Source organism: Centroberyx affinis, unplaced genomic scaffold, assembly GCF_046629955.1.
Source record: "Centroberyx affinis isolate AG114_WGS23_722 - 3 ecotype Tasmania unplaced genomic scaffold, CSIRO-AGI_Caff_v1 ptg002313l_1, whole genome shotgun sequence".
NCBI lineage: Eukaryota > Metazoa > Chordata > Actinopteri > Beryciformes > Berycidae > Centroberyx > Centroberyx affinis.
Genome location: NW_027280584.1, coordinates 1 through 247500, shown reverse-complemented (window position 1 = coordinate 247500; position 247500 = coordinate 1). Strand labels below are relative to the sequence as shown.

At 42.6% G+C, this 247500-nt stretch overlaps 9 protein-coding genes and 1 pseudogene across 13 annotated transcripts; 4 read left to right on the top strand and 6 right to left on the bottom strand.

Annotated features, from left to right (window-relative positions):
• The first annotated feature begins 44120 nt into the window (after positions 1-44120).
• On the top strand, positions 44121-46602 carry svbp (small vasohibin binding protein). Of its 2 annotated transcripts, none has more exons than XM_071533051.1 (3): positions 44121-44224; positions 45079-45217; positions 45382-46590. In XM_071533051.1, the coding sequence occupies exons 2-3, from the start codon at positions 45104-45106 to the stop codon at positions 45466-45468; spliced, it is 201 nt and encodes a 66-aa protein (XP_071389152.1). In that variant the 5' UTR covers positions 44121-44224; positions 45079-45103; the 3' UTR covers positions 45469-46590. The 2 variants fall into 2 exon arrangements, with proteins under 2 accessions (XP_071389152.1, XP_071389153.1); XM_071533052.1 differs by having other exon boundaries at positions 44122-44224; positions 45064-45217; positions 45382-46602.
• A 944-nt stretch (positions 46603-47546) lies between these two features.
• LOC139655607 (F-box only protein 2-like) lies at positions 47547-54874 on the bottom strand. Of its 4 annotated transcripts, none has more exons than XM_071533049.1 (7): positions 54797-54874; positions 54631-54688; positions 52918-52983; positions 51378-51504; positions 49779-49871; positions 49555-49693; positions 47547-48192 (listed from the first exon to the last, which is right to left on the bottom strand). In XM_071533049.1, exons 3-7 carry the CDS (start codon positions 52952-52954, stop codon positions 48058-48060), a joined length of 531 nt encoding a protein of 176 aa, XP_071389150.1. In that variant the 5' UTR covers positions 52955-52983; positions 54631-54688; positions 54797-54874; the 3' UTR covers positions 47547-48057. The 4 variants fall into 4 exon arrangements, with proteins under 4 accessions (XP_071389150.1, XP_071389151.1, XP_071389148.1 ...); XM_071533047.1 differs by having other exon boundaries at positions 47548-48192; positions 54608-54688; positions 54797-54864; XM_071533050.1 differs by lacking the exons at positions 54631-54688; positions 54797-54874 and adding an exon at positions 54571-54626.
• A 2094-nt stretch (positions 54875-56968) lies between these two features.
• On the bottom strand, positions 56969-61837 carry LOC139655606 (F-box only protein 6-like; annotated as a pseudogene).
• Positions 61838-62641: 804 nt separating this feature from the next.
• Positions 62642-104623, bottom strand: LOC139655603 (integrin alpha-5-like). The gene is made up of 30 exons (XM_071533043.1): positions 104264-104623; positions 92872-92996; positions 90752-90852; positions 89485-89608; positions 88803-88864; positions 88639-88684; positions 88302-88427; positions 87258-87302; positions 86948-86991; positions 86683-86739; positions 83898-83950; positions 82059-82267; positions 81401-81592; positions 81265-81310; positions 81061-81174; positions 79932-79987; positions 79223-79380; positions 77731-77868; positions 74203-74270; positions 70861-71011; positions 70112-70204; positions 69629-69708; positions 69115-69195; positions 68912-69017; positions 67283-67441; positions 66818-66925; positions 65325-65438; positions 64680-64781; positions 64303-64425; positions 62642-63464 (listed from the first exon to the last, which is right to left on the bottom strand). Exons 1-30 carry the CDS (start codon positions 104461-104463, stop codon positions 63381-63383), a joined length of 3165 nt encoding a protein of 1054 aa, XP_071389144.1. The 5' UTR covers positions 104464-104623; the 3' UTR covers positions 62642-63380.
• Positions 104624-111068: 6445 nt separating this feature from the next.
• On the bottom strand, positions 111069-122755 carry bin2b (bridging integrator 2b). The gene is made up of 12 exons (XM_071533053.1): positions 122333-122755; positions 120915-120995; positions 119847-119901; positions 118074-118168; positions 117251-117346; positions 117048-117155; positions 116823-116908; positions 114795-114870; positions 114587-114669; positions 113331-114036; positions 112478-112570; positions 111069-112133 (listed from the first exon to the last, which is right to left on the bottom strand). Exons 1-12 carry the CDS (start codon positions 122423-122425, stop codon positions 112020-112022), a joined length of 1686 nt encoding a protein of 561 aa, XP_071389154.1. The 5' UTR covers positions 122426-122755; the 3' UTR covers positions 111069-112019.
• Positions 122756-126887: 4132 nt separating this feature from the next.
• LOC139655604 (zinc finger protein ZXDC) lies at positions 126888-137358 on the top strand. The gene is made up of 10 exons (XM_071533045.1): positions 126888-128878; positions 129962-130114; positions 131105-131183; positions 131948-132078; positions 132504-132674; positions 133282-134066; positions 135008-135092; positions 135224-135396; positions 135689-135790; positions 136554-137358. Exons 1-10 carry the CDS (start codon positions 126895-126897, stop codon positions 136638-136640), a joined length of 3750 nt encoding a protein of 1249 aa, XP_071389146.1. The 5' UTR covers positions 126888-126894; the 3' UTR covers positions 136641-137358.
• Positions 137359-137817: 459 nt separating this feature from the next.
• LOC139655605 (cilia- and flagella-associated protein 100-like) lies at positions 137818-150751 on the bottom strand. Its single transcript, XM_071533046.1, has 18 exons — positions 150727-150751; positions 149771-149964; positions 148545-148654; positions 148346-148459; positions 148185-148261; positions 147982-148047; positions 142370-142467; positions 142071-142260; positions 141842-141906; positions 141091-141254; positions 140928-141008; positions 140563-140730; positions 140110-140152; positions 139869-140023; positions 139031-139166; positions 138494-138696; positions 138265-138358; positions 137818-137955 (listed from the first exon to the last, which is right to left on the bottom strand). The coding sequence occupies exons 1-18, from the start codon at positions 150749-150751 to the stop codon at positions 137848-137850; spliced, it is 2091 nt and encodes a 696-aa protein (XP_071389147.1). The 3' UTR covers positions 137818-137847.
• Positions 150752-153126: 2375 nt separating this feature from the next.
• On the top strand, positions 153127-158810 carry LOC139655611 (Krueppel-like factor 15). The gene is made up of 2 exons (XM_071533054.1): positions 153127-154370; positions 158642-158810. The coding sequence occupies exons 1-2, from the start codon at positions 153127-153129 to the stop codon at positions 158808-158810; spliced, it is 1413 nt and encodes a 470-aa protein (XP_071389155.1).
• Positions 158811-216310: 57500 nt separating this feature from the next.
• aldh1l1 (aldehyde dehydrogenase 1 family, member L1) lies at positions 216311-239952 on the top strand. Its single transcript, XM_071533042.1, has 23 exons — positions 216311-216341; positions 217608-217753; positions 218798-219032; positions 219194-219359; positions 219728-219829; positions 220214-220303; positions 220894-221031; positions 233414-233539; positions 233649-233740; positions 233950-234097; positions 234272-234391; positions 234487-234614; positions 235169-235319; positions 235563-235633; positions 236008-236113; positions 236229-236316; positions 236581-236674; positions 236943-237042; positions 237146-237244; positions 237471-237636; positions 238296-238401; positions 238566-238765; positions 239412-239952. The coding sequence occupies exons 2-23, from the start codon at positions 217627-217629 to the stop codon at positions 239465-239467; spliced, it is 2709 nt and encodes a 902-aa protein (XP_071389143.1). The 5' UTR covers positions 216311-216341; positions 217608-217626; the 3' UTR covers positions 239468-239952.
• LOC139655601 (gastrula zinc finger protein XlCGF67.1-like) lies at positions 224721-226143 on the bottom strand. The gene is made up of 2 exons (XM_071533041.1): positions 226128-226143; positions 224721-225499 (listed from the first exon to the last, which is right to left on the bottom strand). Exons 1-2 carry the CDS (start codon positions 226141-226143, stop codon positions 224721-224723), a joined length of 795 nt encoding a protein of 264 aa, XP_071389142.1.
• Positions 239953-247500: the final 7548 nt, after the last annotated feature.

The window sequence follows — 247500 nt, the reverse complement described above, 5'->3', positions numbered from 1 at the left end:
GGGATCAAATGACATTCTTCATTCATGCCCAGCAGGATAAAGGGTTTTTAGCCGATGTCTCCAAAAACACTCCCGTTTGTAAGAGTCATTTTTCATGATTGAGCCACACTTTTTCAATTCCAACACATTTTAGATCCCTCAACTTTGTGCCCATGCTCACAGAAATGGCGTGCCACGGGTGATGTCATGTCTGCCATGTCTGACGCTACTTCTGTGCTCATTGACCCCCAATTTACAACTTTCGCTGCCATCGGACGCGTCAACGCAACGCCGGCTTTCATCGATTCAGAGGAAGCTTTTCCCCGTCGCGGAGCCCGGGGCGTAAACCGTCTTATCATCTTGTCATCTCGTCTCATGCCTTGGTGGACTGACACCAGGACACGCACTCTCATCATCATGTCCGACTCCAGCAGCCCCAGCCAGCCAGCCAGCCAGCCAGCCAGCCAGCCAGCCAGCCAGCCAGCCAGCCAGCCGGGCCATCTGAGGAGGCTGAGGAGGCTGAAGAGCTGCTGGCCTGTCCGCGTTTCCCATGGTTCAGTGTTTTTACGAGCGACTGGAAGCCATTATGGAGATGAGGGTGCTGAGCAGCGCAGACCAGTCCGCTCCCAGTGATGACAGGCCTCTCCGCCAGCATCGCCAGTCTGGGTCCCCTTCCCCTTCCCTCCCACGGCAAATTAAACACAAATGTCCTCCATACGGTCACTCACACACACACACACACACGGCATGCACGGTACAAATTAACATACAGACGCCTAGAGACACACAAAGACATAAAGACACACACGTATGCACTCACTCACACTCTCTCTGTCTCAAACACACACACACACACACACACACTCAGGCGCACACGCACATTCATACTCACAAAGACACACACACTCTCTCTCTCGAACACACACACATGCACATGCACTGTACAAATTAACATGCACACATGTACTCTGCCATACAGTACACATACTGTACTGTAAGCTATATAAGAATACTGTACACACACACACACACACACACAGATGCAGGACTAAAAGAACATTTGTATAGCATGAATGAATGACCTGAATGTTATAGTGGCAACCTTATTTATATCCTGAATGTTCTTCAACTAGTAGGCTGGAAACAGAACATATAGGATGCAAAATACTCTTTCCTTTCTTTCTTTTTCATTCTTTCTTTCTTTTGTCTCTCCTCTCGGTCTGGCCTTAATCATAGAAGCATCCAGAGTTATGATTCCCCATGGAAGACGAAGAGTTTCCAACCATCGGTGTGAAGATAAGAATGTGTGTGTGTGTGCGTGTGTGTGTGTGTGTGTGTTGGAATGTGTGTGGCTTAGCATATCTCTCTGATCTGATCACAGGGATAGGTGAGTATTTTTGGAGGGGGGTCTTTTTCCATCCAGCGTTCATCCGTCTCCACGAAAAAAGGCCTTCCCTCTTAGCAACCACACACACACACACACACTCTCACACACACACACACACACACAGCAGATGTGGCCTGTGCAGATCTTTTATGAGAGGCGATCGCAGTCGCTGGTATTGCTGAGATAATGAGATGCCACTTTAATGTGCGTCTGCACAGCTGCAGCCTTTATCATTTCATGATTCTGGGTTGTTTTAAAGACGGGCGGAAGTCTTGAATTAAATTGACTCTTGTTACTGTAACTGAGTTAAGTCGTAATTTTACTTTTACTTAAGAATCTTTTGACTTAAGTATTATACTTTGTAACACTTTAAATCACATTAATTGTTGCAAAAATTCGGCTCTCCATGAGTAAATTGCATTTCCATCAAACCTACACGAGCATGTGGAGGAAACGCTACATTAAAGGAACAATACACTCTAAAACACATGAACACTACACAGCTATGGGTGATGTACCTTGCATTCCTGAGTCCATTCTGTTGCTTGGTGTATTTGTCTTATTCCCATGGACAACTGGCCAAACAAAGACGACATGACATCACACTGAGACACTTCCAGCTCATCTACAATGGAGTTTACAGTAATAGAAGAAAAACTTTCAGTGATCTAAAACATTACCGGTAAACGCCGAGTTCACTGGGTGTTGTCAAAAGGCATTCTGGGAAATCTGGTAAATCACTACCTGATGTAGAAGAAGACGAGGCACGTTGAGGGAAAGCGGTTTACGGTACTTCATCATAACTCCTGCAGTGCATTGAACATCACAGACGGATGCTATCAAAGTGTGAGAGTCTCAGAGGGGGGGGGATTTTCCTTTAACTTACTGTAACATTAAATCGAACTCAAAAACAAGCAGACAAGGCTCGGTCCAAAATGAGAGTGAATCTGTTGGCTTTCACCCGAGTATTGAAGGAGAGGATGGGGATGAAGAGAGAGTGGAGTTGGCCTGTTTTCTGTTGGACAGGTGCCGGTTACCTTAGCTGTTCTACTACCAAGCTATGCTAATAGCGGTAGCTAGCTGCCAGCTCACAACAAAACACCACTCGCTCTGACCAGAACTCCAGTTACTCTGTGTTAGAGTTCGGACTGCTATACCAGCGTGGCTTTTAGATATAGAACGATTCAGCAGTGGGTTTTGGTCGCAGCCGGACACACCCACTGCCAAAAGGTCCACGTCCAGAAACGTCCCGAACATTCAGAAATTAGAAAATCCAGGCAGAGGAAGAGTCTCTGCAGACACCACACTGTCACACACTACCAATGGACCATAAGTAATGGTTGAGCAGGATCATTCTTGGATGAGTTATTATGAGCTATTTCAAGTTGGGAAATCCTGCTCAGTATGCCTTTAACAATTGGGATGGGTTAGGGTTAGGGTTTCTATCCGTTTCTGTCAGCATTTTTTTTTACATCACAGATCAAGTTGTAATCCCTTCAGACTATTAAACAATAAATTGTTGTGTTGATTCATGCTTTACTTCATTGCACTTCATATTTACCTCAAACACTCTGTCCTCTACAAAGCTTAGGGAACTACACATTTACATTTACATTTTACATATGAAGTATGTAACCTATGACATAGTATAGGATGTATATGATGTGTATATGTAGTATGTATATATATATATATATGATGTAGTATGTATATGACATGTACTGTATATGATGCTATGGGATGCTATGATAATCCCTACTAGGGGTTTGACTGATATGGGTTTTTGAATGCCAATACCGACACTGATATTTCTGGATTTAAGCTGTTGTATTTTGTGCTGATATTCTATATCTTCAAATTTGACAATTTTTCATGCCAAAAAATGATAACTATTCAGTGTTTCCCCCAGAATCTTATTCTTGTCAAGGTAGAAAAGCCTCTGCTCATTTAGACTATGCAACACTAAAACTCTCCATTGAAACTAATGATAATGATAATAATGAACATATTCATGCATACTTGTGTGGAATCTGACTATAATGTCTCATAATCAGTTCATGGCCAGGGCTTCCAATAGACAACCAGTGTAGTACTGATTCATTTTATAATAAATATGTAATCAAACAATCATATTCATCATATCAGAGGTGGACCACACTGACTGGACCAGATCTGATTGTTAATACAAGGCCAATATCGGCAAACCGAATCGGTCCAACCCCAATCCCTACTGTTGATATCTTGAGAAATGAAATGTCTCTCCGTGTTTTAAACCTATCGGAGACGGACTGCCAGAAAAGAGGTAAGTGTTGGCTGGCTGTGAAGCTCGGAGAGAGAGAGAGGCCTCGCCGAAGATCACTGGCTGTGATAAAGCGATGGGAGAAGAGGTGAGACTGAGAGAGTTGGCTGACGACTGGGGAATGTGTTTCCATCCATCACACTGATGAACAGGTCGAAACAAAACAAGATGGAAGCCGATAGCATTCCAGAGAGGAGAGGAGAGGAGAGGAGAGGAGAGGAGATAGAGGGAAAGGAAAGGAAACAAGACAAGAAAGAAGAGCAGAGGAGACAAGTGGAGATAGAGGGAAAGGAAAGGAAACAAGACAAGAAAGAAGACAGAAGGGTAGAGGAGAGGAGAGGAGACAAGTGGAGATAGAGGGAAAGGAAACAAGACAAGAAAGAAGACAGGAGAGGAGAGGAGAGGAGATAGAGGGAAAGGAAAGGAAACAAGACAAGAAAGAAGAGCAGAGGAGACAAGTGGAGATAGAGGGAAAGGAAAGGAAACAAGACAAGAAAGAAGACAGAAGGGTAGAGGAGAGGAGAGGAGACAAGTGGAGATAGAGGGAAAGGAAACAAGACAAGAAAGAAGACAGGAGAGGAGAGGAGACAAGTGGAGATAGAGGGAAAGGAAAGGAAACAAGACAAGAAAGAAGAGCAGAGGAGACAAGTGGAGATAGAGGGAAAGGAAAGGAAACAAGACAAGAAAGAAGACAGAAGGGTAGAGGAGAGGAGAGGAGACAAGTGGAGATAGAGGGAAAGGAAACAAGACAAGAAAGAAGACAGGAGAGGAGAGGAGACAAGTGGAGATAGAGGGAAAGGAAAGGAAACAAGACAAGAAAGAAGACAAGAGGAGAGGAGAGGAGATAGAGGGAAAGGAAAGGAAACAAGACAAGAAAGAAGACAGAAGAGGAGAGGAGACAAGTGGAGATAGAGGGAAAGGAAACAAGACAAGAAAGAAGACAGAAGAGGAGAGGAGACAAGTGGAGATAGAGGGAAAGGAAACAAGACAAGAAAGAAGACAGAAGAGGAGAGGAGACAAGTGGAGATAGAGGGAAAGGAAAGGAAACGAGTCAAGACGCGAGCAGAAAGAAGAGGAGAGGAGATAGAAGGAGAGGAAAGGAAAGGAAATGAGACGAGAGTAGATAGGAGACAGAAGGAGATGTGAGGAGATGCAAGTTGCATATAGGGACGGAAAGGAAATGAGAGAAGAGGGAAAGGAAAGGAAAATAAAGAAAGAAAAGGAAAGGAAAGGAGACAATGGGAGGAGGTGGAGAGAAGAGGAAGGAAAAGAAAGGAGAGAACGTAGAGTGAGTGAAAATTAAAGGAGGCAAGAAGAAGGAAAGGGAACAAGAGGAGATAGAAGGAGATATGAGGAGATACAAGTAAAGGAGAGGAAAGGAAAGGAGACGAGAGGAGATAGGAAAGGAGATGAGACAAGAGCAGACGGGAGAAGGTGGGGAGGAGAGAAGAGATGATAGAAGGAAAGGAAAGGTGACAAGAAGAGAGGAGAAAGGAAAGGAAATGAGAGGAGAGGACATAGGAGGAGACAAAAGGAGAGGAGAGGGGATAGAAGGAAAGGAAAGGAAAGGAAAGGAAAGACAAGACAAGACAAGACAAGACAAGACAAGAGCAGATGACTGGAGGAGAGAAGAGGAGCGGAAAGAAAAGGAGACGAGTGAAGAGGAGACAAGAGGAGGAGAGGAGAGGAGAGGAAAGGAAAGAACAGGAGAGGAGAGGAGAGGAAAGGAAAGGAGACAAGGAGGTGAATAAGAGAGGAGAGATCAGTCTTTTTCAAAAAGCCTTACAAACATTAAGTAAATCTGTACATGCACACAACTCTTCTTCTTCTCCCCTTATCTGCCTTTCATTTGTCGTTAACCTCACACACACGCACACACACACACACACACACACACACACACACACACACTGCTGCCTCCAGTTGTCCCGCTGTGTTAATAAATTTTGAGGTGTTCCAGGCCTCTCTAATATCCTGCCCTAAAGAGGCAATGGGCGCTACGCCACACACACCACTCTTATTACTCCTCACACATTCACACACACACACACACACACACACACACACCGAGTTTTATTAGCGCTGCGTAAAGGAGATAAGGCATTCCAGGCTGGAGAGTGGGAGTGAGGAGACGAGGGGGAGGAGGAGGAGAGTCCCGCAGATTAGACCGTATGCTAATAAAGACGCTGTTTGGGAGCGGCGGGGCCCTCGCGTCTCGTGATGGATCGGGATCAGGAATGTTCGGCTGTTCTGGTAGAAAAGCAAATACACGCCGTGATGGACGACCGGTGTGAGGACATCGCATCGATTTCCCCTCCAAGTCTCCACGGCGAACCCTCCGGACCCCGGTGCGCGTTGGAGTCTGTCTCACTGTCTGTCTGTCTCATTCCTGTGGTGTGCGAGCGTCAGCCTCTTGTTGTTTACATATCGCTGACTCAGCGCACACCGCAATACACACAACTCGGCGCAGAGATGATGAAAAGCCTTTTGAACGTAATTAGCGCGGAGAATGAAGTGCTTTCCTCCATCACAAATCTGAATGTTTAGATTTGTGCATTTGTGGGATCCCTTTCTTTCGCTTGTGTACGCGGCATCTGTGGGACTGGAGTGTGTGTGTGTGTGTGTGTGTGTGTGTGTGTGTGTGTGTGTGTGTGTGTGTGTGTGTTCTTGTACTTGTAACTGAAAGTCCTCACAAGGATAGAAAGATGTGGAGAATCCAGTTGAGGGTGTTTTTTATTCTACAAGGGGTGAGTTTAGGGTTAAGTCTTGGGTTTAGGGTTAAAGAAAGCTAACACTTTAGCATACACTATGTTGAGTGATAGAAGGCTCTATGCTAACGCTGTCGAGTGACTAGTAGGCTATTAGCATTATCCAAAGTAAGAATACTGACCTTTTAGTAATATAAAGTTGTTACTGTTTTTTTTATATGGCCTGTAGATAGGGATGGACGATTCCACATTTTTTTGGAATCGATTCCGACTCAGACTCCTAAATCTAAACTTCTAAATCGATTCTGATTCCAAATGAAAATCAACACAAAAATTGAAGTTTTACGCTGGTTGGCATTCAACAGTGAGCCCTGAATTTCTCCGTCCCCCCCTCCCCACTTGCTGTGAAATGGATCAGACCAAGGCAGTCGAACACAGATTAGTATAGATAGGCCTAAATCTGAATGACTTAATTACAAATTCATTTAAATTAAACAGTTTCTACGGTTCCAGAGTTTGGAGTCGACTCCGATTCCATTTATTAGTAGAATCCATTCTCACAATCGACTTGATGGAATCGAGAATCGACTCTTTTGGAGTCGACTCTCCATCCCTAAAATTTTACCAAACTCGAAGCTGCCAGACTTAGCGACATACAATTTAAGATAACTTTTTTTACGGTTATTTTTGGGGCATTTTTGCCTTTATGAGATTATTGAAGAGAGACAGGAAAGGTTGGGAGAGAGAGAGAGGGATTTGAACCCAGCATGTCCCGTTCACATGGTACACACCTTAGACCACTGAACCACCAAGATGCCCCCAGCTCAACATTACTTACCATGTAGCTTTAGAGCTGCTACACCTTCACTTTTTCTCATTTTTCAGATAATGCTAGTTGTCCCCTATCACTGAACACAGTGTATGCTAAAGTGTTAGCAGGCAGCAAATTCACCAACAGCCCAATCTCCCAAAAACTTGGTGTAGTTAGTTCCTTTAAAGTTAGAATATGGATTAGGTTTAGGTTGGAGTTAAGGGTTTGGGAATGAACAAAGTCAGTTGAAGGTCCTCGCAAGTATAGCAATACAAATGTACAGTATATGTGTGTGTGTGTGTGTGTGTGTGTGTGAGAGAGAGTCCATTGTTGCCTCCATTGCAAATAAACAGTGTTAGCGGCAGGGTGTTTGTGTTTACTGCATTGATGTAGCGCTCTCTTTTGAAGTTTATTTAATTTATCTGCATGGCCGTTCTGATGTGTGTGTGTGTGTGTGTGTGTTTCCATGTAGTGTTTTCATGCTGTGTATAATTTGTCAGATGGGCTAAAAGTGTGTTTATACCTTCATTCATGACACTGTCCAACTCACACACACATACAAATATACAAAATAACCTTCACTGGAACATCATAAAACTATTTCAGCTGCTAAACTACAGTCATTATAGATTTAGATGACATTAAAAGTAGATTAGATTCGATTTAATGAAACTTTAATGAACTCCGTGGGGAAACTGTGTCATCACAGCAGCAAATACAATAAACAGTAATTACAGTTCTAGAATGTATCATAGAACTATACAACCCAAAAGTATGAATATGTGGTATGAATTACAGCATGTATGCAGGGTGTGCAAAATAACAGCAGTGGAATATAATAGTCAAAGAGAATGAATAAAAAATATGTCCGATATGAAAATGTTAAGATATATGTGGTATGAAAATAACTGAATTAATTCACCAATTAGATGATATGCATATAATCAAAGTAGAATGGGGGAGACAGGTAGAGGGACAAAAGTAAAGGAAAGGAAAAGGAGAGAAAGAGAAACCATATCGTTGTGTCAGCGTGTTTCCCAGATGGGACAGGAAAGCAGATGGGCTGAGAGAGAGAGAGAGAGAGAGAGAGAGACGGAGCGATGGAGTAAGAGATAAAAATGTGAGTGATGAAAGGAGGGATGTGGGACAGTGTCATGAGAGACGGGCGGTGTGCGTGTCGCCGTCCCCCGACCGTGGTGAATCCGACCCAGCAGGGAGACCGAACGCTGGTTCTGGTTGGACTGGGGAACACCGGAGCCAGATGTCGCCGGGAAACATCAAGTTAGAGACAGAAAAACACAAACACGCCACTGTGCAGAGCTGCAGGATTCACAAAGCCAGATTTAGGACTTTTTAAGACCTTTTGACCTGGATTTGAGCCAAAACAGTTTGCCATTTTTTTTGCCGTTGAGCATAAAGCATACATAAACTATAAGCATAAGAAAAACAACAGCAGGAAATTAATTGTCAAATTCTACACTTAGACACTTAAAGCTGTTTTGTGTACTTTTGTGTACTTTTTTGAGTGTTTTGTTGTCAGTAATTTTACGTTGGTATGTTTTGACCTCAGCTATGTACTTAAATCACATCCATTACATTGTATAAATTTGCAGGCTTGCCATAACAGCCATTTCAAATAAACAGAACCTGATGTACAATCCTGTCAGGTTTGTTCTCATATTCAGGATTTGTCCCTGTCTTGTGTTGTGGGCTTGTGTGTCAGTATGTGTGTGTGTGCGCATGTGTGTGTGTTAGAAATGGTTTCTAAGTGACTCAAGATATTTGTCACCTATGATTTCTGTCAACAAACACTAGAGAGAAGAGCTCATTTTTGAGACAGACCTTTGTAAGGACCGAGCTTTGACAGATACAATGACCATGACCTGCAGTAGGTTATGTTGGTAAGATATTTGACAGCTTTGGACACATTCACAAACTGGCTGTTAGGGCCTTACTGACTGCAAGTCCATCTACAAACAGCCAAACACCTGTTGGGTTCAGTCTCTGCAGTAGTAGTTGTCTGGATTGTGTGGCGGAGACGATGGCGATGCATTCTGTATCCTTAAATGTTCTTTTGTTAAACTGGAAACCTCTCATGTGAATAATAATGGAATGTACTGGATTCAAACAAAGCATTTAAAATAGTGTTTGTCAGGTGACAACCTCGTATCTCTAAAATATCAACTTTTCAGGAACTAAGAAAAACAGCCTCGTTTTTAGCTTGACCACCATGCATTTTTCAGATTTCTAATGGGTTTTGAAAGGGTTTCATAAGAACCAAGGGTCATAGAATTTATTCAACCTATAGCATGTAATCCTTGAGTTAAAACAGGAAAATCATCAAAGTTTGAGTTAAAAGGTTTTAACTCAAACTTTACTGAAACATGCTGAAAACCTTCTAATCCCATGTAGTACAGCCTGTGCTACATGGGATTAGAAGGTTTTCAGCATGCAATTTCTCTATAATAGTTTCTTTATTTTACATTAATTCACAGTGACTGAAAAAAGGACTGACAGACTGACTGCAATGCAACACTGAATTTAGGGGGGCTCTCTGTCAATGAGAGGTGCTCAAAATGAGTGGAAATACACATTTTCGATTTTTCTTTACTGTATCCTATTAAAATTGGCTGCTGCAAAGCCCCAATTTCCCCACAGGAATCATTCAGGTTTCATCATATCTCATAAATGTGACTCACTGGAAACAAAGGAGTGTCTGCCTCTGGTGAGTTGAGCACCATTCAGGCTTCAAACTCAATGTCTCTCATTTCCACGCTGATGTTCACCTCCCACAGCTGAAACAAGAAATGGGATGCACCATTCAGATCTGACATATACAGGGTCAATCTACTGCTGTTAAGTGACTCCAAAATGAGTCTTTTCATGATCATGGTCTTACCAGCTTGAGGAGAGGCTGGACACTTTCATCAAAACCCTCGAGATCAAACCTCCACAATCTTCAAATAGAAAGAAAGCAGAAGGTTCATCTTAACTGTTGCTCTATTTTCTTCTCATTAGAAACCCACTAGCTTCATGATAGATCCAGTCTGTGTTCAGTCTGAGTTTTGCTGCTGAAACCTCAAAAACTGCACCATCAATAGAAAACATAAGATGTTCTCATGTATAGGCAGAAGAGACACTACCAGAATGAATAGACCTGTACACACAGAGAACATGAATAAGATAACACGATCACGCCATTTAAGCCAGGGCAACAATGACTACAATACAAACAACTTCAAAACAAAAACAAAACTAGTCTCGCACACAAAATATGGAAACCAAAAGTCAAACAATCAAATGTTTGAAAGCCAAGAACATTAACACTGTGGGACTTGAAACAGTTATTCAAGCTGACATTGGGGTCTTCCAACACTGCATTGAACTAGTCTACTAGTGTGTGTGTGTGTGTGTGTGTGTGTGTGTGTGTGTGTGTGTGTGTGTGTGTGTGTGTGTGTGTGTGTGTGCAGTGAAGTAGTGGCAGTAGCCAACGACCACCCTCTAAGTGAATAATGATAATGATATTAGGTTGGTACACCAGACAGAATATATAAATATCATAAAATATATACTCTGACAAAATATAATATGCATATAAACCTACTCTCCACTGCACTATTGTGTGTGTGTGTGTGTGTGTGTGTGTGTGTGTGTGAAATCAAATCATTTCAAAGAGGATTTTACACCGACATAAGGAGCAACAAAGAAAGGGGAAGAAGATGTTAAATCAATAGAAATTATGAAAACAATAAAACAACAAAAAGAGAAGAGACAACCGAACAAAACGAGCAACAGCAAAACACACAAGTTGCATGTGTCAGAAGTGTGTGCGTGTGCATTTGTACAGTGTGTGTGTGTGTGTGTATTTTAAAGTAGTGTGGGTGAAAAACAGCATACCAATCCCTTAAGAGACAGAGCCACACACAGTCAGAGTCATACACATACATATTAATATCCGCAGGCAAAACTGATTTAAAACTGTTTGTGTATGTGTCTGTCAGTGTGTTTGTCTGCGTGTGTGTGTGTGTGTGTGTGTGTGTGTGTGTGTGTGTGTGTGTGTGTGTGTGCGAGAGAGAGCGAGGGACATTCGGAGACCATTAAGCCTGTCATCGCGTCCCGCTCCATCCATCTGCGTCCGTGTGACTCTTCCCCTCCGCAGCGTGACTCGCCGCCGCCGCGGACGGGGCTACGTGATTGGACCGCGACCAGGAAGTCCTCGGCGAGGTCAATTAGCATAACGATGTTCATGGGAACGCTCGAACATGAGCGCGGTGTCGTGAGACGGGACGAAAACCTCATTGGACCCGATTTCCCCCCCGGCCCGCACGAGTGTTCCCAGTTAGTCTCCTTGATTTGTTATTCATCCCGGGGCTCTGCTGCCTTCAGTGATGGCAAAGGAAAGCCACAATAGGACTAAATACTCCCAGACGACTGCAACCACACACACACACACACACACACACACACACACACACACATAATGTCATACAGCGCAAACATGCACACTCACACACTATTTACATCTATACCCACACCACTCAGCATGAAGCATCAGTTCATTTGTGTGGAAACCCATACACCCATATAATATAAATCTCAATATGAAAATGGATATTGAAATATATCAGTTTAGTCTGTGTGACACTTTCTTGCGACACTGGTGCCAGGGGATAAGGATAATATGGTGTATCTAATGGGAGAAAAAAAAATGTATATAGTATTTTAAGTTTTTATGAATTCAGGTTGTTATTGCTGCTCTAAAATGAATATATTCCTGTAGCATTATGCTGTCTGAAGCTAGTATTTAGTTAGTACTCGGTACACAAATTATGTAAATTTCACAAGAGGAGTCATTACCAACTACTGACCTATTTTGTAGTTGAAGTAAATGAAGTATGATACTGCATCTTATGCCAGTGTTCCAGAATCACGTTTGTGTGTGTGCGTGAGACCTGTGTGTGTGTGTGTATGTGTGCATGTGTGTGTGTGTGTGTGTTGAGCAGCTGCTACCTCAAAATAAACACAACCAAATGATCTCAACAAAATCGATTACACATCAAAGCTGCACGCTGCTGTGCAGATTTTCACTTGTTTACCAAATCAACACAACTCAAGCACTTCAAATGACTGACTCCCTGCAATAGATATTTTGATTAATTTAATTAATTTAGTTAATCTGCTACAATCAACCATCTGCAATAAGGGATTAAAGAGTGCTTACCCAAGTCTTGAATTCCACTGTTTCATAAAAACAGTCATTTAGCAATACTATATTGGTAAAATACAACTGATATTGATATGGCTATTTCTCTCAACTCTTGTGGTAATTGCTGTATAAATCATCACTGCAGTGAGTAATTCCAAAGTGGGAAGATTGAGGCCACATGAGCTTGACTGGAGCTGGGTTACAAGGAGTACTATTCCATTAATAATCAGAGTAATACCTCATAAAAATGCCTCATGAAACCACCTCAAATGGAATCATTTAGCCATTCAAGAGGAGAATATTAGCAGCTAAAAGCCATGTGAACACTTAAACCCATTACTATTCTTTCTGTGCATGTTTCCCTAGAGGAAGTGATGTAAACTCTTAAAAGTCAAAAACATTATTCTCAACATTTATTCTGATTAAATGCACTCCTTATCAGATCATTTTATTTAGTCTTCATGTAAACAGCTCATTTGGAACCATCAGTTCATTCGGCACGATTCATATTCTGCATGTAATCTTAGCCACCATCCTCTGTTCTCTTCTCTTCCCTTCTTCTGTGTATTTTTTTTTTTGCTCTATCCCGAGGCATCCTGCAGTATATGATCCCCCACTGCTGCAGTGCCAGCAGCAGGTCTGATGGGAGAGGAGATAAGTGTTGAGGGATGGAAGAGAGGAACGGGCCGCGGTCCAAACTGAACTGAACTACTCTTCCACTCTTCACACGAAGCCCTCTCCCTCTCCCCTCTCCCTTCTACAACTACAAATGTAGGTAAACACATTTTGGACTGTACTACACCCCCTCCCGATAAATGATGGCTTCAAATATGTATTAAACAATGTGTAACAGAGCAATCTGATTGGTCAAAGCCTCCTTATTCAAAACCCAACATGTCTTGTGGCTGCATTGCATTCTGGTCTATTGAGGCTGTTGAGAAATTGGTCTCTCTTTCTTTTCTATGATGAATTTCTCCCTATATGATTGCTGAATGTTTATCGTTGATGTTTTAGAACGTTAAAAAACAATTTCTGTCATTAAACTCAATCGTAGCTGCGTGGGAAATATCTCTATGTAACATTATGTTGCCTTTGTTTGGCATTGTTATCCACAGGAATAAGAAAATTACAAACAACAAAATGGACCCAGAAATGCAAGGTAAATCACCGCTTTAAGCACATTATTATGGCAATAATTCACGTCCTCTGCTTGGATTGTGGGTAAAGAACACCCTCTCTGTTATTCGTGAAATAACAATGTGCCCTTGATGACATTTTGACAGCGAGTAAAGTCAAGGTTATTTATAAAGCCCTTCATCATAAAATCATGTCTCAAAGGACTTTACAATGAACTTTTAAAAAAAAGTCAGCTTGTGCTGCCTTCAAGTGCGATCAGAAATATCGAAACTACTAGTTGGGCACACATGAATGACCCAACAAAGTTGTAAATATGACTGGGAAAGTCTGAATTTTCCAAATGATACCTGAGTTGCCAAGATTGTGACATTTAGGGGCCAGGTGGAAGTTATTGTTTTTTGTCATTTCTGACCAAAAGCACAAGTTGTATCTACAATTTCTTAAAGTTGGAAATAAGAGCTTACGAGGGGCATTTGAAGGCAGCAATCAACTGGTATAGTCAGCGGTTATTTGGTACCAACCAAAGCTGGCTTGTTGCACACACACACACACACACATACATAAGAAGGGGACATGCACTGAAATATGTATAATGAGGAGATATGGACAACCTGCTGTAAATGAACTCATCCAGGGAGCAGGGCAGCTAGGGGGACGATCCATCACACTACCCCTACTGCTGATGACTGGAGGCTGCCATGGGCTCTCCCTGATCCTGGCCCAGCTGTGTGTGTGTGAGATGTTTTATAAACTAATAATCCTCTTATCTGGGTCATCTACTGTGCTGCTCTGCTCTCTTCACACTACACTACACCTGAGATACACACACACACACACACACACACACACAGAGCAGGCCTCACACTCATGCTCCAGCACCTCTCTTATCTGATGGTGCTGCTCTCTCTCTCTGCTAGAATCAGGGCTGTCACTGGAGACACACAGGTGGGAGAGAGAGACAGAGAAATTCTGGTATTGATGTCAATTGTGTATGGCAAAGTATGGGCACTTGCCATACCTTAGCCTAAGTGTTTTTGTAGGTTGTATCATTATAATGGAGAGCAAAGACCAAGTAGAAGTTGAAGAAGAATTTATCGTTATATATGCACAAATTCTAATTTTCCCGCAAAAGTTGGAATCTATGGAAAACAAACTTGACATGAAAATGTGCGTATACGGAAACTTTGACTCGTGTGTACGCACATTTTGGCAAAGCAGTGAAATTCTAATAATAATATCCCAGAGGAACATCCAGGTCTTAATCATTTATCTGTTGCTTCAGTCTAACAGCCAATCTTATCGCTCTTGTCATCAAGAAGCAAAGTCAGTCAGGGTAAGAAAACTTTATTCCACTATACCTGGATGTTATCAAACTTCATTTGATAGAGTTTTTTAAAATCATTTTCTACAAATTGTGTCTGAGCAGTATCTAATTGATACAAAGAAGTAAAAGTGATAATATTGTGAAACATCTAAGTATGGATCTTCACACCTTAGCTGTGAATTTTCACACAACTTCCACAATTATCTTCTCCTATTCACAGAGAACTATACATCCTCACCACCAACGTACCATGAGATTGTGAATTGTACATAATCTGTTATTGTTTATGTATACTACAAACTTTTCAGTAAGTACACATCTGTTGGTAAGTGTAAAAGCAACAATACCACATACCATATATTCTTTACTAATATTAGAAGTACTTTGGTGATGCCGACAGTACATGGCTGCAACTTGTAGCTACTGCATCACCACAGTCACAGTAAAGACCGCCCTCACGGGTATTACTGCTATAGCAAACACTTTACCACAGCTCTAATGCTCCTGAACGCTCCTTGCCAGACACAACAGCAGCTAAGCAGCTGGGCCAGACTGAGGCTGTGCGCTCTCTCATCAATTATCTAATAGTGTAAATATTATAGCATGGGGAAACTGGGCAATCACAGCGGGATTAGAGGGGCAGGCCTCAAACGACTCAAAAGACTTTCCTATCACGAGCAGATGTGATTGTCGGCTGCACTGGCTGTGTGGCCTCCTGACACAGGCAAACCAGGGCTCCCACTCGTCCTGGAAACTCTGGAATATTATGGAATAGAGACAGGGAAAATCAGGGAATTGGATAAAGCAGAAACCAGACAGTTCACCCCTTTAGTAAAACAAACCAGGAACATGTTTAGGTCTCTGGCACACAGAGCACTAACTTACTTATGGAAAGTCATGGAAAAGTCATGGAATTTCCCATCAGGATCAAACACCAGCAGAGGAAGCCTGGAACTATATATGCGTCAAGGCTTTTTTTTGTCTTCCTTCTTGACATATATTGGGGCTCTCCTCCTTCATTCTCCTCTTAAAAGAATGGATGCGGACCGCTGTGGAAGTGCCGGTGGCCTCCTCCCTGGCTCCCAGCCTCGCCCCTGAGTGTGTGATTCCCTCCCCGCCTGGTCCCGGAGGGAAACGACCCGGCGAAAAGGAGACGACCTCCGTGCGTTATCGCGCCCGTCGGACCCTTTACAACCTGTAGAGGAGCGGGGCATGAGGGACGTAGCCCTTGTGTAGAATATCACCTTACTGTAAGCTACATGATTAATGCACAGGAGAGTAGAGGGGAGGGGGGGGGGGCACTACAGTTTATTCAGAACAGGTGGCCATGCGTGCTAAGGCTGAAATGACAAGCAGCTGTGGAAGGCTGCTCGCGCCAACACACACACACACACACACACACACACACACACAGTGTTTCTCTTGCGATTCTTTAGCCCCAAATTTGACATGATCCTCTGTTCGCCTGTCTGTCTATCTGTTAACATGCATCTCCGCTTGTGTACATGTCATTCTCTCTGTCTGTTTTGTCCAGAGAGTCGAATCTCCTATAAGGCTTTGGTAGTCTTGAGCAAAATGGACATCTTCCCAAAGGCTGCTTCACGTAAGACAAATGTGTGTTTTGCAGATCTGGCCGAGCCATTTCATAGCAGCTGATGTATGCATTTTATGTGTGTGTGTGTGTGTGTGTGGCGGCTAAGTGTTGCCGTATGTGAGTCCACCTGTTCCTAGAGCGGAGCACCAAACCCAACTGGACAGAAGGTAGAATCCATAAGGTACAGAAACATACTTGCTGTATCCCTTAATAAATTTCAGATTCCCCCCCATTGTTAAGATACAGGTAAGTGACAATGTAATGGAACCAGGTGTTGAAAGCAGGTGTCTGGTGGCTCTGTGATGGTGCAAGTTGCCTGACATAGTTTAAGCTCACTCAGCTCTTTGACAAGGCAAGGTAAAAGCAAATCGATAAACTTTTCTGGGCGATCACCATCCTCTGATGAAGCATTTCTATCATGATGGGAATGTTGCTGCATGAGAATCCCGCCGATAGATAGTGCAAGAGTGGCCACTGAATAGTTTGATGCGTATGAAATCATAAACCATATGTCAAGACCATGTCACCAGCCTTCAACCAAAGAGAACACTTCTAGGAGATCCTGGAGTAGCTAGTGAGACAGTGTTGTTCTCCAGCAACACAACACCAAATGATGGAATTTCTCATGGATGATCCCTCCAACACAGTTCCAAACTCTTGCAGAATCTATGCAAAGGTGCACCTTTTTGGGATTTACCTCGGTTACCACTTTTGGAGAACCTTGCTTAACGACCTGCTGGTCCCTCACCATCATTACAAACACATGTTTTGCAGCCAAGCTTTGTCCAAACCCACAGAACTTTATTTTAAATTCTAGTCAAGATCACAAGGTTTCCAAAGACACCAAATATGTCATGCTGAATTACATGTAGAAAATGGTGCACAAACATCTAGATTTTTTTCCATTTGTTGTAATGGTGCAGCCATAAAAAAAGGCATCTTGGGTTTCAATATTTCACTCAATATAAGCAGCTGTAACGTCAATGAAGCATTGGAACAAGCAGATGCGGAACATTGTTGTACAGTATGGAAAAAAAACAAAAAACAAACTTTGAAGCTACTTAAGAAGAAATTTAAGGGAAAACTTTTTTTTTAATTGAGCACTGATGGCTAAGACGGCTATGGCTTATGGTTTAAAATGCTCAGTGAACTATTCTTATGCCTTGCAGCACTGCCATCCAGCAAGAGACCACAAAAATCATGATAGAAACGTTTCATCATAGGATAAAGGTGCTCACTCAGAATAGTTTACAATTTATTTGCCTTTATCATGCCATCTTATTGTTTGAATGGGTATAAGTCATGCCTGAAAAATTGCAACTCAGGTGTTGTCAGTTACCTGTACAAATGCAATTTTGACTGGAAAATGTTTCAGCATTTATTCCAATGCCATTTAAACATCAAACACACGTCACAAGTGAAAAATATATTTTTTTTATGGATCGTGTTACATATTTGTGGATTGTGTATGTTCATTGTTTATTTGTGTATCTTAAGTCCCAAAGTTCTCTACATAAATTCCTGCCCTAGTTTCTTGGGCCAGTTGTGATGTACATGCTCAATCAGTGTCCTTCCAGTACTCTGACACCTTTACACAGGCCTGATGTCAAAGAGAGCCAATAAAATGCATTTGCTGTTTTCAAGTGGGTAGTCCTCCTGGGTTTGATTCCAGAACCTAACCCTAACCCTAACCTAACCTCTACCTGCTCCAGCGGCACCACAACGGGCTGACCCTGCACTCAGCCAGAATAAGTATGTCTAATAAAGTATGTCAAAACTCAAAAAAGTGGGCCTGTGTCCAAACAACCACATATAAATCCTTAAAGATGTTCTCTCTCTTTCTCACATGCTCACATGCACGTGATTTTGTCTCACAGTGTTTGTATTTGCCTTGCCACTCTCTCTCCTTTCAGCATGAGAGATTATCATATTCTGCTTTCCCCAAAAGAGGAGTCCGCTTTTAAAACACACTTCCCCCAAACCGATTTCCTTAAATCTAGTACTTTCGATTGGCTAGCCAAGAGAGTCCAAAGTTAGCAAAGCAGTCGAGGGAAAACACATAAGTTCACACATCCACACATGCTGTCAAACAGAGTGACACCTATGTGAGTAGGCTGTTTGAAGGCATGACTCCCTCTGAGTGCTGTGTCAGCTGTACGCAGTTAAGATCTGGATCATCCCGTCATTTTCTGATGCACACCACGCCAGACAGCCGGGTAAGCACAGAGAATATCCTGCCACTAAAGAATTAGAAGAGACGGTATGGGATCAGTGTCTGTGGTGTCTTTGTGGGGCAGTTGGAGATACAGCTTTGCGGACGAGTATGCGTTTTTGTGCAGTGACAGTGGTTTAGTGGGGTTGTATGTGCTTGTGTATGCTGCTGATCAGGTGACTGACATCCCCCTAGTGTGAGCCAAGCAGCCATGGGCCCATGTTGCAGCCACCTACGGTTTGTGGAGATGAGAAGAGATCTGAGAGCGCTTATCTCTTGCAGCTAGAGCATGGCACTAGGGGCTAAGGGCACTGATTCATGCCAAGTCTCTGTCTCTCTTTCCCGATTTCTCTCTCTGAACCTCTGTGTATGTGTGTGTGTGTGTGTGTGTGTTTATGAATTTCAGATTGAGTGAGCGAATGAGTGGCGTGCCTGTCTCGCACGAAGGGCCCGCGAGTGCCAGTTTGACGCTAAAGCCCACTCCGACGTCAATTCACTTTGTCAGTCAATTTGCTTAATGGACCTCCTCACCTTTCATGTTGAGCTGTTCTCTGGCTCTCTCCCAACCAACTCTGTTCTTCCATAGCCCAGAGAAATGCACAGTCAGCACAAACACACACATAAACAGCATAGACAAGCTCTAGGAAACATGGCAAGTGATGAGCTTACTGTACACCTTTACCACTTATTCATTATCACTGATTCATAATTGTGTTACCCGCCAAGTACTGCAGTAACAAACTGGTCTTATCAATATGCCATTATTTAAATCACAAGCAGATCACAGCACAACATACATACAGTACATAACCATATTGTGCCTATTCCTTCATAGTTGGAATGAGTAAATGAGCACATAGAAGACAAGCAGGGACAAATAAAACGTAGGTTGAGCCATGCTCTGTGAATGCATGTCCAAAGCCTTGATATCCGGCCAGAGTCCTGACCGTCCAATCAGGTCTCTAGTCCGGGCTGAAGCCCAGCCAAGAGTAACTCGCTGTGGCTGGTTCTGAGGGAGCCGGGCCGTGACTAACATGAACCACCGTCACCAGGAAATAAATACAGCTGGAGAGGGCCACGGATGGACGTTCCACGTTCCAGCTATGTTTTGAGCAGGTATACCTCCACAGACAGAGGAACACAGGGACTGACAGACAAACTCCGGACGGGTTTTTGGTGGAGGTGACGAGACCTCGACTGACCACAATAGGTCAGCAGTCTGGTTATCCGGACATTAGAATGTGCCTGTGTCTGCTCTACATAGTAAAGCAAATATTCCCAGTATTAAGTAGTCAGTGGTAGATACCTCTCGCACTGCCCGCAATCTGCCAGAATGGTGCGACCCATGAACCAAGTTGCTCATAGTGTGAACAAGCAGTAAGGCACACACCATGGAACTATGATGTCCTGGGTTCGATTCCAGCCAAGGATCTTTGTTGCATGTCATCCCCCTCTCTCTCTCTCCCTCCTTTACTGTCTCTCTTCACTGTCTAATAAAGCAGAAATGTCATAATAATAGAAAAACAAAACTCAAAAGAGTATTGTTGCAACGCATCCCTGACGAATAGTATTCTGGCATTACTGCATGTGATTCCCCATTGTGGGAAAAAAAGTTGAGAAGACCCAGTTGATTTTCCCATTAACACCAATGCATATTTGACATTGTGCAAGACATATCACCAAAGTGGTTTGTTAGGGAAAGTGTCAGCAATATCAATAAGAAACAATAATAAAAACAACAAAAATGTACAAAAATCTAAGATTGAGGCAAATTCTCTGTAGGACATTGATGATATACAATCCGTGGCAATATCTGTAGCCAAGTGGGGAATATGCTCTTCTGATCCACGGCCCATTTCAGCTGCCTGGCGGATCTGTGCTGCCCAGGCCTGTGTAACTGGAGTATTGGTGTGACCCGTGTCCCATTCTCTGTGGGCAGAGGAGAGGCATTCCAGCAGCTGTCACGCTCCCAGCCCTAAGTAAACCCTGCTGGCGTAATCGGCCAGGGAAGCAGCCAGAGAGGTTGCTAAAAGACTGGAATCAAGCATTTACTTAACCGCGCCCGCATTGAACGCAGCTCAGTGAGCGAGGCGGCCCAGAGCAGATCTGCAACACCTGCAACACCTGCCCTATTTAATGCTGCGTTCATGTCATTTGGGAAAGATGGTAGATGTGAGATTCGTACTCGAAAATACCGTTCACCTCAGCTTTCAGGTTGTAAATACTACTTGGGAAGTCAGGGTTTGGTGATGGACTCTGATTTCTCCAACTTGCTGAATTTTGACATCACCAACTAAACCAATATCTGCAGTTTAGAGTAGGGAATGATATATTCAATTCAACTAAAACCAGCAAAATGAACAGTTTTCATCACATAAATCAATTTGCATTTACAACTGCCAGATGCCATGGCAGGACACAATTGCTAGACTTTTCATTTGTGGTTGACATTGCAGTATAGTTGCAGTATAGCTGTACAACAGGAACTCACTCACCGGTAAGTATACACTACATCTAGGCTTTTCATTAACTCAGGGTACCTATAAGACATGACCTGTGTTTACAAAAGTAAGTATTCCAACCAACACATTCAGTTCACTATTTAGTGCTCTGTATGGAATATAAAATTGGATACAGAAACTGTAAGGCTTCAGCCTGATATTCAGACTGAATGGCCATTTCATTACCCCTCCTCCACCATTATTTAGCCTTTATTATTCAGAGTTTGCCTCCTAGTTAGCCATTTTCTGTGTGTCCAGATATGTCAGTCATATCCGGCTGCTCTGACGTTATTTTCAGTGACACTGATGCTGGGCATATTTAGTCGTTTTTGACAGAAATACTGTCTTTGCAAAGACAACATGTTGGTTAAGGGGGTGATTCCAACAAATATTATTCTGCTGAAATGCCAATGAAAAAACATTGCACGAGCAGTTCAAACTTTAGTGCCGGGCAGGACGTGATTCAGGAGTCTGGAACCATGCTAGTAAGTCTTGTGTAGATAAAACATTATGCTTTAAAACACCTTAAAACTACTAAATTTCTAATGTAATGGTGTTTCATGCAACAATTGTAACATTCAACACTGTTTTACAATAACCATTGTTGCACTTTCCCTTTAAGGATGTAATGCTAATCATCATGCTAAAAGAATACGATAAGAAGAGTGACCCTGTAACAACATGACGAATGAATCGTCAAGTCTATAAACATTCTACCAAAGGTAGTAAAATGTTATTGACCTATGATACCTTATTTGAACTTTTGGACATTGTTTTCCATGAAATCTCCCCATATTTAGCTTGAAGTGAAGTTAAGCTAACAACAATGCAAAGTGTAGGACCTGTTGGTATTCTTCAATGCATTTCACTCACCAAGACACAGGAAAACAGCACAACCTTGTCAGCTTCATGGTGGCTGGAAAGTTGCAAAAATCTTCCGACAATAAATTTACAAAAATTAGTCAGTATTTACCAAATATTTATTGAGTTATGAACTTATTTTTACATTTTTTTTCTACTGACACCGGCAATGGGTTCCTTAATTGGTGCTCTGCACGTTCAGAACGAATGATGCACTGGCTTGTCCAGTCAGGTTGATTCATCTCCCTCATTGGCTGACAATTTCTTTGTCACAGTACAGAGAAATTTTAACCCATTATGTGCCACTATGGCTTACATGTGTGTGACAATCAGCTGATCAGGAGAAAGAAAACCAAAGTCTACAGAAAACTTGGTGTGTTGATGAGTTGTCAAGACACCCAATAACACACACACACACACACACACACACACACACACACACGTGCATGACAGCCAGGTCAGATACACAGCATTTGGCTGCTAGTGATCAGTAAATCGACAAAAGCCACTTAGGCCTATGCTGTGTTATTTACCATAGCAAGGCTGCTGTTTTCTCCTTGCTCCATACCCTCTTGTCTAACTCTCGCTTTCTCCCTCTCTCTCTCTCTCTCTCTCCAACACACACACACAGAGGAGGGCCTGTAAGCGTCCTCCTCAATTAGGTGTGTTTAGTTTTAACAGTGCTCCGGCGTCGGCTAAGCCACGGCTCCCTTGAGACCCAGCCGCCAATCTCACTGAGTCAACACATACATACATACCCTGACTACCCCACAAAAAGAGGCAGACACATACACACACAATCTTACACACACTTTTGCATGCTGCCAACCCCATTTAGTCCACCCAGTGGTTGGGTACGGCAACACAGACAGCGCCCCCACTGGAGGCCTCTATACATACATACATACATACACACATAATGCTGACACACACTCCATGCCATCCAGCCTCACCTGTCATTTGCTGTGGTTTTACGCTGAATTAGTGTGAGTGTGTGTGTGTGTGTGTGTGTGCAGGTGGGATACACTGCACTCATTCATACAAAGACACCTGGTTGTCTTGAAGCATGTGTGTCTTTGTGTGTGTGTACGTGTGTGTTTGCGCGTGTGTGTTTGCGTGTGTGTGTGTGTGTGTGTGTGTGTGTGTGTGTACGTGCACGTGTTTGGACAGCTGGGTCTGGCTGGGTAGCACAGCGTCCTCAGCCATCCCACAGAAACCCTAACCCTCTGACCTGACACCTCAATGGCCACTACACACCACCAGCTACACACTGCAGCTCCATTCAACCACAGCTACACTTAACACGAGGGTCAAGTTCAGGCAACACCGTCGCTCACACAGGTTTAGCAAACAAACAATAACTGGATTCAATTAGTGCTGTCTGTCGGTTTATGGCTGTATCGGAAAAGATATGGTTAAGAATATTGAGATCTGCTCTGATCGGCTCAAAATATACACCTGAATCACCAAGACAAGTAAAGTTAAAGGCATACACCGAGATTTTGGGAGATTGGCCCGTTGGTCAACTTATCCTTTAAAGTCACAATTAAATGAAAAATGACTTTCACCTTCTCAGCAGATTTCCGATGCCATAATATACACCTGTTTAACAATAAATGGCAAAACATTTTATTTTCTTGTATTTTTATATCAAAATCCCATTACTTTTACTTTGTGGAAAACAGTGTATCTTCAATGGTGACCACATCACGTACCAGTAGCTGTGAATAAAAATTCCAATCAATAAAACCATTACGGATTATTTTTTAACTATCCCGCCACTCTGCCCCTTCCATCTAAGAAAACTGCGTTTCTCTCCCCAGCAGATCCCCCATTGGTCTACAACTATACTATGATATGTCCCGCCCCAACATCCTGTTTCAGCAGGAAATACATCACCATCATTATCATCATCATTAAGGAAGCAAGATGCTCTCAAAATGCCATTTCATTGTGACTTTTAACTTGCTCCATGCTAACTATCACTCAACATAGTGTATGCTAAAATACATTATGTTGAGTGATAGTAGGCCACTTGTAAGAGTAAGAGGACTGACTTTATAAGTAATAAAGAGATGTTACTGGTTTTACTTGTAGATTGATTAAAAATCAAAGATCATTACCTCAGTATAACTGATGTAGCCAGGTTTATTTTTGTCATTTCTCACCATGTATTCATTGCTGCGCAGTGATTCTTAACTGTACCAAGCGGCCAAAACCATGGATGAATTTTGAAGCCAATAAGGAAGTGGCGGCAGGCGGTAGTTCCTCTAACGTCCGATTATGGGCCGGTAGCAGGCGGCACTGTGGCTCTGCGGACAACTCAGGCTCGCTTTGGCTGCGCTGGCTCCAAAAACATGTCAACATGGCGGCGATCGTAAAGCCAATCTCCAGGCTTCAAAACGGCCCTTCAGAAACCTATGGGTGACGTCACACTCACTACGTCCATCTGTTTTTTTGCAGTCTCCTGTCACCCAGCATGTTCACTCTCTATGAAAACTGGAAAAGTACTAATTCTAAACAGTACGTTATATTTGTATCATATCTCGTGTATATTTTTACCAATCTCCTATACACAACTTCCAGACTTGGCTGCATACCATTTAGCTTTAGAGCTGCTACATTACATTACATTACATTACATTACATTACATTACATTACGTCATTTAGCAGACGCTTTTGTCCAAAGCGACTAACTGCTCAAGTTGTCATTTTCGTACTCTTGAGATAATGATAGCGGCCTACTATCACTCAACATAGTGTATGCTAAAGTGTTAGCATGGAGCCTACTATCGCTCAACATAGTGTATGCTAAAGTGTTAGCATGGAGCCTACTATCACTCAGCACAGTGTATGCTAAAGTGTTAGCATGGAGCTACTATCACTCAACATAATGTATGCTAAAGTGTTAGCATGGAGGACTGAAGCCAACAATCTTCCAGGGACACATGGACAATTTTAATGTTCTCATCACTTAATGGCTAAGTTGACCAATGGGCCAATCTCTGAAAAATAATTATGAGTTACTGACGCTCCCTCTCATGTCACGGCATCCAATTTAGGCTGAAGGGTCGCTGAATAAACGCATAACAAGCACCAGTCCAGTTTTTGAGGATGTTTCTGTTTTTCAGTTCTATGATTCATATCAATGTGCCTATATTACCTCCTTGCACTCTGATAATTCTCTCCTACAGTGAATTTTCTTTTCTTTTTTTTTTTTTTGGCTGTAACCTTGCATAAGGGTTTCACATTTTTCCAAAGAAAAGCAGCGATTGTTGGTCATGATCCAACCTCATTCTGTAACATTTTGACCACAAGGCTGCAGTGTGCCTGGACCCTCTATTGGGAAACACTGCTCTGGAGAATTCTCACTGAATTGAGTGTGTGTTCACAGTCCCGCTGTGCGTGTCTATGTGTATGTGTGTGTATGTGCATGTATGCATGTGTGTGTGACTGTGGGGTGCTGAGTTATGTACAATAGCTTTTATAACTACTGGAGAGGCAGCCAGATCTGTGTGTGTGTGTGTGTGTGTGTGTGTGTGTATATGTGTATGTGTGCGTGTGTGTGTGCGTGTGCATGTGTGGATGTAGATGTGTCTTACTGCGTGCAAGTCTGCATGTGTGCATGTATGTGTGTGTCTGTATGTGTGTGTGTGCATGTGCCAGATCCCAAGAATGCGTGTATTGTTTATCACATTCCTGGTGTGTGTAGGGAAACAGGCAGGGAAACCTAAGCCTAACAGGGCTGTAAGCTAGCTGCTCTCCACAGCCCGTCCACAGACTGTCCCAGACAGAAAATTGGGAGGGTTGGGGTCCAAATTACACTCGGTGAGAGAAGAGAACGCTGCGTTTGTTTCCTGTGCTGTGTGTTCGGCGTGTGTACAGTGCCGGGAGTGTGTGTTGAGGAGTGTAATGGCTGTGTGGCGTATGTTTTTCTCTTGGCTTGGCCCGCTGTGGGCAAGAGTAGCCTAGCTGTGACAGGCTCTTTAAGGGGTATTATCGATTCTATCTAAACTAAACGGGTGTCAGTGTTCAGCATAACATAAACACAAGGAACACTGGCACTGTGTGTGTGTGTGTGTGTATATTACACTGTGTCTGTTTATAATCCCAGGATTCTCTCCATCTTCCTCCTGGGAGAGAAGTGGGGTGTACGGGAAATTTAATGCAGCACAAATCTATGCAGGTTAAATATGCAAAATCATCAGTGCATTATGACAGTGACGTTTGCATGTACAGTTTAGGCATTTAGCTGACGCTCTTATAGTGTCTTGCAAGGACTCTTTGACAGGACACATGATGCATGGACATATATGAAATAAATGTAGAAACACACCTACTCTGGTTTCTCTCATGCCAAACTAGTCTGAACCAGTGGAAAGCTTGATCTAAGTCGGACCTACTTTTTGTCTTACTCACAAAGAAATGCATACAAATCCAACAAACCCTCAAAAACAGCACAAGCAAATAGTCCCCTTCATTACCAATTGCAAGAGCAAATTGCTGCTTCAGCTTTAAGACTAATCCACCCAGGCTGCACCCTCGCCCCTTTATAATTGGAGGGTTGTCTGATCTGATCTGAGGTTCTAGGGTGAAAACCGTCTCCCTCCTCCCTGACTTGCCGGTGCAATGATAACCCTTTAATGAATCATCAGTTTCCTTGTTAGCGTCCTTTAATCTTTTGTCCGCTAAGCTGCTTTTATCTCTGCCCAAATGGCAGAATGGCACCCATATGTCATGTTATAAACCTTGCCATCACACTTTTCTATCCTTGTGTTCACTCACCCCTTGATGGTCTCAATGGCGATGAACATCAGACATCACTGCACAGATCTACAAATGATGTGCAGTAGGTGAATAACACGGTTTAAAGAGAGCGAATGTCCAGCTCCTCGCAATAAAAGCAGGAATGAAGTCGTCGAGGAGTGTTTCGATATGAGGTTCATGAGAGCATGGCAAACAATAAATATATTTTTCATGGAAAGTGTGGTTATTAGTTGACATCAAAATAGTGTGCAAACTGCAAATAAAAAAAAAACGACCTTATCATCTTGATATTTAAGTTTGAGTTCAAAATTGAATCTTTTTTTTAATGAGGAATCATGGGAATACCGGGAGAGAAAGCTTCTACTCCTAGAACTGAAAACGGGTCAAATATTAATCCCTGGTATACATGTTCAGTACGTATTCAGCTTGGTTAGACGTGTGTATAATTGTGCGTCTATCCACGCTTGGCAAAAGTAAACATGGTGGTGTGTTAGGCTGATCGCTGGCGTTTAGAGGCTCTACTAAGTGGCACCTGGCCACTGCCAAAGCAAACAAAAGCGCGTGTGTGTGTGTGTGTGTGTGTGTGTGTGTGTGCGCGCGTGGGTCCGACACACGTGTGTATGCGCGTGCACACACACACACACACACACACGGGTGAGCGCGTTGCTACTAAGTGCCACTGTGTATTGGCCAAAACAAACAGCCTTAATGAGAAGCAGCTCCTGGGACAGAGAGAGCGAGAAAGTGAGAGAGGGAGAGAGAGAGAGAGATGGAGGGCCGATGCGTAGGACCCGGCCAGACCAAACACACTGACCCCGCTGTCTCCCGCACATGGGCTTAAAAGGATACACTGTTCCCCTCCGTCCTCCTATAGCAGCACCATCACCTTCATCACCTTCATCGCCCTTCACCCCCCCACCCACCACCCCCCTCCAATCTCTTCAACTCTCGCCCCCCCTCTATTCACCGCACAAGCTGAAGTACGAGTGTGAAGGTGAAAGGAGGGGAGGGGAGGGGAGGAGAGGGGAGGAGAGGGCGGTACGAGGTGAGTGCTGACAATTAGATGTATATTCCTGACTAACTCTGTGTGTGTACGTGTGTGTGTGTGTGTGTGTGTGTGTGTGTGTGTGCAGGCCCAGGCGGTAGCTGAGAAACGGAGAGACGGAGGAAACACGGGGCATTCATGCTGAACAAGTTGATGTTGTATGGATGTGTCAGCTCAGCAGCTGGAGACATAGGCTTCATCTGAAATGACTGCTGTCTCTTACACACACACACACACACACACACACACACACACACACACACACACCCTATCTCACTCTCTCCCTAACACATTAAAGGGGCAATCAGGAAGATTTTTACTGCCCCATAGCAGAAAATTACCATAATGTGTCTGCAGGGGGTTGTTGATCGATACCAATGACTCAACCATTACTTGACCAGCTGCTGAGATTTCTGGCTTTCAAAAACTCACTTTCTGGCCCGCACTCTGTTTTGGAACAAAAACTCCCCCCACTGGAGGTTCAAGACTCTGACATCTGAAAGTCCATGTGCAAAATATGAGAAAATAATATTCCCCATCTTGAATACTCAACCTTTTTAAAGGACGCACGTACAATGCTCTCTTCAAGCATTTGAAGATGGAGAAACTATTGAAACCGACGTTCCGCTTCAGTAGACATTTTCGTCACACTTTATTTGGATAGTGCAATGTTAATACTCAACTTCCTATCAAGTGACTATTATGTGAAAAGTAGTCTCTAGATATTCAGTGTCTGGGCTAGGTTTAATGTTTGGGTTGGGGTTAAAGTTAGAAATAGGGTCAGGCTAGGGTTAGGATTAGGGTTAGGCTACAGCCAGGGTTAGGGACACTTTACTGAACGTCTCCTTTTATAGATGCTTTGGAGATCTTCAACATTCGTCAATCAACATCGGCCTATGCAAAGAAAGTGTTACCGACACTTTATAACTCACTCACAGACTAGTGGCTTTGCCTCCTCCTTGTGGTGAAGTGGTATATAACGTCAGGACAGGAGAAAGGAAGCCAGACGTTGTGCGTGTGCTATGTAAGTAGGAAGTTTGCTTACATTGCGAACTTGCATTACGTATGCATGCCTTGCATTAACTGTACCAGGCCTAAGCAAATACCTGCCAAAGCCAAAGCACTTGCCAGACTCCCCACCATCGCTCTGTGGACCAGACTGCAATGACTGGAGGGGCAGAGAGAAATGCTGGTTGGGTAACTGATTTTTTTTCTTAGCCATATACCCTAATATGCCCCAACATGTTATTCCCTGCACGATGAAAGTAAAGTCTTGGTAGTTACCATGAGTGATTACCCAGACATATCCAAACAGATGAATTGCTCAAAGGAAGGTAAGCGCGCTAAAAAGGAAAGCGACCGTGTTAAAGACAAAAGTAGAGTGAAGAAAAGCATGCAATTACGCAATTACAACCATTATTTCCTAAGCCGCACACACTCGCACAGAAATGACAGCTTCCCTTCAACTCACAACTAAACCACAGGAAAGCAACAAATTAACAAGTCTGTCAAAGAGGCAGAGCCACTTTTAGCAGATCAGAAATGTGTTAAATATGATAAAGCTGATATACTGTAAAACCTGGGATGCATGCAATGAAAATACCTAGTGTATCATTCACTCTTCAGAATATTGAATAACACATTTATAGAAGAGGATATCTAGAGTTTCAGACAAGAATTGAGAAGGGTCGGTGAGTAGCAATGCAGATGTGACACATTTTCTTTTGGACTGGTAGCGGTTTGTTATCTTGTCTTTGAGCCAGCGACTGCATTGAGTACAAAACACCAAAGCAATGACCACTTATGACCAAAGGTGTCGCCACAATCAAGAAAAACAAGAACCTCACGGATTGTCGGGTGGAAACATGAGCATGAAAAGTATGAGCTAGTGAGTGTGCAAAGTGTTGAACAGGTCTACAGAAGGCCGTACATCTGTACAACAAGCGTCTAGACAGACAACCAAGAGTGTGTGTGTGTTTGTGTTATGATGTGTGAGAGGCAGAGATGAGGAGGAGGCAAGAGATTAAGGTCTAAAGTCCCCCAGTCTCCAGGAGGAGAGGCTGAGGGGGGGTGGGTGGAGGTGGAGGTGGAGGTGGAGGTGGAGGTGGGGTGTTCGACGGAGATGTTGAGGGGATTTGGTTCAAGTCACGGCTTCTTCTGAGTGTTTGCAAGGAGCCGCCATTACCTCGGAGATACCAGCCTCTGATACCTCATATTTCTGATATCGGCTCAAAACAGTTTCCAAAGCTGTTTCAATATGAATTTTTTCACCGTCCCATCATACTGTGAAGATGTTGTTCTCGTTGCAGTTGACGTTGAGCTTGGCCACTGGAACTTGGCCCGTCACCGTCTGTCAAATACACGGGGGGATGTTTCCTCTCAGGAATAGCGACCACATGAACAACAACCTCTCTCAGTCTCGCTCTCTCGTCCCAATTTCCCCATTAAAGTTTCATCTTTTTTCATCTTTTCATCATCACCTTCCCCCCCATCCCACCACCCCCAAATAGAAACTGACGGAGGTAAGAGAGTGTGTGTGTGTGTGTGTGTGCTATATCATTCACACTGACCCTTGCTTGTGAGGTCATATCCTGTCCATTCCTAGGCAGCTTTCTGCTGGTTGCCGCTCGCTGTTTGCTTTGGCGATTGGTGGTCTATGGGGGGTCAGGTGTAAAGAGAGCAACTGAGTGAGTTTGCGTGCGTGTGTGTGTGTGTGCGTGACTACCTTTGTCCATGCATGTACAGTAAGCGTATGTTTGTGCGTGTGTGTGACCAGTTATTTTAGGCACAGTCACCATGGTCATTTATTTTTAGTCCTGAAAGACTTTGTGTGCATTTGTGTATGCATGTGTACATGTCTACGGGGATTTGTACACACTGTGCTTACGTGTGTGTGTGTGTGTGTGTGTGTGTGTGTGTGTGTGTAGGTGTGTGTGTGTGTGTGTTTCTTGGCAGTGGACTGGCGAGCGGGGTTAGGAGGTTGTGGTGAGTTTGTGTGTTCAGGGCCGCTGGTGTGAAAGAGCAGTCAGAGCGACGCTTCCCCCTGGAGAGAGAGGGTTTAATATAGAAGAACAAGGCTCCTAACACACACTTCTGCCGCTACCTTCTCCTCAGCCCATCTACCCCCCCCCACCCACCACCACCACCACCCCCACCCCCCCTCCCTCCAACCCTCTCTGCCACTCTATAAAACTCTGGCCATCTCTCCATCTTCTCTTCCCCACTTCTTAACCTCTTCTTCGTCTATATTTTTCTTTTTCCCGCCACTCCCTCCCTCTGCTCAAGCCGGACCATGGTAATCCAGCGTCAACAGGTAGACTCATGGATCTTCACAACAAAAAACACTATAGATTGCAATATTGCCAATATTTTCATGCCGTACTCTGTGGGTTTTATGACCGTTAGGCTTATGAAAACCTTTTCAAAACCCTGTTGGATAATTTAAAAAATGTGTGCATGCTCAATCTAACACTATGGCCTCTATGTTAGTGACGGCACATGGTGGATGGCATTTTGTGAAGTGGGTGCAACAGTGTTTTTTTTCTCACCTGCACCCATTTGGTATTTCGATGACTCATCGTGTGTCAGTAACGATCAAGCAGCACAGTGCACATTTTGGTGTGAAGGATTACAAGGATTTGGGCTGATTGATTTCTTTATTTGTGATGGAAGAGGGAAGAATAATGTAGCACCACTTTTTTTCAATATTTGAGAAGATATGTTTCTCATGCTCCTATTAAATTCCATTGTAGCTCCGCTGAAAATATGTGGAGGTGAGGAATATGGTCACGGTGCCTACGTTTGGCCAATTACGAAAGATACACCACCAAACAACAAAAATGGACCCAGGAATAGACAGCAGTTTCCTCTTGGGAGAAGCTTTTGTGGTGGAGCCGTTCCAGACTGTTCTCTCCATCACATCTCTCCAGCACTGAGTTTAAAGGGAAGAAGAAGAGGTGATTTCATTGGTCATGATTGAAGCCAGGCCCACAACACCTACTGATAAAGTATCAATCTTAATCCAAGTCCTTTTCCAACTGCGCCGCAGATGTGCCAAAATCCAAATATCAGTTGCCATGCCATATGTCTCTTTGTCTTAAAGTGGCAATCCACAAGATCCTGTTTTTTTTTTATGATTTTGTTGCGATGTTTGGTTCGGTCATAGCTGCAGTGTTTCTGCGCTGCACTTCCCAGAGATCACCTGTCAATCACACAGTGTGGGCGGAGCTTGGATTTTCTGTCGATGCAGTTTGAGTTTCTGTAGGTGGCGCTCTTTTCTTTGTCCGCTCAGCCATGGTGGATTTAAAACCTAAGCTGTAAAAAAAAAAGCTGTAAAAGCTTCCATGAACTGGCTATAGGTTGAATCACTATTTTGTTATATCAATCGCCAATAGGGAGTAGCAACACAGATATGTATTTACATGAAAGCGTCACAAAATGATTGCTTCAATTCCTGAAAACTTGACACTTTTGGAGTTGCAACGTTTTCGACAGCATCAGTGTGGGAAATGGAGGGACATCTTGGATCCTGGACAGCAGAGGACTACATTCGCCGGCCGTTGTCGATCGCCGACCTTTACGTAAGTGCGAGTGTTTTCCTTTCCTGCTGCTGTGTGTGTGTGTGTGTGTGTGTGTGTGTGTGTGTGCAGCAGGACAGGTCCTGGCTGTTTGTCCGTAGCGTTCAGCAGAAGTTGTTCCTGGCAGGATATTATTCTAGGGGGAGCGCTCTCCTGTAGTTGGAGGATAAATCCAGGTAAACCATTGGAATGCCAATGGTATGCCGTGCGATAAATCTCTGTGGCACAGCGCTGCCAGAGGGCACACACACACACACACACACACACACACACACAAACTCAAGTTCACAGCAACACCGGCCGCAACCGGTGTTGTCTAGTCGTTGGGTCTGAGCCGTTCTGTTTTACCTCACTCGCAAGTGACCGCTGAGCGACTGTCAAGGAGAGATGGGCCGAGGGGAAGATTTCCTCACTGATTATGGGAGACTGTTTAGTTATTCTGTCCTTTCATTATGGCTGTTTTTGTTTCTGTGGTGATAAATCTGTTCTGGACCACCCTTCAGCTGGTGTCAGGTTCACTCCTCACCCAACTCAGATTTATGCACTGAAGAGGTGCCCTGAGGGGAGTGTGTGTGTGTGTGTGTGTGTGTGTGTGTGTGTGTGTGTGTGTGTGCAGCAGGCAGGTGGGTCTGGGTGGTCCCGAGTTGTCAGGGCATCCAGCGCAGTGAGAACAGACGGATGCTCTGTCAAAGCGCTGCGATAACGGAGGCTTCAGATGGGAGCCACTCTCCAATCAAACGTCTCACCTTTCCAAAACTCGCCGACTCCCAGTCCCAGTCACATAAACACATCAGATCAACTCTGAAATGATGTCAGTTGCCGAATATATCCCAGTGATAGTGCAAACACACACACACACACACTCCCATACACGCCCAGATAAGACCAGAGCTGGTCTGTTATACAAAGGCGACCTCTTGTGGTCAAAATGGACTGAAGAACAGGTGTGTGTGGTGGTGTTGGATATTATTTGGTACATTATATTTTTTCTAAGTAGGGTGCTGTAGGAGTGGGGGGTGAGATCTTTACAAATCCTCCATGACCCTGCCAGAATACAAATATATTTCTCTCCATTTTCCCCTATTTGTTCTATTTGATTCGTTTTGTCTAGTTTTTTTAAGCGTGCGTCATCCAGCATTAGCTGTTGCTACATTACAAACAGAACACATAAAACATTTATTTATATAGAATGTCAATCAATAACATTATATATCACTTTTAAACAGAGGAATTTCATGTGATGTGGCAGCCATATTGGGCTGAGCGCTTATAGCTTGGCTGTCTTAAAATTATGGAATAAACATGGTTAATATCTGTGCTTTTTCTTGACTGAGAACTGATGATCTTTTCACTGATAGAGATCTATTGTGTAATTTAACTAGTGTAGGTACTCTGTAGGGGTGGGACTCTCTAGGCACTGTGTACGTACAGTTCATCATGTATTCACGTGCATCACCAAAGATGGATGTGCTTGATGTCAGTTTTGTGATTCTGAAGAAGGAATACTGATAACCATTTCAACCAGGGGTGTTGTTAGGATTTAAGAACATCCGGGGCTCAGCCCAGAGGAAGTCACGCAACAAGAGTAGGGGGGTCCGGGGGCATCCTCCCACGGGAGAATTTTTTTTTTTATTTCAACAGCAAAATGCATCATTCTGGTGCAATTTGCCCCTTATTTCTCTCCTCCCCTCATCTATCTTTGTCTAGTTCTATTTCTATATATTTCATTACCTCATATTACTACAACCTAATAGTGAACTACATTGTTTGGTATGGAAACTTAACTTCAAGCATAAAAGTAAACGATTTCACCTGTGATTTCCTTCTGTTAGGAAGCTGATATTTTCAATGCCACATCCTAGCTGTAGTAACAAAGATCATCATAAAAAGCCTCATCCATTCTGAATGGCTGGAGGAGTATAGTAAAATATACAGAGGCACAAATTAAAAATTTAACTTTTAAACAGATGTTCTCACGTTTAAGGGGAAACAATGTCTGAAGTTGAAAATAATATAGACATCTCATGTGAAGGAAATTTGTTTTTGCATTTAATGTTCAGCAGCCCACATAATAGAGCTGAATGGGAGGATTCAGTATCTAACTGACTAACCAGGTGCCAGACTGGAGAGAAATAGTGAAATTTTGTTCATAGTGATCCGATATTATAATGACTATTGCAAGGCTCAACATCTTTAAAAAAAAAAAAAATCTTAAAAGCCATTTTGTGTTTGGACACATGAGGTTTTTAGCTGTAGCTTGTAGGCATCTATAACCATGAAGCTACCAGTCCAAGGCAAGCTAACACTCCAGTGTCCATCTGGCCGCTATGCTAGTCAGCTCCCCATCACACAGCTGCCTTTTCCAGATATGGATAATCAATCACTTGTTAAACCTAACCTATAACATATCCTACCCCTCTTGTCTTTTCCTGACATTGGACTAGGACCAACCGATTAAAATCAGCAATAACGTATTCCTTTAGTTCAACTCAAACTACACAATGACAGTAACTGGAAGAGCCCCCTAACACACACATACAGCAAGCATAGACAGGTGAGTTCGATTTGTGTCCCCGCATGTACCTCGATGCACCCAAAACTGGACTTTAAAGCTGGCTCACTGTGAGGGATCTGCATGCAGCCCCTCACTAAACAGGTGTACAGTTCCTATGCACATACATACATTTCCATACACTGTACATGCATACACTCAGACACTAAATTTTCATTCTTTTGTCTAGGGTTTTTGGTGATGTGTTGATTTGCTAAAGATGGATCCTATCTAGTTGATTAATGCATTAGCTGGATTATTTTCAAGAGATGTTTCTGTTTGTGTGTTTCGGGTTTGTTTCTGATCATCCACTCTCTCTCTCTGAGGTTGACTTCCTGCTTCAGCATTGTCATGGAGGCGCGCCCATGAGAGTGTTGCTGACAAGGCCCTGGTGATTTCAATCAGCCTTATTGGGGGGAGACCAAGTGGACTGAGGAAAGGGGGGGAGTTAAGTTGTGTGTTTGATTGTTTAGGGGTTGAATGTATAGTCTGGGTAAAATGTAAATATTTGTATGGTGTTTTGGAAAAGATTGTGTAAAGATAAAATGTTAAGTACTTAACATATGTATATATTTTTGCAGCTTTTCTTGTAAATGTCACCCCTATTGTATTTGCAGTGGTTAGACTCAGGGCATTTATATACTGGGGGGTATTCAGTTGTCAGGTTGGCTGGTTGTGGGTAGAGGGAAACCCTTGTCCCTCTGTATTGCTGTTTTGTTTTGTGAATATGACCATGTAAAAAAAGTGCAGTAAATGACAGAGTTTTGATGAACTTGACCACTGAGTGGATGCTGTGCTTCTTCCTCCTCATTGTACATCTCAGTAGCCTATGCTATCCTGCAGTATGTAAGGGGGACTCCACAGTAGTCGATTTGAACAAAAATTTCAGGGGGGATGGTGGGGTCTTATGGGGACAAACAATTTGATAGTGGCGAAGACAGCATGGAGGGTGGGGGACCAGCTGTTTACCATTCTGTTTATATTGTAACAGCACAAAGATAATTCTACATTCAAAAGACACGCATGTCACAGATGTTAGGTATCAGATACTCCTGCCATTGCCCTTAACCAAGGCACTGGCCTCAGAATTGGAGTTGGTCCCTGGGCACTGCATTGTGGCTGCCCACTGCTCCTAAGTAGTTAGGATGGGTCAAAGACAGAGGACAACTTAACGTAACTTAATGTTATTGCTCTGTGCTATTACAGGATGCTTCACATCGATGAATCCTGTAATGTACTGTGCATATCACTATACAGTTGTTAACCCATGAATGTTTAATTGATCAAATTAAAGATTTTATAACGTAGCCTACCTCTGTATGTTTGAATGGAATTATTTTATATAGCTATTATAATTTGATGGAAGGTTTCCATCACACTGAGCACTAACAGCTGCAAACATTAAAAAAAAAAAAAAAAAAAAGGCAGTAGTGAAGCCATGGGTGGTGCAGTGTCTGGTCTGGATTTGGGGTTTGGTTGGTGTGGCTGCTCTTTGCTGTCTCCCTGACCCTGACTCCCTCAATCTCTTGTTGCTATGATACTGATAGAATGGACATTAACTTTAAAAGGTGATCGTACAAAATATCATCCATAATATTTATTATACAATGGCCTGGCTGAATACTTTATTCTGATTGGCTGGAGGGGTGTTGGTCATTTCAGATAACCACATGGCTCTGACATAGCTCCTTATCACAAGGATGCCAGTTAGGAGATGGGCATCACTTTTATGGCATCAACAACATCTTTAGCAAAACCAGGAATACACTTATTTTAGCTTTATTAATTTGTACACATTGAGTCACCTGAACTCTGCTGCTCTGTCTCCTCTAATCTGTGACTCCTGCCTCCGTTTGGCTCTGTTAAACAGATCAGTGCAGGTATTCAGAAGTTACAGGACTGATGGCTGTCTACAGGAGACTTTTTAAATGACTGTATTCAGTTTAACTCAAAGATAATATATGATAGGCTGCAGCACTGCAAATTATTTAGCTAAAGCTAATAGGTAGGTAGGTAGGTACTTTATTAATCCCCGGGGGGAAATTTCTTTGCCACAGCAGCAACAGCAATACACAGAATGGAATCACACAACAGTAAAAACATAATTAAAATAATTATTATATAAAATATGCACATATATACAGTATATATACACAATATGCAAATGCTACTCAAGAGCCAGGTGTGCAATGGAGCAAAAAGAGCAAAAAGCCGAGGTGTGCAGTTTTTGTCTGTGGGGAGGGGTTATAAAGTCTCATGTTATAGTTAGTTATAAAGTCTCATGGCGGTGGGCAAGAAGGACCTCCTGTGCCGCTCCGTGGTACACCGAGGCAGAACGAGTCTGTTGCTGAACTTGCTCCTCTGCCTGGTCAGTGTGTCATGAAGTGGATGAGAGGCATTGGCCATGATGGCCAGCAGTTTGTCCAACATTCTCCTCTCAGCCACCGCACTCACTGGGTCCAGGCCCCCCCTTCCTGAGCAGTCTGTCTATCCTGTTGGTGTCTGCAGCTTTTATGCTGCTGCCCATGCACACAACCACAAAGAAAAGGGCACTTGCCACCACCGACTGATAGAACACGTTTAGCATGGTTCTACATACATCAAAGGACCTGAGCCTCCTCAGGAAGTGGAGTCGGCTCTGGCCCTTCTTGTATATGGCCTCGGTGTTCCCACTCCAGTCCAGCTTGCTGTCCAGGTGCACTCCTAGGTACCTGTAGGACTGCACCAAGTCTACATCCTCCCCCCCGATGGAAACAGGGGTGACTGGTGTCTTAGTCCTCCTGAAATCCACCACCATCTCCTTGGTTTTTTTCACGTTCAACAGCATGTGGTTCTGGTTGCACCACCCCACAAAGTCACTAACCAGTCCTCTGTACTCCCCCTCCTGCCCCCCCCCCCAACACATCCGACAATTGCAGAGTTGTCCGTGAACTTGTGTAGGTGGCATGACTCTGAGTTGTATCTAAAGTCAGATGTGTAGAGAGTGAACAGGAAGGGAGCCAGGACGGTCCCCTGGGGGGCCCCCGTACTACAGACCACCGTATCTGACACACAGCCCTGAAACCTTAAGGGCCTCCTCATCCTCTGGTGTCCATCTCCTCACCGTCCTGGTGGTCACCAGTTGCTGTTGTACTAGTAATATTTAGTTACAGTTAATCAAACAACAATAGATAGCTACATATTCCTTCACTCTCCTTGCCCTGCTAGGTAGCAATAGTTACACTAGGCTATAGTAATTTCAGTTACAACAATGGCTCATGTGAAAATGACAATATTTCCTTCTGTTTACTAGTTAAATTCACCTGCACATGTTGCTTTATCACTCACATTGGGCTGAAAATAAGACAGAATGTCTAGATGATTCTTTCTCAACAGTTTCACAACACAACCTGTCAGCTCCGCGGCTCAAATTGAACTGTCTGTACCTGTCATTTGATTGTGTGTTTGTTTAATGTGGCCCAGCTTCCCGGTTGGGTGGAGTTTTCCGTTTTTAAGCACTGCGATTGGCCCGAAGGTCCAAACACTGCCCAGCCAGCAAACTATGGTGTTAAAACGAAATTAACCAGTTGTTTAAACGCTGTTTATATTTTCAGAACTGGAACGTGCGTTCCTTCGTCAAATTCACTCTTGGAACGCTGTTCTGATGCTTTTTTCCTCTGTGAAAAGATACAGGGCTAGTCAAAAAATTTTCACGACAGTTAGAGCGGCCAAATGTCCCCAGTCCATCCCTGAATGCAGGTGCGTGTGCCCCCTGCCCTCAGATTTGATGAAAACTCCAGATGCGCTATATTCTCTAAAATGAATTCTCTAAATGAATCTAAATGATGGTTTTTGACAATTGTTATTTCAAGGGGGATGGCATCCCCTCGCATCCCCCCTCAAATCGACTACTGCTTGTACTCAAGGAAGGTATCGAGGGATGGCATTTTTGGGGCTGCTACCGCAGCTACACAAACAGAGAAAAGTAATGTTATGACAGTCTAGCTGTAACTAGGCCTGGCCTGATTTAAGTTTTAAGACGTTTTATGTGACCAGAAGTAGCCTTTCGGCTGAAACCTGAATCATGAGACAGACCGCAGTTAAAAGTTCTACAGAGCAGTGTTAACCACAGTTTAATGTTTGATCTTTTACCTGAAATTGGGCCACTGGTGTCTTCTTCATGCCCCCTTTCTTTTAATAAGGTCAATGCCTTCCCACAAGAATCGCAAAGTTTGGAAGGGACCGAAATTTCTTCCCACAATACGGACAATACATCATTTTCTAACCACTTGCATGTCTGCAGCTGGTCTCGTACAAATGAAGATGAGGCCACGAGATGTGGAGGGCCTTTCCTGCACAAACTCGGAAGTCGGAAATCATGCAACGACACCGAACAACACACTGCAGAGAAGAAGCGGGAGCAGGAAATTGCCTTGTCAAGGCATAGCTTTTTCAATAAAGCCAAAGTCCTAAACGATTGGCCAGTTATCCATCTAAGGGACTTCCGTGTAGCTGAACACATGCCCAGAGCGTCATCAGTTGCCTGACAGCGAAACAACCAATCACAGCAGCGTAGAGTTTAGAGCGTCCCTCTGATCCAATCTAGCACCAACCCACCTTAACACATCCATTGAATAAACTCTGAATTGACTTGGGTTCTGTCCAATCACAAACAAGAAGTGTTGTCCCACCCTTTTTGTAATCTGAAATGTCGTGTTTTGTGCAATGTCGTGTGTTTTCTGAAATGTCGTTGTGTTTTCTGAAATGTTGTGTTTTCTGAAATGTCGTTGTTTTCTGAAATGTTGTGTTTTCTGAAGTGTTGTGTTTTGTGAAATGTTGTTGTTTTGTGAAATGTCGTGTTTTGTGAAATGTCGTTGTGTTTTATCAAATGTCGTGTTTTGTGAAATGTTGTGTTTTGTGAAATGTTGTGTTTTGTGAAATGCTGTTGTGTTTTATGAAATGTTGTGTTTTGTGAAATGTCGTGTTTTGTGAAATGTTGTTGTGTTTTGTGAAATGTTGTTGTGTTTTGTGAAATGCCGTTGTGTTTTCTGAAATGTTGTGTTTTCTGAAATGTTGTTTTGTGAAATGTCGTGGTGTTTAGTGAAATGTTGTGTTTTCTGAAATGTGTTTTGTGAAATGTCATGTTTTGTGAAATGTCGTGTTTTGTGAAATGTTGTTGTGTTTTGTGAAATGTTGTTGTGTTTTGTGAAATGTTGTGTTTTGTGAAATGTTGTGTTTTGTGAAATGTTGTTGTGTTTTGTGAAATGTTGTGTTTTGTGAAATGTTGTTGTGTTTTCTGAAGTGTTGTTGTGTTTTCTGAAGTGTTGTTGTGTTTTCTGAAATGTCGTTGTGTTTTGACCTTCAGGGCCACTGTAGTTTATGCCCAGAACCACACGTCCGACAATATTTCAGAAGCTCTCCGCCACGCATTTGATTAGTGGTCCCTGGATAAAAAGAAGCTGGCCTGTATCACTACAGACAACAGGGCAAACATCAACAACAACAACTGGCTGTGGCTGAACTGCTTTGGTCACAATTTACATTTGGCAGTGACAAACGCAATGGCAAGTGCTAAGGACCGCACAGCCCGAGCAATGGGCCTGTGCCACACCCTGGCCAGTACGTTCTCTCAGAGCTGGTTGAAGAGATGGGGCACCAAACAGGAAATGGTGGACAGAGTCTTGGAGCAAATCTTGGCGAGCAAGTTTTGGATGACCGGCAACATCAGCATCTAATTCCGAGCTGGCAGGACATCGCTGTCCTTGAGTCTGTGAACGCGGCCTTGAAACCTGTGGCTGAGTTTACGGATCTGCTGTCTGGTGAGAGCTATGTTACCATGTCATCAGTCAAACCCATCCTGAAACCATCAGACGAGGACACCACCTTGACATCGAACATCAAGCAAAAGATGTGCGGTGTTCTCGAGGAGAAGTACAAACCAGCTGCCTTACAAGAACGTTTGGCAAAGGCCTGCTTGCTGGACCCTAGATATAGGGGGAATCATATCGATGACATGGAGGAGACAAAATACGCACTCATGGAAGAGATGCTGGGAGTGCAGGACGGAGGGAGCGGTGCCAATGCATCAGCGGTTGGAGACGAAGAGTCCTCTGCGCAAGCGGTGGTGCCACCTGCAGCAAAAACAATTTGATTTTTTTATTTTCGTTTGACAATTTATATCTAGCAAATCCTTTTTTTTTCAGAAAGGAGAAAAGGCGTGTAGCCCATAGAGATATAACACTAGGGGGGACATGACGTCATTAAGCGTGGGATAATCGTCCGCCATCTTACCTGGGTCCAGTTTACCTGTAACTACAACAGCTGTCTATGGGAAGCAACCACTGTTGTCCAGATCTGGACCAAACTGCTGCACTAAAAGGACGAGAGAGACCAGAGAGGCTGCAGCACCTTCCACACGTCAACAGAGTAGAAGATAGAGGCTGTTTTATATGCTAAATTTAACGGACACAACTTAAAACACAACATTTCCGGCTAGTAGTAGCCAACAGACTGGAGTTCTATTTGAAACAGTTTGTAACGGTATTTGTTAGCTAGTTAGCTGTTAGATGCAATCCTTACATTTCAGCTGTATGTTAGTTGGCTAGCTCTCTGCTGCCATACAAACACGTTGTTTCTGAAATCTGAGAATTATACAGTCTTCTTGAAAAAAGGATTCATAGTTTCTGTAAATGTACCATTAAAATACTTCCAGAAGTTTTTTTTTGTTTAGCTATTTTTATCTACAAACTACAAAAATTGCTCATGTTTGGTACCATTTTAGACAGTCACAGTTTTCTTGCATACAGTGAGCTAAATAAAAAGTATTAGTGATGTCTCAATAAAAAAATATTAGCATTATAATGGCAGCATTAAGGCACTATCACCATTGATTCCAATTACAGTCAGCTGAGAAGTGTACCCAGGTAAGATGGCTGCCGTATGGTCCCATTCCAGAATAGGAATTCTCTGACATGTCCCCTCTAGTGTTATATCTGGTGTAGCCTACCTTGCGTTAATTTCCCTTCTGTGTTCTGCATTTAACAATAAACAAGTGTGTAATTTGTTTTAAAACTGTGTCATCTTTGTCATTTAAAAAGCAACAATATACCTAATAATAGCCTAACAATAAAGCAAATGAGAGGCAGGACACTGAAGAAACGTCTCAAGAGATTTATTCTCTTGGCAAAACAAAAAAACACAACAAGGCTATATAACCAAGTCACTAGGCGACCGTCAAACTATGGCGCAGAAAATAACAAACAGAACTAAGATAACTCTTCTGTGATAGCTACTCACACATGAAAGCGGATTTCAAGATTCAGCAACCAGCACATACTAACAGAGGGTGTATATATATGCTAGGAAACAGGTGAAAACAATGATTAGACTATGAGGTATTGGCTGCCTGGTGGGAGCCTTCCCACTACTGTGGACGGGGGAGAAAGAGAGCACTCTGGATAGCTCCCTAGCTGCTCCCTGAATAAAGGTTTTTAATCTGGACCAGGTCCAAATTAAAAACCACTATACTTAGACCTGTCAAATCTGGACTAGATTACCAAGGACACTCCAGAGACTCATTAAAACACACTTTAAGATTTTTGAAACCTTTGTTCTATTTGTGAAAACTGAAAAAAGGGCGATTTCACTGATATTTCTCTATCCAGATCACATTAGACCAGGTCCAGATTAAAAACCACTATACTTAGACCTGTCAAATCTGGACTGGATTACCAAGGACACTCCAGAGACTCATTAAAACACAGTTTCAGAGGAAACTTGCTGCCATTCGTCCGGTCAGTCTTGCCAGAATGGCAAGCTTACGACAGCTACGTCATAAAGACAGTCCCGTTACGGCAAGCGCTCTGCTGCCCTCTGCTGCCCTCTGCTGTCTGTAGTTGTATACATATGTTTTTAACACAAAAGCCTTGGAGGACTTAGTTAAATCACTATTACCTGAATATAAATTATTCATACAAAATAAAATATTACATTAAATTAAACTGAAAATGTGACCACATATTTTGTGTTGGTCACATACCTATCAAGTACAGATCAGTACAGTTTTAGTTTAACCTGGAAAAGTTTTCTAGATAAGTAGCTATATTCTCTCTCTGACCTCCAACTTGAAGGAAGTTAAGAAAAAATAACTACTATTAACTGAGTGAAATCCTTGTGGATTGAAATTAATGAAATGTCATTTACAACTAATAGAGTAATTAAAAATGTTTTCAATAGGAAAAAAAATACAACATACCCCTCCTGTGTGAGTGTATGCATGGATGAGTATGTGGTCTCCAGCAATGAAGGGCTTGACTTTCAAAATCTGATTATAGAATCCAACGTTAACGCTCCCCTCATGTACATTCTAACACACCAATGTATGTGTCCCTCAAAGCGTGTGTTTGTGACTGCTCTTTGGCTGCACTGTATTACCAGTGGCTGGTGGTCTGTTGACGTCGATGGTGAAATGATGTTCATCAGCCTTGGAGAGGGAAATGAGCACAGAGAGTGTAAATAAGATAATAAAAAAGGCAGCTGAAAAAACATAAAATAGCAAGTTGTAGGTTATACTTGAACTAAGCCATGGATGGATTCATCTCCATCAGCACAATTTACTGATACAGTTTAGCTGGGGACAATAGTTTTGCTGACTCTGCAGGTTGTAGTCAACCGCACACAATACGTAAACAGCAACTTTGTCAAAGAAGTACCTCCTCATTAACGAAAATGAAAATGCCAGTGAAATCAATATGGAAAAACAACACTAGTGCCTCCCTCTACATAAACAGAAATTAGGATTGACAAGGCTAATGCATGGTGGTTCTAGAAGGAAAAATTACCAATTGACTTGAAAATGACCATCTATCTCTCAAAGGCTACCACTGTGAGAGACCACAGACTTAACCACACCTGAAACAAGATGGAAGACAATTTATTTATTTATTTCAGATGATTACAACTCCTAACACACGTGTAATGTTGTAAGATACAACATAGATTAACTCATTTTGAGTTCACAATCAGACGGGTAACAATAATGTTATCAAAGCGTAACATAACAAGGAATCTATAAACTTATGAAATACTGACTTTGTCACAGTCGCTAGTAGGAACTAATCTCACGGAAAGAACCTTATACGGTTGTCTCACTTTTCTAGTCGGATTTGTTTACGGCGGACACCTTTGGAACAGTTGTTGCAAACAGCTGCTGCTACTACTAGCTAGTTACAGCCAACTTGCTCGCTAAAAAAAGATACTTGCTCTTCAATCTATTATATTTTACGGGTGAGTATACTACAAGTATGTCAACTGAAATTGTCACAGATTTAACTTCAAGCCTGACGCAGGTTGGAATAACATTCCATGAAACGTCAACGCTTGCTAGCTAACGTTAACTTGCCAGTTAGCTTATCAGTGTCTTTTAGCTAGCTTGTAGCTATCTTAACCTAGATGTATAGGTAAGATAGCCAGTGGTCAGTGTCATTCATACTGCAGACTGTAATCGTTTAACTTGCCTTACAAATGTTGGAGAAGGGTTGTCATTAGCCTCAGTATCATCTACTCTTTGATATAGAGAGAACCCATGTCAAAATCCATTTAATAATTTTGGCAATACTTATCGACATAGGTAGAACACAACCTAGGAGCTATTGTGAACCATCAGGATGTACTCTCATATTCGGCATGCTACTGATACACTGAACATCATTTACATAAATGAATGTACTTTTAGAATTGATTGGCATGTTATTTCCACAATCTTCTACCAAAATACACCGTGGTGGGCGGTAGCGAGCAGTATGAAAGAGGTTGAGGTTTTATGAAATAAAGTGCTGCTTAGTGGATGACTTGTATGCCGAATTTACCACAACATTGGGATTCGATTCGTGAAATGTCTAGGGTTGTTCTCAGACATGTGCACTTCTGCGGATAAGCAAGGCAGCATTAAATTGACAGGTTTTTGAATAGAATTCAGCTGGTCGCTTTACCCGTACGAGAGAGAGCAGAACGTAGCTCCTGCGCCACTTGGTTTGATCTTGTCTAAGGCCCTTTTTGTAGTCTTTTAGTATGTTAAAATGTAAGGCAGTATCAGTATAAAAATGTCAATGTCATGTTCATGTTAGTTTTTCTTTTATAAGGTGGATTGAGTGGAAAACTGCTACAATGGAGCCTGCCTGTCGTAAAGACAAGCCAAAGCTGAACTCCACTCCTACCAGAGGTGACAGAGCCAAGCAGAAATCTGCTCAGCAGGAGCTGAAACAGCGACAGAGGGCCGAGGTGACTGAGCTCATCACTGGTCCATTTTCACTTTTCAAGTTTGCACACATGCACTAACCTAGTTTCCATGTGAATTTATTCCAGTCAAAATGTATTATGCCACATCAGTTTTAACTCATGTATCCTCAACTATTTATATACTGTCTACACTTCTTTATTTCAAGATCTATGCCTTGAACAAAGTGATGACAGAGTTGGAGCAGCAGCAGTTTGAGACCTTTTGTAAACAGATGCAATCACAAGGAGAATGAGTGTCCTGCCTGCCCTTCCTTCCCGTCTTGCCCGGACCAGGACCTGGTACCCCTCTGAAAACATCACTACACACACACACACACACACACAGATCACTCCTCCAACTGGTAAACAACCCTACCCAACCGTTGAGAACAAAACCACAATCTTTGTTTCTTACACAGTGGGTACCTATGTGGTGCCTTCACCCTCCCTTAGTAGACTGAAATATACTGTAAATAATTGTTTTCATATGCTCCTCTGTGAAGCAGACAAGCACAACCAAAAATATCACTTTGCTCCTGATGTGTTACTGACTGAACATCCTGAATCTGTACTCTGATTGAATGTACCAGAGAGTATTATTATAAGCCATATGACTGTTAACACAAAGTATTGTGGGGAAAGTGTGTGAATATGACTGACAAAAGGAAGAAAAGTTGCATACGTCCTGCTAACACATCACGTCACTGACATTTCTTCAACCTGATTTTTTTACCTTTATTTAACAGTTTCACTTTTTCAGCACTGTTCCACTTCACATTCATAGTTACAAATGGTAATTGTTTCTCAGCTGGTCAGCAACCTACCAGTCACAAGCCTATTTATTCAATCGTTAGGCTACAGCTTCCCATTGTAGGTGTCATTTTGAATTCTCCCCACTTTAAAATAAAAAATGCCCTTAATATGTCAATGTTTATGGTGCTCACATTGAAAACTACCTTGCGAAAGACATTGTATACAATGCCACATGGCCTTGTACATGACTTAATATTGCATTTTATTGTTAGTTATATCTAAAACTAAATATATTTATGTCTATTGTCTGATATGTCATTCCATTTTGCTTGAATTGATTTTAGTAAAGATTGCAGTGATTTGTAAATATTTGTATTGTTTTATTTCTGATAATGTCCACTGTTTCAAATGTGATCCATATACTGTAGTAAAACAGTAGCTGAGGAGGTCACACTAGCCAACCTCATTCATGACCAGCATACACCACACCCAATTCAAATCTATTTTAATACATTTGTCTTGTGGGATCTGGCAGGGTTTGACAAAAATGGCCAATACCGTTACTGGTAGAAAAAGTCAGTTTGCCAGTATTGCCAGTATTTTGTGCCTGTGTTCAGTATCTTTAAATTTGACAATTTTCATGCAATAAAACAAGTACTCAGTGTTTCTCCCAGAATGTTATTGTTGTCAGGGTGGAAAAACCTCTGAAACAGCATTTAGACCATCATGGGACACTAAAACTCTCCACTGAAACCCAGACTGATGAAGTTCACACACACACACACACACTCAGTGGTAGGGGAAATACTGGGATACATTAGGCCCTTAAATTAAGAATTAATTTACAAAAAACATAAGGTGTGTTGACACACTGTCACAATTTATGACAGCAAGAGGGAGAAATCAGAACCCATAAAAATTCACTTCTCCTATTTGTAATTACCACTAGGAGGCAGATGTGAACGTTTTTCCCAGTCAGCAGCTCATATTTACTGTAAATCCGACATGATGTGAACACAGCATCAGTGTTAGAATTTGAAACTGTGCAGAGGAGAGAATTTATTGAGGTTAAAAAAACTGTGATCCAAATACATTTTTAATTTGGCCACATTGACATGGTCCTCCTGCAGTCACTACAGAATATTTCCTGTAGGGTTGAGGTTAGAAGAACTCTGTGTTTGCTAAACTCCTTCAAGAAAGACCACATGGCAGTAATTTGATACTATGTGACCATATGACTACTTGGTAATTACATATTCTGCGTTCAATGCTAGCATCATGTTATTTCAATCTAAATTTATCCGGGATTGAAATCACATCCATTGTCTCACCTCTCCAACCATCTGATATGTTTGCAGTGATAATGAAACCCAATCCATCGCTGAGGTCGGTTCACATAAATGAAGACAGAGGTCAGAAACACAATTAAACACCAACTTCTGTGTAAACTGAGCATGGTAGCAACTCAAGAATCTTGAGATTTAGGGTTATCACATGTATCAAATGATTAGATTACTAACTGAAAACTTTTGATGATTGATTGATGATGAATCATTTGAAGAGTTAATCATTTATTTGCGCATTGTAATTCTCATTTGCATGATAAACAGCTTGATTGCTTATAATAGGATGAGCCCCGCCCACCAAAGAAAACAGTTTATGTAACAGCAGGGTAAATCACTGTGCAGAGGTAGTAGTTAGTAGATTAAATCATTGTATTGCAAGCAGTAATTTCAAGATAGTGTGTATAACATGTTAGCAAAGCCAAGGTGCCACCGTGGCGGTGTTTTGCGGTGTTTTACACAGGCAAACCATGTCATTACAGATTCGTAATTACTACATAGTATTCATAGCAGCTTGATTTCCACAGCATGCACTGCATAATACGCAGTGGTGTAAGCTAGGTGCGTAAGGCAAGGCTGGTCCTTTTAAACCCTCCCCAGACTCAAAAACACTGCAACTAAACTCTGCTTTGTCGCTCTGGAGCCTTTGTACTCTTCTACACCTCTATCATTCCCTCTTCCTCCCTCTCCTTTCAGTATTCCCTCTCCTTTCTTCCTTCGTTCTCCTCTCCTTCCCCCTCCTCTTGCTCAGACCTCTACAGCAACAGAGCTCCCAGTTACTCGGACTCCAAACCACCCATCCCAGAACTTGGTGTCTTGTCCTCCATGTTCAAAGGAGATGAATCGCAGCCCGGGACCGTAGCCTGAGAACGTATGGCTCACCTGGAGTTCAAACATAGAGAACACCATGTGACAGTGGAATGTGGGCGCTTGTGTATCTGTGTGTTTAGGTGTGCTGTTTTCTTGATCTTCTGTCCTTATGAGGAACAAATGTCTTCACAAGGTTAGAAAGATGAGGACAATCCTCCAAAGAGGACGTTTTAGGGTTAGGACATGGGGTTTCCAAACTTTTTCATGTGAAAATATGATCACTGTACTGTAAGTGGGGAGATAGTGGAGAGAGTAAAACCTCTGATCAAAATAGTTGTTCTTCAACATTATCTACTGCTGAATGAAATAAACTGAAACTGAATTTGTCATTATTTTGCTGGGGACCTCCTGGAACCCTCTTAAGGAGCCCACTGCCCAGTGTCTTAGGGTTAAAGTTAGAATTAGGATTAGTTGTAGCTAAGGGTTAAAGTTAAGGGCAGTTAAAGCGGCACTAGGCAGTATTTTAATGCAAAAAAACACCTGTCTTATCAGGCTAAATCATAAAGTGGGGCTGCAACAGAGAGGGGCGTCCCATCCCCAGTAATTGAGACACTGTAGATTTCCCTATATTAAATTCTGGTGTCGGTATGGACACTTCGCTTCCACTTCCAGAGAATGCTCTGTGCACTTTTCAGACGTCACATTACAGGATTTCTGGGTATTGAATTTCTCTCGCTGCCATTAGGAGCCGCCCACATTTGAAACTGCCTGGTGCAGCTTTAAAGGAATAGTTTGGTGTTTTGAACCCTGGGCCCAAATAACATGTTTTCCGTCATGATCCCTATTAGTAGAAACCAGAACTTCGCTAGCCGCCTGCTCCGCCTGTCCGGTAACACCGGGAAGCCCCCTCCTACTATACTGCAATAGAAACCTATGGGCTTTTAAAACTATGATAAACGTTGTTTTGCAAAACACGACTCTCACAGTATAATCATACTGGTGTCAGTATAGGATAGGAACTATTTTTTCTCAAAGACACACTACCTTCTAAGCCGGTGTAAGCTCCAGGAGAGCCAGAAGAATCCAAAAATAACTGCTTGGTTTTTAAAAATTTTTTCAAGATAACATACTGACACCGGTATGATTATACTGTGAGCGTTGTGTTTTGCAAAACAACGTTTATCATAGTTTTCAAAGACTGTGGCGTATGCCCTATAGGTTTCTATTGCAGTAGAGTAGGAGGGGGCTTCCCGGTGTTACTGGACGGGCGGAGCAGGCGGCTAGCGAAGTTCTGGTTTCTGCTAATAGGGATCATGACTGAAAACATGTTATTTGGGCCCAGGGTTCAAAATACCAAACTATTCCTTTAAGGGTTAGAGAATGAATGTAGTCAATGGAAGGGACAGGGTCTCATAAGTTTCTTTCTCTGTGTACCTGTTTCCATGAGCAGTCGTCACTGTCAGGGTCAAGAGTCACCGGGTCTGGTTTAAACTCCTGCAGTACTTCCTGATTCTCATCCAGCAGACTCACAGTCAGTTGGTAGGTGCAGCCACAGTCTGTCCTCCCACAGTACCTTCAGGATGAGTTAGAAGTGAATTGGTGACAACAGTAAAGTAGATGCATGCATGCCAGCCTCTCTATCTCTGTCTCTGTCTCACCAGTCCTCCACAGTGATGCTAGGCTGAGCGTCCAGCTGGTCGGGAGAGTAGCCCTCCGCTAACAAGTCGATCATCTGTCTCTTCAGACACAGCCTAGGACAGACAGAGAAGGGTTCAGATAAGACGAAAAACACCAGCACGTCTGGTATGCTATGTGTGCGGAAATCAAAAGCTATCTGATGTTTGGATAAAAATTGACTTGGAAAGAAGCCGTCCCCGCACAAGACTTGACGCACAAGACTTGGACTACTCCTAAATTAAGATCACCCATTTGTTTTTCACCTCTGTTTTCTTCTCACATTCTTGGTGTGATACGTGGGAGAGCTGCTGTATCAGCTGAAACGTTGCGGTTCAGTTTGAAAGGTTTTGATCCCTGATCTTTGGCTGTCCCTGTTTGGTTCCTGCGGCCCCACCCGACTCCTCTCCCTCATTGGCGTGGCTGCTATCCATACAGACAGCGTCTGAGGAGTATTCCTATCTCCTGCATTAACAGCGTGGACGATGAGGCTCATCATATGCTTTCTGACTGTGCTTATCTCCATGGGCTCTTCCTCGGGGCAATGGGTGAATTTTGGGTACAGTGACTGGATTGTCTACCCATATTAAGAGACTGCTTTACCATCACTGAGAACTCGTTCTTTTTATTTGTCAAAAACACACATAGCAAGACAAGTACTCCTTGCTATGGTAATAAACAAAGTACTGATCATCCTTTTGCTGTTAATGTCGGGTAATGTTCAGCCTAATCCAGGTCCCGCTTCATCCACTTAAACGTGCATAGCCTATATCCTAAAATGGATATGATACGTATTTGGGCTCAATCGACGATGCAGATGTCATAATCTTATCCGAAACCTGGCTTGGTAAATCCATCATGGATAAAGACATCTGTGTAAATGGCTACAATATATATCGAGTCAACCGACCTACTAAAGGGGGCGGTGTTGCACTTTTTATAAACAAAAATCTCCATGCAAATGTTGCTCTTTCTAAATCAATTAGTAAGCAATTTGAATTACTTGCTTTACTCATTGAAGTGTCTAAAGGTCTTCACATCCTTGTGGTTGGTTGCTATAGACCCCCTCAGCTAAAAATAATACACTGTCATTTTTGTTTGATACCTTGTCTCAGTTTGAGTATAATGAAATTATTATTATGGGTGACCTAAACTGGGACTGGCTATCGTCAGTGTCTGATGATTTTGTAAATGAGATACGCTGAACTTAACGCAAATTGTGGATTATCCCACATGTCCAAACTTAAGAAACCCAGATCTTTGATTGACCTAATTTTGACTAATGCTCCTCTTAAGTATACGGCTGTAGGCGTCTTTCCTAATGATATAAGTGACCATTGTGCTGTAGCTACTGTCAGGAATGTTAACGTTCCCAAAGCCCAGCCTTGTATAATTCAAAAACGTAACATGAAGCAATTTGTTGAGCAAGGTTTTTTGCATGATCTGTTTACTTATAACCGGGACAGGATCATGTTAATTGATGATGTTGAATCCGCCTATGATCTTTTTCTATCTTTCTCATATAATTGATAAACATGCCCCTCATGTAACCATACATACGCTAACACACATTGCACACTCACTCAAAGGAAGTGGTGAAGTATTTCGTCACTTCATCGCTGCTGAAGTCGTGACCACAGTCTCCTGGCAATTCCTCCACCTGCCATTGGCTCCCGCCGTTCTCCGTCAGCTCCCAGTATTCAAACTGCTCTGGGAGGAAAATGCACCGTTTCATGCCTCTAATACCAGTTTTGTATTTTATACCATATACACTAACAGGGCTGTAGTCAAGACCATCTGAATCAAGTCCAAGTCAATTCCAAGAACAGGTCCAAAGAGGGTCGAGACCGAGACCAGAGCAAATCAAGTCCTATTCAAGACCAAAACAGTGTACATGTCTTTCCAAATGTAAAAATAATGCTTAAGGAGTTTCTTAGAGATGAAAAGAGATTACAATTTACATTTTCCCATTTTGGCTTTTATCCAAAGCGACGTACACATGAGATTTTAGTACAACACAAGCAAGGTTCTAGTCAGGAGAGAACAACGAAAGTAAGTGCCATAAAGCTAAGTTCTGGTCCAACAGGACCTAGGTGCTACGAGGCAGTGCTATGAGGAAATGCATAGAGTGCACAGAGGCAGATAAATTTTTTTTTTTGTTTGGTTACACGGTCCATTAGGTGAGAAGGTGTTCACTAAAGAGCCGGGTCTTTAGCCTTTTCTTAAAGATTGAGAGGGACTCTGTGGATCAAATGGAGTTTGGTAACTCGTTCCACCACCGAGGAACCACAGAAGAGAAGTCTGGCTAGTGACTTAGGGCCTTGTTGTGGTGGCAGCACCAGGCGCCGCTCCTTGGCAGAGCGTAGTGAGGGGGAGGGAGCATAGACCTGAATGAGGGAGTTCAGGTAGGTTTGAGCCGTTTTGGTTGCTGCTTTGTAGGCGAGCATCAAGGACTTGAACTTGATGCGGGCAGCAACTGGGAGCCAGTGGAGGGATATGAATAGCGGAGTGACATGTGCTTTTTTGGGCCGGTTGAAGACCAGACACGCCGCCGCGTTCTGGATCATCTGCAGAGGTTTGAGCGTACATGCCGGGAGCCCTGCCAGTAAGGAGTTGCAGTAGTCAAGGCGTGATATTACAAGAGCCTGTACCAGGAGTTGTGCTGCATGCTCAGACAGGTAGGGTCTGATCTTCCTGATATTGTACAGAGCAAATCGGCATGACCGAGCAACAGAGGCCACATGCTCCTTGAAGGAGCAAGTTTCTGGCAGACTTTGTGGGCATGAGCTGGGCTGAGATGTAGATCTATCTGCAGGAGCTCTGTACTAAACCCTTCAACATCCAGCTAATCATTACACAGGATTTTGACTAATCAATGCATAGAAGTTTAAGGACCTATATTATATAGATCTGGGGAGAAAAGGTCAGAAAAGTGCTTTCAAGACCAGACTCAAGTACTTGAGTCAGCCCTGTGCACTATACTATACCTACTACCCCAAAGTATTATTCTCTTCAAAAACTTTCAATAGTGAATTTGGAAAACCCTTGTGTTGTGTGGAAATGTTTTGAGTCAGCCAAAGTATTGACACTGTAGGACATCTAATTAAAAAAAAGACGTCTTACCTTCCCCGTTGGGATTCTTCAATAGATTTCTGGTCATGGCTATAGCTGATACAGAGAAGGCAGAGCCTGCATAGAAGATGAACATAGACTAGGATCAATACTTCCCTCTTCCGCAGTTTCTATCAGGCTATCCCACGGTCGTGCACAGAGGGGGGAATCCTAACCACCCCCTCGATTCAGGCATTGGTTCATTCCACATTGCATCCTCTAGTCCAGGGGCATGCTGCCGTATTCCTGATATTTCAGTCAGTGAATGTCAGCCGCTGCTTTGGACCAGTTGCCCAGTTACCTAGTTGAAAGACCTCCTGGGTCCTTTTCAGCAGGAGTCTCTGTCTTTGGCTCTGAATGGTTTCACAGGCCACCAGAATAGTAATGTTTATACTGACACCACTGAAATAGTGACCAACTTTGAGTATTTTTCATTCTAATGTCACTGGAGAGGAAGAGCTCTGTTGTAAAGTAGGATTACACTGATATATCGGTTTGCCAATATATCGGGACAATATTTGCCTTTCAGTAAATATTGGATATCAGATCATGTGGTCATGTGGTCCACTGCTGGTATGATGGAAGTTCCTCCCACCATTGAATAGGTGTGGTGGGTCACCTTGCCGTATAGAGCTGCTAACCCTAAAAGAATTTAATTCGTCTTTCAATTATTATTATTATTTTTAGTGTCCAATGATGGTCTAAATGCTGTTTCAGAGGCCTTTCTATCCTGACAAGAATACAATTCTGGTTTCCCCCAGAATTAAATACCTTCAATTTGAAAAGGTAAAATTTAGGGTTAGGGTTAGCCTTCAAAAACCCAAATCTGTTGAACCCTAGTAGTAAGTGCACAACCTAGAACATGGCCAGCAGAACAACTCACCATTGTACTCTTAATTCAGTGAATGAGCCAACCTACAGAGCAGGGCAATTCCTTGCAATACTTCCATTTCACCTAACATATAATCTTTGACTAAAGATAAGCTGCGTAAAGAGACTCGGGCCAAAGGAAGAACTATCACCACCAAAACATGCAGAGGGAGCAGGCAAGGTGCATTTGGGTGGTACTCCCCCGCCTAAAACAGACAGCCCAGAAGAGTCAGGGAGGACCCAGAGTCCTAAACCGGGCCGGGTCACCTCCACAGATCCCAAACACAAACACTAATGCCCTGTCTGCTGACTCATAGCATAACAGATAGCGCAAAAGCCACCCTCTTCAAATCCTGAATAGCAGGCATCACAGAGGATCAACCAGTAATCAGACAGACAGAAGACATCAGTCAGCAGAAAATCAACCTGGGGGCTTGTGTGTTGCCATATAAGCCAGTGGTTCTCAAAGTGGGGTTCGGGGACCACCAGGGGTCCTGTAGGGGGTCTCCAGTTAGATGAGGAATAGTTTAATTTAACTGTAATTGAATTTACTATTGAAATTATCCCTCTTAGAAAATGTATAAGAGTGAGTATTACACTAATAGGTCTCACTCTCACCCCTGTTATCTCTCCATATACAATGTAGACAGTTCTACAATGCAATACTACATCAACAACAACTAAAATATCTCCATATGGGACAAAATGTTTGACTTTTTTTTTATTATTTCTACTCTTTCTAATAGATTTATCCATGAAGGCCTACTTTATCTGATGCATAGAGAATAGCCAAACCTTGATAAGAGGTTTGTGCGCATGAATCTGTCCTTACTGCGTATTCTTTCTGCAACTCACTCCTCACTGAGACTCAAAACAGAAACAGCCGAGTCATCTGTCCTTGTACACTCGAAGCCTGCACATAAAAGATACAGTACGTGCGCATTAATAATGTGCTATACTGTTAAAAAAAAGCACACTCTGTTTCTGCCTAAATACGCAAGACAGCGAATGTGTTACTCACAGCCAGGAAATGCAAGTGCAGTCTTCTATTTCGTCTGCCTCTTTCGGCTGCCTCACCAGCACTGACACTTGAGCTCCTCTGCAGGGTAGCACCCTCGTGACAATGTGGGTTATATAGCTTGGCAACACACACACACACACAAAGAGAGAGAGAGAGAGAGAGGGAAGAGAGAGAGATTTACACAAAGCACCCAATCTGCAAAAGGAGAGAGCGCATCCATCCAGCAGAACTCAGCAGAACCGCACATGCACACACTCAGCACAAATGTGGGTCAGAGCGTTTTAAACACACCAACACCAATGGTGGAAGTAACAAATTACCATTACTCTCCTCACTGCAATTGACTAGCTTTCTTGTGTATTTGTATTTGGGATTTTCTTGCATATAATAGCCAATGATCATTTCCCCATGCATTTATTAGACAGCACAAAGTCGAGAGAGGCAGAAATCCAAGATATTTTTATGCTTATATCGAATAGAGAAGTTGGGATGTAAGGTGGGCTTTTTTATTTAAAGATTATTTTGGGGTATTTTGCATTCATTAGATAGTTTTACAGTGAAGAGAGCCAGGAAAGATTGGGGAGAGAGAGGGATGACATGCAACAACAGTCCTGGCCCGGATTGGAACCCACAGTGTTTCAGTTACATGGCATGTACCTCAGCCAACTGAGACATCAGGACACCCCAGTAACCTTTAATGTCTTTAAACATCATTGGTTCTACTGTAGAACATTTTTTCTTTAACTGTGTGCAGTATCAATGCAGGATGGATGTAAGATATGTGCATGGAAGAGGACTTCTGTAATGGCTGTAACTATAAACGGTCATTCTCCTTGGTTAGGAGAGTGTAGTTCATGTGAACTCTCTCTCTTTCTCTTTCTCTACTCTGCTCCCTAATCGTCACATCTTGGCAACTTGGCAGTCCTGGGAAACGCAGACTTTCCCTGTTATTTTGACCACTTTTTGGGTCGCTCGCTCATGTGCGGCTCATAATTCCAACATTACTGACAGCACTTTAAAGCAGCAGGAAACTGAGGCCCTTTATGAGCTGGAAGGATACTGGCAGTAACATGTCTCACCTGAAGAGGGTGGTAGAGACTCGTGTGTCAGGATATTGTGGCCTACTGCAGTGGTTCTCAACGTGGGGTCCGGGGACCACCAGGGGTCCTTGAGGGGGTTCCAGGGGGTCCCCAGCAAACTGATGAATTGTTAAACTACCAGTTTGACCTACCAGTCACAAGCCCACTTATTCAATTGTTAGGCTACAGCTTCCCATTGTAGGTGTCATTTTGAATTTTCCCCACTTTAAAATAAACAACGCCCTTAATATGTCAATGTTTATGGCGCTCACATTGAAAACTACCTTGTGAAATACATTGTATACAAAGCCACATGATCTTGTACATGACTTAATATTCCATTTTATTGTTACAATTATAACTTTTCCAATATAATCTACATATTTATGTCTGACGGCTTCTAGCTGTTATTGTCTGATATGTTATTCCTTTACCGTGAATCCAACATGATGTGAACACGGCATCAGTGTTAGAATTTGAAAAAAAAAAAAAAAACAGTATTAATTTGGCCACATTGGCTGACATGGTCCTCCTGCAGTGACTACAGAATATTTCTCTAGGGTTGAGGTTAGAGGACAGAAAATCTGTGTTTGATAAGACGTTAACTCCACATGGCAGTAATTTGATACTATGTGACCATATGATTAGTTGGTAATTACATAGTCTGCGTTCAGTGATGTGTCTGATATGTTTGCATTGATAATGAAACCCAATCCATTGCTGAGGTCGGTTCACATAAATGAAGGTCAAAAACACAATTAAACACAATCTTGAGATTTAGAGTTATCACAATTATCAAATGATTAGATTACTAACTTAAAACCTGATAACAAACAGGCTTAATCGATTATTTGACGAGTTAATCATTCATTTTTTGGTCATTGTAGTTCTCATTTGCATGATAAACCGCTTGATTGCTTATAATAGGATGAGCCCCGCCCACCAAAGAAAACAGTTTATGTAACATGTAGGCAAAGCCAAGGTGCCACCACCTCCCCAGACTCAAAAACACTGCAACTAAACTCTACTTCATTGCTTTCAGTATTCCCTCTCCTTCCTTCCTTCGTTCTCCTCTCCTTCCCCCTCCTCTTGCTCAGACCTCTACAGTAACAGAGCTCTCAGTTACTCGGACTCCGTACCATCCAGCCCAGAAATTGGTGTCTTGTCCTCCATGTTCAAAGGAGATGAATCACAGCCCGGGACCGTAGTCTGAGAACGTATGGCTCACCTGGAGTTCAAACATAGAGAACACCATGTGACAATGGAATGTGGATGCTTGTGTATCTGTGTGTGTTTAGGTGTGCTGTTTTCTGTCCTTAAGAGGAACAAATGTCCTCACAAGGATAGGAAGATGAGGAAAATTCTCCAAAGAGGATGTTTTGTTGGTCCTGACTTCCTTAAGGGGTTAGTTTAGGGTTAGGACATGGGGTTTCCAAACTTTTTAATGTCAAGGACCCCATAGATCACAGATCTCCATCTGATAAGGAATTTGCAACAGGGATCCCCATGTGCAGTATTTTTTTTTTTTTCTTCTTCTTCTTCTTTTTTGTTGTTCATTTTTTTCTATGTGGTTATTACCGTTTGTTTGTCTTAAGCTGATGTTGTTTTTCAGGTAATATATTTACTTATACATTTCCTGTTAAAAAAGAAAAATCAATAAACATATTGATAAAAAAAAGAAAGAATCAGGATTGCATAAGGTTAGATAAGGGTTAAAGTTAAGGGCAGTTAAAGCTGCACTAGGCAGTATTTTAATGCAAAAATCCACCTGTCTTATCAGGCTAAATCAAAAAGCAGGGCTGCAACAGATAGGAGCGTCCCATCCCCACTAATTGAAATATTGTAGATTTACCCTATTTATCCAAATTAAATTCTGGTGTCAAGTATGGACACTTCTCTGCCCACAGGAAGTGATGAATCAAAACTTAAGCTACCACCCGCCCCCTTGATCCTATCCCTTCTACTCTTCTCCAAACCATCTCCACCGACATCACTCCCTTCCTCACTGCCATTATCAAGTCCTCAGGCCTTGTCAAGCCTCTTCTTAAGAAACCCTCCCTTGACCCTGCTGCTATCCACAACTACAGACCTGTATCTTCAATCCGGTTTCAAGGCTTCTCACTCTACTGAGACTGCACTCCTTGCTGTCGCAGAGGCCCTGCACACTGCCAGGGCTTCATCCCTCTCCTCTGTCCTTGTCCTCCTTGACTTGTCTGCTGCTTTTGATACAGTTGACCACCAAATCCTTCTCTCCATCCTTTCTGAACTGAGAATCACTAGATCTGCACACTCCTGGTTCGCATCCTACCTATCTTACCGCTCATACCAGGTCTCATGGAGGGGATCTCTGTCCAGACCCTGCACACTTAGCATCAGTGTCCCTCAGGGCTCCGTCCTGGGGCCCATGCTATTCTCTCTGTATACTAAATCCCTCAGCCATGTGATCTCCTCTCATGGCTTCTCCTATCACTGTTATGCTGACGACACTCAACCCTCTCCTTCCCCCCCTCAGATACACAAATTGATGGGCGCATCTCCGCATGTCTCAACGACATCAGTGCTTGGATGTCTGTGCACCACCTCAAGCTTAATCTTGACAAGACGGAGCTACTCTTTCTCCCTGGGAAAGACTGCCCTCTCACAGACATCTCCATTGACAACACCACTGTGTTGCTCTCTCAGACTGCCAAGAACCTCGGGGTGATCCTGGACAACCAGCTGTCCTGTTCTGCCTACATTGCAGCGGCAACCCGCTCCTGTAGGTTCTCCCTCTATAACAGCCACAAAATTTGCCCGTTCCTTACGAGGGAAGCGGCACAACTCCTGGTCCAGGCACTTGTCATCTCCCGCCTGGACTACTGCAACGTTCTTCTGGCCGGGCGACCCTCTGTTCAACCAACCAAAATTCTCTCACATCACTCCTCTCTTCCAGTCACTTCACTGGCTTCCCATCTCTGCACGCATTAAATTCAAGAGACTGGTACTCGCCTACAGGGCAGTACATCAGACTGCCCCTCCCTATCTGTAATCTCTGGTCAGGTTCCAAACCCCGCCTCGTTCCCTCCGCTCCTCCACCCGCGCAGGTCGCCTCGCCCCTCCATCGCTACGTGGGCTCAGAAGTCGCTCATCCCGGTCACGACTCTTCGCATCCCTGCCGCCACAGTGGTGGAACGAGCTCAGCCCTTCTGTCAGAACGGCCGAATCACTGCCCATTTTTCGGCAGAGACTAAAGACACATCTCTTCAGGTTACACCTGGACCCCACATGAACCTATAACCTATCTTCCTACCCTTATTAAAAAATATGAACTCAAATATTGCTTATTCCTATTAAAAGTCTTAGCTGATGAAGACTGTGATGCACAGTCGGTTTCACTACTGTTGACAAAATGCACCTATTGTAAGTGGTGCTAAATGACAATGTAATGTAATGTAATGAGTGAAATCCAAACTGTCTCCTAAACCGCAGTGTCCAGAGAATGCTCTGCAGTTTATAGACGTCACTTTACAGGATTTCTGGGTACTGAAGTTCAGATTTTACAGTAGTTACCTCTCATGCCAATATGTGAAGTTGCTTATTGCAGCTTTAAGAGTTAGGGATTAGGGAATGAATGTAGTCAATGGAAGGGACAGGGTCTCATAAGTTTCTGTCTCTGTGTACCTGTCTCCATGAGCTGTCGTCAGGGTCAAGAGTCACCAGGTCTGGTTTAAACTCCTGCAGTACTTTCTGATTCTCATCCAGCAGACTCACAGTCAGTTGGTAGGTGCAGCCACAGTCTGTCCTCCCACAGTACCTGCAGGATGAGTTAGAAGTGAATTGTTGACAACAGTAGACGCATGCATGCCAGCCTCTCTATCTCTGTCTCTGTCTCACCAGTCCTCCACAGTGATGCTAGGCTGAGCGTCCAGCTGGTCGGGAGAGTAGCCCTCCGCTAACAAGTCGATCACCTGTCTCTTCAGACACAGCCTAGGACAGACAGAGAAGGGTTCAGATAAGACAAAAAACACCAGCACGTCTGGTATGCTATGTGTGTGGAAATCAAAAGCTGCAGACGCATTTCAATCATCCAGGTCTTCAGTTCATCAGGGCAAAAAGAAATAAATTAATTAAAAAGAGCTATTTTGACTTTGACACACTTGTCCTGACTTAACCTAACCTAATTTAAAGCTGAGCCTCACTACACGCTTTTTCCACTAGTGGTTTTATTTTCCATATTTTTCAAGATAAGACTTAATTTTACTATTTTCCATAGGGAAATTGCAGCAGAAAAGTAATAATAGGATACAGCAAATAATATCAATAAGAATAGAGCAAGTGGGGGGTATTACACATAAAGCAACCAACAAGAACATGTGTCAAGAACATATTAAGTACAAATGTAGGAATGAAAATATGAAAAAATATGAGTTGCAGCATTATGAAGGTGTGCAAAATAACAGCAGTAACAGAATTAAACAAAGGGAATGAATGAAAATGTGTACAATGTGAAAATATACAAAAAATAAGTGAGAACTTACACAAATATTGAGATATGTGCAGCATATACAAATGAGAGCGAATATAGGAATATATAGAAAACTATGTTTTTTTTACAGCTTATAAACTGTACATAATATGCCAAAATGTTCCTTTAACAGGTCTACAGAGGGCCAATACATATGTTCAGAAAGTGTCACATCTTGGTGACTTGGGGATTGTGGGAAACGTAGACTTTCCCTGTTATTTTGACCACTTTGTTGGGTCGCTCGCTCGTGTCAGGCTCATAATTCCAATTTCTGACAACACTTGAAGGCAGCAGGAGACTGAGGCCCTTTATGAGCTGGAAGGATACTGGCAGTAACATGTCTCACCAGATGAGGGTGGTAGAGACTCGTGTGTCAGGATATTGTGGCTTACAGAGTAAATGGTAGATTCAATTTGAATTTGACAAACTAAGATAATTAAATATAAAAATATAAAGTCTGTCATTACAAAAAATTAGTTAGGACTATATGGTGTTTAATATTCCATTCCATTCCATTCCAATACTGATATTTTAATTCTGGACATTTAATTTTTCCCACTTTATCAGACTCAGGTGAAGGAATTATTCTCAAAGCCCTAAAATGGACTTGATACTAACTATTGAGTGTTATTCATATAAAACTGGAGAAGATATCAACACCAACCAATCCAACAAATCATGATTGCTTGTGAAAAGGTGAGAAAAGCTGATAAGTGTTGGATTATTCTGCACTTTCACTCAATACCCATTATGCTATACTGCAGTCAACCAGCAAAGGGGCAATAAGTAATCTCTGATGTTTATCGACTTCAATTGGCAACCAACATTGATAAAACTAATCACCTTCTACAGAAATCCAGTGAAGAGGTAAAATATCACCATGCGCTGTAGGCTACTGTAACAATAATACTGCTTTGTCTTTTGCTTTGTGGGTGGAGAGTTGTTGTTCCAAAACACAGTACGGGCCAGAAAGTGATTTTTGAAAACCAGAAATCTCAGCACCTGGTCAAGTAGCCTAATCATTGAGTCATTGGTACTGATCAAGAACCCTGTCAACCCCTAAATATATATTATGGTCATTATGTGCTATGGGGCAGGAAAAATCTTACACTTTGCCAGCTTCTGGCGGTCCTGCCGAACCTCCTGCTGGAGCTGGGACAACTGATGCTGGACCTTCTTCCAGCGCTCCTCCTGACGTTTCTGCTGCTGTTCCCACTTGGCCTCCTTGTCAGACTGTTGCCGCATCAGGCAAAGCAAAAGGCTGGAGAGCCCTGCAACGCTCTGCTCCTCCTTGCGTTTTTGCTCCTGTTCCCACCTGGCCTCCCTGTCAGACTGTTGCTGCACCAGGCAACGCAAAAGGCTGGAGAGCCCTGCAATGCTCTGCGGTTCTTGGCCTTGACCACCTGTCGCTCCCTGCAGGCCAGGATCATCCAGGCATTCATCTTGTGGACAGTGCATCGTACCTGTCAATAGTGAAGTAGAGGGCAGACTCGGAAGGCAAGTAGAGACCCCTCTAAACAGAACCCAGGAGATAGCCAAACCTCTGGTAGAATGTGCACGTAAACCAGCCGGGGCCTGGAGACCCATGCTTGAATAGGCCAGTGTAATAGTCCCCACAATTCAGTGAGAAAGCCTCTGCTTTGTGACAGGCTTACCCTTTCAGGGTGTAGTCCAAGACACAAACAACTGGTCCCCTTTCCAGTTCTATTCAATTATGCGCGTAAAGCGGGCACCGGGCACAACAGGTGCAGCCATCACTGCTAGAAAGCAACGAGCTCCACAGGCGAGCATGAGTTGATAACCTTAGGGACAAAAGTTGGGTTATTATTCCTGATGATGGTGTGTGTGTGTGTGCATGTGTGTGTGTGTGTGTGTGTGTGTTTGTGTTTCTATACTAATATTCACTCCAACCCAATTGGAGGGCTATATCAGCATGCACTTCTGCCTCCCCAAGGTGGGTTAGGGTTGGTGCAAGTGGAGGTGACCCTTTTTAATTTTTTGCCCCTGCCCCTTAGAGAGGGCACGCCACTGCGCATATAGATTTTCATTTCCATCATGATATTGAATTTTATGCAAAAAGATTTGCTATGCTGATTTGTTGTGCTGAATTACAAAAAAAAAAAAATCCATAAGAAAATCTGTATAATTCTGATAAACTGTTGAAAAACTGGACCCTGAAGATCATGAATGTGAATCCACCTGCTCCATTGCCCACATATCTCATTGATGACTCATTAATGACATTTTAGTTGAGTATACAAAATTAGGATTTATTTTGGGCCACAACACCAATGGGTCATAACACAATGAATACATTACATACATATTGTACAACACACGCAAAACACCTCCCAATATGGGAGAGAGATCATTCAAGTTAAACATTGTATTTTCATCAGGATTTTCCTGCTCCAACAGTACAGTACAACATTCAACAATCAATAGGAAAACATTGTGCCATAAATATTGAGTGGTGTATAGATTATACAAAAGCAGGAAATTCAAGAAATATCTAACACTGGGATTGCAAATGTGGTTCAAAACACTCCTGCATGAATGGAAAAATAGCATTAGTGCTATTCATTTTATTAACTATGTGCAGGTGAATTTGTTTTGCTTTATCTTTAGAGGGTTTGAAGTTGTCATAATTTTCCTGTTCAACATGGAGTTAGAAGTCAGTTGAACAAATGAACAATTTAACAGGAAAACATTTCTCCACCAGGGCTGAGCTGGTAGGAAGCAAGACATTGAGTTGCTGTTTCTGTAGAAGCTTCAACAGTGCTGCAATTTCACTCGGAATTGCATGGCCCCTGAACTCTTTCCTGCTTTGGCATTTTAGTGCAGCACCAGATATCAAATATTCCAGTGGTACGGCTCCCATAATTGTCCTTTCATAAATGGGTTGCCTGCTTTTCATTAACAAGTTGAGTCATTCATTTGGAAATGGAATGACCTTCCAGTTCTCTGGAACAGCTGCGGGTTAGGCTCCTTCTCCTTGGACTTAGGCTTCGGAGGACGCCTGGGGTTTGAGCTGGGCTTTCTCCATGGTCGTACCATACGGATCTGACCTTTTAAAGAAGCCCATCTGGAGGGAACACAGGCAGAGGAAGTTCAGAATTAATAAACTGAAAATCAATCTGACACAAAGCCTGTATTCTAAAGGGGGGGTACCTTTAGAAATAGATAATGTAATGTTTTTCATGGGTTTTACACTCTTGGATTTTCCTTGTTCACAGTGAAAAAATGAAAATTGTACTATTTTCTGTTTTGCCAAAGTTGTATTTAGAAAAAAAAGTCACTTCTTTTTTCATGTTGGTAGATACCCACAGATCTTGTCATTTGTTTTATATTATTGAATGAGTTGTGCTGGAAACATCATATCAACTTGATAAATCAAGCTAAATTAGACTGTTGCCTAAAAACATGAGCATGTGGCCTGGTTAGCTGCTAGCTGGTGGCTAGGTGCACACATGGCTTGTACTTGGTGGTTTCATTCAGGGCTAAAAGTCTCTTGTGCCCAAAACAGCCTGTGGTTCTTTAGGTGGACGAGAGGCACTAGAAAATAAAATACTGTAAATATTCTGAAGCAAAGCATCTCCTTGAAGCATCTTGAATCCTCAAAAACGTACACATTGTAACATTCCATATTGTTTTACTGAACACCGATATGGTCCTTGAGGTTAGATGGCTGGACAGCAACACCACCTAGCACCCAAAAAGGTTTGTAGCTTGATCCCTGATATCAAAATGCTCCACAGTAATGCCATCTAACCCATGTAAACATCTACCAACCTGCTCCGTGGATGAGCAGCCAGCATTAGGTGAATACCGTCATACAAGGCAACAGGCAGTTGCTTGCAATATGTCATCATGGGTGCATCTGTGCTTAAACTGCATATACCTAGCTTATCTTAACTTGTTACCTTGTACAGTAGATATATAAGCAGGGCGAGTAATAGCAGCCCAGCTAGGACGGCCAGGATGATGATCCACACCGGAACAGAGAACTGACTGTCCGGCTTGTTCCACATCACAGCTGTCACCACCTGAACAACAGCAAACAACAGCCGTCTTACAACTTTGCATCTTCATACTTTTACCTTACATTGCCCTTCAAATGCAACCTACATTGATTATTGTGGGAAAAAACATGCTAAAGTCCCAATGGCACTGCAATGGTAAAGATCTATGGTACACCCCATAGTGCACTCTAATTGATTCAGTCTGTAACAGCTTTATGAATTATGGATTGTGGCTTTTTTTTGCCAGACATTTCAACAAAAGAATCAGCTGCGGTTACCTTTTTGGATCCAGACGGTTTGAGTTTGGGAGTAATGGAATAAGGCATCCTGTCCACTCTGTACTGAACAGAGCACTCCAGGACATACTGCTTGTAGGCCCTCTGAGGTCAAGAGAAAGAGAGATGGAAAAACATTAAGAGTGTAATTGGATTCGACTGATATGGGCTTTTGAAGGCTGATAAACCAATTTTTGGATTGAAATGCTGAGTTGCTGATAAGCAATATTTTGTGCCTATATTCACTATCTTTACTTGTAATTTTGGGGAATATTTTGGCATGAAAACTGTCACCTTTATTCATTGTTTCCCAACAAATTGTATTCCTGACCGGGTGGAAAATCCCCAGAAACAGCATTTAAACCATGGCACACTAAAACTCTCCACTGAAATCTGAAAAGTACTACTAGTATTACTACTACTATTCCTACTGCTACTCCTGTACTTGTGAGGAATTTGATCAAAATGTCTCATTAGAATCAATTCAGGTTAGGGCTTCCCACAGACAACCAGTGTAGTATTGATGAATATTACAAAATGTAATCAATCAATCGGTTCTCTCACACAGTCTTGGGTTTCGTACCAGCATAGCCAGTGTACTGATGGTATACCAACAGTAGAGTGCAGCAGAGCAGCCTGTAGTCTCACCTCTATGAAGGTTTCAGCCCACAGCCTGGAGCGTACAGTCAGGATAACACTGGCTCCTTTCTCCAGCAGCCCCACATGACACTGCAGCCGCCAACACTCCACCGTAGCACAGGACTGTGGATGGACAGGGTCCCAGTCAGACATAAAGTACAAATCAAACTATTTTCTTTTCACTAATGATTGTTGATTTAGGCTCACACCAGTATGCTCTATTTCATTGTCTTCTGCAGGGAACCACAGAAATGGAAGAATTAATGGAAGAATTCCCATACACTCCCACTATTTTAAGACAGACAAAGAAAAGAGCGCCACCTACAGAAACTCAAACTGCATCAACAGAAAATCCAAGGAAAAAGTACTGGACACACTGTTTGACTGACAGCTGATTTCTCGTATACATCGGGGGCCACATGTGTTTCCAGAAGAAGTACACTATCTCTGATCACAGAATCCCATTTTATGTAATATAAAAAAAAAATCTTCCCTTTTATTCGGTGCTGATTCAAAAGAAATTTCAATAGTAGAGTTTAATTTGGGTGGAGGATCTAAATTAAAGACAGCTAATTTGAATTGAGAGGGGCTGTCAAACGTTCCAGTGCTAGTGACCTAAGCCTTACATAAACAATCCAGTAAATCACAAGCCTAATTAACTTTGTCTCACAAACAATCACAGCGAGCTGCATGAGATGTTGGCCAGAGATCACGACATGTATCCCCATTTCCTTTGCTGAGAAAATAATCTCATCATAATTTAAGTCTTGTTCAAGCGGGGAATCCACAGCTGGCTCCCCCTGCGATCCGACTGGGCTAATTAGGTTTGAATGTCCTGAGTGAATGTAGCGAAGCAGCCCATAAGATTCCCATCGGGATTGAACAGCCAACCCAAGTGCCATTGACTTTATTTAACAGCCTCTGTTGTGGTGTTTTCAGAGCGAACGGCTCTGCAGACTTGTGTCACCATGATTCCCTCCACATGCTGAGCTCTCAAACCAAGGAGCGAAGAAGGAAAGCAGAAGAAGAGAGGGAGAAAAAACAAACACCTCCCGGGGGGGCTTTATGGAACAGATGGAGTGAACTGAGCGGTGGAGGAGTGGATGCTGGTGTGTGTGTGTGTGTTCTTTTATTTCTGAAATGAAGAAAAATGAAGAAAATCTGCAAAAGTGGGGACATTTTGCTGGTTCTCACCTCTATAGGGAGCAATTTTAGGGTTAGGACTTGGGTTTAGGGTTAAGGTTAGAGTCAGGGTTTAGGGAATGAATGTAGTCAATATTAATACAAACGTGTGTGTGTGTGTGTGTGTGTGTGTGTGTGTGTGTGTGCACATGTAAATAAACTGTGTCTGTACATATAGAAGGATCTCCATCAAAATTAGTTATGGCTTGGCAAAATCCTTATTTTCCCGCATTTCCTACTATTAAAAACAACACCGTCGGCTCGCTAAAAACCTAAAACTGCATCAGGCCTGGACGTCCGGTGTGTCCATGTCATCTCACCAGGTTGCCTTGTTCAGCCAGAGGGTCCCTGTGCACCTCCCTCCGCCGGATGCGGTGCTCGGGGCTGGACAGCAGCGACGGCGGCCTCTCTGTTGCTGCAGGCAGGAGCTGCATGCACAAAGACATTAAGAGGCTCATTAGCAAACACAATCCAATGTTCAGGGCCAAAAATAGACCTAGGGGAATGGCCTCACCATGCCAACCTAGCCATTGTTTGTGTCTGTGTGTGTTTTTGTGTGTGTGTTTATGCGTGTGTGTTAGGGATGGGACGATATATGGAAATTCAATATATCGCAATACAAAAAATGTGACAATATATAGGGGATATTTTATGCTGCTGTAGTAATCAAAAATGAGACACTTGCCCATCACAATTCCACAAGCTCTCCGTCCAAATTATGTTATTTGCACTTTGTAATGACATTTATAAATTCACAAAACGTCCCATCTCTTGTGTGTCCTCACCTTGAGTTTCAGTGCATTGAAGGTGTGGTTGGAGGAGCAGCTGAGTGGCCCCTGAGCGATCACCTCCACAGGGTAGAGCAGCTCCTGGCCGTGGGCCCTCAGCGGGCATCGCAACTCTAACACGGACTGGCTGACCATGCTGGGACCGTTATTCACCAGCTGAGACAGACAGAGAGAGAGAGTAGTTACCATAAACAAATGAGACCGTGGTGGAGACGACTGGTAGCCTCTGTCTCACACCAGTGGTATTGTTAGTGCTACTGTTTCTCCAAATTAAGACCACGTTTCACATAAACCCTGTTGGAAAGAGAGTTGTTGGAAGTGATTTTTTCCATCGGCCTTTCCCTCCTTCCACCATCTGCTGCCAGAAACTCTGAAAGCTTTATCTCCGTTTGCTCTGGAAGAACAGAACCTCTTCCTGTGTTCTGTTTTGTGCCGTAAAGCGATCCAGCAGATTTCCCTCCAAATCCACCAGGTGGAGAAACCATGGTGAATGCAGAGTAGAGGCTGCCAATCTTCTCCGTGACGGTCTCATTTGTCTACAGTAGTTATACTAATGTCTCAAAATGAACGTGGTGGTGATTTATTGATGTTAAAATGCTGCATGGAACACGTTCAATAAAACATCTCACAAAGGGAAAAAACTCATGAGCACATGAAACAGAACCACCTCCTCTCACACCCCTGCAAGCCTGGATGTAAAGGGGGAAACGGGAAAGCTGTCTGGGGTCCCGCAGCTAGTGGAGTCATCCTCAATGTAAGTGATGGGTCTTAATGAGAGACCTCGCTAAAACATTTGACAAATCTGATTTAGCTTTGAGGAAAAGTAACCGATTCCCAAAGACCGTCTTCATCCATCAAACAAAACTAGTACAACAAAGCAAGTGTTGTACCCCAAGTATCCTCAGTACAGAAAAACACAGAAATGCACTGAGTATGAGATAAAGGGAAAAAACAACAGTGAGAGAAATCAGGGATGTAGTGGAGGGTAAACCCACCTAAACTCACTTTCACCACTTTGCAGAATAGTGTTCAGCCACATTATTAGGCTTTGTATATCATAGTAAGTAATATCAAATATGAGGATAGGGTCCTTTAAGGCAGTGATTCTCAACCCTTTTCATATCAAGGACCCCTAATTTAGTCCACATTAGGGCCACGGACCCCCATTTGATGAGATTTTGTCTCTCCGACTCATATCTGACAATATTTTTATTGTGAGATATGATTTTGTCCAGAATTCCAGGACTATCCATATTGTAGGTAGATAACAGTGAAACTATGATCAAAATAGTCATTCTTCTACATTCTCTAATTGTGTTAACTCATTGTAAATTAAATAATGGTGAAGTTTAAAAATGCATCAATTTGCTGGGGACCCCTTGGAACCCCCTCAAGGACCCCTGGTGGTCCCCGGACCCCACGTTGAGAACCACTGCTTTAAGGGGAAAAGAGCATGAATGAATGCTTTAATAATATATTGATTTTTGTTGATATTGGTGGTTGTTTTCCTTATGATCATCACTGACTGGTTTTAGTTTACCCGCTTTTTTTTATTTAACACTGCATCCTGGCAACAAGCAAACATGGGAGGGCAGGAAAACTCGAGTGTCAGAAAACACAGCGTACCTCATAGACCTGCTGCACCTCGGGGCCCAGCTCCCGCTCCTCTCTCAGGCTCTGGGTGACTCTCCAGCCGGGAGGGGGAAACACCACCTTGTCCGGCCGAGAAACCCTGCGACAGAGACGGATGGAGTCGGGTTATCTTTACACGCAACGGTTGGCAACGACGATAACGGTGCTAGCGGTTAGAGACGGCGCCGAAGCCTCACCCCTGTAGGATGACGTCGGCCACCACAGCCACCTCCAGGTCGTACAGCACCACGTCACTCTGGGAGTTGTTCTCATTTTTACTGCAATAGGGACAGCAGGAGAGAGAGAGAGAGAGAGTGTCTTTTTTTCCATTTTAAATATTTCAGAAATGACACTTATTCCTGCATTCATGTCCCGAAAAAACAACACTGAAACAACAACTTTCCAAAACAGCAAATTTGGCAAAACTATTCATTTTCCAATCGAGGTTTTTAATAGACAATAATGGATGACACATCCTGGGTATCTGCAGGTTTCGGAAAGCCAAATTAGAGACTTTTTAAGACCTTGTTAATGCTACCTGGAATTGGATTTACGACCAATTTAACAACCAAAATAAAGAAACAAAAGCTGTCAAAACCAGACTAATTCCAGTTGAACATTCCCAATGAGCGTTTTGAGACAATGAGGAAATGGCATGCGGGTCAAACTAAACGTGACCAATTGGAAGTACAGTAATAAAACCAACACTACCTGCGTATTTGGAGCTCAAACTGTACAGCGTCGTGAGTATCCTTCAGTCGGGGCACAGTGAACCTGAGGCCGGCCCATAACTATGAGGCGACCCACAGAAATGACATGCAAATTAATCACAGGAGCACTGGACATTGAATTATATAAAAGTTAAAGTCCTAAAGTCCTACAGATCCTATTGGTTTTGATAAGAAACCAAAAATGCCTTTGTCTATGAGTACGTCTGTGTGTGTGTGTGTGTGTGTGTGTGTGTGTGTGTGTGTGTGGTTATGCGGCGGGGTCCTCTCTATGTGAAATATGTGTGTAGGCCTATATTTTGTATTTTTAGCAATAGGGCAGGTTCGCACTACTTTCGTATATTTTTTTTTCTTTGATCACTTGAGTCTCCTCGTGTATGAATTCTATTACACAAGAAAAGTTTAGCTCGACTCGACCGGACTAATTGGAGCTCAGCGACGACATGTGGGCCTTGTTGGTTCTTACACTGGTGCCAGACTTCATGGGGTTTCCCAGATCACACACAAGATAGCGGGTCTGGTTTTCCGCCTCATAGCTGCACGTCAGCTGAGTCAGGCTCTGGAAAGGACACAACGTTCAGATATTAACAATACTAGTCATTGGTTGCTTGCATTACCATCATGAATTAGTTTGTAGTCTGACTCATTACATGGATACGCCTTGTCACTGGTGTCAGGGGAAAACCTCTTAACTGAGTCTTGGTATGCTTGCATGTGAAACCCCTTTACTCACCATTGTACCCCATAACCAAAAAGTGTATTTGCGTACGAGGATGGCCTCCATTCAAATATATATTTTGGACACTGAAAATACATTGTCTGATATGTTTTCACTCATGTCTGCTTGTTTGTTAGCAAGAAGTTACAAATGGATTTAGCTGAAATGTGGACATGATCCACATCTGGGATTTCCACCATTAGACAATTATCCTTTTTTAGCCATAACTATTACGCTGCGTTCAAGTGCTGGTGGGAAAGTCCGACATTCGGGACTTCCACCTCGGCTGCTAAACAGCGTTGCATTCATGTGCTTTTTGGTCGAAAAATTCAACTCGGAAGACAAATGATAAACAAACATAAACTGTTACGGAGCGCCTTCTGGTTCTGTATGTGATGATTTGAACATCAGATAGTCATCAGTGTTAAAATAAGGCTTTTTACTTTTTTTGAGATGCAAGGTCCATCAGATAGTCCAGTGACTGTTGACCTCCTCACCACATTGTTGCGTGCTATCCCGCTGTAGTCGGCCTCTGGGGGAAGCACCACGTACAGCTCAGCCTCGTACGCCCCTCCCTCTCCCTCGTTCCTGGCGTTGAAGGTCAGGGTCAAGGCGTTTTCGTCACCCAGGTAAACCTCCGTTCTGTCTCTGAGAGAAGAAGACCGCAACCGCTTCATCGGTATTCTTTTGGTCCTTTGAGACGTTGCACCGACATATCTGATCCAGTCGTAAATGTTATGTTTCTTGTGTTGACTTATGAGTTACAGAGAAGTGAGCAATTTGTCTCCATCTTTGAAGACTGGAGAAGTAAAAAAAAAAAAAAGGCCAAGCAAGGTTTATGACTGTTTTGTGCGTGTTAATCTAAAATCTGAGTTTCCGTCTTCCCACTGCAGACAGCTAGTATGTGTATGTGTATGTAAGATAAGACCTGCACTCAAGTTTCACAGAACTGTCACTCAATTTCAAAGAATCCTTTGTGTAACATTTATCCAAATAGAAAAATGGAACATTTAGTGCAATATTCCAAAATCTCAATTTGTTGCCAACGCAAAACTGAGAATTTAGGCACCATTTTCAATTGTTTTGGGGTTTTTTTAATAAATTAAAATTGAAACATTGGCCCAGTAACGGACTGGCAACCAATGCATGCTGGGACAGGCTCCAGCCCCTTTCGACCCTGAACAGGAATAAGCTTGTAAAGAAAATGAATGAATGAAATATCGGTCAGAGACACAAACAGAGGTATTTTTCAGTTTTTAATTTCAACAGCCACTGGTTGATTGGCATGGGGGAGAACTTGCTTCTTATTGGTCGGTGAGAGCCATTGCCCCGCCTTACTTTTTGTGCAAACTACCCCAGTTTGGTGTCCAAGACCAATATAACTTTCATTTGTTTCAAACTAAAAACAAAAAAACAAACTGTATATTATTACAAATATTGTAGTTTTCCATTTTTCTATTTTTAAGTGGCACCTAACCATAGCGTTTCAATCTTAGATAAATCTAAAATTTAGTGAGTTACTACAGCACTATGAACACACACTTCGAAAATGTTTTTTCATGGTAGCTCTAGTCAGGGCAGTTTAACAACAACTACTATTATTCCTTGTAATGTTGGCGATCTGAGGATTTATGCTTCCTCTACCGCTACATTCATTGTAAGCCGCTTTGGATAAGAGCGTCACCTAAATGCCCAAAATGCAAATGTAGTGAAAAGCTGTGAAGTAAGTTTTCAGACAAATGCATCTCAGTTTTAGATATTCCCCAAGGGCCATTCCCTGCTACATAGCTGTCCATGGCCCCCAAATCAAATCACTATGATTTGTCTCAGGAAACCGACCCCCACCTCCTCCTGCTCGTTCACAGTGACACCCCCCCCTTGTGCGCGCACACACTTTCAGCGTGGCGATAAATCCTCTCGACGCCAGTCCCCCCGAACCCCCCACCCCACCCCCACCCCCACCCCCACCCCGACGCTTCCGAACGCGATCATAAATTCACGTTTCTATTGAGCAAAAAGAGTAGGAATGAGTCGGGTCGAGGGGTCAGAACCGGGGGTCCTCCTTTCATTCCCTCTCTCTCCTCCTCCTCCTCCCTTCCCCCTCTCTTTCTCCGAAGGTCCGGACGCGGCGACCCCCCTCGCTAGGTGAGACGGCCGCCAGATGATTTCAATTAGGCCCGGGCCAGTTTAGCGAGCGCGGAGGAAGCAACATGGGATACTCTGTCAGCGACACTCTGCAGATGCCGAGAAAGGGGCGAAGTCTGCAGCGCGGCTCAGACGTTAACTAGATTGAGTTTCATTTGTTGGGGAAATAGAACGGTGGATCATGAAGCTTATGAAAGCATAATTCAGGCCAGAGGACACAACTCAAAGACCAGGAATAGACTGTGAATGCTAAACATCCACACGGTTTTGGGAAAAATGCTGCGTCTTACATATCAGTGAAGGGGGAATTCTGTTCGGCGAGAGTGCTGAACCGTTCAAGTTTGGTCCTGTGGCGACTCCGAATGCAGATTTTTGAGTTTCCATGGGAAACTTTTAACACTGATTGTATTTCTGCAGCTAAGAGAAATCACATGGCGACGTAATGCAAAACATCCCTCATAGCAGAACTGGCTGGGAGGAGAAAGTACCGAGTGTGTGTGTGTGTGTGTGTGTGTGTTCACTTTGTGAATGGACACAGTCGTTGCCAAATACTTGGCTGACGTCCCGTCACAAACAAGGACGCAAGATTGATGAATGTTAATAAGTGTGAGTGAGCCAAGAGTGGGGAATCTTTCCCTCCATCTGTACTGAGAGAGCAGGCCGTGTTATGGGCTGTAAACAACGTCCTGTAATTCGTGCCATAAGTGTCCCGTGTCTGAGAACTTGCCGCGGCCCGGGTTTTTCCAAATCCAAACCTTACATTGTGTATCATTCCTAAACTTCCTCTCTTTGGCTGTTATCATTCATCTCGCTTCCTTTCTCTGTGAAGTCAAACTGTCTGTTTTTCAGTCACAAGAGGAGATGAAGCGCTAGTTCTCCTCCCCGCTGTATTAGAAAATTGAACCCTTTACTCAAAGTGCATTGTGATGGACGTAGATGATAAGAATAAAAAATAAACTTTTCTTTCAATATAATCATCAGAAATACATTCCATTCCACTCCATTTAATATCATGTCATTAACTATAGAAGTACCCCATAAAGTATCCAACCCCTACAATTGTGTTTATTATATGATGCTCTAATTATAATAATTATCATGCACTCATAATATGCTTATAATGTGCCACTTTAAGTAAAGTACTACCGGAAATTTGACTATGTAAAAAAACATTTACAGCTACAGTTAAAGTGGTAATCAGCCAACTATTTTTTTTCTGTCTCAATCTTTGTTGCTAAGCGCTCATTGCTGTGATGTTTTTTTTAATTTTGTCTCCATCTTCACCTGTCAATCAAACAGTGTGTCCAGTACCGTGACGTCTTTTTCCTTGGAGTTTCTGTCAATGAAGTTTGAGTTTCTCTTTTCTTTGTCTGTTCAGCCATGGTGGCTATCACTGCTCATGCTAACTACCCAGTTCTTCTTCTGTTTATTCCAAACAAACCGGAAATGTGAAACGCATCACTTCCTCTTTCCCAGGAAAGTGCTACCAGACACCGGCTGTTTAGAACAGGAAATGGAAAAGCTTTCATGAACTGGATATAAGTTGAATCATTATTGTGTTATAGCAATCGATGAAAGAGAGTAGCAAAACAGAAATGTATTTATATGAAAATGTCTGGAATTAAAAGGTTTGCATTGTTTCATTCGCTGAATCAGGTAACTGTGATTTGAGCAGTAAGGTGATTTCCTCTCACCCATAAACAGCCAGCTTGAGGTCGGGGACGCAGATGTTGTCCTCTCCACAATCCAGTTGAATCTGGGCCTGGGAGACACAGGATGGAGATAAATGGGGGAAGAGTGAAAGAGCGAGGAACGGGGGTCGGATGGGACGGGTGAGAGAGAGAGAGGTATTCAGAGAAGAGCAGGGATGAAAACAAAGGTATGGAGAGAGAGGGGTTTTCAGGGAAGTGGGTGTTTAGAGAGCCTAGTACGCAGCATTTGTGCTTTAATGAAAGGATAAGAATGGATATAGACTATGTACAGTATATCCTCAATATGTTCACAAAACTCGCAACAACTAGTAGCCAAGAAGTAACATGAAAGCCGTATCCTTTCATGTCTGCAGGATAAATGTCATGTGGGAGAAGAGAGAGCAGAACAGAAAACATGGTGAAGGTTGAGGAGAATGAAGGGATGATGAATACCATCTAAACGATTCATTTTTGTGGAGAAGCCATGATCAAAAAGAGTACGGGACAAAGAAAAGCAAACCTCACATTTTTAGAGAGGATAGGGTTTAATCTCCTCTGTAGTCTTGTGTGACAGATGACTTGGTAAAAAAACCCCACAATATAAGATGAATGTGATTTGATTTGACGGTATTGTCTTTTCCATCAGATCCCTTTGGCTTTTTTTTTCCTTTCTCTTCTCTCTTTTCCTGTCTCCACCATTTCTCTTCCTCCTATGTAGCCCAGTGAACCATACCGCCATTGTTGCCATACCCCCATCTCTCCGACATATGGGAAGCATTAGACTGCAAAAGAATGCTATGGAGGGCTATAGGAGAGCAAAGCGCCAGCCTGGCGATGGTTCACCATGTCTCAGTGGCGATTCCTCATTCAAGTCCCCGGTGTTATCGGTCACTCGGGGCCACGGGGCCATCGGTCAGTTAACACCAGACAGACAGAGGCACACAGAGGTCTGTATTAGACATGCTGACACCAAGGGGTGCCCTCCCTCCAGGCGTATCTTCCCTCCCCCTAACCACTTTTACTCTCTCTTTCTCGCTTTCATCTCTCAATCTTCCCATCCATTTGATCCATGTGTCTGAGATGAGAGAGATAGAGCCTGAAAAATACTTCAGATCCATGCAGGAATAAACAGTAAATGCTTTCCCATTTGGTTTGTACCGATTTCCCTGCCAGTTCTTAAGGACTCTTATAGAAACACGCCAGGTTTTTGATTAGATTGTTTGATTAGATTGTTGGTCAACTCACCTGTGAAGTGATGAGAACATAGACACCAAAATCATCCTTGTGTCCTCAGTAGATTGTTGGCTTCAGTGCTCCATGCTAACACTTATATGAGTGATAGTAGACTCCATGCTAACAATTTAGCATACACTATGTTAACATTTTAACATACACTATGCTAACATTTTAACATACACTATGTTGAGTGAAACTAGGCCACTGTTAACACATCTGATTTGCACACTTTAACATACACTATGTTGAGTGATAGCAGGCCACTAGCATTATCCAAAGTACTCATCTCTTAATAATAAAAAGTTCCTAGTGGTTCTTATTATATGTCCTGTAGATTCATACATTATAAAAATGAAATATCATACTCATATTTTTACTTAAGGTGAGCACGAGTCGATTCCATTCTTACATGCATGCAGTGTCATTTACAATTAGTTACCTTGAGATGTTGTTAAAAAAAACATAGCCAAGACCAAAGCTGGTTGATAGTCTGAGTTTATTTTTGATGGGCACTGCTGGTCTTAGCTGGGCAGAGATGATGCTGGTTAAGGTGGTCAATGAACACTGATCACTGATGCTGGTAGATCAGCTACATCAGCATAAAAATGCCCCAAAATCAGCTGCTACACGAGACCAGCATAAGTTGGCCACCAGCATAACCTTGGCTGGTCTAAGGTTTTTTCAGCAGCGCACTACTATGCAAACGCTAGCTTCTGCTAGATACGTGTGCAAATCAGATGTGTTAACAGTGGCCTAGTTTCACTCAACATAGTGTATGTTAAAGTATTAGCATGGAGCTGCTATCACTCAACATAGTGTATGATAAAATGTTAGCATGGAGCCCACTAACACTCAATACACTAGGCTAAAATGTTAACATGGATCACCACAATCTACTGGGGAAACATGGATCATTTTGGTGTTTCCATCACGTAACGACAAAATTGAACTTGACTCCAGTCTCCCAAAAACTGTGTATTCCTTTCAAATGAAGAGAAGGGAGAACAAGTATAGTATAGAATAGTATAGACAATAGTATAGTTGCCATAAAGTCAGGGCTTCTGAGCTGAAAACTGTGTATTCCTTTAAAGAAAAAATACACTTACAAGCACATGGTGTACATGCACACACACTCACACAAGCATGCACGTGCACGCACACACCACCTTTTAACATACACTCACATAAACATATGCACGTGCTCTGGGTCTGGCTCTTGCCTGGTGGAGGAGACCACTGGCAACATACATAAACAAACCACAACCAGATGTCTGAGCTCAGAGGCGCCCCACCCAAACGGAGCTGTCAGTCCTCCCTCTGTGTTTTTGCAAAGCCATGACTCGCCAATCCTCCATACACCCTCAAACTCCTCATATAGAAAGCAAAAAAAAAAACTACCAAAGGCCAGAGTTTAGTAATTCAGTTCCTGCTCTATCAGGGCTGACCCTCAACCTCTAACCATGTGGGCCTTAGCACTACAGAGGAGCCCTACATATGATGTCAATTTCAAAATGGCTGCCTCTGACCTCCTCCTTCCCCGTTCAAATAAATTTCCTGCGTGCAAAATGTAAACAGTGGGAGATGTGGTGTGCTATTTATGAAGTTAGCAGCCAAAGCTGGTGTAGCATGGTGAACCACATGTACAACACTTGTACATGAGTTCTGATTGTTTGGTATAGCCTTGTGAAAATAATGAACAATACCATCTGCTATGCTCTCTCCACTGGTAATATATGTGATGACCGTCTGCTTAGTGCAGAAAACGCATGATGTGTAGCCAGATAATCTGTGTTTAATAGAGTGTGTGGTCTAGATGTTAGCATGGGAATATACAGTAATATACTTTATATTCGTGCAAAGCATAGGAAATTCCGACTTTGAAGGAAAAATGCAACGTGCAGCCCTTCAAGTTGGAATTCCAGCTACAAAACTCTGCAATGCAGTTACACTGTAAACTTTTAACATGTTTTTAATCCTCAAAAAGATTGATTTTCACCATTGCATGGCCTTATCTATCACAACACCTGTGTGGTAAATGGTTAAACATATAAATTTGAAATGTAAAGTTGCACTTTCAGTCGCTAAACATTCTCTGCTAACTAGCTAGCTAACTTTGCCAAAATCATGGGCAACATGCATGATTTTACGTTGGGCAAAGAGCTTCTACCAGTTGGGAATATCTGACTTTGTACTTTGAATGGAATGCAGCATCTATGTGAGATGCTGTGTGACCTTGCATGTGGACATATTGTGTTATGAGTTAAATTATTTAGTATCATGAGTTAATGTACATACCTTCTGCTGTATAAGCTGTGCTGTCTGATAATTCAGGATAGGACTGAGGCCATGCTGGTCCAGTGGGGCGAGAGGGTCCAGGCTAAAGTTGAGACTGACGTAAATGGGAGACAGTTTATCCCGAAACTCCTCTTCACTCTGCAGCAGAAAGAAGTGCAATGACGTCAGACATTAATAGACTAAAGAGGAAGTGAAAGAGTGTTACAAACAAACACATATGCATTATAATGTAGTGTTTACTGACACTGTGTCTCCATGGATCTAAAAACCTAGGACTGGTGTATGAATACACTCTTTTATCGGTTCTCAACATTTAAATCCAAGTAGGTTTAGACTAGTGGACAATATGACACTTGAGTAGACAGTTCAGATGCAGGGTAAATATACCTACAACGGTTGGGGGAAATGCCAAGTAATGGGCCTGGGTAGAATAAGCCTTTACTGTACATTATGGTGAATGCTCTGTCCCAGGTAAATGCACAAGGGAAAGTGGAATGGTCGCGGTTTAGTCGTGCTGTACTACCCAAAATCCAAAACAGATGTAATAGTGAAATGTAAATGTAGGATTTCATGATGTCTGTTTTAAGTTTCTCCAACATGTGACATGAATTCTGATTGACCAGCCGGAATGACTGTGGCCCCTTCAAAGAGAGACGAAAAGAATACATGGGTGGATGAATAAGCGCTGATGGATAGGCGAGTGAAGGGATGGCAGTGTGACGAGAAGATTGGTAGCAGTTTCACCTCTGTGTTTTCAGTGTTTATTTCTAACTATCCCTCCCAATGTAGCACCTGGGATGGTTACCTCAAATCCTGTCTATTGAGAAATGGCTTTAAACACTTTAGCGCACCAGCTAGTCTCGCATCGCATCAAAAGCATAGCGCACAAACAAAACTGAAACTGCCACCACTCCTCACCTCATCACATATTATTTGCCAAAAAGTCGATGTATTCCTTTTTTTTTTTTTTTTGCTAATTATGATGTATCGAATTAAAAAACCTGAGCGAAAACAGCAAAATTAGATCAAATTTCCTCAATAGCACAAAAAACAAAAAATCCTTCCCGCAGCGACCCGGGTTCGAATCCATAGCATCCAAGCATAAAAATGCCTAAAATAAATCTTTAAAAAAAAACATCTACAACTCTGTCGTGGTTAGTTATATGGGAATTATTCGCCGCGTTAGTGCATTTCTTTGTTTTCGTCTTTGGATAAAAGCATGAAATATGAATATTAACTGACTCTAAAGAACAATAGGTTAGTATAAATTAGTATAATAACCAATACTAATCAATTCTCTTCAAGGACTCTTTCCATTTTTCCTGTGAATGTGGGTTTTTATTGACGTTCACGAAGGCTATTTATTTGCCTCAACCCAGCTGATGGAACCCCCCCACCGCCTAATTTGCATTATATTATTTTTGCAACATATCAAAAGTTCGCAGAAAATTTGCTTTGACAGCTGGATGGAAACACAGGCAGCGTGACTGACCCGGAGGTAGATCCTGGTGTCGTGACATACGCGTCCTCCGTTGGCCAGGCTGAAGGTTTGAACCAGACTGGGCTGCTGGCTGTCCAGGAACAGAGTTCTCCTGATGGCCTCCCTCTGAGTCTGCTTCACACTGTCCAGCTGAACCTCCACCACAAAGCCTTCACCACACACACACACACAAAAAGCAAAATAAACACATATACAGTATAGGTATGGCATTATCCATACAGCTATATGCATGTATACACACAAAAACACACAGAAATACATGTAAATGTATGCATACCCATACAAAGACGAAGCCTTTACACATGCAAATATACATGTATATACACACATGGTAAACATTATTATGGTAAAGCACCTCTATTTATTCAGTATTTGTTCTATACAAAGCATACAGAAACAAGTGGAGGGTAATAGGCATAAACTCATTTACATTGCTATGACCCACATGACGACAAATACACAGAGAACACACACACAATGCAGACCCACACACTCAAGCGTAAACACACTCTCTCTCTAAACTCCTTGAGCTCACCAAGTTACCCTGTATTTACATGATTGTTCTTTTATCTTAATCTTAACTGCCAAATTGACCACAGTGAGGTCCAGCATACTTGTGGCCGCAGAAAAAAAAGCAAGGTAATAGGGACCATCTGTGTGTGTGTGTGTGTGTGTGTGTGTGTGCGTGCACTCGCCTCACCTAGATGAGAGGGGAGGTGCTTCCCATTAGCCAACAGGCAGAAACCGATGCTGACACTGGAGGTTGAAGACAGAAAAAAAGACAAAGGAGAGACTTTACACACTTGCATACCGAGCTAACCCTCAGAAACAACACACACACACACACACACACGCAAATGTGTATCACTGAGTAAATAACGCCTCAGATTCCTCAAAGTTTTCACTCAATAGCTCAGGGGCTTTGGTGTGGTAACGTTGCAGAGCGTTTACCGAAATCACTGTGCTCACGAAGATGTGTGTGTGCATGGATTTGCGGTGCTTTAATGCATACATTGTTGTTTACAGCATCCAAATGCTCCAGTAAATCAGTACACACAAGACATGCACTCATGCATATGTGTGGCCATAGGAATGCACACGTGTGTGGCGAGCGTATCCCGCCTCACGCTGCGTGAAGGGTCCTGATGCCAAACACTATCTCATTCAGAGTGAATGTCATTCCTTTCCACCCTCTCCCACGTTCATAACTGCTCCTCTACTCCCTGTCCTCCTCCACACGTCTCCATCTTTTCTTCTTTCCATAAGGCTACTCCACCTTTCTTCCACTTCCTCTTCCCTCCCCGCTTTGCTGCCTCCTTGTTTCCAGGGCAGCAAAAACACCAATAAACACAAAAACAAGACTTGCTTGTATCAACCTTACGGGCAGATACTGAAATACCGGCCAGTTGGCAAACCTCCCTTCCAGCAGTCTAAAAGTGTTCCACATTTAATATGACGGTTAAACTGAACTTGTGGAAAGAGCTTCACTGAGATTGAAAGCAGGGTGAATTTTCCCTTTTTTCACTGGATCTAAGGATACTGAGTTTGTAGTTTAAAGCACCTTGGACAGGAAACTGGAAAGGCTGGTCAAACATGAAGTCATTTGACATTTTCATGAGGTAAACTTTGGAAAGCTGAAATTAAACTAAGATGTGTGTTACATAACAAGATGCAAGACATATTCCATGCTGTGTTATTGAGAGCTTCTAAACTACTCTTAAACGTTGTGTTAAACCATGAAAGACTCTGTTCCCTCACATTAACATCATCATGTTGGATCAAATAGTGTATAATCTCCCTATAAAAATATGCTGAGTGGGTTTCCATACCAAGACACAGCCATCGTCTCATTCCCATTGGACACCTCACAAGTCTTCTCCTCTGGGTTGAACATGGTAGGCTGCACTGTGAGAGATGCGCTGGCATTCACTATTGGCCGAGCCCTTATGGAAGAGACAGATCATGGAGAAAGAATAAGAATTCAGCATGTTTACTGGTCTATTGTCATTACACTACTATGAGCTTTAACATACCTGTATAGCACTGCTTTGTCAACCCCAAAAGCGCCAACAATAAGATCTGTAAGGGGCAAAGTAGATTAATTGAAAATAATAAACAACTTGATACCATTTAAATAGAGACCTGGAGTTGGACTATTTTCTGCAGTACCTGGGTAGCCGTTGTGATCCAGATCTTTGTTGCCCCGGATAGCAAAGCCAAAACTTGCTGGGAAAGAGCTGGAAGCCCATTGGCCAGAGAGGGTCTGAGTAGGCGTGTCCTTCAGTCCTCCAGCATGTCCGTTATAAATGAGAACCAATCCCTGTTGGTCATCTCCTCCATAGGGACAACCAATGGCCACGTCTGATAGTTACCAACAACGACAGAGTGTAAGTTGCAACCATATATTCCTACATTTGCATTTACATCTACATTTTAGGCATTTAGCTGATGATCATATCCAGAGCAACTTACAGTAAGTGACGTAGAATAAGCTTAGATTCCTAGATCACCAACATTACAAACAACCAACAGAGTTAGCAGCTCTTTAAGGCAGGGTGACCCTCTGCCCCCTCACCTGATCAATGGTAGGGAAACTCAACAATGAATAAATAACGTGCAAAGAAAATGCTAATTTATTGCAGGTTTTCCAGACAGGTTTTTTGTAGTTGTTGTCAGGGCGGAACTTCCATCATATCAGAGGTGGACCACACTGACCGACTGATATCCGATATTTAATAAAATGTCAATATTAAGACCAAACCGCTATATCTGTCTAACCCCAGAAACAAATATTTTGGCCATTCATTGCTTCTCCTCCCCCACCTACCGTTGAATCCATCCTGGTTGAGATCACCCAGCGGGGCCAGGGAGGTGCCGAACCGACTGAAGGCCCGGGGGCCACTGAGGTGGGGCCGGCTGGGCTCCAGCAGCAGAGGGCCCCGCTGGAGGTACACATAGACCCGACCCAGCTCCTCCAGGCGGCCATCGGACCCACGACGCATGAACATAGGAGCTCCCACCACCAGGTCATCCAGACTGGGGAGGCGAGGGGAGGGAGGAGTCAAATGAAGAGAATGGAAAATAATTATTTTGTTGGAAAAAGTGGCAAACAAATATTTAAAACAGGTTTTGTAGGCATCTGATTTGTGGATGTTGCTAATCTGGTGCTAAAAGTAGCAGATTACCATGTGTGCCCCTCTAGCTCACTGATACTAAATGTATAACATAAAAAAACATACTAAAGGCGCGGTCACATTAGCACAAATCTTTGTGGAAATCTTGATGTCAATTGAAAACCACGCTAAGGACGAATAAAAACAATCGCTTCTGATTGCGAATTGATTTTGCACTTCCCCTTCATGCAGAGTTAAAATTTGGTGAACTTTGACTTGCTAATTTGTGCAGCCGGCCAATAGAAACACTTGTTTGGCCGCGTTGACCTCTGACAAAAGAAAATTCAACATGGAGGAATCATCATATTATATAATATAGATGGTACATTCATGGATTCCCTGTTGTAATGTATAGTTAACATTAGCTTGCTAAACACATAGCATAGCATCAGAGTCAATTGATTGCTACTTAGCTTCCATAACTTGCTAACCAAATAGCATAAAATAGAGCTGCAACGATTAATCGATTAGTCGATTAGTTGTCAATTATTAAATTAATCGCCAACTATTTTGCTAATCGATTAATAGGTTTGAGTAATTTTTAAGAAAAATAAGTCAAAATTCTCTGATTCCAGCTTCTTAAATGTGAATATTTTCTGGTTTCTTTCCTCCTCTATGACAGTAAACTGAATATCTTTGGGTTGTGGACAAAACAAGACATTTGAGGACGTCATCTTGGGCTTTGGGAAACACTGATCCACATTTTTCACCATTTTCTGACATTTTATAGACCAAACAACTAATCGATTAATCGAGAAAATAATCAACAGATTAATCGACAATGAAAATAATCGTTAGTTGCAGCCCTAGCATAGAATCAGATAGCTGATAGCTAATTAGCTGCTTAACCAATTACTAAACAATGAATAAAGATTAATGCAAGGTTGTTCACAAAGTGTAATTTATTGTAGAAAACATGGTAGCTACAGTATCTTGAAAAGAGAAATCAGTGGGTCAATTCAGATGTGACCGCCCCTTAACTCAAGCTATACACAATTCAAGTACGCACTTTGTAATCTAATGCACTTTTAATGGCTGCAATGTGTAAACTGTACTGTGGAATCTTTTTTAAAACACACTACATATTTATTTTAAAGGCTACACCTGAATAGGCGGGGTGGGGTAGAGGGATATGAGGAAGTGAAAGTGGAGGAGGAAGGAGAACTTCACACAGGAGGGGAGCTACAGACAGTGTGAGAGTATATTTTTAAAAGCAGAGGGAGGGGAAACTTTCATGACACATGAGCGAGAGACAGGGTGACTGGACGAGCGTGGGATTATTCTAAAATGTCATGCTGTTCACCTCTGTTCCAATGCCCTCTCACAATTTTCTCTTTCACTCTTGCATTCTGTCTTACATTTCTCTCCCTCTCTCTTGTCGTCGTCTTCCATGTTGTATCTTGCCGTAACCTCTGACTCTCCTTTTCTTTCCCTTTCACCGCTTCGTGCCATCATCTCTGACTTTCCCTCACCCTCACCGTCCGTTCACTCACCCATCGTTGTTGACGTCGGTGGCTGCCACTGCGTAGCCAAAGTAGGACCCCATCTGGAACACATTACAAACAAGACAAAGTCAGCCTGTAATCACACCATGGGGCATAGATCCCTTTCTCTCTTTCTTTCTTTCTTTCATTTTCTTTCTCCTTCTCCTCCTCTTTCTCATTTATATCCTCCACCACCCCCCCGAAGCTCTTCCTCTTCAATCCTTCAATCCCCTCAATCCCCTGGGTTCTCCTCTTCTCTGTTTTCATGGAGCTCAGTGTCAAGAGCTTCTGTAAGCTCCAGGAGAGGTAGGGGGTCCGGGGATCCTGGACTCAAACTGCTCTAGTTTTCGCTCCGAGAAAATACTCGCAGGGCTTGGTGTTTGTCGGTTTCATTTCGTACCATGTATGATAAATTAGGGTCAAGTTACATCCTTGGGTGACTCTCACTTCAAAGTGATTTGTAGTCTACATACACCGGAGTGAGTTTGGAGACCCTTGTGACTGAATATCGGGAGTGTTTTACTGCATCCCACATGCAAAGACAAAAAAGAAAAAACAGGCCATTTAAAACTGTATCACCATAAATCAAACACAGGGCGTAGGGCTAAGTTCATCTCCACTATGATCTTCCACTGCGAGCAACATGATCAACATGTCAGCAAAAGTCCATTAATTTCCTATAGAGCTGAGCAACCAGAGAAACTTGGCGGATGTGTGGACAGTCAACAAGCTTGTCGACAGAAAAAAGTTGGCCACAGCTGAACTTTTCAGGGTCATCAGACTTCCGTGCTCCCTTGTTTCACTACAGATGTGATTTAGTTTCATGATCATAGTTCTGCCTGACAAGTGCAAAATGGACGAGAAGTTGATTACAGCCACTCAAAGCGTCCCAACTGTCTACAACTTTTATTTGAAAGGCTACAGGGATGAAAAATGATGTGTGGAGAACGGTTGCATCCATTGTTGGGGTCGATGGTAAAATCTTAAGTAATGTTATTGAGTGTTTTTGTTTAATTTAGATTAATGCTACCTAAATAGAGTAGAGCAACCCATCAACCAAGTTGCTCGAAGAGTGAACGCAGTTTTTTTTTTCTCTCTAACGCACAGTGGGCCATGAAAATGGAGGTCTTTGTTAAAATAAAATAATGAATACTTTCCATCCATGTCCAACTGGCGCTGTATTGGTAAGTCAACTATGTAGTGCAGCTGAATGCAGAAAACATTTCAGGTATCAGTGGCTTGAAAGTGAAGACATTCAGCTTAAAGAAACACAAATGAAAATGACAACATTTTTGTCTTCAGTTCCCAGAGCTGCAGGGTCTCTTGGGTAAGCACATACACTCTCTCTACTGTGTTTATGCAGCTGACTTAGACAGCACAGTGCAAGCACCCATGGAGGGACCAGTCTGAACCCACAGAGAGCAGAGAGTCAACTAGCCAGGCGTTTACCTCAGATCACTCTCACTGTGAACTTAACAGTTTACACAGCGCCCTCCACCCTGAGACTGACAGCTTTGGGCAGTCATTGATTGCCTCCCAGACTGAAAACACACACACACATGCACACACAAAGAAACACATATAAACACATGCTTTCCCACGTGTGCATGGTCATCAGTTTCATATGCTCACACATCTTGCATTGTACACATAATGAAGCCTTGTTGAATTCCAGTAACAACTATGTCCGTTTCCCTACGATTCCATTCAGAGCCCTGACCCTCTGGCAACAATGTTATGAATCTCATCTCTGGTTGTTCTCCCTTCTCTCTCTCTCTCTCTCTCTCTCTCTCTCTCTCTCTCTCTCTCTCTCTACAACAAGGTTTTGGGAAATTGGCCCGTTAGATCATTCGCTCCAATGCTCCATGCTAACACTTTAGCATACACTATCTTGAGTGATAGTAGGCTATTAGCATTAGCAGTAGCAGCTCTAAAGTTAAATGATAAGCAATCTTAAATGATATGTGTTTAAGTTTGGTAGTTTTGTGTAGGAGACTGGTCAAATTTACCTGAAATATGATACAAAATGAACATACTGTTTCAAACTACCAGGGACTACTTTCCCTGTTTCCATAGGAAGTAAACATGCTGGGCAATGATTTGTCAATGTTTACAGCTAAAAAAATCACTGCGCAGCGGATGAATACGTGGTTGCTCATCTGAAATAGTTCAAAAAATAAAAATGGCTTCATCAGCTGTATTGAGTTAATCATATTTTATTTTTAAAATGTATGAATCTACAGGCCATATTATAAAGATGACTAATAACTTTTTATTACTACAAGGTCAGTCTTCTCACTTTGGATAATGCTAGTGTCCTACTATCGCTCAACATAGTGAATGCTAAAGTGTTAGCATGAAACACTGGAGCCAATGATCTACCGGGAACACATGGATGATTTTGGCGTTCTCATCACTTAACAGGCATGTTGACCAGCAGGACAATCTCCAAAAATCTAGATGTATTCCTTTAAGTTCAAAACTCCCCCAGTAGAGTTTGAAAAAAAAACAACCATGCAGAGTCAATGCAGTAAAAACAACAACAACAACGCTGTATGAACAGCATACTGGAAGCTGCTGTTTCTGGTTTTGATTCACAGCTTATAGAAACCATGAGCGGTGCGTACGTTCAACCTCTGACCCAAGTATAAGCTTCCTCTCCACAGGGCAAATTCCTTCATCCCCCACCCCCCCTTTATACACACATGCACATGCCACTTTAAAAGTGTACCCACATATGAAAAACGGGGGGCCGGCAGAAGTACAGAAAATCCCCACCCAGATGTACACATACCTGCTCCCCCGTCAAGTTGAGCACAGACTTCAGATCTCTTCCATTTAATATGGACACCTATATTGAGAGGGACAGAGACGACCATTGGATTTAAGCTGTGGGCCTTGAACCCAAAATACACAGTAATGCTATATTCATTATAGAATTGGTCTGAAGCCGTTATGAACACTGCATGTATGTTTTTATGAACATTCTTCTACTTTCATATATTTCTTTTTGTACTGTAAAATAGTGTAAAATGAATAATAATGTGAGGACTCCTTACTAAACCATACAGCATGAGTCCTTTTGGAACTCCTGTGATGAAATCTGTAACGAGGACAGCGAGGGCAAAAGGTCAAAGGGATCAATTCAAAAAAAGATTGTCAACTGAGCATTACAATGTTGGACAAAGTCTCTGTCAAAGCAACAAAAACTATTAAAGGCGCTTGCTTTCTAGCGACACACGGCAGACCATATTCATACATGTGTGTGCTGGAACTGAATGGTTAACTATTAGACAGAGCTGTGGGGGAAAGCAAACCCCGCACTCAGCCATGTGCTCTGGCACTCAGCACTGTAAATATGACCCTCACCTTCCTCGTCGTCCCCGCTGAACTCGCCACCAGCCACAGAGTAACCTGGAGGAGAGACGGAGGGAGAGGAGCAGAAAGAAAAAGAAGAGAGAGAGAAAGAAAGTAGCGTTGGGGTTGGAGGTGGTGGGGCACAATGAAGGTGTAAGATAAATTAACATGAATGGGGAAAAAAAAGGTCACTGAATCACAAATCATCCGAATCAGTTTGAGTTTGGATCAGTTTATTGATTATTATTATTATTATTATCATTATTATTACCGTATAATCTAAAATAATCTAATATTTGTATATTATATAGAATTACAGTGTCAAAAAAATAATAGACTAATAAAATAATATTATATAATATGACTAATATAAAATACTGCTACTGCTAATACTACTAATAATAATGAGAAGCAGATTTAAAAATAATACAATGTGAATATTTAAAAAAAAAAAGGTAAAAATGATTATAGAAGACATACAAATACAATTATATAAATGGTATAAAACACATAAGACAAATATTTAAATGGATTAAACATTATAATATAGTAGTAATAGTATTGCCTTTGGTAGGAGTAGTAGTAGTAGCAGTAGCAGCATTAGTAGTAGTAGTAGTAGTAATAGTATTGGTGGTAGTAGTAGTAAAAGTAGTAGCAGTAGTAGTAGTAGTAGTAGTTTTGGTGGTAGTAGCAGTTTCAGTAGTAGTAGTATCAGTAGTTTTGGTGGTAGTAGCAGTTTCAGTAGTAGCAGTTTCAGTAGTAGTAGTAGTAGCAGTAGTATTGGTGGTAGTAGCAGTTTCAGTAGTAGTTGTATCAGTAGTTTTGGTGGTAGTAGCAGTGTCAGTAGTAATAGTATCAGTAGTTTTGGTGGTAGTAGCAGTTTCAGTAGTAGTAGTAGCAGTAGTTTTGGTGGTAGTAGCAGTTTCAGAAGTAGTAGCAGTAGTTTTGGTGGTAGTAGCAGTTTCAGTAATAGTAGCAGCAGTTTTGGTGGTAGTAACAGTTTCAGCAGTAGTAATAACAACTGTAATTTGATTTGACTGTGTTGTGCTGTCTCACCCAGGTAGCTGTCATCGTAGCTGCCCTGCACCTGCCGGGTCTGCATCTGCCCAGAGACTGACAGCAGGAAGTACGAGGGGTAGTAGGCCTTGACGATCTCCTCAGTGGTGGCTGAGATCAGCTGACCTGTGGGATGGATGGGTAACAAGGGGTGGAAGGTCAGGGGTTAAAACAAGAGGTGTGACTTTTGAACGTTGTCTCCTGAGTTGTTCCGCTATACTTCGGTCACTGACAATGTTGACGAATTGATTTTTGGAAGTCCAGTGTTCTCAAAGGAAAAATCCATTCCAAGATAGCTCCTAAAAATCCATGCTGTATCACATTCTTGTCAGCTCACCTTGCCAGTAAAAGCTTCCTGGTCCTCCAAGCACAACCTTTCCACCCTGTAACATAAAACAGTAGTCAGAACTGAGGAACGTTGGTGTCACCAATTTCATTATGAGGCTTCTGATAATCTAGAAGCCAACAATAACTCCACTTTTCAACAAATATTTCTCTTACCTTGGTGAAGTCTGCACTAAATCCCCCCTGACAATAGCCCTGTCCTGCAGGTCCATGTCTTTCTGCAGGGAACAGCAGCAAAAAAAAGAAAAAAAAAGAAACACTAATAAGTTTGATTCACTTTGTACAGGTTGTATATCACAGCAATTCAAACTGCTAAATCCATGGACCATTTTTGGAAATCTGGTTCTGTCAATTAATTTAAAGTTGACCTAAATTATAGGCAGCAGCCTATTCAAGTTATTCAAGTGGCCTATTGAGAGCTTTCAATACATATGTGTTTTGTGTTGGACTGCTTTGAAGAGCCACTAGAGAGTCTTCTGTGGGCCACAAGCAGCATTCAGGCTGATGTTACCAAGGTTATTATGGTAAACTAAAACTAAGACGGAAATTAGGTGTTAAAAAAATGAGTGAACTAAAACTATTTGTCTACTTGTTAAACTTGCACAATACCTGCTTTGAATTTCCAACATTGCACCTTTAAAAATACCAGCCCTACCAAAAATACTAAAACTAGAACTGAAGTGTGAAACTAAACATAAAAAAACAACTAAAACTACCAAACCCAGATGGAAAACTAAGTAGAACGAAACTGAAAGTCAAATAAAAATAAAATCTCATGAAAAATCCTAAACTGTAACAACCCTGAACGTCAGCCATTATTGCAATTGCAGTACCTTACCTGTTCGACAGGGGGCGTACTCCACGAACGTATTGAGGCCGTCTACAGAGAGGTAGCAGGTTCCTGTGAGATCGGCGAAGGCGGTGTCGTGTTCGGTCCTCCAGTAATACCTGGGAGCACAAGCCTGGGAGGCACAGAGGGACGAAGGATTGTTGAATGTTGTTTGGCCCTGTTTTTGGCCCTGTACACAACTCGCAGCAACACAAATGAATGACAGATTAAAGGAATAGTTCACCCAAAAATGAAAATTTGGTCATTATCTGTTCACCCTTATGTCAGTCGAAACACCGGTGGAGTTTGTACGTCAACAGAACACACAGCGATTTTGCTGGTGCTGCTCTGTAGCAGCCTTCTCCAAAAGAACTGAAGTGGCTGGGAACTGAGTCTTTTGAGCTCCAAAAAAGGCAAAAAATGACCATAAAATAACTTCTAATAGCATAATCCAAGTGTGCTGAAGCCAAACGACTGCAGGTTGGGTACAAAAGTCTAATATTATGTACCATGTCTGAAACACCAGCTGTGAGATGTTGAATGTGTGTTACATAGCGGATATTTAAATAAATACTGCATTCCATTATTAGGCTACTAAAAATTGTTACCATCGCTGCTGCAGATGGTCAAATGGCGGCTTTCCTTGACTTAACTGTCCCTAATTGAAGTACTGTTTGAGAGGAGAAGCTGAACTCTGCCCTTACTGCACCGCAAATGTCATCTCAAAGTGCGGTGGGACAAAATTGCTGAGAGTCTCTCTCAGTGTGTTGAGAATGAAAGGAGGTTGCAAAGTCTTGAGATATGGCCTTCTGTTGTAGATATCCTCTGTTAAAAACATCTAAGGTTTATTTGGACCAAATTATGCCCAAAGCTGAAGGTACTGTTAACATTCAGAGCTAAAATTACATATTCGTAATGAGTAGCTTAGAGAGAGAAAAACAGCTTTGTTTCAGGTCTGAATCAGCTCAGTGGTTATGGTAACAGATGGCTATGCGAATGTTGCAAAATTGCAGAAGGAAGCGTATAAGTGAGGGTTTAATACCAATTTTTGGACCATTTTCTATATAGATGATCGTTCATTCTATATAGCTAATGGCCTACTGCTTGCATGACAATGATTGTGGTCTATTGCTAGAATTATAACATGCTGTGACAGATTATTTGGCAGCAATTGATTAATGAAAAAAATGTGTACACAGCACATTAGTATCTAACTCTACATCTCAGTTCAGGTTCATTCACCAAAACCAACCAATCAATAATGACCCGTTCTTACCAGGATGGCGTTACCATGGGAACGCACGGTGGCTCCAAACCACTGATGGGACTTGAACTCAACCTGAGTGTTCACGTCATTGATATCAAAATGCCGATCGCCTGCAAGAGCCACAAAGAAAAAAGGCATAATTACACATAGGAGTCAGCAGAAACTCTATACTTACGCTATCACTTCCAACGCTTCGACTTCTCAGAGAGCGAGACTTGGAAGGAAGTTCACTGACGTTTCCACTTTCTTAAAGATCCCCCTGTTGTCCGCGTTTTGTGCAGTCGAGGCTGCATCTGAGAGCGTTCCCCACATGTCCTTGGCTTTTTACATGGATATTTTATGGCCTTGTTCCCCGGCTCTGCAGCCTTAATCCATCCTCCATGCTATGGGCAGACATCAAACAGCTCAAAGGGACTTGGACCATGTTGTTACTGTAACCCAAACGGCTGTACTTCATTGTCAGGATCTGTTTTAAGAAGGGGCCCTGGCAATACTGAGGCAAGGAACAGTGAGGGGGTGGGTGGGGGGAGGTTGCAGCCTGCCAAATGACAACAGAAAAAAAGCTTTGGCCACTTTAAATCTCCGTGTTCTTTTGCTCTTAACAACCTGCTGTTAATATAATTCATCTGAAATCAGTAAGAGAGATACAGTACATCTACCTGGACTGCCATTCCCTGGTCTCATAAATGAACTCCAGAGCCTGCCTTGATGTCACATGGAGCATTGTTAAAACAAGTTCCTGACTTGGAAATACTGTTCACCTCCTCATCCAAGTTGTAAATAAAGGTTGTAACCGTAGCATTTGTCGACAGGCCCTATTTTCTCCTACATACAGAACTGTTGCCGCACCTACTAAAAGAATCCATCATGTAAAATCATCAAGTTTTGCAACTCAGCATCCCCAGAAAAGTCAATCAACCTGATACCTTCACTGTGCCTCATTGAATTAAGAAGTGTTCCATTCTTTACAAGCAGTTCTTCCATAGCGAGGCATGCCAGCCAAAGTCAAATCTAAAACTGTCTCTCTACATGGGTGAACGTGATTGTGGTGTGGTTCTGATGCATGTGCCTGCTGTTTGTAGCTGAGCGGTGACGTTAAACTCTCCTGGCCACAGTTTAATGTCCCTGCCTGGCTAACGGGTGCCTGGACTGTGTCCTCAAACACACCATGCAGCCTGAACTCTGTACGGGAAATGCAAGACTACAAGCACACCGAGTGGAAAAGCCTGGGGCTGTGTGTGGGGCTGTATTTGTTTCTGTGTGTGTTTGTGTGTGTGTTTGTGTGTGGTTTTGCATGCCTGTGTCTGTGCTGTATCAAGTTTCCCCGGCTGTCTGCAGGCAGTTTGTGTTTGTAAACAGTTCATAGGTGTGTATTTATGTACGCATACGAAGTGTGCACAGTTGCCTAGCCCTCAGAATGTGTATACACCAGCCGATATCAGTGTGTGCGAGTGTGTGTGTGCAAGTCCGGCCCTCTGATCCTCAAACGGTGGTCCTTATCGCTTCCTGTATATCTGATGGAGCAGCGATTACGTTCTGGCAGAGCCGGGGGCGGGGGGGGGGGGGCAGCCCGGGTCCTCGGGGGTCCTTGTCCCCGTAATGACTTTGCCTCTAATTAAAGAGGGCTCGCAACACTGGGCCGGAGTCCAGCAGGAAATCAAGGCTCTGTGGAAACACTGCCCCAAAATGGAGGCCTTACACAGAGGGGTGGAGTGGGAGCGGGGGGGGGGGAGACTCAGGCAACATTAAAACACAGGAGAAACATCAAAGGCCGGTTTCAATCAAGACAGAGCAGCGTTGGATTAGGCTGCAAGCTGGCAGGGAGTCGCACGGCTGACCTCAGGGTCAAAGGCACAGTGATGCTACCTGTAGCTCCTCTCAGCCACTTTTATGGCTGGTTAGAGACAGCTTAAAGTTAACTACACAGTCAAGTCCCAACCGTTTAACAGGGCAGTTGGGGGAAAAGTGACATTTTTACATCCTAGCACGCTATGATTTACCAAGTGGCAGCGCAACGACGCGGGAGAAATACTCTCCCTTACGCTTTGACTTGGCATTCTGAATCTGTACGGCGTTCTCAGGAAGAGCCACACGTCCAAGTGACGGCCGAATTAAACGGGACGCCCTACCTTGCTCGTCAAAGTTGATAATGCTGCAGTTGGTTTGGCTCCAGGGGCACAAGTAGACAGCTCCTCCTTCAGTGATGTTGGGCTGGCTGGTGTTGGCTTTAGGGGCGCCGATCAAAATACTGACACTAGAGAGAAGAAACGGAAAAGTCTTACATAGTGGTGAAGAACCGAATCGAAGAAAACCTCAATTTAACAAGAAAGATCCATTTTGATCTTAGTGCAAGACTTATTTGTCTTTTCAGCTCATTCAAGTTACCATACCATACACCTATTTTAAGACAAAAATGTTATTTTATTGTATTTTTATATCAAATCTCATTTTTACTTCATGGAAAATGGAAAATCTTTGGTGGTGACTTTGTGTACCAGGAGGCGTACATAAAAATTACAACCAATAAAACCATCACAGATTTTTGAACAGTCCTGCCCCTCTGCTCCTTCCTTCAAATGAATCTGCCTTTCTCTCCTAATTGATATCCTATTGGCTTACACTTTTGAATGAACCCTCCTTGCGTTATGCCCCGCCCCAATATTCTGTTTCAACAGGAAATGCATCACATTAAAGAAGCAAGAAGCTCTCAAAATTTGGTTTCATTGTGACTTAAAGTCACAATGAAAGTCTTCCCATATTCTCCACTTTCCAGTGTTTTATTTTGTGTCTTGAGGTCTATTCAAAGCTGTGTGTGTGGTGTCATGTACCAAAAACACTCTCAATCCATTTTGACACATTCGTTTTCCAGCATCTCTCTGAGCCTTACAGGCTGTTTCTGTCGCTGTGTCTTTAAGGCTCATTAATATTAACGATCCCTCTGTTCTGATTGGCTAACCGTTTCAAGAGTGAAACGTGAGACACCACGGCCCGGCGGCTACAGGTAGGGAAAACTCTCCGGTAATAAACAACGACAACCACTCAACCGCTTTGAAAAAACACTTTGTTAGTCTGTTATTTCTTACAGAAATGATAATGAGCGAACCTTTGTGACGCCACAAAGTTACAGAAGTCCAAACGGCTCGTTTAGAGGCTCGCTTTTCTAATATGGATTGTGTGGATTTAGTTGGCGGCCGTGCGTTTTGATACTTTCACCATGTTTAGATAGACCATCCAACTCCTTTATAATCACAGAGGCAAGGGGAGTCCTGTTTTACACCATATGGGACCTTTAAAGTTGTATTATACTCTGAAAATCACATTTTGCCACACCTACAACTCATGAAGCTCAGTATGAAATATCTGGCCTCAGAAATATTTGATTTCATTCATGTTAAATGGGGGCACTGGTTGGACAGGGTCAGGCACCTTATCCCTATTAATTGTCCTACATGTATGCCCTGGATTTGTTAGTAGGAGTTGAAATCCTGGAGGAGAGGAAACCAGACGATGTCAGTCAGTTGAAAGAGCCAGCTACAAAAACGCTGTGGAAGAAACATCAAGCAGTACCAAGTCAAGTGTATAAAGTGTCCTCAATGTTCCTGTTTGTGTGGGTGTGTCAGCGTCAGGGTGTGTGTGCAGTTTGCAGCTATTACCTCACCGACCATACTTCCTAAATTCCCTATCATCATCAGTAGCAGTCGGTCATGGAGGTCACTGTTAGGTCAGCCTCTGTATATATCACACCCAAGGGAGCAGAGAGATGACAGCGCTACTGAATCTGAAGCTCAGATAAGAACAAAATCAGAGGAAAGCAAAGAAATCTGAGAATTATTAAGTCTTCTTGAAGAAAGGACTCATAGTTTCCGCAAAGTAAATGCACCATCAAAATACTTCCAGCAACATACACCCACTGTGTGTATCACTTTGGGAACAGATTATCGTTTACATTTTACAGCTTCTTCGTGATTGTAGATGACATTTTCCTCACAGTATACTCCTCACGAAGGTGTACGTCGAACCCGTACAGTACTGGAAGATCGGGTACTGTCAGTACCCGATCCGTACCGGCTGCCCGATCCGTTCTGCACATGCGCGTGCTTATTCCTGCCCGATTTGTACCACGCATGTGTGAACATTTTACGGTGGTTGAACCACTTGACGGCCGCCAGCGAGTTGAAGTGTACCTCTTTAGCCTTGGGGGGGACAGGGAATGAAATATATCTTTTTCTAATTTTGCGGGCAGCCAAACTTGAGTAAAAGTCTAAGATATAATTCCTTCTTAGAGGGTCAGGATAACATACTTTTAACAGCGCGTTTCAGGATACATCTGTTGTTCCAAATTGGAACATCATGGGGGGTAAAGTTGTGTTTAAACAGCAGTTTCCAATATTATAGAACTTGTTTATGAAAGGCAGATAAATGTATTGGTAACTTGGGCAATTCAAAATCGCAGTTTAAAAGAAAAGCTATCCCTCCACATTTTTTAAAGATTGCATTAGGAATAGCATGCCAAATCACATACTCATCTCTGACAAAGGCTTGTAGCCACGTTAGTTTAATCATACCATTCATAACATCAAAATCATTCTGAGGGGGATCTGAGAAGCATTTTTTTTTTTAAAAAGAGTGGTGTCAGCCGCAAGTTGATTTATCAAGAATTTGTTGCCCAAGGCCTCTAGGCCATCAATGTTATCATTTTTTATTAGAATGGACAATAATTCTGCCACAATAATAATAGAGGGGAGCTACCGCAACCTTGTCTAATTCCCCTCTTAATTCCAAGTCTCTGGCAGGTACCATGAGGTAAGGATACAAAGCTGTTTATATCCTTGTATAGCATACTGATGACACCAACAAACTTTTCTCCAAAACCAATGTGATTTAAGGTTTGTAAGATGAAAGGGTGCTCAACAGAATCAAATGCTTTGTGAAAATCCAAAAACAGTAGGAATCCATCATCTTCAATTAATTCACTATAATCTAGGAGGTCTAAAACCAGGTGGATGTTATTGTGAATAGATCTACCCTTGATAAAACCAGACTGTGTTTCATTATTATTTGTGTTATACCTTCTTTCAGTTTAGCAGCTAAAACACCTGACAAAATCTTATAATCCGTATTGCGTAATGTAATACGCCTTAAATTATCTAGTATTCTTTTATCTTTCCCAGGTTTGGGGATCAAGATTATTACTCCTTGTTTCATTGCTGGTGTCAGTTCCTGTCTCTCTATGCAATCCTTTATTGCATTAAGTAATAATTCTCTAATATCTGACCAAAATTGTAGTAAATCCATCAGAACCAGGAGCTTTTCCTGATGCCATTTTTCGGATAACAGAATCCAATTCTTCTATATTAATGTCTGAATCACATAAATCTTTAAAAGATTGCTCAATGCTAGGAAGGTGATCTTTAACCTTGTAAAAAAAACTGAGTAGAATCAACATCAGAAAAGAATTTAAATACCTCCTTTGCTATAACATTTGGATCAGACGATTCAGTCCCATCAATCATAAGCTTATTTATTGTGTTTTTTTCCTGTCTCCTTTTTTGTAGGGTTAGTAGAATATCTTTCACCTTCTTCTATCCACCTAGCTTGAGCTCTCACATATGCTCATTGGGCTTTTTTAATGTATAGCTCATCTAATTTAGACTGCAGTGTAACTAGATTCTCATTATTTTCGTTATTGTCCTGATTATTTTAAGTAAACTTGCGAATGTCATTTAGCAATTTACACTAATATTCTCTTTTCAGTTTGCACAGATTCCTACTAAAACCTATTGAGTACTCTCTCATCTTATGTTTCAGAAATTCCCATTTGTTGCAGAGGAAAGTTGATCATCGTTTTTAATAATCATCCTTCTAATATTAGCACAGTATTCCTCATTTTTTAATAGGTCTTCGTTAAACTTCCAATATCCTTTAGAGTTAAGGGGCTTCATAGCTGGTTTCAAAACTAACGTGACTACACAATGGTCAGTTAAGGGGGCCTGTGCGATGGAAGAGTTAAATGTGGATCTCATCACGGCATCTGTACCAAGCCAATAATCAATTCTTGACTTGCTGCTTGCATTAGGTTTAATCCAAGAGAACTGTTTTGCGTGCGGATTCCTGCCCATGTTATCCAGCACAGGAGTGTTCAGCGCTGACGGGTCCCTTGGTTTTATTCAGGAATGTCGCTGCGTACGCCTGCTGGAAACAGTCTCCTTCTTCCCAGGTCTTCAGTTCTGGCTGGAAACTCTGTTCAACACCGTGAAGAAAGTGAGCTGTATCGCGGGCCAAATGTTTGCATTCATGTTCATCTTCACCCTGACTGGATGTTGCTGTTTTGAAGACCCCGACACTGGAGATCTTGAGCAATGGGGAAACCTAGGCTCTGCCCTCCTGACAGTTTTCCGCTAGGTGACCTTGGACGGCTGGACAGAGATTCAGGAAGCCCTGGACGACCTGGGAATGGGCTGGAGCCTAATTTTCACCATAGTCGTCATCATTATTGGCTACTTCTGCTTGCTCAGCATGTCTGCAGGTCTGCCATGAGGTCGTTCGTGCACAAGAACGACATGAGAATAATGTGAAAACTGAGCGGGAGAAATCACTGGCCCTGAAGATAGGAGCCATCGCCCAGAGGCACAAGGAAGAAATGAGACAGTTCATGCAGACCAGCAGGGGAAATGACAAGTTTGAAAAGCTGGTAGAGCAGTTTAAGAAGTCTGCTCACTACAGAGACAACATGGTGATGAGCAAACCATGCACTAGCTTGGCCTTTGCTGATCTCTACCTCACCACCCTAAACCGTACACACAGAACAAGCTGAACCAGCTGAACAGTGAGACGGCAATGGTGCTGCATGAGCTGGTGGAAGAGAATCTGCTGCAAGAAAGGAGAGAAAGACCTGAGACTGGAATCTGAAGAGAGGGTCTCACTGAAATAGACAGCTAGAGAGAAAAGCTGCAAAGAAAAGTATTGATACTTGGATTTCTTGTTGACTTGTGTTCTGTTCAGCCAACTTCTCCATTTAGCACTGTCCTAAACAAATCTCACAGAATAATGTTTGCATGTAGCTAAAGCTCTGGGGGAAAAATAATGAATTAAGAATAAATGAATAAATGAAGCTTGAATCACATTTATAAAATTAGAAAATGATCATATTGCCCTCTGGTAGTTGCCAAACCAAAAATCCTTCACCCTGACCAAATAATATGCTATATTGTCAGTCAGTATCAGTCATGGGGTACTTGCAGAGATTAGGCTATATCAATTAAGGCGGGACTGGAAGTTTTGATGGTAAGTGATGAGATGCAGGGACTGTTGCTTCACCACAGGATTTAGTGAAATGACCCCCTACTCTGGTATGAGGGGTGGAAGTAACAAAAATTAAATGCTAAAAATAGATGTGATGAAAATGCATGTGAACTGAAAAACTGAGTGATAAATAAAGTGATTTGATGCATGTGAATTGAAAAAATGAGTGATAAACTGTCAATTGATTTGATAAACACAGAGGCATTTTCATCATTTATCACCACTTTCTATCATTCAGCATTGCCATATTTATCGTTTAAGGCGAGCCCCAGAAGGGTGGAAGAAACAAAAATGAACTGATAAATTTAGAGGTGATGGAAATGAATGTGAATTGAAAAACACTGTGATGAAATTGCATGTGAACTCAAAAAGATAAATAAAATGATAAATTGTCAAGTGACTTGATAAATTCAGAGGAGATTGGATTGTATGTAGACTGATTAGGTCATACTACCGTCATACTATATATATTGTACATGTTTTGCTCTTTTGATAGAACTGCTGTTATGCCTTGTATAACAGACAGGAGATAAGACATGATTTGACCTTATAAGGCCTTACATGTCTTTTATTCAAATCAATCAATACAATTTTCTATGTAGCAACTTACATATCTTTTGGACGTTTTTTATACATTTTAAATGCTTAATCTCTGTAAAATGAGTGGTTACTTATCCATATATTGCAGATTATGAAAACTCCTTGCATGAACCTTACATGTGCAATTACTGCAATATTTATATGTAATATAAATAAAAGTTTTGGATGGATCGCATAAAAATCTTGTGAGATCTTTATACATCTTTTACATAGGTTAGGGTTAGTCGTATGTGCCATATATTTAACACCTTTCACATCTTATATGTTTTTTTTATGCCTTTCTATGTCATCTCTGTTAGATTACTGGTAGCCCAGTCATATATGGCAAATTTTCTTCATTCCATATAAGTATATCATATCTTCATTTACTTCCATGTTTTAGGTAACTTTTTTTTTGGTAGAACATATAAAACTCTTGTGACATTTTTGTAGTCCTTTTTCATATGGGTTAGCACTGCTGCATGAGAGAGGGTGCATTAGAGAGAGAGACAAGAGTAGTAGATGCAGGAAAAGCACTCTATTTCCAGCATTCCAGTCCAGAAGGTTTTCACATCTTTCTGTGATCAACAAATGCCAGTTAACATCATCTTATCCCATCTCAGCGCCAAGGCGTGACTAAGCAATAATAATAATGCTGTGCTCCTCTCCATTTATGTATGAATCTAAAGCCAGTGTAGCCAGAGGAGCCTGGTGCCAGAGCCCTGTCTGGTTTTGCATGACGCCAAGCAGGTAATTCTTCAATATTGAAGCCATAATGGTGTCAACTTCCTCACAGATAATGGTAAAGATGGAAACAGCAGGCACATGGTCCGTTTGGGACCATCCTGCTGAAGGTCTACGGAGGCCTACAAGGGACAAATGGAAGCATAACTGCTAACAGCTAAGCTAACAGTACCTGCTGAGAAGTGTCACCAGTTACCAGTCTCACTGCCAGATCTCACTGAAGGTCAAATGTCCCACAATGATAAGTGAAGAGGCAGGTAGCAAGTTTACTAGTTTAATAAGTTTAGTCGCTTGCTTCATCAATTCCGCCCTTACAAGATTTTTTTCTGGAATGCGAGGGGGCCGTTTTTAAACAAAAATGGAAAGCTACTGAATGGGCCGGGAGGAGCTTCGTTCTACAGCTGGCTGCTGTGTGGATATTGGTTTATGTCATTATGTCTCAATGAACTCTCCACAGGTCTGATATTGCTTATTGCAGGTTTAACCCTCTCTCCTAATAAAGTTAAAAAGTGATGTAGGACAGAGAGCGAGAGGCCAAACGAGGAGACGTGTGGACGGAGGGATTTCTACTCCTGCGTAGTTTAACTGGGCGCCGGCCTGGAGGTGAATAAGCAGACACACTACTATCTGTGCATGTGCGTTTGTCTGCGTGTAGCAGTGAGTATATGTACAGTACGCCTCCGTGCATGCAAAAAAGCCTGCGTATGTGTTTGTATGTGTGTGTATTGCGAGCCAGCTCCCCTTTCAAGGTTTTCAGACAGCCATGCTAAAGAGGCCTGGCCCGGAGGGAATGGCACGACTTAAGACATTGATGACTGATGACATTAGCAGAGATCAGACAGACTCCACAGTCCTCCCCCCCCACCACCACCCCCAACCCCCAGAATGTCTGGAGAGGAATATTTACATGGCAGGATTAGCTTTCCTTATAAACCAGTCACTCCACAGCCACTCAGCCAACCAGGGCGCAGGCTTTCAAAGGTGCACTTCTAACCCCCCCAACCACCCCCTGCGCTCTCCCTTGAGTCTATTATACACACTCTTAATGACAATTTAATGAGGGGGGGGGGTGACTTAGAGAAAGATGTAACATGCAACTGTTATGCTATGATTTATTAGCCACACTGAACGCATTTGCATGGACACAGAAACAAGTCACATCTTAAGGTTAACTGTGTATGTGCACCTTCATATCTTATTCATCCAGTATCAATGTATAATATGATCTCCCTGTATATGCTGTAATGAAGAGAATAGTAGCACGGAAACCAAGAGAGCTTCAGTATCCCTGCTAATCCTATCCAGGTTCCTCATAATTGGGACAAGATCTTATCCAGGTTGTTAAAAAACAGGATATAAACAGGATATGATGTTTATATGAGCCAACTCTGACTCAGCACTCAGTGTCATCATACACTCCAACATGATGGTCATGTGTGTGGCCAGAAATATCTGGCACAACACTCAGTTAGTGTCAGTTGGTTTCACCCAAAGGTGCAATCTTACATTGAAGCTGCACTATGCAGGATTTTTATGTAAAAATCCATCCGTCTTATCAGGCTAAATGACAAAATGGGGCTGCAAGTCACATCAAACACATTACACACACGTCACAATACAGGATTTCTGGGTACTGAAGTTCAAATTTTTCAACCAGTTACCTGTTGGCGCCATTTGGAGCCGCCAATGTGTGAAGTTACCTAGTGTCGTTTGAATCTATCATCCTGAACGTCTCTCACTGAACCACCTGGACATTTGTACTGCACTTAACATTAGACCCAGGGGGAAATGCAGCAACAACGTGAACAAATTTCTCCTAAACCAGGCTTATTGGCTTCAACTGGGCGTGTTTGCTGAGACAGTGAAAACAGAGATGGCATGGAGAGAAACAGGGGCAGCTCTTAACCGCACTCGCTGAAGCTAAACAGACTAGTAATTGTCAGAATGCATGACAACCAGGAGAAACAATCTGGACAGCAGAAAGAAAACATCTCTCTCCTGCAAGAAAGCATCCTTCTCCCGCAATGTTGTTTGCCCACCGCATATACTATGACTTAGGCAGCAGAACAAGAGCCGGTGGATTCACGTGAAAACGTTCAACCGTGGCAATAATTGTGAGCAATTTAATACATTCATTAGTTGAAGGGCAAAGGGCACCATTATTCAGTCTGAGCAAAAGCACCAGGGGGGTACGAGGGGCTGGGTTCCTACAAATTGGCCTAGATCAACATCTTGATAGCAACACACACTCTGCCCGCCCAGAGCTTAGTTAAGCAAACTGAGAGAAACTTAACCAATTTCCTCTCAGGAAAATATGTACATTTATTAAACTAACAACATCACACTCTGTGCATCTGAGAGGATGTTAAAGGGGGGAAATTGAGTCAGCAGATTAACCTTTCAGAAGAGCAGCTATGTTACCTTTGTATTTCACATGGATGTTGTACTGAACATCGGAGCTAAATGAGTAGGCTGCTAAAAGCTGGACTCCAACAGGCTATCACAGAGCAGATCAAAAGAAACAAAACAGCTGATCTATGCTAGAGCCCTGTTACCATCTATATTGGGCTTTCAGGTGACGTAACGCCAGAGACAGTACAACATGGAGGAGATGGGGCACTCTTAACAGTTTCGAATGGGAAAATCCATAATGCTAAAGATGGCAGCACCCACTGTATAAGGCATGGCATCAGCAACACTGGCCAATCGATGCTTTGTGTGCACATCATAAAGACAATCTGCCAATCATACTTCCAGGTTCAGCTGCAGAACTGTTATTTACAACAGCCACCAAACATATTGAATGAAATACCAGTTTGAAATGACAGCACTTTTTACATTTTACCGTCAGCTCCCTACTGTGGACCGCATCCATGACATGACTGTTTACATTTCATCCCATGGCAATGAGAAGTGTATGGGGCTGCCGTAAAGCAGACTGGTCTTGAATGTCGTAGTTTGGTGAAGCAGTGGATGGCGAATGCATAAAAGCATTGGTAAGTGGAAAAAAGACGTTTTTCTCTTAATGAGACTTTGGTCCTCTGGCGGCCATGTTGGAGGTCCTCAGCTCTTGGGCAACAGTGGCTGAGAATAGCTGATTGCATTTTTAAACAACAACTCAACAGAACAGAATAAGCATGGTTCATTTCTGTGCTGATATTGATTGGAACTGATCATTGAACTGATCATTTAAATCTCATTGATTTTATGTTTAGATACATCAGCTTGTTAGTTAACTAGCCATACTAGGCTATCCGGTCAGTTAATCATCACTGCCTTGATGTTAAAACATCTGATTTGCGCACTAGCTAACGTATCTAGTTGAAGCTAGAGTTAGTACTAGATTAATAGTCGCATTTTAAGATTGGTTTCTGGTTAGTTAGCTAGCCAACAAAGCCAAAAAAGAGCTGTTCAGGTTAATTAAGCTGATTCTTCTCAAGCTACAACTCGAGCTTTTGAGTGTTTTGGAGTAGAGACTAGGGCTAAAGACAAGACAGTTTACTGTGTCACAGTAACCTACATTTGGAAAGAAATCCACCTTATCACACTATTCACCTTTACTTAGAACATTACTAGATGGACCTATACCCACACCATTGCAATCGTTTTCAGGCATCTCTATTTCTGGCCCAGTTAAACGTATATTTAACCATTATATGTGCACAACCAATTCTCCATGATGGAACCAGCTGTGGTTGCCAGGAGATTTGTGACACAGCTGTACAGCCTCTATTGTGATGGTGGTGATGATGATAATGATAATGATGATGATAATGATCCTAGTTTTGCATTATGCTTGTGTGTGTGTGTGTGTTCCACATTAGTGCCCAGAGGAGTTTTCTCAATCAGCCAACACAGGTGATGGTGATGCCGTGTCTACATAGGAAGAAAAACATGTTTGATCTTTAACTTTATCTCCCTCACCAGTTACACATCTGTCAATAAAAACAGCAGGGAACCTCTTGGTATCCCTTCAGTAAATATTCAGCAGAGGATTAGCATATTACTTTACTCTGCTGCAGTCTAACCCCTCCACTCTGAATCCCATAGACCTGTGTCTATGAGATTCATATTTGGATGTCTGTTTCTAATCATCCCCGGGCTGTAATACAGTGTGTGTGTGTGTGTGTGTGGGTGTGGGTGTGTGTGGGAGAGAGAGAGAGAGAGAGAGAGAGAGAGAGAGAGAGAGAGAGAGAGTGTACATGTGAGGTTCATTTTCATTTATATCCAAATATCTCCATCAGTATGAAATTTAATGCAGTGACCAGTAATGCAATATAAACAGGACCATTCTCATTCTCTCACTGTTAAACTATAGAACTGTAAAAATGTTTCAATAGAACATTTGCAATGAGACAGGCCTTACTATAAAGACCTATAGTAAACCTATAATACATTTTAGAAGGTCACTATTAAACTATCATATAGGATATGACTTCAATTCCCTACAGGAATATTAAGGGATCCCATAAAGTACGACAAGGTCACATTAAACTCACTATTGAGCACCACAAACACACTATAAATAAAATCAAATCCACAAAATGTATAGTAGAAACTCGCTGTTTGAGTCCATTTAGGAGGATTATAGGAATATTATAGTGATAAAATACCATAAGGTATGATAAGGCCACTATAAACTTACTATTGAGTACCACAGACACATTATAAGTTCCTATAGAAATAATGTTATAGTGATACCATGGGAGATTAAAAGATACCATAAAGTACCATAAGGTCACTAGAAACGCATTATTGAGCATCACAGCCATTGTAAGTTCCTATGGTAATATAGTGATACTATGGGAGATTAAAAATAAATACCATAAGGTACCATAAGGTCACAATAAAGTCTCTACTGAGTAGGCCAGCTACTACAACTTCCATTGCCTTTACCTGGGCGAGTTGCTGAAGAACTCCACAGAGTAGCCGAAGTAACTTCCCCGCGGCCCGGTGAAAACGACGCGTTTCTCCGTGTCCAAGTTAAACGCCGCGCAAAGCTGCACCAAAGCCACCACTACAGGTACGACCAGCACAGTGCCGTGGCAGCGTCTCCCCCACGACCGGATAGGTGAAAGTCCAGGAACGGTGCCCATCTCGTCTTTTGCGCGTCTCTTCTTTCATTGAGCAGCTGGAGCGCAACACGCATCATCCGTGCCGTCCCTGACTCAGGGGGGTTTGGGTCCTAATCATAAGTTTTGTGAGTAGAATGAATCCCCCCCCTTCAGCTCCAACAGGTCCAGCGTACTGATCCGGAGTGGATGGTATAATGTAAAGAAAGGCAACACAGAGGGGGAAGAGAGTGAGGGGGAGAAAGAGAACGAGAGAGAGAGGGAGGGAAGGAGGACAGGAGGGGGATCGTTGCAGCCTCATTTGGGGTGGAGCTTTGGTTATTACAAGAGATTTGTCTGCTCCATAAAGAAAAACGACCTGTAGTAATCCTGTAGTACATTTTGGAAGGATACTGTGTCACATATATTCAGCAAACTATAAGTCAGGCTAGGAATATTATAGGAATATTATAGTGATACCATAGGCGACAAGGTCACTATAAACCCATTAGTGAGTACCACAGACATACTATAAGCTCCTGTAAGATTATTATAGGACTATTATAGTGATACCATAGGGGAAAAAATACCATAAAATATGAGGAGGTCACTTTATGGTCCCTATGGAAATATCCTAAGTATATACCACTGGATATATATATATATTGTTTTATATGTGAGATGCATGTCACATTTCCAGTTTGTTTGGAATAAACAGAAGAAGAACTGGCAGTGAAAGCCATCACGGCTGAACAGACAAAGAAAAGAGCGCCACCTACAGAAACTCAAACTGCATCAACAGAAAATCCAAGCTCCGCCCACACTGTTTGATTGACAGGTGGTCTGTGGGAAGAGCAGTGCAGAAACACCACAGCAACGAGCGCTGAGTAACAAGAAAATTAGAAAATTAGGAACTCATGGACTGCCACTTTAAATGAATTGTTTGGCGACTAATGGCAGTGATAGAAATGAACAAAAAGGTGGGTGTCCCAGCAGATAATATGAATGCCTGGGTACAAATGAGCTCACTGGCTTTATGGTCGACTAAAACTAGCTAGATACACTGTAGTCCCTCTCAGGATGCCTAATGTCAAGATGTTCTGGTTGGGTGCTAACATACAGTACATGTCGAGGCAGAATTCAGCCTGACTAAACATGAAAAACCCATAGACATCCATCCTCAAGTCTGCCTCTCATCACTTGGTTGGAACAGAACTTGCTGTCATGGCAGACAGACAGGCAGACAGGCAGATGTGATTGTTTGTAGGGCTTCTTGTGTGTGTGTGTGTGTGTGTGTGTGTGTGTGTGTGTGTAGCCTATAGGAAATGGAAGGCCCCACATTTGAAGAACTCTGAGTCATGATGCGTTACCTGCCAAAGGCAACAGGACTTGGACAAAGAACGTTTTCTCTCAGTAAAAACAGAGTTTCACATGGCACAGAGGCAGCACAATGTGCCTCGTAGTAACTGATAATGTAATAACTAGTCAAAATATAATAATAAGATTGACTAACAGTGTAATAACCTGAGTCATTACATTCTTCTTATTCTCACGAGTTATTAGATTATTTGTCAACATCAGTTAAAAAACCTTATGAAGTATAAACGCCAACAATGCGATATTATGTTATCCAGCAGTTTATCACATTAACAGGTTTTATTACATTTTCAACCCATTTAAGGGATATTTTATTACATTTTGGCAAGTTATCAGCAGTTATTACATTATCAGCTGCTACATGCCTCCCCATACCCAACAGTTCACTGTAATATTTAACCAGAGTGCCTCTATAAGGTGTTCCAGTGGCAGCCATTTGGATTCTGATTAAAGGGGCATTATCTATTACTAATCTATTACTTTTATCGCCCTCTATTGGCGACCAGTAGGAATTGCAACAACATTGTTAGAACTTATCTTTTCCTACACAAGTCTCTGGCACAGACCCTCATCCCTGCCTGTCCTGTAGTTGACACAAACAATAAAGTCACATTTTCACACTATGAGAGGGGTAAGCTAGCTAATTACAGCAGAGATCCAACAGAAACATCCAGTGAAGAGGTAATATATCACCACGCTAAATACTGCAATAATAATGGCTTGAGAATAAGGCAAGGCATCATCTGGTGAAGTAATCACTGAGTCACTGATATTGATTGATAGTCATTTTGTGCTATGTGGCAGCAAATATCGTACTTATTGCCCCTTTAAAGTCATGATGAAATATGACTTTTTCATCTTGTTAAATAATTCTTTGTATCATGATGCACTTTTTAACAATAAATGCCAAAAAATGCATACCATTTTTATTTTCTTGTGTTTTTATATCAAATTCCCAGTATTTTAAACTCCCGGACAACAGTGTATCTTGATGGTGTACCATAACCTTTTGAACTTTTAACACTTCTGAACCATCCCTGCCTGGGTTATGCCCCACCCCAACATCCTGTTTCAACCAGAAATATGTCAAATTGCGGACGCAAGACGCCATCGAAAACACCGTTTTCTTGTGACATTAAACTTTAAACGAAGTTGGAGAAGTTTGATTAAACTCCCTTCTTCTAGGGGAAAGACTTTCATTCATTCAAATCAAGAGTGAGGTTCTGCAGGTTCTGAGCAACGGCAGGTCAAACAGTGGAAGTGACTGAGGATGAAGTCTGTGCAGGGAGGGGGGGGGGGAACGCAGTGTCTCTTTACTTCTTTCTACATCACAGTGGACTATTGGACCACAAACCCCTGACCAAAGACTGCTATGAGGGATCAATCAAACTTCAAACGTCTGTTCCAGGGAAGTGATATCACCGTCCGCCCTGCCTCCTTTTCACAGGAGGAAAAAAGGGGAGAGCGGGAACACGGGTGACCTTTGCTGATTTGGCGCGGGACGGTGGAAAAAGAGCATGTGCCAGGCTACAGCCAAAGCTACGAGGTTGCATGCTGAAAATGAAAGTGCTGTGTGCAGGCTCATCTGAAAAGCCTGAGAAAAGAAAAAAACACACACACACACACACACACACACACACATACACACTGGAACACCTATTTCAGAGCTGTTTCTGCAATTATTTTGCAATGCGAACGCTTGTAAAGTTTAAGGGGTTTTTCATTTTCCACTGGTCAACTCTCAAGCCGTATGGGGGGATTTCATTTATGCTTTATTACAGCCAAAAGTCCACCCCCCCACACACACACTCACACACACACACACACACACACACACACAGGACTGTCTGTGTTGTGTCAGAGCAAAAGGTGATAAAAGACGTAACGCACACCTAGTAGGAGTGTCTGCACTGAAAGATGGAGGAAAGAGCACTCTTCCTGCCACACACACACACACACACACACACACACATATACACACACACCAGGCCACCTACTCACACAGGAAGCCACAGGATTACCACAATTAAAACAACAACATGGCAGCTATCGTGGGACTGTTGGGGGGTTTTTGCTGTGTTTGCTGAAGTCACCGTCTGGGTATTTACAAAGCCTGACTTGACTCGCCTCAGAGGGCGAGGAGCAAACCATCCAAGCATGTTTTCTTTGTAACCGACAAGGATACATAATTGATCAGCTGCCATTTATGTGTGCGTGAGAGGAGACTGGGCCAGAGCATAATCGGTGCACATTTACACTCCGGGCATGAGTTCACAGGGTAAATATCTTAGCGGTATTGTGCCGGTGATATTATTGGAGTAATAACCACGACTTTTTCATAGAAATCAACAGAAGAAGAACTGGGTGGTTAGCATGAGCAGTGATAGCCACCATGGCTGAACAGACAGAGAAAAGAGAAACTCAAAATGCATCAACAGAGAGTCAGAGGAAAAAGAGCAGTATGAATGCAGGTCTATGGTCTGTGGTATGGGGAGAAAATACCTAAACGCGAGAGAATGGGCTTTAGCAGGGTAAGCGTCTGCGTACACAGGGACAGCGCCCGCTCTGATTGGCTCCTGACCTCTTCTAGCATCTCTTCTCCATGAGCTTAAACCAGAACCCAAGGGCAAAGAACGTGACCCGGCAGTGGTTGAAACTCCATAGGTCTCCCGGGGGTCCCTATCCGAGTTTATCCATCATCGGCCTTGTCAACACAGCACTACTTCTTAATGGGCCCAAACACTAATACAACAGTTAGTGCCTGTGTAACCCACACGCCCATTCCCCAGAGGAGCGGTGAGGAAAAACTCAAACCGCAAACAAGCAGAGCAGCACGAGGGTAACGGAGAGAAACGGGCCTCGGAGAGATCTTCTCGCCCGGAAAAAGGCCCCTCATTGAGAAAAAGACAACTAACAATACATTGTATTCATGTTGGAGCGGAGCCCAGTGTCCTCCAATGTGAATATCACCTTTCAGTATTAACCTCTCAGCAATGGAGCGATTCTATAAATAACAATCTCAGTTACTGTTTGGTTTCCACTCTGAAAGGGGGGACTTGTGTGTTCGCCGTGTGTCCTGACTTGTCCCCGGTCCCTGTGAGTGTGTATTCCCAGAGGCTGTTTGAAATGTGTTCCTGTCCAAAAGCTCCCGACGCTGTGACTTTGTGACCCGTGTGAAACGTCTGGGCGCGAAAACAAACACACATCTTCTATCGCCGTCGTTGATGAAGGGGTCGGTCGATGAGGATGTGGGATATTATTCCAAACTAAAGCCCTATTGCTCCGTCACACCCGCAGCAAATTGTCTTGTCGCTCATATGTCAAAGATGCTCGGACATTCATACATAAATTCCCGGTTTAGCGGATGAAAACGGGAGGGGAAGCAACGTCCAAGGAAAATCTGCATTAAGGAAATTGAGGATGGAGCAAGCTGAGAGGAAACGCTGCATCAGTGAATGATTACTTCATTATTCCTGGCTTGATAAGAATTACCAAGGAAATTGATAAGCTTAAATCACTGTTATCAACAGGCAGCCATGCCTACATCCACCTGAAAAGGCTTCCTGTAACCAGAAAGAGCTATTTAATGTGGCATATGACTTAGCATTGTGTTCAGGCCAAACCATTTCCAGAAAGGGAAAAATGTTCTCCCCTGGCTTGCAACAACAAGTCAAACAGCTCTAAATCAGAGGCCACGTACGTTGTAAACCACTCAATACACTTCATGTCCGGATGTTGTTTGGCAACAGCTACAGTATCAGAGCAACCTCTGACTTTACCCCTTCTGCTACTATGAAATACAATATGTCATGCTCCTTCCAGGAATCGAGGGCAAAGAGGAGTCCAGTCCAAGTCCACCCAGAATTACATTAAGTCCCTGTGTCACTGCAGTGACTTCATTTAGCAGGAATGGTGCGGAATGAGTTTTATTCCAACAGCAGAGACTTTGACAAAGAGCCATGCGGTTCTACGTTCTCGCCTGGAACGGAGAAGACCCAAGGCACTTTTTCATTCCAACGCTTACTCCTCCTGCCAAGCTATTTAGCAAGACAGCACAACTCTCTTCGATATCGTCTCTTGCCCTTAAGTTGTAGATATTCTGGGAAATGCACTTTTGGAACTTCTGTTGCATTTTGCATTTTGGATAGATTTAGCTTAAAAAAAAAAAAAAGGTAATTCCTGAGACAGAGCAGAGGTTGCACATTGGGCTCTGTCAGTCAAAAGGAAAACACTGACTTTTGGGGAATTTGACCCATCTGTCTCCTTACCCCATCTATCTGACAAGAAAATTGGTAGCAAATCATCTCGGTGTCTCCAGTAGATAGCTCTGTCTGGTGCACATGCTAACACTTTAGCGTACAGTGTTAAGTAATCGTAGATGATTGGATAATGCTAAAGTATGAAGAAGATAAAGCCAGCCAAAGTTGGTATTGTTTTTATTCTATGGCCTGTAGATTCATAACTTGCTTCAGAACTAAACAAATTCTCAATCTTCATCATTAGTAAAGTCCATTACAAATCAACAGTGCAAAAAACTTAAGCTGTCTGGCTAACTTCACTCGCTGATGTAAACAAAACGTACATAATCAAAATCTCACGGGAGGGGAAATTTAAAGTGAATTGTCTTTGTTGAATTTTATGTCTAATTTACTAATCCTCTAAACAAGCCTGGCAGGTTTAGACATGTGTCATTAAAATTAACTAACCATCCATTCGAGCTGCTACAAGTTCTCATTTTAGGATAATGCTAACCGCCTACAATTACTTAAAGGAATAGTTCACCCAAAAATGAAAATTCTGTCATCATCTACTCACCCTCATGCCAAAAGAAACACAGGTGAAGTTTGTTAGTCCATATAACACACAGGGAGGTTGCCAGCACAACTTGGTAGCAGCCTTCTCCAAAACAACTGAAGTCAATGGGGACCTGTTCTTTAGAGTTCCAAAACAAAAACAGCCAAACAATCACACTGTGAACAGAAAGACCTAGACACCATTATTTGTTGCAAATCAATCAGCTGTAGTTAAGATTTGCACTAAATGATGGTGTAAATATACTGTAGGTCTTTTTGGAACTCTGAAGAACTGGTCCCCACTGACTTCAGTTGTTTTGGAGAAGGCTGCTATGGAGTTGTGCTGGCAACTTCACCTGTGTTTCAACTGGCATGAGGGGGGAGGAGATGATGACAGAATTTTCATTTTTGGGTGAACTATTCCTTTAACATACTGTAAGCTAAGTGTTAGCATGTGTGCCGTACATCTACCACAGTCACAGAGGTGATTTTGGTGCCAATCCTCTCGTCACATATTGGGTAAGGTGAGCAATGGGACAAACAAGTCTGTGTAGGGCTTGAAGTGGGACACCTTCCTCACCAGTGTCCTCACTTTACTAGATGACTGCTGAAACGACATGGGACTATAGTGAAAAAACACCATCAGTCAGAAGTTGTGATTCTGCTGCTTTCTAGTGCTACCAAGTCCAGAGCAAGATAGAGCAAAACTCCACGGATCATCGAGAAAATTACAGATCAGGTCTCTACACTGTAAAAAAAATAAATATTATGGTATTCAACATAAGTTTCCTTGCTGTCAACTCAAGATTTCAAGTCACAACTCATAAACTTGTGATTACAAGTTATGAAGCTGATAACTAGCAATTGTAAGTTATAACTGACAAACACATGCATATACACTGAGTTAGTTTCACTAAATTGCACTTTGAGTTTTTACTGCATGTGCTCATCCTTCTGGACAAATATGTAACCCACATGTCAGAAATACAAATTCATTATTTCAACACACTTACTTACTTATAACTTTATTAGGGATCTTTACAAAACATCGGTATAAAAAGGCATCTTTTGTTTCACAGTGTTTCATAGGAAGACTTTGAAAATGCAAACAAGGGCAAAATACTGTAAATCATACATAAAACCAAACATTTGTTAACAATTCAGACCTCTCTCACAGAATGTTCTAAAACTCGATCACTATTGTCCAACAAGTTGCAACATCGTAGCATGTGAGAAACCACGTGGGACTTGTGCTCATTTGTTTGTACAGCTTCTGCGCCCAAAACATATGGGTTCACTCCCTCTCTCTGTGTGTGTGTGTGTGTGTGTGTGTGTGTGTGTGTGTGTGTGTGTGTGTATGCCCGTGTGACTGTGAGTCACCAACAGCTCGATGGGAGAAGAAATGCATCAAGGCGAGCAGTGAGTATTGCCTCATTCCCCCTGAACAGGCTGGATGAGTTTTTCCATGAAGATCCCAGAGTGATTTTCTAGATCCTTGTGCTGGTTCCAGCTCTCCTCCCTGATCCCCTTCACCAAGCCCTCCTGCTGTGAGATAAAAAAAACAAAAAAAAAAAACGTTGCAAAGTCACTCACATGTAAGATCATAAAGGAAAATATCATCAATTAGATCAGAAAAGATCATCAATTTATGATGTTCATTGTGTTCCAGGAGTTATTTTGTGATCAAGTGTTGTGATTTACATTTTTGGTGAACCCACTTTCCTTCAACCTTGTTCAGCATGAACAAAAAACATGCCAAGGTGCAATAAAAGGGCAGACAATGACATTAAATGTGTCATCTTCCAAGATCCTAACTATGGCCTTTCTACTGTCACTCTGCAGTGATGTGGAAAGTGAAATATACTTTACAAGTATACAAGTTTACAAACCTCCTGAGCGCCTGCGAGCACGAGGATGATGTCCCCCTGTTCGAACTCCAGCAGGCCGTCTTCTGATGCTGCATGACTCTCTAGCGCCACCCCCTGGTGTAAAACACAGCTCACATCAACATCACCCAATACTAGGGATGGGAGTTTTAACTTCATCGCCGATTAATCTAAAGTTACGCAACTGTCTTGGTCTGAACAACTGGTCTGAAAATAGAAAGACAAACGTGCAAAGAACCGAGGTGATGAGAAGTGGCAATTTTTTTTCCCCCTAGAATGTTTAATAAACACTAAATACATGAGGGTCATTTTAACATGAGGGTCCTTTGATGAGCAATTGAAATGTAGTGCTTACTCCTGCAGCTCTGCATGCAAGTCCCATTTCATTCAACTGACTAGTAAATAAAGAAGGGTGAACCTGCACGAAGCAATTTGTAAATCAGATATCAGTGTCGTCCTCCTGATATGATGGATATGATGCAGTTTGATTGATTACATATTAATTATATTACTGATCAAAACTAAAGTGGTTGTCTATGGGAAGCCCTTAACTAACTAACTAACTAACTTTGAATTAATTCAAATTGAACATTTTGATCAGATTATTATCCACTGGAGAGTTTTAGTATCCCGTGTATTCAGAGGCTTTTTCACCCTGGCAAGAATAACACTGAATACTTGGAATATTTTGGCAGAAAAATTGTCAAATTTAAAGACACTGTATACTGGCACACAATATCAGATAGCAGCTTCAATCTAAAAACATTCTTATCAGGTTTCAAAAACCCATATTGGTCTAACCCTAATATCAATTGATTTTATTTGACCTGTTGGGGATACTCATGTACTATTTTACCTTGTAAAGGAAGCCCGGTGGATTCTGGGAATCAGAGTCATTTCCTGATCCATTCGTCTCCTGGTCCTGAGACGTTGCCTCTTCCTTCTCTTGCTCCTGGTCGGCCTCAGCAGGGGGTGGGGAGGGTCTCTCTGAGCGGAAGGAGAGGCGAGGGGCCGGGACCGGCGGGGGTTTGGTCTTCGCCTCCTGCGACGGTGGTTCACTCGCGCCCTCCTGCTCCGGACTCTGCGGGGCGTCGCTGTCTGCAGAATCGGAGGGACCGGACACTTCCTGACTCGCGACCTCCGACTTTGGGACGCCCACCCCAGAGTCGTCCGACCGGTTCATGCCGAGCTCCGCCTCGGGCTCGGGCTCGGCCTCGGCCTTGGGCTCGACCTCGAGCTCGGCCTCCTCCAGGCTTTGGCTTCCTGTGCTCCTGTCGCTGTTCTCGCTGTCACACGTCGACTGCCTCTTGGGCGTGTTGGCGCCACTGGAGCCGAGGTCCGAATCCGACGCGGTGACGTCTTTGGACGGGACGCCGCCGGAGCTCTCCTCCGGCAGGCCGGTTTCTTCGGAGATGCTTTGATCCGGCGGACTGGGGGAAGAGGGCCCGGCGTCTTTCCCGTTCTCGGTGGAGGAGTGGATGGACACGTGGTCGGTTGGGAAGGCCGTGTTGCAGGGGATGGGGTTGGAGATAACCAGGGACTTCCTCTTCTTCGACTTGGTGCTGTGCCAAGAAAAAGATGAGCAGAAAATACTTACTGTTGGACTATAAATTTACCAGAAAACAAAGGGCAAGTTTTCATTTAAAGTCCCTGGCAGGTAGTATATCCTGCATTCATTCAAACCAACATCAACCGAACCACATGTATCAGGTATTAGAGCAAAATGCAATGGAAGCTTTCAAACACATCTTTCTATATTTTGGAGACACCCCATCACATTTGCTTTTGACAGGCAAGGGCAACACAAAAAACATCATTTTGTTCAACGTTTAAGAAAATTCTCCATTAGCAAGTCTGTTAAATAAGTCCGACAGCAACTTCAAATTATTTCCTTCATGCCATTGCAAGCTCTGTACTTACTGGTATACTTTGTTACCCAACAAGTATTTAATCAAGTTTAATACTTTGTGTTAAAACAGAAATGGAAACATTAAGTGTGCATTATTTACTTGGGTATTTAGGTTAGTCAGCTACTACCGCTTTGACCAAGTGAGAAACCATGAGAAACGCTGTGATCACACATTAGAAAACACGTGCCGCCCAGTACCTTACCTATTGAGACCCTTGATGATGAAAGCTTTCCCCGAGTGTTGAGTCTCCAGTTTCTTCATCACATTGTACAGGTCGTGGTTCAGCTGCAATACAAAGTGAACATGATTGCGCCTTATGTCTTATTAAAAACTGGATTTCTCGCCCCACGATATATTTCACAATACTAGTCTGAGTGAGAGAAAGCAAGAGGATCGTTGTCATATCTTACCACACTCATTTCCTTATAGAAGACGTCCCTCAGGTTTGATATGTTTTGGACCACTGTCACATAGCAACCTATTCGGCTGCACAAAGACAGAAAGCTTTCAGTTCATTTTGTGCCGACACCACATGAGCCTCTTCATTAAATTAAGTGTTCTCAGTATGTGACCCTAAATATTTTCAGCTCATACATATTTCTGGAAAAAAAATCTTGAACAGCTACATACTTATGGACAAATTTCTGCATCTATGCTACTTCCATCTGCAAATATGATCTGATAATGTGAATAGCCTACGATGCACATAGTATACAGATTTTCGAATCCCCTTTTTCGCAATCCAGGATCGGACTGATCTTGCTGACGTTGAGTCAGTTTTTCAAAAACATTAGCCGACGGGATAGTTCTGATCCAGATACTGCAAGAAGATTACAGAAACCAATCCAGATTTGCAGTCCTAAAACAGACCTTGGACTTGCCATCTGTTACGATAAGGCAACAACGTGCTGTGAGGCCAGAAAGACATGAGTGAACTAACACATGAAGGCCAATTCTGGAATCACTCTTGGTGTGGTTTTCAGTCTGTAACACATAGAGTTTCCTGCCAAAAGGCAAATGATGTGACATCCTACATGTCTGAGAAACTAAATGTGAAATTTCCTATCAAAGAGTGTGTATGTGTGTGCAGTCAAGGGCGTCCGGAACTGAATATGGTTACGCTAGATGAACATTTTTTAAATGCTTTTTGAAATACCCAATTTTTCAGATTTAATCCAATCCCATTAATGAAATCCTATTAGAAAAGTTTAGAAAAACTGGACCCTGGACACGTGTTATTGATATCTGAAATTTTCTATAATGTGAACATCTTACAATTCTTATTTGCATGTACATACAGTATGTTTTCCCATCTGTATACCTGACAATGGGCCTCATGCAAGAACCACTCATACGAACAGATTCCTTCTTAAATCACTTGTAGCGATTAAAGAGAACTTGCCGCATTCACCAATTTTCTCTTTTCACGAATCACGTACAATCAACCTGCCGTTCTCCAAAGCAAAAAAAACTTTGTTGTTGACTAATGGATTGTATCTCTGTCACTTTGAAGAAACTTTGAGTTTGAATATATAAATTGGCATTGTATATGTATGTATACGTAATGTATATTCATGTTGAGATTAACCAGTACAGTGGTTATAGTCACAGGAAAAATAGCAAGGCAGCACTGTTGGATTTTTCAAAAGAGGGTAGTGCATAATTTATTTTACCGGTGCTGCATAAAATCTCATAAATATCTATGCGGGTTACATAGTAGTCTATAAGCATGCTCAATACAAAGAGAAACCATAAAAACACTGATAATTGCCAGGTTATTTGACAAACACTCAGGCGAGACTAAGGCAAGTTTAGATTGTATTGGGGAAAATACATTATAGAGGGTGATAAATCTGATTTATATTTTACTCCAGTTGATAATGTTAATGTGGGTATGTGCAAGTGAATCTAAATTTTAAAGAGAAATGGTTTTAGGTCTTACCATTAGAGTCATGCATAGGCCTATTAACATCACATTTTTTGGCTTCTGTAGTACCACTAGAATATTCCTATCGGGACTTATAGCTTTGTTGTGATATTTATTTAGTATTCGTCTAAAATGCACAGGAATACTATAGTTGTTTTTCGTAAGAGAACGCACAACAGACAACACTGCAGTAACAGCACAAGTTATTTTCTCCCACTCCTTGGCTTTAGCAGGGCCTTTGATTCCACTATTGACGCTATTAAATATTATATGCTTTCGTTTAGGCTTATTTCTGATTGTATGACTTCAATATCAGAACTGGTAGACTTCTCCTTAGTCTTCCGTGTCATTTTTATGAATGAAGCTTCCCGACATATGGGCCGGACTAACCGTATATGGCATTATCGGGACATCAGTTATGCAAATGCAAAAAAAATGCAAATCTGATCGCAACGCTAAGGCTAAATTTACAGCATCTTGTTCATATGCTCCTGCTGTCAGTCAACCCTACCTCTGATAGAGAACGGGCAGCTCCTCCCTCAGCTCGTTGTTTATCTCCTCAAAGACGTTCTGGGCTTTGTTAAACTCTTCCTCCGCCTGTTGGACAGACATTTGAACAGCAGGATTTGACAGCAGAAAAAAAACAAAAAACAAAAAAACATCAAAACTTAAGCAATATGTTTTCAGCCTTACATTCTCCACCTTTGTGCTATGCGTTCTGTAACACATGTACTACCTTGGCTATCTTGGCATCGTCCTTTTTCTTGGCACTCTGCAGCGCCTCCAAGTGGTGACGTGCTGAATCGTAGTCCACGAGTTTGCGACCGCGTTTAGCGACTCGTTCCTGAAAGACAGGGGGTGAGGCAGAAGCAGTAGTAGTAGAGCCATTTTGCCAACAGTTTTATTGGATCTGAATCGAGTAAAAAAAACTCAGGCTACCTTGACCTCAGGGAACTGGCTCGTATAGTTCTCCATGGTGCGGACGATCTGATCACTCACTTTCTCTTCATAGTCATTCCACAGCAAGTCCTCACTCTACGAGACAAGGTTGGTAGCTGGGCATCACTTCAAAGCAATTGCAACATCTCTTTCAAACTGTTCGACAACTTTTAACCCAATCACAAACTATTTGCACCGTGGGGGGGCGTTCCACAAAGCAGGCTAAGAAAAGCAGGGCTTCATAGGAAAAGCCTGACCCGAGTTAACCTTACAAAATCGATCTGGGATCAAGTGGTTCCACAAAGCCAACTTCCAGCCAATGTAATCAGGTTTGAACAATCAAGACTTAACTGAACTGGCTTGAACAATCAAGATAATTCCGCGTTCATGGTTTAAAAACTGATCCAAGATGTCAAGCGGGGATGACAGAGCCAACTGAGCCACCAATATTTTTATTCAGCATAATATTTGATGGGCATCTGTTGCTCTGCGGCCGTGAACATCGCGGCTCTCTCTTTAAAAAGGACTACAGAGACTTTTTGGGAGTTTGGCCCATCGGTCACCTTACCCAATATGGTGCAAGAGGATTGGCCCTAAAATCATTCCTGCGTCTCTGGAAGATTGCTCTGTCCGGTGTGCGGAACCTCGGACTGTAACTTAGCTTGAGATGCTTTGTGGAACCAAATTTCCTGAACATAAGCCTGGCTTACTGAAATAAGCCTGGTTTAACAGGTACTGGGGCTTTGTGGAGCAGCCCTCAGGTGTTAGTTCACACACACACACACACAAAAGCAAATCCGGTAGGAGAACAACTACGCCGTACTTCTACAATGACAGACAGGTCTTCTACTCCATTCCAGTCCGATTCGTAGACGTCTCTCAATGTCTGGGACAGCCGCTTGGACGACTCATGCATTGCTGTGGAAAGGAACAGGAAAAATGTGAAACAAATCCTCATGCAACCCTACTCCATAATCTTAACCAGGATCAACATGAGTCATGACCACCAACAGTGCATTGTGATGCTATTGTTTTTGGGATTTGTGGCGCTAAGGCAACACCTACGCTGAAAAGGTCAAAACAACAACTGGTTTCCTGACAGGAGCTCACAATGTCGCAGTTACAGCTGACAACAGTAGAAATACAACAGTTTCTTGCAAATGAATCATACATGCATTGCTGTGTCTGCTGTTTTGATTGCAGGCTTGTATTTGTTCTCTTACAACATGGCAACACAGACAGAATTGCAAAAGGCGGCACAAGGTCTAAGAATAGAGAAAATTCACTTCTCTATTCACTTGCTCTCCCGGGCAAAAAGGGAGGTTTCAAAAAAAGTCCAGTCATCAGCAAATAGTCACTTTGTCAGTGTACTTTAGAGTAATACAGCCTGCACAATAGGGTGGGGAATTAACACCCGCCACCCGCAAAATGTGGGTGATTTTTTAGCAGTGGCTGGTAACACAGTTTCATCTCCCTCAGTGATGCTTATGCACTGCCCTGTGTTTACATCTGATATGCCTTTTTTTCTCTCCCCATGACCACTCCTGGGCGCCGTACTCCCAACGTCATTTCAAAACAAATCTTTTCGATATGAAATCTCATTACCAGGGAAAAAACACCCCTGCTTTGTCAGTTTAGCTCATCTGCCCTGAGGCTAGATAAGAGCGTCAAACTGGAGGCGGAATGTGACGACAGATACAGATAGTAAGAGGTGGTGCTCTGCAGCAAGGGGTAGGAGGAGACATCTGGGCCAAAGGGGAAAAAAGCGATATTCCAATAAGAAGTGGTGACACCGATTTTAAAACGTGGCTGGTAAAAAAAAACATGTGAGCAGGTGGTAGAATTTAGGAATCTACCAGACACGGTGGCTACTGGCTAGTGGATCAAAAAGTTACTTTGCCACACTGCTACACAACTAAAGCGACATTTCTGCATTCATGGAGTTTATTTTACTCAGCTAAAAGGGGCATTTAGAATGACTTTTACTGTTTCGTGGCACAAAATTACTATAATATATCTGTGGGGGTTTGATTGCGTTGTTGTGATCAATACCAATGACTCAATGATTACTTCACCAGCTGCTGAGATTTCAGGCTTTCAAAACTCACTTTCTGGCCAGTACTCTGTTTTGGAACAAAAGCTCCGCACCCATTGGAGCTTTTATGATCCCTACTGGTCACCAACAGACACCGATAAAGCTCATAGATTACTTAATGCCAGTTCAAGCCACCGGTTATGTCATTATTTGGTTCAGTCTAGAGCGTCGATATATATGATGATATGGTTCACATAAGCAAAATCATGTTAAATAATCAAATTAATGTTCATCATATTGAACCGAATGGTAATGTTTGGTGTGGTGTCAATCTAAACTGAAATTTTCACATAATATTCCTACCATACTTCATTTTGTCTGAGTTTCTAAATAAAATTTGCTTGTTCTCATCAGTTCAGACAGTAGAATTGTGTGTCTTGATATCCCAAAATCACCATATCATCACAACATAATCCCACTGAAAGACGATAAACAATAATATTGAATTATCGTCCAGCCCTACTGGAGGTTATAGCAGGAAAAACAGTTTTCGGAACCTACCTTTCACCGCTGCATAGTAGGCCTTGACATCTTTGAATAACCTGCCTCCATCAGTCTGTGTGCAGAAAAGGAACGAATATGCAGTCATAAGTCAAACCAAGTAATAGTATCTCTGTGGGTAATCTGAGTCAGTCAAATGCCATCATTTCCTTGACAAAATGATTGCAAAATGATGCTCTTTATGCACATTTGAGATCAGTCTGTTTGTAAATCGGTTTTGTTTGCAGTATAATTTTGATACGTTCCAAGCAGCATCACGCACAAAGAACCGAGATCTCCGATCACAAAACACAGTGGGAGATCAGACCACATTGCATTGTTGAGAAAGTAGGGAAATAAGAATCACAACATTTTATGTGGCGATGGCAGTGGTGTTTGCGAGTGAAAGGGTTGCGGCCTTGAGTTCCTTCCTGTTGCTCTTCATTGGTTTCAGTCAGTCTAATACGTTGCTGATGCATTAAACTTGGAATGAGCAACTTGAAGCCTCAGAGAGAAAAACACTGGGTTAAGTCAGTCGATTCATACGCATGCGAATAACCCTGAAAAATGGATAGCTTCTTAATTCATTTGTCTTTTAGTCACAAGGGCGATGCCTGTCTACAGATTTGTGGAGGAAACATAGCAAACACTGTTTATGCACTATGGATAAGAAAATTAAAGAGTAGCTGTCAAAGCCATGCACATTATCTGAGCGTGTGGCTTGGCCTCTCACCACAAGGACGGCAAAAAGAAAACATTCTCATTATTCAGACTCAACAATGCTTGGCTTTACTGGGGAGTTTTGGGAAGGGGCATGTGGGCCAGAATAAGCGCTTTAGCCACAAAAGCAGATTAAAGCAAAGACTTTGTGTAGTTTGCATTGTTCTAAATGCAGCAATGGCCGCCGACTCAAGTGACCTTAATTTCACTCTCGGTGAGAAGTGAGTAATAACAAAAGCGAGAATCGGTCAAAATCATATGTCACTAACGGAAGCAACGGTTAAAGTGGCAACGTGCTTTGAATGCACTGGCACATAGCACAAGAATAGCATCTAGAGAGGGCAGGTTCAGGTTGTAGTCTTGGTGTACCTGCTGTTTGTTGAGACTCTGGGAACACTGCTCAAACTGTTCATCTTTGGTCTCCATGGTTTTCCCCAGTTTCTGAAGGACCTGGGACAGAATGGCAGATTTACTGTGAGTGACAAACCTATGCAGCTGTCTGTTTTCTACATTATATTCTTTTAGGTTTCTAGGCCTGCATCAACGATTACAGACTAATGCACCATATACTTTCCTATGGCTCACTTACAGCAGACACACACGGCTGGCTATTACAGCATCCTTCACGGTCTACTGAATGCAACCGCTTGGAAGACTGAACGAGAAATTGCTTGACCTTTAACTTCAAATCCACAACAATGGGTCTCACTATCAAGGCTGCTCCTCCCATTTTCCATGATTAAAAATCACTGTGTCCCAAAATACCGTTTAGCCTAGCAACTTGAGAGTACATGCAAACTTCAGCCACACACTCTTATCTGTTTTTTTTTTTTAGTCTGAGCAGTGAAATGCAACAAGCAAACCACAAACGACTGAGCAGGCTCAGCAAGTGAGGGGAAGTGCAGAGTCAGGAAGTGGCAGCTTTTGTGTCCACACACAGCTGTACAGTACTGAATCACATTAAGGTACTCCCATAGGGAAAGTCCACCGTGTATTTTTCTAACATATCAGGCTACCAGACAAAAGAGGAATCACTCTTATGAAGCAAATTCACAACATAGACTAGGCTTTGAACTGTTGAGCTCATTAGACTATGTGGTTTATAGTTCTGGACATTGAACTGCCAGTCTAGGAAACTTTCCCTCTCTGTTATGATCTGCATCAAGTTCCTTCACTTTTTAATGATCCACATCAGACCATAGACTCCCATTTGATAACACTTTGTCCCCCCATCTGAGAGCTGTTTCGCTGTTAGATATGACTTGGTACAGAACTATATAACAGATAACACTGGGTACAGTGCAACCTAGGAGCAAAGCAGCCATTCTTATACATTCTCTCATTGTACTCATTTTTAGTGAGTGACAGTGAAATTAAACGAATCCTCATTTTCTCTGCGTACTTCCTGGAAACCTTTAATGGACCCCTGGTGGTCCCATGACCCTAGTTTGGGAACCACTGGGGCACAACTTTTAAGACAAGCTACAACTGGTAAAGCTGCCTCAAATATGTCACACTGCAAACGTACTGTGTCTCTACAGGTAGGCTAATTGGTAGAAAAGTGTAATAAAGTGTGGTAAAGCAGGGCTCCAAAGCAGTTTATACTGGCACGGGTGGATGCTGGCTGAGTAAACAAGAATGAAGGAGGATATCTCATAGGATGTAAGCTTCCCTATTAACAGAAACTGATGACAAGCCACTATTGCATGCCTCTAATATCTGAAGTACAGTTTATACAAGTTGGAGGGCCACAATACAACTTCACACAGACAAGAGTTGTTGCTCACCTTCTCCTGAGCTCGACTCAAGGACTTTTGGACCCGTTTGGCGAGGAATCCAGCTCCGGCCTGGATGTTTGGCCCCATCTTATTCTCTGCCATCGTGAATTTCTTTATCTTTTTTTTTTCTCCCCGCTGAACCCACGCCGCCGCCTCCCTGCTGCTTCCTCTATCTGCCTCGCGCACCGCTGCTGCAAATATGACTTCAATTCAAGACGATGGAGGTGGAGCAAAACAAATGTCAAGACGTAGGAACACGCGCGCGCTCGCGCACGCAGGCAAGAGCAGTTAGCCTATTAGTTTCTTCTTGTTCAGACTTGCCAAAGGAATGTGGGAAATATCTGTGATTGTCATCTGTGGAGGAAATATTTCCTAAAAGACTGCAATATAGCAATTCATCTCCACTCCCACCTGCAGTCCCGCTAAAGTGGACGTCATCCTACGCAAAACCACCTGGCAGCTCACCTGGAAACTATGCGACTCGATTGCTTATGTCCTGACTCAGATGATGTGTCAACACTTCTTCAGAAACAGGACGTGTGGCAGTCCATCCGTGGAAAAGTAGTGGTGAAAGCGATGCTGCCTTCCAATATTCATTGCGGCCAAGTGAGCCGTCTCTTGAAAAACCATGGTCTAGCCAGCCGCACCTTGTATTCTGTTGCGCGTCTAGTGGTGTCTTTACGGTACCCACCCAGCCTTGAGTCAAAATAACTTTATTGTCAAAGCGTTTTGGGCAAATTAAGCGGACCTTCGCAGCTCCGCCCATAACAGCTGATTAATAATCGCATACTATTTTATTCTGGTTGTAAAACAGTAATAATTAGTGTGACTGAATTTTTAAGGCAGTTAAATATCGCTTTCTTGCTTGTTTGCTTGCTTGAAAATCTCAATCTGATACCAAGACCATGTGAAAACAATAAAACCAAGTCTGAAACAATAATAATGCTCCAACATTTTCACTGCAGCATTTTTGAAAATAACCCGAACAGTCCCCGCATGGCTGCAAATTTGATTAAAAAAACAAAACAACAACAAACGTATTTTCAATAATTAGTTCAGAATTCCAATCCTCTTCTGTGTCCATGCTAAATATGAACACATTTTACTGTCATTTCAGAGACATTGTTGTGTGGTCTTTATGCTGGTCTTAAACAAGCTAACTTCATGCAACTTCTGTTGGACACTCTCCTTTAGGACACTCTCCAGACGGAGAGAGAGACTGACCGTTGCACTTGTATTTTGCCTCATGATTACAGGTAGCCTAATGATTGTTCTGTTTCAGTTTATTATATTCATCTATAAGGCTCCCTGTTCCTCACATCTCTACTGTGTTTGGAATCCAGTAATTATGCCACCAGATCACAGGACTGCTAGACTGGTTTCTGAGTCTATGCACCTTATAAAACATGTGAAAACATGTGCAACTTTGTGGTGTGTGGATTGTATGGATCTTGCTGTCCTGGTGGGAGTGCCGATTAAAACACTGGAGAGTGGATGGACTTTAAAGCTTTTCATATTTATTCAAACACAAGAGATGAACGATATGGATGAATGTGAAATCAGGATGGTTCGAAAAGGTAAAACACATCAAAAGGAATCACATACTGCTCTTTGACTGAAGTTGGCAGTAAGCTGGAGGTCAGCCCTACCCTGGAGACTGCTGATTGGCTGTTGTTTGGGGGATTGACAGTGGTTACCTCCAACAGTTTAGCACACACCTTCTAATTCAAAAAGACTGCAAAGCACTTTGAAACTAGAATTCTTTGTCCCCCTTGCAAATGCTATTTATAATCTCTGTCTGTCCCTGCAATGTTGAGTTGTACTGAATTGCTGTTCTCAGGTCTGCTGAAAAACGCATCTCGATCTCAGCTAGACTACCCGACTGCATGAAGGATAAATGAAAAATAACACAGGTTCATTTTTCCAGACGGATCCTGTTTGTGTTGAGCTGCCTGTCTGTGTTCGCAGGTTCACCATCTGCCATAAGACCGAGGTGATCAAGAACAACCTGAACCCGGTCTGGCAGCCGTTCACCATCCCCGTCCGAGCACTCTGCAACGGAGACTACGACAGGTGAGACAGCGCAGGGGTCAGAGGTCAAAGGTCAAAGGTCAAAGGTTATGGTCATTCACCTGAGACTGTGTGTCAGTAAAGTCTAGATGATGTTTTACACTTATATGTGGATATTAGGGTTAAGACCCAGCTGATAATTGCCATTTTATTACAAATCAGATCTGATCCAGTCGGTGTCATTCTCCTCTGATATGATGGATATGATGCAGTTTGATTGATTACATATTTATTGTAGAATTGATCAATACTACACTGGTTGTCTATGGCAAGACCTTTATCTGAATTGATTCTAACAAAATATTTTGATCAGATTCCATACAAGTATCCATGAATATGTTTTATTATTTTAGTAGTATTAGTAGTATTATTCTGGGTTTCAGTGGAGGGTTTCAGTGTCCCATGACAAGAACAAAACTCTTCAAAGATATGGAATATAATTTCAGCTATCGGCAGTCAAACTTCCTAAAAAGGTACTTATAGAAAAACTTGCTGAATGTGTCACGTTACATAGCAGTCGTTGTATTTGGTCTTGATGTTGATCATGACAGGATGTCAGTATCTGCCAACAACAACAACAACAACAACAACAAGAGTATCAGTGCAGCAATCAATCACTTAAAGCTCCCATGTTTTTTATCTTGCTCACATCTCTAGTCTAGTATTCCATCAGACAAACAATGTTTTGGCTCAGTTTCATGTCATGGGTTAGAGTTACATTCTGTTGTTCTAGGCCTAGGCTTGTCAGCACCAGATATTCATGATGAAACAAGAGGTGTTGCTTATCAGTCTACTGCCACACCGAGAGCAATTTGCTTATGACAATATGACATATTGGCTGAAAATGTGTGAAGAAGAGACTGCACTCTTGCTCTGTGGTGGTCAGAATAATGCCAGCAGTCGGCCGTGCTTCCAGTCTCAGGCCAGTGCTGGTGTTATTGGGACCAACATGGAGGCAATGCACCAACACACACACAAATGTATGTACTATACTTGTTAGGACCTTCCATTGACTACATTGACCCCTGACCCCTAACCTTAACTCTTACCCTAACTCTTACTCTTACCCTAGCCTAATTCTATTCTTAACCCTAAACCCACGTCCTGACCCTAAACTAGCCCCTTGTAGAAGTGAGGACCAGCAAAATGTCCTCACTTTGAAGGGTTTTCCTCTTCTTTATATCCTCGTTTGGGCATTTGGTCTTCATAAGGATACAAGTACACACACACAGTACACACACACACACACACCAACTTTCACTTTCTGCCTCAAACTAAAATAATAAGCTCAAAATGACTGCTGTTGATTTATTATGTGGATGCTTTTCAGTGTCCTTCTCCTTATTGTCTATGCAGATAAATCTCATCATGGATTCAGTGTCCATGCAGTGCAACAGACTTACAGATTTAGGGCTGGGGGATCATATAATGCTAACTGAGACGACTGTACCACATAGTGAAAGTTATATTTAACCAAGTTGATTTCTTATTCTGACGTGCATCTTTTTTCCTTACATGCTGTTCTTACGTTAACAATACCCAAGAGCAACAACATCACAAAGTGGGGTTCAATTCTAATATCAAAGAGTGAGAGGTAAATGCATGGGCTAAACCCTGAGGGCCCCTTGTTCATTAAATATTGGTTTAATCATGGAGGAGAATACATAAAGTTTATTTCAAAGTTCAGCAGGCTATTTGATGTTTAACTGTCCTATACTACCACTCAGTGGTAACATCATGAAGAGCCACAATGTTATGTTGGTAAATGTTGATTACTTCAGGCTTCAAATTATTAATGGAATGTACTTGGCTACATATTTCAATTGAAAATTAAAGCGTTATTAGTATAAGTATTATTTTAATATCACAGTTCGAGTGGAAAAAAATAAACATCCTACTGAGATCCATTGCACTTAACCCCACTCCACAGTTTCCCTACACTGAAGGATATTGTGCTGCTGCATTCAAGTGCTCCTCGTAAACCCGTACTTCCAAATACTTCCAAAATTTGTTTTACATCGTGGCTGTCATTTTCTTTTAGAAATCAAATGCCACAGACCTAATTCGTGCTGCACAATGAAGAGGACAATTGGCATAATTTGTGTTTTAATTAATTTATCAGCCAAAGGTTCCTGCTTTTAGCTTCAGTCGTTCACAGGACTTCCATGCTTTTCACCTCCTAAATGTCACATCTGCAACTGGAGTATCATAGAAATTCCTAGCCCTGACATTGTGTCCTCTCTTGTACAGAGTGAACGTGAAGCCAAACCTTTTAAGGTCTTAAGTCTAAATACCTACTTTTCTCAGCCGTATTTACCACTCTATTGGGTTGCTCATATTCGCTAAACCCGTTATTACGATATTTTATACAGCAGCTGAAGGCAGCATTAGGCAGCATTAGGCCACGGCTTGCAGTAAACTGTGAAGTGGCTCCACGGATCTCCGCTACATCCATACAGCAGGGCGGGCCTTTTCTGTGCCGCTGCTACAGGGATACCAAGATGGAAATCCAGGGGCTTTCTGATGCCCAAAACATTCACTCTCAACATGGCGCCCTACACAGAACAGCTTCGTCTCCGCTTCGATCAACGACAGGGGCGATTTCCGGCTTTATTTCGACCGAAAACGAAGCGGATAGACTTTTGGAGTCGACTGAGCCACAAAGCGACAACAACAACAACAACAGGCCGAGGACATCTCCGTTTCGCCTACTGGCGGAAAATGGCAGCGAGTCGGCTTGCTCGTCTGTCAGCAAACGGCAACCAACCTGCCATAACAATTTGCAGGACGAAAGGGCGAGTGTCGGATTCCGTAACGTGAACACAGAGAAAGACAGTGAGCTACATTTACAATTCCCCCCGCATGAGCTATTGAGGACTGCCTGGAAATACGGAGTAGGGAGCGGTGACAGCGGAATGCAAATGGCGCTGCCTCTGTTTGAAGGGGAAGAGGAACAGTTGCAGCAGCGGCAGCTAACGTTGCCGTCTCCAGTTTTACGGCAGCAGCGTGAGGACGGCGCCTCCCAGCAGCCTTCATTAGCCAGCGACAACACGGCTAACAGAGCAGACAAAAGCACCCAGGAATTATATGTTGTTTTCAATATTGTTCAAGAGGATGGTATCAGCGAGGCAAGCAAAGACCGACTGGATGTATTATCCAAGGACGGCGATAAGATAAAAGGTAAAACGCCAGAGTGCTCAAAAACTAGTCCCTGTGGCTCCATGGAGGTTGAAAACAACAATATTCTCATTGAATCTAATGACAACTTGAGCTGTCTGGAAGCCAAGGCCTTGAGAAAAGCTGAGTCTGTTTGTGGTTTACTAAATGAGAATTCTGCCGAGGTTAATGCTAAACAAAGTAATTATCACCAGACGGTCGAAGACGTTGTTTTGACAAACGAATATGGCTATAAAATTTGTGGCCAAATTTGCACTGAAAACAATGAAGACAAGCTGCCCTGCGAGCTGTCGTCGCAGTCCCGTAATGAAGACAGCAGTGCCTTGATTTCAGGAAACGCAGGCATCGTTGAAGCCATGGACACTTCCGAGTTCATTTCCGACCCAGCGGGGCTGCGGGACAACGCAAACCCGGACGCGGCCTCCACAAGTCCGCCTGCTAGCGAAACCTTCTCGGGAACTATCATGATAAACAACCAAAGCATCATAGTGACCATAGAAAACGGGATATTGACTCTCGCGGCCCCACCAGAGGGCTATGTCCACAAAGAGGACGACATGGTCAGCTTGAAGGAGCACCTGGGCATGAAAGACCATGAGGACATTGTTCTTCTCAACTATGATAGTGGTACTAAATCCATAGGGAAGATCAGCACATTGGCGGTGACCAGCTCAGGCCAGCATGAGGAGCCGAGACCTGGCTTGTCTGTGAGCGACTCTGAGTTGGCTCTGGTGGATGACTGTTCGCTGTCAGAGCTGGGCACCTCTCTGGACTCCTGTCCCATCATCAAGCAGGAGGCAGGGGCGCTGTGTGCCATAACGGAGGGCGATCTGGTCACCCCGTCCCCCAAAGCCGCCGGGGTGGACTGTGACAACGAGGACTTCCAGTCTGCACATCTAATTAGGTCCAAGAAGGAGACCGCCGTCTCCTTCGGCTGCCCCGAGTCGGACTGCTCCTGCACATTCGACACACGCCAGAAGCTGAAGGTTCACCTCCTGAACCACGCCGAGGACCCACGGCCCTACCAGTGCAACGTGGAGGGCTGCGGCTGGGCCTTCGCCACCTCCTACAAGCTGAAGCGCCACCTCCAGTCCCATGACAAGCAGCGGCCGCACACCTGCCAGTTTGAAGGCTGCGGTCGGCGTTTCACCACCGTCTACAACCTGAAGGCTCACGTCAAAGTCCACGACCAGGAGAACGCTTTCATGTGTGACATCTGCAGCGAGAGGTTTCGCAGTGCAACACGACTCACCAACCACCAGAGGGTCCACTTCGAGCCCCAGAGGCCCTACAAGTGTGAATTCCCAGGTAACACCACAAGCTGGAGTTGCTTGTTTGAAATTGTTTTATTTTGTTTTTATCAGCTCCAGAAATGTTACTTAAAGTCACTCAGATGAAAAAATAGTTTTTCAGCTTTTTAGCTCATTCTATCATACCATACACATATTTGACAATTTATGCAAAAAAATTACAAAAATTTATTTAGTTGTATTTTTATATCAAAATCTCCTTACTTTTACTTCCTGGAAAAACAGAAAATCTTTAGTGGTGACATCATCATGTACCAGGAGGCAACATAAAAATTCCAACCAATAAAACTATCACAGATTTTTGAACTGTCCCGCCCCTCCCAACAAATAAACCTGCCTTTCTCTCCCTGATATCTCATTGGTTTACACTTTTGAACGATCCCCCACGCACTAGTGAGCAAAGTTGCTCTCCTTACAACAACAAAAACACTTATCACATGGCCTTCAATCATCCGCATCAGGACGCACGAGCGCACCACGAGTACGGAGGTGATGTAGAACACAAAATTGTGTGGAGAGGGAGAGCTGAGGGGCCACACACTGTTCCAGGTTATTTTCCTCTCTGCTCACTCAATAACCATGTCGGCAGAAAAAAAAGACACAACTGAGTTGTGAGGAGAGCAAAGAAACAACCCTAATCGTAATGTTAAGTGGAGAAAACTCATGGATAAAAGGAGACACCATATTAATACTGGAGAAGCTGTTGATTGGTGGAGAAAAATGAAGTTAGAGAAAGAAATATGTACCTATGCAGACGTAGCATTCTTCTTAGTCAACTGGTAAGTTAGCTTGTTGGCTAGTCTAGCTATGTTACTTTTGTTACAATCCTATATTGAGCTGGAAGTTCTCATAACTGATGTGCAGACAGGTGAAGTAGCTGGTATGGTTACCTACAGCTCAGGTTGTCAATCAAATGAAAGGGCGGAGCTTCCTCTCCAAGCTGCTGCACTGAGATCTGGATGTAAACATTTTAGCCTTGTAAACATTAAAAAATAAGACTTTCTAAACGTCTTTGAAGGGTCTTTCCTTCCATTGGCCACCATCATTGTCCTTCCTTTTGTTCCCCTTATAACCTGTCCAGGCTGTGAGAAGACCTTCATCACCTTCAGCGCTCTCTTTTCCCACAACCGCACTCACTTCAGAGAGACGGGCCACTTCACCTGCACCTACCCAGGCTGCGACAAGATGTATGACAAGGCCTGCCGCCTCAAGATCCATATGAGAAGCCACACTGGTAGGCTCAGATTGGATTAGTGTCTGAATACTGCTCTAACCTATGCCTACACAGTTCAAAAGGCTAGCCCTAAAGCTCTACAATATGAATCTTGTGTCTGAAATGTGTTGAGAGATTTTGTCAGTTTACATTTACATATGGCATTAACATCCATCTTGAGTTAATTGCGTGAACTTTCATCTTTGCTGACATTGTAGAATGTGATTGGAAACTGCATTTATGTGGCTACCTGACTGCCTCTGAAGGTGGTTTGGGTTTGGATAAGATTTTCAATACAACTTGAATGAATTTACACACAATTTATTTATGCAGATAAGCCTATGCTTTATGCATGTTAATGGCAGGTGTAAAGGGGGATCAATGATTTGTTTTATTGCTCTTAATTTTTTTTTGTTCTCTAAACAGTTGTATTCAGCAACAGCCTAAGACCTGACCTAGTGTTACAGTCCAACACTGTGCCATGGGAAGATGCAGTAGTTGAAGTATAAAAGGAGGAGGTTAGCAGCCGAGGCTGAACAGTGAGGCTGAAGAGTCAGGGTACACCCTGTAGAAGATGGCTGTTGTGGATTTGGAGCTACATCCATTAGTAGTGTACTCAGGGATTTGTGGTCTGGGACTACAGCATGCCACAAAGGAAGCTTCTGAGGCAGCTAAAAACAGCAACCAGTGGCTTTGGCTGAAAAGTACAGTGTGGGTCCAAAGCATGTAAATCTCTCCTGTCTAAGATATGTGTCATGGTAGCAGAAGTAAATAGTCATACACCATTCTCAGATCTTAGTATAATTCTTATGCGTTTGCTGATATAGTTTGCTTTCTGAACTGTTGAGCAGGCCGTTTCAAGCCAGAAGGCTGAGCTGCCCCTTTAGCCTAATGTTTTTGAGGCCGACAGCACGGTTAGAAATTAATGGGTAATGTAAAAAAATTGCACAAGGGATAGTGGCATCAGATCCCGTGTATTGATAAATGAGCGTCTGCTTTCTGTGGTTCCAGGTGAGAGGCCATTCGTCTGTGACTCGGAGGGCTGTGGCTGGTCCTTCACCAGCATGTCAAAGTTGCTCCGACACAAACGGTAAGTGTTTCATAATAGATGGTTTCTCACAGGGGGTGGACAAAATAATGCAAACACCCAAGAATAGATAATGATAATGAATAGGGCCACGCTGGGGTGAAAGACAATCCAGCAGACCTTCCATTGCTCAGAGGTCGAGGTTTTGTGCTCCTTACACCAGCTTATGTATCTTTGTGTGTTGGCCATAGATACAAGCAGTTTCCAAAAGACAGCCCTGCCATAAATGCCAGTTTTGTGAAGCTCACAGCATACAGTTTCCGTTGACCGTGTTGCAATTCTGTGGTAGTTTTTTAGACCATGTTTTTGTGATGTTTAGTAACTTTCCTGTTAAGTGTCTGTCTATTCTTGTCGCTGAGCATCAACTTGCATTGTTCCTCTTTGCCAATGCAATTTGTCTGTTTGACATACTATGTTGTGATTTTCCAGACTGTTCCCCTTGCCACATTGAATCATTTTACAGTTTTTGTGACCGATGCAATTTAGGCCCTGACTTTTTGGCCTCTTTGCAACTCTATTAGTTGTCCCTTTTCGCTTTGAAAACTAATTGGTAATTGTCAGACCTTTTTAAATCCGCCACATACTGCTAATTGGCATTCAACTTAATGTATGACTTGTTTTATGTGTAGCTGCCTTTGTAATTGTGATTTAGCTGCTTCAAAGTGTTTCTGCTATTCTGCTATCCTTGTACCTGTAATAAACCTGCTGTCTGTGTTACAAGAGCTTCTTCATGACCATGTACCTCCTTCCCTGTGTTCACGTATCAGGAAACACGATGACGACCGTCGCTTCATCTGTTCAGAGGAGGGTTGTGGGAAGTCCTTTACCCGGGCAGAGCACCTCAAGGGCCACAGCATCACCCACCTGGGCACCAAGCCCTTCCAGTGCCATGCAGAAGGTCAGCACAGGCCAACAATATTATCTAAACTCAAGGCCATAAAATGTCTTCAGCACAGCTCAATAAAACACTTGTCTTAAAATCTCAAGTATTAGATTCAGTTTGTGAGTTTTTAAAAAATGTTGTTATTTCTTGGTTCGCCATTATCTCATTGAGAAATCAGTCCACTCAAGCTAACTTATGCTCTGATAGGCCTACAGTTGTTTATTTTCATGTTTATTTCAACCATTAAATTGGTCTGATATTTCATTCTGACTGGCATTAAAAAGTCTTACATTTCATTTGACCGTCATGCTCATGCCACAGATGCAAAAGGTATTGCAGCAGTTGTACCGCTTTGCAAGTGAACTTTTCTCTAAATATTTCTAATGTTTGGTGAAGAGGTTATGGGCTGCATGACCCATTGTCTCTTGTTTGTACCTTAGGCTGTAATGCCAAGTTCTCTGCGCGCAGCAGCCTGTACATCCACTCCAAGAAGCATAAGCAGGACGCCAGCACCCTGAGGACCCGCTGCCCCGTGGCCAACTGCTCCAAACACTTCTCCTCACGCAGCAGCCTTAAGAGCCACATGCTCAAACACCATCACCTCAGTGCTGGTTAGTACGACCACTGTTGGGCACGTTACTGAAAGATTTAATGCATTACTCATTACTTATTTCAAATGTAAAACAAACGGTGTTGATGTCTAATGTTCCTGTCATCCTTTTACTGGATAAAATCAATGTAGTGGGAACACTTCCACCCAGAGAAAGTCAACTTCACTTACATTTCATATTTAAGCTAGCTCAGTTTGAGAAGACTCATTATAAGGAAAATGAATCAGGAGTGGGGTTAATAACAGCTTTTTGATAATTGAACTTCATTCTCATGTTTCGAGTGATGAGTGATAATAAAAGCAACTGCTTATTTTTTTATTGCCAATAATTGACTGAATTGAAATGGTAATTTGTTACGCTACTCTAAAATGAGAACATTACTGAGTATACGTTATCAGCCAGTACTGGTAGCAATACAGACATACATGCACATCCAGGAATCGCTTGCAATCTGCTAGTGATATATTTTATATATTAGCGTACAGGCAAGATAAGAAATCACACAAGTACTTTGAGTTTACTATTATGTTGATTTTTTAAATCTTACCTTTAACTATATTGTATGTATTGTGTATATATTGTAAGCCTCTGCCTCCTCCAATCACAGATGTTCTGAGCCAGATGGAGACCACGCCCACCCTGACCCCCAGCAGCGAGCTCATCAGCTCCACCCCGACGACTGTTGGTGGGCCAGGCGTTGCCGGGGGCGACCAGCTGACCAACTTGGACCTCAGCTCCCTGTTCTCCAGCGTGCCGGGAGGTCCCGCGCCCACCGCAGGCATCGGGGTGGGAGTTCCTGTCGGCGGGAGCGGCGCCACGGGCACCTTCGCCATGGACCTCTCCCTGGTCAGTTCGGGCATCCTCACCATCGACCCCTCCTCTGTGGGCGCCGCGCTTGGCGCCGGTGCTAGCACTGCCCTGGCCAAGGCCGTGGACCCGCTCATCCTGGCGGCCGGCGCTGACATGGGCCCCCACCACGGGCTGGAGGGGACGGTGGGCGACGTCCTGCCCCCGCAGGGCACCCTCAACCTGGACGACGTGCAGACGGTCACCCCGGAGGCCCTGGGGACCCTCACCGCCCTCACCATGCAGGGCGCCGGCACCTCTGTGGACCCCCCGCTCCAGCACCCCCTCAGCTCCTCCAGCGCTCTGAGCGTGGAGCCCACGGCTTCTTTGGCGGTGGCTCCCGTCGCCGAGTTGCTGGCCTCGCCCTCCAAGCAGGTGGGAGGTCAGGGGGGAGCGGGGCCTCTGCTGGGCTGTGTGGAGGTGCTGGGGCCCCAGGAGGGGGGCAAGGTCCTCACCCAGTTTGTCTTCCCTGGTCACAGCAGCAACAGCAGCTTCAGCCCGCAGAAAGATCCGGAGCTCAGTGCAGTTTCACCTAGCAGCTTCCTGGTGAGTGGTTGGAAATTTAAAGATAAGTGAGAAGTGGTATTTGTTGGATACAGGAGCTTTTAGGGTTAAACTGATATATTGACCAGTGTTTCCTCTTTATTCATTTAGCAGCGGTCTGCCACCACATCAAGGAAATTACCACCACTGCTAGAGAAAATGTGAAATTAAATTAGCATCGTAATTTAGTCTTACTATCATCTAAAATTTAAATCAGTGTAGTCCAATGTTTTAGAAGTAATGATTTTATTATGATTAAAAACATTTTTAGCACTACAGCCTCTAACAGCACTACAGACCCAAACAGTGCCAGATACAAAACTAGAATTATCCCCCTAAGCACTACAGCTGCATAAAATTACAGAGGAAACACTGTTGGCCTTTTATATTAGAAATTGGATCTTGCTCCACCTGATATAATAACTTTAATAATAACTTTATTTATAACGCACCTTTCATACAAATGTAACTCAAAGTGCTTTACAAAGTAAAGGGAAGTAAAGACAGACAAACAATAAAAACAAAGAAAATAAAAACAAGGAGAATAAAAAAGTACATAAAAAAGGAAAAAAAGAATAAGTGTTCATTAAAAGCAAGATTAAAAAGGTATGTTTTTAAGTGTCTTAAAAAAAAAAAAAATATGATGAAGATTCCTCCCTGACCACAGCTAGTCACTGTATTGTTATTTTTATATCAAATGGTCAGAGAAATCGTTAGTGTGGTGTGGTCAACAGATTTTACTCTTTCATGTCTAAATGCTGTTTCAGAAGTTTTTTTGGCATACAAATTGTCACATTTTAAGAGTTTGTACTGTATATCGGCACAAAATATCTGCCTGCAGCAGCTTCAATCCAAATGGTATCAACCTTCAAAAACCCATATTGGTCTAACCCTAGTGGTTTTAATGTAGGGGTGTGATTATGTCTGCCTGTTTTGTGTGGTAGGAGAGTGGAGGCTCAGCCAGGACTGACTACAGAGCCATCCAGCTGGCCAAGAAGAAGAAGCAGAGAGGCCCAGCAGCCTCCTCTGGTAAACACACACACAATCACCAATCTCAGGGTTTTTTTGTAGGTTTTGTACTGTACTTCGACTAGACAGCTAGTGACTACAGTGACTGTGCAGCAGCCAGTGATTGTATTTGCTCTCTTTGTTTAATGCAGGGAGTTTAGGATTGAGCCAGAGAAAAACGAAAGGAGCAAAGGCTGCGAGTGCCCCAGCATCACTGGCTCCCTCTGGTGCTCGTTATGGGGAAGGCGCCACAGGGGCCAATGGGGGCCTGACTCTCCGGGACCCCGTCACCGGGGCCCAGTATGTCCAGATCCAGCTGCTACAGGTGAGATCCAAGACATCTGAATGAAATAAGGCCCCCTTTCCGCCATATGAGATGCATTAACATGTGTCGGTTGCTGGATTATATTTACACTTTACATTAAAATAATCTATGGTACATAGATTCTGAAATTTGATTTCTCTTGCCTTGCACGTCACTTTGTCTGGGTTAATGCAGGTAGAAATGGGGTCTAAGACTGTTTAGAAAAACATTTCTAAATGGGACGGTGCTTACTGCATAGAGAAGTAAGGCTGTGCCACTTGGAATATAGGCTGATCTAAGTGTGTGTCTGCAGGATGACCCAGCCAGCGACGGTGATCTGGCCTTCCAGCTGAGCTCTCAGCCCTCCAGCTCCCACTCTCAGCTAACTGTCGATCTGCCTGTCAACATCTTACAGGTGAGATCATCTCTCATCTACCATTTTAGACGCCTTTTTAGACGTCTGCTGCAGTCGGCACTGCAGCAGACACCCAGCAGCTGTAACGAGAAGCAGCGAGTCACATTTTGGAAAGTGTTGCAGCTGGACAAAGGGTACATGTGAGTGTTGGATGCTGCATTCAAGTCATGTGGGAATAACCCTCTGAATGACTTGTTTGAAGCCTCCAAGACATCATGATTGTAGTTTTCTGTAGACTTTGGTTGCCCCTGATCAGCTTTTTCACATTTAGCACGCATGAACTTAGTGAGCGATACATTTGAGTTCATGTTTTACAGCAAACCAAACATCGCAACGTCAACCACTCTGTCATGGCAGAGTTGTAATTACAAAATCACTTATCTGATGAAAACTGTTCATTTTGTTTGTTGTATTTAAAATGAATATAATATTCCCTACACTTGACTACAGGTATTTCCTTGATGTCAGAATTCACAAAGTCTGAGAAATTGTGCTCCATTGCAAAACCCAGAGTTGCCAAGTAGTATTTTAGCAGCTGAAAGCTGAGGTGAACTGTTTCCAGTAGGAAGCTCATATCTACTGTCTTTCCCACATGACGGGAATGCAGAGTAAGCCAGTTCTACTCGAGGGACTGATCTTATCTTTAAACCCTGTCATGAACTATTTGTTAGCATTCTGTGGAGTGACATCAGTCCAGAAATGCCAGGCTCTGGGTCAAGTTTGAGATGAGAGAAGTTGACTCTGCCGTTGTGTATCATCACAGGAACCCTCAGTGATGACCGAGGACGACAACGGCTCCGACAACTCCCAGTTCACAGGAAGCACCATCAACCTGCAGGACCTGGAGTGACCCCACAGAGCCCAGGGGTCAGAGGGGCAAAATGGACCGCTGTGATCAGCAGCCTCACTGTCCACTGTCCACTGACACACTTTACACCAACAAACATAACGTGACATCTTCTATTCCATGAAGTGGTTTCTTCATCTTTTTTCCAGGAGTTTCAAAGCCTTTTTGGATATGTCATTAATGTAGTCTGGGGGCGAGGATGGATTTGATCCCACAGATAATGCACCTTGAGATGAGTAGAATGATAAATGTAGAGGAATTCTTCATTTAGAGGAATATTACTGTCTCTTTCTTTTTAAAATCTTGTTTATACCACAATCAAGACTGATAGCACTCTTATGTTAAAGAGACTTAAGCCTTGTGCACATGCGAGAGGCTCTTATGTCGATCGGGTGTTAACAAATCGGTGTCTATTCTATGGTGCCACATTGCCACTCATACACAGTGTGCTGTCTATGCTCCAATTGCCTTACAGACACCACATGCTGTGCACACAAATACCATTGGGTTATTTGCTTTATTTGTTTCAATGTTTTTATTTTTTACTCTTTGTTAGATTTATTTTTCTATGGCAGCAGCAATCCATGTTGAAAACATGCCGGTCCACTTGTTTATATATGTAATATGTTACCTTTGTGTAATAATTTCATCTATTTGTTATTTATTAGCTTTGGGTTTACAGAATGGCGGAGCCAAACACAGAGAGATGAAATAAAGAATCGAAGCACAATCAAGACTGTTGTGTGTAGAGGTCTTCATTCCCCTTTCTTTCCTTGTAACACTTGCAATATGTAAAATGATTAAATATAAAAAAAGAAGATGTTTTAACATAACCAGATATAGATTTTTATTAGGGTAGTTTTCATGAAGCCCATCCTGACAGTCAACACAAAAGAGTAAAACTGAAATGCAAAACCATGAAAACAATGTGAATATAGTATTTGGCAGATTATGGGAAACACAATTGATTAAAACCCTACATATGAGCAATATGTTACAATATGTGTAACTGACCAGTCACCACCTGAAAATGTCTAGAACATGAGCATTAATCATCTGGTGAAGTCATTGCACATACAGAGCTTGTGACTACAAATGAATAAATGCAGCTTTATTGAAAATATGACCAAATACTTGTACAAAGAGCTGTAGTTCTCAACTGTACAGATGTCTGAGAAGTAGACCTTTATTGTGGCCGTCAGCAGGGTCTTCAGGTTAAGAGGTAGGTGTGGATTTCCTCCTGGTCAGAGATGTTCACGTTGTTTAGCTTGATCTTCTGGGCAACAGGGTTGGATCTGGACATGAGCTTTCTTCCACTCTGAAATGAAAGAAGGCTGGTGTTTTAGCCTTGTCACTGGTTTTGTTTCTAACAGTAAACTTTTTACTGAATAAGAACCGCCTTAAGTACATGTTACAGTAGAAGAGACACTGAACAGTTAAGGGACACAACGCAGTGAGGGATCATTCAGTCTGATGGTTTTATTGGTTAGAAATGTATATTTACACCTACTAGTGCAGCATGCGGTCACTGTGAAAGATACTCTGTTTTCCAGGAAGTAAAAGCAATGAGTTAATTTCATGGGGACTTTAAAATGCTACATGTCGCACCTTTAAGGGAAAGACTTACTGTTCTCTTGACGTCGGCCTGAGATCTCTCCAAGGACTTCTTCACCCTTTCCTCCTGGTGTTCTTTCTGCTGCCTCTGCTTATCCTCACGCTGCCTACAACATCACACAGGATGCAGGGAGAGAGAGAAATTTGCTTTGAGGAAATATGCTTCTCTTGTTTGACAGCTCAGCCCCAGAGGGTTTTAAATGGAGCTGGTCCAAAGAGCACAGACGGTCACCGGTCCATACCTGATCCTCCTCTCCCTGTCTTTGATCTTCCCCACTTTCTCCAGGGTTTCTGCAGGGATGCTCTCCATGTTCTCCAGCAGCACAGACACGTGCTTCTCGATGGTGGCCAGCATCTGCAGGGTGCTGAGGTTGGTCCTCTTGTCATCCACACAGGAACGGTACACTTCCTCCACCTTACCGGCCAGAGTGTCCAACATGCTGTCCTGTCAACGAGGAGAGGAGGTGCAACGGAAAGATGGAGAAGGGATGGAGGAGAGGGGACGGAATGAACCAGGTTAAGTGATGGAAACGGGTTACGAATGCCAGCGTTAGATCTTTTCCTCTCTCATGCCTTTGGTTTCCTTTGGTATAAAGCATCACAGACCGGCTGGCGGCTGGGCTGGTAAACATGAGCGTGCTGTGTGCAGTTTACTGACATCACATTACAGGATTTTCTGGGTATTGGAGTTGAAACTTTTCCCGGTGCAGCTTTCAATCGCGATTTGAAAAGAAGTGGTGTTGGAAAATAATGCAATTAAACATAGTCTGCTCCCTTACCTGGTCTCCTGCCTTGAATTTTTCAGAGTTGAAGAAGTGGACCTTCAGTTCGAGCTCGGCAGCCCTCTCCTTCTCTGTGGCGATGCTCTGGTTCATGAGGTTGATCTGCACCATGAGCTGCTCTGCATCCTGTTCCCTTCAGACAGGAAGGAAGGAGCAATGGATGGATGTCTTAAATTGTAAAACGATGGACGTTTTACAATTTAAGCGTTTAGCTGACGTTTTTTTCCACAGTTTTCTGAAAAATAACATATTCCCTGTAAAAAACGTTTCTGGCTTAACTTGTAAATATGGCCAACAAATTTGTCATGCTGCATCTTTACAAAAGTAGCTGGTAATTTACAGAGGCTTATTTTGATATCTTTGCCATTTCTATTTTATGGGGAATTTTGCATGGAAAATCTGAGTATCCTATTTTTACAAACCCCTCTGTAAATTACCAACGACTTAATTATCCATTTAATGAAGAGGAAGAAAAAAAAAGAAAATTAGAAAAGTCACAATACAAAAGGGTTTATATTTGTGCCCATATATAAGTTCTTAATTATGATTTTTTTTTTCCTTGTTCATCTGTGGTGCCTTGCCTTGAAGCTGCAATAAGCAAAATTTTCGGACCACTAGAAGGCGACAGAAACCGCAATACATTTGTAAATAAAGCACAGCAAAGCCACTGCACTACAGAGGTCTACCAAGGACAAACATTGTAAAAAAAGGGTCTTTAAAGTCAAAAAGGGTCTTTAAAGTTCAGCCTGTCCTTTTCAGTGTTCAGAAAGTGCTAATGTGTGACCCTGTGCTCCCTGAAATGCACAACATACACTTAAATATATATTACGCTTACATCTTCTTCTTGCTGGTCTCCATGGCCTGGCGGAGCTCCTCCAGCTGCTCCTCAGTCTCTCCGGAGTTCTGGATCAGAGACAGGTTCTGCTCCTGCAGCTCCGTCAGCAGATCCAACAGCTGCTGGGGGTCCGAGAAGTATATCTCCGGTTCATCCTGCAGGGGGCGACACCGCACGCACATGAACACTCAAGACTGATGCCGCTTCAGTGGATTTAGATTTTCACTTCTGGAAAACTAACCTCATATTCCGAGCTGTCGCTATCCAGCTTTGAAACGGGGATCCTGAAATGTCGTGGAAACAGACTTTAGGTTCTGTTATGTGCAACATGACAGCCATCAGTGTGTTTGTTGGTGTTTGCTTACGGTTTGTGTGTGTGTGCTGAGGACTTGCTGCTCTGTCTGGAGGACAGCCTGGAGCTTCTGATGGGAGGCAACGCTCCACCTGCACCGGACGCCTTGCTCTCCAAGCCTGCATGCATACCAGTGCCATCTATACTCTACATACTATATTGCAATTGTGATTTAAACTGTGATTCATATCATCATATTTTCTTGTCATACATTGTAAAATTGTAATTTGTATTGTGTGAAAAAGTGATTTCATGCCTTATAATCTATTTCATGTTGGATTCTACCTCCACTTGGTGTTAAATTACACCCAGGGAAAACACTTACCGCGCTTAATGCCTGACTTGGTCTCAGTCTCCTTGTCTTTGTCCTTATCCTGAGCGTCTCTTTGGGCTTTAGCTTGCAGAGTCTTGGCCTTCTGGGCCTCCTGCCACTCTGGAGGAGACAGCTTGAACAGAAAGTCCTTATACATTTTATACTCCTTCAGGATTTCCTCATTCTTGGAGATTTCACTGTGTGGGAGAAATACCAGGTAAGAGCCACATAAAAGTGGAGCTCCACTGCAAAATAGCTATTGTAGAGGAATACCTCCAAAAATGATTCACCTTTGTTTATAGTGGTTTTCCATGCGACTACTGGGTAATCACTTTGAACATAAAACATACATACACACATAGAGGTTTAGTAGACAACATTAAAAGACTTCTACCTTGTTATGGTGACCATTTCAGTAGTCAGCCTCTTGATCTCAGCCATCCTTTCCAGTTTAGATTTGGTCTCCTGTTCAGCACTGTGCAAAGACGATGTCAACATGTGCATTACATATCACACATCCTAATATATAAGGTACGTTATATCCAGTTAGAGCTTACATCTTGATGGCCTCCACGGAGTTCTTGTCGTTCTCTTTGAGGAACTCCTCAAACAGAAGGGCGTCGCCGTCCAGCATCTGCTGGGCCCGCTTCAGCCTTCTCTCCTCCTTCACGATGGCGTCCTCCAACTTCTTGATCTCCGCTCGCTTCACCATCAGAGAGTACTGGGGAGGAGACGGAGAGGGGAGGAGGGGATGGAGGATTGCAGAGAAAAGAGAGGAGAGGATGGGTAGTGGAAAGAAGACACGATACACTGTATTTAATGCTTGTATTTTATGCTTCTAAGAGATAAATAGCTGAAGTGGGTTTTAATATGTGAAAACAATACAGGGTCATGTAGCTTTGACTTGGATTAATCTGGTTATTCTATTGCATGGACAGTATTGAATATAATTGGAGCAAATTATGAATATGAGGTCATAAAATCCTTCTTGCTTGACAGAAACCTTACAAGCTAGCTTGATAGTCTAATGTAATTTTTAAACTCGTATATACCCGTAATTGTAATACTTTTTACTTACTTTTTTTTGTTAGGATTGATGCTGCTGCATTTTTCCTAACTAGAGGACAAACTATAAAATATTACCAAATCCAAAAGCAGGTCAGTGCTCAGTTCAACAAGTTTACTATTCATAAAAAAGTGATGGAGAGTGAGCAGATGGACGGTAAACAATCACACAGTCACATTTGCATAAAGGTTTGAAGCTGGATGTCGTTCCAGCTGTGTGAAGGTCTTAAAGACATTTCTTACCTCCAGCAGAAACATCTCCCGCTTCTTGGCAATAAAGTCCACTGTGCTCTCTTTCTCCACATTTTCTGGGGAGACACATTAATATTTAACATCAATGAATCATTACCACATTCATTCTGAGACATTACTGTAAACAAATGAGACTATTGCTGAGAAGTTGTCGTCTCAACTCTCTCCTAGTCTTTCCTGAATAAAGTTGATGTGACCTGACTGATGTGACCCCGCTGACCTCCTGTCATCATGGCCCTCCTCAGGGTGGGTCTGCCCTGTAGGCTTTTAGGTCGACTCTTCGTCTTCTCCCGCTCCTCATCCTCCTCCTCCTCCACCAGCTCTCTCCTCAGCTCCCTCTGCTGAGCCCTCATACGTCCAGCGTGGGTCGTCTTCTCGTGGACGGGCAGAGACAGATATGCACACGTCTCCTGGGTGTGGAGGGGAAAAAAAGCGATCAGTTTTCAGTTATACACACAGCTGTACTCAAACACACACACACACACACACACACACACACACACACACACACACACCTACCTCTTTTCGCTTCTCCTTTTCCTTCATCCTCAGCAGGAAAATGTCGTTGTCGTCTGGCACTTTGAACGGGGACTGCCGTGTCTTCCTCACTCTCAAGTCTGCACACAGAATTAAATAAATGTGCATATGGGAAACAATACCATATATAGTGTTTTGTTTGTTTGTACCTGGTTTACAAGATTCTGCAATACTATCAGACTCTGAAACAACAAGGGTGCCTGAACGCACCTCTGGTCCCTCTGTGGGATGATATCATTGTTGAGATCATTGTGATTGTTTCTTATGTGTGGCATGGTATTGTAGCATGTACTTACTTGGCTGTGTTGGCAACATCTCTCTGGGACAAACCAGTGCAGTTCAGTGTCATGAATATAGCTCAAGGCTACTATTGGCTTCCCACACGGACTTGGCTTAGTGTTAAACTTGGCTGCGGGGCACAGACCTGCAACACATACAAATGGCAGCCTATTTCCACTAAAGGCGATGCATTTAATTTGTCAAGACTCTCTGTTAATGTCAATACTGGCTTGCATTAAGGGCATCAACTCAGCAATGGCAAAGTCCATGTTATATACCAACAAATCTTCCAAATCTGCTTATGTTACATTTCTGGGGAGAAAGTGGAGCAATGACTGATGAATATTAATATTTGGTTGATGTGATAAATTACTAGATGTAAGCATTATATTATAGAATATTATACATTTTTGCAACAGCGACAGAGGTTTGACAAACCAATGTTATCAAGTCAGAAATTACAGCTAGGAAATATGATTGACTCAAAATGCATTTGAAATACACAGTGGAAATGAATTGTACATGGTCATATTTGCACCACAGAAGCATATATACATATAGCCTACTGTATATTTGATGATCTACCTAACAATGTCTTTACTGTTATTGTTGTTAATACATGATGATTAGATGTCTAGTAGGGTTAGGGTCAGACAGACAGACAGACAGACACAGACAGTAATGCACACCACCACACTTAACAATGGTATCAAAATGGACAAGTGCAGTCTATTGCTGGTATCCAGCACCTGCACCTACTGCCATATAACTTACTCAACTCTGTTCTGGCTGGATAGTTATATTACCGTTTTATTCTCTGGAACTCAGTGCAATATTCTCTAGACCAGTGTATATTTCTGTTGTGTTTTCTTCCCATCAGTGCAATTAGTCAGGGTCCAACAGAGGACCATGTGCATACTGGATAGAGTGGGAGGGAAGGAGCACGAGCCCTGCTGCGACTCACACTGCGTCCGTTCCGCAGACCTAACGTAACTTTATCTTTGTTAACGCAGAGATAAAACAATTTATCTCCTTGTTTCCTCTAACCTGATAATATCGTGTAAATCACCAAACTGGCAGTTTAGAGAGAACAGTGGTCGTGAATGCGCCATATATACTGTTCCAAACACATTTGAAACTAGCATTACAATTAATTTTAACAAAGGAGTAACGTTAACAGTTAACGTTAGCGTTAAAATGTTACGTTAACTTAACGTTACATGGCAACTTGCAGGCTAGTACTAGCTAGCTAATTAAACTTCCTTCAAGCACCTTTTCACTTTGGAGGTAACGTTATTCAACAATTAAATCCACCTACCTGTTTGCTGTGTCACTCTATCTTCTATAGAAATAACTTTATCATATAAGCATCCGGGAAAAAAACTGTTCTTTAGATTGGAGTTTCCTTTAGACTGGACTCTATTTACCCCCTTTTTTTTTTTACGTTGTGTTCTGCTGTCATGGTAACTGATGCTGCCTTCGGTGTCTCCTCTTAAGCTCCTATTTCTCCATTTTGATTTCGTAAATACGACTTGTTCCCCATTCAAGTGCTTTTGGTCGGGAATAATAACAAAAAGTAAAAGAAGTAGGTTTGTACGGGTGCTGTTATTGTTTCATTGTATAAATTAAGCAGCACAGAGCTACTGTGTCCTGCAGCAGCAGAAGGAAAAGGAAAAATGCATATAAGGATTGTAATTGATGCTTTGGTTATTTTATTGTGTGTGAGTGAAAATAGCGACATACAACAATACTAATTATTTAAATTGAAATTTTAAATGTATAGTAGTCATATTCTGGAGCAGTTACTTAGAAAGTCTAGTTTCCCCAGTTATCAGAGATAATTCCCATTTTCTCAGTTCTATTTACCGTTTTGTTGGCTAATTTCTTTCTTAATTACAATATTTCTGGCAGCACTTGAAAGCACCATCATTGCAATCAACCTTACCTATTTTCTTACCAGTAGATGGCGCCAAAACCATGATAGACCTTCCCCCCCATAGCTTCCATTCAGAAAACACAAACTCCAATAAGTAGTTAGATAACACAATATTAGTTAATATGTAAGCAATTATTGACACTTGCACTCATTCATATATAATAGAAATATCACAGGAAAACTATAAGTCCCTATAGGAATATTATAGGAATATTATAGTGATACCAGAGCAGATCAAACACAAGTACAATAACATCACTATAAAGTCACTATTGAGTAACACAGACACATTATAAGACCCTATAGGAATATTATAGGATTTTTACAGTGATTTCTCCTTGCCTACCTTCCTCTTTGACCTTTTGACCCCACTGATGTCCTGCAGGCATTCTCAATCCTGGTTAAAATATATGTAATTCCTTGTCATGTTGGTGATCTTTTTATTGAAGCTTATTTAACTGTTGCACTCATTGTCGGTTGCTCTGAATAAGACAGTCAGATGAACTAAGATGTAAATAAAATGAAAGCTGTCAGTGTATTCGGAATATCAGTTAAAAAAGTGAAATCCTGAAATACTATCTTATTTTGTCTCTTTTCAAAACACAGATGATATTGGTCCACAGTGTTTTCCACTTGTATGCAGTACAAATTCACATTTAATCTATATCTGGGCATCAACTAGCAGATGCACGAAGAAAACGTCTGGAAAGTTATAAACAAAGTGCTGAGGTTTAGAGTCTGAATACAGAGATTTTAAAAATATTCTCAAAGTACTGGAACTGTGCTTGTACCCGATGTCTGTACACCTGGCTTCTGGACCTGTGCGTGTGTGTGTGTGTGTGTGTGTGTGTGTGTGTGTGTGTGTGTGTGTGTGGTATGTGTGGAAGGTAGGTGGGGGTGCACACACACACACACACACACACACACACACACGCACACGCACACCGGTTAACAAGGCTTATCATTAACTTGTGTTGGACTGGATGCTATTTTTCTAAATAATTGACCTAGCTGACACTAAATCTGATTGCAGATCAGCATAGTGGCAGAAAATGGACCCATTTCCAAAGGTCAACAGCCAAGGAGACAGACCAGTAGGAGGTTTTTGCCATCGATTTCGACATAGCAACTCAGAAGAAGATATATTATGGTGCTTTCCCTGCTGCAGATCTCAGGTCCCTTTCCAATATTCTAGTCTTTTAATGTAGATAGTACCAAAGCCCAAACACAGTTTATTCTCAGAAAACAATTCGGGTACTAATATTGTACCCCGAAAGGTCCCGTACTCTCCACTTTCCAGTGTTTTATTTTATGTCTTGAGGATATAAAATCTATAATATAAAAGCCTGAATGAACTGACAGAATATTTTGTGCACATTTAAAGGGGCATTAAATCATCTAGAACCTTTATCGACCTCTGCTGGTGACCAGTAGGAATTGCAAACAACCATATCGAATCTCCTAAAAAAAAAAAATTGTACTTATCGGCCCTTTAACAACATATACAGTGTATATAAAATATATCAGTGCATCTTCAGACATGTAACAGTACAAAGGATGCCATTCAACCACAGTGGAATAGTATAGTATATGATCCACCATTAGTATGTTAAGTGTGCATGTGATGGTTACATGCTCAGATGAACACCCAGGCTCCTGGAACTTTCACAGACTAGTGCCAGCCATAACAGACAGTGTTGCAAAGTAGAAAGTGCCTTGCAGAGATTGGGCCACAACAGTAAATGTCTGGAGATATTATCCAGGTGCACGACTTGCACCATATATGGGCGGTGGATGACTGGAATGGACTTAGGTCTCATTTTATATCAGGGTGTGCTCTTAATAATGGCCTACTTAAAGGGGAACACCATCCAATTTGAAGAATCAATAGGTACAGTCAGTGTGAGCAACACTCTCCTAAAGCCAAAAACAAGACAGCTTAGATTAAACATGTGATGTCACTGGGAATAATATCCCCATAGATAATGAATTGAAAATTTTGTGGAGCCACATAAAGTTTGTTAGAGTTTTTATACCTATGTGAGCTTTGTTCTGTGGTACCGATGTCATTTCTGAAACAGAAAATCTCCCCAATTCATTCTCTATGGAGATAAAACAAAATAAGACTTTAATGATCCCCACGGGGAAATTGGGTATTCTTGATCTCATCACATGTTTTAGTCCTAGTTCTCTGGTTTCTGGCTCTGGGAGAGAAATGTTAATTGGCACAAATGTTGATTGGACTGTCTTTGAGCATAAAGAAGAAGATAGCGGCTTCGTTAAATCGATTGGTGTCTCCCTGCAGCATGATTTGAATATTGCTTTGATGCCATAACAGCCACTAGAGTAAGTTTCCACACTCTTACCAACTGTAGAATAACTGACATCATCTTTTAATTAGTTCTCAGACAAGTTCCACTATGTTTGACTGCATGTGTTGCCTGCTGTGCGCTCTGAACAAATTCAGTGGTGATTAATGCAAATCCAATTCATGCAAATAGTTTGGCACATTTTCTGTCAGGAGCAGCTAACTGTATGTTAAATGAACCGGAGGTTCAGAATAAGTATCTCACAGTTGTCTTTTAATGCACTGTGACTGAGAGTGTAAAGGCTAATGTCACTCAATTTAAGAATTCATGCATGTTACTCCTTTGGTCTGGGAGAGACTAGCCAGTATCTGGAGCTGCTCCATAGAGAATCTATTGGGAACTATGGTGAAGGTGTCAGTTGGTGCACCCATGGGGATTTTCTGGTGCAGAACTGATAACACTACTATGATTTTATTAAGATATCTATAAGCCTTTGAACTTGGCACTGAACCACTCAGTAAATGACATCATATATTCATGCCTATCCTTATCTTAAAGGGGCATTAAGTAATTAATTAAATTCATCAACCTCTATTGGCGACCAGTGGGAATTACAACAACATCAACAGATCTCCAGCAGAGCGTATGGTGGCCAGTAAGTGACACAAATCACCATGCCTGTCTGCCATCAACTGTCATTCTATCATTGGATAGAAGGCATCGATAGAACGTGCATTACAACAAAAGATAATTGGGCCCAATCTTACAATATCATATGAACACATATGACAAAAAAAATCATGAGAATCAAGAAAAGCAGTTGTTTTGAAAAGAATTGAAAAAAAACAAATAGAAGAAATGGAGGAAAAGTTCAAACAAAAGGAAGAAATCTATTAAAAATTGATGAGACTGTACCTAAGTAATGAAGTGAAAATAAATAAAATGGTAAATTTTTAGCATGTGCTTTCCCCCTAACCACATATAGGCATGCATTGAGTAAATGTGTGCAGCAGTGTCACATCTTATGTCAGTAATATCTCACATGCTGCAGCCATTTGGAATAAACCCACTTTGCTTATTTCCGCGCGGATAGCTTTTGCCGGCAGCGATGTGGCCTCCTCCGGCGTACTGCATCTCTGGAGGGCAAAGAGGAACCCTGATTTCCACATCTTCCCGGCTTCTGTGCATCCCGGGGGGGGGGGGGGGAGACAGAGACAGAGGAGGAGAAGTAGGGCAAAGGCGAGCGACTGATCCTCGAATCGGCACCGCTTACCCGGGCCAGACGAAGGCTCGAGTGTAACCTGCGGGCCGGGCCGGGCCGGGGCGACAACCTCATGGTTTGGGCTCCAGCTGTTTGATGCCTGGATTAAGAGGTCAACTGGGATCAGCCAGACCCGCTGCTCCGCACGGTCCGCCCTATTAGCCTCGAGTTACTGTAACGCGTTCTCCGTGGGCCCCGCGGTGCGCCCGGTCAGGCCCTTCACTTCATACTCCACTGACGACACCGTGGGGTCGGAGGGGGGAAGCGACCGCCCGGGAATGGAGGGACTGTAAGGGAAGGAATTGCAGGATATACAGGGTTTCCCAAGCTGTTCTTCATATAAGGAATGAATGAAGCGATTTGTTGACATGCCGTATGGTCGTGGAGAGTGACTTGCAGTATGAGGTAGGGCAGCGGTTCTTAACGTGGGTTCCGGGGACCACCAGGGGTCCTCGAGGGGGTTCCAGGGGGTCCCCAGCAAACTGATGAATTGTGATTCATCAGTTTACAAGAAGTGAACACAATTAGAGAATGCAGAAGAATAACTGTTTTGATTATATTTCACTATCTACAATACAGATAGTCATGGAATTCTGGACAAAATCATATCTGACAATAAACATTTTCTCAGATTTGGGTCCGAGAGACAAAATCTCATCAAATGGGGGTCTGTGGCCCTAATGTGGACTAAATTATGGGTCCTTGATATGAAAAAGGTTGAGAATCACTGGTGTGGGGGGTGCAGTGGAGGGTAATCTCAGTTTACACAGCTTTTGGATTTGCAGAAATAGAGTTTACCACCTTTTTGGACTGATATAATTCTTTATGATCATAGTATACATCATAGTAAACGGTATAAACTGAGGTAAGTCATATGAGGATATGAGGATCTCTTAAAGCAGCATGAGACACCGGCCTCAAATGACACTGAAACTATCATACTATACACCTGTCTGACAATTTATGCCAAAAAAAAAATCAAAATCTCATTACTTTTACTTCCTGGAGAAGGGAAAATCTTTAGTGGTGACATCATCGTGTACCAGGAAGCGCACACAAAGAGTCCCACCAATAAAACCATCACAGATTTTTGAACAGTTCCCATCAAATAAAGCTGCCTTTCTCTCCCTAACGGATCTCTCATTGGTTTACACTGCTCTCAAAATGCTGTTTCATTTTGACTTTAAGGGGGGAAAAAAGCGAACGCCTTTCTGAAAGTATAATTGATTCTTGTTCCTATCGGTGGAGGTCAGGGTTTACCCAGCTTTTTTATATACCACTACAGAAAAACAAAGAAAGAAAATCCCTGTTCTAATCGCTAAACGCAATCATCGCAGAGAGAGAAAAAAGACGCAGCATTTAAAACGCAGCCTGAGAATCTATTTCCAGGCGCTTCTGTGGCAAATGCGGGCTGGAAAACGTCTGCCGCCTCGTCGCCAATTAAGCGGCTACTCTTAATTGCAGAATCCCAGAATAACTCGCCGTGTGTCTCTCTGTGTGTGTGTGTCTCTCTCTCTCTCTCTCTCTATCTCCTTGTGATCATGTGTTTCTCTCAGGATGCTGGAGTGGCTGCTTAAACAAACAGTAAAGGAACGGGCCTTTGGAGGAGGCTTCCCGTCCGGCTCTGCTGGTTTGGCCGCATACTTCCTGCGAGAGCGAGTTCCTCTCTTTGTAGATTTGAGGAAGCGCGGTAGCTGTTGTTGTCGTCGGGCTAGTAGCCCCGCGCTGAAGGCCGCTGACCCACGCTGACCTACAGTTACCTCCGACAAAACCTCCGCGGCGTCAGAAGCAGCTGTTAATAGAGTGAGGGTTAAATAAAGGCGGAGTGTCATAATATAGCAATTGCCTTGTAATAGCTGATTATTTTTTATATGCTTTATTCTCCTTCCAGTTGGAAATAAAACACGTGCGCCAAAACTAACCTCTTTTTTTTTAACCGCTTTTCAAAATAAAAGCTTTCCTCCTCTCTTTCACTTGGTTTTATTACGCATGGGTATGTGTGTGTGCGCATGGGGGGAGGGCAGGTTAAAAACTTTTTTCCTCTCTAAAGACACTTGGTTTTATGTGTGTGTGTGTGTGTGTGTGTGTGTGTGCATGGCGGGAGGGTCCTCTATGTGACATGTGCATATGTTGATTCTCTCTATGTGACATCTATGTATAATTTCTCATTGATAAAGTGATACTCTGAATCTAGCAATAGTGTATTATGCATATTATTTTCTCTAAGTGGTAAACTAAAACCTCCAGTCAGTGATCAATTTTCATAAAAAGCAAAAAAATCCTTTATATTTTCAGAAAAACAACAACGTATGCTTTATTTCCCACTACATCCCCGAGTCACCCCACTTCAAAGGAACCCCGTGTAATGTTTTTGCTCTTCCTCCTCTTCTCCTCTTCCCTCCTCCAGCAAAGCATCCCCACATGTTGTTCCACGCAAATCCTGACGGACGTTGCCGGGAGGGCCCGCCTCCGGCCCCCACCCTCCCGACCAATCAGGCTGCAGAGCGGGGACGAGCCTTCAGTCCCCGGCCTCTTATTTCTCACTCCCGTAAACCCTTGTAGCGCACACTGGCAGTCATGTGACGGTCATATAGTACAACTCAGTCAGCGCTCAGTCCAGTCTGAACGCTGCTGCTGCTGCATGGCGAGTCTCAAGGGCAAATCATGCGCTGGCAGTAGATCTCCCCTATCGGATGCCAAGGAATAAAACTAAAACTCACCGCGCGTTTGCGTTTGGGATTATATTTGCGTTGACTGAACACGGTAAGAAAAGGAATCTGGTTTATTTGCCTTTTTATCTCGGCCGTGCGTTCGGCTGCTCGGTGCCATATGCTGCAGCAGCAGGCTGGACGAAAACATGTTTACGTTGTAGGAGAGCGAGAGAAGCGCGCCTACTCATGCGTTATGCATGGCCAAGGGGACGGGCAGGGGAATATAGCACGATGCTGTATGTTCTAATAACGGATGGCTTCAGTTTGATAGTGGAAATGAATCAAAATGAGTTTATTCCCTCCTGTGCAGCAGCACATGTGACGGGATTTAACAAGCTCCCCTTTTTGTTTTAATCCACTGCTGCCTGTAAAATCAGTTTGTGCAAAGCATGTTGATTGCTATGATTAGTTTATTATTATTATTGTACAATTGAAAAATAGATTAATTGTTATGTTGCAAGTATAAATGTAAGGCCCCGGCATGAGAATGAATAAACTCAGTCATTTCCAAAACATGCAGGTCGTGGTAGCTGTACGGAAGCATTCATTTTCATCAACATTTGAAAATGAATAGTAAAGACTCCCGCCGTAGGGATGAATGGTACGGCTCTGATGCGCCGGCCGATACTGGCTGTGATAAGCTGATAACCGGGTGTCTCCCCAACTCCAATGACAGTAATTTGCCTGGATTTACTGCTCTTTAAGTGTCCTGTAAACAAGCGGGCAGGTGATTTATGCAGCGGAGGAGCGCACACTGCTCCCGGCTGCCCCATGCGGTGTTTTCTGATAATAATGTTGACAGTTTGCTCTGGTCTGGCGGGTTACTGTCGGTCACTCAGCACAGGGGCCCCTGGAAAGGGGAAGGGGTTACAATAAATGACCAGGAAATTAACCTATTTATGAAGTCTACAGTATAATAGCTATAATAATGATTAAAAAAAAGCGGACCCATGTTTTCATGTTCATTTATATTATTACTATTATGCTGAAGGCTGTGACTTCGCCATCATTATTATAATGAAAAATAGGTGTAGTAATCCTATGATCAATTTTAGAGAAACACTATACAAATATCGCAGGAAAACATTCACTTGCTACAGGTAAAAAATTGGTATATAAGTTAAAAAAAAATACTATAGTAATACTATAGGAGATTTAAAAAATACTTTAAAGGTCATAGATAGAAAGATAAGGTCAGATAAGAGAATCCTATAATAACACCATAGGACATAAATAAATAAATAAAACAAAACAAAACAAAACAGCATGGTCACCATAAGAAAATCCAATAGAGATACTATAGGAGAAAAAAAATCCTATGCAGAAAGTATGAGATGGTCACTGTAAGAAAATCCTATGGGGATGTAGGAGAAAATAAAATCATCTATATAATAAGGTCAAAATATAAGAAAAAATATGAAAAAAATCTCTATCTATCTTGTTAGGGCAGCTAATATGATGGTTGCTGTGTGTGTACTTTAGCAGGCCCTAAATAGCCTACAGCTAGACAGTATAGAGTAGGACCATACCTAGAGGGCTATTACAAAAAGTCAATTCAAATTATATGTCATCCTATTAAAAAAAGTTAAATACACAAAAATACAAATTGTAGAAATAGAAATGTAGGATAGTATCTATTTCATTATGTCATGAAGTTATTTTTTCTTTCTGTTGAGTCACTGAAATTCTAGTAATGGAGTGTGATATGGTTGCTCTTAAAGGACAGCCTCATTCAACTTGCAAGCCTACAGTGTGTGAACTTGAAATTTAAATATGCAGCATTTCAATTTTTCATACGTGGGCTGCGGGCAGAGCGTCTCATATGGGCTGATAGATGGATCAGAGGACTTTTCATGTCCTAGTGATCATGTGGTTCTGAGTCAGGTTCTTTCTTTCCTTTCAAATCTTTTTCTGTTATTTTTTTTTTTGAGGTGCAGTTGCACATGGAATTGAGATTATCAGACTTCTCACTGTCTCTGTTTGTTCTTATTTAGACGTATCCTGACTGGAGACCTTGGATTGCAAGAGGCTTTTTTCCCCCAAGCTTACTTTTTCCATCCTGAGAGAGAACAACAGGTGTTTGACTATCTCACTCCAGTGAGAAGCGTGGCCTTGCTACCAACCCCACGCTGGGTTTATTTGCTCCTGCTTTCCCAGCAACACGAGGAATAATTCTCCAATAAACCATTTTAAACACAGTCGTGCAAGACAAACGGGAGACAACCTTTTGGCACTAGCCAGGGATGGTAGATAACTTCCTAGTGAACGAGGAGACTTTCCTGGCTTACAGTGGCTCCCCGCCTGCCTACCGGCTGTCCGACATGGTGACAGACTCGGGCTCCTACCAGGTGATGCCATCGCCGTTTTCTGAGGACGATCTGAGCGAGTCCTCCAGCCCTCGTTCATGCTCCAGCCCGGACTCCCAGGTGCTCAGCTCCAGCTACGGCAGCAGCTCCAGCGCTGAGAGCCAAGACAGCATCCTGGACTACCTGCTGTCCCAGACCTCTTTAGGAGGTGCCAACGGTGCAGCAGTGGGGTCGATGGCCCCTATGCCTCTTCCCACTTTCCTCTGGGACTCGCGGAGGGATGCGCCCTCCAAACAGGAGCCTGTGAAGGAGGAAAATTTAGACTTCCCTGTCTGGTCCAATGTGGAGATGGAGGAACCGCTTGGAGGGTCCTTCCAGCCCACGCTTGAGGAGATCGAAGAGTTCCTAGAGGAGAACATGGAGGTGGTGACCATGAAGCAGGAGACCCGAGAGGGTGCGCCAGGGTTATGCCTGGGGCTGGAGGAGGTGCTGGGGCTGGAGGTTGGCCTGGAGCTGTGCAGGGAAGCCTCCCCAGGGCCCAGGCTGGAGCCAGAGGCCAAGCTTTCAGACCAAACTGTCCCCACTGCCAGCACCGCTACCCTGGCCACTGCTGCCACCACTGAGACCAAAACCACACCAGTCGACCCCACACATGAATCTAGCACAGGGGCCAAGAAGGCATCAACCAACAAGCCTGCATCGGCAGAGAGCGGTGCAAATGGTGGGGTGCCGGTCATCCTCCAGATTCAGCCCATTCAAATTAAACAGGAGCCCACAGCGGCGCCTCTTACCCCAGTGGCCCAGCCCCCACAGCCTGCCCCTGCCTCGGACATCAAAATCGCGCAGCTACTGGTCAACATCCAGGGCCAGACCTTTGCCCTGGTGCCCCAGATCCTACCCTCCCCCAGCCTTAACATCTCCTCTAAGTTTGTACGCATTGCACCAGTCCCCATTGCAGCCAAGCCCCTTGGGCTCGGGGATGGCTCAGCCAGCCAGGGATCAGGGATTCTTGTCGGTCAGAAGTTCCAGAAGAACCCGGTGGCGGACCTTATCAAAATGCACAAATGCACTTTTCCTGGCTGCACCAAGATGTATACCAAGAGCAGCCACCTGAAGGCCCACCTGAGGAGGCACACAGGGGAAAAGCCTTTCGCCTGCAACTGGCCCGGCTGTGGATGGAGGTGAGTGCTGTTGACGGTGATTAAAGTGGTGACTAATTGAATGCGTTTCTTAGTACATCCAAACATTCAATCCATTGGGTGACAACATCAAACATTCACCTCACAGACAGAATGATCTCTGCCCATACAAAATTACCATAATTGTACCCTGCAGCTTTCAATGTTTATAAGTTTGTTATCTTAGGAGATTACATCCTCAGAGATTGAGTCATATTTATGACTGGTTATATAAAGACTGTTTAAAGGTTTGTTTATTTGCAGGACTGAGCACTTAGAGCAGGCTCTCCCATGCATCTGCATGATTTAAAGGGGCTTAACCCCCATTTGTTAGCATGGCCCATTTGGAAGCAGCAGTAATTATATGTCAGTGGGACACGTCCATTTGCCGCGCGCAGTGTCGCATTGCTCAATGGAAGTCTGGCGCAGATTTTAACTGACACATGAATTGACCTGTCTCTTTTTGAGGTCATCAATTAGCACCAGCTAGGGGGCTTAGAAGGCCTTCAGTGGAGATCCAGACCCCCCCCCCCCCCCCCCCCCCCCCCGCCTCCACCCCCCAACGCTCTGTCTGCCCCACAGCGCCAAGCTATACAAAGCTAAGGCATACCACAGCTGAAAATGCAGAAGCTCCTGAGATAATAGAAACAACACTACAACATGCATTTCATTATTGGTAATGGAGTTCATTACTAAGGGAGCAAAGCTTTACTGGCATGCAGCCCTGCTCTCCATTTGTGGAATGCCAGCCATATGCTTTACCAATTAGACAGGGGAAACGTATTTTTCTCAGAGGATCCGTAATAGAAAAGCCAAACGAAAACAATTAGCCACTTGTCTTTCTCTCCTCTTCACTCAGCTCTTGAGCTGAAGAGCTCTTAATGGCTGCCGCGCATCCAAAGTGTTAATTGGAACGATGTCAAGGAGTGTTGAAATAAACAGGTTCGCTTGCAGCATCACACTTGTTATCAGGCGGTGAGATATGTGGGATATGCGAGAATAGCTGGGGTGTCATTTTTCTGCTGGTGTAAACTAAATCTGGGACGGAGCATGTGGGCCCGAGTCACATGGGCACAACATGGGCACCTCCTGTGTGTGACTCGACAGCTGTGCAGTGGCTGGAGTGTGTGTGTGTGTGTGTCTATTTGTGTATGCCAAATATATTGGAGCAAGATCTAATTTGGAAGCCAGTGTGTGTAGCAGAGAGAGCAGGAGAGAGAGACCTTGCGTGTCTTCATCAGTGAAGCAGTTTCTGCACTCAATAAAGTGTGTGCTTACATTCATTAGTCTGAAAGTGTGTGTGTGTGTGTGAGGGTGTGAATGTGTGTGTGTGTGTGATGGAGTGTGATTCTTGGCCCAGAGTTGAGCTGGCTGATTTCCTGAGGACATCAGGTCAGGCGGTGAGGGTGACAGAAGTGGTAAAGGAGTGTAACCTTTTGACTTTCTCAAGCCATGGGAGAATGTTCTCTATGCACCGCACACACACTTCACTCAGTACAAGGGGCAAGTACTGACATGGTGTGTGTGTGTTTTTGTGTGTGTGTGTGCTTTGCATGTGTGCATTCATCTATGGCATACGGTATGTTTGCATGTACCTGTGCATGAACAGGTCTGTGAACAGGTATCCCTGTAGCAATCCTTTATGTGATTTGCATTCTGCCTGTCACAGCTTGCAGAGATCAGTCTTAGAGGATCCTGCTCAGTCAACCATTCAATCATTTATAAGTTCTTCTTTTTCCATGCATGTAGTGAGCAATCAATAATATCCCTCTAAAAGCTCAGTATTGGGCCATTTGACTTTAGTACCAACCTGGCAACACGCCACTAGCCATGTATTTGTAATGCTGCACAAGTGTGTCCTAATACATGAGGGGAGCTGGAGAAATTTGTGCAGTAGTTATCCAGGCTATGCGTTTCCGACTAACAAAGGGCTCTTGTCCGGACACAAAAGGCAGGATTTAGTTTGGATGGAAGTGTGTGTGTGTGTGTGTGTGTGTGTGTGTGTGTGTGTGTGTGTGTGTGTGTGAACCAGTGTGTGTGCAACCCACTGTATGTGATGGGGCTGGGGCAAACGAGGGGGGCGACAAGAGGAAAAAAAAAGAAGTTGGGGAAAGTGTGAGAGAAGCAGCCAAATGAAGTGAGGAGCAGAGAGTAACTAAGATAAAAAAAAAAGAGAAAAAAAAGTGGTGTTAGTTGGTGGTGTTGGGAGGAGGGGTGGGGGTGGGGGTTGAGAGAGCCAGACAGAGTGGGAGAAGAGGCCTGTTTTAGTTTTGCACACAATCACTTGAAGGGAGCAGCAGTGAGGAAGTGGAGCGAACAAAGACGAAGTGTTGAATAGTTACCATGACTGTGGGCTAGGAACGTCCAGGCTGCCCCGCTGCATGAAAGAGGAAAGAGGGATCAGTCAAAGGTTCCTCACTTAGGCTGGGAGGAATGAGGAGGGGATGGATGGATGCAAACATACAGTAAGCATGTTACTGTACATTCAGGCGTTTAGAAGTGTGAATCCAGGCACGCATGTGTTTGCACTGCATAGAGAATAGTCTCTCCTAGGCAGATCCAATCGCTCAACATTTCCCCCTTTGGCTTAAAGAAATACACCAAATTATTTGGGAGATTGACCCGTTGGTCAACTTGACCATTAAGTGATAATGCTAGTGGCCTGCGCTGCCCTATAAAGCCAAAGAACAGTACTTGCATGAACAGTAAAAAAAAAATAGAAAAATGCCTTTAAAGTTTATATCTCCTGTCCCGCCAAAAGTACTGGTACCACTGAAGTAAAATATTAAGTAGTAGAATACACTGGAGCCAATGATCCAACAGGGACACATGGACGATTTTGGTGTCATCACACCAGCAGGACAATCTCTCAAAATGTGGTGCATTCCTTTAAACCACGTGAGCACTAACAGACAATCCCCGCTTCCATATTTCCTCTGGAGGTGTCGTGGATATGATAGCATCAAGGCCAGGCTGGGTTACTCCACGCTTTCAGGATGATGGTTGGAGGAATGAAGCCGGCGACTCCCTGGGGGGTTTCTGGGAGTAATGTGCCCGCACACGAGGGGAATGCTGAGCAGGGAGAGAGGCCAAAAGAAACTTCCATATACCCTACACAGCCCAAGCACTCCGCACAGTTCCACTCATGCTGGATGAAGTGCAAGGCCAGAAGCTCTTAACTAGACAAATACCTCCGATTTGGTCCGGCAACCCAAGTCAGTGTGTAGTCGCACTCTAATCGCTCTGTTAGCAGTGAACTGTTCAAATGGATATTCATTGGCAGGTATGTGGTAGGTGTCTTAGGTGCTATTCAAAGGGTTTTATTGGCAATGTGACTGTTCTGCTCCCTCTCCATCTAAACCGCTGTCAGATGTTGGACGTAACTTGCTCACGTCTGTTACTCTGTTAGCATTAAGCGTGTGCTGTATCTGCGTACAACAGATAGTAAAACGGGCTTTTCCTCCAGCTCCTTAAAGTGTCGCTGCTTAATTACAGGGCAAGATCGTATCGATTCATCATCTTGTCAGGTCAGCCGGCAAACATCTGGGCCGCAGAGCCTGGCCGGGGGAACGTACAGCTCCGCAGAACTAGGTTGCTGGGAAGAAGCCCTGGAGCTGTCATCTGCCTCAAGGCTTCGGCCATGTTGCCTCGCATGCTAACTCCACCGCGATGTTCGCTCGTCCAAACGAGTAACAGGGAGTAAGTTGTAGCGTCAACGTGTGAAGCATTCCCACTTGTGACAGATGATTACGCTATAAAATCCGTTGGGCTCGGTGAGAAAATATCTGCTCTCCGCAGCCTTTGCGTACGCTTTGGGGAAAACGGGGAAGTTGCCAGCATTGAATACAAAATAACAGAGCGAGCGCTGTGGAGAGATCAAGGTTCTTGTCTCTGATTGCAGTATGCGCTGTAGGCGGAACGTGTCAAGATGAGTGCTGTAAAATACCCTCAGCACACACTGCGCTGTTTACTTTAAACATAAATGTTTTTGTCGGATCCATTTGTTTTTTGCTCATTTGTTTGTTCTAGAGGAGCCAAAGATGAATAGTTTCCTCATGAACAAAACCCTCCAGAGCCACAGTCTCCGGATGCATAGAAGATGTTGCATTATGAAACTAGTTTGCTGGCAGTTTTTGAGCCCATGTGCCGGAGACGTACCCCCCCTAAATTGTAGGACTTTCCCTTAGAGCGCAGACGTCTTTCACTCTTGCTCCATTTGTCTTTGCAATCTATGAAAACGGCGCTCTTCCTCTTCTTCTTCTTCCTCCTCGCAGGTTTTCCCGGTCGGACGAGCTGTCGCGACACCGGCGGTCCCACTCGGGGGTCAAGCCCTACCAGTGCCCCGTCTGCGAGAAGAAGTTCGCCCGCAGCGACCACCTGTCAAAACACATCAAAGTCCACCGCTTTCCACGAAGCAGCCGGACGGTCCGCACAGCAAACTGAAACCCCACTGGGATCACTGGGATCACTCTCACACGGACATAGGCCACGGGAGCTGGGTGTGTGCGTGTGGTGTGTGTGTGTGTGTACGTTGGGATACTTGTATCGGTGTGAATGCGTGGGTGGGAGCGCGCGTTGCTTTTTCCAGAAGCATGTGATTGTGACGTTCTAATTTATTGTACAAAGGCAAACCAACGACGAGTTACCATCCTCTTCGTGATCAACTTCGCTACAGGTTGTTGTTGCTGTTGGTGCTTTTGTATGTTGTGCTCCTTCTGTTTGTTTTTTTCAGCTCTGTCTTTATCTCCTCTCTCAGCAGAAGATAAGATAAGCTTATTTTCTTTCAATCTGGATTACGAGACTGCTTGGTAATAGCCTTGCGTTTCTGTTTTACCTGGATAAGAACAACTGCCTTTTATCTTCCTGAAAGCTGCCAATGTCTTGGACATTCCTCATGTTATGCAATGTTTAGGAAGTCAGACTGAGGTTTCTCCTGAAGCTTCGTCCTTGTTTTTGCTGCCTTGCACCATAGCTCATTGACGGAAAGGTCGAAGAATACCTTTGTCGTTCAACTCGATGTTGATGCACAGGTAGAGAACCATTGTAATATGTGGACATGAACTACTGATACCATAACAAACTAAGGCAACGTCGCTATAAGCTACTGGGACTGCTCTCGACATTTTAGAGCAACTTTCTAAACCTGCTACGACACAAGGAGGGTGAGGGGGAGGGGGGTGGGGGGGGAGTAATAGAGCAACACAAAAAATGCAAAATTGATACACAACTAAAAAGTTAAGCGCACAGTCATGATTGTTAAACGGGCCTTCTGATCAGTGTTAAGTGTTCTTTGTTGTTTTATTCAGCTTTTTTATCAAGAAGCCTTGTGTACCTGTTGGTCTGCTATTCTTATCGCTTTTCTGGCCTTACTGTACCACAAAATCCTTACTGGAGAGCCAAATGGTTTCAGAAGTCATGCTTTTCAGTGATCCATGTTTGATGGGGTGTTACGTGACTGTAAGATGGTTTCAAGCCTAACAATCAAAAGGTGTCATACTGCAGCCCATGTCAATCAGTGCATAGCCATGAAACTGAATGTCTCAGTTTGCTCTTGTTATTATGTTAACTATTACTTTGCTGTTGACTTGACACAAAATCTGCCTCAACTACACTTTATCTGTTACTGGAATACCCCTGACAAGCCTTGGCCCTCAACTGGCGGTATGTTAGTGTTGAGGTGGCCCAAGTGGACACACACTACACACCATGGTGCTGAACAACCAGGAGAATGTGCTTCTGGGGAAATGTAGTCACAACATCCCTATTGAGGCCATTTTTGAACGTCCTATTTTTTGCTCGAACATTGTTTGCTATGTATATCACGCCCTGCTGTGAAGATGTAGGGGTGTGACAATACCGTCCATGCATAATTCATGTATGCCAAGCGACAAAAAAAAAAAAAGCAGGGGTACACAATATTGTACATCATTCCTTTCATTCAATTTTTGAATTTTCAATGCTTGTTTGAACACAGGTGTTTTATCGCATCCTATGAATGTATGTAAATATGCAGGAGTGTACATAGCTGCATCCACAGGAGACACACAGAAGACTATTCTGATACCATATCTTAAAAAGTCAGTGGTTGTGAAGATTTCTAGTGTAAACCCTCAATGTGTACATAACATAACGTTTCAGTACATATGAATATATTATATATATTTTTTTCTTTGTTCTACCCAAGATGCATTTACAAATAAAATGAAAAGAAAAGCATGTGTACATGTGTGTTTTGTATAAGAATTCCGAAAATGTATTTACTGCATTTGGACCAATCAGCAAGACATGAGTTACATTATAACTCATTGCAGTAGTACTCATTGCAAAGTATTGTACTGTATGTTATACTTGGGTGGCAGGATAGTCTACTGGTTAGTGAGGTCGTCTCCCAGCCAGAGGGCAGAGGTTTGACCTAGACTACAATATTTTAAAACAGTTTATATCTACAAAGCAGAAGACGTGGTTACACAGACTTTGACTTTGTAACCATGTGTTCACACTGTGAGCAACTTGGTTGATGGGTGGACACATTGTGGGCGGGGCCAAAGGTTCTGAATGCACCTATAGCGGTCAACTATAGCGGTCTGCAGCTACAAAGTTTTGAACAGCCAAATCAAGTATTTGTTGCTGCTTTGGTATTGCCTTCATAACAGTACATTGTTTTGCTGAGTTAATATAGCAAGCTAGCAAGTGCTAACTAGGTAGCATTAACCTTAAACAGAAAACGCTCAATAAAATTACTTAAGAGTTTACTATCGACCCCAACGATGGATGCAACTGTTCTTCACCCATTGTTTTTTATTCCTGTAGCCTTTCAAATAATACTTGTAGAGAACTGTGAAGCTTTGAAAGACTGGTATATTTTTCCATTTCCTTGGCCATTTTGCCAGGCAGAACTATTGTTCATGAAATAAAATCACATTGGTAGGGAAACAATGAAGCGTAGAAATCTGATTTTTGATCTAACTGCCAAATTTTCTCAAGCCTGTTGACCGTCCACATATTGGCCGACTTTCCCTGGCCGCTCAGCTCCATAGGAAATGAATGGACTTCTGGTGACTTAACGATGGTGTTGCTCACAGTGTGAACACACGGTGAGTGTATCTGCTGTAGCTGCATAATAACACACACAGGGTGAGGTGAGCAGGTTCACCCTGAGCTCACCCTGAGAACTTCTCATCTCAAATTTGATTTTAGGCAGGAATGACTGCTAAACATTTGCATACAAGAACATGAATCCTCCACGTCGCTTGATGAGTATTATTTTACTGACATTTTTTTTACAGTGCACATATGGGCATCGCTTTCAATTCGTGTTCTCTCAATTTACACGGTTTTCATTTTGACCTCCAGCCCTGTTGCACCGCTGCTGACACACACAAGGGGAGCAGCCGTCGTCGCTGCATCTAATGTTGCACGTGCAAAAAGTTGCTGACTCACCGAGCACAAGGAGACTGTCGAACTGTTGTAATGGATGAGGGCGATGACGGGGGGGCCGGGAGGGGGGGGGGTGTAGGTGGAAGGAGTCTGGTACAGCAATCAGGGAGGGATCTGGTCTGGAGTTTGTACTTTGGTAATGATGTGCTGTATGTAGGGGGTAAGCATCTGTGTGTGTGTGTGTGTGTGTGTGTGTGTGTCTGCATTGCTCTGGGGGGGTTATTAAGACCATAGAGAGCTGGAAGGTGGGGTGGTCGGGGTAGAAGCAACAGGTAATTCGTCCCATATGATGTGGCCCTCTATGGTAGCGTTTACCTTGACATCCACTTATACACATATAGTATACCCTCCCCACCTGGTTTGGGTCATGGGTCACTCAGCAAAATATGGGCTCATACAAAGTTGTTGTAACCGGTGTCTTTCCCACATATTTCATTGCGAAAGGTTGATTTTCTTAAAGGATCACGCTTGGTCAGGGGCGGAGTTAGTGATTTGGGGGCCCTAGGCAAATGCAAACATGGGGCCCCCTGAGTCCCAACATTCACCCTTTTCAATACATCCTTTCAATACATTACCTTCAAGTCGGGGCTGAGCTTGGAGGCAGTGATAATAGTGCTAGCAGCAACACTAGCAAAAAGTTCATTTTTTCTGTCTCTTACATGACTCAAGATTGAAATAATTTTACTGTAACAAAAACATGAAGCCAGTTTCTTTAAATTGATGAAAAATTACCTCTATTCTTGTCTTTTCTTACAACTAGAGTAACTAGAGTAAGTAGCTGGTGAATGTTGCTGCCTGTCTTATGGTGTTGTAGATTTATGACAGTGTAGCCTGATGTTTTCTATGGTACTCATTGGTATGGTAGTATATCATTCTGTTAAACTCTGAATTGGATCTATATGAATGCTCACCTTGGATTATGGCACGAGATATTAACATCATATCTTGTGTATTGATAAATGCTTTGTGGGGCCCTCTGGCTGCAGGGCCCTAAGGCAATCACCTACCTTTGCCTATAGTAAGACCGCCCTTGCACTTGGTTTTTAAATAATGCCTTGCACTGACAGTTAACACATTCACACTGGGAGCTGCCCAATACAACCACAGGTTTCCTCTATTGGCTACTGAGCAGCTCCACTGGAGCAGCTGTGAGTTAACCGCCTTGCTCATGGGCACTTTGACTTTAGCTGTTGGGGCAGGGATTTGATTTGATGTGATGTGATCTGATTTAGAAAATAGACAAGCACATGATAAAAACATTTGACCCAAGAGGAATCGCACGAGAAAGCGTTACTTAAAACATTTATTTCCATTATGGTCTTTAATGGACGACAAAATAACAATAACTTGACAAGCCACACCTACACCTGACCAGCTCTTGTGCTGTTATTTCTCATTAGTACAGGCCACAGAGAAGTACTAAAGGCCAACTGACTGCCCTGTTGTCTGCCTGTCTGTGCACCCAAAGGACACTGATGTTTTTGTGACCCCTTTAAAAAACGCTGTGTGCATTCCATAACATTGAGTGCCGCACACAGCAGACTGTATACGTACACATGCGGTATCTTATCAGTGTTCCTGCTGGCTTTATGGTGTTCAGACGGCCTCAAGGTTACATGCTGATGGCACGATGGCACGACAGGAGGTGTTTTATGTCTGAATTCAGCTCACTGAGCCAGGACAGAGTGGATTGTCTGGACTGATTAATTGGCTTTGGGGATCACGGAGAGCCGCGGTTGTCGAGAGCTGAGCCGAATCTCTGTGATCTATCATTTATATTGTAGAGGCGCGATGATAGATGCAGCACGGGGGTGATGAGTGTGTGTTTTGCACTACGTATGTCCACGGGGAGACTATTTGTCTTGGCTGTGTGTGGATGCGTGTGCGCCTGCGTGCGCTATGTGTATCTATAAGCTTGCCAAACAAACTGGGGTGCCTCGGGCCACGTAGATAGACCCGTCCTCCGCAGGGAACCCCGTTTCCCGTCAGGAGGGAAATGGTGAGACAATGGTGAGCAAACTCCATTCTCCTCTCCTCTTCGTTTGCTTTGGACTGCTCACCTCACCATTCACATCTCTAATGAGGAGCAATTAGTAAACCACATGCAAAACTGAAGCAAATAAACACTGCGTTTTACATACAATAGCAGTTAATGACAAAGTCCTCATTTACTTTTGCTGATTTTTAGGCTGCAACTCCCTCTTAGAATTGTGGTTCTGGTTGTTACCATGATAACAAAATGCAAAACCCAAGCTTTTCGATTTTCATATTAGATAATATATAATTCATGGTACTTTTTATGTTTTTGTACAATATAGGGTTTAGGGCATGCAGGACTGAGGGATCATAAGTCATATAATTTGATAAAAATGTGAAATATTGTAGCATTTTAACATCAATAAATCATTACTGTAAACAAACTAGACCATCGGCGAGAAGGTTGGCAGCCTCGACCAGCCTCTACTCTGCATTTTACACTGTGTGCCACCAGGTCGGATTTGGAGGGAAATCTACTGGGCTGCTTTATGGCACAAGGGGAGATTGCTTTATGGCACAAAACAGGAAGAGGGCGCTGTTCTCCCAGTGCAAGCGAAGCTAAACCTTTTGTGTTCGCAACATTCTCTCTGTGACAAAAACCAACAAGAGTTTACAGGAAATGCGAGCCCCATTCAAACATGCTGCATCCAAGCATTTACAGGAAGACTATTTTTGACCTGTCAGTTTTTGTTTGTTTTGGATGACGAGATGTCAGCGCTAACATTGTCTTTCCATGTTGTTGAGTAACTTTTTCACTGCTTCATGTTGGTGAAAGACTGCTGACAATACAGACAACGTGGGCAGAGGGTCAGCTTATCAAACATTAACTGTTTTGCTCTTCTATCCGTTATTGTGCACAGGGCTTGGCTGGCTATTCTCCCTTCCTTCACCTGCTTGTCCTTGAATCCCAGGAACACTTTGAACCACCAAAAAAAAAAAATCTGTCTATTACAGATGTCCTCCTTCGTTCCTGTGAGTGCCATAATGTTGGAGATAGCGAGGCATGTTAAAGGATGGCTTTTTAATGAACCTTCCAATTTGTTCCTACATGCAGATGTTCTTCTCTGGATAGACCTCTGCTCCATCTCAAGCCAGAATACCAGCAGTGATGAACATGTTGTCTCCACTCGAAACGTGTCTATGTTCACTGCCTGGAACATTCTCTAATAGGTTCAAGGGGAAAAAAATCATTTGAAATGTGAATAGTGCTCTCATCATCTGTGCCTCGTCCCTGCATTATTCCTTTTGTTCTGTTCCTGTGAAGATTTGGCAGGTCGACCAGGCAGTCATCAGGATATCCTCTTTGGAGAGCCAAGGGGTTGAGAACACATCTGTGGGCTATTACGCATGTGAGCATGTGTGTGTGTGTGTGTGTGTGTGGGTGTGTGTGTGTCACTGTAAAACTTCCTCCTGTCTAATGTCGGACTGGACTGGTAAGACGAGTTGGAAACAAAGCTAGCTGTATTCTCTCTCTCGCTCTCTCTCTCTCTCTCTCCCTCTCTCTCCTCATCTCTTTCTACATGCACTTTGGGTTGTGTTATAGCAACATGTGGCAAGAAAATACATTATACAGACAAGGGAATTCCCAATGACAGTCTAAATGACAAAACCCAAAATTGGTGCTGTGAACATCATAAATCTGCTATTCAGTGAAACGTTCCTAGACTATTGTCAAGTTAATGGGATCATCAGTCAAACGATCCATTAAAGGTCATTTTAACATCAATAAATCATTACTACATTCATTTTGGGACATTAGTATTATTAACGTAAACAAAAGAGACCGACATTGAGAAGACTGTCAGCCTCTATCAGCCTCTACTCTGCATTTTACATTATGAGCCACCTGGTCGGATTTGGATGGAAATCTGCTGGATTGCTTTACGGCACAAACACAGGAAGAGGGTGCTGTTCTTCCAGAGCAAACAGAGATAAATCTTTCAGAGTTTCTGTCAATAGCAGATGGTGGAAGGAGTGACAGTCCAATGGAAAAATCACTTATGGGAAATGTGGTCTTAATTTTGAGAAACACTAACACTAACAGTACCACTGGTGTGAGATAGAGGTTGCCAATCGTCTCCACCATGGTCTCATTTGTTTACAATAATTACACCAAGGTATCGCCATTAATTTGAGATACAATTCGTAGCTGCATAGCAGTAAACATGCTCTTTGTCTAGAAATTGGAAAATAGCTTTGCCCCATTTCAATGTGGTTTTGACTACAGAAAATGTAATATTGTTTGGACATGTAGAGAGGAAAATAACGAGCTGTAAAGTTTTTGCCAGCATCATAAGTGAGGGGATTAAATGACATTTATGTTTATTGGCAGAAAAAGTCCATAACCGAATGCAAAAGTCAAACAGGATTTGGGGCCACCCGGCACATGTACTGTACATAAAAACTCTTGGCGTCGATACACCGGCGCTGAAAAACCCGGCTCCAATCTGGTACCAGCTAGTCTGAGTAAGGTCCTATTTACAGCAGTTTACTGTTGAAATCTTCTCTTCCTTTGTGGTTTCAGGAGGAGTGAATATGGCCTCCACTGGCAGTCTCTGAGGTGGAACGAGACCGAGAATAAGGGTGAAAATAGACGCTGCAGACGTCTCAGCGGACAGACAATTGCAAAAGAGTTAGAGGTTGCACATCTGCGTAGGAGCAGTCTGGATATAGAGACAGCGAGAGGGGAGAAAGTGAAAGAGAGAGATGTGAATGGAAGGAGAAATGAAAGAGTAGTCAATGCGTAAAGGAATAGGACGAGAGGAGAGGGACGGAAAGAGAGGAGAGAAAACTGATAGGTAGGCTGAGAGTAAGAATTCTTGGCGGCTGTGAAGCGATTGGAAGAATGTCAGACTCACTTCAAAAATTGCTTAAGAGTACAGTGATAGCACAGTGGCCGACTTTGTGACACAGTTGTTAAAAATAAAACTTTTCCTGACTGTTGAAACTGCTGCTCGTTAAAACCCCAAATATTTTGGAAGCCATTCTATTTGAGCTTCTTGTCATGAAGGCCAAAAGTCCCATATGAGTGATTATAATTCCTGGTTTTCACCCAGGCAGTCCGGTTCAACTCCCACTATGGGAATGAAATGGGAAAACCTTAGTGTGACTTCACCTAGGAACGCGCTTATATAGAAGCCAAAGTGGTTCATTGTAACCACTGTCAAAATGAACCAGAGGTCACACAACTTGGACTCAAGTCAGATGCGAGTCACGCTTGAGACTTGACTTGACTTGGGTTCTGGTGACTTGGGACTTTACTTTGACTTGAAAAGGTTTCTAAAGTCTTCAAAAGACAAAAGATCTTGTTTTTAGTGTAAATGACTTGGATTGAAAGTGATGAGATTTGTTCCACCAGACGACTGAATTTAAATTCTGTTTTCTGAATTTATATGGAATGATTGAATTTATTGAAGTTGAAACTGATTCTAGAAATCAAACTCATGATGCTCTTATCAAGTTTTTATTCTGTTAAAACAATATCGCATTGAAAGGTCCTAGATATTTAGTTTTCTTTAAGATATTAAATTGATACTGGATTCGTTCTGACTTGACTTGCTGTTCTACATTTAGACTTGAGACTTGGCATTAATGACATGGACTTGACTTGGTAATCTACACTTAGACTTGAGACTTGACTTGAGACTTGTGCCTCAAGACTTGAGACTGACTTGGGACTCGAGCCAAGTTGACTTGGTCACACCTCTGAAATGAACAATTTGTTGGCGGCAGTGTAGCCTGGTGAGAAAGACTGTCCCATAACTGGAGGGTCTCCGGTTTGATCTCAGCAACAGCCATTTATCCTGCTGAAGTGTCCTTGAGCAAGACGCTGACCCCCGACCTGCTCACTCACTGGATAAGAGCATCAGCTGAATGACTACAATGTAAAATGTCCCTGATGCTCACACGAATCAGTGGGACAAAGTTAAATATCAATATCAATAAAACAGTACAAGTCAAAGTGAGAGAATTTTAGAATTTGATGCATTTAAGTGTTAAAAGTAAAAGCGTGTGATATCTTTATAAAATATATTAGCGCTTTTCATCTTCAGTGCCTTAACCTCTACAGACTATAGTGGTGCATTTAGAGTATATACGATGATCTTCCTATTAAAGGCCTGGCTCAGAGTCATAAAACATTTCATTCAGTGTAAATCTAGTGGACCGAAAATCCCTGGAATACTCTGAGTGAGAGCCCTGCCACTAACTCCAATACGTTTAAGCCAGACAGTCTATGAAATGCTGTCAGGTCACGTCTGGGCTGCCAATGTCAGCAGGTCAGGCTAACTGGGCCTTGTGATTGGGCCGAGGGAATCAGACCGACTCCGTTATGTAACGAAGCCTCAAAGAGAGGAGCGCAGGGGGACGGGAAAATTGCACAACATGGTGACATCGCACACCGAATTTAGCGTGCTGTGAAATTTTGACATGCCGTGTCAGCTGTCCGTGTAGGGATTTCTCAAGGGTGAATGTGTGTGTGTGTGTGTGTGTGTTTGTGTGAGTCAGAGACTTTTGATATCCCTGTTGGTTGGATGGCATTCACCTCCATGCAACCCCTATGAAATATTCAGTACCGTTCTACAGTAAATTACAAATTGAAGTCTATTTCATTATTAAGGTAATAATCCATGACATTTTCATATATACAAATATCCATTTTGCTACTCTATTACTGACTGATATAACACAATATTGATTCAACCTATATCCAGTTCATGAGAGCTTTTTCATTTGCTGTACTAAACAGCCAGTGTCTGGTAGCTCTTTCCTGGGAAAAACCCTTTTACGTTTCCAGTTTGTCTGGAATAAATAGAATAAGAACTGGGTAGTTAGCATGAGCAGTGATAGCCACCATGGCTGAACAAACAAAGGAAAGAGAAACTCAAACTGCATCAACAGAAACTCCAAGGAAAAAGACATCACAGTACTGGACACACTGTTTGATTGACAGGTGATCTCTGGGAAGTGCAGTGCAGAAACACCACAGTGATGAGCGCTTAGTGACAAAGATTGTCAAAAATCGTGATACATTTTTCTGGCCTGCGATATGTATTGTCACATTTTTGTATTGCGATATATTGAATTTCAATATATTGTCAGACTTCTTCCCAAAGAGTAAGTTAGCTGAAAAAAAAAAAAAAACACATGGAGGGAGGTGGTTGAATGTTGCAATTTCAATGCAAGTAGCTTGCAAACAGTGACATGTGTTTCTGATAGGAATGCTCCTGCTTTAAATGAGCCCCCCGTCCATATAGGAACTCATGAACTGCACGACAGTTTATGTCTTCAATTACGTTTGAAAGAATAGACAAATGCCCCCAAAAAAATGATAAAGTTTTCCATATGAGGAACGTCCAATACGGGTGCAGCATGTTCTTTAGGGAGACAGTTGGAGATATTCTCTGGAAACATTTGCTGTTCCGCTCATCCCAGACAGCAGCAGTTATGCAATGGCATTCAGATTAGGCACCAGTGTTTCATGATGATATTAGTTCACGATGAGAATGTAATGTCTGATAATGTAGTAACTCGTCACGATAACAAATGTACTCCGGGAAAATATGGACCACAAGTCGGAGCAAGATAGAGAAACCGGGCATTTGGCAGAGAAAATCTTGTTTGTAGAGAGAACATTCATTTCTGATGAAGGTCTGTTAGAGTTGGATGATCAATGGAGGCAGAATTGTATGCTGATCTCCTTTTAATGATGTGCCTGGAATTGGAAAACGGCATCTTAAACAACACTGAAGCACGCAATCATTCACTTTGTGGCAGGGTTAGACCGATATTTATCAGGCCAGTATTGGCCTTGTAATAAAAATTGGATTTCGACCAATTAACGTTGTTCACCGCAGCTATGATGGAGGTTAGGATGTGATTTTACTCAACAGCTTCATGGGTGTCAGGCAGTAAAACCTGCAATGAAACCTGCCTCTCCCTGCCTTAAGGAGCTGCTAACCCGCCTGAAAGAATTTCATTAGCATGGCATCCAGTGGAGAGTTTTAGTGTCCCATGATGGTCTGAATGCTGTTTCAGAGGCTTTTCCATTCTGACAAGAATACAGTTCTGGAGGCAACATTGAATACTTTTAATTTGGGGATTTTTTATTTGGCACGAACATCGTCCAATTTAAAGATAATGACAGCTTCAATGCAAGAAAAATCTGTATTAGTATCGGTATTGGTCTTCAACACCCATATCAGTCGAACCATATTTTATGTAGAGCTCTATCCTGAGTCCTATCCGTATGTGAAGTGCCATCATGTTCCACCATTCAAGATGTCTGGTAACTATCCAATACAGCTAGATAGTGCTTTACACCAGGGACCACTGTGCCATTAATGTCTGAGAGGCTGCAGGTTTTCATTCCAAGCGAAAACTACATCAGGTGTTTTCACTCCTTCAACCAGAGAGGAGGAGCGACTCAGTGAAATCAGTTGCTGGAATGAAAACCTGCATAGTCTTGGCCCTCCATGGCACACGGTTGCCTGTTCCTGCTTCACACCCTTACAGACACTGAGGAGCGGAAAGAGTCGGCATGCCGCTATCAGACATTTCCCCTGTCAGGTTGAGGTTAGACAGCAAGTCTGGCCGAAGCGTTTTGGTCAAACAACACTTCATCACCCTGCGCAAGAGCATGTGGAGTTATCAGTGTGTACACCTACACATGGTGCAACGCTCTACGCTTAATGCCATGGTCCCATCTCTCCTCGGTGAACCGCGTGCCACTGACCTGTTTGCAGCTGATGACGATAGTGGTCTTGAGCCCCGGTCAATATTTGTGCAGGGAGACGGTGTTCCTGAAGGTCCTCTCAGGACCCCGGGTCTGGCTGTTTATCGATGACCGCGGCCAAAACAAACAGAGGAAAACAGCCAGTGACGACAGCAGAGATGATACCAGCCTGTCAATCAATCATCCCTCAACACTGGTTCATCAGTTTAAATAAGTTGAAATATCTCTTTGATCAATCTACTGACGTTATATGCCTCAATTTTTGGCTTGCGGTGTCACAAAAAAATTGTGAAAGCACAAACTCTGAAATGCAGTTTACATGTTGTAGACAGGAATCATGTAAAGATTATGTTCCTGCACCACGACATGATTATGTGACAATAGCATGAACTGGACATGGGCATTTCACCTGTTTAATCACGTGAAAAGGTTAGCTAACAGTCGTTTAGGTAGTTTAGTGAAATTTAGGCAAGTAAAACAATCTCCCAGCAGTCTTTCTTTTACACCAAGCTTTTGAATCACAGAATATGAAAATATATCATTGGTAAGGCATGTTCTCCCTGAATTTCTGTTCTCTGATAGGCAAACCGCCATGCGGGAGTGCAGCCTCTGCATATTTTTCTATCACACATACTCCTTAATCACATGCACAGCGATCTCAATGCTCTGGCTTTCGCCTCCCTGCTGCTTGCCTGCCTGGCTACATGCCTGAACCCCTCCATTTCATTCTCCACATGGTCAATATTAACAAACATGTTATGATGTGTGGTCAGTGTAAATCCGATGCCTTTGAATGCATAGTCATGAACAATAGGGATTGATGACATGCTTTCTATACTTTTCCAGCCAGGCTTTGTGTCTTAGCCCTAGTGGAAAACCTTAAGAATCTATTTCCCAGATGTGAATCTGAGTAGAAAATCAGCCGTTTAATATTCATATATTGATTTCATACATGAACGCTGTATTGCTAGTGATGGGAAGAACAGAGATATGATGCGTTCAAGGCAACTCAGTCTCAGTGGGCGACACCAAATAGCTGCACCAAGACACCTGACAATGCGAGTCTCGGTGTGTTTGTTGGAGTAAGAGCATAATTCGAGCCAACTACAAAAACGACACAAGGTTCATGTGTATAAAGAGACGGATGTTAACATCTGATAGCCAGTAGTTCCTCATGCTTCAAAAGCCTAGCATAACAAACTGCAGTCTGGACTGATGCTCATGTTCAGCTAGTTCTTCATGTCTTCTTAACAGGTATGAACATCAGAGAAGCCAACAAGTGTAAAGATCCTGAGCTCAAGTCTCCAGAAAAGTTAGCAGTTTACTGCTAGCTTGCCATCTAGCTATTGAGTCAGTGGCTGATTGGACAGTGGAGTCACTTATTCAAGTTAGCAGCATAGGTGAACAGGACTACCATCAAAACCAAAATAATGAAGCATTATGTTTATTACTGGTGATTGGGACATGTAATGTCTGGCCACTAAGTTGGGTCATCGATCCACTTTGAGGGAGAGAAATGGGATTTTTCCATATATTGGGAACGCTCAAGTTCAGGCAGGGTCGCACAATAATCTAAAGACATGCCAATACAGTCAGTCCACTTTCTATCCCCTAACCAGAGTTGCATGTGCCAGTCTGATCTATAGTGAAAGAGCAAGCATCTAGGTGAATTAAGCTCAACTTTTGAATATACTTCTCAGGCTCTGCAGGAGGTAAAATGACGCATAGCTGCTTGTTTTACCACCGCAGGACATATATTGGATTATGGCTCAATCTACTTACTAGTTCAGGGAGTGGAAAGTTCTAACTAGCAAAGCAGCACCTCAGTCTTGTTTAGCTAGGGGTACATCACACATTCTCTAGCCTCAAAACATGATGCCATTGCTCTACAATAAACCTCCACCAACAATTTCTCAATGGACTTCCTGTTTAAAAATGTCTGTCTGTGGTTGTCTGTATCCCTTCTATGTATCGTCCATAACCGCAGCTATATCTAGGTATACCATCTAGTACACACTCCCATGTTGATCTTACAGTTATCAGCAAACATGCCTATATGAATATTTCAATTCCTCTGAATAACCGTCCAGTAAACAAGTTACATAACATTGCAGCAACAGGCCCTTATTTCAGTGGCAATGATAAATACTCTTTTCCATTACATGCTTGAAATGTTGTCAAAGGGCTGTGAACTAACCATTGACAGCGGCGCGGCAGAAGGTTGCCTGCTTTATGTCCAAGCCTATGAGACGTATTTTCTCGCAGTACATGTTCATTAAGCTCGCTTCATTTGGCCCAGCAGGTTTGGGCAAACAGCATTGCTGCCAATCAATCATCATTAGAAAATAAGCACGTTTCGCATTTGTTTGGAAGATGGATGGGTCTCAATTGGCTCATTCTGTTGTTTATTATGAAGTTTCAACCATGAAAAAAAGCCCATGGCTTTCCAAACAATTATACAGCACAGAGTGTAACTGTACCTTCTGTACCTTTCTCATCACTGTACACAAATATGACATCTTTGGATGCTAGCTTCAAACTGACTGCTATATAATAATGTTATATTACTAGCTGGCTGCTTCTCTGCTCTTCTCACATTTTCGCTCACTTTCCCATGACCTATATGTTTGAGCCATGCCTATGTTGTTTATGGCAATATAAACTGAGTAATAAAATTGTGGATGACATGCATCTGTTGATTAAAATGGACAGATTAATGGCGTCTTGGCATAATATGAGGTTTGTAATACATGTAGTAGATGGATAAATGCTCAGGTTTTGAATGTTATGGATCCCTGTGAAATTACTTTTCCATAGAGGAGGCTTCAGCTCTGCCTGGACTCGAATCAATGGTGGCGCTCCTCTTTGAGAGAGGCACTGTGTGCTTCTAGTAAAGCTGAGTGTGTTTGCATGTGTAAATTTTTCCCTTGTAACTCTCCTTAGTCCCCCAGGCCTATTCCTAGAACCAGGCTTGTTTTAAGCACATGCCGTTTAGAGCCAAGTTACCCACTCTCTCTCTCTCACTCTGTCTCGCTCTCTCTCTCTCTCAGACACACACACACACACACACACACACACACACAAACAGACCAAGACCGGAAAATTATCCCCCTCTCCTTTCCTTACATAACTGGTGGTGTGTGTTACAGTGCAAATCGTTAACAAACATGCCAAACCACCGCAGATCAATTCTATGTATGGAGCAGGAACATGTGTTTATAATAATAATAATAATAATAATGATAATAGTACTACTACTACTACTACTGCTAATAATAACAAAAGTAATAATAATAATAATAATGATCAGCCTTTAAGAGGAAAAAAATATCCATGATTGCAAGGTCAACAAAGATCAGGAGAACAGTGATGATATTTGCATAATCATAAGACATGATGAAGTCTATTAAACATAGCTATGGGCACACTGACCTTTCATGCAATCTGATCAGAAATGAAGAGGTTCAGTCATTGCAAGTGTCAGTGATGCTGGAAGCATTGGGATCTGATTACTGCTTGCGTCTCCGGACCAAGATATCAAGGTACCTGTACTTGCTCTTGACCGAGCTATACAATTTCACTGCAAAGCGTTCTGACACTCTATAGGCACACTGGCTATCATATTCACTGTGCCTACATGGAAATAAAGCCAAATGGAAAAAAAAAATCCATTGTTTTTGGAACAATGTGTTCAGGACAAGACAATTACATAGGTACAGAAAATGACACTGTTAGTATGGACCTACTACTGTTCCATATTGAGTGATTTCATCCTAACACTGCTTCTTTTGATTTCTCTTCACCCCCACAGAGCTCTGCGACGTGGAACCAGAGCTCCGATTTGAATCGAAACAGAACCTTGTTTTATTTCCCAGAGTGCCCTATTTTTCCCCTAACCCAGTTAGCGTGTCGCTCATCGGCGCTGCAAACCCAGACAGACGAGCCGGACAGTAGCTGTGGGTTTCACAACCTGGCTGCCAAATTCCCAGGCCCGGTGGACCAGGAACATTTGGCATGGGGCTTGTTGTGGCAGGGTCGGCGTTTGAAGGATGAACAGTGACACAGTGAGTGGGAGCAAAGCAGGACTCGGACAATGGGCCTTTATTCTTGGGAGTGCTTTTTTTTTTCTCCGCCTGCCTGAGGTAGTGGTGTAGTCCAGCGTACAAAGCAAGAGCCCCATTCTGTCCCATCAGCACGGTAGAGAGGGCCCTAATGAGGTCTCATGGGAGGTGTAGTGTTTTTATTAATGTGATGGTATGTCAGGCTCCAGAGATATGCTATGTCAGCCAAGGTTGGCTCCTGTGTGTTCTGAGATGGTCTTTTTTTGTTCTACTGACAGAAGTGGGACAGAACTATATGAGGTGAACTGTATTCAAGAAATGTGTGTGAGATGTCAAGGGATGTTCCTTGGTTTGAGAGGATGGATGTGTGTGTGCGTGTGTGTGTGTGTGTGTGTGTGCCTTCACATGTGTATACATTGATCTATATCATTTTGACTACATATGCTAGTGCATAATGTACATGCGGTTATTTTCCTTACATAACCGCATGTACATTCTGAACTAGCAAGAAAAACAGAGATACCTGAAAAAGATTGTTGTAATGTGGGTGTAGGTCCATTCAATGATATTAAAAGTAAATGTGAATAGTCTGATGAGGTAGCCCTAGTTTCCAACACAGTTGAGTTGTAGCTTGAGAAGAGTCAGCTCAGTTAACCTGAATAAACAGCTCTTTTTTGCAATATGATCTCATAAAAAGTCATGAAATGAGCACAAACTCTGAATCACAGATGTGCTGTGGACGTGAATTATGTGAAAATTATGTTCCTCCACCACAAATTGGATTCTGAGACAGTAACACAAATTGGATTCTGGATAGGACACGGCATTTTCAGCTAAAGGTGGGCGATTAAACGGTGAAGTTTAGGCAAGTAAAACAAATTTGGTTAAAGGAATAGTTCATCCAAAAATGAAAATTCAGTCATTATCTACTCAGCCCCATGCCGATGGACAGTCAGGTGAAGTTTCTTAGTCCACAAAACAGTCCTGGAGCTTCACAGCAAAACAGCGTTACAGCATTCTTCTAAACAACCAAAGTTGCTGGGGACTTGTCTTAAAACGTAAAAAAAACAACAGAAAAAAACCCATAAAATGGCTCCATACAGCTCGTCTGGCGTAATCCAAGTTTCCGGAAGCCCTGGGATCCCAAGTTGACTTGAAAAGACGTCATTTACACCCTTTTTTTAGCCGAAATCTTCACTGTAGCCACTGAGCTCAAAGCCACGTTCATGTTAGCACGCACCCTGTCTGAAGTGGGTGCACGAGCTCAAAGGCGCATACATGTGCCACTAGACGAGATCAACGAGAACTTGCGATCTCTCCATACAGCCGTGTTTACACTGCTACCCAGAAGCTAGCGTCAATCCACTTAACCTGACGCATGGTCTCGCAAATCCAGTGATAACTAGCTAACTGCCCATCTAAACACAAAATCAGTGAGGTCCCAGTCAAAAACGGCACAGAAATTAATCAACCATGTCTGTTCAATTCTGCTGAGATGGCTGAGTCATACAAACGCAACCAGACATTCTTGCCAAGAGTTGAGAACCTCCAATATGGCCGCATTACACATTACATCACTTGAAAGCCCTATCCTCCATCATAGAATTCAAGGTGTAAGACAAAGCATGTGTTCCATGATAAGTGCAAGTTCACATAATAAAGAGAGTTCACAGTCAGGACAGATGTAATCAACAGTAACCCTACATAGCACCTTGCCAGGAGCCTGGCAGCTATACTTACAAACAGACAGGCACATTGTGCTGATGCTATTGTCCCGCGCTCCCATTCTTTCTAGCAGGCCTCTTGGGAACAGAGAGCAGTCCTACAGCTGGCTCCTCTTTCCTGGGTCAATATTTTACAGTCATAAAAACACACTGTGGTCATGTCAGGTGGGAGGAGGAGACAGATGCAGAGAGGCAAGAAGGGGGGAGGAAAATGCAGGCGTAGAAGAAATATGTACAATTGTAAAAGGTGTTACTCTTTCAGATGTGAATTGAAGATTCCACAATCACATGCAGTAATGTCTTGGTTATTGTGGCGATCAAAGCACTGTTCACAGTGTACTATAAAAGAGTCTGAGGTGAATGGAGCTTCCAAGAGAGTTTCTCAAGACATCACTAAACCTGGTTCTGTGATTGCCAGCTTTCTGTTTAGATTTACACAAGATGTTCTGTGAATGGAATAAAGGTATAAACTCTCACGAACGCCTGAATGATACCTAAGGCTTGCTTCCTTGTCCTACCTTTCCTGTCCCGGGCCTTAAATTAGAGAAGGGATAGATTACACTACACAATGCCTCAGAGTGAAGAATGAAAGCTCAAGTTGCACCATCAGTGTCTCATTTGGCAGGCCTTAGCTGCAACCTTCGCTCAGACATAACCTATTCAGTCTTGTAAAGTTGAACTGACGTTTTGATTCAGCTTTAAAGTTGAGAAGACTCTTTAGAGTGAAGCGCTCTCTAAATTTAGTTTACTTGTCCAGGATTAGATTAAAAGCAGCGTTATGTCGAAAGCAATAAACATTCAAATTGGATTAGTTTTACTGGGTGTCCTGTAATGTAATTTTTATGTGCTGTGTGTGTAATTCCAGAGGACCATTCGTACAGGATAAAGGATCTCTGCATCTCTGTGATTCCCTTCACACTACTGCTTGTAGCATGGACTTAAAGTGGCATTCCTTGAATTCCTTGTTTTTTTGTCTCCATCTTTTGAGACCACCTGTCAATCAAAGTGGGCGGTACTGTGATGTCTTGTTTCTTGGATTATCTGTTGATGCAGTTTGAGTTGCTGTAGCCTAGGTGGCGCTCTTTTCTTTGTCTGTTCAGCCGTGGTGACTATCCGGATTATCTGGGTCAAATCAGAATCAATAACGTTATGTAAAATAATCCGTCAGATATATCAGTATAAGATGCACTGTAGCATGAAGTAAAATGCAGCTAACTGACGTTGGCTAGCTCCCTAGCTAACCTAGCTAACTGTGACCATACATCTCAAATTATCCGAAATAAGCATGTCCCGGTTGATCATCTTAATTAACAGTACTTGGTGTTCCACTGATGAGTTGGAAATGTCCGATGCAAGTAACATTAGTTGTTTATAGTCACTTTATTAAGTGACAGCAACAGTATTGCATTCTCTTCAGTACGACTGAACGACAGTCGGCTGGCAGTGTATTGACCGGAACAACTGGTAAAGCAAAGCATTATGGGAAGGGCTAAAATCCTCTATCACCCAACATAGTGTATGCTAAATTGTTAGCATGGAACACCAGGGCCAATGATCTACAGGGGCCCATGGATGATTTTTGGTGTGTATAGGCAATGATCTCAGTGTTGCTTATTCTACCATATTATAAGCATATAGTGACTGATATGGGTCATTTTTTACACAATATAAAGATAATGCACATTCAGTGTACCAGTCCATGGCCTCCAGATCCCAGTGTGGTTTTATTTGGGGTTGCAAAGGTCCTTTCACCCCTGGTGCTCAGAGAGTCCCACACCATCCACACCCCGTCATGCTTGGTTTGGCCAAAACAGAGCCCCAAATGGAAACCAGACACACACATACACACACACACACACACACAGAAATCTGGGCCATCTTTACAATGGTTGCCACATGTCTGATGGAGCATCGAGAAGATTTTCTCCATGAATGTAAATGTATAAACAGTGCTTTGTTTTCTAATATGGAATAGACTCACACACTTGCACACAAACATGCACTGACACAGTGCATGCACTCACAAACATCCAAGTGTGTGCATGTTTTTGGTTTGACACACACTCACAACACACACACACACACACCATGTAACACATTGATGTGGAAGTGCTACTCTGTTTTCTAATCTCTCTGAAATAATGCTACTTTCTCTCACAAACACACTCACACAAAACACACACATACACACAGCTTACACACAAAGGAAAAGGAAAACAAGTAGGGCATGAAATCCCATCATATGAAAAACAAATTTATTAATATTTCGAGATAAAAGCGGGTCAGCGTGTGGCTGTGCACTGTTGCTTAGAAACACTTCAGAGATGAACTTTAGATGCTGATGCCTAACTAGTCTCTAGTGATCTCTCTCCCTAGTGATTGCTTATGTAAACATATTGGACACTAATTAACAGGAGTTAATGTCAGATACTAATTAATAGTAAATAAGTCTAATTGCATGCTTCATAATTCAGATCCCCTTTGGTGTGTGCTAAACGTCCTTCCTGCTTCATAGTCTTTCTTGTATTTCCCTAAATGATCTTGTGCTGTGTCTGTCTACTGATACAATATGAAAACGCATGCTGTGGATGCAATTAGGATATTGTGACTGTGGCTGTCTTGCCAAAGCTGAGTGCCTCCGAAGCCAAGCCACTGAGGCTGCAGCGCTGCCAGAGTTATGTGTAGTGGCAGTTTTGCAGCACTTGGCATTCACTTTTGGGCAAAATAGGAAACAGTTTGGTTGTGCTCAATTACAGAACCATTCAGCTCAAAGAAGTGGTCAGGTTTCAAACCAGGGATTCATTTTCTGAAATGTAAGTTGTGTTATGACTAGGGATCTAGTGCAAGGTAAACCCACCCAGACTCACTCGACCCCCCTTTTCATTTCTGGAATACCCACCTGACATAAATCCTTATGAATTGAAATTAATTCATAGTGTACATCATTGTCGGTAGCTCAAACTGAAAAAGCACAAATGAACACAAATTTTTGTTTATATTGGCAGTTGTTTGCCTATAGTGACTATCACTGAATGGACATCATAATTTACCAACCTTTTTTTTGCCACTATATCACTGATATTACCCACATTTACTGTTATTGGTTTTACAGTGCTGTCTGTAAGAGTGCCTAATGGTTTAAAACTAAGTCATTAAAGTTGCACAAGGCAACTTCGCACTTTGGTGGCCCCAAGTGGCAGCAGGAGATAATTGATTTGAAGGACTTCATTACCCAGAAATCATGTAACGTGACACAGTAAACTGTGCACTCCGCCTAAATGTCTTCTTCTAAGTGTGTGGTGCAGGTGGAGGTGGTGAAGAGGTTCGGTCCAGCTTTCTCTGGACGGGGTGCTCGCTCACTGCTTTTCAGGAGAGTTCTGAAGAGATTTCCCACCAGTGACCATACCGTTACCAGAATATAATTTGGGTAAATAGGGCGAATCAACAGCGTCTCAATTAGTGGAAATGGGACGCTGTAGTCCCTTGCAGCCCCACTTATGATTTAGCCTGATAAGACAATTTTTTTTACATCAAAATCTTACCTAGTACAGCTTTAATCAATGATTGTCCACTTGTACTGTGATTCCAAAGCCAATGTGTGTGTGTGCGTGTGTGTGTGTATATGTCTGTGTTCCGCTGAGGTTAAGAGATCTGTTTGCATTCTCACGCCAAGCTATAAACACTCTCCTCTCATCTCTCGTCTCTCCTGACAAAAGGCATACTGACCAAACGACTTGGCCAAATGAAAGGCCGTCTCTTGTTACATCGTGCATCGAAGAGTGTGTGTTTGTATATACTCTCTGATGCACCTATGTGTTTTACAGAGTACTGGAGCTTTGGAGCTTTGATTGTGTATTGGGACGTGTTTGGCCGAGGCGCTTTATGGTGCGTGTCTGATTGTGTCTGAGGTGGCGGGGTTCCTCGGGGCAATGTTTGTGGTCACGCTCAATTTGCGTCAGGGAATTAATGACCACCAATGTCCCAAACTGGTACCCATGAAGGAAATGGTAGACTTCCTGAAAAACAAGGTTGTTATATCGGTTGTATATTTATGTATGAATAACACTTAAACAATCAATGGAAGCCTGGTATGTTAATGCATTGGCAGTCACGTGAGCAATTTACATATCAGATTTCCATCATGGTCAAAATAGAATACAGAGCTCCAACTCCCATATACACACACAATACATATCACTTGTGAAATAAGTATGATTTTTCTTCCCCATAGCACAAAATCACCGTAATATATCTGCGGGGGGTTGATAGGGTTGTTGATCGATACCAATGACTCAATCATTACTTGGCCAGCTGCTGAGATTTCTGGCTTTCAGAACTCACTTTCTGTACTCTGCCTTGGAACAAAAAGCACCCCACCCATTGGAGTTTGAACACACTCCCAACAATTTCCCCAAAAGTTGTTGTAGGCCTATTGATGGTCTAAATGCCGTCTTAGAGGCTTTTCCACCCTGACAAGAATGCAATTCTGCGGGAATCGAACACATGAATACGTGACATTTTTTTGGAAAACCTTGGCATGAAAATGGTCAAATTTAAAGATACTTAATACTGCCAAAAATATCATCTATCAGCAGTTTGAATCCAATAATAGTGGTACTGGCTTTCAAAAACCTGTGTCGGTCGAACCCTAAGTGTAATGTTCTCAAATACATACAGCAGCACACACTCAGGTAAAGGAGAATGTGCAAGAACACATGAGAGCGGGCTCAGCAGCTAAAGATAGTGTCCTGATGGGTGCATCCTGTGACGGAAACATCACAGAGGCTTTTTGGGGAGGTCACCTCTTCATCACATTCTCCATGTCAGTCCTCAACCCGTCAGATGACACACTGTGGCCTGGTGGCCGGGGTGCCATGTTGTTTATGGCTGGAGACCGGATTCCCCTGCCAGCATGTGTTTGTCATGAGGTCATGTGTGTTTGTGTCCCCATGTGTCTGCTATGGACTGTATGTACCTGCTTCGTGTTGTGGATACACATGCTTCCATTGCGTGTGTATGCCTCTGTGTGTGTGTGTGTGTGTGTGTGTGTGTTCTGTTGCAAGTGTAAAGTGTGTGTGTTTGGCCCCTGTGACACAGACAGGAGAGAGCTGCTCGACCCGAAGAGGAGAGGAGAGGGAGGCGGCTGAATATGGCCAAGGTGAGATTCCTGTCCGGTGGTGTGATGCCTGACAGCTGATCTTTATATTTGCGCGCGCGCACACACTCACACACACACACACACACACACACATACACATATACACACTGCAAAAAATTTGTAATTTTATCTTGTGTCCAGACTTGTTATTCAAGGGTATTTTTAGTCAAATTCTCTTACTGCTCTGGTAGATATGTTTTCTAATTTCAACAAATCTTACTTCATTTGTGAATTTGTGAATGAAACATGAAACAAGGAAGTGACTTGAAACGAGAAACTCATTTTAAAGGAAGAATCAGTAATATGGACTCTCTAGCGACATCTAATGGCAGCCATATGAACTACAACAATAGCGGCAAACGAGTCTCCTCCACAAGTTTCCAGTATCATCGCCCCTGGACAGCATATGACCAAAAAATCACAATCAATTACCAATGTATTTCATCCTGTACCGTTTTCCTTGAAGTTTCTCATGAATTAACCATCCTCCATCTGTCTTTTTTAAAGTTTAATATCGCTTTTACCTTAACTTGTAATTGATTTTCTTTCAGTCCCTGCAAATCGATGATAGAGCACCTATTTTTGAGATTCAAAAGGCGTATCCAATTCTGGACATTTACTTCAGTCTGTGACGGCGTCAATATTAATCCAATTCCGGACACTTACTTATATTCATATACTCGATATTAACCCGATATTAACCCTTCCTGTACCTTCACAATGTTACAGATACATGTAACAAGTGCCGGCTACTCAAGGCTAAGGCTTCCCACTTCTTCTTGTTTGTGACTAAGTTCATAACTTAATGTTTTTATATGCTTGAGTGTGTATTTGGATTCATTGGCCTTTTTGTCTTTAGAACAAGGCTTTTTAGGCTTCGTTGCTGAGGTTTCTTGCAAAGCCAATTGTTTGGCTGCTGCATGGTTAATACTGTCTCTTTCAGTATACTTGTCTGGTCTGTCTTCAGATATGTGATGTCTTCCTGCAGGCCTCGGCAACTATAAAAGATATCAGCAACAATACTTGGGATTTGCATTAGCACAGAATGCACTAATGCTTTACTGCAACGAATGAAATGTGAAACTGCAAAAAAATAAATAAATGACAAGCTTGGCAAGTTAATTGTCTTGTGTCTTGTATCCAGACTGCAGGATATCCAGGATATCCAGGATAGTAGGATATTTTTAGTCACTGCACTGGCAGTGAGATAATTTGGTTTTGCTGGTTTCAAGAAATGTCGTTTTTAATTTTCACAATTGATCCAAGATCCCCAGGCTGGGTGGGTTCATTGTCCCAGGTTGTCTTCAGCGCTCCATCCCGAGTTACCCTGTAGTAGCCCCTGCTCTGGGCCGGTGGGGGTGGGGGGGGTTGAAGCCCAACCCACCGGTGGCCTGATACCCCTCTATTTACCTCCACTGTCCCTCAGCCCCCTCGCAACCCGCTCAAAATAGCCCCAGACCGCACTGGCTGACACAAAGAGTTTCTCTTTGTAGCCCCCATCCCACGTGGACATCATTTGTGTGCCGCATTAAAAGAATGATTGTCTCCAAAACAAACTGCGGTACACCGAATGAGTCGAGAGATTTACGCTGCAAAGAAAAAGACGCAGATATAAAATCCAGCAGAAAGGCCCGGACATATAAGTCTTCTCAAAATATACACAGCTTTGTGTTCTACATCTGAAGATTTTACATTCAATCAGGTTGTGAAAAAAAAAAAACAATCTGCTGCTGTTATGCAAAGATGGATAGACTCTTTGACAATCCAGGGTCTCCAGTGTCATTGAAATCATCTTGTTGCAATGAATACTGATAAGCCGATAACTGAGTCTAGATCAGCCTAGATCAACACCTAGCTGCCTCACAAATGACCTGCTATCTAAATGGTAATATCCATTCATGCATCCCACATAGGCTTCTGTAGGCTGCCATATTAAACCAATACCCAATGTACTTATTTTCCCCCGATGGATCTTATGGCATGGTGAAAAATCATATTGAAACAGCTTTGGAAACAGTTTTGAACTGATATCAGAAAGATATTTAGGTCCCGATTTCACAAAACGATAGCAGCTATGGACGAGGGTTTTCAATGTTGGTACATCAAAATGTATTCATCAAAGTGTTTGCTGGGGACACACACACTTACACACACTGCAGGGTGACATTGGTAGCTCTAGATATACAGTGTTGTTGTTGGGCTTCCACAAGTCAATGACCCAGCACTTACACACACACATTACTGGCATATGTCTCCTTTTATTCTGGGTGACTTTCACATTCCTGGGGTTGGAAATATGTTTGCAGCTCATATAAAAACCCAGAATAGACGTTGCAGGGTGAATGTTGATCACGCTGAAATGTGTGTGTGTGTGTGTGTGTGTGTATGTGTGTGCACGTGCGCATAGGCGTGTGTGTGTGTGTGTGACTTGTTGTTGTTGTTGTCACACTCTCGACTTCGCGCACAAGGACGTTCATGGAGCAAAACAATGTTAGCATGTGATGTGAAGAAATCCAGGTCACTAGAGAGGGGGGAGAGAGAGAGAGAGAGAGAGAGAGGGGGAGAGAGAGAGAGCACATTTGTATGCCGTGTGTGTGTATGTGTGTGTGTATGTCAGTGCTGGGAAAGAGGGACCCCCTGGCTTTACACAAGTGTGTGATAATGGGGAACTGGTTACGTAACGGGGAGCAGTGTGTGTGAGTGCGTTGGAGAGGGGGGGTGGTGTGTGTGTGTGTGTGTGTGGGTGTACGGGGGGGTGGGGGGGGGAGCTTCAGGGGGGAACAAGCCGGGGTTTCTTCTCCACAGTGCGTGAAGGAATGCCCATAAATCCATATACATTAGTTTGGAGCTTCAAGTCAAGCCCTGTTAACACACTGTAAAACGCTGCCATGCTCCCCACTCTGTTATTATCATTTTCACACCTCCATCTTTTAATTCACTTCAATCTTTGAGTCGTAAAAAAATCGTACTGTTCTTTAAGCGAGTGAAAAGATCTGCAGGTGGAGATCATTTCACTCGTTTTTGAAAGAAACCCGGGTGGACTGATGAGGATGCAGGTATTATATAACTGTTCGGTAACTCATGCATCTTTTATTGGCAGCGGTTTGACCCCATGTGGATTTCCATCAGGTCAAAATAGTATACAGAGCTTCCCATATACATCAAATACATATCATCCTGTTGATATGTATTTATGTATATAGCACTGAAGACTCATAGGGTTCAACCATAAAAGCAACATTATTGCCACTCCTACATAAGAATGAGATCCTCGGTTTTGGATATTTGACGCTGACGTGATTTTTTGGTACACTGCAAAAAATATCAAGTCATTCGATTTGGTATTGAACCTTCTAGGTGAAAAATTCACACACTGGCCATGATGATGATTTCAGATTTTTCCAATACAAATCAGCATGTAGGTACGATTTTAAGTAAAGTAATAAACAATTCCTATAGCACTTATCTAAATGCAGAGTGTGCAAAGTGCTTTACAGGAGAGCAGGAACATACACTGAATGTACAAATGTATTCGGGACACAATCCAGGTAGAAGCCATTATCCCTTATTGATTTCCCTTAATAAAACTATACCGATCAGAAAGGAGGAGATGTACGTAGGATTTTTAAGCTTTAAGACAACTGACATGTAGATCATTTTTGTTCATTCAGTGTATAAACAGATACAAGCAGAGAACGCATAAAAAAGAAAATAGCTCGAAGACAATTCACATATGTCACAAATCCACAAAATAAAAGTTAGACTTATGAACAGATAGAGATATACAGTTATAGTAGATCCTGGCCAAGACAGCAGATGTTCAATAGCTGTGACTGCAGGTGTGAGGTCTCAAATAAATCAAATGCAAATTCTTATCGTCTCTATTTTAAGCCGAGCATCAAGAATACAATGGTTTCAATTAGGCCTCCATCACAGTGTTCAACACATGCTCTGAATTAGCCTGCCGACTCCAGTCACCGCAGTGCGAGTTACTCAGCCATATATGGCTAAATTATTCAGCATCGCAAGTGTGAGATTCCCTCTCCTATAAACCTGCATGTATGTTTAATGAGAGACGTTCTCGAGGTCTTGTTGTGATATGCCTTGTGTTGTCTTCTGAGGCTTGTTTAGCGTCCCGCCTGCCAGACAGCTCCCATGACTGAAGCCGCTCCGAACGGTTTCCACTGAGCAGCTGTCAGCGCAAGTTCTCAGCGAGGAAGATTTTCTCCAGGAGTGGGAGAGAGAGAGAGAGAGAGAGAGAGAGAGAGAGAGTACCTGTAATGTGATAGAGAAGAGTTAAAGTCTGGAGGCCTAGGCTTTCCTAATGCTAACCAGCTGTTGTTGATGCAGCACCAGGTCAAACAGTGCACAGTTATCATCTCCAAGGCCCACTAATACAGAGGCAATGCAACTACTCAAAGTACAATAGTTAAAGTATGATGTAAAATATTAAAGTTGCATCAATAAAATCCATACCACATTCATTTTGAGACATTAACCACCACAAATGAATGAAAAGACTGTCAGCCTCTAGCAGCCTCTACTCTGTATTTTACATTGTGAGCCACCTGGTCAGATCTGGAGGGAAATCTGCTGGATTGCTTTATGGCACAAAACAGGAAGAGGTTCTGTTCTTCCAGAGCAAACGGAGATAAAGCTTTCGGAGTCTCTGGCAGCAGATGGTGGAAGGAGTGAAAGGAAGATGGACATTTATGGGAAATATCATCTTAATGATGAGAAACAGTGGCACTAACAATACCACTGGTGTGAGATATTACAACAAGGCAACAATGATATTTATTTGTTTATTTATTTGTTTATTTATATTTAATAGGGACAGTGCATATTAATGAACATTTCAAACCAAATGTAAATATGCCAGATTTAGCCACCAGGCTAATTTTCATCTGTTGTCCCTTGGCAGGTTGATGTCACAGTAAAAAATAATAAACTCATCATAACCACTCAAATTAATTCACAGTACAAAAAACAGCACATACTACCTAAAACTCATTCTACACAATAAACAAGCCCTACACACATAACAGCAAGTTAATGTCACAGTAAAACAAAAAAATCATCATAACTATATTGATGTTTAAAGTGCAGAACAGCACTTGAAGGATTTCATTGCTTCATTACATTGAAGTGTGGGTAGAATCGGTACTGCATTCACAAGGTATTAACTTAGACTGGACAAATGAACACAGGGCAGATAATTCATTAGTAATATATAATTAATTAGACTTACAAGCTCGCAAATAGAAAGGCAAATAAAACTACAGGTTGTTTCAAGTAAAGCCTGTGTTTGGATTGGCTTCAGCCACCCAACCTGAAATGGATGAAGCAGGTAGAGAGAATGAATGAATGAATGAATGAATGAATGAATGAATGAATACATGTGTTTTGAGCAAACTTTGTCCATTTTCTTTTTCATGTTGCCTTGTTCTTGGTGTGTACAAAACAAACTTGCCATTCCCACTATTGTGCCAATACCCTAGTTAACTTTGCCAAGCCATTTTGATTGGAAACAGTCATTAAGAACGACATCTGTTAAGAACGAAACTGTACATCCGTTAACATAGCCGGTTTGGCTGCCCAGGGGCGCTACAGGCAGGTTTTTGAATGAATAGGCTTACCCAAGAGCACACATGATGATTAAAGCTGCGTAGCCTATGATTAAATATCCAAGGCTAGTGTGCCGGGTGTTCATTTCTCCATCAAGCAATTACAAATGAATGCGATAAAGACCTTTTTCAGGGGAGATTTTTTTTTTTTTCACTTTCAAAAAAATCCCAAGCCTAACATTGTAATGCAATTCCAAATTGTAATTTTCTCCAACTGGTTTATTACTTATTGGTCTATTAAAAAGTGAAGGAAGTTTAGATCTAATCCTCGACACGCTTTGGGGTTGGGGCCTGTCTGTGTACAAAGTCATACAGAATACATATTTTTTAAATAGCGTACGCAATCAACAGGCAATTATGAGCCTCTGGCATTGATAAATCACACTGTCAGTTTCCATAATTCCCTCCCTCTGTTTTGCACTCCAGCCTTTGAACAACCTCAGTTACATTAAGGCAAAAGAGCAAAGGACAGCAGCCTCTTGATTGACTTGATTGCGCTGTATTAGTAGATCAGAAAACAAGATATTTCCCTCCACTCATGAGTGGATCTGATTTGAGTTGATCTGGGCCATAATCTTTTCATTGTACTGTGCATTTATTGACTCGTTGCCTACTTATCTTTGACTCTGGGCAAACAGTGGCAGCCGGCTCCGCCATGACATGTCATCATCCCCAGCTGCACTGTGACCTTGTACCCTCCGCCACTTTCTTCCACACACACCCACACACGCACACGCACACACACACACACACTGCTTCCTCCTGTTTAGTCTCTGTCATTACACAGAGAAACCAAACATGGCTGCCTCCCACGGCCCTCTTGGTTTCCGCAGGGCATCGGGGGGGTTCTCTTAAGTATGAGTATTGATTAGACCTTGAAGAATCAAGGCTGTCAATTCACTAAATCCTAAAATGATGCACCTAGTAACATTTACCATCACAACTCCCAAACCTGTTTCTATCTTCTTAATTTATGGGGAAAGAGCGGAGCAATGACTGATGACTGATAAGATATTATTATTTGGTCAAGGTGATAAATTATTAGACGTTGGTCGCCAAACTATCAGCTTAGAAGGAACATTGGTCCTGAATTCTCCCTGGTGTGATTATTAGTATTATTTTTTTTAGATTCGGCTTTCTATGGCATGGTGAGGGCCATATTTATACTTTTTTATTTTAACCTTTATTTCACCTCGGAGTCACAGCGCGGCAGGCATCATTTTCAATGCAGCCAAAGGAACAAAAAACGAAAGGGAAAAGAAATGAAAAAAAGAAAGAAAATATGACCTTGCCATACCCAATTGATACCCATGTCAGACAAACAATAGAAAACACGTGAGGAGAACATTCAGCTAGCTGCTCTTTACTCATGTTATAACTTTAAATCGTTCAAAGAGATGAATTGCTTGCTAGCCCCCTGTAGGTTTATTATGTTCAGAGAAGCACCTGCAACGTCCACATACATCATCTTTTCCAACCCTGACACTCATCTGGGTTAATATCATGTTTTGTAAAAGGTAGCAAAGGATCCAGATCATATCTCCTACCAGGCCTGCCTCTTTCATGTCAAGTTCGTCCTGATGACACTCTGTAAATGAGGAATCGTGGGTGTCCCAGTTGAAGAGGGAGGGGGATGACATTGGGAGAAACACCGAACCGGGCAGAACAATATGGGATTGTGTTTTACCTGGCAACACAGGCGCTCTATTCTCCCAAGGCACACCCCGGATAGCTTTACCAGGCAGACACACAAAAGGGAGCGTGAGGGTATTTGTTGTCATTGGCAAACATTATAAGTGCTGCGGTCTTTACTCGTCCAGCGTGGGATATCAGATGTGGATACAAAATAAAAGCCATGAATTGGAGGCGTACATTGTTGTGATATCGCTTTCAAGGTTATGTATCAGATGTGGGGAACAAAACAAACCAAAGCGCAATCAGGAGGGTGAGAATGTGCTACTTCTCTCTTATTTTGAACTTCAGTGCTCGGAGCAAAGCCTGATAGTCCGAGTCATAAGTTGGAAATTGGAGCATCATTTCTAGTATGGAATTCAAAAAAGCAACAACCGACTCCATGATTTAAAAAGTATAAAAAGCATGAAGAAGTTGTTCAGAGGCACAAAGTAGGCCAGAGTATGGGACAAAATAAATGTTAAATAGAAATCTTAGTGTTATGTATCTAGTATTGTAGGTAGGAGCATGGTGCCAACAAGGATGTACTGAGAAATGAATGTACATTTGTGAATGACTTTAGGATTTATTGTTTGTGTTTACACAATAAAAACACCTCCAAAATACCTTATTTGAAATTCTATCATTGCACCTTTAATAATACCAGCCCTACAAAAATACAACTAGAACTGAAACTAAATAAAACCTAAACTGAAACTAGACATTTGTAAAAATAATATATGGATATATATATATACATATACATATACATAGCGTACCCTCCTTTTTATTTACCACATCATTGTGTGTGTGTGTGTGTGTGTGTGTGTGTGTGAGATGAAGTCACTATCATCTGACAGGAGTCACTTCAGCTCTGGCTGACTGCCACACTGCACAGTTTCCATGATGGTGCTCAAGCAGAGGGGTTAAATCAGCTGACAACCGACAGAGGAGGAACTACAGTAACTCATGCTGTTAACCTTTATTCATCTGGGGAAGGGAAATCAACTGCAGGCACTTGTCTCACATTGGATTATGTGCATCTAATCATATCACTGCTTGTCTTCAGGTTCTGAAGACTCCCTTATATCTGAACTGAGCCTGGCAATCTACCCACTCTGCCTTTGATCCCGCCAAAATAAAAGTCTGCCAGTAACAGATCATACAAAACAAAAAGACTGTTTCATACTAAATGGGTCTCCTTGTCTTGATGTAAAGAGCACTCGTAGTAGATCATCATCATCCTCAGAAATCAGCAGCAACAGATACCATGTAGCCATGAAGACAGACTCTACTCGTGTTCAATCCTTTCCATCCCTTCCTCTCCATCCCTCCAGCATGGGAACTACGGCCGAGTCCGCCGCGCCGGCTTCCGGAGCCGCTCCGTAACGTCCCATAAATCTCCCCTCTCCAAACACACTGTCTGAGGAGCCTGATAACTCTTCCACAGTCATGCTGGATCTGCAAAAGCGCTGCGGAAACCACACGCCTACGCACACCGAAGACAATATGCCAGAGAGGGTACATAAACCCAAGCCTGCGGTCGAAGACAACGGACCATAAAAGTTCCTTGGGTGTAACTCAAGCCCAAGGTCGAGGTTCAATTCAATTTTCAGTTGTTCGCGTCTTATTTGATTTAGTGCAATTGAGTTCCAGATGGATTTGACGCTCTATAACCCGTAGCTTGGATCAGTGGAATAATCCAGAGAGAGAGACAGAAAGCAAACTTACAGCATCAAACACAACATCCAGGCTGTGTTCCAGCTCAGCCGTAGCCATGATTTCGGGTGTCAGTCAAAACAATGGTTTTTAAGTGATTCATGACTAAGGATAATTGCACTCATGTGTCCTCAAAAGCTATTTAGAAACATTCCACGCATAACTGCCAGCCCTTAATGACACACAAGCTCTTCCATGGCGTATTTTCGGGCACAGGGGCAACGTCACGCTAAAAAAGAGGTTTTTTGTCTTTATATGGATGTCTTTTATAGTTTCCCTCTTTATCCATGCAGCTTTCTTTCGCCAGTGCATGGACATAAGTGTATTCCTCTTGCATGTTTGTATTACTATACTTGTGAGGACCTTCAGTTGACTACATTCATTACTGAACCTCTAACGCTAACCTTAACCCTTACCATAACCTAAACCTAATTCTAATCTTAAACCTGCAGTAAGCAATATCAGACCTTATAACCAATCCTGAAACTAATGTGTGCTATGTGGAGACTTCATTGAGACATAATGATATAATCATATCATCATAATAGATCATTGGCTCTTGTGCTCCATGCTAAGACATACACCATGTTGAGTGATACTAGATTCCATGCTAACACTTTAGCATTCACCATGTTGAGTGATAGCAGGCTCCATGCTAACACTTTAGCATTCACTATGTTGAGTGATTCTAGACTCCATGCTAACACTTTAGCATACACTATGTTGAGTGATAGTAGACTCCATGCTATGCTAAAGTGGAGTGTATGCTAAAGTGGAGCGCTGGATCTACCGGGGACACATGGTGTCTATGTTCTCATCACTGAAAGTTTAAGTTAGCCAAATCTCCCAAAAACGTGGGTTTAGCGTTAAAGAAATACACCAAGTCTTAATCCTAAACTAGCAAAACGTCCTCACTTTGTAGTATTTTCCTTATCTTTCTATCCTAGTTAGGACATTTGGTCCTCATAAGGATAGAAGAACAAGAACACACATGTGTGCACACACACACACTGTATTATTTATGAGTATGAGAATATATAGTGGGTGGATCCACATGTGTCCTCGTGGTCTCCAAAACAATGTAGTCACAGTGAACATTCACAGCGGCTCAGCACAAAAACACAAGGACATTCTGAGTGTTGGGAATAACAAGGTTATGTAATGCACTGTAAAAGAGCTGCAGGCTGAAGGATCGGAGGCATGGAGGGAGGGTGTTTGCCCGCACTGCTACGCTGAGACAATACCAAGGGCATACCACTTAACAGAGGTGGGGGCATGTTGACTAAGAGTCAGGGTTAAAGGTGGAAGGCTGCAGTAGTGAGGCGATGGGGTATTAAAAGTCTCCCTGGTCATAATTCACTACGGGACCTCTCCGTTAAAGAAAGGCTTGGCAGGCATAAGGGAGCAATAGGACATGGCAGGTACTTAATGGCTGACTGTATTTCAACCACATTGCCCTTATCACGCCGTGAGAAGCTCCCAAGGGAAGAGCGGTGCTTGAGTGTACTTAAACCTGTTGAAGCTATAGTATGAGTACTATTCAGATTCTAGGCATCCCAAGTTTAACAGTACATCAGCGTTATCATATTTAAAGTGGTAATCCTTGTTTGTTTGTTTTTGTTTTGTCTCCATCTTTGGTGCTCAGCGCTCATAGTGGTGGTTCTGCACTGCACTTCCCAGAGATCACCTGTCAATCAAACAGTGTGTCCAGTACTGTGACATCTTTTCTTTTTTTTTTTTAATGGTTTATTTAGCATGGACAATATATACATTAGCCAACATTAACCAGTGCCTGGCCAGATTGTCATTAACGGCTTCTTGAGAATTAAAGATAAAGACCAAGCCCTTAGTGGGTGAAGCTGTGGATGCCTAGCCTGGTTCCAGACTCCTGAATCACGTCCCGCCCACTTTTCAGATTTTATCGAGCGATTCAGAGAGTCTGGTGTTGCTCTAGTCAACGGCTTGTTCTAGCTCTCAGAAACAATCGAGCCAATCAAGTTTGAACTGTAGAATAATATTTGTTGAAATCACACCCTTAACCAACATATTTTTGTCAAAAACCACCGACTTTCTTGGTGAAGTACTGAAAATAACGGCAGAGCGGCCAGATACATCACTCTAAAGTTGATATATATACACATATCTAGAAATGTTGATATGAAACGTGTTTTTGGTTCAGAAACGTCGAGATTCAACATATCCGTGGTTTGCAGAAACGTACCATGCCAATATTTTATTCTGGTGAATGGGTTGGAATAATAGAGTGGTAAGGAAATGGCCATTCAGTCTGAATATCAGGCTAGTGGATGCCTTTAACTCAGACGCACAGGGTTCAATTCCTTTCCACTGTGTTACTGTATAATTTTTTGTTCTTTGTGGAAGTTTGTCTTATTTAACCACAACCAAACCTTACCCTTACATGAACTATTTTTTAGTTGCCTAACCTTAACTAAACTTATCTAAGCTTTAGGAGAGGAGACAACTTTTTCTAGTACCTTGGGTAAAAACTGCAAATAGGTCTGTAAGCAAGGAGATCCAGATTTGTTTGGGGGGGTTTTGAACAATGGGTTATGCTTAATATGAGAGGGGACCGTAGCAGTATTCAGTGAGGCATTTATGATGGATAAAATGTTTGGGCTAATAGCACCAAGGACTTCCTTTAGCAATTTCGTTGGGATAATGTCCAAGGGGACGTTAGAGGCATGGGGATCATTTATAGTCTAGAATTTAAGCTTAATTAGTGTCTGTGAAACTGGCCCATAAGCCAAATACAATGCAGTAAGAAATATATATCATACTTTGTTGATTTATACTCTGTGTTACCAGTTATAGAGGTCGAGAACTTCTTTACCACTGCCAAATAAAATAAAATTATAGTCCTCCATAACACACCGTGCATCAGCCTGCATCTATAACTTCTTTTTCTTCTCCTCCTCTCATCACCGTATATCACTGTACTGTATTCTGAGGTGCAGAGCCTCTGTTTCCCAGGTTCCCCGGCGCTACGTCTTTAAACCGCCCTGTAGGTTAATCCATCACTGAGTAGAAAGGAGTTCTTTTTTCTCCGAGTTCACTCCAGGACTTGGACCCTCATAGTAATGATGTTTGTGTTTTCCTCTCTCGGCCCCAGACCGACTCCCTGGAGGAAGCCATAGGTCAAAGAGAGGGAAAAAACGGCCGAGCAAAAGCTTGTGCTCCAACAATCCCTTGATCACACTTAGGTTTAATGGGAAACAAATTGCATGGATGGGTGGAATAAGTGGGAAATGCCACATACGGCTGAAATGTGTTGGTTTAGTGCCTCGTAAGTGCTGCTGGGGAATGTGACTCTGATTTATGTGAGATGTTAAGCAATTACATTTGTGTGTGTTCTTTTTAAAGTGAATGTTAATCCTGTCTATTCTGTGAGTGTATATCCATAAGAGATCTCATCTGAAGGATCTGGAAAAGCTGGAACAGGCTCCGGATATGAATACATGACATGTATGTTTTTATGGAAATTAAAGCAAGAGGAAACGCAGAAAGACACCGATAGAGCGCATTCGATGTTGCCATGTCATTCTGTATCCCCAACCCCTGTGAAAGTGGTAAGTGAAGAATGTCTGTTTCTCAAAAGGAGGCCTTCGCTCAGCATGTTATTTGTAGTAGGGAATGAAAACTGGGGCGGTGAGCTTTTTCATCTCCCGCTGGACATTAGACAGACACATGTTGTGGTTTCGGGGCAGTAAAAAACAGCGAGGGAGAGAAAATAAGGCGAACATTCCCAATGCCTTGTGCAAAGTTTTTCGCTCCATCATGGTTGTTATGATTACCGTTTGTGCCGCTTTCCTGGAAAGGAAGGCCTTTTAATGGAATAGTATTTGCAGAATACTCTGTACGGCAATGGGATGCACACCAGTGTCTAAATATGACATTTGCACACATAAACGTGTGCGCACACACACCCACACACCACAAACTTCCTAAGGCTATTTCATAAGGATTCTTGGCTAGGACAGAAGTGTCATAAACATAAATGGCACAGTTCAATGAAAAACCCTTAGCCTAAGGCCCAGTATGTTTTGAATTATGTGTGTGTGTGTATGTGAACTTGTGGGAGTTTTAGGGTAAACATGTACATTTTCTAAGTGAACTTATATAGCACTGAGGAAACAAGGCAGTATCTGGCTGTTCACATCCAAAGTTTGACAAATGACCCCTGAAATTAGGCAGCGATATAAATAAATGCTGTATTTCTGTAGCCTAACCTTGTGTACGCATTGGGTGCTGTATGCTGAGAGGGCAGTTTATTTTCTGGATCATTCGCAGCCACTGAAATAACGTAGGCACATATTGTGCTGCACATTGAAGATTATTGTTATATTGTATATACTCACCTCAACGCTCATATGGAGCAATTGAGGACGAGGGCAGGATTTGTCCAGGACCACTTATGGTTAAACTAGGAGCAGAGGTTTTTCCTGCTTACATCATATGATCAGGGTCAGGGGAACCTCATGCCCGGGTCATAGTAGCCTATGATATGTCTGTGTTGGGGCCACAGAGATGAAAAGCCCTCAGTGTGAGGTAACTCTGAACCATATTACAGCCCCAATAATCTGAAACAGCATGACCAGGCTAGGAAAAAAAATAGGTATAATATCTCCATCTCCTATTTCAGCACCCTGTCTAGCTGTGCTTATCAAGTCCAGAGACTGAGTATCCAACACATCTCTATATCTATACCGTACTAACAGCTGCTGAGTTCATAACTTACATGGCTTGATTCCGTTTCAGCTCTGTCATCTGGCCTTATATCATGAAACCCCACCAGCTTCCAAGATAACCATGGTGGATCATAAGATAGAGTGGTGGTTCGCCGGTCCAACAGCAACCTCATCTCACCCTTTTCCTAACCCTGTTTGGAAAAGTCCCATCCGTTTCTAATAGATGTTTGTAGAGACGATTGAAAGAAAATTACAAGAAGGCTGGATATGGCCTGTTAGAAGTGGATTTAGATCAAAGCATGGAACAACATGTGTTTGTATCAGCTCTCCATCTTGTGATGGATGAAGTGCGTTAGCACAGATCTGTGCAACAGCGAAACCTTGTTCTTCAAAAAACCACTGAGATCCTGAAATGAAAGACTGTCTGTATAATAAGTTATAATATCCACTGACGTACATTATGTATTAGTTTGTGGGTCTCTACTATTTACTTCTCTTACGTAATGTTGGCTGGACTTTCTGGGGATATCATAAGTGATGTATTCTGAGATCAAACCTCCCCCTTCTCGAGTCCATAGTCTGCAATGGAAATTCATATTCATGCAAAAACTGGAGGAAAATGTCAAAACAATTGATTAAACATTGATTCAGATGCAAGGTTAACGATCAGCTTGGTGTAACTGAGATCAACAGCCCACTGGGTAGTCAGACAACAGTAGAGTGCTGACCAAAGTCAGCCAAGACAACTTGAAAACAGGAAGCCAGAGCTTTGGCTTAATGATAGTTCTGGTTAATTCTCTCTTGTATGCCTCATTGATAATTGCTATGTTGCCCTGCCTGCACATTAAGCACTGATAGACCACAAGTCTTTTTACTTTTCTGTGGGCTCTGTCTGAGACATGCAGGATACAGCTAAAGATATGTTCCAACTAGACAAGGAGCAAGAATCAGCTCAGCTTTTTGGGCATTTCTGCTTTATAGGTTATGCTGGAGAGAAACAGGGATGATGTGACAAAGGTCCGTTTTGGGACATTGGCACATTGGTCACCTTATCCAATATGTGACGAGAGAATTGGCACCAAAATGATCTGGTTGACAGGCTAGTTCTGTCCGGTGCACATGCTAATGCTTTAGCATACAATATGTTAAGTAAAGCAATTAGCATTATCCAAAGTATAAAAATAGACCTTTTAGTAACCAAAAGTATTGTTTTTTATGCTTAAATTCTGAAAACAAAATCTCAATCTTCATCATTAGTGAGGTCCATTTGAAATCAACAGCGCAAAAACTGGCTTCACCCACTTCTTGTGCAAACATAACCAGCTAAGCTCAAAGTCTTGCGGGAAGAGAAATCTTCTGCCATTGAAAGTGTTGTCAGGTTTAATGTCTATTTTACCAAACCCCTAAACAAGAGTGGCAGGTTTAGACACATGTCATTAAAATTAACTAACCATCCTTAGAGCTGCTACAAGTTCTCATTTTCTCACTTTTAGGATAATGCTAATCGCCTGCGTTTACTTACTGTATGCTAAAGCGTATGCTAAAGCTAATGTGCAGATCTATCTACCAGAGAGACAGAGATTCATTGCATGCAATCATTTGACACTTGGGTTGTGCTGCATGAGCTCTTTGGAGAAATCTGATGGACATTTTATGTTTGTTTCTTTTAGCTATAAAAAAAAAAGCCCACTAACTTAGTTTAGAAGAAAGTTTTGATGCTGCTGTGTTTTTGGTTATTGGATAACTTGTTAGATCTTTTATCAGAAATGGGTGAGTTAGAAACAGACAGCTCTGCCATATCTAAGGTCATATTTAAGCTCATTAGATAGAGCTTTCTGTGGAAGGAGGATTTGAGTGGGTTAAAGTGTAATACTGGATCCATGCAGTACAATGGGTCAACTTGACCACAAGGAGTCACATAGAATTGAAATGTAATCATTAACAGTGTTGCACTTGTTACAGTAAAAGCAATTACTCAATAGTCATTTTAAAAGAAGTAGCCTATTATTTACTTATTACTCCCTGGGAGCAGTGACTCATTACACTACTTGTTGTATTACTTTTCGGTTACACACAGTCTCTTCCCTTCTAAATTCAGGATAAGTTAGTTTTCTTTACTGTGAATGATCAGGAAACCAAACAGTGTTGATGTCCAATGTTCCTGTCATCCTTTTACTGTATGAGTAGTGGGAATACTTCCAAAGACACTATTTTTCATCTAAACTAGCTTAGTGTGAGAGGACGACAACAAATTATGAGGAAAAGAAATAAACAATTCTAATGGTTGACTACCTAAAACTCATCATTAACAGTCAAGTATGGATAAAAATAACGCACACTGGTCAAGTCTGTCTAGTGGATGTTCACACACGCAAACTTATGTATTTCTCTCACGTGCAAACATACAAACACATAGACACATAACTTATTAGGCTGAATTGCACAGATGCCTTTTCAAGAGATAGAGGTTTGTTATTCAACTGCACGATCAACCCAATGTTTGTTTGAGCTGGAGTGGTCGGCTCGTCGCTGCACCCACTGATATCGAACCCTCTGGGGCTTTTTACTGCCAGACTGGGCTCTCTGTCCCTGCAGAGAACCACCCTCCTGTTCCCCTTTATTCACAAACTGAGCCCTGCAACTGGGGACCGCTTAGCCAACCCATGATGAATTGCTGCTTTAAAAACTACAACTAAATTGGGTTTGGGTTGGGTCTGTGGACGGGCTGTAATGGGGACAGACAGGCAGGCTTGTCAGAATCTGTTTGGTCGAAAACACTGTGTGTACTGTCCGCTATGTGTAGGGGTTACTGTGTCGCCGTGGGTATGTTTCACCATGAAAACGTAAGTATGATGTCATGTCTTGTCGCCAGGCGTTTGTCAGTGAAAAAGTGTGTTTTACTGTGTTGATTGACAGGTGTGAGATGAGTCTGTGCCCTGTTTGTAGACAGCAAACAAAGATTCACTTTGATACACGCACAAGTATACATTCGCGCACGTAAACATGCCATTTGAGCGATTCAAACATGCATAGCCTATATTAGTGTTTTTTTGACAAGCAAACACATGGACACATGTGCAGTATGAAAAACAACATCCACAGAGCGAGAGAATTGAAGCCTTCATTTGGTTTGGTCAAAATCCTGTCTCCTCCAGGAAATAATCCCTCAAAACGTTATCACCTACAAACTTTACTGTCACATCCACATATTTTTTATTAAGGGCCTTTGTTCGCTGGAACAGCAGTTCATCTGATACCACAATGTTTGTGTTCTTTTATGGCATTTTACTTTATTAGATAATCACAGTAGAAAACACAGGAAAGACAGGGCAGAAGCCATGACATGAAGCAAAGGGCGCCGGCCGGATTCGATCCTGTGATGCTGCGATTAGGACTTAGCTTTAATGATACGCACACCAGTTGAGTCATCAACTTTGTATTTTAATAACAAAAACAAAACAAACAAGTAAATCATTACATTACCATACACAACAAAATGATTGGGAAAATGTAAGCTAGACATATACACTATATACACTTTTTTGTGTAGTTGTGAAGTCAGTAATTCTACTTTTATTAGCATTGTATGAGAAACTGGCCAGTATCTGCATCAAACCTGCACAAATGTGGAGGAAATATCTAACTGTAAATGCTCAGATGTATCTAGCTTAGTTAACATCCATCCATCCAGCTACAGGTTTCTTGGCTTGGTGGGAGCATATCTGGAGGTGCGTGAGTTATTACAGGATTACCAGGTGAGCAATTTATCTGTTAATATTTGCTCAAAAATATGTTAGCTTACTAGACAACTACAACAGCTAACATTAGCTAGGCAATGTTACGTGAAACAGTCGTTTTTGTGGAGATCGGGTTGGGTTGGTGTCTAGCTTCACTAGCCTTTGCGAGCCAGTTGGGCATATAGCAAATGAAACATGTAGTTGTAAATAATGGGGATGGGCATTTGTGTCACATACTGAGCTGTCTGTCTTCTTGTCCTGTGTTTTTCTTTTTACAGTTACTTTTTACTTTTACTTAAGTTGATTTTACACCAGCATGTTTTTCTTAAACTTTCAGCAAAGTTACAGAACTCCTACTTGAGCGGGACACTTTGGTGCTCTTTCCACCCGGCGTAAGGCTAACACAGGACTCCATGTGTACTTCAGCTTCTCTACAGAGCTGACAGGCTGCAAAGTTCACTTCATGGTTATTATGACTACATTTCCCATAACCTCCTGTGGCCCGGGTTGTCATAGAGCTGCTGTTGTTGGCTGAGAAATTACAGAGGTGCACTTGATGGGACTGCGAGGTGAGGAGTGTGGTATACAGTACAGGTAAAGTCCTGAGGAGTATGTGTGTGTGTGTGTGTGTGTGTGTGTGTGTGTGTGTTGGGGGTGGGGGGTGGGAGGTAGAAATGCCTGAAAAACGGCAAAATGGTTGGCAGTTGGCACAGGAGCCAGGAGAAGATAAAACACTGAGGCTTTAAGTGCAAACACATGTGGAACAGTGCACACTGATGCGCCACAGATGTGTGTGTGTGTGTGTGTGTGTGTGTGTGTGCATCTTGAGCGAGCATGAATGCATAAGAGAGAAATGGGAGGACAAAATGTTAGCGATACAGTGCAGTACCTTGGATCCTGGCGTACTTTTCACTGGCCAGAATGTAATTTTGGAGTTTCATTGTTCTGCGCCGCTGCTTGTGAGTGATTACGGGCCTGATTGAAATGAACACAAGCCCCTGGCTCCGGCTCAGCTTGAGGTTCCCTGACATCTGAGCACTGGCCATTTTAAACATCCACATAAAGCCTGCAATGTAGCAAGAATGTACAAGTCATTATCTTAAATGCGGCAAACACTTTAAATATAGGCTCAAGCTAACAGATATGGTGTGGAGTTGTGACACTAAAACACACACACACACACAAGCTTGCTCTGCACACAGAGCTACATAATCAAGTTATGCAATCCATTGAAATTTCCAAAATTATAGGTCCAATTCAAACCGCTTTGTAGATTATTGTAATGGTTCCACGGTTTGGACGGAAATGTGGTCTCAGTGGAGTTTGTCCAAAAAAATAACAGCCTGATTTGCAAAACTCTAAGAGTAGACGTTGTGTTGACCAACCAAACCCAACTGATCCTTTAACTGTAACGATTTCTAAGTTATATACCTCTCTCAAGATGAATAACCTTGTAGCATCCGTTCTGTTTCCTCTTCCATCTGTCCCGAGATCACACGCTTTAGGAGTGATTACTGCGGTCTCTGCTCCGTTCTATGTGATTGCAGTAGCTTTGCTGTCTCTCACTTAGTTGACAGCAGTAGGTGTAGCCACTCAGCCGGGGCTTAAGGATATTTTATCACATCTTTAACATTTGCTTTTAATAAACACCATAACTAACAGTATTATTCCTTGGATTCATAGACAAACAGAAGATATAGATCTAGCGTCTTCATTTTTAGTCTTTCTCCACTAGGATGCCTTCACAGTGTTTGAACGTGACGTTGCCAAAATAGTGCCTCTCCCGAGACACCAAAATGTTCTTCGCATCAACTTTGGTTACCATCTGACACCTCAAAACAAATCAGTCGACTCCAACGTGAGTTGGAGGGTAAAAAATAATATTTTCTGAGTGCTTAAACGCTGCTTTTTCCACCAACTGATGCACACGCACGCCTGCGCTGGCCAGAGGGATTCACCCTCAGAATGAAAATGACATTTTTCAAGGATTCATGGTTTGGCCGCCACATGTACTTTTCCTGTATTCCAACATAAGGCTTACTGGGCTCAAATCAGCCCATCAACTAACTGCACCAGTGGGGAATCTGCTATGGTTTCATTCTCTTTCAATTCAGACTGAATTAACTTTAGCACGCTGGCTCAGTGGCTCCTGATGAGCGAGAACAAAGTGAACAAGGACTGAGCTGTTTTTCCAGGTGGGTCGCCTGTGCAGAGCAAGTAGTTTCATCTTAGATGTGTTGCAAATTTAACAATCCCCTAGTTATTGGCTTCCCTATCATCTCTGCCTGGATGTCTCTTTGAAGTGTTTTCACATTTCCACTATAAATCATAAATCATGATGTAACTCGCAGAGTTTGGGTGCAACTATCTGTGTCATCATCTTTTAAATAGATTCACAGACTTTGTACTGAAATACAGATGAGTGCGGAATGAATCCCCCGGATGACACATCAGACTAGGTATGGCAGGTGGGTCGGTCTGGATAGAGGGCAAGTCGATCCCACAGCCTTGTATCGCAGAAACAAGACTTGAACGCACAAGTCGTGTAGATATGTGAAATAGGAAGCCGTGGCAGTGAAAGCCTGCTCAGTATTCACATCCACATGATGCAACATTCCAGCAGCACATGGCCGCCCGGGCCGAGGTGCCATAAATCCACCGGGCCGCTTTCATCCGAGAGCAGAGAGCGGAGCTAAATTGACAACAAATGTGGTCCCTTTTTCCCTCTCCCTCCTCGAGGTTCTGACAAAGTGCTTCCAGAGGAAGGCTATGAACGGCTTCATGTCCTGAAGGGTCATATTTATGTGCAGGGGAGTTAGATGAAACCTGCGGGTCCAGCCACACACCCGTGTAGACCCGCTAGTCCTGGTGTACTACTGCAGGCTGAGGGTTTGAATCCCTGCCCAGCGACTGATGTTCTGGTGTTGGTTTATGGTGGGGTCCTGCACGCAATCCCCAGATACACAGAACTTGGTCAAATAAACCAGAGTACCAGGTAGCCCACATTTTTACAGTGTATTGTTCCGCTCAACCGAAGACCGCCACTTCAAACTACATATTAAACTCACTTTAGATCTGCGAATAGAGAGGGAGCATGGTGTGTTCCATTTCAATAATAAACACGTGTTAAGAGTGTGGTGAAGCACCGGGTCAGAAAACAAGTCCCAGGTGAGACGGAGAAACGGCGCTGGTAAAAAAAATCTGGAGCGCGGGGAGAGCGAGCTCGGTTTCACGGGCCCGCGCCAAGCAAATAAACAAGCGAGGCTCCGGATTCAGAACATTTCCCGGTCCAAAAGCCGCTCTATAAGCAAAGCCTCCGTCCACAGAGATCTGGACTGAAGTCCTCCGGCAGCCGACCGCAGTCCAGCAGCGCTATTTAAAGGCTTTGTAAACCCAGAGCTGCAGGCTTGAAGGTCCGCACACGGTCTATGAAGCTGTTCTCTCGCTGCTTGTCGACACCCGACCGCAGCCAACGGGCATTTATGATATCGTGATGGATGTCGGGTGCTGTGATGTGATGAACTTACAACCGACCTGCGACCCTGTAAAAATGAAAGTTGAGGCGGCGGCGTCCATAGCTGCCACCCGCATCGCTTTGTGAAATCAGGACCTAAATATCTTTCTGTTCAGTTCGATGTTAATGTGAATTTTTGCTGCGCCGGGAAAATGTTGCGCTTGTTTGGGTTGACGTTGACGTTGAAGCCGACGTCCTGCACGACGCCGTCCGTCAGTTGCTTGCTGGGATAGCATAGGCCGATGCAAACACACACACACACACACGCACGAGCCAGTACAATGCGCATTTGGAGAGACCCCCAGGTCGGTCGATGGCACCGCAGCCAAAGTCCACACACACAGCGCCTCACAGAAGGAATCATTTTCCACCAAAACATCATGTTCTCCTGCCAACCAGTGTGAGGAGCTGGGGTGGGGAGTGGGGGGGATAAAAAAAAAAAAAAAACGGCAGGAACACTTTGTCCAGACTGCCTACTACACTACTCTTCACCACAGAAACAAGTCAACAGCTTGTCTGTGTTTATCCCCGAGCGACTGGTGGTCTGCCATCTATATACACAGTCCAAATCCTATTTGGGTTTGGTGCCGTAATGTACAGTATGTCACTGAACAACTGCAGTGCAGTGCCGGGGAAGCGCACACTTATTTAGTGAGTTGGTGAACAATGCAAAGGCCTGAAACAGCTCAGCTTTCAAAATGTCTGTTTCTGTGCAAAGCAGTGTTGAAATTAGTTGTTTTAAATACTTTATATTCATTGTCTTGTCTTCTCAATTTGATTCATTATGTTTGTAAAATGACCACACATCTGTAGCATTGCAGATTGCACATAGTGATGAATGTGTGTGTATTTGCCCTTGTGTGCTGCTTACACAATGTGGCTTCACACAGTTCACAAATAGCCCCAAATAATTTTGTACAGTAAATTTAGCTCCATCAACTGACCCAGTTTCTTTAGCAGCGATCCTAATCCCAACTGGACGCTGATATAAAACCATGTTGATAGGACACAGCGACAGCTCACTCACTGTTGGGAGAAAGCGGCGCGAATCTCCAGTCGAGAATAACTTTATTGCAAGATACGCAGAAGGAGGGAGGGAGGGAGGGAGGGAGGAAGGGAGCGATGATGGGACGGGAAGTATTTTTATCGCTGTCCCCAAGCAGCGCAAAGGCTGACCGTTTCATCAGCAGTTATCACGCAACCCAGGAATGGGCTGACTGCTATTTCTTCAGCAGGCCTCCGGAGAGCCGAGCAGGAGCCGTGGGCTGACAGCTGCCTGTCCCCCTCACTGTCTCAGATAATACGAGAGGATACACACAAGGACATAGGATGACATAGAATAGACGTAGAACACCTCGGATCAGATCTAGTTGTTCTACACTAAAAATATTTTAGAGTGAAGATCTTCTCTGAAAACTGCTAATCATCAAAGACCAGGTCTAATGTGACCCCACGCTGCAAAAAATGTACTTCTTAACAAGCTGTTCACTATTTGGTCTTCGATTCAATCTTATTTTTCTTAAAGTATGTGAAAATTTGTGCCAATGGGTGAGATTATTTCATTTGTTTCCAATGCAGTTTTACTTGTTTCAAGGACACCTTTTTGAGTGTGCATATCTTGAAATGAGGCAGTAGTTCCAAGACATTACCACTCGATTCAAGAAATTTCTTGAAACAAGTTGATTTGTGCTGGAAACAAGTTCAAATGATCTCACCCCATTGGCAGATTCTTTTTTTCTTCTTTTAATGAAAATAAGATTTTTAAGACTCAATTCCTCACTAAATGACTATTTTTTGCAGTGCAGAGATAGTTGAAGTCTTCCATGACACTGCATTGTTACATTGGTCGTGTAAACTGCATTTTCTTGGAAAGACACTGACAGCGCACCATGCATTGTAAATGTCTTCATGTTGGAGAAAAACTAATTTGTTCAGACCTTGTGCACACTGTTCCAATCTCTGACACTGCTTACTGGCTAACCAAGGAAAATTAACATATCCTAATTGCCTTGAAGATTCCATCCATTGTTGTGAAAAATCAAAATGAGCAATCAGTGTGTTTTAATGAATATATATGATGTCAGAGAGTGCGGAACAGGCCTCAGCTTGGTCTGCTAGCAATGTAATGACAGCAGATTGTTTCCCATTCACTCATGCCGAGCTGTTGAAAGGGAAGAGAGAATAACTCTGCAGCCCAGAACAGCTCCCACCAGGGGGTTAGAGATAATATTCAATTCTCAGTTTTATTGAAAGCCACTGTGGCAATAAAACATGAGCTCGGATGCCTTTAACAGACCGCTCTCCTGAAAACAAAACACACACACAGAGGACACACAGTTTCTTCAACGCTTAACCACCTGGGAGCTTTTTGGGGGTTTTTTTACGGAAGAGATACTAATCTTTTTTTTGAAACAATCGTTCAAATATCACCGCGGATGTTGAAATATGTGCTACTTTTCTGCGGCTTTTGTCTCGCCACGTTAACGTTACGACATCTTTACTCCGCTTGGACACGCACCCCCGCTCCCAGTGCTGCGTTTTTGGTAGCCTGCTGCCTGCACGTCTCCTCTCGACAGTGTCAAAAATATTCTGCATGCAAGAGATGTTCGTCCAATACTTTTTCCACATCTGACTCGGGGGCCTAATGGTTTTCCTTGGCTCGGCCTCGCAGCGATAAGTGAATTGTCTCTGGCGTGACTGTCCTCCCCCCCCAAAAAAAAAACAGCCGACGCAAGATGTTTCTGATTTATATTCCACTCTAAAATAAGTGCTCTTGCTCTAGAGACTTTGGGTAACCTTGCTTTTCTATGACCGCCTGTCTCCAGACTCTGCCAAGACTTTCCGTTATGTAACTGCGGCTTCTCACTGTCAGGCGCGCACAGGTAAAGAGTCGAGGCAGTCTCTCTTCCCAATAAGCGATACCTGTTTGTCGTTGAAAAAAACGCTGATTCCAGTGGTTTCTTCTGGTCCTTGCCATCTGCGCAGTGTGACAAGAGGGGATTTATAATATGGGAAGGGACAAACGGGACCAAACAGCTGCGAAAGGCGTTTTTTCGCTGTGACATACTGGGAGCGCTGGGAAGGGAAACACCTGCTCTGGAAACGGAGGGTTAGACTTTGGATCAGTCATGTAGCGCACAGGCTGCCAGAAAGGTGGCTGACGCAAAAACCTAGAACACGTCTGAATGTCTAGCTCTCGGTAATTGGTTTAGACTGTGTGTGAGAGCTGTGTGTGTGTGTGTGTGTGTGTGTGTGCATGTACATGAGCTGGGAATAACTTGTCATATTTAAAGGGTGCAAGGTGTATCATTTAATCATCATTAAATCATTACCACAGTCATTTTGAGACATTAGCATAATTACTGTAAACCTAATGAGAATTGTTTTAACGAGAGATGGCTTTATGGCACAAAACAGCCAAGATGGTGCTGTTCTTCCAGAGCAAACCGAGCTAAAAAATTTCGGAGTTTCTCGTAGCGGCAGATGGCGGAAGGAGTGAAAGGCCGATGGAAAAATCACTTCTGACATGTTGATCCTCTTCAGGGAGGGGGAGAAGGGCAGGAGGCGACGGGGCTTATGGGAAATGTAGTCTTAATGTGGAGAAACGCTTGTATTAATAATACAACTGGTGTGAGACAGTCAATCAATCGTCTCCACCATGGAGACCATTTGTTTACAGTAATTCTACCAAGGTAACACAGTAAAATTAACAATGATATATTAATGTTTAAAAATGATACAGGTGGCAAATTTAACACAGACACACACACACACACACACACACACACACGGTCTCAGAATTGCACATCTAATATTAAACTCCTGTTTATCAGTATGACAAGTACATTCCCTACCAGGCCAGCCTCTGGTGGACATTGCTATGCATATTTATTTATCTCCTATCCGCAACATCAATGCACTACTGTATACACACATACACTAAGAGTGCCACAGATAAAAATACACCCCAAGTGAATAACACCTGTGATTCATCCCCAGACAGGGTGTGACCGGTCTGAGGGCCGCTGCAGATCCTTCATCTGGCCCAGACCGAGGCATTTATGCAGAGGACCGGTGCTGAGCTGGATCCGCAGACCTCGCCGCCTCTACCTCTCAGTGCTTACAGTGCTCTCCGTGGCCACAAGGGGGGGGGGGTGCGTTCACAGACGAACTGGGGCCCCCGAAGCAATCATATCAAAGACCAAAGAGTTCCACAACAGCTGCTCTTCTGAATGAGAGGGTCTGAGGGCAACATTTCAAAGATTTTATTTTAAGGTGGCGAGCGGAGAAGAGAAAACTGACCTTTGTGATTTAGGCTGCTTTAAAAGTCTTCAACTTGCCGCTGACGCAAAAACAAAGTCACTCTGACGTTCTTTGGTTTTTCATACAACTAAAGTTTGTTTGCCTGCAAAAAGCACTAAAAGGGGATTACGCAATTTCACTGCAACTGAGAAAACAAGTTATATTGGTTCACATCAAATGCCATCTGGGAATGTATCCCCCCTTTAAGTTTATTTCTCATTGTCTCATTGAAAGTTTCATTTCCATCTCATCGCTCCCTGCTCTTTCAAAGTCCTTGTTTCCACCACTCCCCCCCCCCCCGCTCTTCTCCCCCTCTCTACCCCTTTGGCTCTGTAATTGGATGTGATTATGTAAGCCGTTGGTCCGAACCCCTGGCAGTGTCCTGGGATTCTTATTAACAGGGCTGTATATTATTTTTATACCTCGAGGCGCTGCCAGTGGCTGCCAGCGCTGCCATCCCGCCGCCTGGTGCCAAGGTGAACATGGACGCGGCTTTAGACGGACAGGGGGGCAAAGTGACGGGATGTCAACACATGAACACTTAGAGTATATGCACACACACACCAACTACTTCCCTGTCCCGCTCATTCATGCAAACACTCCCTTGTCCTCTGTAGCATGTGTTCCCGTCTTCGTCATCCCCAGCCAATGTACTGACCTTCGCCGTTTAGCTCTGGGCCGCTCACATGCTGCAATTAACAAGTTGGCCAAGGCTCATCCAGTTGCTGCGCAGAAGAAGACGGGGGGGGAGAGGGAGAGAAAGTTGACGTGAGTTACTGGACAGGGACTGTAGATAGATTTACCTCTTTAGTACGTGTCAGATGTAGTGGATTCTTGACTGCTATGAAGATAAGCCATGACAAACTATGCTTTAAGCTCTATCTGTGGCTTTGCTTCAAGTTAAAACTTAAGATCATTTATTGGACTCGAGGCTGCAGTGTGAGAGAGGAAGACACAGCAGAGAGGGAGAGAGAGAGAGAGAGAGCATGTGTGTATGTGTCTGTTTGGAGGGGGGGGGGGGTGGGGGGGACAGGTGTTTCAGGTTATTCCAGGAAAGCTGATGGAGGACGCGGTGTGCACAGCGCTTATTTATAGCCAATGAATCTCCAACACTGTGGCGTGGAGCTTGAACTGTGTGTACATGTGTGAGTGTGTGTGTGAAAATACCCTCAGACGCCTGGATACACAACAGTGACCCCACTGGATAGCTCTCGGCCAATCAGCTCGGACCAAAGTGGACATACGAGTTCTAATTATGATCCGCGTGATGGATATGCGGAGTCCCTGCAGGCCACACTGCAGAGCACAGAGCATCCTCTTCACCGCCTATATATGCACAGCAAACATATCTGACAGAAAATATAGATTTCTGCTTCAAAAGTGGCGGGTGGAAAAACACGAGCGATGATTAAGCCATGTTTCTAAAGTTTACGTTTTCACTATGAAATGACCTTTTTCTTCACCCAGAACTTCAATATTCATTCACATGTATTCACACATTCTGCCCAGATTTAGCCCCAATTAAGCCATCTCACAACATCCAAAATTAAAAAAATTAGCATGAAGACGCTGTATCAATTTATACCTCGGAAACTTTCACACTGCCACCTAAACTTGTGAAGCTGTCTGGTTTGGCAGCTTTGTGCTAAAGAAATCCAAAGGAAATCTAGTAGTGTTTTTTCCACTTAACATTGTCTCCTTTCAGACCATCTGAAACTGTTGCTTTACTAAATGTGAATCTCATTTGCGGTTGAGTTGCAGTGGAGAGTTATTTCAGTAGAATAGACGTGCCTCACATTTCTGACACTAAAGGGTATGGGGCTGCAAAATGAAATGTCAAACATTGGCTATGTGGTAATGGGTCCTTGGAAATGCACACAAATGCACACACTGTGGATTCAGAAGGTCAGGCATAGTCATTCATTCATTCATTCATTCATTCTCTTTACCTGCTTCTTCCTATATGTATTCAGGGTCATGGGGGCCTGGAGCCTATCCCAGCATAGATGAAAGGCATGGAAACACTCTGGACAGGTCGCCAGTTCATCATAGGGCTAGATCAGCCATATTGTATATTTGGGGCTAATGAAGTGGTGACACACACACACACACACACACACACACACACACACACACACACACACCACCCATGCTGTAACCCCAGCAGCATACTCTTGACTTCTCTCCCAAAGTACTACAGATGCATGGATAATCTGCATCCCAGAGAAGAGTTGGAAGCACAGACTGTACAAGAAGAAGCAGAAAGAAGTTGGAAACAGAGGTGAGGTGGAGGGGAGGGGGTTAGTCCCCTAGAAATATTTTGTGGTAGAGTGTCGCCCCCTTGTGGATGGAGATGAAGTAACAACATTTCTCCTCTTAATAAAGAACTCCTTACCTCTCCCACAAAATGTCATAATGTGATGCTGCTTGAGGGGATTCATTGAGGATGTCATTGCAAAAAAAAAAACTATATAAGCTATGACAGAGTCACTATAAACTCACTACTACTACTACACACATACTATAAGTTCCTATAGGAATATCATAGGAACATACCATACCATAAGAGTTCACAAATACCATAAAGTAGGATAAAGTCACTCTAAAGTTGCTACTGACCACAAACACACTACAAGTCCCTATAATACTATAAAAAATATTTAAAATTAAAAAAAAAAATTGCTCTCATAGGAGTTCAGAAATACCATAAAGTAGGCTGACGTCCCTATAATATTCCTATAATATTCCTTTAGGAACATTATAGAAATATTGTAGGGACACACACACACACACACACAGTGAAAACCCCCTCCAACCACAGCGTTTGCAGTGCTGGTCCGACGGTCAGGTGATGCTGAGTCGATCATTAACTTGAGTGATTACTGAGGACCAGAACAAACCAGCTCAGACTAAACTACAGTGCATTCACACACTGGGTGACACAAGCACTGAGGATCTGACTCTAAGCAGCATAAAGTTAGAGGGATTCTGTTCTGAACAGTTAAGGGAAATGTCTCTGTGTCTAAAGCTGGCAAACCTCTTGAGTCTCGCACATGTTTGTTAAACCTTAGATGCCATATTACTGTTCGATGTAGAGGATTTTTTGAAATAGGTGTATACAAATATCAGCATTCATTTGAGATACTGAGCCACACTAAAGTAACAGTCAGGGCTGTAGTCAAGACCACGTTAGTCGAGTCCAAGTCAATTCCAAGACCAGACGCTATTGAGTTCAAGTCAAGACCAAGTCCATAGAGGTTAAAGACCGAGACCAGAGGAAATCGAGTCCTGTTCAACACCAAGATCAAGACCAAAATACGCAATAAACACTGTGCATTTCTTTCCAAAAGTCAAAATAATAATGAGGATTTTCTTAATTGTTTCTGAGTTGTTGTTGCTCTGCTCCGTTCATTGCCTTGATTTTCATCTGCTCTCTCTTGGATTATCACACTTTGTCTGACTTTTCTGACTTTACACGTTTTGCTTTCGTTGCTTCTAATTGGACTAAAGCCTGATGTTCTCCGATGGATCACCGTTTTCTGCCATCTGCCTCTGTGGCTACCAGTACCTAGTGAGCAAGTTAAGGCTAACACTAGCTCTCTCCCTACCTAGCCACGAGTTCTGTAAGGGCGCTGTCTCACCTAATAGTCCACTTGCCTAGTTTGAGTCATGTGCTTGAAAACGTCTATCGTTCATTGGTTAGGATTTAGTGGGTACTTTGAAGCACATCCACGTCTGGGATAGGCCTACCCTTACCACAGAAAAACATGGAGCCCCGTTCCGCATTTGCTTTTATGGCAGTTAGGCCTATCCGTCTTTGGTGTTCTTACCAAAGGAAAACTTTTGAGGATGAATACAAAAGATTGTCAGGACTTGGAAAATATACTCAGTAACGTACAATTTGGAAAATGCTGTAATTTTTGTAGGTGTGTTACGCATGAATTGAAGTGAGAAAGGTTTCTTACTGTGGAATTTTAGTGAGCTTTACACTGAAGTACACAGTGAATAGAAATAAGGGAGTGGTCATGTTTATGAGTAACACAGACCACAAATCAGCCGCATGACTGTCCGTCAACGACTTACAGAATGTTGACATGATCCTGACGGACAATAGAAGGCGTCGTAGAAACGACTGGGCACGTGCCCACTCAAACCGTAATTGGCGTTGTGCTCAGTGGAATAACGTGCTGTTCAGTGATGAATTCAGGTTAAACTTGCACTGGAATTGCCATGGGAGAAGCACTTACCTGCAGCTGAGCTGTCAAGCCCTTGACAACAGCATTGTTGAAAGCCGGATCCTGAGATGCCATGCCAGCCTGCAGCACCTTTTCAGAGCCAAACTCCTGACAGAGTTCATTGAACACAGCCCTGTGGAGCTTTTTAATAGTCTTGGGGCTGGTAACGCTCTTAATGCCATTGATTTCTGCCAGTGTAGTTTTATCATGACAAGCTAGGACCCTTGAGCTCTGCCCTTTATATCCGAAGTCGTCTGTTTGTGAAACTGAGTGAGATATACTTAATGGGTATAAAACTGATCAAGTCCTCAGAGCGGTCCTCTGAAGTTGCTGAACTACTTGATTGGTCAGCATCTTTGAGAACAAATCCTTGATGTGATTTTACTGTCACTGCAGCTAGTTTGGTCTAATGACTCCATGGTGAACCAGAAGGTGCCCTGCTGTAAGAAGCACCTGACTGCATCCTGTCATTGAATAAAGGAGTTCAAGTGAAAGGCGGGACTCAGTGGCTGTCTTCATGACGTTAAATATAATGGTGTCAGACAGACTCTTTGCCGCTGGCATTGTGGGAATTTGATAGGTTCCTTTGAAATTCTGCTGAGCACACCACTGGACATGACATTCCCCAGCCTTTTGCAGAAAGATGATGCACAGCTGTCTCTTTGTGCTCTCAGCTCTCTATCCTGGAATATCATCTCCAACAGACTGTCAACATTGTCAGTAATAGCCTGCATGTTGTCATAATTTAAATGACAAGAATGGTCCTCACTGTTATCAGTGACTGTAGTTCTGCTGATAGGAGTAGAAACCTCAAGTGGGGTCTTGGACATTGGAGACTCAGATACAGCACCTGGTATAATATTGCATGAATCCCATGAACATTCAGAGCCTCCATGGGTTGATACCATGGACTGAGAAGACATGTCCAACAGTGGTCTGTGTGACTCATTGGCAATGTCCTCTATAATACCATCTTGTGATTTAACTTTAATTAAGAATCAGAGTGGCGTGGTCTGTGTGTGGCCTATGACACACGTTTCTCCACCATGTAACTGATGTGAACTTTGGGTTTCTCCACCATGTGATTGATATAAACTTAGGCAAACTTAGAAAACTTAAAAAAAAAAAAAAAAGTGTGTTCTGAGAAACTCTATGGTACGTCAGAAGCTTTGTGGAAGGTAGATTTAAAGCATGATTGATTCTACTTGGTTGCTTTCAATGTAAGGCCAACTTCTGCATTTACCAACCACATCTCCATTTAATAACTCTTCATTCCCTGTCAAGTACAAACTAATGTAGACTGTTTAACAGATTAGGCTATATTTCATCATTCCATCTGTCTCTCACTCAAATTCAAAATTGCTTCATTGGCATGACACAACACTGTACATATTGCCAAAGCTGTTTAACAAGAACTTCAAATTTAACCATTAACATCATTACAAGTAATTGAAAAGATAACAATTGGAAGCTGAATAGCATGGAGAAAATAAACTAAATGCATACATAAATAAGGAAGACAAGTGACAAAAAGGTGCATCTGACAGGTCTGGGAAGCCTCTGATACTAAATTAGAATTTCCTGAAATGTATTTCTCCAGTGTTTTTGTATTTTTCACTTTTAGTGAGGAAGCGTAGCTCTATTTCAGGCTCACTGAGAGTCCAGTGAGAGGTTTCTCCTCTTTTCTATGGCAAGGCTGTGTTCACTGTACTTTGTCAAGGTTAATTAATTTTGTCTGTGAAAGGTCACACTCTTAATTTAGCTTTATCTTTAGGGGCATATTTTGATTGCAACCTCAGCTTTGACGAGCAGTTGAGGGTCATGCAGTCTGTTACTTTCAGCTGTGTAATATATCCAAAATCAAACCATTCTTATTTTCTACTGACCTGGAGAGGGTCATTCATGCCTTTATCTTCTCCTGTCTAGACTATTGCAAATCCCTCTCCTCCTGCCTCAGTCAAAAGTCCCTCTCATGCCTTCAGCTCATACAGAATGCAGCCACCCACGGTGCCAAATAGAGACCACCTTACTCCAATCCACTGGTTACCTGTCACTTTCAGAATTGATTTCAAGATTCTTCTGATCACTTTTAAAACTCATCTAGGTCTGAACGTTTTAGAAAAGTTCTATACAAATGAAGTTTATTATTATTTATTATTAAGGATGAACAGAGATGTAGATTTATCTGCAGGCGCTCTGTACTAAACCCTTCAACATCCAACCAATCAATACATAGGATTTTGACTAATCAATGCATAGAAGTTTGAGGACCTGTACATAATGTGAATGTGAAATCCCTTAAATTGTTGGTAGTGCTGGGAAAAAAAATACATGAAAGTGGACAAGGTAGAGACAAATGTATTTTTTAAAATTCTAGTCAACATGCCATAGTGGCCAAGATGGGCAGAAAAGTCTCGAGACTGGGCTTGAGAACTACGGCCCTGCATAGGAAGACCTGGACCTGCAGCCTTTGCTTTGGGGCTGTTCGCCACATGAAATCATCTAAAATCACCATATTAATCATTAGCAATACACCACACTGGTCCTTGATCCATCACTTGACAAAACAAAAGGTTGTTTTTAAAGAAGAACAGGAGAATACATGACAAAGCATCAAGCCTGCTGGACTAAAATTGTCAAATATGCCGCCACAGGATTATACTAACAGACAAAAAGGTGAAAAAAGAGAAAAAACATACAACACTCTACAGTTGATGTTGAATGTGATTGGTCAAACCCACTCTGACGTCCTTTTCCAACTCAAACATCGAGCTAAGAGGAATCTCCCATACCTCCAAAATGAAGACTACCTCATGTAAGATGCAACAGGTAGCATTTTAACATCAATAAATCATTATCACATTACTGGCCTCTACTCTGCATTTTACATGCAAGGTTGTTCTTCCAGAGCAAACAGAGATAAAGCTTTCAGAGTTTCTGGCAATGGCAGATGGTGGAAGGAGGGAAAGGTGGATGGAAAAATCACCTCCAACATGTTGATCCAATGTTCATCAAGCCAAAGACAACAGAGAGGGGGACGGGAAGCAACGGGTTTATGGGAAATATGGACTTAAGTTTGAGAATCACTTGCATTAACAATACCACTGGTGAGAGATAGAGGTGACCAGTCTTCTCCACCATGGTCTCATTTGTTTACAGTAATCATACCAAGGTGTCACAATTAATTTGGCAATGACATACTTATGTTAAAATGCTGCATGTGGCTCCTATAAAGGGTGGTTGGTTCCAAATTTTCCACTAACAGGAAAATTAAAAAGGTCCCATGGTAACATGGTCAGTCAGTCAGTTGATCAAAGTGCTTACAGTGTAATAAAGAATAATTTGGATTATATAAACTGTAATATCATGTGTTTAAAAGAGATCTATATCACAGAGATTGAAAACAAGACACATGGGAAAGACACAATAAAATCAAAATAAAGCAAATAAACTTTGTATATATTTGTATATATTGTATATAATAAGAAAATGTACAGGGGAGAGTGATGCTTCAAGGTAAAGCTATGCTGAAATGTCTACAACTGAGACAGATATTTGGATGCTAGGCCATGAGCTGATTTCAAAACTAATAAAGGAGTTTAAAATCAATTCTAAAACTGACTTGCAACCAATGCAAGTCAGTTACGTTTCCATGCTGTATGTCTGCAGGATAAACGTAGTGTTGTTGCTCTTAGTTGACATGCAGAACTTTGACCTTCCTAACCTCTGACCTTTCTAAGCAACAACAACCTTATCAGCTCCCAAGGTGAGCAAGTGTGTGTGTGTGTGTATGTGTGTATAGGTCTGTAGTGTGTATATATGGATGTATGTAATGCGTCAAAAAAAAAAACTCACTCTGTATTTAATGAGAAAGCAAAAATTCAAGTCTATCATCTGTGTAATTTTTATCTATTAGTTCTGTTGCAGCAGCATGGTGATTTGAATAACTCACATCCTTGTTTACCACCTATCTATCCAAGCAGCCTACAACATATCCAGCCTCAGTCATTTAGAGCTCAGAGTGATCTCAGCTGAATCTACATAGAGGTAGGCTACATGTACTTTAACCTGGTCAGTATATCGTCCAAAATAATACAACTATGAAGCCAAAATATCAACCAACGCCTCACTGGCCAAATACTTTTCACTGTTCTCGCCCCATGCTGAAATAGAGGGATGAATGGGTGTTCATGGGTCAACTGTCAAAAGTCTTGGTAAACTATTGGTTGCCAGGTTTATTGTCGGGAAAGACTTCTCCAGTTGATTGGTCATTTTTTACTTTTAGTTTTTTTTTTTTTTAATTATATGAATTACCCTGAGGAAATGTTTTCTCTGACAACAAAGATAAACCCTTGGGCCTAAAGGTCAGTTTTATGATGGCATGTGTTTACAGGGGGACAGTAATGTGGGAGAAGCAATGTAACAGATTTGGATTAGTCTCTTAAATCCTTTAGACAAATCTGAATTTTCCCCTTTCCGGGACAGTACTGATTATAGCTCATATAACTTATTTAACTGGGTAAAAACATGTTATGCAATGACTGTTGTGACTGGAGACAAGTGGATAACAATGTACCCGCTTTTTTTTTACTTTTACGGGCAGTGAGGGTAACTGGAAGTCAACTCCAACTTAACTACCTGTCTATTGCTCGCTTATCTCTACTTCACTGTTTCATGAGCTAGATAAGACTGTGGAGACTGTTGTTGAGAAACTTAAACATAAAGCCAGGATATTATAGGCTTGCAAATATCACAGCAAAAAGTGATATTCCCTATAGGAATATTGTAGTGACACCATAGAAGATAAAAAATACCATAAACTATGACTGGGTTACTATATACTCACTATAGTGCCGCAGAGACACTGTAAGTCCCTGTAGGAATGTTATAGACATATTTTTGTGTTATCATGGGAGTTCAAAAATACCCCAAAGTAGGCTAAGGTCACTACATTATTCTTCTAGTGTATAAATATTATAGGGATACATATTCTAGGGATACTGTTCAAAAATACCATAACGTGACGTCACTACTGAGCACCACAAACACACTATAAGTCCCTAAAGGAATATTATAGAAAATATGTAGTACTTTTTTCATTAGAGGATACCATAGGTGAGCCTTTGTGTCAATGGCCCTCCCCTTGAACCTTATGCGCCGTCCTATCCAATCACTCCATTTCCGCGTTATGTAATTAGGCTGCCTGCATGCGCGTGGCTCTGCCTGGCTGTGGGCTGGAAATAAAGAGCAACGGTAACCACCCGATCGCTCTTTTCCAGCAAGTAGGGAGGACCTGGGTCTGCACTGACTGTGGTAAAGTGGAGTGTTTTTATGCATTTCTTTCCATATTGTGATTCTTTGCCCAATGCATAATGATCTTCTTAGTGCAGTCTGCTTATAATCTGAGTTGAATTGGTTTCCCCGCACTGTAATTTTGTTGTCAGATTGTTTGTTTTAGCTGTAATTGATTTTCTGAGAGATTACAGATACAGCAGGACTTCGTCTTACTCGCGTAAATAAGTTTAAGGTGTAATTTGTTACTGTGTGCATGGTGAGGAAGGGTTTGGTAAAACTTTGTAACGATAACACGTAAGATTTGCATGAACTGAACTGGCTGTCTGCACGTAGCCCCCTCAACGGGCTGTCAAAATGCCTTCAAATGCTCCGCGGATTTGATTGGTCAACCTCGGAGGCTTGAGGTGAGCTGAGGGGTGTGATTGGCTGCCGCGGGTTGGCAGGACAGCAGGCCCCGCCCCTGCCTCGCAGGGTCAATAAACTGACAGTGGCAGTCATCGTTACTGAGCACTTTTCTGTTGTTTTCATCATAGAGTGGATTGTGCAGTGGTTGTTGGTGATTATCATGTTAGGTTTCTTTTTGCTCAGTGTATCCATATGAAGTTATGAGGATATTACAATAAAACACTGGCAACCCAAAACGTGACAAATCAGCAAAATGATTACATACTAGCAATACATTTCACACATACTTCAGAATAGTTTGTATAGTAGAGTTTTTGTATAGTGTGTTTCAAGGCCAAAAAATCTATTTGTACCTGTAGATAACATTTTGGACACCAGAAATACATTCTTCCTGTGTGCTATTGACAATGTATCTGCAAGTAGGCCTACATCCAAAATATATTTTGTGGAAATATATTATGAATGATTGCCATCAGGTACAAATGCATTTCCTGCCCAATTGTTGTACACTGTGAAACACACTGTATCACTAAATATGAACATCCTTGTTCTTCATGCAGTTTGGGGTGAAAGCCGCAGCATGGCTGAAACACAGTGGAGTCATTTTCAACATGTTCTTTTTAACTAGCCATGCATTAAAGAGCGCTTTTCTTTTCATTTTTCCTAAACAACACCTTCAACAAATGTCTCCACATACAGAAACCCAGTAGAAGCCTCTCTTCTTTGAATATCTCTAAACATACACTAAAATCGGTCTATATGTGAAATGCAGTTCATAGACTCTGATGTATTGTTTTCCCCATATGGGATGTAATCCATGAACAATCACATACTTTATATGTTTTCTGAGTGTCCTGGTGTGTGTTGCTGCTCCCCCAGAACATTGTGAGGTCCGAACATGAAGATCGCAGTGATCGGTCAGAGTCTGTTTGGCCAGGAGGTTTACAAGGAGCTGAGGAAGGAGGGCCACACCATCGTAGGAGTCTTTACCATACCTGACAAGGACGGCAAGGCAGACCCACTGGGTGAGAACAGCAACGACCGAGACATTGTGTGGGGAAAATGTTTAATGAATTCCTCCCAAGGTGTTACGATGAAGTATGATAAGTACGTGGGAGCGTGCAGTTCCCACGGTCCAGACTCAAAGGCTTTGAATAAGAATGACTTTCCAGATGAGGATTTACAGTGAACAGGGTTACAGTCTCCATTGAGTGGATTATTACTGGTAATACAGGGTGGGTCTATAGTGCACAGACAAAACAGGCCATATTTTGGGGTAAACTGCCAAAAGAATACTCTTCATAATGCCAAAAGGAATTTGGACTTTTAACACCACCTGTGGCACCACCTGTCTTATCACAACTGTCCCCTAAATCCACAAAAAATCAATAGATTTCTCTTATCAAAGTAGCATCGTCATGGATGTTTGATTGTGTCCAAGCTGCAGTGCACTTGTGTCCTATCCTCACATTTGATATCACGACAATGTACAGCAATAAAATTTGTAACTTGGGATATACTGTACTGTAGTTCTGTTCAATCCGTATCAATCATTGCAGAATGACAAGGAACTGGAAGTAAATGTAGTTGGATGTCACTTATAACAATATGCAACTTTTCATCTTGAGACAGGAATTCAGTTCAACTTTAAAGTTGCGCGTGAAATGAAAAATGAATGTTTGTTTATTGGAAAAGGTTGCATATTGCAGGTTTATAACTGAAGTGTATGTAGCTGCTAACACTGGTTGAAACTTTGTATCATTCCTCCTGCTACCTTCCATCCAAGTTTTAGAACTTTAGAATGGAGACAATCATGAAGTAACTTAATTTTGGGACTTTTTATTTAACTTAAGGCAGGGATACACTTGTTAGCTTCTAGCTTCCTATCTGTCCATAATCAGGACTCTTCCTTTGTCCAAGTTTTACAGCCAATATCATAAACTAAATGTAACTCACTGTTACTAAGGAAACCAGACCAGGATAAGGCAAAGATAATTGTGTAGCCAGGTGACCAAAACCAATTGTTGTCTGACACATAATTTTGAATGTTTGGTCTTTGTCTTTCACAGCCACAGAGGCGGAGAAGGATGGCGTGACCGTCTTCAAGTTCCCCCGCTGGCGTGTGAAGGGCCAGGCCATCCCGGAGGTGGTGGCCCAGTACAAAGCCACGGGCGCCGAGCTCAACGTCATGCCCTTCTGCTCCCAGTTCATCCCCATGGAGGTCATTGACCACCCCAAGCACGGCTCCATCATCTACCACCCCTCCCTCCTGCCTCGCCACAGGGGCGCCTCGGCTATTAACTGGTAAGCTTGTACAGGCGGCGGTTCGCCAGGCCGGGGAAAGCGTGACGAACAGTCTGTTAGGTTCAAGGATTGATGCAAAACATGCACCCATGCCTGTTAGGTAGGTATGTATCCATGATCATATCAGCCTAGTCTCTTACCTATTGGCTCTGACCATACAGGACCTTGATCCACGGTGACAAAAAGGGCGGGTTCACAGTGTTCTGGGCCGATGACGGACTGGACACCGGACCAATCCTGCTGCAGAGGGAGTGTGATGTGGAACCCAACGACACTGTCAACACCATCTACAAGAGGTTTCTCTTCCCAGAGGGAGTCAAAGGCACCGTAAGTCCGGTGATGGGCCAAGGCGATGCGGATGGAAGAAATCTCTGTCTGTAGCAACAAGCTGAACTAGAAGGGCATTTAGAGAATATTTGACATGAATTCACCGTATTTGCTTGATGATACTGTATATATGTATGCGGCACAAACTACAAAACCCTAGTGAAAAACAATCAGTGCAACATGCTATGGATCCTTCTGTCACCGGACCTTCAATTGCCTCAACTCAAGTCCCCTCCTGAGTTTCCCAACATAACAAACACTGATAGCAAAGTCCATAAAGGTAGCACAAAGGGAAATCCATGGTGTTGCTGATACTGTGTTGCACTTCCCCCATATGGGCTATTTAAATACCATCTCTCTGGTTCCAGGTAGATGCGGTGAGGCTGATTGCACAAGGGAAGGCCCCAAGGATCACACAGCCAAAGGAAGGAGCTACGTATGAGTGCATCCAGAAGAAAGATAACTCTAAGGTAACGCAGGAGTCCACCCAGACAGAGAACTCCCCTCTGAAGACTAAAAACTTCATACTTACACCACAGGTTCCCCCTAGAGAGCATGTTGCTGCATAAATTTACATATTAATGAGCTAAAACTGATTTTCTTGAAACTACTATAACTCTGTAATAAGTAAGATACCGAGTTCCTATTAATACCGCCCATGTGTTATGTGAAGACAAGTATGTTGACATAGAAATATTTGCTAATAAATGCATTAATTGGCGTCATTATGACCTCATTAGCATAACTGGCTATGATTAATAGATCATGGTGATTACGGAGGAACAAGATTTTTTGTATGCATGTTACAGCTGAAGAGACTGCTAATACATTCCCATGGCTCTGTCTGTTGGTAGATTGACTGGAACCAGTCGGCTGAAGCCCTCCACAACTGGATCAGGGGAAACGACAAAGTGCCTGGTGCCTGGGCAGAGGTTGATGGACAGGTAAGCAGATACTCTGCCCACTGGCTGTCTGCAGCAAATGATTCTTCTAGGTTTGTTTGTTTCAAATGACTGGTTAGTAGATAGTTTCCACTAGAGAATATAATGTCAGTAATACTTGCTTTGAAGAGAAAATACACATGAAAACAGAATTTATATTTGCTATTGTTACGATGTAGAGAGTCCAGTAAATATTTGTGAGCATGACTTAGTCTCTTTCATCACTGGAATCTAAAGTATGGAAGGTATTATCTTGCAAAATCTTCAAGTGGTACTTTCTGGAGCTGCTCCAATGACGCTATGGACTGACTGTTATTTGAGCTTTTACACCCAATGGAGCTTCATTTGCTTTTAGAGCAAACACTTCTGACACAGAGAATGTACATCTTGGTTACTGTTACTGTGCTCACAAAACCAATTTCCTGGTAAATGTCAATGGAGCATCTCCAGAAAGTGTCATCTGATGTCACCTTGTTTCTATTAGTCTCGTCCATAAAGACAAAAGTTAACTGAATGTTCCAAGAGCAGTGGCATATGTGAATGATATTGAATTTTCTCTTGTTTTTCTCTTTGATGTGGTTGTTTTCCTGTAGAGAGTGACTTTCTATGGCTCCACTCTTATCGACAACGGCACCGCAGCGAACGGTCAGCCCCTGGAGATCCCCGGAGCCAGCCGTCCCGGCATCGTCGCCAAGGCGGGCCTGGTGCTTTTTGGCAACGATGGCAAGGCGGTAAGTCAACATAGGGTGAGGACACACTAGAGGATGATCAGGCCACCAGATTTTGCCGTCCCAACAATCGTGCGGAAATCCTGATTGGAGGCTTGCTCAGGAGCTATGGCCAGCGAAGATGAATCTTTATTAAGATTATCTGTTATCAGCGGGATAATCTGTTTTATCTGTTTTATTAAGTGAGTCATACAGCGTCCTGCCTAATTGTCCAGTGTGAGCAGATTTACAACTGAGACAAAACAGTCTGGGAAAGTGTTATGTGTATGATGCAATGCGCTTTCAACATCAGGTAGGATTTTTTTTAAAGCCTTCTAGTGGTTCTCATGTAGACAAGACTCAAGACTACAGCAGCTCATTTCTCTGATTAGCACATCTTCAGCCAGACAGGAGGAATCAGTGAAATCAGCTGCTGTAGCCTTCTGTTGGAATGAATACTGTTGCATACTGTTGGGCCTCGATACTACACAGTTGAAAACAAATGTTATAGTGTGTCCCCAGCCTTACCGCAAGCATAAATCACACCTCTCTTCTGCTGCATTTCTTCCACTCACTGATATACAGAAGAAATCAATATAGTCTTTATTGTTCATTCCTAGAGTGCAGTCTGAAGTTTCATCACAACCTTTTTCTCCCAGCCATTCAACTGTAGCTTGTCCCTGCAAACATGGGTGGCATTTTGTGTATGCAAGTCCAAAGTTCCCGTATTCAGCTCCACCAATCAGAAGACACCAGTGTGAAGCCTGTAGTTACCTCTGCCAGTCAAAAGTAATGAATTAACAGGAGAGTCAGTTCTGACTCAGCTGGTTTGGTCTGTGATGGCAGCACACCAGCTAGTGAATTACGTTCTACTGCTCAATCATGAACCATTACATTAGTTAACTGAGGCAGTAAGAGATTGAGAAACTTTATTTATCATTGTGGGGAAAATAGTAAAAGTAATGTAAATAGTTTAAAAAAAAGGTAAAAAAGGAAAAGTAATCGGACTCAGCAGGGCAAAAACACAACTACAATGTAAGCATGCACGGAACATAAAATGGGCAGTAAAAAACAGTACAAACAATTATAGTCAAAATAATAGACTAATAATAACAATAAAACTAATAAAATAGAATATAAACAACTGCGTTATGCGTATGTATGGGGCTGGCAGTTTCATCAATGATATGACCCTGTTCACTTTGGAATATACCCAGAACTATTTAACCTACAGTAAAATAATTAAATAGTCATTGTTAGCACCGACTGGTGAGTACTAATCCTATGTGTGTTATGTAACATACTGTATTATGGGCTCAGACACAAAGAGAAATTGCATAAACTCAAGGAAAAGAAGAGGGTCTCACTGTATGGATTTGATAAAATGAGATAATCAGATGCATACGTAGGGCTGAGTCATTTTTTGATAGCAATAGCATTTAGAATACTTCAAATGTGATACATGTTATAAAACCATACTTTATTACTTTTGGTTGCAAAGTGAGAGTGCATTTTACTGTGTACCATTTGCACATGCTTTTGGATTTTCTGGCTTGAATCAGATCTTGCTCAAGTGCTTTACTCCATGTAAATGCTTTGAAAACTTGATCATAATAGTTCAACCTTCGACGTTTCTCCTTCCGTGATGTGAAAGACAAGATGTCCTGTGGAGTTACAGTACAGTGAAATCAAATATGAACAGCACTAATCATATTCCACTATTTTCAGCCAATAAAACAGGGATGCATTTAACAGATTATGCTTTAAAGAATTCCGACGACGACCAATGATAAAACTTTAAGTGTGCAATAGATATTATCCTTCTGCTGATGTGCATACGATCAGCAAGGCATAATTTGTCATGAGAAGCTGCATCACCACAGCTGCAACCAAGTCTGCCCCCTAGTGTGACAGTGTGTCAGATGATTGATTTGCAAACCCATTAGACCAAAGAGTACTTTTGTTGCTAAGTGACATATCCATCAGTTGACAAAAAGTCACACCAACTCTTAGTAAATGATAGATGGCACAAAATTAAAATAAATGATGGTATCTTTAAAGGATATTATGTAGACCCTGACATACACTTACCTGCCTCAGGCCTAACCATAGGCCACAGTTTAGAATGATTATGGGGCCCAAGTCACAGCCTCTATTGATATTGGGGGCCCTAATCTTAACACGATTTCTTTACGGAGGCCCCAACCACAATTATTAAACTGACACCTATTGATTGTATGTTTATGGGCAGTGCAATTAGTGAATATCATCCAAGTAAGATACAGAGCGCTAATTATATAGGGGTGGGGCAGGGGATCTAGGTACATAGTTAAACCTTTTCAATAAATTTCAACATTTAACACACAATTTTTGGTCCTTCATTCCCACCACCTGTCACCTCGCCTTCTTAAAGCCACAACCTGCAATCCAATTGTAAACAAAGGGAAGCCCCACCACCTAAAACTAAAGTTTGCCTTGGTTTGGACAATCAACAATTGGTTTGTTATCACTCTCAAATTGAATGAGCGAGTTCAAGATAGAATGAATGGCAGTTTGTAAAAGCTAAAACTGAGTTTCAGATTAATTTTAACCTGTAAAAGGTTTACGTTTGTATTGTTTGTGAACAGGCTAGTATTTTGAGTTAGGGTGTGTAGGTGCGTATCAAGAGGAGGGGGGCCCAATAGGACATGTGTGCCCAGGGGCCCTGTGGTTGGTCAATCCAGCTCTGGTTGTGACAGTGCAACTTTTACACCATCTTCACGATTGTCATCATCCGCTGAATTACTGGTAGTTAGCAGGTCTTGGTCACTGAATTGGAAAGCAACCCACAGCTCTTGATGTTTCTCCATCTCCTCCTCTTTAATCTGCGAGGCTTCCTGGTTCCTCCTGACTGGGGATTGTTGCTTAGGGGAAATCTCCTCAGTTGATGCAGGTTAAGGAGACGCACTTTACTAAGGTTGGACCTTATTTCCCACAGTGTCTTGCCCTAAGTATTTACAGTTGAACGACAGCCCTTGGCTAGTCTACCCTGAACATTTAGTGGTTTGACATTTAGTTTTCTGTACATACTCCTGCATCGTGGAGCTATGCCAGTGAGTGATGCATGAAACACAGAATACTACAGTGATGCATTTCCACTGTCATTTCCACCGTTTTTTCAAGTCTTATATTTTCAAGTTCACATACCTGGTTTACAACAGGTTAATAACTGAATTTTGGCACAAGAAAATATAATAGAACTCACATATATACATATATACTGACTATACAGTTTGAACTCCTAAGAATGATGGTCACTACATTAAAATAGAACTGGCGGTCCCAATGTTGCACAGTGAAATATTCACCAGAGGCTATGAACACAGAGAAAATACTTCTGGAACCTGAAGAGGCAGGCATGTCTGAGCTTCAGTGTGTGTTTCACAATTTCAAAAGGCAGTACTAGAAAATGCTCAAGGCTGCAGCTGCTCCTAAAGTATTTTGCTGCATGGAATGCACATTTGATTTCTACCTTTTTGAAAAGTACAGCGGCTCCTTTCTGTGGATTTGTCCTTCCGTTACCGTCTGCTTCTTCACAGCACCGCCTTATCAAAGAGTTTGATTCTAGTTCCTACTAGAATAGAGTTTTATTCTAGTTCTACTCCTCAGCTTTCACTTCCACTGATCCTACGCAACCTGCCATCGCAAAATAACGAGGTTCCTTTCCAGTTCTCTTAGACGGGCATGGGACCCGTGGGCAGCTTGACGCCGTGGACCTTCCGCATGTGCCTTTTCATCAGCAGCCTCTCGGTAAATAGCTCGTCGCAATCCACACACTTGTACGGCCTCTGCTCTTTGTGCTTGACGAAGACGTGTTTCCTCAGGGTCGAACCCCTGTTGAAAGATTTGTCGCAGATGTGGCAGCTGAACGGCTTCTCCCCCGTGTGCGTCCTTAAGTGCTCCGTCATGTGTCCTTTCAGTTTGAAACATTTCCCGCAGAAATTGCAGCTGTAGGGTCTCTCCCCTGTGTGGACTCTCATGTGGTTCTGCAGATTGCTCTGGCAAGGTATATGCTTACCACATATCTGACAGTCGAAGTTCACCTTGCTCTCGTGCGTCTTGCTTTCGTGTGTCTTGAGGTGCCACGTCAGCACCGTTTTTTTGGTGAATATATAATTGCATATGTGGCAGCGATAAAAGGTGGTGCTGCTGGTCTTGGCATCGGAGCAGTTCGGATCCTTTGCGGGGGAAAGCTCTGGCTCGCTGTTTTTTTCGGCCGCCGCGCTTTGCTCCAACTGCTGTACTGTCTTGATGAGTTCTTTGGTCAAGGCGTCCCCCTCGTCACTATCCTCCGCTGAAGGTTGCTCCTCGTTTCCGTTGGTCCAGAGTTCCTCCTTGTCCTCCATTTTAATCTGCGAGGGTCCCGGTTCCTCCTGGCCCACACTGGGGGTCCAGTCCTCCGGCTTGGGTGGAATCTCGCCCGCTGATGCAGATACAGGTGGCAGTTTGGAGTCTGCAAAGGTGGAAATGGAAATGTTACACTTGACATCAGTGTGTGACAGTTACAGTACACAGCAAAATTCAGTGTCATTATCAGTGTCAGTAATTTAACTTTTAAGAGTGTAGAAATCTGTGCTATGCCAGTGTTTCTATAAATCCACACCCATCAACAGTAATTTTTTTTTTTTTTTTTTTATTGTTTAATTAAATATTAGTGACACGCAGCATGTAAGAACATCTGTACACAGAGGGCTGGTTGCTCAGACATGGATTAATTGAAATCACAATTCAAATGAAATCTTACTCTAGTCCTAGGCTTAATCCATGTCCGACCAACCAGCCCATAAATTTTGTTGCATGTGACCACCTTCCAGTGGACAGTATACAAAACCACTCATGGGTCTGGAGGCATTAGGCCACTAAGTTGGCATTGAGGCAGTGTTAAAGCAATAATTAATAATTGCGCTGTGTTTTTATTAAGATACTAGAAGCATAAGTTGGAAATGCCAGCCAAAATCAGTAAGACTAAAAACATGTTTGAAATATCTTAAGTCCTGTATAGTGAACTATGTTGGCAAACTTTAGGAAATTGTAATGGACTGCAGGTAACTTTGTTTTTCTTTTCAGAATGAAGTTTTTACCACCACTCATTGCCATCGCATTGCTCACAAATACTAAATGAAAGCATTACAAAAGTAATTGTATATATATATCAAACTTTATTAGTGTCACACTTCTCAAAACAGTTACTAAGCAGTATTTTACAGGAATTAAAGGGCGTAGAACAGTCACCAACAATAAAGTAGTTAAAAAAATAATAATTCCATACAATAATGAAGGCACTGGAGATGCGATTTATTTGAAGATGCAAGTCTACACACTAATCTAAAAACACTCAAAAAGCCATTTTGATGTTTACTTTGTACATGAAGTCCTCCTCTGTATTTCTTCTCTGCATTTTACATGTCAGGATTGTAGCAGATGGAGATTAGTGACTTTGCATCAGTTTCAAGTAGTTCCAAATTAACTTCCATTAACCATTCCAATGATATCACTAACATGAATGCCACTTTGCAGAACCATGTGACGAGCCTGGAAATGCAACTGCAGTAAATAACCATGCAATCAAAAAAGATGGACCAACAAAGAAGCAATCACCCCTACTAGTTAGCACATTTTGATTAAGTACAGTATCTAGACAAGTGAGGTCTGCTGATCAAAAGACAGACAAGCTGCTGACTCAGTGTTATTGCTGAGCTTTAACATCAGTGGTCGGCATCATCAGTGTTACAGCAACAGCATTCATATGGACATGGTGATGCCATGGGTGCTCTTCATGTGCTGTTTGAACGAAACTAGCAGAGGAAAGCGCTGGCTACAGTGCAGGCATTTGTACGGATTATTCTCTTTGTGTCTTATTCTAGCGTGTTTACTCATGGTAGTACATCTGTTGAAACGTTTCCCACATATATAGCAGCTGTAAGGCCTTTCCCCAGTATGAGTCCTTATATGTTCTTTAATATGGCCTTTCAGTTTATATTTATTCCCACAAATAGGACAAACATACGGTTTATCCTCGGAGTGTGCTTTCATGTGGCGTTTCATATAATTCTTGGACTTTGTCGTTTTACCACAGATATGGCAGCTGACAGATTTATTCCTTGAATGAGCTTTAAGGTGGCATGATAAGTCCGCTTTTTCCAGAAATTGCTCACTGCAAATAGCACAACCATAAATGTTTTTCTTCTTTTCACAATTTGGAACTTCCACAGAGGATGGGACTGGGTCGTCATCCCGTTCTGATGGTGTCTTGTTTTCTGCATGTCGTCCTGTTGTGATGACTTCTGTTAAGTTGTCTCTCTCATTGCTACACTCTGGACTTGAACCCTCCTCCACAGGCCTGGTCCAGAGGTCAACCTTTTCCTCTTTAATGGGCAAGAGCCCCGGCTCCTCCTGGCCCACACTGGGAATCCATTCCTGCTTACTTGGCTGCACATGAATGGAAATCACCTTTGAAGATGTAGGGAGAGCGGTCTGCCCTGAGTCTGTAACAATGGATAGGAAAATGTGTTATTATTGTTGCCAGCTACAATTACAATTCTCTGATCATACATGAACTAGATTTGATGAAATGTGAATGATCCCCATGGGGGGAGTCTGGTCGTCACAGCAGCAGATAATGGCATATACTGTAGATAACAATAAGACAAATGGTGAGTACTGAATTTAATAAAAACATATTTACAGCATAATGATTACAGCAAACATTAAGTACAACAAATAGTGCGAGTGAGCAAGTCAAATGTGCAAGTGTGCATCACTAGCTATTCACATTATTAGTGCACATATGCTTAATAAGCTATTCACATTATCACAATCAGATTTACAAATGGAGGTAATTAATTTACAGAAATGTATGCAGGAGGTGCAGATGTGCAATGTTAGCTAACACCTCATACTATTCACAGCTGGAGGTGACATAGGCATTGTTAGCACAATGTGAAATGTAAGGCACTATTGGCTTACATGGTGGTGTTTCTGGGATGATAAATACTTCATTCAATACTTCAAACACATTTACTTGAATGATGGTAAATGGCAAGACAGTAAAACCAGATTCAATAGAAATAGTGTTAGGTCGATGGAAACTTTCCAAAACAATTTGTTGTTCTGAGTACTCCACACCTGACATTGAGCCGAATGTGAACTGATATGCATAGAAATTTCCACAAATAAACCCTTTAAATAACTTAATAGCCTAATAGCCTCTGTCATTTTTTTTTGCAGTGTTAAACTGCGACTTGCATTTTGTAAACAAACTTTTTTCAAGCAAATGTGTTATTCCTATGGTCTAGAACAGTTCAGTCTTTATTTGCGAACATGAACAAACTCTCAGAAAGCCAGAAAAGACAAGACTTAAGTTTGTAAATGCCATCCAGCTGTAGAAAGTGAAGATGTTCTGAAGTGAACAAAATGGGAAAGTGAAGCTGACTCTGGGTTTGCAGTGTTTAACATGTTCTTGCACTGCGTTCCCTTCATGTCAGAATTCAAGTACGAAACTCTGGCAAGATTTCTCAACCCTGAGGTTTCTGAGATGCAATAGACCCTTTTCACAGCAGCCATTTTGATGTGTCATAGCAGGTAAACACAGGTGTAACTAATAACAACACAAAAGGGTCCATTATCTGATGTCATATCAACAAGGTGGCAGACACTTTAAACGCTACTCACCATAACTTTTAATATGTTTATAATTTTCAAAATACATTTAAATTTGATTTTCAGCATCACATGACATTAAATCTATCAAAACACCTGTGTGGTTAATAGTTAAATAAATACATTTGAAATGTGAAGTTGCACTGACAGTTGCTAACATTTAATGCTAACTAGCTAGCTAACGTTGCCAAAAGTTATTGATATAACATTAGCTGTTGCACGGGGAACAGTATTTCGCATTGGGCAAAGAAAATCTTTCTTCCCTGGTTTTTCTGAGCTGGACTACTGGAATGCACAGAGGTTGGAATTACAACCTACCAGCTGGGAATTTCAGACTTCCGACTCTGAATGGGCCGCAGCATAAAACCTCAGTATTCCCATTAAAGCGGCAGTAAAACTCTCACCGCTGCAAGAGATTTCACAATTTGATGAAATGTCAATTGCACAAGCAGAGTTGGTTTGGTAGTGAAAATAATGTACATAAATAATGCAATGTACTGGAACAGACACGAGTGAACCAGAGCCGGTCGGGGATGACGTCGACTTTGGCTCCCTATTGGTGGGATCTCACTAAAGCTTATGGATAGCGTAGTATTTCACTAGGAGCAAAACTTTCTTACAACAAAGCTGAAATGAGCTTCACTGATGGCTTCTACAGGAACATATATAGTCGTGTGTGCTCCCATAATGTGAGCTCCCAATGGGGCTAATGTTTTCCAGCTCACAGGGAAGAGGCCTAGAAGAAGAGTGGTCAGAAAAAGTGTCGGAAAAATTTAAAAACACAGGTTTTTTAATGGAAGGACTTAGTAGCCCCGTTGGGACTGGCACCCACACACCCACATTGCGAATATTGCAAATACTTTCAAACAATATGATTTACTTGTGTAACAGAAAAGGGTTCAAGGACCCCAGAAAGCTTGTCAGATTGGCAAAATTCGGTCTGGAAACCTTGCCTGCACATTGTCAAAGTGCCAGAAAATTTTCAAAACACAGGTTTTTTTAATGGAACAACTCAGGACTGGCACCCACCCAGCGTAGTGCCAGTCCCAATGGGGCTTGGATAAAAGGAGGCACCGTAGTAATACTGGAGAAGCTTTGGGACGGTGGAGAAAAGTGAAGTTAGAGGATGCATTTTGTACTGATATGGACGTAGCATTCTTCTGAAGGCCCACTTCGTATTTCCTCCTACCTGTATCCAGTTAACATCCGCCAATAGTGAAGACAATGGAGCAGATCAAAGAAAAACTAGCTGAGGTGGTTCGCATATATTTATTTGTAGGACACCTCATCTCCAAATTGTAAAAACTACCAGGTGTCACTGAATTTGTGGCAATTATCCCAGAACATAGGTTTCAGAGAATGTAAAAACTACTGCCGTATTAGTAATAACTACCGCTACTGCTTCCATGCTAAAGCTACACTAAGCGATTTCCCAACCACTAGAGGGTGACAGAATCCGCAAACACACACAGCAAGCCCCTTAGGACAAACCGTGCATAAAGGCTAATGGCTAAAATAAACATACCTACGGAGAAATGTCGCCGGTTACCAGTCTCGCTTTGCCAGATTTTTCTCCCGCTGAAGGTTACATGTGACAAATGAAGAGGCAGGTAGCAAGTTTACTAGTTGAAAAAGTTTACTCACTTCATCGATTCCGCCATTACGACAGTTTTTTTCAGGGATGGGAGGGGGAGAGAAGGGAGCGAGGGAGGAGATCAGCTAGTTTTTTAAAAAAGAAAAAGCTACTGCTCGGTCCGAACATGACAACAAGCTTTTGAAAAGAGGTGAAAACAACAACACTGCTGGCCCACATATGTGGCAATTTGTTTATATCATTACATCTCACAGAAATCTCCACATAGAACACGATGATAACAACAAACAAACGGACAACAATGGCATACCTGGCTAGTTTGTCAGACTCTGATCGCACAGATTATATAGAAAACTTGTTTTAAGTACTGGTGAGTGACTGCCGGACCCTTATTCAATCAGTTGATGAATGGCTTGTAGACATGGCCAAGTGGCCACCCATCCAATGGCCAGACATATATGTATCTGATTGAAAAGCCTAGCGTATAAAAAAGACAGCCTCCGAGCATACAAATCTCTTGATGCTGTAAATTACGTAGTATGTGGGCATGTGCAACAAATTAGACATTACATCTCTGGTGAGTTTTGTGTGTTCAGAGCATGAGGTCTTACCCAGCCAGCATCAAAGTGTGAAGGCAAAGCCCTGTGATGCATGGGTGTACGTACTGAAAAAGGCAACATCCTGACAACAAATTGTACATGTATGGCCGGGTAAGTGTCAACCAGGGGGTTTACTATGAAGCTAGTTAACTGAGTTAGCTGGATTGCTACTTCAACAGCACCCAGCTGCAGACCCGAATAGGGGTTAGGCCCCGGAGAAGCCCCTGGCTTCTCCGGGGCCTAACCCCTATTCGGTAGGGTCCAGCTGCAGCTGCAGCTGGACCCTACTGTAACTGTTGATTTCGGGGGTTGCTTTAATTCTTTCCAGTCTAGGGTGCAACTGCAACTAGCAAATGCAAGGCATGATGTTAAAATATATGGCCACTTACTAAACTAAAATCTTTGCTATCTCTTCTGGGAACTCAGATTACTAACTAACTAACTAACGTGAACTGAGTGGCTACCGGTAGCCTTTCTGCCCCCGAGATGCACGCACACACATTTCGGTGGTCTATGCGCAGAATCAACAGTGCAGAACTACAAACCCTCACCACTGTAGACAGTGGAACTTTGATGCGGAAGTATAACTTGGCTTTTAAGCAGTCAATCAAATGAAGGGGGCGGGACCTCCCCTCCAGCTGCACTGAGATCCGGATGTAAACACTGCAGCCTTGTAAACATTAAAAATAAATATATTCAACATAGTCATGGGGTCAAAACAGCATACTCGTCTGAACAAGTGAAATTATTAATGTAAACAAATCTATGTTGTATTGTGAACCAATTTTATATGTTGAGATTTACTGATCTTAAGTGTAGTCTGGTGAGTCAAATATGTATGCCGAATTTACCATTAGACCCTGTTGATTCAAGTTATGTTCTACCAGGAACGTATGTTCACCTTTAAGCAAGGCCACATTAAATTGACATATTTTTTGTTTGACATGGCCTCTCTATGCCGGGGCAGGGGTATTCAGTTCCAAACAAAGACTGCACCAGGTGATTTCACTGATTAGCACCCCTTCAACCTTTTTTACGGTCTATGCCTTTAACCAAAGAGGAGGAATTAATCAGTGAAATCAACTGCTGTAGTGTTTGGATGGAATAAAACCTGCAGACTCTCGACCCTCCGTGGCACACTGTTGAATATTCTATACAAAAAAAACGTTATCAGGCTATGCGAGGGGTGGCATCCATGTCAAGTTAGCCAGAATGCGACCAGAGGTTAGGCAATTTTAATATAAAAATAAAATCGGATAATGTATCACTTATGGAGGATAATTAGGTGTTTGGGTGTGCTGAACATGCTGGGAAAAAACATCAATTTTATTTAATTGTACTTCAGTTTCCTAGTTAAATTATTGTATTACTCTTTGCTACTTTTGTTATTCAGAAACTCGTTCAACGTCAATAAGGCTTTTATTTTGAAAATTGACCGGAAGTTTTATATTGTTAGCGTTCGGCCGATGACAGCTTGCTAACGTCAACTTTAGCTGATACAAACGGCTGAACACACCACGTTATTGTAATAGCAATTTGATTTGGTTTTGTCAGTGGCCAAAACGGCCAAAGAGTATAATTTAAGGGTAAAGAGTATAAACTATGGGACAGACCTGCCCTGTGCAGCCTTATCTCTGGTTTGTAAACCAAATCCAGTAGCCTCTGCAGCCTCTGGTTCTCCTGCTTCGTCCGATAGACCTCGTCCTGGTACTCTACTAGTGTCTTTTCCACAAATCCAAATATGTCCACGGCAGCTGCGGTTAATCTTTCCGTGAGAAAGACGTTAAATGTCTGTAGTGTAGCGGTAGCCATTATGCAAACCGTTTACTCTGTTCTCTCTTTATTATTTTGCTGCTGTCGCAAGATGTGTGCTACTATCTTCTTCTTCTTCCTTACGGCAGACGTTAAGACGCTTCACGGCGTATTACTGCCCTCCACTGGTCAATGCGCTGTATAGCCTCTTTATATCCGAGGTATAATCCGGTAGGTTGCAAAAACGGCACAATTCCTCTTTTAATTACTTGATGGTTCTCATTTCGACCAAGCAGATTTTAAAAGAAAAAACACAAACTCCTAAATCTGAAACGTGTTGGAATAAAATCTCCCTTTCTTTACTATATTTTCTGCAGGCTAAAATGACATGTTGGACTGACATAGCCTGTCTGGATGTTTTCCTAGATTCACTGACTCTTGAATTGAAAAGTAAAGCCTCCCTCATTTATTTTTCATGTCTAGCCCTTCTCTAATTTTGCTCTGTCATGAGGCACTTTGAATTGCCTCTCCCTAAAGAAAACTTTGCATGACTGTCCAGTTTTAAATGAGCACACCAAAATCGTATTTACACGATCGGTACAAGCTTTCTATGTCCTGCTCTTCAAAGCCAACAAGGCAGCAGATATACATGGATACCCCAAGATCTCAAGATCCTAAAATGACTTAAATTTAACTTGGATAGACCTATACTCACCCTAATGTACTGATGTTGTCCCCCCCCCCCGTGTCTCTCTCTCTGCAGTTGCTGGTGAAGAATCTGCAGTTTGAGGATGGGAAGATGATTGCCGCAGCACAGTACTTTCGCTCGGGGGGGAACGCTGCCGTGGAGCTGACGGAGGAGGAGAAGGCTTTCGCTGGACAGATGAGGGTGGGTCCTCCTCCCCTGACCGCCAAGAATGGAGGGGCAATAGCAGAATCTTATTCCGATGGTCCCTCAGCTGTCCCGCGCTGACTTTGCACGGTGTGTCTCCTCACAGGCGGTGTGGCAGAGCATTCTGACTAATGTGGCTCAGATCGAGGACTCCACCGATTTCTTCAAGTCTGGTGCCGCTTCCATGGATGTGGTCAGGTAATGAAAAATAGTCAGAAAATGGTCATGTTCCTCCAAAGTATCACGGTATCCAAAAGTATTGACAATAATATACACAAAGCACCTTTAACAATCATCCCCTCCACTCTCTATCCTCCTCTCCTTTCTCCCTGATACTTACCTCCACACACCCAACTCCTTCCCCTCCTCCCCCCCCTCTCTCTCCATCCTTCTCTCGCTGTCTTCAGGCTGGTGGAGGAGGTGAAGCTGCGGGCCAGCGGATGCCAGCTGCAGAACGAGGACGTCTACATGAACACCACCTTCCAGGACTTCATCCAGATGTGTGTCAGGAAGCTCCGCGGGGAGGACGACGAGGAAGAGCTGGTCGTCGACTACGTACGTCACCCGGTTACTCGAGCTCCTTGGGTTCGGGGTCGATGCATCATAACTGAGTTAGAATGAGGGATAGTTCCGTCAGATCTGGTGTCCTGGTGTCTTTTAAATCGTGGTAACACCATTCTGCGACTCTGCGCCTCCTGTGTTTTATATACTGTGGAAATCTTATCTCAGGTGGAGAAGAACATCAACAACATGACCATTAAGATGCCCCACCAGCTGTTCATCAATGGAGAGTTCGTCGACGCCGAGGGAGGAAAGACCTACAAGACCATCAACCCCACCGACGGAACGGTACGGGCAGGAGAGAGAGAGAGAAAGAGAGAGTCGGGGCCCTGTGGTCTGTGTTGGCCTTGTATTTTCACAACTTGTGTTTTTCTCTCCTCCAGGCCATCTGCGACGTGTCCCTGGCCCAGATAAGCGACGTGGACAAGGCCGTGGCGGCCGCTAAGGAGGCGTTTGAGGAGGGAGAGTGGGGCAAAATGAACCCAAGAGACAGAGGCAGACTCATCTACAAGTCAGTCCACTTTCTCTTGCTAAACCACACAGCGCAGCATTAAACCTGCAATAAGCCATATCAAACCTTATAACCAGTCCTGAAAGTCCTTATTAATGGTAACTGTAGGATTCTTTGCGCTTTAAATAAGGGGGGATAGTAGCACCACAAGCAGACAGTTACCTTCTAGTTTCAAACAGTATTGCAGGAATCCAGCTCTGCTTTTAGACAGAACACTTTATATATTCACTACCAGCGCAGTATCATCAGGTGTTTTTTCACATTTCAAACTACATATAGCAGCATGAAAGAGTCACTGTCACTTTTTTCTCTCTTCCTCTTTGACTACAGTATACATGTATTTTCCTCCTGCTAGTGAGTATTTGAAAGACGAATCTTTGCACCTGGTGAAGTAATCATTGAGTCATTGGTATTGACCAGCAATCCTATCAACCCCCCTGCAGATATATTATGGTGATTTAGTGCTGTGTTTGTAGTAAAAATCGTACTTGTTGCCCCGTTAACAAGCATGTTTAATGACGTAAGCGACCCCCTGCCTCACCCCCGCCCCCCAGGCTGGCTGACCTGATGGAGGAGCACCAGGAGGAGCTGGCCACCATCGAATCTATCGACTCCGGGGCCGTTTACACTCTGGCCCTCAAGACCCACGTGGGCATGTCCATCCAGACCTTCCGCTACTTCGCTGGCTGGTGCGACAAGATCCAAGTAAGAAAGCCCCGTTTCAGCCAAGGTTCAAGTCATGTATGGATCACCGAGATGGCCTGGAGAAGATACAGTATGAGTCAAAATTTCACCATTTTAATTTTCATGGTCTGGTGGTGTCAATCATAAGACAAACTTTAATGATCCCCATGGGGAAATTAGGCCACAAAGTACAGTAAAGAAACAATAGAATGTAAATAAATACATATAAATGCATGTAAATAATACAATGTTCTCCTTTCTCAGGGCTGCACTATCCCCATTAATCAGGCCAGGCCCAATCGTAACCTCACCTTCACCAAGAAGGAGCCAATAGGGTGAGGGATGGAGGGATTTTTTTTTTTTTCTGATTAATTTTTGAGCCTTTCAATATCTTTTTGTGTTTTGTCTTTCATACATTTTGTGACCACAGCTCTTAAAACGCCATGGACACAACTACTTGCTGGATTTTTTTGTTTGTGGTTGACATTGCAATGTTTGGTTTGCCGTAAAACATGAACTCAAACGTATCACTGCTAAGTTCATGTGTGTCAAGTGTGAAAAAGCTGATGAGGAGCGACTAAAGTCTACAGTACACTTCAGTCACGATGTCTTGACACTTTGAAATCGTGGCTTTGAACCGTCAAAGTCTCTCTGATGTTTTTTGACAAGGCAGTTTAGTGAATGACAGATGTCCTCTCCCTCCTCTCAGAGTGTGTGCCATTGTGATTCCCTGGAACTACCCTCTGATGATGCTGGCCTGGAAGACGGCCGCCTGCCTGGCAGCGGGAAACACGGTGGTCCTCAAACCCGCGCAGGTCAGCCCTCCCCCGCCGCTCTGCTCTCACCGGACATCAAGGAAATCTAGGCGGAGACTTTTGCGAGACTGAATGAAAGACGAGTCCCGTTTTTTTTTCAAATGTGTGTTTCCAGGTGACGCCACTGACGGCTGTGAAGTTTGCCGAGTTAGCGGCCAGGGCAGGAATCCCCAAGGGCGTGATCAATATTCTCCCCGGATCAGGTACACACACACACACACACACACACATTTTGGCCTGGTACGACAATGGCGAATGATAAGTACTTACAAACCTTACATCGATAAGTCTTGAACTTTTCCCCAATGGGCGGGCCATTTTTGTTCCAAACATCTGGGAACATATTATGCTCATTTTGTGCTATGGGACAGACAAATCTCACTTATTGTACCTTTTAGTCCTTCTTCATACTGATTCTGACTAATCGAGTCACTGGCATTGTCATGGAACCGATAATTCTCTTCCAGGCGCTCTGGTGGGCCAGCGTCTGTCTGACCACCTGGACGTCCGTAAGCTGGGCTTCACCGGCTCCACCGAGATCGGCAAGCACATCATGAAGAGGTGAGAGGTCAGGTGCATTCACATCTGACCCCATGTGGTGTCCAGTCTGCATTCCATCTAAGCACTACAGCAGCTCATTTCACTGCCTAACACACCTTCATCCAGAGAGTAGGAACTGATCTGCTGCAGTGTTTGGTTGGAATGAACAGGACTGGACATCACTACATATAACTGTCTACATGTACTGTAAGTCTGCCCTATATCTACATGTCTCTCGTTCTAATGTGTGTGTATTGGTCTGTGTGTCTGTGTTATCCTCCATCCGAAGCTGTGCGGTCAGTAATGTGAAGAAGGTTTCTCTGGAGCTCGGCGGAAAATCCCCTCTCATCATCTTCAGCGACTGTGACATGGACAAGGCAGTACGCATGGTAAGTTCATTCAAGAAAGCAATTTTTGTTTTGTCTGTTTTCACACATTTAAGGTGTTACAGTGCTATAAATGATTGCAATTGTGTGTGTGTGTGTGTTGCAGGGCATGAGCTCAGTGTTCTTCAACAAGGGAGAGAACTGCATTGCGGCCGGCAGACTATTTGTGGAAGAGACCATTCATGACCAGTTTGTGAAGAGAGTGGTGTGTGTGTCTCTTTGTATCTCCGAGGCTACGCTCACACTGCAGCTGAAAGTGTCCCTGTTCTACCCCCCAGCCAGTACAACAGGGGCACATTCAGTTTGTGCTATTTTAAATTTAGTATCAGTCACATCTATATAAAAAGGATCCAGGAAAAAAAACTGAAACTGGGGTTTGTGTTACTCTGCTGTTTTCCACCTTGTCACCGTTTCTATGTCTTTACTCAAAGGTTGAGGAGATCAAGAAGATGAGGATCGGCGATCCACTGGACCGCTCCACGGACCACGGCCCTCAGAACCACAAAGCTCATCTGGACAAACTGGTGGAGTATTGTCAGACCGGCGTCAAGGAGGGCGCCACCCTGGTTTGTGGCGGCAAGCAGGTAGAGCGTCCAGGTAAGGCAATGTTAACTTCATATGAGCTCCATTAGACTCTTTCAGGCACACTGAAAGACTACATTTCTAATCTTCTAATGAAGGAACAGGGACTAGAATCTAGCAAGTCTACAGGTAGGCTGACAGACTGAAAGCCAGATCTTATCCAGTCAGTGCGGCCCACCTCTGATATGATGGATATGATAAAGTTTAATTGATTACATATTTATTGTGCAATCGATCGATACTACACTGGCTGTCTGTGGGAAGACCTTAACTGAACTTAACCTGAACTGATGCTAATGTGACATTTTGAGTGGATTCCACACAAGTATGCATGAAGATGATGATGATGATGATTATTATTTATTATCCTGGGTTTCAGTGGAGAGTTTTAGTGTCCCATGATGGTTTAAATGCTGTTTCAGAGGCTTTTCCACCCTGACAAGAACACAATTCTGGGGGAAACACTGAATACTTGCAATGTTTTAGAATGTTTTGCCATGAAAATAGTCAAATTGTACGATATTGAATATCAGCACAAAATATTGGCTATCTGCAGCTTCAACCCAAAATATCAGTATCGGTCTTGAAAAACCCATATTGGTCGAATACTGGTTTCTCATGTAGGCTTATTATGTGCTGCCTTGTTGTGTTACTTATTTATTGATTGTTTCCAGGTTTCTTCTTTGAGCCTACGCTGTTCACCGATGTACAAGACCACATGTACATCGCCATAGAGGAGTCATTCGGCCCCGTCATGATCATCTCCAAGTTCAAGAGCGGGTGAGTAGTCGACCGGCTAATTCACGCCTTAAATTGATTTGTGATTCATCTTTTTTTTCTTCCCCGGGTCCTTACAGTAGCCTCAATTACGATCAGGTGACATCCTTTCATTCTCCTTTCTCCTCTTCCTTTCCTTTCACCCTCCACCCTCTCCTCCGCCTCAGCGAGGTGGACGATGTCCTGAGAAGGGCCAACGCCACGGAGTACGGCCTGGCGTCGGGCGTCTTCACGCGGGACATCGGCAAAGCGCTGTACGTCAGCGAAAGGCTCAACGCCGGCACGGTCTTCGTCAACACCTACAACAAGACCGACGTGGCCGCGCCTTTCGGAGGCTTCAAGCAGTCTGGCTTCGGCAAAGACCTGGGTGAGCAAAACTATTGCAATTACAGGGTATCCATGGGTCCTTGATAAGTCTGAAAAGTCTAAAATGATCCAATCTGAAGGACTTTAGTGGTAATTTGAGAGATTGTTTTTTATTTAGTCTTCATCCTTAGTGCTCAGCGCTCATTGCTGTGGTGTTTCTGCACTGCACTTCCCAGAGATCACCTGTCAATCAAACAGTGTGTGCAGTACTGAGACGTCTTCTGCCTTGGAGTTTCTAGGTGGCGCTTTTTTCTTTCATTAACTATGGTCTTGAATCCAGTTCCAGGTACCAATACAAGGTCTTAAATTTGTCTGAAACCTTCAGATCAGACTCTGCAATCAGTTTTTCTGTTAAACAATTATAGACCTTGGTTCATTCAGGGCTCTGTGCACACTGCACACACTGCACAGCAGATTTAGGTCAGTTGACTCCCATTAGAGACTGGTGTTTTTTCAGCTTTGTTTGTGTTTATCAACATTTTCCCCATCTGTTTAAATCTCAAATGCCTGTGGTTCCTTGTGTGAAGATTAAAAGTGAAGTTGGTAGGATGCCTTCTGGTGGCATCATTTGACAATGACGCGCTATAACATACATGTGGTGTTTGATATCTGTACTTACAGTCGATCTCTGTCACTTCCTCCAACAGGACAAGAGGCACTCAACGAATACCTGAAGACGAAGGCAGTAACCATCGAGTACTAAGTCGGATACCTGGAGAATAAAGCAGAGAGCCATCGAGCACAACATCAGATAACCTGAAGGCGAATGCGGTGATGTGTATTATGTACGGAAGTCGAGTCATGGAGAGGGATGTGCAGGTTCATATGGATGGTGATAACATCTTAACAAAGAGCTTGTATTCTCAAATTTTATACATTTTTGTACTTTTCACATCAGTCGAGTTGTTCCCCACGTCAGTAGAATTGTTCCCCTCTCCCTACTTGTGACTACTAAGAGTAATATGTGCCTTGACATGCTTGTAAATCACATTAACAAATTAAGTTTGTATGTACAATCCTATCAATCTTACACTTTTGAGCCACAATGTAATTAGTGTAAGTATTGTCCTGAACTTTGCACATGGATGATGTTTCTAGATAGCCAGACACTGACTTCTAACACTGTTTTACAATTAACAAATTGTATTAATTATCTAATATGGCTTACATTAGGTCAGCAATCATTTATAAGAGATTTTGTTTTTTTCCATTTTTTGTTCCCCAACACATATTTGGAAATGTCAAAAAAATAAAAATTGAAAAACCTGTCAATAAATGGGTGTCAAACTCATTCATTGTGTTTGACTTTGAGTGAATAAAATGCACAGGTTTAGCAGCTGAAGCCATGGTTCCTGCCACATCCAAAAACAAAAACTTTACACTATGTTTCTTACTACTTGCCATAAATATCAGTCATCCCTATATGATTTCTGTATTGGTGAACATTCAGTCTCAGTCTCCCACAAAAAAGCTTTTTGCTGTGAATATCAAAAGCTACATTTTAGGTGAAAAGCTGGCATTTCCAGGTATTGCATCCAGCTTTGACAACTGCTACAGATCTGGAATTACATCTACTGTATGTGACAGAGTTGAGGTATTTATGCTTTAGTTAATGACACTGGTCATCCTACAACAAAATGTTTTACACTGACAGACTTGCCACGGACTGCAGAACAGCATTGGATGCAGATTTGTTTATAAAAACTATGTATGTAAACTACATTTCTTCTGCTTGAATCAATTTATTAGACACAATGAAGCATATTCCTTATTATTCTTGCCCCTTCAAATAAGTAATGCAAATGCAAACTTAAATGTTTGTGGTTTATAAATGTACTACATATTTCTATGGTTGTGCTATACTGTACTTACATATTGAACTGAGCCAAAGAGATGTGCCTCGCCTGTGACAAATATATTCTGACCAAAATGAGTGGGGAAACAGATGAAATCAATTGAGACAATTTGTCATTTCTTAGTTGAATGGGCAAAAATGAAGCTAAGTGAGCAACATATCGATCAAATATCAGTAAGACAAACTCAATTACAAAAACATGTTCAATAGCTATGTATGTATGTTATATATACACAGCTTTACAAAAGACCATTACACTTTGAAAAGTGACGCACTGTACACATACATGTCATATGGCACGTTTAAACATCAATATATCAAATTAACTGTGATACCTTGATATAATTACCGTAAACAATGAGACCATGGTGGAGACGACTGGTAGCCTCTATCTCACACCAGTGGTATTGTTAGTGCTATGAACCCCGTTGCTTCCTGTCACAAAGAGGATGTTGCTTCTTGTCCTAGTCTTTGGTCAGAGTTGTTTTTTTTCCCTTTTGCTTTACTCTTGTTTGATTACGGTAATTATACTGTCTCAAACGTAGTGTGGTGATGATTTATTGATGTTAAAATGCTTCACCTAGCAGCACCTTTAACCAAGAGACATTACTTCCCAAATCCCTTTTGGAGCAAACGGGGTAATTGATGCGAGTGTTAATGTCGGTCAATTCTAAGTAAGTCATCACCATGGAAACGGGCAGTAAAATCCAACATGAAAAAGGATAAAGTGTTTACGTCCCTCACCATCTCAGCTAACATCAACATATCCCAGCTATCATATTATGGTTTCTCACAATCTCACAAGTGGATGCTGCATTTCACCCCTTACTCAAAAACACAACATGTCTTGTGGCTGCATTACATTCTGGTCTATCTCCTGCTCCTGCGGGTGGAGAAATTAGTCTCGCCCCTTCATACTTCCACTGAGCATCACCTCTTTCCTGTGTGGACTTTCATGTGCCTGCTCATGTCCTTCTTGTTTGCAAACGCCCTGCAGCAGATGCCACAGTGATGGGGTTTCTCCCCCGTGTGCGTTCTCATGTGACAAGTCATATTGCCCTTCTGGTTAAACCGTTTCCCACAAGCATCACAAGTATATGGTTTCTCCACCGTGTGAATCCTCATGTGTACTCTCAAACTTTCACTCCGGGTGAAACTTTTGCCACATTCTTTGCAGCAGTGTGGTTTCTGGCCTGTGTGAACCAGCATGTGCCTTTTCAAATGGGGCTTATGGGTGAATGTTTTGCCACAGACATCACACAGGTTGTCCTCCTCGTGCGTTTTCAAGCGTTGGATCCCATTTTCTGTGAGCGCCGCTTGGTTTTGAGGACAGAGAACGGCCGTATTGTCTGCATGCGATTTAACGTGCTTCGTCAAGTAACTCCTGCGACGGAATGATTCTCCACACACCTTGCAGCAAAAAGGTCCATGACTTGGCCAGAGGGATTTCAGACTGAGCAACTCCACAGATTCCCTTCTCTTAGCGCCGACGCCGGTTTGTCTTTGCTTTGTCCTCTTCTTTGATTTCAGCATCTTGAAACCCGAGTGAGCTCCTCCGCTCTCCGTCCACTCGGCGTCAACGCTATCCTCGCTTTCATCGCCGCAGTCGGAAGAGAGGGGCTGCCAGGCACCGGTTGCTTCTGGTGTTCCGCAGCCCTGTCCTTCCTCTGTTTTCATCCACTCTGCTGGAGAATTGGGATGAAGATCTCCCTCTCTGTCTCCCATAGTTCGGGTCTGACAGCTCCGATCATAATTTGAACAAGGATTATAGATGGAAGCTACGGCGTCACCCTCCGCCAAGTCCTGCAGTTTCCCTTCTTCTTGGCTGGACCAACGTCCCTGAGGCTCCTGAAGCGGTGGGCTTGGTGTGTCCTGGTTCATGGCTGGGTTAGACTCTTCACCGTGCCTTTGCTTAGTAGGGGCCTCCACAGACAAGGTGACTTCCTGGGACACTAGGGATACAGTGAAGAGAACGTGTTAAAGAAATATAAATATAGAATACAGCCGCATGGTATGCAGTACCATTTGTAATACCATTTGGTTGCGAAATATCTAAAACTTAAAACTCTCTAAAAATTAACTTAAATTGTGTGGACACTTCCTGTCTTTACCTTCATTTAGGTTATTATACATTATCACTTTAACCACTGCCTACTATACTAATAGCTAAGTAAGACATAATGAGCTGGTTGTAAATTTATTAGAAATTATGGTTTAAGCAGACTGTCCGAGACTTGACTCAAACTTGTCCCTCAGATACTTACTGCGAAAGACTTGACTTGGACTTGAGCTCAAAGACTTGAGACTTGACTTGGACTTACATTAGGTGACTTGTGAGCATTTCTGTCTCAATTTACAGCAGATATTCTCTTGGACAGCTATTGGCACAAGCAGTATGACTTCTACTCTTCATTTGCATGTTATAGCCTGTCTGTTGAGTGAAAATGAGGCCACCAGTTTCAAGTCTTGGGCTAAATCTTTCAAATCACATCTCTTATTCCAATCCCATTAAAAGAGCTATAATTGACAATCAGTATCTGGAGAGAGCTTTAATAATTTCAGTTCTCCCACATTTCACCATTGTTACTAATGTAGAGGGTAAAAAGCAACTAATAACTGATTCATGCCCAAAGTGGGTCATGAGGACACCCTAAGGCCTGTTTTACAATTCATAACCAAGCTGTTGGGAGAGTGAAAAACTGATGCTAGGTTATTAGAACCAGCAACTAAATCTAGTCAACCTACTCGGGTCAGAATGAGATGCAGGAGAAGGAAAACATTATAAAAACAGAAACGATAACTTCAAGACACTCCTCTCTCCAGTCCCATTCACTTGTATGGAGAGATTGCCACATTAAGCTCCAATCAAAAATCTTACAATTTAATGCAAATTTGTTTATGAACAAACACACACACTTGGTAGAGCAAAACACAAGAATTTTATGAATAAATAGGGAACACTCTTCAATTCGGAATACATCCAATACACAAACAGCGCCTATTTCAATAAAATTTTTACTTTTATAACTGGATCACCTGTTATTTCAGTCCCAACACCCTCTCCCACCAAAATACACCATGTTGGGCGGTAGCAAAACATTTTTATTTAAAACAAGGCAACATTAAACTGCCAGAGTTTCTAATGAAGTATGGCGTGCATTGCTCAGAACGGCATGCTATCCTGTCACATAACTTACATTGAAAACAGAAACCTGAGATGTGACTAGACTTGACAGGCCAAATCTTACCAACACACAGTATATAAATTATGTAGGCTAACTACTGTGTTCGTGCTGTCCACAAACCTGTTCTGGGCGCCTCCATCTCCTCACGGTTCAAAACGTCAAGTAGCAGTCTGCTTTGTTTGACGTCCTGCTTAGTAAGATATATTTCATTTTGATACTCTATTATTGTTCTTTCAACAGCACCTAGGATTTCCTTTGCTGCCGCCGCCAGTCGCTCGTTAACGAACACTTTTAGCTGTTGTAATGTAGACATTTTGAGGACTAGATAACGGACCCTCAACCTAGCTGAAGGTATCAGTGTCAAGCCGGTAACACCGGCCCGAATATCAAAGACCACTTCCGATCATAACCTTCAAAACAAAATTATTGCCGAAACATGTTTTTCAACTTTGTTATAAGCAATACAAATTACAGAAGTGAAAACAAATAACGTATTTAATCTGTAGTAATATATATATTACTACTGCTCTCTACCCAGTGCATATATATATATATATATATATATATATACATATATATATATATATATTATTATAAAGGTAGCTGTAGACAGATGCTACTGGGACTTCCTGCTCGTGTATTTCAAAATAAAAGCCCTGCTATTTGTTAAGGGAAAGTGTGGCAGTCATGACGTAGTAATCTGGCTTGGTTTATGGGGCGTATATATATATAGGACATATACTGTATATAATAAGAGGATGTTCAGCAAATAATGGTGAAAGAAATTAAGCGAATTATTAGGCAATTGCCATGCAAAAGGTAGCTAAGCTGCAGTGCAAAGAGTGCCACGGTTAAATAATGTTATGTTATGTTTCTTTTTCTTTGTCTTGTTTTGACTGCATCCCTCTCCCTCTTTTCACCCTCATTCTTTCCATATTCCCCCACTGCTCCTATCAGCTATACAATTTCAGAAAAATAAATTATCTTTGCCAAAAGTGAGAGAAAGATGAGAGAAAGATGTCTGTAGCATCTCCCACCTTCATCTGGAAACACATGACTATTGTTCCCACTGCCAAAAATTACACTACACTCTTTCTCAGTGATGGTAATCGATGCTAATAAATCTGGCTAAAAACAAACCAATCAGTGTAACCATTTCAAATGGATTTTAGTGGAACTGATTGGGCTTCATTATCAGTACGTAATATTGTACATTTTCTGTGGTTTTATATACACTGCCTTGTAATTTAATATATGTTTGTCTTAGTTTATGTATATTTCATCCTATTTTTGAAGACTTGATGTGTATGTATATTGTACTTGTTCACCTGCTCAGGGACTGGGGATGATAGCTGCCTATGGTTTATATTGTATGTGGTCCCTGTTAAACAGACTTAAACTTCCCTGGTGGGCAAAACCATTTAAGAAACTGATAAACTGATGCATTCACTGCTCATCCATTGGTTACACTGTCAATCTTTATGCCACATTGCACACTGTAGTATATCTATATTGATTTTAGTTTAAGGGGAAGGAAATAGCAAACAAAGAGGACTTGGCAGGACATTTGGCACACAGCTAAAGGCAAGTGAAAAGAAAATAGTGCAAACAAAAGAAGATACAAAACTTGCTTGTCCTTCATTGAGTTAGACAATATTGAAAGTTTAAAGATGAGGGTGGGTATGTTAACTAATTGATGAACTCTTTTTGCAAGGACTGGCGATTCCAGTTGAACACATAATCAATCATGGCCTGCTGAATGTCATGCCCAAGCTGCTACCTTCTCTTCATAATAAATTAGTTGTTTTCTTTTCCCTTTACATGGGAACACCTTTACATCATATTAGAAAATACACAAATAGACACGATAAGTAACCAAGCACGTGTTTACTGAATGGGAATGCTTACTGTGTTTATTGCAAAGTTCATAAAGCTTGTGGTTGCGGTGTTTAACATGCAACAGGCTAGCCCAACTGAATCACAATGTATCAGGTCTTGACGTTAAATTCAAAAACTGTGAGTGGAAAACATCAATTGCTGATCACACTGTCTGGGCACACACATAGAACTTCTTTGCTGAGCAGTTATAGTCATTCCAACGTCCCCACGCTGGAAAACACGGCATAAGAAAGTAGCATAATGAGTGGTAGCACAAAATACCAGTTTGTCCACAGTTTGTTCAAGAAGAATTGTTAACATGATGTAGTGACGAACAGTTACCAGCTTGCTGTCATGCACCAGGGTATTTGTTCCATCCATCCATTTCACCGTCCAGTAAGGTTTTTTGATTGCGAGGAAGAACGCGCTGCTCACCTGTTTTTTCTCCCCCCACCCAAACACATAGTTGCTTTTTGCTGGACCTTATCAGCAAACATAACACTTCACTAACACTCCTTTACGTTGTGTATTGAGACCAGGTCGCTACATAGCTCTTTACAGGATTGCTGAAATAGAAAACACAATATGAACATGTATCATTCTTCACTGGCATTTCATCATCATGTCTGCAACAACGTCTGCAGGATGGGTGGATGTTTACTTCTGCCAAGGAGGTTATGTTTTTGGTGCTGTTTGTTTGTCTGTTTGTTTGTCTGTTAGTAGGATTACGGAAAAACTACTGGCCCGATTTTCATGAAAGTTTGTGGAAGGGTGTAGCATGGGCCAAGGAAGAACCCAGCACGAACCTTGGCGGAGGTCTGCGCTCTCCGAGTGCCCTTCTAGTTTGTTTTACAGATGCGCTCAGCGTGATCTGTGGAAACATCAACAGTGTGAATGCCAGAGATTTAACTGAAACAATTTTCTCAGGTTTTCGGTTCGGTTCCTGCTTTCTACCCAGTGCAGTTGTGGCTGTATGGTACTTACCCCTGGGCATCCCGGCGGTGCCAGCAGCAGGAAGGCAGTTACCCCAACACAACGCATGGTTCACTTCTTTCTGTATCTTTCACAGTCCGCTCTAAAACTGGAATATCAGATGGGAATGTTAATCTCAGGTAATCACAGGTTTCAGTGCTGTGTCATGTTCCACGTTAAAATGGGAGATCCTTTGTCTAGGGTCTCTCAGCCAATTTAAAGTCAGCGTTAAACCTGCAATAAGCGATTTCAGACCCTATAACTAATCCTGAAGCTAACGTGTGGAGATTTTTTGGAGAGGTAATGATGTAAACAAATAGCCACACACACGGGCCAGCTGTGTTGTTGTTTTCACCTTGTTGTCAAAGTCGGTCCGAATCGAAGCTCCTCCCCCTGCATTCAGTAGCTTTTCATTTTTTTAAAACTAGCTTGTCTCCTGCCTCGCTGTTTGAAAGCAGCGCTCTCCCCCTCCCATCCCTGACATAAAGTCTCGTAATGGCGGAATCGATGGCGAGTGAGCGAGTAAACTTGTTCAACTAGTAAACTTGTTCAACTAGTAAACTTGCTACCTGCCTCTTCACTTGTCATTGTGGGACATGTGACCTTCAGCAGGAGAAAGTTCTGGCAAAGTGAGACTGGTAACCGGTGACAATTCTCAGCAGGTACGTTTATCTTAGCCTTTATGCACTGTCCTTCGCTAGGTTTGTCTTTTGGGGCTTCCATAGTCCAGAAGCTTTGCTGTGGGTTTACTTACAAATGTGTTGTGGTTTCTGTCATCCTCTAGTGGTCAGAAAATCGCTTTAAGTGATCAAAGGGCAATCATGCAGATCAGGCTAGCATTGAAAT

Excerpts from the sequence above, each read along its gene's own strand:
- svbp (XM_071533052.1), top strand. The coding sequence starts at position 45,104 with ATGGAGCCTGCCTGTCGTAAAGACAAGCCAAAGCTGAACTCCACTCCT. Across the intron at positions 45,218-45,381 it reads AACAGCGACAGAGGGCCGAG|ATCTATGCCTTGAACAAAGT; the intron begins GTGACTGAGCTC and ends CTTTATTTCAAG.
- LOC139655607 (XM_071533049.1), bottom strand. The coding sequence starts at position 52,954 with ATGACCAGAAATCTATTGAAGAATCCCAACGGGGAAG. Across the intron at positions 51,505-52,917 it reads GAAGAATCCCAACGGGGAAG|AGCAGTTTGAATACTGGGAG; the intron begins GTAAGACGTCTT and ends TTTTCCTCCCAG. Across the intron at positions 49,872-51,377 it reads TACTTCACCACTTCCTTTGA|GCTGTGTCTGAAGAGACAGA; the intron begins GTGAGTGTGCAA and ends TGTCTGTCCTAG.
- LOC139655603 (XM_071533043.1), bottom strand. The coding sequence starts at position 104,463 with ATGGGCACCGTTCCTGGACTTTCACCTATCCGGTCGTGGGGGAGACGC. Across the intron at positions 88,685-88,802 it reads TTAGTGCAGACTTCACCAAG|GGTGGAAAGGTTGTGCTTGG; the intron begins GTAAGAGAAATA and ends TTTATGTTACAG. Across the intron at positions 79,988-81,060 it reads GAGACGATGGCTGTGTCTTG|TGTCAGCATCGGTTTCTGCC; the intron begins GTATGGAAACCC and ends TTCAACCTCCAG.
- bin2b (XM_071533053.1), bottom strand. The coding sequence starts at position 122,425 with ATGGCAGAGAATAAGATGGGGCCAAACATCCAGGCCGGAGCTGGATTC. Across the intron at positions 120,996-122,332 it reads TGAGTCGAGCTCAGGAGAAG|GTCCTTCAGAAACTGGGGAA; the intron begins GTGAGCAACAAC and ends ATTCTGTCCCAG. Across the intron at positions 116,909-117,047 it reads ACGATGCCAAGATAGCCAAG|GCGGAGGAAGAGTTTAACAA; the intron begins GTAGTACATGTG and ends TCTGTCCAACAG.
- LOC139655604 (XM_071533045.1), top strand. The coding sequence starts at position 126,895 with ATGGAAATCCAGGGGCTTTCTGATGCCCAAAACATTCACTCTCAACAT. Across the intron at positions 132,079-132,503 it reads CTTCCAGTGCCATGCAGAAG|GCTGTAATGCCAAGTTCTCT; the intron begins GTCAGCACAGGC and ends TTTGTACCTTAG. Across the intron at positions 135,397-135,688 it reads TCCAGATCCAGCTGCTACAG|GATGACCCAGCCAGCGACGG; the intron begins GTGAGATCCAAG and ends GTGTGTCTGCAG.
- LOC139655605 (XM_071533046.1), bottom strand. The coding sequence starts at position 150,751 with ATGACTGCCAGTGTGCGCTACAAGG. Across the intron at positions 140,024-140,109 it reads GCGACAGCTCGGAATATGAG|GATGAACCGGAGATATACTT; the intron begins GTTAGTTTTCCA and ends CGCCCCCTGCAG. Across the intron at positions 138,359-138,493 it reads GACAGGGAGAGGAGGATCAG|GCAGCGTGAGGATAAGCAGA; the intron begins GTATGGACCGGT and ends GTGATGTTGTAG.
- LOC139655611 (XM_071533054.1), top strand. The coding sequence starts at position 153,127 with ATGGTAGATAACTTCCTAGTGAACGAGGAGACTTTCCTGGCTTACAGT. Across the intron at positions 154,371-158,641 it reads TGGCCCGGCTGTGGATGGAG|GTTTTCCCGGTCGGACGAGC; the intron begins GTGAGTGCTGTT and ends TCCTCCTCGCAG.
- aldh1l1 (XM_071533042.1), top strand. The coding sequence starts at position 217,627 with ATGAAGATCGCAGTGATCGGTCAGAGTCTGTTTGGCCAGGAGGTTTAC. Across the intron at positions 219,033-219,193 it reads GGCGCCTCGGCTATTAACTG|GACCTTGATCCACGGTGACA; the intron begins GTAAGCTTGTAC and ends CTGACCATACAG. Across the intron at positions 219,830-220,213 it reads AGAAGAAAGATAACTCTAAG|ATTGACTGGAACCAGTCGGC; the intron begins GTAACGCAGGAG and ends GTCTGTTGGTAG.